General features: G+C 39.4%; 15 protein-coding genes across 27 annotated transcripts; 4 read left to right on the top strand and 11 right to left on the bottom strand.

Annotated features, from left to right (window-relative positions):
• Nucleotides 1-44,640: 44,640 nt before the first annotated feature.
• On the bottom strand, nt 44,641-48,938 carry LOC118454001 (sperm acrosome membrane-associated protein 4-like). Of its 2 annotated transcripts, XM_035906565.2 has the most exons (4): nt 48,782-48,938; nt 46,605-46,655; nt 46,141-46,251; nt 44,641-45,860 (listed from the first exon to the last, which is right to left on the bottom strand). In XM_035906565.2, the coding sequence occupies exons 1-4, from the start codon at nt 48,831-48,833 to the stop codon at nt 45,643-45,645; spliced, it is 432 nt and encodes a 143-aa protein (XP_035762458.2). In that variant the 5' UTR covers nt 48,834-48,938; the 3' UTR covers nt 44,641-45,642. The 2 variants fall into 2 exon arrangements, with proteins under 2 accessions (XP_035762458.2, XP_035762460.2); XM_035906567.2 differs by lacking the exon at nt 46,605-46,655 and having other exon boundaries at nt 44,644-45,860.
• A 2,702-nt stretch (nt 48,939-51,640) lies between these two features.
• Nucleotides 51,641-54,083, bottom strand: LOC148096706 (uncharacterized). Its single transcript, XM_087834995.1, has 3 exons — nt 53,921-54,083; nt 52,546-52,656; nt 51,641-52,187 (listed from the first exon to the last, which is right to left on the bottom strand). Exons 1-3 carry the CDS (start codon nt 53,970-53,972, stop codon nt 51,952-51,954), a joined length of 399 nt encoding a protein of 132 aa, XP_087691121.1. The 5' UTR covers nt 53,973-54,083; the 3' UTR covers nt 51,641-51,951.
• A 434-nt stretch (nt 54,084-54,517) lies between these two features.
• Nucleotides 54,518-62,967, bottom strand: spaca4l (sperm acrosome associated 4 like). The gene is made up of 3 exons (XM_006788054.3): nt 62,791-62,967; nt 56,174-56,284; nt 54,518-55,601 (listed from the first exon to the last, which is right to left on the bottom strand). The coding sequence occupies exons 1-3, from the start codon at nt 62,840-62,842 to the stop codon at nt 55,390-55,392; spliced, it is 375 nt and encodes a 124-aa protein (XP_006788117.2). The 5' UTR covers nt 62,843-62,967; the 3' UTR covers nt 54,518-55,389.
• An 8,959-nt stretch (nt 62,968-71,926) lies between these two features.
• Nucleotides 71,927-81,892, bottom strand: csnk2b (casein kinase 2, beta polypeptide). Its single transcript, XM_006788055.3, has 7 exons — nt 81,755-81,892; nt 81,035-81,116; nt 79,584-79,686; nt 78,858-78,973; nt 77,277-77,352; nt 76,702-76,891; nt 71,927-74,072 (listed from the first exon to the last, which is right to left on the bottom strand). Exons 2-7 carry the CDS (start codon nt 81,104-81,106, stop codon nt 73,982-73,984), a joined length of 648 nt encoding a protein of 215 aa, XP_006788118.1. The 5' UTR covers nt 81,107-81,116; nt 81,755-81,892; the 3' UTR covers nt 71,927-73,981.
• Nucleotides 81,893-83,258: 1,366 nt separating this feature from the next.
• Nucleotides 83,259-101,613, bottom strand: prrc2a (proline-rich coiled-coil 2A). 3 transcript variants are annotated; one of them, XM_006788057.3, is made up of 17 exons: nt 101,498-101,613; nt 96,005-96,156; nt 94,624-94,801; nt 94,403-94,499; nt 94,197-94,278; nt 93,970-94,113; nt 93,475-93,716; nt 93,273-93,361; nt 92,939-93,090; nt 92,267-92,369; nt 91,952-92,141; nt 91,377-91,469; nt 90,580-91,129; nt 90,134-90,390; nt 89,648-89,954; nt 89,278-89,500; nt 83,259-89,069 (listed from the first exon to the last, which is right to left on the bottom strand). In XM_006788057.3, the coding sequence occupies exons 2-17, from the start codon at nt 96,117-96,119 to the stop codon at nt 86,048-86,050; spliced, it is 5,844 nt and encodes a 1,947-aa protein (XP_006788120.2). In that variant the 5' UTR covers nt 96,120-96,156; nt 101,498-101,613; the 3' UTR covers nt 83,259-86,047. The 3 variants fall into 3 exon arrangements, with proteins under 3 accessions (XP_006788120.2, XP_006788119.2, XP_006788121.2); XM_006788056.3 differs by lacking the exon at nt 101,498-101,613 and adding an exon at nt 101,300-101,475; XM_006788058.3 differs by lacking the exons at nt 91,377-91,469; nt 101,498-101,613 and adding an exon at nt 101,300-101,474.
• A 1,950-nt stretch (nt 101,614-103,563) lies between these two features.
• neu1 (neuraminidase 1) lies at nt 103,564-115,018 on the bottom strand. 2 transcript variants are annotated; one of them, XM_087834898.1, is made up of 7 exons: nt 114,761-115,018; nt 112,108-112,297; nt 111,479-111,741; nt 108,618-108,800; nt 105,594-105,813; nt 104,576-104,810; nt 103,564-104,502 (listed from the first exon to the last, which is right to left on the bottom strand). In XM_087834898.1, the coding sequence occupies exons 1-6, from the start codon at nt 114,845-114,847 to the stop codon at nt 104,590-104,592; spliced, it is 1,164 nt and encodes a 387-aa protein (XP_087691024.1). In that variant the 5' UTR covers nt 114,848-115,018; the 3' UTR covers nt 103,564-104,502; nt 104,576-104,589. The 2 variants fall into 2 exon arrangements, with proteins under 2 accessions (XP_087691024.1, XP_087691023.1); XM_087834897.1 differs by having other exon boundaries at nt 103,564-104,810.
• A 1,111-nt stretch (nt 115,019-116,129) lies between these two features.
• On the bottom strand, nt 116,130-129,919 carry LOC102785578 (sialidase-1-like). 4 transcript variants are annotated; one of them, XM_087834896.1, is made up of 8 exons: nt 129,645-129,919; nt 129,208-129,264; nt 124,224-124,413; nt 123,067-123,329; nt 120,093-120,275; nt 119,455-119,674; nt 118,263-118,509; nt 116,130-117,667 (listed from the first exon to the last, which is right to left on the bottom strand). In XM_087834896.1, the coding sequence occupies exons 1-7, from the start codon at nt 129,726-129,728 to the stop codon at nt 118,289-118,291; spliced, it is 1,218 nt and encodes a 405-aa protein (XP_087691022.1). In that variant the 5' UTR covers nt 129,729-129,919; the 3' UTR covers nt 116,130-117,667; nt 118,263-118,288. The 4 variants fall into 4 exon arrangements, with proteins under 4 accessions (XP_087691022.1, XP_006788124.1, XP_035762311.1 ...); XM_006788061.3 differs by lacking the exons at nt 129,208-129,264; nt 129,645-129,919 and adding an exon at nt 124,794-125,042; XM_035906418.2 differs by lacking the exons at nt 129,208-129,264; nt 129,645-129,919 and adding an exon at nt 124,794-125,042 and having other exon boundaries at nt 118,276-118,509.
• Nucleotides 129,920-132,408: 2,489 nt separating this feature from the next.
• Nucleotides 132,409-144,544, top strand: tmem268 (transmembrane protein 268). Its single transcript, XM_006788062.2, has 9 exons — nt 132,409-132,608; nt 134,669-134,807; nt 138,307-138,401; nt 138,478-138,585; nt 139,934-140,086; nt 140,173-140,283; nt 141,064-141,153; nt 141,337-141,543; nt 142,698-144,544. The coding sequence occupies exons 2-9, from the start codon at nt 134,675-134,677 to the stop codon at nt 142,857-142,859; spliced, it is 1,059 nt and encodes a 352-aa protein (XP_006788125.2). The 5' UTR covers nt 132,409-132,608; nt 134,669-134,674; the 3' UTR covers nt 142,860-144,544.
• A 1,731-nt stretch (nt 144,545-146,275) lies between these two features.
• Nucleotides 146,276-158,834, bottom strand: prrt1 (proline-rich transmembrane protein 1). Its single transcript, XM_006788064.3, has 4 exons — nt 158,431-158,834; nt 154,974-155,311; nt 151,945-152,136; nt 146,276-149,268 (listed from the first exon to the last, which is right to left on the bottom strand). Exons 1-4 carry the CDS (start codon nt 158,447-158,449, stop codon nt 149,092-149,094), a joined length of 726 nt encoding a protein of 241 aa, XP_006788127.2. The 5' UTR covers nt 158,450-158,834; the 3' UTR covers nt 146,276-149,091.
• A 143-nt stretch (nt 158,835-158,977) lies between these two features.
• skic2 (SKI2 subunit of superkiller complex) lies at nt 158,978-178,164 on the bottom strand. The gene is made up of 29 exons (XM_006788063.2): nt 178,079-178,164; nt 177,625-177,743; nt 176,673-176,794; nt 176,328-176,445; nt 175,305-175,419; nt 175,108-175,182; nt 174,950-175,003; nt 174,695-174,852; nt 172,803-172,958; nt 172,515-172,660; nt 170,943-171,089; nt 170,764-170,848; nt 170,573-170,679; nt 170,226-170,372; nt 170,046-170,142; nt 169,724-169,936; nt 169,140-169,250; nt 168,369-168,480; nt 168,130-168,248; nt 167,248-167,379; nt 167,005-167,142; nt 166,805-166,909; nt 165,547-165,676; nt 165,305-165,431; nt 163,844-164,054; nt 162,994-163,104; nt 161,533-161,751; nt 161,005-161,145; nt 158,978-159,473 (listed from the first exon to the last, which is right to left on the bottom strand). Exons 1-29 carry the CDS (start codon nt 178,089-178,091, stop codon nt 159,273-159,275), a joined length of 3,729 nt encoding a protein of 1,242 aa, XP_006788126.1. The 5' UTR covers nt 178,092-178,164; the 3' UTR covers nt 158,978-159,272.
• A 147-nt stretch (nt 178,165-178,311) lies between these two features.
• Nucleotides 178,312-182,968, top strand: nelfe (negative elongation factor complex member E). The gene is made up of 11 exons (XM_006788065.3): nt 178,312-178,419; nt 178,709-178,794; nt 179,023-179,092; nt 179,409-179,554; nt 179,681-179,755; nt 179,839-179,876; nt 179,968-180,233; nt 181,498-181,642; nt 181,766-181,820; nt 182,406-182,508; nt 182,606-182,968. Exons 2-11 carry the CDS (start codon nt 178,720-178,722, stop codon nt 182,683-182,685), a joined length of 1,053 nt encoding a protein of 350 aa, XP_006788128.1. The 5' UTR covers nt 178,312-178,419; nt 178,709-178,719; the 3' UTR covers nt 182,686-182,968.
• A 507-nt stretch (nt 182,969-183,475) lies between these two features.
• LOC102787048 (uncharacterized) lies at nt 183,476-198,223 on the bottom strand. 5 transcript variants are annotated; one of them, XM_087835092.1, is made up of 8 exons: nt 197,860-198,223; nt 193,291-193,991; nt 191,504-193,138; nt 188,712-191,422; nt 187,993-188,199; nt 187,716-187,910; nt 186,509-186,715; nt 183,476-184,772 (listed from the first exon to the last, which is right to left on the bottom strand). In XM_087835092.1, the coding sequence occupies exons 5-8, from the start codon at nt 188,194-188,196 to the stop codon at nt 183,675-183,677; spliced, it is 1,704 nt and encodes a 567-aa protein (XP_087691218.1). In that variant the 5' UTR covers nt 188,197-188,199; nt 188,712-191,422; nt 191,504-193,138; nt 193,291-193,991; nt 197,860-198,223; the 3' UTR covers nt 183,476-183,674. The 5 variants fall into 5 exon arrangements, with proteins under 5 accessions (XP_087691218.1, XP_087691216.1, XP_087691217.1 ...); XM_087835090.1 differs by having other exon boundaries at nt 191,504-193,991; XM_087835091.1 differs by having other exon boundaries at nt 187,993-188,196; nt 191,504-193,991.
• Nucleotides 198,224-198,270: 47 nt separating this feature from the next.
• Nucleotides 198,271-213,870, top strand: ehmt2 (euchromatic histone-lysine N-methyltransferase 2). 2 transcript variants are annotated; one of them, XM_006788068.3, is made up of 28 exons: nt 198,271-198,328; nt 199,725-199,791; nt 199,908-200,075; nt 200,183-200,439; nt 200,877-200,955; nt 201,064-201,146; nt 201,237-201,371; nt 201,483-201,554; nt 203,295-203,406; nt 204,185-204,268; nt 204,564-204,700; nt 205,398-205,541; nt 205,936-206,252; nt 206,341-206,574; nt 207,087-207,169; nt 207,523-207,629; nt 208,030-208,152; nt 208,276-208,377; nt 208,595-208,699; nt 209,030-209,184; nt 209,298-209,465; nt 210,316-210,460; nt 210,560-210,637; nt 210,762-210,877; nt 211,279-211,365; nt 211,468-211,546; nt 211,905-212,080; nt 213,086-213,870. In XM_006788068.3, exons 1-28 carry the CDS (start codon nt 198,302-198,304, stop codon nt 213,264-213,266), a joined length of 3,621 nt encoding a protein of 1,206 aa, XP_006788131.2. In that variant the 5' UTR covers nt 198,271-198,301; the 3' UTR covers nt 213,267-213,870. The 2 variants fall into 2 exon arrangements, with proteins under 2 accessions (XP_006788131.2, XP_006788130.2); XM_006788067.3 differs by having other exon boundaries at nt 209,012-209,184.
• Nucleotides 213,871-214,558: 688 nt separating this feature from the next.
• slc44a4 (solute carrier family 44 member 4) lies at nt 214,559-246,969 on the top strand. The gene is made up of 22 exons (XM_087835487.1): nt 214,559-214,773; nt 219,043-219,091; nt 219,358-219,431; nt 220,714-220,792; nt 220,893-220,992; nt 221,088-221,219; nt 221,677-221,737; nt 221,887-222,007; nt 222,574-222,657; nt 223,350-223,462; nt 223,611-223,733; nt 226,989-227,088; nt 227,289-227,381; nt 227,504-227,606; nt 228,045-228,304; nt 229,262-229,356; nt 229,499-229,602; nt 229,760-229,833; nt 229,991-230,061; nt 241,919-242,013; nt 242,104-242,188; nt 246,217-246,969. Exons 1-22 carry the CDS (start codon nt 214,728-214,730, stop codon nt 246,333-246,335), a joined length of 2,181 nt encoding a protein of 726 aa, XP_087691613.1. The 5' UTR covers nt 214,559-214,727; the 3' UTR covers nt 246,336-246,969.
• Nucleotides 239,172-240,285, bottom strand: LOC148096705 (uncharacterized; the record flags this gene model as incomplete). Its single annotated transcript, XM_087835446.1, has 4 exons — nt 239,172-239,317; nt 239,431-239,775; nt 239,868-239,921; nt 240,192-240,285. Coding segments are annotated over 4 exons (639 nt in total), but the record flags the coding sequence as incomplete, so codon positions are not given.
• Nucleotides 246,970-286,462: the final 39,493 nt, after the last annotated feature.

Raw genomic sequence — 286,462 nt, 5'->3', positions numbered from 1 at the left:
CTCTGTGTAAGGCCCAGGTGGACGATAGATGATAACAAGTAAGACTGGTTTCTGAGTTTCACAGCTGGGGTGGACAATGCTAAGCATCAGGCTTTCAAATGAATTAAAAGTCTGTCTTGGTCTTTCATTAATTAATAGACTGGTGTGAAAAATTGCAGCCACACCGCCCCCTCGACCTGTGCTTCGAGATTTCTGGTAGTTAGAATGACTCGGGGGTGTTGATTCATTTAAACTAACATAATCATCCTGCTGCAACCAGGTTTCTGTAAGGCAGAGTAAATCAATTTGTTGATCAATTATTAAGTCATGTACTAACAGAGACTTGGAGGAGAGAGACCTAATATTTAATAATCCACATTTCACTGTTTTACTCTTTGGTTCAGATGTGGATACTGTATTGTTCTTTCTTTGTAAATGTTTAAGTTGTTTGTTGCTGGTTTTTAGTTTGTTTTTTGTCTTTTTGGAAGCAGACACAGTCTCTATGGAGATGGGTTTTTGGGGGGGTAGCAGGAGGAGAGAAGCTGCAGAGAGGCGTGTAAGACTGCAACTCTGCTTCCTGGTCCCAACTCTGGATAGTCATGTTTTGAGGGGTTTAATAAATTTGTCGATATTTCTAGAAATGAGAGCTGCTCCATCCAAAGTGGGATGGATGCCATCTCTCCTAACAAGACCAGGTTTCCTCCAGAAGGTTTGCCAATTATCTATGAAGCCCACATCGTTTCTGGGACACCACTCAGACAGCCAGCAATTTAAGGAGAACATGCGGCTAAACATGTCACTCCTGGTCTGATTGGGGAGGGGACCAGAGAAAACTACAGAGTCCGACATTGTTTTGGCAAAGTTGCACACCGATTCAATATTGATTTTAGTGACCTCCGATTGGCGTAACCGGGTGTCATTACTGCCGACGTGAATTATGATTTTATTGAATTTACGTTTACCCTTAGCCAGCAGTTTTAAATTTCCTTCAATGTCGCCTGCTCTGGCCCCTGGAAGACAATTGACTATGGTTGCCGGTGTCTCTAGCTTCACATGTCTGAGAACAGAATCACCAATTACCAGAGTTTGACCCCCGGCGGGTGTGTCGCCGAGTGGGGAAAAACGGTTAGACACATGAACGGGTTGGTGGTGTACCTGGGGCTTCTGTTTAGGACTACGCTTCCTCCTCACCGTTACCCAGCCCTCTTTCCCCAGCTGCTTGGGGTCTGCCGGGGAACAGCTAGCGGGGCCTACGCTATCTTCGGCTGCACCAGCTACAGGGGCCTGGCTAGCTAAGGGTGAGAGCAGGGTGCAAAGCCGAGTCTCCAGATCAGTAATCCTGGCCTCCAGAGCTGCAAATATGCTACATTTGTTACAGATATCATTACTGCTAAAGGAGGCCGAGGAGTAACTAAACATCTGACACAATGAGCTAGAAAGTGCAGAAGGAACAGGTGAAGTAGCCATGGTGCTAACGGGTCGGCTACGAGCTAAGCTAGCGAAACAGTACAGAGACAGTGAGTGAATACTTTGGCTATAAATTAGGTAGTGAGTACACAGAAAGTGTGCTTCGGATGAAGCACGTGAAGATTATTATACTGTGAAAAAAAAGAATGTATTTAAAAGTTGTTAATTAAACTGCTAAGCAAATAAGCTACTCAGAAACACCACTGTGTTTGAGCAGGAACAGGAAGCGATACTATACCACAGAGCGAGTGAACACCAACTTATGGACTTGTTCTTCACATTTGGTTGCATGTACAGTGACATTGTATTTTGTTTTCTGCTAATCGGAAGTGGTATTAGAACCTAGACTGAAGCTTGGCTACCCAAGTGGCTTTGGTTCACTTTGATGCGCTATTTCTAACAAAGTGTTATCATCAGCCACTTTTTCGTTAAACATTTTATAAGTATAGGTTCAAATTCCACACCTGACAAATAGCTTTTCTTACCTGTTGTACACTTGCATTCATTCATTCATTCATATGTCCAATAGACTGTTTAGCACAGGTTTAGCTCTGATGTCTCTTTAAATTAAAGTATAAAGTACAAGTATATCCAGAAACACATCACTTGTAAACAGCTTTCTAAGCAAATTTAAGGTTCACATGGAGTTGTATGAGCTTGACTTTCTGTTTGTCTGGATAGCTAAGTGGTTTAAGACACCAGGAATTTCTTTTTTCCTGACCAAAGTGACATCTAGCATCCAAATAGAGACACTGGTTCAACCCCAACCCCTGCCAAAGATTTTATCCAAGCTGTTTGATGAAACTTTACCGTCTGCGCAACACAAATCATAATCAGTTACTTTTAATTTCAATTACTTTTAATTTCGTGGGCTAGATCACCCAACGAAACACTAGACACCAGGCTCATTCTTTAGACATGGTTGCAACATCTAAAGTGAATTTGTTCTTGGCATTCAGATAATCAGAAGTGGTCTAAGACAGAGGTCACAAACCCCCGGGCCACGGACCGATTCCAGTCCACGGACCGGTTCCAGTCCACGAATCATTTGGTACTGGGCCGCAAGAGTTGAGGCTCCGGTGTGAATATTATGGTTGTTATTGAAAAAAGCCTTGTTACAAAAAAAAATTGGTATTATTTAGTCAAAAATATCTTTTTCCTAGTCCTTTGTTTTTCAGTCAAATAACAGAGTAAGAACTCGGTGGCTTAACAACTTTGTGTTGGTTGTGGGATTTGAACCTACAATTTTATTTAGAAAACAAAAGAGACTTTGGTCCATTTTGATCGAAGGCATTTCTCAACGTCAGCCAAAGGCTCTTGGGAAACAAGGGTCCATTCTTGAGTCAAGTATTGTAGACCACCTCCGACCAGCCAAAAGCAAACCATAAAGTTATTTTAGATCTTACAAATGCATGCAAAGAAGTTTAGATTCATTTGTCATTTGTGGGCGATACCTGCATTGAGATCCAATCCAATTTTGTCAATTCAAGTTGCTTTCAACTCAACTGCTTAAGTATTCTCGGAGCTGGATGAGCTGTCCTACACAGACATTTGTGACATATGCATTTCCATTCTTTGAAATCACTCCTGATCTTACTCAGGTGGTTTGTTGTTAAATTACTTGAAACTGTTGAGCTTCTTTTCAAGGGTGATAGGATGGTCGAGTACACAAAGATACCTGGCTCAAGGATGGACTCTTTATTAGGTAAAAGGCAGCTGATTTTGAAAAGCTATAATGGTTTTAAACCTCATCCCTTTCAGGGTTTCATCCTCAAAGGAGTGTAGTTCTTGTGTATGCTACAATAATCTGGTGAAGACCGCGCTGTCCATTCCAGTTCATCGTTCTTAGTGGTTAGTTTAGTCTTTTTTTCTTCATTTTCTTTCTTCACAAGTTTTATTGCCACTCGGCTACTACTCAGTCAGTATTTCCAAAGAAACAAGAAAAATTTTAGGCAATCGTGGACATCTGGTGATAACCAAAATAATCATTAAGAGGCTTTTGGTACAGCACCTTCGTTGCAACTGATTTTACTCAGAAAGAGGCAGAAAAATCCAGGAAAGACTCCAAACCAGTCAGAAAATACACATTATTCCCTATCAACCAAATTATTTATCACATCCAGTATGGCAGAAAGCTCTTGAGTACTCATGTGTATGTATGTATGGAACATCAAGAAATCACAAGATGAAATTCAAAATCATATTCTATTTCAGTGTATCAGCTCAGCTGCAGTACATGACTCTTAGGGTGTTTTTAGGCCTGTAGTTCACTACTCTGGCTTGAATCAGTTGATGAGTTTGTAAACTTGTAGCTTTTCTCTATAGTTTGGTTTGTTTTCAAGTGAACTCCAAGTCATATATAATCAGAAGTAGTTAAAGGAACTGGAGTCAAACACTGGAGTGAATTTGGACCAGCTTGATGAGTTCTTTCTATCAAACTAATTCAAATAATCTTTTCCATCCCAGGTGAAGGTATAGGTTCAATTCCCACTCATAATATCATACTTTTCTTATATGTACTTATATGTACTTCTGTGGCCTTGTTTCACATGTCCAGTAGACTTTATGATATAGGTGCAACAGTGATAATTCAAAACACAAGTAAGTGGAAAACAACATTTTTGCTATTGAGTGCTTAAACCTCTACCTGCTATGCTCTTGAAAATCCTTGGTGGCATCCATATTTCAAATCCTTGATATCTCTATGGTTCTTAGTCAAAGACTTTTTGTAAGCAAATGTACTCTATGTGAAAGTCACATATGATGCTAAAGATGTTCACAAGTGGAGGGACTGGTGCTGTGGCTACTGAAAGCAATCAGGTTGAAAAGAGAGCTGGAAATGAAAGCAAAACTCTCGATTTAACTCTCGACACTCCCGTACCCTCATCTATGGTCTTGAGCTCTGGGTAGTGACCAAAAGAATGAGACTGACGATACAAGCAGTAGAAATTAGCTTTCTTCAGAGTGTGGGTGGCCTCTTCCTTAAAGAGACCCTGGGAAGTTTGGCCATCTGGGAGTGGCTCACCGTAGAGCTGCTACTCCTCCACATTGAAAGGAGCCAATTGAGGTGGTGCAAGCATCTGACAAGGATGCCTTTTGGGCAGCTCCAGGGTGAGGTGTTCTGGGCATGTTCCACCGAGAGGAAACCCTGGGGCAGACCCAAGACATGATGGAGAGACTATATCTCTCTGCTGACCTGGGAATGCCTTGATCTTTCCTGGAAAAACTAGAGAATGTAGCTAGGGAGAGCCTTGGCTTCTCTTCTTAGGATGAGTGGAAAAAACTGGATGGATATGATGATGTCACTAAGTTTTCACCCAAAACTCGGTGACATCAGGAACCAAAGGCAAATCAGACCTTCAATTTTGGGTTTTAGTGCAAACCCAAACCCTACCAAAGATTTTGTCTTCAGATTTCATTCAAGTTGTTTGGTGAAAATTTATGTTCAGAACTGAATTTCCACTCATAAAAATGGTATAATTTTTCTTGTGCTACATCCCCAACTGAAATATTAAGCTAGATCACCCAACGAAACACTAGACACCAGGCTCATTCTTTAGACATGGTTGCAACATCTAAAGTGAATTTGTTCTTGGCATTCCGATAGTCAGAAGTAGTCTAAGACAGAGTTCACAAACCCCCAGGCCACAGACCGGTTCCAGTCCACGGGTCGTTTGGTACTCGGCCGCGAGAGTTGAGGCTCGGGGTTGAATATTATGGTTGTTATCGTTAACTTGGTTTCCCTGGGTCTTTTCCTTTGTGTTATGAATAAATCTTCTTTTTTTAAATTGTATTTTTATTGAAAAAAGACTTGTTACAAAAAAAAATTGGTATTATTTAGTCAAAAATGTATTTTTCCTAGTCCTTTGATTTTCAGTCAAATAACAGAGTATGAACTCGGTGGCTTAACAATGTGTTCATAACGAGCATATTTAACTTAGAAAAGGTACATTCGATACCTATTGTGAAGTATATCTTCTTTTTTATGGTACTGGTACTGGTTTTATTTTGTTGTATTTATCCGCAACACCTTAAAGGCCAGTTTGTGAAAATATTGTTTGTGAAAATATTGTCAGACATAAACCGGTCCGTGGTGCAAAAAAGGTATGGGACCACTGGTCTAAGAAACTACACTGAAGCTTAGAAAAGCAAGTGACTTTGGTTCACTTTGATATGCAGTTTCCGTTAAAGTACTCCAGAGTCACTTTTGCATTCCACATTTGGCTGTAGGTTCAAGACCCACGCCTGAAAAAATGCTTTTTCTTACATGTAGTACACTTGCATTCATTCATATGTTCAGTAGACTGTATAGCATATGTGTAGCTGTAATAATTATTTAAGTAATACAACAAAACACAAGTACAGACAGGAACAGGGTGCATATGAAAGTCTTTCTAAACAACCGTAATGTTTGAATGGACTTTTATGAGCACTGCACTCTGCTTGCCAGCATGGCTTAGTGGGCTAAAATGCTAAAAACAGCAGTTTTTCTGGTATCTGGTCTCCAAGTGGACATTTCAAACCTAAATGCTGACAAAGAGTTATTCTTAGTTTTCACTCAAGTGGAAAATTTATGTTCAAAACTAAAATGCCACTAATAAAGGTTTTGACTTTCATGTGCCAACTTGGTCCCCAAACTTAGCAAAATGCTTTGGAGTTCATTTGGAATTAGCTCTACCATCCAGCTGTTTGCCTCAGACTGTCAGTGCACCTCTTATATATGGGGCTTGAAACCTCGTCCTGAGATTAAGAGTCTCATCCTCTGGTGTTGCTGTAACTATATTAACTTGAATGTTGGTGGTTTGAGTCCTGTCTGCTCTAGCCTATGCTGAAGTATCATAGCACAAAGACCCCCTGCTTTTTAACTCCAGCTGATAAGACCATTTCCCATAAACATAAAGTACTCTACACTCTTTTGGGGATAAATAAAGTCTTTCTGATTCTGAGTGTCAATGTCAGAGGTGATAGACTTGGAGTTTTATGTTTTTTCTATTCTTTCTACTTATGTAGAAAAAAGTGCTTGTATAAATGGATGAATGAGACATGTTGTAAAAAGCACTTCGAGTGCTCCAGTAGAGTAAATTGCTATATAGGAACCAGTCAATTAACCACTTACCATGCTTTGCCAACTTAACAAGCTGGGCTGGAAATCAGAGGAAGGCTCAACGTATTGCAGTCTCGTTTTTTGCCAACTGGGCCTGCTGGGCTATAGTTGCAGTAGCAAAAATTGTCTTATCCCAGTTGTTTGTGAAGTGGTCTAAGATACTGGACTCAAGAATGAACCAAAGCACTTCAAGTAACATTGGGTCACTTTGATGGCCTCCTTCTATCAGGGCCTTCTAATGTTACTTATAGCCTTCAAATTTGGGTGCAGGTTCAAATCTCACTTCTAAAAAAGAGCTTTTCTTACATGTACTACAGCTGCCTTACGTCTGTTGTCCAATAGACTATGCATTATACTCTAATGGTTCAAGACACATATAATTGTGTCACACATTTATATGTGTACACAGACACATTAAAGCAGATTTCTTTTAATAACAAGTACTCATAGCTTTATTTAAAAACAGAAGTGAAAGATGACTCTAAAACAAATGACACATGTCACTAAGCAATCATCCTGTGTGATTACTGGAGTGGCCAACACAGTTCATCCCTGGCTTATGTTCACCATTTCCCAGGGTTTCAGACTACAGTTTGCAGTGAAGCCATGAAGATTCCTTGGGGTAGTTGCTAATATCAACTGCCAGACCAGTAATTGTTCCCTGCAGCTGCAATAGGTTGGCAAGGGAAATAATTGTGTGTAGCAAACTGTAAAATTTCATCAAACAGCGTGGATAAAATCTGAAGACAAAACCTTTGGCAGGGGTTGGGGTTGAACCAGTGTCTCGATTTGGATGCTAGATGTCACCTTGATCAGGAAAAAAGAGCTTTTTGGTACCTTAAACCACTTAGCTATCTGGACAAGCAGAACACAAAGCTCATACAACTCCATGTGAACCTTAAATTTGCTTAGAAAGCTGCTTACAAGTGATGTATTTCTGAATATACTTGTGTTTTGTACTTTAACTTAAAGAGACATCCCTTTTGGACATATGAATGAATGAATGAATGAAAGAATGCAAGTGTACAACATGTAAGAAAAGCTATTTGTCAGGTGTGGGATTTGAACCTGTACTTATAAAATTTGGAACGCAGAAGTGGTTGAGGATAACACTTTGTTAGAAACAGCACATCAAAGAGAACCAAAGCCACTTGTGTAGCCAAGCTTCAGTCTAAGTTCTAATACCACTTCCGATTAGCAGAAAACAAAAGACAATGTCACTGTACATGCAACCAAATGTGAAGAACAAGTCTATAAGTGTCTCAGTGAGAGATAGTTCATCAACATGAACTATAGTTACTTGCACTGAAGCGGTTTAGTGTCTTAGACCACCAGCAAAGAGGAAGGGGAAATTACAGCTAGAGAAAGATATTTGGTGGGTGAACATCTCGTCTGGGTACTATACTGAAGAAGTCCTCACCCTTAGAGCTCAATGAACAGTAACCTCATATACATGTGATGAAGTTGCTGAAGACTAGTCTTTACCCACTTAAGAGCACAAGTTTCAACACTTTCAATTGTATGCTCTTTGCATATATAATGTGAGGTCTGTGGATAATAGGACGGACAAGTTCTAACTGCTGATTAAGACCCTCGGGGAACAGATTAAATCTATCAGCGAATGACACAAACACCTCTATGCTACAAAAAGCTTACTCCCATCTAGATAGCAGCAGCTTCACATTTTTGATATATGCCTCCCATTAAAACTAGCCAAAGAAAAATGTGTGCTCTTGAGGTGTGGATTTAAATCCTACTCTCCCCAAAAATTTAATCCACCATTTTACCTAACCAGCCCTTATATGGTGTAATTAAAATTTTACATTGCCTGTAGCTTGGCTAACCCAGGTGGCATAGCAGGAACTCTTTAAGGCCTGTTTTTGTTGCGGGCTCATCTGGGAGATTTTTGATGAAAGTCTTGGGATCTCTAAATTGGTTTTTAAACTATGATCTTAAAATTAAGTTCTAAATTGGAGTAACTCTGAGATCTGCAACTCTGAGTTTTCTGTTCCCCAACAGCTGATCAGAGTTACTTAAAACAACTTTCAACATACAACGGAACATGAATATGCACCAATGTGAACCATGACATTTATCTTAAAATGGGGGCTCATCCAGGATATTTCTGCTGAAAGTATTGCAGTGTTTTTGTTTGGTGTTTCTGATAGAAAGCCACTATTCCAGGTAAAATGTTCAACAAACTATGAGCTTAAAAATAAATTCTAAGTTAGAGTAACTCTGTGATCGGCAAATCTTTTTGTTCTGTTCCACACCAGCTGAGTTCGAGTCTGAGCAACTTCGTATGATTTTCTCAAGTTTCACTACCAACCACTTTGTGGTTTTTGAACAAGTTCTTGGAGACAAGTTGGCATCTTCCATGCAATTTCCATGAAATTCTTGTGAGGGGTCAGATTTGAAGCTACGCTGTTTTTATAGTCAGATGTCCTTTAGTTAGCAATGAATCTGCCCTTGAGTCTGGCACCTTTGTGTCACTTGGTAATGATTTTTATAACCTGCTTGCTTTTGACTTTTATGGTTTTAACTTTGAAAACCCGTTTTAGAATACAGGATTGCATATGGCACAAATGTTTATGAAAGACGTCACCTATGAAAGACTTAAGCACTTGAGTTGATGTCAACTGGATTGAATCTTGAACCCGGTATCATCCACAGATGAAAAATGGGTCTAAACTTGCCAACAGGCGTTTGTAACATCTAAAAGGACTTTTGATGTTTTTTAGATGGGATTTTATTATGGTTAGCTTTCTGGTAGTCAGATGTGCTCTAAGATACTAGACTATAAAATGTACCTCCACTACCCAAGTGACTTTGGTTGTCTTTGGTAAATACCTGTCATCAGAACATATCACTGTCACTTTTGTATTCTAAGTAAAGGTGTGGGTTCAAATCCCCCTCTTGACAAAGCTTTTGTCTTTAGACTTCATTCAGCAGGTATTCCTGTGAAGAACCTCTCAATCAGCAGTTAGAACTTGTCCATCCTATTATCCACAGACCTCACATTATATATGCAAAGAGCATACAAGTGAAAGTCTTGAAACTTGTGCTCTTGAGTGGGTAAAGACTAGTCTTCAGCAACTTCATCACATGTATATGAGGTTACTGTTCATTGAGCTCTGATGGTGAGGACTTCTTCAGTATAGTAACCAGACAAGATCTTCACCCACCAAATATCTTTCTCTAGCTGTAATTTCACCTTCCTCTTTGCTCTGTACAACATGCTGCAAGTCAGAAGTGGTCTAAGACACCAAACTACACTTCATGTTGATGAACTATCTCTCACTGAGACACTTATGGACTTGTTCTTCACATTTGGTTGAATGTACAGTGACATTGTCTTTTGTTTTCTGCTAATCGGAAGTGGTATTAGAACCTAGACTGAAGCTTGGCTACACAAGTGGCTTTGGTTCACTTTGCTGCGCTATTTCTAACAAAGTGTTATCATCAGCCACTTTTTCGTTCAACATTTTATAAGTATAGGTTCAAATCCCACACCTGACAAATAGCTTTTCTTACCTGTTGTACACTTGCATTCATTCATTCATTCATATGTCCAATAGACTGTTTAGCACAGGTTTAGCTGTGATGTCTCTTTAAATTAAAGTATAAAGTACAAGTATATCCAGAAACACATCACTTGTAAACAGCTTTCTAAGCAAATTTAAGGTTCACATGGAGTTGTATGAGCTTGACTTTCTGTTTGTCTGGATAGCTAAGTGGTTTAAGACACCAGGAATTTCTTTTTTCCTGACCAAAGTGACATCTAGCATCCAAATAGAGACACTGGTTCAACCCCAACCCCTGCCAAAGATTTCATCCAAGCTGTTTGATGAAACTTTACCGTCTGCGCAACACAAATCATAATCAGTTACTTTTAATTTCAATTACTTTTAATTTCAATTACTTTTAATTTCGTGGGCTAGATCACCCAACGAAACACTAGACACAAGGCTCATTCTTTAGACATGGTTGCAACATCTAAAGTGAATTTGTTCTTGGCATTCAGATAGTCAGAAGTGGTCTAAGACAGAGTTCACAAACCCCCGGGCCACGGAGCGATTCCAGTCCACGGACCGGTTCCAGTCCACGAGTCGTTTGGTACTGGGCCGCGAGAGTTGAGGCTCGGGTGTGAATATTATGGTTGTTATCGAAAAAAGCCTTGTTACAAAAAAAAATTGGTATTATTTAGTCAAAAATATCTTTTTCCTAGTCCTTTGTTTTTCAGTCAAATAACAGAGTAAGAACTCGGTGGCTTAACAACTTTGTGTTGGTTGTGGGATTTGAACCTACAATTTTATTTAGAAAACAAAAGAGACTTTGGGCCATTTTGAACGAAGGCATTTCTCAACGTCAGCCAAAGGCTCTTGGGAAACAAGGGTCCATTCTTGAGTCAAGTATTGTAGACCACCACCGACCAGCCAAAAGCAAACCATAAAGTTATTTTAGATCTTACAAATGCATGCAAAGAAGTTTAGATTCATTTGTCATTTGTGGGCGATACCTGCATTGAGATCCAATCCAATTTTGGCAATTCAAGTTGCCTTCAACTCAACTTAAGTTGCTCAAGTATTCTTGGAGCTGGATGAGCTGTCCTACACAGACATTTGTGACATATGCATTTCCATTCTTTGAAATCACTCCTGATCTTACTCAGGTGGTTTGTTGTTAAATTACTTGAAACTGTTGAGCTTGACTCTTTATTAGGTAAAAGGCAGCTGATTTTGAAAAGCTACAATGGTTTCAAACCTAATCCCTTTCAGGGTTTCATCCTCAAAGGAGTGTAGTTCTTGTGTCTGCTACAATAATCTGGTGAAGACCGCGCTGTCCATTCCAGGTCATCTTTCTTAGTGGTTAGTTTAGTCTTTTTTTATTCATTTTCTTTCTTCACAAGTTTTGTTGCCACTCGGCTACTACTCAGTCAGTATTTCCAAAGAAACAAGAAAAATTTTAGGCAATCGTGGACATCTGGTGATAACCAAAATAATCATTAAGAGGCTTTTGGTACAGCACCTTCGTTGCAACTGATTTTACTCAGAAAGAGGCAGAAAAATCCAGGAAAGACTGCCAACCAGTCAGAAAATACACATTATTCCCTATCAACCAAATTATTTATCACATCCAGTATGGCAGAAAGCTCTTGAGTACTCATGTGTATGTATGTATGGAACATCAAGAAATCACAAGATGAAATTCAAAATCATATTCTATTTCAGTGTATCAGCTCAGCTGCAGTACAGGACTCTTAGGGTGTTTTTAGGCCTGTAGTTCACAACTCTGGCTTGAATCAGTTGATGAGTTTGTAAACTTGTAGCTTTTCTCTATAGTTTGGTTTGTTTTCAAGTGAACTCCAAGTCATATATAATCAGAAGTAGTTAAAGGAACTGGAGTCAAACACTGGAGTGAAGTTGGACCAGCTTGACGAGTACTTTCTATCAAACTAATTCAAATAATTTTTTGCATCCCAGGTGAAGGTATAGGTTCAATTCCCACTCATAATATCATACTTTTCTTATATGTACTTATATGTACTTCTGTGGCCTTGTTTCACATGTCCAGTAGACTTTATGATATAGGTGCAAAAGTGATAATTCAAAACACAAGTAAGTGGGAAAACAACATTTTTGCTATTGAGTGCTTAAACCTCTACCTGCTATGCTCTTGAAAATCCTTGGTGGCATCCATATTTCAAATCCTTGATATCTCTATGGTTCTTAGTCACAGACCTTTTGTAAGCAAATGTACTCTATGTGAAAGTCACATATGATGCTAAAGATGTTCACAAGTGGAGGGACTGGTGCTGTGGCTACTGAATGCAATCAGGTTGAAAAGAGAGCTGGAAATGAAAGCAAAACTCTCGATTTAACTCTCGCCACTCCCGTACCCTCATCTATGGTCTTGAGCTCTGGGTAGTGACCAAAAGAATGAGACTGACGATACAAGCAGTAGAAATTAGCTTTCTTCAGACGGTGGGTGGCCTCTTCCTTAAAGAGACCCTGGGAAGTTTGGCCATCTGGGAGTGGCTCACAGTAGAGCTGCTACTCCTCCACATTGAAAGGAGCCAATTGAGGTGGTGCAAGCATCTGACAAGGATGCCTTTTGGGCAGCTCCAGGGTGAGGTGTTCTGGGAATGTTCCACCGAGAGGAAAACCTGGGGCAGACCCAAGACATGCTGGAGAGACTATATCTCTCAGCTGACCTGGGAATGCCTTGATCTTTCCTGGAAAAACTAGAGAATGTAGCTAGGGAGAGCCTTGGCTTCTCTTCTTAGGATGAGTGGAAAAAATTGGATGGATATGATGATGTCACTAAGTTTTCACCCAAAACTCGGTGACATCAGGAACCAAAGGCAAATCAGACCTTCAATTTTGGGTTTTTGTGTGAAACCCAACCCCTACCAAAGATTTTGTCTTCAGATTTCATTCAAGTTGTTTGGTGAAAATTTATGTTCAGAACTGAATTTCCACTCATAAAAATGGTATAATTTTTGTTGTGCTACATCCCCAACTGAAATATTAAGCTAGATCACCCAACGAAACACTAGACACCAGGCTCATTCTTTAGACATGGTTGTAACATCTCAAGTGAATTTATTCTTTGCATTCAGATAGTCAGAAGTGGTCTAAGACAGAGGTCACAAACCCCCAGGCCACAGACCAGTTCCAGTCCACGGGTCGTTTGGAACTGGGCCGCGAGAGTTGAGGCTCGGGTGTGAATATTATGGTTGTTATCGTTAACTCAGTTTCCCTGGGTCTTTTCCTTTGTGTTATGAATAAATCTTCTTTTTTTAAAATTGTATTTTTATTGAAAAAAGACTTGTTACAAAAAAAAATTGGTATTATTTAGTCAAAAATGTATTTTTCCTAGTCCTTTGATTTTCAGTCAAATAACAGAGTATGAACTCGATGGCTTAACAACTTTGTGTTGGTTGTGGGATTTGAACCTACAATTTTATTTAGAAAACAAAAGAGACTTTGGTTTAGATTGATCGAAGGCATTTCTCAATGTCAGCCAAAGGCTCTTGGGAAACAAGGGTCCATTCTTGAGTCAAGTATTGTAGACCACCTCCGACCAGCCAAAAGCAAACCATAAAGTTATTTTAGATCTTACAAATGCATGCGAAGAAGTTTAGATTCATTTGTCATTTGTGGGCGATACCTGCATTGAGATCCAATCCAATTTTGGCAATTCAAGTTGCCTTCAACTCAACTGCTTAAGTATTCTTGGAACTGGATGAGCTGTCCTACACAGACATTTGTGACATATGCATTTCCATTCTTTGAAATCACTCCTGATCTTACTCAGGTGGTTTGTTGTTAAATTACTTGAAACTGTTGAGCTTCTTTTCAAGGGTGATAGGATGGTCGAGTACAAAAAGATACCTGGCTCAAGGATGGACTCTTTATTAGGTAAAAGGCAGCTGATTTTGAAAAGCTACAATGGTTTCAAAACTCACACCTTTCAGGGTTTCATCCTCAAAGGAGTGTAGTTCTTGTGTCTGCTGCAATAATCTGGTGAAGACCGCGCTGTCTATTCCAGTTCATCTTTCTTAGTGGTTAGTTTAATTTTTTTTTATTTTTTTCTTCATTTTCTTTCTTCACAAGTTTTATTGCCACTCGGCTACTAGTCAGTCAGTATTTCCAAAGAAACAAGAAACATTTTAGGCAATTGTGGACATCTGGTGATAACCAAAATAATCATTAAGAGGCTTTTGGTACAGCACCTTCGTTGCAACTGATTTTACTCAGCAAGAGGCAGAAAAATCCAGGAAAGACTGCCAACCAGTCAGAAAATACACATTATTCCCTATCAACCAAATTATTTATCACATCCAGTATGGCAGAAAGCTCTTGAGTACTCATGTGTATGTATGTATGGAACATCAAGAAATCACAAGATGAAATTCAAAATCATATTCTATTTCAGTGTATCAGCTCAGCTGCAGTACAGGACTCTTAGAGTGTTTTTAGGCCTGTAGTTCACTACTCTGGCTTGAATCAGTTGATGAGTTTGTAGACTTGTAGCTTTTCTCTGTAGTTTGCTTTGTTTTCAAGTGAACTCCAAGTCATATATAATCAGAAGTAGTTAAAGGAACTGGAGTCAACAACTGGAGTGACTTTGGACGAGCTTGACGAGTTCTTTCCATCAAACTAATTCAAATACACTTTTCCATTCCAGCTGAAGGTATAGGTTCAATTCCCACTCATAATATCATATTTTACTTATATGTACTTCAGGGGCCTTGTTTCACATGTCCAGTAGACTTTATGATATAGGTGCAACAGTGATAATTCAAAACACAAGTAAGTGGGAAAACAACATTTTTGCTATTGAGTGCTTAAACCTCTACCTGCTATGCTCTTGAAAATCCTTGGTGGCATCCATATTTCAATTTATCTGTAAGCAAATGTACTCTATGTGAAAGTCACATATGATGCCAAAGATGTTCACAAGTGGAGGGACTGGTGCTGTGGCTACTGAATGCAATCAGTTTGAAAAGAGAGCTGGAAATGAAAGCAAAACTCTCGATTTGACTCTTGCCACTCCCGTACCCTCATCTATGGTCTTAAGCTGTGGGTAGTGACCAAAAGAATGAGACTGACGATACAAGCAGTAGAAATTAGCTTTCTTCAGACGGTGGGTGGCCTCTTCCTTAAAGAGACCCTGGGAAGTTTGGCCATCTGGGAGTGGCTCACAGTAGAGCTGCTACTCCTCCACATTGAAAGGAGCCAATTGAGGTGGTGCAGGCATCTGACAAGGATGCCTTTTTGGTAGCTCCAGGGTGAGGTGTTCTGGGCATGTTCCACCGAGAGGAAACCCTGGGGCAGACCCAAGACATGATGGAGAGACTATATCTCTCAGCTGACCTGGGAATGCCTTGATCTTTCCTGGAAAAACTAGAGAATGTAGCTAGGGAGAGCCTTGGCTTCTCTTCTTAGGATGAGTGGAAAAAATTGGATGGATATGATGATGTCACTAAGTTTTCACCCAAAACTCGGTGACATCAGGAACCAAAGGCAAATCAGACCTTCAATTTTGGGTTTTTGTGTGAACCCAACCCCTACCAAAGATTTTGTCTTCAGATTTCATTCAAGTTGTTTGGTGAAAATTTATGTTCAGAACTGAATTTCCACTCATAAAAAAGGTATATTTTTTCTTGTGCTACATCCCCAACTGAAATATTAAGCTAGATCACCCAACGAAACACTAGACACCAGGCTCATTCTTTAGACATGGTTGCAACATCTAAAGTGAATTTGTTCTTGGCATTCCGATAGTCAGAAGTAGTCTAAGACAGAGTTCACAAACCCCCAGGCCACAGACCGGTTCCAGGCCACGGGTCGTTTGGTACTCGACTCAGGTGAGGCTCGGGTGTGAATATTATGGTTGTTATCGTTAACTCAGTTTCCCTGGGTCTTTTCCTTTGTGTTATGAATAAATCTTCTTTTTTTTAAATTGTATTTTTATTGAAAAAAGACTTGTTACAAAAAAAATTGGTATTATTTAGTCAGAAATGTATTTTTCCTAGTCCTTTGATTTTCAGTCAAATAACAGAGTATGAACTCGGTGGCTTAACAATGTGTTCATAACGAGCATATTTAACTTAGATAAGGTACATTCGATACCTATTGTGAAGTATATCTTCTTTTTTATGGTACTGGTACTGGTTTTATTTTTTTGTCTTTATCCGCAACACCTTAAAGGCCAGTTTGTGAAAATATTGTTTGTGAAAATATTGTCAGACATAAACCGGTCCGTGGTGCAAAAAAGGTATGGGACCACTGTTCTAAGAAACTACACTGAAGCTTAGAAAAGCAAGTGACTTTGGTTCACTTTGATACGCAGTTTCCGTTAAAGTACTCCAGCGTCACTTTTGCATTCCACATTTGGCTGTAGGTTCAAGACCCACGCCTGAAAAAATGCTTTTTCTTACATGTAGTACACTTGCATTCATTCATATGTTCAGTAGACTGTATAGCATATGTGTAGCTGTAATAATTCTTTAAGTAATACAACAAAACACAAGTACAGACAGGAACAGGGTGCATATGAAAGTCTTTCTAAAAAACCGTAATGTTTGAATGGACTTTTATGAGCACTGCACTCTGCTTGCCAGCATGGCTTAGTGGGCTAAAATGCTAAAAACAGCAGTTTTTCTGGTATCTGGTCTCCAAGTGGACATTTCAAACCTAAATGCTGACAAAGAGTTATTCTTAGTTTTCACTCAAGTGGAAAATTTATGTTCAAAACTAAAATGCCACTAATAAAGGTTTTGACTTTCATGTGCCAACTTGGTCCCCAAACTTAGCAAAATCCTTTGGAGTTCATTTGGAATTAGCTCTATCATCCAGCTGTTTGCCTCAGACTGTCAGTGCACCTCTTATATATGGGGCTTGAAACCTCGTCCTGAGATTAAGAGTCTCATCCTCTGGTGTTGCTGTAACTCTATTAACTAGAAGGTTGGTGGTTTGAGTCCTGTCTGCTCTAGCCTATGCTGAAGTATCATAGCACAAAGCCCCCCTGCTTTTTAACTCCAGCTGATAAGACCATTTCCCATAAACATAAAGTACTCTACACTCTTTTGGGGATAAATAAAGTCTTTCTGATTCTGAGTGTCAATGTCAGAGGTGATAGACTTGGAGTTTTATGTTTTTTCTATTCTTTCTACTTATGTAGAAAAAGTGCTCGTATAAATGGATGAATGAGACATGTTGTAAAAAGCACTTCGAGTGCTCCAGTAGAGTAAATTGCTATATAGGAACCAGTCAATTAACCACTTACCATGCTTTGCCAACTTAACAAGCTGGGCTGGAAATCAGAGAAAGGCTCAACGTATTGCAGTCTCGTTTTTTGCCAACTGGGCCTGCTGGGGTATAGTAGCAGTAGCAAAAATTGTCTTATCCCAGTTGTTTGTGAAGTGGTCTAAGATACTGGACTCGAGAATGAACAAAAGTGCTTCAAGTAACATTGGGTCACTTTGATGGCCTTCTTCTATCAGGGCCTTCTAATGTTACTTATAGCCTTCAAATTTGGGTGCAGGTTCAAATCTCACTTCTAAAAAAAAGCTTTTCTTACATGTACTACAGCTGCCTTACTTCTTTTGTCCAACAGACTATGCATTATACTCTAATGGTTCAAAACACATATAAGTGTTAAAGCAGATTTCTTTCAATAACAAGTACTCATAGCTTTATTTAAAAACAGCAGTGAAAGATGACTCTAAAACAAATGACACATGTCACTAAGCAATCATCCTGTGTGATTGCTGGAGTGGCCAACACAGTTCATCTCTGGCTTATGTTCACCATTTCCCAGGGTTTCAGACTACAGTTTGCAGTGAAGCCATGAAGATTCCTTGGGGTAGTTGCTAATATCAACTGCCAGACCAGTAATTGTTCCCTGCAGCTGCAATAGGCTGGCAAGGGAAATAATTGTGTGTAGCAGACTGTAAAATTTCATCAAACAGCTTGGATAAAATCTGAAGACAAAACCTTTGGCAGGGGTTGGGGTTGAACCAGTGTCTCGATTTGGATGCTAGATGTCACCTTGATCAGGAAAAAAGAGCTTTGTGGTGCCTTAAACCACTTAGCTATCTGGACAAGCAGAACACAAAGCTCATACAACTCCATGTGAACCTTAAATTTGCTTAGAAAGCTGCTTACAAGTGATGTATTTCTGAATATACTTGTGTTTTGTACTTTAACTTAAAGAGACATCACTTTATGACATATGAATGAATGAATGAATGAATGAATGCAAGTGTACAACATGTAAGAAAAGCTATTTGTCAGGTGTGGGATTTGAACCTGTACTTATAAAATTTGGAACGCAAAAGTGGTTGAGGATAATACTTTGTTAGAAACAGCACATCAAAGGGAACCAAAGCCACTTGTGTAGCCAAGCTTCAGTCTAAGTTCTAATACCACTTCCGATTAGCAGAAAACAAAAGACAATGTCACTGTACATGCAACCAAATGTGAAGAACAAGTCCATAAGTGTCTCAGTGAGAGATAGTTCATCAACATGAACTATAGTTACTTGCACTGAAGCGGTTTAGTGTCTTAGACCACCAGCAAAGAGGAAGGTGAAATTACAGCTAGAGAAAGATATTTGGTGGGTGAACATCTCGTCTGGCTACTATACTGAAGAAGTCCTCACCATCAGAGCTCAATGACCAGTAACCTCATATACATGTGATGAAGTTGCTGAAGACTAGTCTTTACCCACTTAAGAGCACAAGTTTCAACACTTTCAATTGTATGCTCTTTGCATATATAATGTGAGGTCTGTGGATAATAGGACGGACAAGTTCTAACTGCTGATTAAGACCCTCGGGGAACAGATTAAATCTATCAGCGAATGACACAAACACCTCTATGCTACAAAAAGCTTACTCCCATCTAGATAGCAGCAGCTTCACATTTTTGATATATGCCTCCCATTAAAACTAGCCAAAGAAAAATGTGTGCTCTTGAGGTGTGGATTTAAATCCTACTCTCCCCAAAAATTTAATCCACCATTTTACCTAACCAGCCCTTATATGGTGTAATTAAAATTTTACATTGCCTGTAGCTTGGCTAACCCAGGTGGCATAGCAGGAACTCTTTAAGGCCTGTTTTTGTTGCGGGCTCATCTGGGAGATTTTTGATGAAAGTCTTGGGATCTCTAAATTGGTTTTTAAACTATGATCTTAAAATTAAGTTCTAAATTGGAGTAACTCTGAGATCTGCAACTCTGAGTTTTCTGTTCCCCAACAGCTGATCAGAGTTACTTAAAACAACTTTCAACATACAACGGAACATGAATATGCACCAATGTGAACCATGACATTTATCTTAAAATGGGGGCTCATCCAGGATATTTCTGCTGAAAGTATTGCAGTGTTTTTGTTTGGTGTTTCTGATAGAAAGCCACTATTCCAGGTAAAATGTTCAACAAACTATGAGCTTAAAAATAAATTCTAAGTTAGAGTAACTCTGTGATTGGCAAATCTTTTTGTTCTGTTCCACACCAGCTGATAAGGATTAGTTCGAGTCTGAGCAACTTCGTATGATTTTCTCAAGTTTCACTACCAACCACTTTGTGGTTTTTGAACAAGTTCTTGGAGACAAGTTGGCATCTTCCATGCAATTTCCATGAAATTCTTGTGAGGGGTCAGATTTGAAGCTACGCTGTTTATATAGTCAGATGTCCTTTAGTTAGCAATGAATCTGCCCTTGAGTCTGGCACCTTTGTGTCACTTGGTAATGATTTTTATAACCTGCTTGCTTTTGACTTTTATGGTTTTAACTTTGAAAACCCGTTTTAGAATACAGGATTGCATATGGCACAAATGTTTATGAAAGACCTCACCTATGAAAGACTTAAGCACTTGAGTTGATGTCAACTGGATTGAATCTTGAACCCGGTATCATCCACAGATGAAAAATGGGTCTAAACTTGCCAACAGGCGTTTGTAACATCTAAAAGGACTTTTGATGTTTTTTAGATGGGACTTTGTTATGGTTAGCTTTCTGGTAGTCAGATGTGCTCTAAGATACTAGACTATAAAATGTACCTCCACTTCTCAAGTGACTTTGGTTGTCTTTGGTAAATACCTGTCATCGGAACATACCACTGTCACTTTTGTATTCTAAGTAAAGGTGTGGGTTCAAATCCCCCTCTTGACAAAGCTTTTGTCTTTAGACTTCATTCAGCAGGTATTCCTGTGAAGAACCTCTCAATCAGCAGTTAGAACTTGTCCATCCTATTATCCACAGACCTCACATTATATATGCAAAGAGCATACAAGTGAAAGTCTTGAAACTTGTGCTCTTGAGTGGGTAAAGACTAGTCTTCAGCAACTTCATCACATGTATATGAGGTTACTGTTCATTGAGCTCTGATGGTGAGGACTTCTTCAGTATAGTAACCAGACGAGATGTTCACCCACCAAATATCTTTCTCTAGCTGTAATTTCCCCTTCCTCTTTGCTCTGTACAACATGCTGCAAGTCAGAAGTGGTCTAAGACACCAAACTACACTTCATGTTGATGAACTATCTCTCACTGAGACACTTATGGACTTGTTCTTCACATTTGGTTGCATGTACAGTGACATTGTCTTTTGTTTTCTGCTAATCGGAAGTGGTATTAGAACCTAGACTGAAGCTTGGCTACCCAAGTGGCTTTGGTTCACTTTGATGTGCTTTTTCTAACAAAGTGTTGTCATCATCCACTTTTTCGTTCAACATTTTATAAGTATAGGTTCAAATCCCACACCTGACAAATAGCTTTTCTTACCTGTTGTACACTTGCATTCATTCATTCATTCATATGTCCAATAGACTGTTTAGCACAGGTTTAGCTGTGATGTCTCTTTAAATTAAAGTATAAAACACAAGTATATTCAGAAACACATCACTTGTAAACAGCTTTTTAAGCAAATTTAAGGTTCACATGGAGTTGTATGAGCTTGCATTTCTGTTTTCCTGGATAGCTAAGTGGTTTAAGGCACCAGGAGTTTCTTTTTTCCTGACCAAATTGACATCTAGCATCCAAATAGAGACACTGGTTCAACCCCAACCCCTGCCAAAGATTTCATCCAAGCTGTTTGATGAAACTTTACCGTCTGCGCAACACAAATCATAATCAGTTACTTTTAATTTCAATTACTTTTAATTTCATGGGCTCAAGAGTTCATTGCAACTTTAAATCTGGAGACAAACGCTTGCCAGGCATGGGAGTTGAACACAGAATTTTATTAAAAGTCTGTAGGACCCTTTTAACAGGAAGGACAAAAGCCTTGGTTTGGGCTACTTAGAATACTCATGCATCCTGCCAATCTGAAAACGATGTTATCTATCTGGACCTTACAGTCACATAGAAAGCGATGACTCCTTGACGTTGCTAACTGTGGACGAGTTTTATAAGCTCCTGCCGATCAGCATTATATCTTCCTTATCCGTATTTCAGACAAGGGTGTTTTCCGCCTATATCATTTAGTTAGTTATTGTTAAGTAAGTCCTTGATGTCAGGAGGTTAAGACTTCCACATGGTGGATGACTGAGAAACCTTACACCTATAAAGGTGTAAGATACTGGACTCAAGAACGGGCCTTTGTTTTCCAAGTGACTTTGGGTGACTTTGATAAATGTCATCCATCAATTTTTGCTAGCGGCACTTACATGTTTGGGTGGAGGTTCAAATCCTCATGTTTCTTTATTGAGATTTCATTTCAGAAAAAAAAGAATCACAACCATTTTACATTTCATTTCAAGTGTTTATTGCCACGTGCATTATAAACTCCTTGCACATAAATGATTAGTAAGTATTTGCCGACAAGCTGGCCTCCATGCAATCTGCTTAGAACCAATTAAAAGAAGATTTTCGGTGCAGCACTCACTCATTCAAAGGCAGTCCACAGATGAAAAAACGGGGTAAACATTTTCATCTAAACATCTAAAGTGTATTTGTGGCTTCTGATCTGTTAGTCAAAGGTAGTCAAAGATACTGGACTGGAAAATGGACCTTTCCTTCCCGAGTGACTTTAGCTAACTTTGAAAAATGCTTTCCGTCAAGTCTAGCCACCGGAGCTTATGCTTTTCGAATACAGGTTTCAAATCTTACTCCGGACAAAGCTGTAGTCTTTAGATTTCATTCAAACTGCTTGATTAAAGTTTGTTTTAAACTTATGACATGAACTTTGCGCTGAAATCATACTTCTTATAAAGATTTACACACACTACATGTAAATCTTTAGACTGCCTAGACCATAGACTAGGCAGCCTACTGTCTAGAATTAGGGTAGTGAACTAATTCAAGGCTTTTATTGTAGGAAGATTTGTGCTTTGTGATTGTGTGTTGTGAGAAGAATGGCACGTGGCTTGTTCAGTTGGAAGACCATGAACCTCATGGATGTGTGTTCAAGCCCCTTGGTGAGTGAAGGTTTGTCATTTAACGGAAAGATTTAGTGCAGGGGTCTCCAAGTTCAGTCCTCGACAGTTACTGTCCTGCAGCAAACACAGAATGGCTGAATTACCTCTTCATTATGCCATCACATTTGGCAAAGGCCTGGTTACAATCCACTCATTAGATTCAGATGTGCTGGAACAATGATGCATCTAAAAGCAGCAGGATATTAGCCCTCCAGGATTGGAGTGGAGACCCCTGATTTAGTGGAAAAGAAAACTGGCTTTCAATTGCGATTAGGACTCTTACACACTTAATAGTACTAGATCAGTGACATGAGTGGGTAATAAGAGCATCTTAGAGAAGCAGAGCTTCTGAGAAGATGACCATGCAGTATTTTAGAGGAATCCAGTGAAACTGCGGAAAGACTGGAATCATTTGTTTGATGGAAGAGATTCTGGCAATGACATGAGCCTCTGCATTGTAAACCAGATGAAGTACATGGATATGTTGTTCATAATTCAGAGGTGGACTACAGTACTTCATTACACAACGGACCTAAGCTTTCTAAGTGGCTTTGGTCAGCTTTGGTAAATGCACCAGAACTGCCAACGGTCACTTATGTGTTTTAAAGAAAGGTGTGGGTTCAAATCCCATTTTTGACAAAGATTTTGTCTTTAGATTTCATTAAAGTTTCCTGATGAAAGTTTGAAATTCATAACATGAAGTGCAGTTTGAAATCCTACATTTTATGATTTCATCTTGCATGTGCTACTGTCTTATAGCTCCATCTGAGCTAATCTCAGAGTTTTGATTTGAGCCCCATGTTTAGGGATAGAACTCCAAAAGAAAGGAGCCACTGCAGAACTGTCATAGTATTTCTGTAGCTTGTATGCCTTAGAGGCTGAGTTGAACAGAAATGAAGACAGCAAAGTCCCTTGACAAATTCCTGTACAGCCCATCAGCAACTCAAAGGACTGCCCAATTACATATACTACAGTAGTCTGTAGTATGATTGCCTTGCTCAAAGGCTTTCCCTGAAAAAGAATATGCCTTGATGGCAACATATATTTCTTTAATACCTTGCAGCGCTCATGGTAACTTTTCGATGGGCAAACTGCCAGATCCACAGGCATAGATGAACCCACGAAACATCAGAGATAGACTTTTCTGAACACTTATTACAATTCAGAGGGTCCCTCATCTTTAGTCCAGAAATATTTCAAGGCTGAGGTAAATTTTTCCGCTCATTTTATTATTAATGAGTTTTGCACCAAGAAGAAGGGAATATTCCTCGATCACATTCATGTTCTGTACTGTGGATAACCAGATATCATGAGATATCACAACAGCATGTCTTCCAACAGTGCTATAAGGCATGCAAGAGGAAACCTTTGTCAGGAATAGAATTTCAAATCACACTTCATCTCATGGATTTGAATTTGAACTTGAATAAAATCTAAATAAAAAAGTTTTGTCAGGTGTGGGATTTGAACCCACACTTTATTTTACAACACAAAAATGACTTCCTGTAGAATTGGTTGCCTGTTCTTACCGAATCCAACCAAAGCCACTTTGGAAAGAGTGGTCCATTCTTGAATCCAGTATGTTGGACCATCTGTATAGGGTCTCAGTGACCCAGCACATGAAAGTCTTGACATCTTTGCATCAATGGGTTACTTAATGATAACTAACTCCAAGATATAGGTGGAAAAGACCCTTGTCTGAAATATATATTCACTATAACCGTAAGATCCAGATAGACTTTTATGAGGAGCACTTTCAGATTGTACAACTGGGTGAGTAGTCTAGGATGTCATACTCAGTCTTTCCTCTCTAAATGATCTCCTGACCTCTGGATGGTTGTGTGTGTTGAACTCCTGCCAAAGTTTTGTCTCCAGATTTCATTCAAGTTGTTAGATAAAAATGTATATTTAGATCTTATGTTCATGGCTAGGGGGCAATGTGAGAAACTTGAAACGTTGTGGATTGGCTAACCCTAACCACAGGGCTACTAAAGCCAAACAAGTACACTTTCTCAAAATCCCATACTTTAAAATAACTCCGGTAAATGTTGAAACAGGCAAGTAATAAACTTTGTTGCATTAAATTGTAACATCCGGATTGACTACCACTTTACCTGACTGTCACAATGGCCAAGTGTGCAATAAAGACTTAAGGATGGACTTGAAAATGATGGAGAGGCTTCAAATCACTTTTCCTGTTAGAGTTCTGGCAGTAGTGGGTAATTTCCTTTTGTAGGACACATTGGATACTTTTAAGACTTTTCTTCCCCCAAATACCATCTGGCTAGCTCAGACAGCATAGCAGCCACCTCCTGTAGTCACCTCCTCTTGCCTGAATACAAACATTTAAAGAACTTAATCTTTTTTAAATGACAGTGAGAGACTTTTATGTGGAGGACTTTTAGATTGTCAAAATGGAAGGAGGCACTCCTTCCTGACCAAAGGGACTTCTGCTCTGCTAATGGTCTTCAAATTTCATTCAAGTTCTGTAAATTTATTTTGTAAGTTAATGATATGGGGTCTATGTCCACATGAACAGAATCAACTTTTGGGAATTTAAAACATGCTTATTTCTTTACTTTGAATGTTTGACTTGGATTTTATCTTGACTTAGATATCGTCCACAAATTACAAATACAGCTAAACTTGTGAACAGGCATTACTTTGTGATTAATGTTCTACTAGTCAGAGGTGGTCTAAGATACTGGACTCAAGTATGGATTTGCACTTCCCAAGTGACTTTGGCTGGCTTTGGTAAATCACTCGCAATTCCTGCTAACATCACTTATGCTTTTTAAATAGAGTAGTGAGTTCAAATCCGATTCCTGACAACCATTTTATATTTTGATTTAGTTCAAGTTGCGTAATGAAAATGTGTTTGAAATTCATGACATGAAGTGTGGGTTTAATGATAAAAGTTTGAGCTTTTACATGCTGCTGTCTTACAGCTCTAAATTGGTCAGCAGTAAGGGAAGTAAAATAATTGGATGCTTAGAGTCTTGGAATCTTTCTGTTTTCTGGTTAAGTGTTTACAGAGGTGGAAAGCCTGGCTAGTTCAGTTGGAACCCCATATATCTCAGGGATGTGAAAACATGTTAGCCGTACAATAAGCTGTCCAGCGTCTACCCCGACTCTCATCCTATGGTAGCTAGAATATGCTCCAGTCCCCATGAATCAGAATTGGATAAATGAAAGAGGATGGTTGGATGAATGAATGGATGGATGGATTCTGTATCCTCTGGACTAAAGATAAGACAGACCATCTCAACTGTTGTAAGCGTTCAGTTCAAAAGGTTGCATGTCTGATTGTATGGGAGTTCATCAGTGCTCATGGAATTGACAGCTTGTACATTTGGAAAGGGACCATCAATGCATTACGAACATTGCATCCTATACTCCAAACAGATGGGGCGCTGTGGGGTAGTAGTCAAAGCAGGGAAGCCTAGACCTCTTTACTTTACGTTATTGATAAACATAAAACAGTACAACCAAATATACAGCACAAGTCTAATTAAAAGCTAGTCTAAATTAAGGAGTCTTAAGATGATGTTTAAAAGAATAAATACAATCCAGGCAACGTAGAGATGGAGGGAGAGAATTCCACAACCTGGGGGTCACTGCTCTAAAAGATCTAATACCTCTCTCTCACCAGTCACCTCACCCATCTTTTTTGGAGAAACCTCAAGGGGTTCCCACATCGGTCGACAGTGTTGGTTAAGTTACTTAAAAAAGTAATCAGTAACTAATTACTGATTACTTTAAACGCTGCACGCTCATATTCTCTCCCGCACTCGATATATGATCCATTGTTGATCTGCACAAAGCTGTTGTCATGAACGTCGCACTTGCTTACGTCAGTGTCATGAGACATTCTCGCAAAAAAATCACGGTTTTAGTAACGCAGTAACGCAGCGTTCCTACGGGAAAGTAACGGTAATCTAATTACCGTTTTTGCAATAGTAATCCCTTACTTTACTCGTTACTTGAAAAAAGTAATCGGATTACAGTAATGCGTTACAAGTAACGCATTACTGCCCATCTCTGTCGGTCGATAGATGTAACCTCTCCAGTGTGTCCTGGGTCTACCCCAGGCCTTCTCCTGATTGGACATGCCCGGCCAAAACCCCTTAACGTTATGCCTCAAGTGGCTCCTTTCTAAGTGTGAGAGGGAGGATAAGAAGGACAGACGCAACAACATTGTCATCCCCTATGTAGCCGGTGTATCAGAAAAACTCAGGAGAGTTTTCTCCAAGCATGACATCCCAGTGCATTTCAGACCCAGCAACACACTCAGACAAAAACTGGTTCCCCCGAAAGACAAAACTCCAAAACACAGACTTAACAATGTGGTGTATCCTGTACAGTGCAGCGAGGAATGCCCAGACCTCTACATTGGAGAGACCAAACAGCCACTTCACAAGCGCATGGCACAACATCGAAGAGCCACCTCCACAGGACAAGACTCAGCAGTCCATCTGCATCTTAAGGACAAAGGACACTCTTTCGAGGATGCCAATGTTCACATTTTGGGCAGATAGAACAGATGGTTTGAAAGAGGAGTGAAAGAAGCCATCTATGTCCACTGTGAGCGACCGTCTTTGAACAGAGGCGGTGGTTTACGACACCAACTGTCTGCCATCTATAATCCAGTTTTGAGTTCCCTTCCCAGACGCCTGAACGCCCACTCATATCCTGGGCCATCTGACCTCAGGAATTCGCATGATAAGGTGGGGCCAGGTTTCACAATGAGCTCACCCGAAACCCTGGCTGATTGGGACCCACACCCAGTTTCATACCTTGGTTCAGGCGATTAGAGGATCATCAGGGGGTCCTTTTGTCCCTCTGTGGGGGGATACTCCCACTAGGTTTAAATCTGGGACTCCCCACCATTTGACCTTAGAACTGAAGAAGCTTCTCTGATGAGAGGTGAAACGTCTTCAAGCAACTTAAAGAAGTTCAGATGCTTTTCTTTGCAAGCTCCTTTGACTACGATGACCTGGATGACTGAGAACCTTCACAGACATAATTCAAGGCTTTAAATTATTGTAGGAATATTTGTACTTTGTGATTGTGTGTTGTGAGAAGAATGGCACCTGGCTTGTTCAGTTGGAAGACTATGAACCTCATGGATGTGTGTTCAAGCTTCTTGGTGAGTGAAGGTTTGTCATTTAACGGAAAGATTTAGTGCAGGGGTCTCCAAGTTCAGTCCTCGACAGTTACTGTCCTGCAGCTTTTAGGTGCATCCCTACTCCAACACAGAATGGCTGAATTACCTCTTCATTATGCCATCACATTTGGCAAAGGCCTGGTTACAATCCACTCATTAGATTCAGATGTGCTGGAACAATGATGCATCTAAAAGCAGCAGGATATTAGCCCTCCAGGATTGGAGTGGAGACCCGAGATTTAGTGGAAAAGAAAACTGGCTTTCAATTGCGATAAGGACTCTTACACACTTAACACAAATAGTACTAGATCAGTGACATGAGTGGGTAATAAGAGCATCTTAGAGAAGCAGAGCTTCTGAGAAGATGACCATGCAGTATTTTAGAGGAATCCAGTGAAACTGCGGAAAGACTGGAATCATTTGTTTGATGGAAGAGATTCTGGCAATGACATGAACCTCTGCATTGTAAACCAGATGAAGTACATGGATATGTTGTTCATAAGTCAGAAGTGAACTACGGTACTTCACTACACAATGGACCCCAGCTTTCCAAGGGGCTTTGGTCAGCTTTGGTAAATGCACCAGAACTGCCAATGGTCCCTTATGTGTTTTAAAGAAAGGTCTGGGTTCAAATCCCATTTTTGACAAAGATTTTGTCTTTAGATTTCCTTAAAGTTTCGTGATAAAAGTTTGAAACTCATAACATGAAGTGCAGTTTGAAATCCTACATTTTATGATTTCATCTTGCATGTGCTACTGTCTTATAGCTCCATCACCATAAAAGCCCCCTCTGTCTTCATAAGACTGTACCTTACGAGAGTGCTACCCAGAAGCCTAGCCAGCTCAGTCGGCAGAGCGAATCTCAGAGTTTTGATTTGAGCCCCATGTTTAGGGATAGAACTCCAAAAGAAAGGAGCCACTGCAGAACTGTCATAGTATTTCTGTAGGTTGTAAGCCTTAGAGTCTGAGTTGAACAGAAATGAAGACAGCAAAGTCCCTTGACAAATTCCTGTACAGCCCATCAGCAACTTAAAGGACTGCCCAATTACATATACTACAGTAGTCAGTATGATTGCCTTGCTCAAAGGCTTTCCGTAAAAAAGAATATGCCTTGATGGCAACATATGTTTCTTTAATACCTTGCAGCGCTCATGGTAACTTTTCGATGGGCAAACTGCCAGATCCACAGGCATAGATGAACCCACTAAATCTAAATAAAAAAGCTTTGTCAGGTGTGGGATTTGAACCCACACTTATTTTACAACACAAAAGTGGCTTTGTGTAGATTTAGTTGCCTATTCTTACCAAATGCAACCAAAGCCACTTGGAAAAGAGTGGTCCATTCTTGAATCCAGTATGTTGGACCATCTGTATAGGGTCTCAGTGACCCAGCACATGAAAGTCTTGACATCTTTGCATCAATGGGTTACTTAATGATAACTAACTCCAAGATATAGGTGGAAAAGACCCTTGTCTGAAATATATATTCACTATAACCGTAAGATCCAGATAGACTTTTATGAGGAGCACTTTCAGATTGTACAACTGGGTGAGTAGTCTAGGATGTCATACTCAGTCTTTCCTCTCTAAATGATCTCCTGACCTCTGGATGGTTGTGTGTGTTGAACTCCTGCCAAAGTTTTGTCTCCAGATTTCATTCAAGTTGTTAGATAAAAATGTATATTTAGATCTTATGTTCATGGCTAGGGGGCCATGTGAGAAACTTGAAATGTTGTGGATTGCCTAACCACAGGGCTACTAAAGCCAAACAAGTACACTTTCTCAAAATCCCATACTTTAAAATAACTCCGGTAAATGTTGAAACAGGCAAGTAATAACCTTTGTTACATTAAATTATAACATCCGGATTGACTACCACTTTACCTGACTGTCACAATTTCCAAGTGTGCAATAAGGACTTAAGGATGGACTTGAAAATGATGGAGAGGCTTCAAATCACTTTTCCTGTTAGAGTTCTGGCAGTAGTGGGTAATTTCCTTTTGTAGGACACATTGGATACTTTTAAGACTTTTCTTCCCCCAAATACCATCTGGCTAGCTCAGACAGCATAGCAGCCACCTCCTGTAATCACCTCCTCTTGCCTGATAACAAACATTGAAAGAACTTAATCAAAAACTTTTTTAAATGACAGTGAGAGACTTTTATGTGGAGGACTTTTAGATTGTCAAAATGGAAGGAGGCACTCCTTCCTGACCAAAGGGACTTCTGCTCTGCTAATGGTCTTCAAATTTCATTCAAGTTCTGTAAATTTATTTTGTAAGTTAATGATATGGGGTCTATGTCCACATGAACAGAATCAACTTTTGGGGATTTAAAACATGCTTATTTCTTTACTTTGAATGTTTGACTTGGATTTTATCTTGACTTAGATATCGTCCACAAATTACAAATACAGCTAAACTTGTGAACAGGCATTACTTTGTGATTAATGTTCTACTAGTCAGAGGTGGTCTAAGATACTGGACTCAAGTATGGATTTGCACTTCCCAAGTGACTTTGGCTGGCTTTGGTAAATCCCTTCGCAAATCCTGCTGACATCACTTATGCTTTTTAAATAGAGTAGTGAGTTCAAATCCCATTCCGGACAACCATTTTATATTTTGATTTAGTTCAAGTTGCTTAATGAAAATGTGTTTGAAATTCATGACATGAAGTGTGGGTTTAATGATAAAGGTTTGAGCTTTTACATGCTGCTGTCTTACAGCTCTAAATTGGTCAGCAGTAAGGGAAGTAAAATAATTGGATGCTTAGAGTCTTGGAATCTTTCTGTTTTCTGGTTAAGTGTTTACAGAGGTGGAAAGCCTGGCTAGTTCAGTTGGAACCCCATATATCTCAGGGATGTGAAAACATGTTAGCCGTGCAATAAGCTGTCCAGCGTCTACCCCGACTCTCATCCTATGGTAGCTAGAATATGCTCCAGTCCCCATGAATCAGAATTGGATAAATGAAAGAGTATGGTTGGATGAATGGATGGATGGATGGATTGATGGATGGATTCTGTATCCTCTGGACTACAGATAAGACAGACCATCTCAACTGTTGTAAGCGTTCACTTAAAAGGTTGCATGTCTGATTGTATGGGAGTTCATCAGTGCTCATGGAATTGTCAGCTTGCACATTTGGAAAGGGACCATCAATGCATTACGAACATTGCATCCTATACTCCAAACAGACGGGGTGCTGTGGGGTAGTAGTCAAAGCAGGGAAGCCTAGACCTCTTTACTTTACGTTATTGATAAACATAAAACAGTACAATCAAATATACAGCACAAGTCTAATTAAAAGCTAGTCTAAATTAAGGAGTCTTAAGATGATGTTTAAAAGAATAAATACAATCCAGGCAACGTAGAGATGGAGGGAGAGAATTCCACAACCTGGGGGTCACTGCTCTAAAAGATCTAATACCTCTCTCTCACCAGTCACCTCACCCATCTTTTTTGGAGAAACCTCAAGGGGTTCCCACATCGGTCGACAGTGTTGGTTAAGTTACTAAAAAAAGTAATCAGTAACTAATTACTGATTACTTTCCCAAAAAAGTAATCCAGTTACTCTACTGATTACTTATTTTCAAAAGTAATTAATTACTTAGTTACTTAGTTACTTTTTAAAAACACGATTTACAACCTGAATAAGTGATAGAGAAATAGATCTTTCAGCCCAATTCTACTTTTTCTACATAATCCATCATACAAAATGTAATCAAATGGAAAAGTCCCTTTTTAAAACTTGTTTTATTAGTTTTAATCTTTTAACTTTATGCATCAAGCAAAAATTTAATTATATGCAACATTCTCTGACTGGAAGAAATTTGTTTAATATTTAAACCTATTTTCTGCACATTCCAGCACATAAAATATTTTTTTTTTTGTGTGTTTACACTCACTCTTTCAAATATACAAGTAAAACACAGCAGAAAATAAATAAAGTCAAAGACTAGCGGTTCTTTTGCTCTATTTTCACCTGTAAAGCAGGAGTAGAGTAGGCGGAGGTTTACCCTGGTGAAGGTGTGCCGCAGTAGTCAGTGGAAGAATCCGCGAGTTTCTCTGTGAGTTTCCCATTACGTGGTAGCACACTCCTGGTGCTTGCTTGGAAGTTTAGGGGCTTTTTTCGCTTTAAAAAGAGGTTTTCTTCCCACGCACAACGGACACTAATGTTTTTGTCACTTTTTATGGAATCAAACTCAAAGTAAGGTCAGTACTTCCACGCTTTAAACGCTGCACGCTCATATTCTCTCCCGCACTCGATATATGATCCATTGTTGATCTGCACAAAGCTGTTGTCATGAACGTCGCACTTGCTTACGTCACTGTCATGAGACATTCTCGCAAAAAAATCACGGTTTTAGTAACGCAGTAACGCAGCGTTCCTACGGGAAAGTAACGGTAATCTAATTACCGTTTTTGCAATAGTAATCCCTTACTTTACTCGTTACTTGAAAAAAGTAATCGGATTACAGTAATGCGTTACAAGTAACGCATTACTGCCCATCTCTGTCGGTCGATAGATGTAACCTCTCCAGTGTGTCCTGGGTCTACCCCAGGCCTTCTCCTGATTGGACATGCCCGGCCGAAACCCCTTAACGTTATGCCTCAAGTGGCTCCTTTCTAAGTGTGAGAGGGAGGATAAGAAGGACAGACGCAACAACATTGTCATCCCCTATGTAGCCGGTGTATCAGAAAAACTCAGGAGAGTTTTCTCCAAGCATGACATCCCAGTGCATTTCAGACCCAGCAACACACTCAGACAAAAACTGGTTCCCCCGAAAGACAAAACTCCAAAACACAGACTTAACAATGTGGTGTATCCTGTACAGTGCAGCGAGGAATGCCCAGACCTCTACATTGGAGAGACCAAACAGCCACTTCACAAGCGCATGGCACAACATCGAAGAGCCACCTCCACAGGACAAGACTCAGCAGTCCATCTGCATCTTAAGGACAAAGGACACTCTTTCGAGGATGCCAATGTTCACATTTTGGGCAGATAGAACAGATGGTTTGAAAGAGGAGTGAAAGAAGCCATCTATGTCCACTGCGAGCGACCGTCTTTGAACAGAGGCGGTGGTTTACGACACCAACTGTCTGCCATCTATAATCCAGTTTTGAGTTCCCTTCCCAGACGCCTGAACGCCCACTCACATCCTGGGCCATCTGACCTCAGGAATTCGCATGATAAGGTGGGGCCAGGTTTCACAATGAGCTCACCCGAAACCCTGGCTGATTGGGACCCACACCCAGTTTCATACCTTGGTTCAGGCGATTAGAGGATCATCAGGGGGTCCTTTTGTCCCTCTGTGGGGGGATACTCCCACTAGGTTTAAATCTGGGACTCCCCACCATTTGACCTTAGAACTGAAGAAGCTTCTCTGATGAGAGGTGAAACGTCTTCAAGCAACTTAAAGAAGTTCAGATGCTTTTCTTTGCAAGCTCCTTTGACTACGATGACCTGGATGACTGAGAACCTTCACAGACATAATTCAAGGCTTTAAATTATTGTAGGAATATTTGTACTTTGTGATTGTGTGTTGTGAGAAGAATGGCACGAGGCTTGTTCAGTTGGAAGACCATGAACCTCATGGATGTGTGTTCAAGCTTCTTGGTGAGTGAAGGTTTGTCATTTAACGGAAAGATTTAGTGCAGGGGTCTCCAAGTTCAGTCCTCGACAGTTACTGTCCTGCAGCTTTTAGGTGCATCCCTACTCCAACACAGAATGGCTGAATTACCTCTTCATTATGCCATCACATTTGGCAAAGGCCTGGTTACAATCCACTCATTAGATTCAGATGTGCTGGAACAATGATGCATCTAAAAGCAGCAGGATATTAGCCCTCCAGGATTGGAGTGGAGACCCGAGATTTAGTGGAAAAGAAAACTGGCTTTCAATTGCGATAAGGACTCTTACACACTTAACACAAATAGTACTAGATCAGTGACATGAGTGGGTAATAAGAGCATCTTAGAGAAGCAGAGCTTCTGAGAAGATGACCATGCAGTATTTTAGAGGAATCCAGTGAAACTGCGGAAAGACTGGAATCATTTGTTTGATGGAAGAGATTCTGGCAATGACATGAACCTCTGCATTGTAAACCAGATGAAGTACATGGATATGTTGTTCATAAGTCAGAAGTGAACTACGGTACTTCACTACACAATGGACCCCAGCTTTCCAAGGGGCTTTGGTCAGCTTTGGTAAATGCACCAGAACTGCCAATGGTCCCTTATGTGTTTTAAAGAAAGGTGTGGGTTCAAATCCCATTTTTGACAAAGATTTTGTCTTTAGATTTCCTTAAAGTTTCGTGATAAAAGTTTGAAACTCATAACATGAAGTGCAGTTTGAAATCCTACATTTTATGATTTCATCTTGCATGTGCTACTGTCTTATAGCTCCATCACCATAAAAGCCCCCTCTGTCTTCATAAGACTGTACCTTACGAGAGTGCTACCCAGAAGCCTAGCCAGCTCAGTCGGCAGAGCGAATCTCAGAGTTTTGATTTGAGCCCCATGTTTAGGGATAGAACTCCAAAAGAAAGGAGCCACTGCAGAACTGTCATAGTATTTCTGTAGGTTGTAAGCCTTAGAGTCTGAGTTGAACAGAAATGAAGACAGCAAAGTCCCTTGACAAATTCCTGTACAGCCCATCAGCAACTTAAAGGACTGCCCAATTACATATACTACAGTAGTCAGTATGATTGCCTTGCTCAAAGGCTTTCCGTAAAAAAGAATATGCCTTGATGGCAACATATGTTTCTTTAATACCTTGCAACGCTCATGGTAACTTTTCGATGGGCAAACTGCCAGATCCACAGGCATAGATGAACCCACTAAATCTAAATAAAAAAGCTTTGTCAGGTGTGGGATTTGAACCCACACTTATTTTACAACACAAAAGTGGCTTTGTGTAGATTTAGTTGCCTATTCTTACCAAATGCAACCAAAGCCACTTGGAAAAGAGTGGTCCATTCTTGAATCCAGTATGTTGGACCATCTGTATAGGGTCTCAGTGACCCAGCACATGAAAGTCTTGACATCTTTGCATCAATGGGTTACTTAATGATAACTAACTCCAAGATATAGGTGGAAAAGACCCTTGTCTGAAATATATATTCACTATAACCGTAAGATCCAGATAGACTTTTATGAGGAGCACTTTCAGATTGTACAACTGGGTGAGTAGTCTAGGATGTCATACTCAGTCTTTCCTCTCTAAATGATCTCCTGACCTCTGGATGGTTGTGTGTGTTGAACTCCTGCCAAAGTTTTGTCTCCAGATTTCATTCAAGTTGTTAGATAAAAATGTATATTTAGATCTTATGTTCATGGCTAGGGGGCCATGTGAGAAACTTGAAATGTTGTGGATTGCCTAACCACAGGGCTACTAAAGCCAAACAAGTACACTTTCTCAAAATCCCATACTTTAAAATAACTCCGGTAAATGTTGAAACAGGCAAGTAATAAACTTTGTTACATTAAATTATAACATCCGGATTGACTACCACTTTACCTGACTGTCACAATTTCCAAGTGTGCAATAAGGACTTAAGGATGGACTTGAAAATGATGGAGAGGCTTCAAATCACTTTTCCTGTTAGAGTTCTGGCAGTAGTGGGTAATTTCCTTTTGTAGGACACATTGGATACTTTTAAGACTTTTCTTCCCCCAAATACCATCTGGCTAGCTCAGACAGCATAGCAGCCACCTCCTGTAATCACCTCCTCTTGCCTGATAACAAACATTGAAAGAACTTAATCAAAAACTTTTTTAAATGACAGTGAGAGACTTTTATGTGGAGGACTTTTAGATTGTCAAAATGGAAGGAGGCACTCCTTCCTGACCAAAGGGACTTCTGCTCTGCTAATGGTCTTCAAATTTCATTCAAGTTCTGTAAATTTATTTTGTAAGTTAATGATATGGGGTCTATGTCCACATGAACAGAATCAACTTTTGGGGATTTAAAACATGCTTATTTCTTTACTTTGAATGTTTGACTTGGATTTTATCTTGACTTAGATATCGTCCACAAATTACAAATACAGCTAAACTTGTGAACAGGCATTACTTTGTGATTAATGTTCTACTAGTCAGAGGTGGTCTAAGATACTGGACTCAAGTATGGATTTGCACTTCCCAAGTGACTTTGGCTGGCTTTGGTAAATCCCTTCGCAAATCCTGCTGACATCACTTATGCTTTTTAAATAGAGTAGTGAGTTCAAATCCCATTCCTGACAACCATTTTATATTTTGATTTAGTTCAAGTTGCTTAATGAAAATGTGTTTGAAATTCATGACATGAAGTGTGGGTTTAATGATAAAGGTTTGAGCTTTTACATGCTGCTGTCTTACAGCTCTAAATTGGTCAGCAGTAAGGGAAGTAAAATAATTGGATGCTTAGAGTCTTGGAATCTTTCTGTTTTCTGGTTAAGTGTTTACAGAGGTGGAAAGCCTGGCTAGTTCAGTTGGAACCCCATATATCTCAGGGATGTGAAAACATGTTAGCCGTGCAATAAGCTGTCCAGCGTCTACCCCGACTCTCATCCTATGGTAGCTAGAATATGCTCCAGTCCCCATGAATCAGAATTGGATAAATGAAAGAGTATGGTTGGATGAATGGATGGATGGATGGATTGATGGATGGATTCTGTATCCTCTGGACTAAAGATAAGACAGACCATCTCAACTGTTGTAAGCGTTCACTTAAAAGGTTGCATGTCTGATGGTATGGGAGTTCATCAGTGCTCATGGAATTGTCAGCTTGCACATTTGGAAAGGGACCATCAATGCATTACGAACATTGCATCCTATACTCCAAACAGACGGGGTGCTGTGGGGTAGTAGTCAAAGCAGGGAAGCCTAGACCTCTTTACTTTACGTTATTGATAAACATAAAACAGTACAATCAAATATACAGCACAAGTCTAATTAAAAGCTAGTCTAAATTAAGGAGTCTTAAGATGATGTTTAAAAGAATAAATACAATCCAGGCAACGTAGAGATGGAGGGAGAGAATTCCACAACCTGGGGGTGACTGCTCTAAAAGATCTAATACCTCTCTCTCACCAGTCACCTCACCCATCTTTTTTGGAGAAACCTCAAGGGGTTCCCACATCGGTCGACAGTGTTGGTTAAGTTACTTAAAAAAGTAATCAGTAACTAATTACTGATTACTTTCCCAAAAAAGTAATCCAGTTACTTTACTGATTACGTATTTTCAAAAGTAATTAATTACTTACTTACTTAGTTACTTTTTAAAAACACGATTTACAACCTGAATAAGTGATAGAGAAATAGATCTTTCAGCCCAATTCTACTTTTTCTACATAATCCATCATACAAAATGTAATCAAATGGAAAAGTCCCTTTTTAAAACTTGTTTTATTAGTTTTAATCTTTTAACTTTATGCATCAAGCAAAAATTTAATTATATGCAACATTCTCTGACTGGAAGAAATTTGTTTAATATTTAAACCTATTTTCTGCACATTCCAGCACATAAAATATTTTTTTTTGTGTGTGTTTACACTCACTCTTTCAAATATATGCAAGTAAAACACAGCAGAAAATAAATAAAGTCAAAGACTAGCGGTTCTTTTGCTCTATTTTCACCTGTAAAGCAGGAGTAGAGTAGGCGGAGGTTTACCCTGGTGCAGGTGTGCCGCAGTAGTCAGTGGAAGAATCCGCGAGTTTCTCTGTGAGTTTCCCATTACGTGGTAGCACACTCCTGGTGCTTGCTTGGAAGTTTAGGGGCTTTTTTCGCTGTAAAAAGAGGTTTTCTTCCCACGCACAACGGACACTAATGTTTTTGTCACTTTTTATGGAATCAAACTCAAAGTAAGGTCAGTACTTCCACGCTTTAAACGCTGCACGCTCATATTCTCTCCCGCACTCGATATATGATCCATTGTTGATCTGCACAAAGCTGTTGTCATGAACGTCGCACTTGCTTACGTCACTGTCATGAGACATTCTCGCAAAGAAATCACGGTTTTAGTAACGCAGTAACGCAGCGTTCCTACGGGAAAGTAACGGTAATCTAATTACCGTTTTTGCAATAGTAATCCCTTACTTTACTCGTTACTTGAAAAAAGTAATCGGATTACAGTAATGCGTTACAAGTAACGCATTACTGCCCATCTCTGTCGGTCGATAGATGTAACCTCTCCAGTGTGTCCTGGGTCTACCCCAGGCCTTCTCCTGATTGGACATGCCCGGCCAAAACCCCTTAACGTTATGCCTCAAGTGGCTCCTTTCTAAGTGTAAGAGGGAAGATAAGAAGGACAGACGCAACAAAATTGTCATCCCCTATGTAGCCGGTGTATCAGAAAAACTCAGGAGAGTTTTCTCCAAGCATGACATCCCAGTGCATTTCAGACCCAGCAACACACTCAGACAAAAACTGACACCAACTGTCTGCCATCTATAATCCAGTTTTGAGTGGGGCCAGGTTTCACAATGAGCTCACCCGAAACCCTGGCTTATTGGGACCCACACCCAGTTTCACACCTTGGCTCAGGTGATTAGAGGATCATCAGGGGGTCCTTTTGTCCGTCTGTGGGGGGATACTCCCACTAGGTTTAAATCTGGGACTCCCCACCATTTGACCTTAGAACTGAAGAAGCTTCTCGGATGAGAGGTGAAACGTCTTCAAGCAACTTAAAGAAGTTCAGACGCTTTTCTTTTCAAGCTCCTTTGACTACGATGACCTGGATGACTGAGAACCTTCACAGACATAATTCAAGGCTTTAAATTATTGTAGGAATATTTGTACTTTGTGATTGTGTGTTGTGAGAAGAATGGCACGAGGCTTGTTCAGTTGGAAGACCATGAACCTCATGGATGTGTGTTCAAGCTTCTTGGTGAGTGAAGGTTTGTCATTTAACGGAAAGATTTAGTGCAGGGGTCTCCAAGTTCAGTCCTCGACAGTTACTGTCCTGCAGCTTTTAGGTGCATCCCTACTCCAACACAGAATGGCTGAATTACCTCTTCATTATGCCATCACATTTGGCAAAGGCCTGGTTACAATCCACTCATTAGATTCAGATGTGCTGGAACAATGATGCATCTAAAAGCAGCAGGATATTAGCCCTCCAGGATTGGAGTGGAGACCCGAGATTTAGTGGAAAAGAAAACTGGCTTTCAATTGCGATAAGGACTCTTACACACTTAACACAAATAGTACTAGATCAGTGACATGAGTGGGTAATAAGAGCATCTTAGAGAAGCAGAGCTTCTGAGAAGATGACCATGCAGTATTTTAGAGGAATCCAGTGAAACTGCGGAAAGACTGGAGTCATTTGTTTGATGGAAGAGATTCTGGCAATGACATGAACCTCTGCATTGTAAACCAGATGAAGTACATGGATATGTTGTTCATAAGTCAGAAGTGAACTACGGTACTTCATTACACAATGGACCCCAGCTTTCCAAGGGGCTTTGGTCAGCTTTGGTAAATGCACCAGAACTGCCAATGGTCCCTTATGTGTTTTAAAGAAAGGTGTGGGTTCAAATCCCATTTTTGACAAAGATTTTGTCTTTAGATTTTCTTAAAGTTTCGTGATAAAAGTTTGAAACTCATAACATGAAGTGCAGTTTGAAATCCTACATTTTATGATTTCATCTTGCATGTGCTACTGTCTTATAGCTCCATTACCATAAAAGCCCCCTCTGTCTTCATAAGACTGTACCTTACGAGAGTGCTACCCAGAAGCCTAGCCAGCTCAGTCGGCAGAGCGAATCTCAGAGTTTTGATTTGAGCCCCATTTTTAGGGATAGAACTCCAAAAGAAAGGAGCCACTGCAGAACTGTCATAGTATTTCTGTAGGTTGTATGCCTTAGAGTCTGAGTTGAACAGAAACGAAGACAGCAAAGTCCCTTGACAAATTCCTGTACAGCCCATCAGCAACTCAAAGGACTGCCCAATTACATATACTACAGTAGTCAGTATGATTGCCTTGCTCAAAGGCTTTCCCTAAAAAAGAATATGCCTTGATAGCAACATATGTTTCTTTAATACCTTGCAGCGCTCATGGTAACTTTTCGATGGGCAAACTGCCAGATCCACAGGCATAGATGAACCCACGAAACATCAGAGATGGACTTTTCTGAACACTTATTAAAATTCATAGGGTCCCTCATCTTTAGTCCAGAAATATTTCAAGGCTGAGGTAAATTTTTCCGCTCATTTTATTATTAATGAGTTTTGCACCAAGAAGAAGGGAATATTCCTCGATCACATTCATGTTCTGTACTGTGGATAACCAGATATCATGAGATATCGCCACAGCATGTCTTCCAGCAGTGCTATAAGGCATGCAAGAGGAAACCTTTGTCAGGAATAGAATTTCAAATCACACTTCATCTCATGGATTTGAATTTGAACTTGAATAAAATCTAAATAAAAAAGCTTTGTCAGGTGTGGGATTTGAACCCACACTTATTTTACAACACAAAAGTGGCTTTGTGTAGATTTAGTTGCCTGTTCTTACCGAATCCAACCAAAGCCACTTGGAAAAGAGTGGTCCATTCTTGAATCCAGTATGTTGGACCATCTGTATAGGGTCTCAGTGACCCAGCACATGAAAGTCTTGACATCTTTGCATCAATGGGTTACTTAATGATAACTAACTCCAAGATATAGGTGGAAAAGACCCTTGTCTGAAATATATATTCACTATAACCGTAAGATCCAGATAGACTTTTATGAGGAGCACTTTCAGATTGTACAACTGGGTGAGTAGTCTAGGATGTCATACTCAGTCTTTCCTCTCTAAATGATCTCCTGGCCTCTGGATGGTTGTGTGTGTTGAACTCCTGCCAAAGTTTTGTCTCCAGATTTCATTCAAGTTGTTAGATGGATACTTTTAAGACTTTTCTTCCCCCAAATACCATCTGGCTAGCTCAGACAGCATAGCAGCCACCTCCTGTAATCACCTCCTCTTGCCTGATAACAAACATTGAAAGAACTTAATCAAAAACTTTTTTAAATGACAGTGAGAAACTTTTATGTGGAGGACTTTTAGATTGTCAAAATGGAAGGAGGCACTCCTTCCTAACCAAAGGGACTTCTGCTCTGCTAATGGTCTTCAAATTTCATTCAAGTTCTGTAAATTTATTTTGTAAGTTAATGATATGAGGTCTATGTCCACATGAACAGAATCAACTTTTGGGGATTTAAAACATGCTTATTTCTTTACTTTGAATGTTTGACTTTGATTTTATCTTGACTTAGATATCGTCCACAAATTACAAATACAGCTAAACTTGTGAACAGGCATTACTTTGTGATTAATGTTCTACTAGTCAGAGGTGGTCTAAGATACTGGACTCAAGTATGGATTTGCACTTCCCAAGTGACTTTGGCTGGCTTTGGTAAATCACTTAGCAAAGATCTGCTGACGTCACTTATGCTTTTTAAATAGAGTAGTGAGTTCAAATCCCATTCCGGACAACCATTTTATATTTTGATTTAGTTCAAGTTGCTTAATGAAAATGTGTTTGAAATTCATGACATGAAGTGTGGGTTTAATGATAAAGGTTTGAGCTTTTACATGCTGCTGTCTTACAGCTCTAAATTGGTCAGCAGTAAGGGAAGTAAAATAATTGGATGCTTAGAGTCTTGGAATCTTTCTGTTTTCTGGTTAAGTGTTTACAGAGGTGGAAAGCCTGGCTAGTTCAGTTGGAACCCCATATATCTCAGGGATGTGAAAACATGTTAGCCGTGCAATAAGCTGTCCAGCGTCTACCCCGACTCTCATCCTATGGTAGCTAGAATATGCTCCAGTCCCCATGAATCAGAATTGGATAAATGAAAGAGTATGGTTGGATGAATGAATGGATGGATGGATTCTGTATCCCCTGGACTAAAGATGAGACAGACAGACAGACCATCTCAACTGACACAACCCAGACCTGGATGTCAGAATTGGTACTAGATTGCCAAAGTTGCCTATAGTTTTTACCCCTAAGCTGTAAAAGGTTGAGAGGGTGTTGCTGTTACCCTTTGAGACACCCTTGGCAAACTGGTAGCAATCATTAAAGTTTACGGTGTAGCATCTTTTTTGCTACTTTTTCTGAAAATCATGTGAACATGATACCTCAAAACCCCAAAACCCAAGACATTTACAGAGAGAGAGAGAGAGGGAGAGTTTTCAGTCTTTAATTTAAATAACTTAATTTTAAATAGTAAGGTGGAGACCCTACAATATTACTGTGAAGTAAAACAATGCAGTTTTGTGTCACTTTCCTCTTTAAAGCATGTCACTCTGACTTCAACCGGGCATATGCTAGCAAGTTTATTTGTCCCCACAGCCTTCAGGAGGCCAGCACCCTCACTCTCTTATTCTGTTTTGGGACAAGACTCTTACAGATCCCAGTATGGGTCTTGAATTAGCCCATACAAAAGGCTCTTATTTTTTGTGCTGTCAGTCAATGCAATTTTGTAATTTAACTTAACTGTATATATGCAACTGTAGTGCATATAACTACTGATTCACCGATTCACTTTTTTAATCAGGAAGTGTTTGCAGACTGTATTACAATCTGCTAACAACCAAAGAGACCACATAGAAGCTTTTGTTGCAGCATCTTCTTTGCTTTAGATTTCACTTAGTATCAAAGTCAAAAACAGGAATTTCAGGATGGCTTAATGGCTGTCATAGAGAGCTCTCCTTCATAACCAAATATCAGCTACACTTATTTATTTATTTATTCATGTTTTTAAAAAAAAAAAAAAAAAAAAAAAAGCTACTGGACCTTTGAATAATGGAATTGTATCACATGTAAGAAGATACCTTTGTCACAAATGGGTTTTGAACTGATCCCTTTTTCTATTTGTACAGAGTGTGGTACACGACTTTTTACAGCTGAGCTAGCTCAGTTAGCGGAGCACGAGATTCTTAATCTCAGGATTGTGGGTTCAAGCCCTGAGATGTGTGGCGCTAACAACAAAATGACAGTCCACTGGAGGAAAATATGGGGAACTTCCCAAGGCAACAGATGACCGTGCTGTAATGCTGTTAACTGGGTTAGTAGGTGTCTTCCCCTTTGTTGTAAACAAAGCTATTCCAAGATAAGATGACCCCATTAAATGTGAAGTCTCCTCAAATCAATTACAAAAGCTTGTGAGAAGTGACTTCTGAATGCCTCCCTTTGGCGACTGGAATCCCCTTAGAGAAGGCGGGGATAGGGAACTAAAAGAATTACATACAGTTTAGAGATGACTAATAAAATAATTTCTATGCGTGGAGTGAAGCTGTGGAACAGTTTGAGTATGGAGTTGAAGCAATGTCCAAACACAAAGCAGTTATAAAGAAAGAAAAAAAGAGTTATAAAGATATGATCTTCATGAGTTATAGAGGAAGGGAAAAGGATGAAGATTATATTAAGATTATATTATGTATGGCGAAGGGGTGGGATTAAATAAGTGTGTACTTCTTCCCACTCCTTTTCAATATGTAACTGAATCATAACAGGTGAAGCAATGTTGAAATGTATTTTTCTTGCTTTTGTTTAGCATTTTTTCTTTTCTTTGCTAAATAGACTTCTTTATACTTGCATACATATGTATACATGATCAAAATAAAAGTGCAGCCTATATGTCAACAGCTATACATAAATGAGTAAGTTATGAACTTTGACTTTAAAACATTCCCATCCTCTGATGATTAAAAACAAACTGATGGCCTGATTGATTGTAGCTACAGGACAGAAGGAGCCTCCTGTTGTTTCCAAATCCCAGCAATCACAACAGTGATTTTTTTCCCCCCGTACCCGACTGCAGACTTTGCTGCTATCTCTTCAAAGATAAACAATGTTATACATGTGAAGAAGGCTGGGAGCAACGTGCTATTACGTGCTATTATTTGTCCACCAGAAAATCATCCTGAGAAGAGAGAAGAAGACAATGTAGGATAAAAGGAGGAGACCTGGTGAAAATAGACAGCAGAGAGGAGCAGGTATTTTTAAAAAAAAAACAAAACTTTTGCAGGTTGTTCTCACATCTTTTGTCAAATCTTTACAAAAAGTGTTTTTCAGCATCTTTTACTGTTCAGAGTTTCCTGCAGAGAACTGTTCAATCAAAATCAAAAGAAGCTGAAGACCTTTTCTGGATTGGACTGACAGACTCAGCAGAATGCTTTGAAAAGCAGCAGGGTGCTTTTACCTACCTGCAGAGCCGCTTTCATGAGAGTTGTTGCTTGTCAGACACCCATCACCCAACATGGGGCTGAAACCCATGACAGTGAGATAAAGTATCTTATGCACTTTCAACTGAGCTAGGTGGACTATGGGACAGAAATGGACACATATAACACTAAAGCTATAGGAAAATATGGAATATGGCATTCTAAATGATGAGAATGACAGGAAGGATTACGATTTATGCATGACACTGGAGGGCAACAGAGTGCAGTCACCCTCCTTTGTACAGTTCTATAACCTTAGTAAGGTTTGGCAGAGTATGTCACATGCTGAACACTTAAAAAAATAGGCAATATAAAATGCAACAAAAGACACTCCCAGCCTGACAGTACAAGGTTTGGCTTCATTTGATTGCTTTCACTAGAGAACTTGTTTTGCAGACCTTGCGGTTAGTTATGCTTGTTAAAAACAATAAACAATGCAGTGGCCTTTCTAAGGCTTTGTGATGTGACTGTGTCTTAAGATCAGTGACTCAGTTCTTATGGAATGTAGATGCTTATACTGGCGGCATCATTCTCGGAACATTTCTGGAACTATCCCCTATCATCCAGTGCATTTAACTGAACTATATTTAATTAAGAAAATTAAAATGAGCTAATGAAGACTATTATATATTACAATTTTGAAACAGAAGGAACCAGAGCTAGACAATGGACTTGGGATCAATGTGAGTCCTGTGATATGATACAGCTTTTTCCCACTGGATTATCAGAAACCAGATAAAAAAAAATCCACGTTTATTTCTGTACATCAATGACATCACAACTGACACGCTGTTCGCACTGTATTTATATACCATGATATCGATGCTTAAAGTCGGTTATAGAAACCAGAACATCAGTAATGTAGTAGCTGTTCATGCTAATATGTGAAGTACAGAAGGAAGGTGTCAAACCTGTTACCACTGATGGCTGTACTGTACAAACTAAAGATAATTAAAATCAACTGAGAACTTATGGAGGCTTGTGAACTGTCGTATATGGGGAATTAATGTAGCTCACATGTTCAGTTCAGCAGTATTGTAGTTAGTAGTAACCATGGAAATAAAAAGCATGAAAATATGTGGACACACCCCATGTCATAGGATTAACTGGACTACTGACCAGCTGTTTGACACTCCCTCCAGCACTTGTTGATCATGACTAATGATGTCATGATCAACAAGTGATATGCAGCATTTGTGGTAAAGGGATATTTCAAGTTATCACATCATTCAGTGTTTCGTGAAATTCTGTCTTTATCATTTTTTGCATACCAAATTTATCAACATGGAGATTTTTTTTGATACAGACTTCAGGAGTGAGAAATTGATTTTAATAGCTAAAATCTTTGACTCTGTTTTTCAGCACTTTACTTTATTGTACTTAAGAAGTCATGAATTTTTAATCCAAATTAAAAAGAAACTAAATTTGACCTATGTCATGTTCTTTTTCTACAACAAAACTGTTTATTCTAAGAAAGTCAGACCCTGAATTGGACAAGTGGAAGCAAATAGATGGATAATCAGCGTAAGAATTTATTTTCCTTTAAATCAGCTTTAAAAAGTAATTAAAAAGCAATTCAAGTAATATAATGCATCTGGTTGTTATATTTTGGCTTGAAACTGTATCAAACCGTAGAATTGCATAGAAAAATCTATAGTTTACATTATTAAGCACATTACATCATCACACTTACATGTTAGAGATATTGTTTAACTCATTTTTTTAATTGAAGGTTTTGAAAGTGAATTATTATGAAATGGAAACTCAAAGCAACACTCTGTTGTGTCTTCTCGTCATCTTTAAAAAACCCACTGGCTCCAAACTGGTACCAGGGCAGCACACAGAGCTGCAGTAAAGCCAGGCTGGATGAAGGTGGCCCCATTGCACAGGTCGGTGCTGCAGCAGGTCCTGGTGACAGTGTAGTTCACATACAAGATGGAGCCCGTCTCGTTTCTGCACTCGGCTGGTTCTATACAGCCACGTTCATAGATGTTCAACAGGCTGATCTTGTTGAACTCTGAGAGAGGAAAGGACAGTCCATGTTTGACTTGTTTATCTCGTTTTGGCTTGTTTTAGGTTATTCAATGTTTTCAATGTTTTTAAGATGTATTCTTTTTAATACTTTAACATAAAATATTTTGAAGCTTGTAAAGCAATTTTTTTGGATTAAATGTTAAAATTTGTTTTTAGAGCAAATTCAGTGGAAAGTCTTATCGCTGTTGTGAGAAATCAAAATGTAATTTTCTTCATAGTTCCTCTGTAGCTGTGCCACAGAAAGCTCTGGGTGTTTCTCTTACTTGCAACTCCAGTGAAGCAGTTAGTCTGAGATCCTGTGCAATTCACAGGATCAGTGTGCATGCAGTAGCCAAGGATCTTAAAATCACACGTCTCACAGGTGAGAGAGTCAACTGTGGGAAAGAAAACAACCAAAAAAAGCAACTGTAAATAAAAAAGGTGCTGGAAAATATCAGAAAGTGTTTTAATCAGCTGTGTCAAATATCTGACTCCATTTAATTACACTTTTATCAAAATAGGAACCTCCGTTATCACAAAGTACACAAGCAGAAGTTTTTTAACCTGCCAAGGTTAACAGGCTGTTTATGTAAGAAAGCAATTCAAGCTACATACCATGTTATCAGACCATAAGGCGCACGGGATTATAAGGTGCACTAAGCGAAACAAAACAGTCAGAGAAGTCAAATTTTACTCAACTCATTCCTCTTGCTTCCTCCACTTCCGTACCATTGATTGTTTGACTCACCTCGTATTGTGGATAGATTATCCCAGTTGTTCTCATGACTGAAGTTTAACCCTTGATGAGTGAAAAAAGTTAGCTGTGTAACATAGCTCTGTCGCTAGCGATCACGTAGCACATCATTATACACAGCTAGCTAGTCCAAGCTAGCAGCTAGTTCAACTTAAGTAACCCCACAAATGTCACTGCTGTTTAGTTTAGTTAGAAAAGTAGCAACGCTGATCAATTTATTAAAGATGAAAGAATTTAGACAGTTTTTAACTCTCAGTGATGCCGCAGTGTCTTGGTGTCATTTTTTTTGACATTTTTGAGCGCCGTGTAACACATAAAATCGGTTCAAAGTCAGTAAGCACAATAATACATAAGGCGCGCTGTTGATTTTTGAGAAAATTAAAGGATATTAAGTGCACCTTACAGTGCGGAAAATACGGTATATATATATATATGTATGTGTGTGTGTGTGTGTGTGTGTGTGTGTGTGTGTGTGTGTGTGTGTGTGTGTGTGTGTGTGTGTGTGTGTATATATATATATATGGTTTGTGTGTCTCTCACTGCATTAGCCCTGCTAACACTTGCGACCTGTGACATCCTCTGAAATCCTTTCTGCAGTGGAATTAGGGAGGTCCATTCCAACTCTGTTTCAAAAGTAGATTTCTTTGCTTTCACCTTTGTCACAAATTCGTGACAAAGGTGAAGGGTTTAAGTTTGGCGACTATTCATCATCTGCAATCTACTCCCTAGATCTTTTTTCCCCAAATGTTTTGCCTTTCATCTTTCTGACAAACTCTTAACAAACCAGTCTTTCTACCTGCATTTTCTCAGCATTCAGAATGACTTCGAGCAGCACTAAATGCCCTCATTTTGATTCTGGGGAAACATTTACATGTTTTTAACAACACTGCAATTGCTGTGAATTTCTAATGAGTTTTCATTACCAACAGGTGACAGACATCATGAGAAAACGACAAACCTTATCTTATGGGAGGTGCTGGACCATTACATCATGCTAGAACAGCTTTGGTATTTTGAGGCATTGATTCTTGATTCTAAGAGCTCTATGCATGCTTTGTTATCTTAAAAGAAAGTGGCTGCATTAGAATAGAAATGTTTTATGATAGGATAAAGGTGATCACTTTTAACATGTCTGTATGAATTTTTAGTGGCCCTTTACTTTAAGGGAGCAGTCCCTGACCTATGGTTGAATCACAGGCATGGAAACAAGGGCAAATACACAGCATAGAGTTTGCTGATGCTATCGTGCTGACCTTCATTTAACCTTAGCTACAACTCCGCTCAATTCTTTTTTTAAAAAATTGTTAATAACTGATAAAAAAAATTGTTGTAGGCTGTGAAAGGGGTGAACTTCTTCAGCTTATAAAATTGGGCATCTCATGAAACATTTGAGAAATACAAGTGGCTCCACACCATAACAGAGCCACTGGATCACCCACTGTAAGATCCAAACCCTTTTTCTATGGCTTCATGGATGCTGCAGGTTAATCTGTTTCTTGACCCATGAAAAAGTTTATTTTCCATCAAACTCATTAGTCGTTTTACCACAATTCACAGATTACTGCTTGTGAATTCTACAATATCGGTGAAGACCATATCAGATGTAAGTCTGAACAAAGTAGTAGCAGTGATCCTTAGGCATTATGAATGGAGGCTTGTGGCATGAGCTTAATGGTCCTTTAGCCATTTCTGCTCAAGTTTAAAATACACTTTTGTTTATCAGATGGTCAGAAACAACAGGAAACTGCACAGGCTTCTATTAAATAGGAATATGCAGACTCTTTGCCATGGGTCAGCACTGCTTAGGGGCCTAGACACCCTCCAAAAAGCCCGAGCTGAGCCAGATAAAACCCTATTATTGCTTACCTTGGTTCTTTTAAGGATATTCTAATAACAATTTGGAAAAACAGCAGTGTAAAACTTTTTAACAGTCAAGTAAAAACGTTTTGAGGTTATGAAATCAGACCCATCAAAAACACTGAACAATATCCTCGATTGTTGATTTGAAGCCGTAAAAAAATAAATCACTTGATCAAGATATTTATATTTATATATATTTTCAGTTTTTCCCAAGACAGGATATACACATTTTAAAGTATCTCTGAAAATAACCAGTAGTCCAGTAGTATTTGAGTCCAAGCAGAAAGAAAAACAAGCAAACAACCTCCTACCTGTAGCAAACAGAGTCATTACTGCTGCACAACTCCACAGTAAATTTTTCATCTTGATGTTTCCAGAAGTGCAGGTAAAAATACCAGAAAGATAACTTTTATTTTATTTTTCTACGAACTCACTGTTACGGCAGCTGTGGGAAATCTGCTTTGACGAACAATGCAGTCATATCTTTATTCACTGGGGGAGTTGCATCAGAAATACACGTCAACTGGACTGATAAAGTTTGCAAGGAGTGACATGAGTGTTGCTAGATAAATATGTATAAGACAAAGTAAGATTAAAGTAAACCTATTATTTACTGTAGGGTTTATGTATCAGCCCATAATAAAAAAGTTATCTGATCTTTATCAGGTCTTGATTTAAATATATTAAATGATTTTCAATTCTGAGATGAAGAACAACACGACATATTACACCATGTCATTATTTATAGAAAACTAAGGCAAATTTCAGAAGCAGTGCATGAGCATGAGGTGTTCAGTACTGTGGCTGCAAAACAAGCCCACTCACTCCTCCAATGCAGTGCTTTACAGTTGGCATGAGATGATTGTGCTTATTCACCAAACGTGGAGCTTGCATTGTGTTAGCAAAGACCTGAAAGCTCCAGACCAGCAAACTGCCAAAATGTCTACATTTTTATTACACTTGCTGGGGATCAGTTAATCGAGTGCATTTGATTAGCAGCACCCTACTCGATCTGTTTAATTCAAATGGAAGCAGTGAGGGTGTACTTAATTTCTCACCCACTGCTTCTGCATAACCAGATAAAAGAGCAAAGGATGATCATTGAGTACATTTTCTCATCATTTTTACACATACACAGGACCATTTCCAGCTCCATCTTTTTCATCTTTGACTCTCCTAGAGTAGCTTTGCATAATTCACAATTTACAGAACCATGAATGAACAGCCTGAAATTCAGTATTTAGACAAGCGTGAAGGAATTATTTGCACATATGTTTGAAGCTTTGGCAACATTTAATATGAAAATCTACCCCATTGTTGCGCTGTTAACCCAACATAAAGAGGAGCTGGCAGCAGAACTCAAGGCTGAATTAAAGTCTTCCTTTACTCAGCTTTAAGTTCGACCAGGTTGGGCTTGCAGTGGATGAACATGGCCAGCGTTTGTCTTCGCTTGGGCTGGCAGCGGAAGATGTGGGTCAGCGGATCAAAGAGCTCAAAGAAGCATATGGTGACCTCCGAGAGGCTAACTCCAAGCTGGGCGTCAAAGTTATCGACCTAGAAGGCCTCAGCCTTTGGAAAAACCTACAAATACTTGACTTAGCAGAATCCACTCTAAGTGGCCGCCCAACTGACTTTTTTGTCGCTGCCCTCTGTGAAATCTTTGGTGGGGATATACTCACATCGCCTCCAGAAATTGACAGAGCTCACCGTACCTTAGTGCCGAAGCCAAAACCGAGTGACCAACCGCGACCAGTGATTCTCCACTTTTACGTGTTTCAGACCAAATAGCTCATTATCCCACGTCAGAGGGGAGTTCTCAACTACTAGGACCAGCGGATTCGAGTTAGTCTCAACTCAGTATATTTTTCTTGCCTTCTTTCTGGGTTCTTCTCTCCCTTTATCCATTGACAACTTTACATCTAATCCGATAATTCAGCACTCCCTCAGGGTGTGGGCTCAGTTCAGGAAACATTTCAATCTTAAGAATTTCTCACTTCAAAGCCCCATCCAATCAAGTCACCTATTCCTCCCTCCAGCTTTGGACAATTTGTTCCAGGTCTGGTTTAGAGCAGGTATTATCTACTTTAAAGATCTCTTTATACACAATAAACTAGCATCATTTGATCAGCTGTCAGCAAAATGCATTCTTCCCAAAACTCAATTTTTTTAAACATTTACAACTCACACAATTTTTGCAATCCCACCTCTCCAATTTTCCAGAACCTCGAGCTGCTAACTAATGGACGAGCTCCTTAATTCGCAACTGTCAGGCAAGGTATAATCTCCCGCATCCATAACAAACTGTGTAGTGTAACTTCAGCTCCCTTTGAAGGCCTCAAATCCACATGGGGGAAGGAGTTGGGTATAACCATGTCAGATGACGTATGGAATTCAGTCCTCACTCTGGTAAGTTCCTTGTCACTCTGCGCACGCCACTCCCTATTCCAATTCAAGGTAGTCCGTAGGGCCCACTTGTCTAAATCCAAATTAGCTAAGATTTATCCTAGCTTTGACCCCCATTGTAACAGGTTCTGGTATGATGATTCCAGTCTTACCCACATGTTTTGGACCTGCCCTGCCTTGGCAAATTTTTGGGAAGAGGTTTTCTGCACTCTGAACAAGGCTGCCGGCCTGAAACTGGCTCTCAACCCCGTACTTGCTCTCTTTGATACAGTAGGTGAGGATGATAAGTATATTACCGGGGCAAAACGTCGGGTGCTGTCCTTTGGTTCCCTCCTGGCTAGATGTGCCATTTTGAGAAGTTGGAAGGCTCCATCCAAAATAAAAAAGGCACATTTGATAAAATCTGGAGTCTTTTTCTGACAAACTTGTCTAACCTTAAATTTAGGGATGTTCCTGCTAAATAACAGATTTGCTTATTCCATAGATGTTCGATGACCTACCACTGTAGGTTTTACTGTGTTAATGGGAATGTGAAGTTCAGTTGTGTTGCAGCTAACTTCTTTGTGGTTTGCAAGGAAAGGTTTTGTTAGTATCAATCGCCCCGGTTCTTGTGCTAGGTTTTTTTTTTTTTTTTACCTAAGTTGAAACATGAGAAGTTCTGTTTTGTATTCAATGTAACCAGTTTTTGTGTTTCCCTTTGTTTTTGTTGTCATTTTTGTAAACTGTATCCACAATCAGTCAAATAAGAAATACACTGAGGCTAAAGATGCTTTTTAGAACTTCTTTTATTTTTATAACACAGTCATTAAAAGGATAAATACAAAAAAGGAAAGCAACAACATGGAAGACTTACAAACTCAATGTTTCCCTGAAACATCTCATAGATTAACTTTCATGACGTTGGCACTGGAGGTTTGTGTTTTATGTGACAAACAAAACTTCGCTGCATGACTATGCATATAAGTTTACTTAATAACTGCTGAGATCCAAAGACTTCATTTTAGATAGAGTGTAAAGAACATGTTTTTTCTTAGTTTTTTGGTACAAATGGATTTAGCTAGCATTGTGTGAAGTTTGATCACAACATGCTTCCCCAAGCGGAGGCCAGGACGGCTGCAGCAATGGCGGCAGAAAGGGTGATCTTGGCAGATGGGGCACTGTTTGCGGGGTTGCAATTATCTGTGGAGCAGCACGTGATTGCGAGGTTGTAGCTGACTCCCAGCAGGGTGCTGTTAGTCGTCATGTTGCAACCTGTAGTGTCACTTCGGCAGCCCCGGCTGGTGAAGCCTGAGAAGCTGGTGAGTGATGGGAAAGCTAGAGAGAGAAAAGTTATGTTAGGCTATTGAGACTTACAGAGGTGAAGAATGACATTTAAAATATATACAGTATAAAGTTTATTGTATTTAATCTCTTTTTTCAGTCCTATTTTAATACTGCACTTTTGTTTTTATAACCTTAAACCAGTTGAACTGACTATTCTTTAAAGCACGGCACCTGTTAACTTGTAATTTTCCACTGTCACCCAGCTACCACCACACCCTACTTTTTTTTGGCAGCTGAGGACATCGGGTATGTCTTCAGATACATTTGTGAAAGTAGATAGGTGTGATTTATGTGATTCATTCCTGTGCTCACTTTCTGTGATGTTTAAAACAATCAGGAGGTGACCTACCCACGGTTCCAACAAAGCAAGTGCTGGTGTTGGTAGAGCAGGTCTCTGTACTGCTGGACAAGCAGAACCCCACAAGGCCAAATCTGCAATTTTTGCATGACAGGGAATCCACTGAAACACACAAAGGAAAGCAGAAAAGTGAACATCATTTTGACAGGCGATCAGAAGTGATTGACATATTCGCTTGGCAAGGAAACGGTCACCGGTTACTTTACAGCCAGAGACACACATCCCGTGTTGGTCATCCGGCAAAATCAAACATGTGGCACTACCCAGGGTGACAAAGGGAGTAGCCAAAAGTATTTTTATCAGTGGAAAAAAAATCAGGTTGATAAAGCAGTCAAGTTTTTGTTTCTGATTTTTTGTGTTTTTTCCCCTGTCCAGCTTTATATGTAAAAAAAAAAAAAAAAAAAGGCTATCATCTCAATTCCGTACAGAAACATGCTGTTAACAAAAACACTTTCACTAAATGGGACCTCAAAATAGGTTTTATTTAATTTGGAGGATTGAAAAAGAGTCAGTCTGCTGTTATTTTAGTAGACTTGTCATTAATCATAAATACACCAGAGGCCTGAACTTTTATAGACCTCACCCTGAGCAGCAGCTCAGTCAGTTTGAGCATTAATTATTCAGATAGTTTAAAAAAAAACAAAAAACAGCATGGGCAAATATCCAAATATCATATAACGTATGAATTCTGCTTCCTGCATGCCTCACCCAGGCTTCGCAGCTTGGCAACACACACAAAAAATATCTGCATTTCCAGAATGTGAGAAAGAACATCTTTGGGCAAAGCTGGAGCGGATTCTCCTGACATCGTGTGGTGCTCATGTGCAGTTGGCCCAAACAACACAAAGCAGGCACAGTGTTTGCCTCTGACGCAGTTACAGGAGTCTTACTTAGATGTTACCGTGAGGAGAATTTGACCAGTTTTGTCAAAAAACCAACAACATCCCATCACTCTCGATAGTCCCTTAACCAGCTGTCTTCTACTGTTTTTTTAGTGCCCTGTGAAGTGAATGATTACCCTCGGCACAAAGAAAAAAAAAACATATTTTTAAATGCTGGGATGATGGCAGATGTTTTATTTCTGAAATTATGGAAAAATCAATAAAAAACACCACAAGAAGTTTGCCAGAGTCCTGAATTTATTTTTATCCTGCTACCAAAATAATTTACTAAAGACAATGATTTTTATCACCAAAAAGGAACTTAGCGGTAATAATTATCTAAAGCATTTCAGGAAAAAAAAAGATCATTTTGCACCTTTTTTAGCTCCTCTGATTTCCTTGTATTACATATCGTAATATTTATGTTATTTTTGTAATCTCATTTTATCATTAGCCAATGCAGAGAACTGATTGGATAACCTTACCCAGCATGAAGGATGCAACAGCTGCGATGACTACAAGCACGATCTTTGCCATCTTGTGTTGATTTGGTCGTTGGCTTTGGGAAAGAGTCCTCAGAAAGTCCTTCCACAGAGAGGCTGCTGGCTCTTGGCACTTCTCGATAAACTGATGAGCTTGTTTGGTGGGGACAGATTTATGTCTGACAGGTGAAGGGAGTGGACAGTTTTTTTCTAAACCTTTTGTCTTCTTTGTCACCTCAGGTGGACGGGAGAGGGAGTGCTAATGAGCGAAGGAATGGCATGAATGATGAAAGCAGTGAGGTTGAAAAATGTAAAAACAAACCAAACAAAACAGAACTACCGACTAAGTAGTGGTTCTTTGTAAGTAAAATTTGCTTTTATTACAGAATAACTTAAGAGTTATTTCTAAGTTTACCCCCTTTTTTCCTCTAGAAATGACCTCAGAACCCCAGAATAATCTGTTTAATCTCACATACGACACATCGAGAAAGTCTCTCTGGGCAAAGTGGCACCGAAACCTGGTTAACCAGTAAATCTGGCAGTTTCACAAAAAGAAAGATTTGTTTCATAAGCAGTAAAGAAATCAAACCCAATACACACTTCTCTCCAGTTTCAATAGTTTTATTTAAAGACTTTGAAGCATCAAAATATACATTTTTAACCCAAAATAGGATCTCTTTTGAAAGTATCGCCAAACTAGCTAGTTTAACACAAACATTTTTGCAGACGGGAAAATGTGTATATGAAGACAAATCTGATCAAGACGCGTTAGTCTATACATCCCCATTACTCCCATATAGCCAACATACACACTGGAGGGACCTGGTTATATTTAGACCTGGCATGGGGAAAGGGGAAGAAACAAGAATGATGAACCGGTGCCAGCCTTAAGCTCCGTAATGCGTTCATAAACAGCCTTTATGCTTTAGTATGTTTCACAGGTAGTAATAATGTTATACAGCTAGTTTACACTTACTCCCCCTTCTTAGTTTCCACTCAGTAAGATAAGAAACACATTTGGTTTAGCCTTAAAACTAAGCCCCCCCACCCCACCATCTTCAAATGCAACGCTGGCAGCGATGCTCAGAGTATCAAACTCTTCGTTGGAGGCGTTCTGACAGCGACAGAGCTAGAAAACAATTAGGAAATTCCTCACAGGTTATTCAACTAATTACACCAAAATGCACATTGATATTAGTATTACACCTGAATAATATAAACAGACTTTATTAAGCATCTGTTACAGTGAAATGCAGGCTGACCCAAATAAAGAAAAGTGTTTAAAAGATTGAATTAATTGAAAAACATCTGAAACCAAAACTGCAACATAACTCAAGGACAGCAAACAAAAGACCCATAATGAAAAAAGAAAAAAAAACTCCATGATTACAAAAACCTCATGTTTAAGGACATTTTATCAAATCTGTGGTGTGTGTTGCAGCCATGTTTGCATTTTAAACTGGTGGCATCTGTCAAACCAGGAGGTTTCCCACAAACACAGCAGAGATGGTGGCGAGGGCCAGGGTCAGCGTGGGGATGCCGGGCGCTGCATTGCATAGGTTTGTGTTGCAGCATGTCTTGGTCATCTTGTAGACGGTCTTGTTTGTGCCAAAGTTCGCATCTTCAGTCTTGTTGCAGTTCTCTACTGCTAGGCAACCCTTCATCTTGACGTCCACAAATCCAACTGTGGAACAACAAACAGCGTCAGCGTTTACCACTCAGGGTGCTCGCAGATTCTTTAGAGTTTTAACATATGTCAGCAAAAGTCTGGAAAGTGAGCCAAGTTCAGTTTGCAGAAGGACCAAGCATTATAAAAGAGATCCTGCAACCATTTGTGAAGTCTGGTCATGAAGCGTTTTTGCTCTTGCCATTGTGAAATTTGGAAAACTAATGTGTGAAAGATGAATTGGACTGAAACCACATGCTCTTTGTCACCAGTCAATCATTTAGCTTATCCTGGAAAGCCTGACAATGTAACATGGCTACATGTTACAGGTAGAAATTCCCCAACTGAGAAGGATCAACTTGAATGGGAAAACCAAAACATACGTTTCAAATCAGTGACAGGGCAATTAAGAGTTTGTTCCTGCAGCACAACGATCACATTTAGAAAAATCATCAGTTCACATGCAGGGGAGTGTCTAAAACTCTCCCTTTGTGTTTGCATTTTAAGAATGCAGGGGTTTCACCTGAGAGCTGACGACAAGCTTTACAAGAATGCAGTGTATTCACATTTGTAGCCACTGGCGTACTTACTTGCTTTCCCAACTCCACTGTAGCACTGTTCGCCGCTTGCACATGTTTTTTCAGACGTCACACACAGACTTCCAATCCCAATGGTGCATTGGTAGCATACAAGAGCTTGGCCTGATATCAGATTTGGAGAAAAAAGGGAGAAGAAAAGAGGAAACAGTTTAGTTAGGTAACAGGCAATAAACGGGAGTTCAAACATTTGCATTGTTCACAGCCGCTTGAAATGGAGGCTGAGAAAAAGAGGCCTTTCAGTGTTTGTCCTCCATTAGGGTATCGATGTCTGGCATTTAACAGATAAGGACAAAGTCTGAGATAAAGAAAATATGACCTTCAGTCTGAAGCACAGGGGAGGCTCTCTTTAGGCCCTACATGTGTTAAAAGGAACCCTCTGGAGCAGTTCTTCTGAGCAGATTATAAAAGAACATAGTCCCAGTCTTCTCATGAAACCACTTCCTCTTATTCAATTTTTAGGACTGTAAATGTTGCTCATGTATGCAGAAACCCTTAGAGACCAATTTGGCTTTTTCAATAAAACCTGTGAGACAGCTGTAATCTGCTTTAAGACAAAAACAAGCAGCATGACTGGTCTCTGATAACACCATCCTGGTACAAGCCGTGATTTCACAACCTGTTATTTGTGCTGGGGTTGGGCGAAGGGGTAACGACACTTTCCATCAGTGCAGAGAGTATGTTGACAAACCTTGCAAAAAACACCTCAGGATATGTGTCACCCAAGGAATTTCAAAGCTACCTTTGAGTGCGTCACTAGAAAGAATTGGGCACAAACTACAACATTGAGCAGTAACCAATGAGACACGGAAATTAAAGCATTGTAATACTATGGCTTATTAGAAATCAAACTGCTTATATTGCGAATGCAGCATTAAACAAATAAAACAGTTTAAAATGTTCAAAGCTTACAACTTTACCCTGAAATCATCTTTGTAGTTTTGGGCTACAGCTTAAGTTGTTCCTCAAGTCTACAACTTTTAATCATTGTCTTAAATGTGACATTTTAAATTTAATTACAGACAATTTAGAATTACTGCAACTTCTGACAAGCTGGAGGAAAAAAAAAAAGAAAAAAGAAGAACAACAAACATGTAGCTGCAGACAAAATCTTCCAGATTAAGCTAATAAAACATCTCATGATGAGTAACCAATCACAATTAGAGTGTTCACCTAAAGCAATTGCATAACTAGCGTGATGACTAAGCATCATCTGCCTTGCTGCATTGACTCACGCCCTTCAGGTCACTAGTTCCCTCCTTTTTATTGTCCAATATGTCATGGGGGGGGGGTGTTGTGGCGTGAGCACTGTAACAATGAGTTCTGATGTTTCAGTTCAATTACAAAGAAAAAAGATAGCCATCTCTCTCTCTCATCACATCCACAACTTTGTACAGAGAAAACAACCACAAACCTGCCCCAGCCGGTTTCGGTTACACCCCTGAGCTCATGTCATGTGGCAGTTTGTATATGTAGTAGAGGTAAACATTAACTTAATTTAAAATAAATAAATCTGTATTAGGATACAACCAAGATTTTAATTACTGTATCAAGAAGCTGTCATATAAAAGGAAAACTAATCAAACATGTGAATGTAGTCAAACCTGGAGGTCCTGTTAACAGCAGGAGGAAAGAAACATCAACTTATCAAATACAGCACCTTCAGTAAAAAGTAGCTATAGGACCACAGTTTTATTTTTCTTGCATCAAATTTGACAGAGATACATTTGAGAACTTTCTTATGGTAGGTTTGTTTGTTTAGTGATGGTGACAGGATATAACCAAGACTGCCGAGATGTGTTGCAAGACTTCCTCTCCAATCCAACCAGTTCCTCCACCTTCACGGAGCCAACTCATGCACATAGTCACATGTTTATAGAAAACAAAGCTGAGGTAAGGCGTGTTATATATAGTGTTTCAGAGTTAGAGGGTGCCCAGTCACAGCAGCACAGTCGTTCACTTGAGGTGATGCATCAGCATATGACTGGTGGTCTTACTGCCAGCTGGAGAACACACAGTTTAAAGATCAGCCTCTGGACCAATTCTTCCTGATGGTCAGCTTTAGAAAATGTGAAGGCGGACATTTGTTATCTTTATGGCCATTGATGCCACAGAGTTATTAAGTAATGTAATAATTAAATAACAAGGAACTTCCTGGGGTTTTTTTGTAACCACTATACAAGTGCTTTGAACACAATGGCTGGATGTTTCAAAGGACATTTACTCTGAATTAACAATAATAAGCTGCATGCATTTCAAGCCTAGAAACCATTTAGCATTGAACTGTAATCTCTTTATTCTCAGCTATTAAATATATCACATCGAGTCATCCTTTCTAAAATGTAATTACTTTATAAATCTATATCCGAGCTACAATACTTTTAGAAAACAAGGCACAACTCTGAAAATCCTCTTTGGTCCAGCATAATTCAGATACTTCCCTGTGTGATACCTAGGAACAGTATTAATTAATTTAAGGAATGTGAAGAAGGTTAGGGAAACACCTATATTTACTTTAACATGCTATCTATAAATGTTCAATGTGATCATTTGAGGGATTTGCAGACTCTGAGGAGCATAGGCACCTTGTACAAGAAGTTCCAACACTTTAAAAACAACAGGCAGTTCTGCTTTTTACCAAACTGCCCAAATTTAAAATGGATTTTGTTAGCAGGCTGTTCTTTAATAATGAAGGAACACTCTTTTGAGCAGTCAGATGTGCCACATTACTAACGAAGTTGAGCCTCAGTCCTACACTGCCCTCTATCGCTCACGGAGTAAAGCTGCAGGCTGTGGACCTGTGATTTTCCACTCCGAGGTCAAAGCACATACTAGTTGGACAGAGTATATTGAAAGGTGTTGAGTCTATGTTAATGAATGCAGAGCTAAATGAGGACGTTTCTTTTGTTGTTGCAAAAGCAGCAGTGGGGTGGGTACTGTTTACAGTACCAACATGTCAACTGCACAGCACCAGAGGGGCAGGACAATTTGGGGAACAAAAAAAACCTCACAAGGCTCAGATTTAGAACTGTGGGAATCTGCTGGAAAAGGACGAAGGGAGGAGGCACTGACTAAATACCAGCAGCCCAACAATGAGTCATGTGCTGCAATATGGAAAGAAATTAAACCGGGAAGTCGGGAAACACGCAAACAAGCTCATGAAATCTGTTATGAGGTCGACTTTGTATTTAAAGGCTTCTTTCAAGGAGGGATGATGGTCCTCTAACTGCTCATAAAAAACTAAAGATTAATGTGCCTGGGCAGCTCACACGAGTTTGCGTTTGGATTTAAAGCTAAAAACTTGCCATGGGGACACCATGAATAGGAGCAGCTGGTTTGTGGTGAGAAGTGTGTCAGATATTCACATTTTTAGAAAGGGAATCAAATCTTCTCACCTGAACAGTTATCCCAAAATCAAAAGGCAGCGGGCCAAATGAAACACCTTAGGAATACATAATTCAGAAGTTAAGCTTTAAAATGTTTTCTTACCAATAGCTATGATTCATTTCAGTTACCATCAACTGATCATGCAAACAAATACACTTACATTGCCTGGGGCGGCGCAGGGTTTACTGTGTGCAGGGTGGAGCCAATGGCCCATCTTTACTCCCTTTGTATTCCCATCATGTTTACTTTAGTCTCCATTTAGTCCAATTGTTATAGTTGCTTTTCTTTTTGGGGAGTATCATTGATCTACATTGTTTTTGTGAAGTGGCTACTATTAAATTTAGTTTCCCCCTCTGGGATTAATAAAGTATGTCATCCATGCCTGCATGTCTGATTTTGGCACAGATTCACTCCAAATACGCTTCCTGGTGCAACCCTCCCATGTATCCAGGCGTGCCCCTTCCCTCCCAGTGCGAGTTTGTGGCTCGAGAAAGGAATCTTTTGCATGCAAGGGGGGGGAAAAAAAAAAAAAAAAAAAAAAAGTAAACCACTACAGTCGCATCTCAAGCATATCAAAAATGTCTCTTTGGCAGTGAACACTGTAGATTACTTAGATTTATTGACTAAGGATTTAAAGCAGCTGGTAGCTGAACAGAGGTGTCGATTCGTCTATTTTTTATGTGAGCTGGTGATTTGGGAAACATGTCACTGGCCTGTAACAAGTTTCCTTCAGAAATGAACCAGTCCACTGTCTGGAATAATCTACTTCAGACACACCCAAACACCTTTATGCAATTATCACCATGTGGGGATCACTTTTTGGTCACACAAGTAAAAGGTCAGCATTAGCACCTGAAGGTACAGCAAGTAGCCAGGATGACAATACAGATCCCAGAAAGGTGTGGTTTGAAATGGAATACAAAACACAGCAGCTGAAATCTCAAGGACAAAACTGGACAAAGGGTGTAAAACACAATACAAGCAGAAAAAAAATAAAATAAAAGGAAGATCGGACAGCAGAGGAATTTGAACCTTTGGCAAAGTCTCAACTACTACAAGGACAAAAATTTATTGTAATGCCTGGCAAGTTTTTACTTGACTTTGTGTTTAACAGCCTGGGGGTGGATTTAGAAAAAGCACTTCTCCACATATCACAAACAAGCTGCCTCACCCTGGAACCTGCAAATCAGCATTAAAATAAAGCCCGGGATGTGCACAGAGGGTAAACACTACAGCCGAAGTCTTAGTCACTCAGGTGAATCATACAATACACATCATTTAACATGCTAAAAAAAATGATTTAATCCTGTGTTAGTGTAAACCTAATTGTTAAAGTAAAAACAAGACGACCAACTGAAAACAAAACAGACCTGACGATTTCACATAAACTTCTTTGAGTCACTTAAACGGTTTAAAGACTTAGCAGACTGTTAGCTCTACTGCTTCTAGCTAAACCAGGTGATACTGATCATTTCTAGGCATTTGTACATGAACCTCGATACAAGTTTCATTCTTTGAGAAAATAGTCCTTTAACCACTCTTTAGCAAACCAATTCCTCAATTTCAGTGGGAATCTCTGAAAATTAAAACGACTGTAGCAATTTATATGCTTTGTTTTGGTATATTTTAACCAAGTGGCTCAATGGTTTACTTTTTCAGTCAAATAAAAATCCGTTGTCTACCCCATTACCTTTAGCTAGAGGTTAAATCACTGCTGTTAATACTTTTGAAAAGAATTTTTTAAAATCAAGTCAACTATGAAGCTTTAGTTTCACCAAATCTATTAGCTGTCATCTTTAGCCAACGCCTTTGGTAGCTTTATCTCTTTTCTGATTATTTTAATCAGTTATTCGCACTTTTGGCTAGCTTTAGCCAACCAATTTAAATAAAACTCTCCATACCATTTCACTTAGCAGTAACACATTTAAGTCACAATGCCAGATAATGTATGGAAGACAAATTTAAATATTTTTGGAACTTTTTTGCAAAGGTCCTTTGCTCATTCAGCTATAAAGAATTTTTTAAAACAAATTAGCCCTATTTTTCATGGGTGACTTGGAATCGGCAGTTAAGCTTGTCAATATAAATTTTTTCACAGGACAACTTAAGTTATTAGCTACTTTTAGCAATAGGGCACCATCATACATAACACATTGGACCTGATACGACCATTGGTTGCAAGGGGAAAGAGGCTATCCCTCAACTGGTTGTTGAAAACCTCCTTGCGATTGTTACGAGCAGATTGCCACAAAATCTGAAATAAAATTGAGTGAAGCTGACATTTAACACATGTTAGCCATAGTGCTCAGGCAACACCTCTAAATATTTCTGCTTTATGAGTAGCTGTGAATGCTTACTGAAAACGTCATCTTCCGTGCAAGCTATGAGCAACCACAAAATCTAATAATGATCAGATGAATTGCATGCAGTCATTAAGACACATTTTCCCTAGCAACCAGTGGCTGCCTACAAAACCAGTACAAGTTTATTAAGGGTCAAAATAACAAAACTCGTTTGAGACAAATGTCAGCTTTGTATGCAGACTGCCTCAAGCATTTATGTTCTGTGCAACAGTCTTTATTTTTTATATTTTTTGGAGTGGAGTGTCTCCATTTTATCAAAACTACACTTAGAAGCAGCGCATTTCCACATACATTTATAGTTCACAGCATAAATAAACCACAGAGCTGCATTTCATATGAGTGGTTTAATATGCATTACTTTTCACAAACTTTGATACGTGGTTGGGGTTTTAAATGTTTTCATATCTTATCTTTTGCGCACACAAGCAGCAAAAACAGCCCCGCACTCTCCAACAAGGACACACCCATCCCCCCCCCCCCCCAAAAAAAAAAAAAAAAAAAAAGTTTTCCAAAGAAAGTTGGAAAATAATGGTAAAGCTTCCAGGACAAAAAAGATACACATAAAATGGTATTAGAACATATAAAAGCTCGGTTTACATAATTACATACATAATTTAGTCATAAAACTTGTACAAAAAAGTAAGGCGTTAATTAGGAGCACACATGACTGTGCAGGTGATAGTTCGACCACAGCAAAGTTCAACCAAACATTTATTGCTAAAATTCAAACTTAAGTCTTTGAAGGTAGCAGTTCACTTTAAACGTATTTAGAGAAAACCCATTTTTATTGAATAATTCGAATAACGGGTAAGCTGCAATTAAATCGAATATTTACTTGTGTGTTTGTTTTTTTTAACTTACCGATTGCAAAGCAAAATCCGACTGCAAAAAGCTGGAGGATAATTCTGTTCATCTTGGGTTAAAAGAAGAGAGGGAGAGGAACAAATGAAGAAAGTGCGCTTTAGAAGGAGCTGGCTGCCTGTGAGCTCTCAGACCGTTATAATCTCGACCAAACGACAAACTTTTCCGCCATCGCTGCATTTATAATCCTCCCCCTCCTTACCAAATGTCACCGTTACCCAATCAGAGGAGCTCATTCTGAACATCCATCGTGATTGTGTCGACCTTCACACAGCTCATACAGGTAGGAAGATTACCTGAAAGCAGGAAGTTATAAATACAGGAAAGCTGGGAAATGCCGAGTTTGTTTGGCTTGTAGCTTTTTGGTTGGTGACGATATTAACCAGGTTTCCCACTTTCCCAGATATATAAATCACGCAAAGTGAGGGTTTTTGGATACTTTCCCATTAATACCACAGATGATTATCAGACACAAAATCAGATGAAATGACAGTTGAACAGTTTTTTGTGGTATAAAAGATGCACAAAAGTGTACAAAGACTATCACACAAGAACACTGGAAAACACACACTTCAAGTTTTTATTATCCTTTATTTATCCAAATAAAACATCTCATTGAGCTTTAAATCTGATTTCCAAGAGAAATGTGACCAACAAGGCAGAAAAAGTTACAACAAATATAACACATAACAAGTAAAAGACAAATACAATATTCCGTACAGACAAGTGTTCACAAGGCAGAGTGATGTACATGATTTCCACAGCCAGTAATAAAACATAGAGCACAATGTTAGACAGTATCCGACATCTTTAGGTACTGGGCACGTGCATTCATAAAAAAGCAGATCATGGTAATCCAGTAAAGGTAAAAAGCAGTTGTGTAAATCAAATGTTTGCTCACTTGGTAAGATAAACCAGATGGATTATAAGCAACTCTGGTTTGTTTTCATCTTGGGCACAAGCCTTTTAATGTGAGTTTCTTGTAAAGATGTTGGAAAATATTTTTGGTACAAAATACAGAATAATTGCTCCTCGTGTGATCAATGCCAAAACTTTCACCTGAATAACTGTTCTAAAAGTCCTATATCGTAAAAGATATATCAACATTTCAGACCTCGATATAGTTCCACAGAAACGAACAGTCTGATCCACGTGTAGCTTGTTTGGCTCTGGTTACCCTATGTGCTTATATTTTTGATATATTACAGTGTTTCTACCTGGGTTTATAATGTTTCTTTGATGCTCATTAGTTGCCAGCATAGACACAATGTATCAACATAAGTGGTAATAGATCTGCTGATCTGTGGATACTGAAACCTGGACACACTGTGTCTTCATGTGTTTATAACATCTAAACCAGGGGTCTCGAACTCCAGGCCTCGAGGGCTGGTGTCCTGCAGATTTTAGATCTCACCCTGGGTCAACACACCTGATTCAAATGATTAGTTCATTACCAGCCCTCTGGAGAACTTCAAGACATGTTGAGGAGGTCATTTAGCCATTTAAATCAGCTGTGTTGGATCAAGGACACATCTAAAACCTGCAGGACACCGGCCCTCGAGGCCTGGAGTTTGAGAGCCCTGATCTAAACTATTTATGTCTACACAGGTGATTTATTGTCGCTAAATTTGCAACATTTATGCCATTTTTACTCCAATAAATTACTAAATGTGACCAAAAATGACCAAAAATACATAGTGTGTCCACTTATGTATGTATTTTTGGTCATTTTATGAGTTTAAGTGGCCTCATCTTTAGACACTTATTATATGTTACAGTTAACAGAGTTGAGGGAAGTCAAACAATGTTTGCTTTATTATTCCTACAAATTAAATTTAAAAAGTCACTGGATGAGTGAGACCTAGTAGTAAAATAAAGTTGTGATGTTCATTTTCAAAAGAATACTGCCCTGTATTTTGAGGAGTTTACAAAAGTCCCAACACAAAGACTACCATATAGGATAATTAAAATATACTTTCCCTAATAACTAAGAATAAATAAACTCCGTTCAGCTCAGTATTAATTTTCATCTCTTTATAAGCTTATTGGTTCCGTTTCTGTTGGTCCGTCGCAACAATCAGAGTTTCTAATGTTGCATCATGGGAGAATAATTTGCCCATCCCTGGTTTAGAGGGATCTCAGGTGTTGTGACCCAGCAGATTTTTTCGGGTTTTTTTTGTTACTGAAATACAAAATCACTGAACGAGAGTGGATTTCTGCTCTCTCGTGCGGTGTTATAAGATACAGTACTGACATTCGTAAGGAGGACACGGCATAATGTTACACGTCTGTGTCAGCTTCTCATTTGAAATATTACTTTTCTTCTAATGAGCAGACCTGTTATTTCACAATTACTTCGTAATCTTACGTGTTCAAATTCCAGAAAATAATTAACATAACAATTTCTGGGAGGGCAAAATCCTCCCACAACCGGATGAGGGTTACACATTAGTGACACACAACAAACTGAGGGATATTTAGCCCCACCTGACAAACAGGTGGGAGCAAAAAGAATAAGAACTGATACTTGATTTTTTTAAAGGGTTTATTTCAGCTTTCCCATGTAATGGAGAAAGGGACACAGAGCTACTTTTCATGCTTTGATTAAGATCTCTCACATCGATTGCTGGAAACATATGTAAACATCCCTATTAACAACTTGTTGGAGAGCCTTTAGCTATTTTTCAACAGGTAGGTGATGGCAAGCAGCAACCTCCAGAGCCAATGCAGAAGTGCAAAATAAACTGATGTTGATTTTTGAACAGAACCACATTTTATCAGTAGTCAGTACGAAAACATTGGGAAATAGGCTTGCAGAATTTTCCCCTATAATGACCCACGCCATGCAGCCATTTGTTAGGCAAGTCTGATGTGCACTGAATGGCTGCTTTGGCTTGTTTCCAATAAGTGCTAGTCCTCGAAAATCCCTCAGAGCTCAGTTATGATGTCGCACTTCATGGACCTTGGTTTGGGTTTCTGCACTAAACTGGTTTGTGAGGATACCTGGGCAGGTGTAAGCTATTAGCAGTGATTGAATGGTTCTCTAGTGTGGTGGGTTTTGTCTTAAGCGGACTCTCTTACACTCTGTAAGTATAGAAATGTGAAATTTTGTTGTTTGCTAACTGCCAACAAAATTAATAACAATAAAGTTGTATGGCATGTGGTTCATTTGAGCTTGTGGGTTGTGTGTGTTTCTTTATTGTTATTTTTGTTTTGTTTTTCGTGTGTGTGCTTTGCGGTTAGAGTGTTTGACTTGGGGACATTTCCCAGGAGAGAGAGAACCAGCCTAACTGGGTTACATGGGTTATAGTCCAGAGCTAATCTGCATGAAAATTGGGGTTTTATGTCTACACACACATAAACAGATAATGTTCTCGGAGCTAATATCAAAACTACGGAGCCTTTCATTCATCACAGCTGGGATAATTAGCATAAATATATACTCACTGGGCAACTGATCATGTACACCTCACTATTGCCAGGTTGGACCCATTTTTGCCTTCACAGCTGCTTCAGTTCTACATGGCACAGATTCAACGCGGCCCTGGAAATGTTAGTCAGAGATTTTAGTCCATTTTCACCTGACATCATCACGCAGTTGCTGCACAATTGCTTGTTGCTTATCCATGATGGGAATCTCCTGTTGCTGCACATCCCAAAGGTGCTCTATTGGCTTAAAATCAGATGATTGTGGAAATCATTTGTATGCAGGGAACTCACTGTCATGTTCAGGAAACCAGTTTTGAAAAAAAAAATCCTGTACAGTTTTAGGCCACCGTCAGTCTGATAGGATGGATGTCAAATTCTGTTCCTTACATTCCGAGTGTTACAATAGAAATCAAGACTCATCAGATCGCGTTGTTCTAATCTTCTGTTGTCCACTTTATATCGATGCATCTTTGCTGTGCTTACGTATAAAGGATACTGTCTATTATTGAGCACCAAGATTTATTACAAACCTTAAAGCTCTTACCCACAATAGCATGTTGCATGCTCGGGTCTGAGTTGACTAAGTCACTGGTTCATACTGATTTATAAGGCCATTCTTGCTTTGATCCCATCTTACTTACTGACTTACATGCATAAAAAAAGCAAGAGAAGTTATTGTCCTGAGTCTCAAGACTTTCTTTGGTCTGTACTGAAAGTTTGCACTGAAATTAGAAATAAGGGCAGCTTTGTTTTCCTGAAATTAACAAAATCTTAACTGACCTGTCTCACTGAATCACCTGAAGGAAGTTATTTCAGGCCAGCCTGAATAATAGTACCTCTGTTTTGACACAGAAATGATATCTATCATGCTTCTGTCATGGACGCGGTGATGAAACAACTTTACTTTAGTTCAAACTTTGAATGGTTGTGTTGTTTTATGCAGGTCTTGTCTTGCCCAGAATTTGTTCTCCAACATATTTCTGTTTGCTTCTCTGCAAACATGCAATTAAGTGACAGATGAGCAGTCTTGGGTGGAGGAAGTTCCTAGCAGTTTTTTAACATCGCTCACAACATATTTGTTGGGTTTTGTTTTCTTGTTTGGTCTGTGTGGTTGTTTGGGTTTGTTCTGCAGAGGAAATAGAGGAAAATTTGCCTTCTCGCTGCAGGGAGAAAGAGTTATGAAACAGCATCTTTAGAGTCATGGTTTTGAAATGCTTTGGTGTGAGGGAGGTTGTTTGAGCTCGGTGAAATGCCTCTATTGTTTTGCCCACAGTTTCTCAATTCCTGCAATTTGGAAAGCGGGCATGTGGTAGAAACCAGCCAGAGAAATAACAGATGAAAAGGAACGTCCAAGAGTGTGGGATAAAAGCCAACCAGGAACAAAAAGCAGAAGCAGCATGATACATTTAGAAGATAAAATATCCAGTTTAAAAAGAAAAAAATAAATATAAAGTATGTTTCAGATAATCAAAAATGCCTTTAGTACTCCCTTTACATCTAGAATCATGTGTAACTACACAAATGGAAGCTACCTGTGTGTAGTCATGGGGCTTCACTTCATTGTATGTATAAATACACCTTTGTCTGGGTGTTTCAGGTGAATGACAAACAAAGAAACACTCCAAGCAGCAGTTCATTTAAGAGCACAGCTAAATAGAGTGTAACATGAGTGTCTCTCAGTTACCCGGAGGATACATGCTACAGCCTTGAATCTGTGATCTGTGACAGTCTGAGCACACAGATCCCTTTTCAAAGCAGAGTATCTAAGCATCTGTGTGAAGAAAGACTTCAGTGGTGTTTTGAATGATGTTTAGAGCACCACATTTTAAGCAACCCGATTTTCTCAAAATAATGCACCTTTGTGGTTGTACAGGTCTTAGAAAAGGTAGTTACACAGCAGCCGTTTGCCACGCTGGACGGATTTACCGTACCTTCATAAGCTCTCCTCACGGTTTGTTTTTAATATTGCTTATGTGGACAGTTTGTTGAGACGCTATAAAATGACTGAACTGAACTGAGCTGAAGCAATGCAGCAGGTGTGCAAGGTTCATGTCACACCTCACTCATAGAGGTTTCTTAGTTGCCACATGTGATTCATTTCATTTTATGTCACTTCTAATGGGAAGTGGTTTTTGTATTTGTATTTTAAGGGTCTGAGTTGTTTTTGTAGCTGGGTGGCTGTAGCGGGGTGGCTGTAGCTCAGGTGGCAGAGCAGGTCAGCCACTTATCAGAAGGTCGAACCACCGTTCGATCCCAGGCTGCCTCCTGGCAGCATGCCAAATATCCTTGGGCAAGATACTAACCCCATGTTTGCCTACTGGTGGTGGTCAGAGTGCCCGGTGGCGCCAGTGTCCGGCAGCCTCGCCTCTGTCAGTGCGCCCCAGGGCAGCTGTGGCTACAATGTAGCTTGCCATCGCCAGTGGGTGAATGAGTGAATGTAGTGTGAAGTGCTTTGGGGTCCTTAGGGACTAGAAAAGCACTATACAAATGCAGGCCATTTACCATTTGTATTCATCAGCTGAGAAATATTAGTAAACTGTGTCCTATTATTTCTAAATCTTTTGTAGAGATTGTTCTTCGTGCTTTTCTCTTATCTCACCTGGGCTATTTTGATTCACTCTTTACCTGCCTCAGTAAAACTTGCATTGATCATCTATAGATTGTACAGAATGCAGAAGGTTCCTTACCTTCCCCCAAACGTTCTCGTATCACAATTCATTTTAAAGTTCTGGTTTACACCAATGGGACTCTGCATGGTTAAACACCTACAGTGAACTCTTGCAGGTATGTGCCCCAGTAGGTCTGATCAGGGTTTATTGTCCATCTCCAAATCTAGACTGAAAACTAAAGATGACACCAAAGATGAGACCTCCCACACAAAAGCACAAATGAAACTGTTCTTGATACACATTTAGGTGGTTTTAACATCTTTTTGTACATGGTGTTATATAAATAACTATTACATGATGCAATTCCTATTGAGGCTACAGGTAATTCCAAAAGTGTTGGAAAGGCAAGGCCAGTCAGTTTGTTCCTGCTGTGTACTGAAGACATGTTGTTTGCGTATGAGATTACAAGATGATTATGAGGAGAGACATCCAAGTATCAGCTTGAATTCCCTGGTATTTATGTCTTTATACAGTTAGTGGAAAAATAAAGCACGCCCTCTGTCAGTTCTCGTCTTACATATCAGGACCCGAGGCCAAACAGTTACCAAGGGAAATAAATCTGATCCACAAATTCCAGAATCAGACTATAACAGACAGAGGACTGCTAAGTGTGTTCCAACAGTCTAAACACATTAACGCCACCTTCCACATACCTGCAAAAACACCACCATCTGCAACCAGAATGAGACCTAAAAACCAGGCCTGCAGGTGCCCTTTATAGTCAAGCTTTGACTCTTTTTTTTGTACTTCTCTTTTCCTCTCACACTGCTGATTTGTCTGCACTAGCAGTGTCTTCCTAAACTCTGTTGACAGTATGCTTATCCATAATTGTGACTGGCTGCCAATGTCACTTCCCCCCCTCATGTTCACATGAGGGGGGGGGAAGTCTGTGATAACAAAGCGAGCTGATTATCTAGGCCTGTGATTGAAAGGATGTTTAACAAACCCTATTTCAGGAAGCTATCCCTGCTTCCTGAAATAGGGTTCTGGCGTGCTTGGAATCATTGTCCCATTACATGATCCCGTTTCATCCAAGCTTTAGCTGTCAGGCAGATGGCCTCACATTTGACTCTAGAATACTTTGCTATACAGAGGACTTCATGGTGACTTATTCTTAGTTTATCTTATTTCTGTATGGTTGTATATGTGTATATTTGAATTTTTTCATTTTTATTTTTACAGTTTGCACATTTGATCCAGGAGGACGATATTTCGTCCCACTGTATGCTTGAGCATATATTGTTGGGATGACAATAAAACTCTTCTTGACTTCGCTTGTGGCTCCAAGACAAGCCTGGATCGCCACCATGGTAGACAGTTGGTATGAGGTATTTTGTGCCGTTTTCTCCAAATGTGGCTCTGTGCATTATTGCCAAATATCTTTGCTTTGGTTTCGGCTGTCTAAGACAATGTTCCAGCCAAAACAATTCATACTTGTTTCTAATTGTGCAAGCATGAACTTTACCATTTAACGTGCTAGCTGCGGCCTGTAGAGTTTGACATATAGCTCTTGGTTTCTCTGAGCATTGCGCAGTCTGACTGAACTGACTGGAGCATGGTCCACTCCTGGTAAATCACTGAGGCATTTTGTTAACACACCTGGATGCTACAGACCAGCAAACTGCCAAAACTTCTGCTTTTGTGGTAGTGGTCATACTTGGCTTAAATCCCAATAAGTAATGTGTTTTGAGAGTGTTTTGAACATTGCAGATGACAATGTAACAGCAATTATGCGGAAAATAAAACAAACGAAGAAAAATCTGATGATTTTTTCAGCTAAACGTGCATCCAGCTATAGAGGAGTGACATATAATGTAAATAAAAACAAATCCTTGCCTGAAGTGGCCTTGAATCCCCCCCCCCCCCCCAAAAAAAACATAAATAAAAGGGTACACGGACTGAAAGGTGTCAAGACATTTTTGCAAAGTACAGCAAGCAATGGAGCTCCAGAGTGAATCTTCTAACAAAGGGAGATCATTTTTAATCTGTAACACAGATTTTGACTGGGTTTTGTTTGTTTTTGTTAAAATCCATGTGTCCTCAGTGTCTGCGGTGAACATTTTTTCTTAACAGCTCGATCTGCTTTAGAGTGACATTATGAAACAAATTAAAAAAAAACAAAAAAAACCCTCAGATGAAAATGGTGCAAAGTTGACTCTGGGTGTGGCAGCGCAAAGGGCTTGATATTTCACATCACTACAGTATTAGGAGCTAAACTAACCAGATTATTCCTGTGGAGACAGTCTCAGGGCTGCTTTTGGCTCCCGGGAAAACAAACTACTGTTACAGAAAAGTCTGTTTTCCCCCCAGGGTCTGTACGTCTCAGCGTATTTCAAAACAAAGTAGGAGATTCCTTTTCACTGGGCTGAGTTGTAAGAGGAGGAGACGAAGGGCAGGTCCCAGGATGTGGTTTGAGGTTATCCTGAGTCATGAAGGAACCTCCTCTGGAAAATCTTACATGCCATGGTCAAATGAAGACAGCTCAGTCCTGCCACTGATTTAGCCAGACGTCTGCTGTGCAGAGGGGAAAAACACTGAGTCACACATAAATACGACCATATCATGGTGGCTCAAGATGTCCTGGGTGTCTTTTCAACTTACCCCGAGTGTGCATACTGAATGTTTTATAACTAAAAGATGTGTTTTACTCACTTCTAGCTCCAAATACGATTTTCCCATGTCCCTAAAAGTTAATTTAAGAATAACCACAGAAGCATGACTGAGATCTTATGACTTTTTTCCATGAAATAATTGTTTTCTGCTTGTGTTAGACCACTGCCGCTGTTGTTCAGTCATGTGAAATGGCATCATAACCACACCCAAAAGCAAGACATCCAGCCCTACCTCCATCACTGAGGGAAAACACCACATTAGCTCCAACATCAAGCACAATTCAGTTAGTTTACAGTCACTCTGCATAATCCTATTCTGGCTGCTTTAAGTGGATGAAAAGATGAAGAAGAGGACTCTCTACTGACTCTGAGTGGCCAGAAAACGTTGGTGCTAAATAATAATAAAAAGGAGGACAGAAGAATATGAAAAGAAAATAGAAGTTTATTGAGAATTCTGAATCCTGCTCACCCGTCCACAGTAGCAGAAAGAATACAACAACACAGACAAACAATTAGTTAAAATCTGGACACAGAAATACATTTCTCTTGTATCATGAAATCCAAAAGCAAAAATCTATCGCAGTCATACCAACATAAGACAGGAGTGGAGGGAGCGCCGCCGAGTGTGTGCCCCCACTGTTTAGGAGACGCCACCTGCCTCCAAGCCCAAACATAAACAAGAAAAGAAAGACGGTGCTGTGGTGGAGTGAGCTGAACTTCTGAGGCCCAGGCAGTTTGAGATGAGAAGACTGATATCTCATGTTCATGTTAAATCTAAAGCTACAGACAGGAGGAGATGACTAGCTAAGCTCTTCCGAGACTACGAATCCCTAGCTTGGCTCTGATTGGCAGTAACAAATCCACCTACGGGCATCTAGTTTGTTAAACAATGTAAACAGAATTTGGCCTTTTTAAACCTCTCATCAGCACCTTGTGATACACCAGCTCTGCATGAAAAAAAAAAGAGCATCCTTTAGCATTATTACTACTCTCTCCGTGGCAAAATGTGTTCAAAAAGTGCGCCGTTGTTCACTGACTTAGTTGTGTGTGTGTCTAATGAGGCTTATTCAGACTTTATAAAATGAGAGTAACATTATAATTCAATGCCAGTACAGGTGAGCAGTCTGAAGAGGAATTACGTGAACCCTTACCTGCAAACTGAAAAATATATACCATCTACATACTGTTGTGTCTTTTACTTGACCCTTTTGGAAGCCTGAATAAGAGCTCATTTGAAGTATCAGCACACTGGAGGCCACACTTCTAGTCATTATTCTTCTGGTTTTTGTTCTGATTGAAACAAACTTAAGCTCGCACAGTAACGTCTGTTTATTAAGGTGCAAACTGCTCGTCGTGGTGAAAACCTGGAACTCCATGGACTTTACATGGGTTGAAACTGGCACACAACCGCACACTTAATGAGGATTTATATAATCTGAGCGGACTCAGCTTTGTTGCTGATCTGTAACCACTAGAACAGAGCCAGGATATCTGCTTCCTTATTGAGAGTTTAAGCTAACCGTCTGCCAGTATTTGCTTCATATTTACCATAAAAGCACGAGCGATATCGATCTTCTCATCTAATCGCTGCCAGAAAGCAAATTTCCACACTATCCAGAATATTCGGCTGTTTCTGTATCAGAGATGAAGCTACACAGGAGGGAGGGGTGGGTGACAGTACAAACTTGCTTCTGCAGGACGTGATGGGTAGAGGAGGGTGTTGTTGTTTGACACACGCACAGACAGCTGGACAAAAGACACCAACTTGTTACAATTATCTGACGATTCATAAATTGTCTCATTTGACCTATTTCTATTTCATCTCCTCTAACCATGGAAAGAAAGAGAAAAATCAGACACTCGAAAGGACAGAAACAGCTCGGGTGTTTCTCTCTACTTTAAGGCAAATTTAACAACGATGGGCCAAATTTTACAAATCAAAAACGGGAGGGGGAAATAAAACTGTCTCTGCGAGTGCCAGCCTCCATCGGGGTTAGGTGGGACTAACGGTGGAGACGAGGCATCGAATGACGAAAGGTTTTACCACCACCTTTACCAAACTGTGCCAAATACACAAAGACACTGATCGTACTCTGGTGTCATCCACCGACGACATAACTCCCTCCTCTGTGCTCACAATGCGAATGAACAGAGCCCCCGCCCCCGCCATGTTCGGCTTCCTCTTAGCTTGCCTTCTGTTTTTGGCACGGAGGAGTTTGGTAAGGAACGTCTAAAAACCAAATGTGTGTTTGTCTTTAAGATCATGGCTGTGCGTTTTTTCTCTCACTCACACTCAAAGGGGAAAAAAAAGAAAAGAAAAGATCTTTTCATTTGCCCTAATCTAAATCAAAATAATACAGTCTTCTTCAGGGTGAGGAGGGGGCACATGAAGAGCTTTGAAAAATGCAGGTGACCCCTCTCCATCCTATAATAACTCTTTCCTCTCTGGCTTCTCTCTCTCCCCCCTCAGTCCTGGGCGCTCTAGCGGATAGCCTTGACGGGGCTCTTGAAGCTTGAGGCGGCTTGCAGCTGCAGCTGGTAGGCCATCGGGTGGATCTTGAACCCATAAAGCCTGAAAAGGAAGAAGAAGAAAAAGATGATGATGATGTTTAGACTGATCAGTCATGCATTTGCTTTAAGGGAGACGACGCTGACATTTGATGACAAACATCACACCACCCTGACTGTGTTCTATGTAATACAAACAGACATCACAGCGTATTGACACAGGATCCAGGAAAGGATGTGCAATCCTTGCCATATAGTCAGCCTGTGCATGTAAGTACATTTGAAATAAAAAATATATATATACACTTTTCTCCTGTGCAAATATTAACTTGATGAGTATTTTTGTGACTAATGACCAACAGCAGGGAGAACTAATGTCAGAAGGCGACAGTGGAGGCGCATCATCGGCCACCAGGGTTATAAACACTCCTAATTCAGTTATATATGCATAGACTGCAAAGCTGGCCTGGACGCAACTCACTGCTTCAGATTTCATGACTGCAGCTACACGGAGGGCTGGATTCTTTGTGGGGGGGTTATGTTTGTTTTTGGGGATTTTTGATAAATCAAATGAAACGTATGTCCACTTTTGAGCACTAGGGACTAGCTCAGGGATGTCAAACTTATTTTACATCGTGGGCCACATACAGCCCACTCTGAACTTAACTGGACATTTAAATATTTGATCCCTGAGATTTCTTTAAAATAAGAAAAAAATGCAACTTTAATAATGCCATGTTTAATGCAATGCAATTCTGAAAAACAAAAGTAATTTCTACAGTAGAGTAAAGTAAAATGCTATGCACTTGTTTTAAAGCTGTCCAGTGGGCCAGATTGGAATCTTTGCTAGGCCAATTCTGTCCCACAGGTCTTATTTTTGACACCGCTAGGCTAGCCGGTTAGAGGAACTGATGGATTTAAACAAAACAGCTCAATATGAGAGCCCTGAAGTCAGGCTGTGTGACGTTCACAGCGCAGAGGACCGTAACACAAATAGGAAGAGTAAGCAAACATGTCAAAGTCAAAGGTACCGCCTGACTTCATAGCTCAAATAACCAGCTGTGTGTGTCTGTTTGCATATGTCTTTGTCTATGCATTAAAGGAATACGAGTGTGTAACACACACAGACACACAGTCCAGCAGGTTAAACAGTTAACAAATGGGCTTAAATGGCAAAGAGAATGACAGAGTAAATATAAATAAATAAATGGTAAATGGCCTGTATTTGTATAGTGCTTTTCTAGTCCCTAAGGACCCTAAAGCGCTTTACACAAGCAGTCATCCACCCATTCACACACACATTCACACACTGGTGATGGCAAGCTACATTTTAGCCACAGCCACCCTGGGGCGCACTGACAGAGGCGAGGCTGCCTGACACTGGCGCCACCGGGCCCTCTGACCACCACCAGTAGGCAACGGGTGAAGTGTCTTGCCCAAGGACACAACGACCGAGACTGACCAAGCCGGGGCTCGAACCGGCAACCTTCCGATTACAAGGCAAACTCCCAACTCTTGAGCCACGATCGCCCTATATATAATATCACAAAAAGCAGCACGAGAACATAGAAACGGGCTGCGGTCTCCACAGCAGCCGAAGGGACAACATATTCTTCTTAACACTGCACCCTGGTTACGGTAAACAGTACAACATGCAGACAATGGTCTCCAAGGGCAGGCACAGGATTAGTGGACAACCACGCTAATCTGCTGCTAATCCACCAAGAGATGCAGCGGGTATTAACAAACACAGAGAGACTAAACATTTTCTGCATTAACCACACCCACACACACACACCTAATTTCTATAGAAACAAACAGGAACATACATTTCCAGTGTTGTCCATCTGGGACAGCATCCCATACGACGGATAACGAGCTGCTGTGTTTTATGCACGCACAGGCAAATAGTCAGAGCTAGATAATATGTTGTTAGCATGGAAGTGAGTGAAGGCAAAAGCTTGGTAATGTAAACCATGAGGGAAATTAAACCAAAGAAACAGTTGGAACAACAAACCTAATGAGCCAATGACAGAAAAACAGCTAAAGCTAAAGCTAATGAGAGACACAAGGCAGCAGGCTCAGTACGAGCCTCAGTATGAGCAAAGAATCAAAGCAGTTACTGAAAAAATTATAAAAAAGAAAAAAGGGTCGATGCTGTGTTATCTGGTGAAGTTATAAACATGAAAGAAGTAACAGATATTTGTTTTGTTCAGTAAATCTGGTGCACTGTTATTGTTCTTTGAAAGAAAATCTTAATCAGCTGCTCACACTGAGAAAAATCTGAATTGTCAGAGAAAACTGCAATGGGGGCATCTCTAGTGTTATTATTAAACCATATTATTGTGCAGTTCTGAACTTCACATATTTTGGGCCCTGACACTTTAAAATTAAAATAATAACAATAATAATAATAATAATAATAATAACAATAATAATAATAATAATAATAATAATAATAATAATAATAACAATAACAATAATAATAATAATAATAATAAAAGCATGTATTTAAAACACTAAAAACTGAAAGAAGCTAAGCCAATATCATTATGGAAACTAAGAAAAAGTAGAACTAAAATGAAAACAAAATCAGAATAATCAGTTACAAATTTACAACAAATCTGCCTACAAACATCAGCAGGAGGTGGATTTAGTGCTCAGAGTCTTTACAGCTGAATATTAACGCTAACCTTGGAACAAACTGGTTGGCAGGCCTCTTGGGCCTGTACTCGGGATGAACCATGAACAGCATGTGGGGGAACCCGGTGCCAAAATAAGCTCCATCTGTGTGGTGATGCCTGGAGGACTTGGGTGTGTAGACATCCATACATTTGGGGCAGTACAGCTTCACCATGGCCTCTCCTGGGATGTCTGACAGGCCTGTGAGAAGTGTGGAAGAGGAAGAAACCCATTTAAGTATGAGATCAAGACACCCGAGATAATTGGCAAACAATCCCTTGTGGATCAAAGTTATCCTCACCTGCAGGAAAATCAGCATTTGTTTTGTACTGATTGGCACAGCCAGCCTGATACAGCTGCTGTGCCTTTTAATCACAGATTTAAAAAGCAAATAAAAACAAATTTCGCCAAAACTAAATATCACACCCAAGAAGAGTTCCTGACTAACTGCACTGCATCGAGGAGAGACATGCAAGGCAGGGAAGGGCAAACTTTTAGTCACTCATGAAAGCTGTCTGCCACCTTGTGGTAATCCTTGGGTAACTGTTTAACGCATGCATGAGGGCATTCACATCAGTTTACTCACCAATAGGAAGCATAGGCTGATTCTCACAATAGACCCGGGGGCAGTAGCCAAAGTCTCCCTGCTGATACTTCTCCAGCTGAGCAAGCAGAAATGAGCCCAATAAAGAGTTAATATATGAACAGAGGGTATCTCCACATCTCATTTTAAAGTGAACATTTAAAGGCTGCTCTGCAATCTTGGGTTAATTCATATCCTGCTGTGTGGAAAACAACATTTGAACCGGAGGTAATTTTAACATGCCTGAAATTAATGGGTGACTGTGCTAAAGATTAAAAAAAAGCAAGCAGACAATATTGAATGGACTCTTGATGGCAGTTGTAGGGAAAATGATTGCTTAAGTCCCAGAGACGCAAATCTGTCACTAAAGAAAAACATCCATTCCCCATCTATTTGGTAAAAACTTCCTGCCGTTGCTAGCATGCTGCTGCAGTTCGAGTTGTACGGAAACAGTGAAAATTGTGACGCAAACTGGAAAAGGAGAAGGGTTGCCTTTAAAGTAAAAGCTTTATTCTATGTTTCAAAAAGCAAAAACCTTAAAACGCGAACCTTCTCCACTTCTATTTGGCTTCACACTTTTTCTTACAGTTCAGTAAATATTTACACACAAACATGGAAAACTACAGGTAATCGTGGCAATCACACCTCCTTTACAATGAATTTCACCCAGCTAGAGTCAGAAACCTCCAGGAACTACTGACAACCGTTCAGGCAAAATGTGCACATGATAAACTTTACTAAAGCAGTTTTTCCACATTAACATCTTGATGATTTCCAGAGAAAAGGCTGGACCATTTTCCACAGTTGTGCTTTTTCACATGTAGCCCACAGCAGGAAACAGTCTGCTTTAGCTGCATCTGCACCACAAGGACCTGCCTGCATGGAGCACAACGGCCTCTACTAGGAAGTTAACACACTGGACTAGCAGTATTGCTGTTCTCACACTGGTGTAGCATGAAACCATGTGAACTTTGCACAGGAGAGCTGTGCAAATTTTGTGTTTTGTTTTCCTATGCACATGTTGTTGTTGTCAGTTTGTCGAACACGGTCGTAAAAGTGTAATACTGTCATGTTACATTTTGAACACATTTAATTGTGTTTTCCTAAATAAAGTAGATGATAATGACTAATAAACAGGAAAGAATACGCCGTTATGACAGTGTGGAGGAGGAAAAGAATAAAGAAAACACGGTCTTTACTTTTTATATCAGCACCATAGGAAGCAGATGAATGATTTGTTTTCAGCAGTAAAAAGCAGTGAAGCTGAAAGATTTTGCATTTTATGCCGTCCCCTGAGACAGACAGCTTTTCATGTCCACTTTTATCTTCCTCTCAGGGATGAACCCACCCTCTGCTGCCACACTGGACATTATTTCAGTCAGGACTTTATAGCTGGGAGAGCTGTTCTCCCAAACCCCCCCCCCCCCCACACACACACACACAAGATTATAATTTAAGTACAACTATCCTGATTACCATGTATGAGACATTCACATCTCAACAACACTTTACTCCATTACAAGTGGAGTAAAATCTGATTCAAACAACATGTAGAGACAGAACTGGTGGATTTTTGGCACCTACCATCTGTGCAATGCCTCGGTTAGTGAGGATGTAGCGTGCATGGATGAGGCCGTACAGCATCTCAGCAGCCTGCTCAATCAGGTCGCTCTGGTTGGGATTGTCCTCAAGCTCTTCATCTAAAGAAATCAGAAACAGGGAAACTACTCACGCTTTTGACAGTTGGAAAAAACATAAATTTATCAGAGGAAAAGGAAACGCTGGGAATAAAACAGAGAGACTGGGACACATTATGGTTTTCTAAAGGTGCTCCAGGAATAAAAGAGTATGAAACAAAGATGTTCTGAGCAAGTTTGAAAAGAGAGAGGAAACCTGCACAAAGCACCTCAAATCAAAAGAAAGCCAAGATCAAATGTCCCCTCTCATTATTTGTTAATGACAGAAGGAACAAAAGCTTAGGAGATGTCACAGACATGAAACACTTGCAGCTCTTTTAGTCTTACTTCCTGATGTCTGCTGCAGATGGGAGGTGATAAACAGTAATACTTCTGCATACAGACAACAAACAATAAAGCGACTTTCCACTCCACACAGCAGGCAGCTCCTCATGTTTTATTTGGCATATTTTTAGGCCAGATTGGTGATACAACCCCAGAGGGGTTTGTGTCTCCTTCCGGGATCAAACTGGGGATCTTTTGCTTGTTTGGCAAATGTGTCACATAAGCAAACACTGACATACCTTATTTACTTAAAACTGAGAACAATGAGTCAGGAATGCAACATACAGACCTGGTTCAAGGTCCAGGATCATGTCTAGAGCCTGGCGGTAGTGTGGAACCTGCTCATTGAGCCCAGTTAGGTTGAATTTGTCCTGGATGTAGTCTTCATCCACCTGTCGTTGGACAAACCACAAATCAGACTCATTTGAGGACTCAAGTAGCTGTAAGAACAGAACTCCCTGAAAGTTGATTCTGTTCATCTGATCGTAGCGTTTTCAGCAGGCAAAATATTTTTAACAATCCTCAAAATGACTTGTTCAGTTTGAAACAGATCCTCCGATTTCTTCACGAAGCTGGATGTTTGATAAAACATTTCTCCAACTGACAACGCTCCTCATGAACAGAAATCACTTTCTGGAATTTCTTTACCTGGGTGATTGAGGATCCATCAAGACAGGAGTATGAACTGTTTAACCCTTACAGTGACTGTCCCAGACATTTTCTGCTAGTTTATTACTATTACTGTGTTATTGATATTTTTAACTTTTTCATAGTTTTTTGTTTTTACACATTTTAGCATTTCTGCACAAACTATTTGAATTATTACACATCTACACACAAGATGTGTACTCTAAGTCCAGAAATGCACACGTAGGATGTTGCCTTTCTCCAGTTTAGAAACTGCTGGGAGAAAACCCAACTGTACACCAGGTAGCTGTAATAAATTTGATAAGCAGGAGTTTTTTTGAAGGTCTCCATCACTTTACCCTAAAGAAATCTGTGAATTTTTCCTCTTTTGGTAACAGAAATGTTATTTTATTTTCTCATTCTGGCTGCTTTCTTTAGGTGAATCATCAGTCTGCATCTCATCCTATCCCTAACATCTTCCTCAGTCACACCATCCCTCTGCATCTCCTCCTTCAAAACATCCATGAACTTGCTCTGTGGTCTTCCTCTTTTCCTCCTGCCTGCCAGCTACATCTTCAACATCCTTTGTCCAGCATCTCCACTATCCCTCCTCCGCACGTGTCTAAACTGTCTCACTTTGTTCCCACACCACTCAATCTGAGCCCTCCCTGATATACTCATACAATACAACTTCATTTATATAGCACATTTAAAACCGAAGGCACGCCAAAGTGCTTCACAACGAGGTAAAAACATAAGATATAAGATAAAAGGCTATATATAACAAATACAAACAACCCCAAAAAGTACAGACAAAATAAGAAATAAAACATTGGAGCATAGTTTAGAAGATAGAATTACTGGGTATTCATGAATATAAGGTGGTGGGTATTTATACTGTGGAATATTGGTAGAAGATAAATAACATAAGGGTAAAATACAGGGGATGTGCACTAGCTAATTTCTATCCCTGTCCATCCTTGCTCTTTTTCGCGATAATCTTAGCAACTGCTACTCTGCCACTACTCTGTCTCCAAACCATGCATGGCCTTATATCACAAATAACCCCTGACACTCATGTGTTGTAAAAATATGTCCACCTTGGTTCCTCACCTCACAGAAAAACTCATTCCCCCGCAGCCCACAGAACCAGGAGATCCATGAAACCTCTTCTGAACTGCTCATCTCTGAAGACCTGAAAAACGAAACAGTAAATTGTGAGTGGGGAAAAAGCCAACATTCAACAGCTTCATATTACAGTAGCTAGGTCTGGTTTAACGCGGCACAAAAAGAAGCTGTTCATCTGGTGTGAGCACCTGATTAGCATTGATGCTAACCCCTGGAAAATAATGGGCTATTTCTTGTTTTTTCGATAACGCTATGAATGCAACACTAAGCGTTCACTCACTAAATAACAGATTTAACCGATACTTTCGCCCAACTGGACTGTTTGTTAGTCATTTATTAACCTTTTCTTGTGAAAAGGTGATAAAAGCATATCAGTAACAGTCGCTGCTCAAGATCTGTAAAGCCAGCTAGCAGGTATTACCTTCTCCCTGTCGTAAGGGTAACTTTTAAAGTTTGCTTTATCACATTTAGCGCAGATTTTCTGTCAAAACGCGTCTAATGAATAACAAATGGGCTAAATCCGGCCTTACATGTATGCTGTAGTCCTGCGTGCCGGGTAACGTTAGCATGCTAAGCTAAAACCAGATGAGCGTCAATATGGCGCCTGGTACGACACCAGGCCCCGGAGCGGAGGTCTGCCGTGGCTCTTCTGCCTCTGCGCTCAAACGGCTCAACGGAGTGATATGCGTAACAATGCTAACTTACCCGGCTTTCAGCTTTAACAATCCCGAAGAAATCAACAGATCAACAATTTAGCAATCTCACGGGTGTAAATAAGATGGACACCACCTCCCAGTTCACCCCGTAGGTTGCGCTTTTCCTCTTCCTCCGGTCTGCCGTCGGAAGGTTCAAGACTTATCGGTGCTGCCGCTCACTGTTCAGTCCTGGTACTGCATGTTCGTGAAAAGGCTGTTTGGTAGCCCTCTTTTCCATCCTGTCTCGCTTTTTACAATAATAATTTATAAAAGTATATAAAATATGACCCGTTCAAAGTTTTTTTCTGATAACATCTACTAATGAATACATCAACTTCCATATTATTCTCATCCCTATCCCTAGAATTCTCCATTGACATTATATCCATGAATTGCTGTTGTCTTGCTCCTCCTGCATATGTCCAAACCATCTCAGCCTTTCCTCTCTTCGTCTCCACACCCCTCCAACCTGATCGGTCTCTCTCATGTACGTACTCATTTCTGAACTTATTGTCACTCCCAATGAAGTAATGACTAAACATTAAAATGTTTGTCATGAAACTTGGACCTAGAAATTTTAAAGAAAGCACAATTAAAATGTACAAATAAACATTTTCTTCTGGATAACCATTGTTTGTATTATGGCTTAAAAGTGAGATTGAATCACAGTAAATATAAAGAAAAAGGAAAAAAAGCTTCAACTTCAGATGATTGTTCTTTCAAATCATTCATTAACCACCATCAAAAATAATCTCATGTCGAGATAAAAGTACAAGTAACCTGCACCTTGTACATTTATCTCAACAAGAGCCGTTCATGTACAGTTATTAGACTGAATTAAAGTGGAGCTACTGTCCTGACTTTCAGCTTATTTTATGCTGGGCCTTAGTGTAGCCTGTGACTTCATCCTGATTGGCTGCCCCTCGTAAGGAGAAATTTTAAACAGCATGTAGGTGTGACTTTTGTACTCTCTCTGACATCATACAAACCATGAATATACCATGAATAGAACCCCCCCCCAAAAAAATAAATAAATAAATAAATAAAACAAAACAAAAAATTGGACATGTTGTATTTAGAATAGTCTGACTGCGGAAACAAATCGGTCGCTTTTGCTCCCTCCACTAAAAGAAAAAGTTCAGGACAAAATATTCTCATTTCACTAAAATCCTCCAGGAGGAGCAGAGACTCCTGTGAACTGCGGCCGGATGAGCTAAAAATGAACCAGACGCCGCTTTTAGCGATGTGGAGGACGTGCTTCTGAGACGCTCCGTGGCACATCTTGTGTAATTGAAAGCAGCTCTGTGTACTCCTGTGGTGCAGCCTGAGGTTTTCTCTCAGGGATTGCTTTCACATACGCAGACCTCACGATCAGAAACTCAACACGAACATCTAACACTGTAACAACACATACATGTCACACACAAGCACCACCACCATCAATACAACCTTCTACCACACAAGCAGGCAGAGAACAATTTTATCATCAAAGAAACAGACGCACAACTTAAATGTTTCCATTAAATCAAAAGTAGTTTATTTAACTTTGCCTTCTCTGTATAACTTTATTATAATAAGACACTTCTCTGCTTGTACATTGCTCCCTTGAACTAAAAATGGCAACATTTGTTTGTGGGAATGTAAGTTGGGGTAGACAAAAACTTAGATACATACCAATATACATACATGTGTGTATATTACGGTTCCATTAATAAAACCATAAATGCTAAAAAAAACAAAACGGTCTGACCCACTCCAGGTACCTCAGTAATGCTGGAAACATAATACAATCTTGAGTAATTTTTTCTCTCTCTTTTATCTGGAATACACTTTTGTTTTTAACATGGGTACATACAATAATGCGCACATCAACATTAAGAGTTAAGGAGGGATGAAGGACTCTTTGAGCCAGTGTTAAAGAGTATAACTATCAATGAAGAAACCAGTAACAGGCAAGGCAAGCTGCACCCACGTGTGTTCATGCTCAGAAGTCATAGTGGAAAAATAAAATATGTCCAACTTCGCTTGCCTGCTGATGCTTAAATTACACAAAAGAAAACCAACTGGTGACATTTCCCACTGCAGATTCTTAATCTGGATGAACATATACACACAGCTGAATGTATATATGTGGATGTATTTAAGAAACAGTAGAATTGTCTTAATAATAATTGGTTAAATCACTCGCGGGCAAACAAGGCAGAAAAGTGCTCGCCATTCATGTTATAACCCTCTGGTCCCCCACCCTCAACCCTCCCCCCCCCCCCGCCCCTCGTTATTACACAGACACCAGAAAACAAATGAAACCAAAAACAAAACAACCAAACACACGTACACACACGCTCACATACACGCACACATACACAAATCATCAAATGCCCTACTCACAACATCCCAGAGACAACCTTCACACTGTTGTCAGTAAACAAACGAACCCCAACTTACAGCAGTGACAGAATTGATGAAGATGTGAAAACATGTTAGTTCACCTTCGCCGTTGTCTCCAGTCTTTCTGTGTCTCTTAAACTTGTGTTTGAGTGTGTAATCTTACATCGATCCCACATTTCCTCACTTCAGGTCAGCATTAATTGTTGCAAGTAAAATCTTGAAAACCGTGCAGCAAACTGCAGAAGGCGACGCTCGGTCACCCCCCCGGTTCGGCTTTAAGTCCTGAATTTTAATTTGAGCTCCCGCTTGCTGCCGTCCAAACGAAAACAGCCTTCCCGAGTAAACACGCCTGTGAAAAATACTTCATACCTCAGACAAGGAGTCCTTCTTGGTGCGAGGAGCCTCCGCTACGACAAGCAGAGGGGTGTACAACACTCGGCCTTAGCTGTGTACTCTGGGCCCAGACAGAGTACCCCGTCCTGCTTTATCATGTGTAACTTGCCCAAGTCATTAACACAAAAGAAGAGGAAAAGAACCAGCAACAGTGGATGTTTGTTATACTACAAGGAGTGCTTATTAGAACATACTCGATCATCTATCGAAGCATAAACAATTTCAGGAAAAGTCAAACATCTGCTTTATTCTATCATGACCTACATTTTCATTTAATTCATTCCCCTCGACTTGAAAGGAGGGAAAAACACATTTCCATTAAAATGGAAGTCACCCCGAGAAAATAATAGATATTAAAATAAAGCCATCACGCCATCGATACAGTCTTCAGGAGGGCAAACGGAACTCAAAGAAAGGGAGCTTCAAACTACTGTCTGTGGGGGGAAACTTTAGATTTTTGCAGTGTGCAGAAATTCTGCAGGTGAAGATGCTACGACGAGGCCAAAAACCTCCTCTTTAAAGAAAAAAGAAAATAACAAGACAAATTATAATGAAATGTCAGAGCAGATTATTCAAAAAATAAAAACAAAATTCAAACCATCGACCTGAACAAGCAGCAGAAACATTGATATAAAGACCAATCACTGAGCAGTAGTACTTTAACAGGTCTCATCACAGTAATCGGACCAAAAAGTCAGTCAGAGGAGGAATTTGGACATTTTTAGTAAAAATTTAGTTTAATGACTTGCTTTGTTGAAGAGAGAAAACACGCGCACGCACACACACACACACACACACACACCCCTAAAATTCCTCACGAGGCTGAAAAATCAGAGCTGACACGAGGCCAAACAAAAGACAGAAACAAAACGTCTTATGGTACATTGTTCTTATTAAAAGATGTAGCTGCACCCCTTTCACTTGTGAAGGAAGTGATGCACAACTGCAATACAGAAAACCACACGAGGCCAGAGTGTGACAGAAATATACACAGACACATAAATATAAAAGTTTGGCCGATCCAAATATTCATGCCAATTTAATCCCACATTTTCCTTCTGCGCTCAAGTGACCTCACATGCTCTTTGTGGGGGTTTTAAAGATGTCACATTTGTGCTTGTATGTGTGAGTGTGTGGAGCTCAGTGTGACTGTCTTCTGTCAAAATGTGGTATAACCCCCCTGCCCACCAATTGAACAATCACATGCTTGTCAAATCCAACCGGGGTGAGGAAGAGTTAAAAAAATGAAAAAAGAAAGAAAAAAAAGAGGGTGGGGCACAAATGAATAGAGAGCAAGATGGAACAAACTGAGAAATTTACAAGAACGGACGGCAGATACGAGGATGATGCAAAGGTGAAAGAGGTGACTGGGTGGGGAAGGAGGGGTGAATACCATCTCCATTTACTGTACAAAGCACTAATGCCAACAGATAAGCTGTGAAATTACGATCAAAAGGGATTAAAGGCGTAACAGGGTGGGGGTTAATGTGGGTGGGGTTTAACTGAAATGTCGCATATTCCGTCACTTCCTATTTTTCGGTGAGGGCCAGTTGCCACGCTTCTCTCCCCGGTTGCCGCCTCCGCTGCCAGGTCCACCAGGGCCGCCGCCAGGTGGGCCACGGGGGCCTCTCCCCCCCCCTCCGCCACCTCCAGGTCCTCCGGCGTTGACCCTCCGGTTCTGCCGCTCCATCCCAGGACGCTGACTCGAGAAGCTTCGTTTGTTAGCAGAGGGTTCTTTACCCGTCATCTCACGCTCCACGATGCTGCCGCCTCCTCCTCCTCCGCCTCTTCCCATGTGGTGGTGATGATGAGAACCATACGACTTCCCTCCTCCTCCCCCTCCCCCTCCCCCCTCTCTGTCTCTGAACTCTGTGAAGTCGCTGCTCTCAGAAGCTGTCTCCCACTCCTCATTGGCTTGGTCTGAGTTCTGGTTGGTGAAGTCAGGCGACTTGGCACCGTGGGGGTGCTGTGGATGCGTGGGACCCACACTGCCCTGGTTGTAGTGGTGATGGTGGTGGCTGTTCGCATTACTGAGGTGCCCGCCACTGTTGTTACTGTTGGCCGTTAATGTGGCGTTGTGGGTAGCATTCTGGGCATTTCCTGTCATGGGAGCAGAGACTGGGGCTCCGTTACCATCTTGCACAGAATTAATGGAAGGAGACGAGGGCCTTTCTCCACCAATGACCCCCACACTGCCGTTGATACGAGCAGCATTCTCCCGCTCCTTCAGTTTCCGGAAGCGGGGCGGCTTGTCCTGCTGGTGCTGGGATCGCCCATGACGACGGCGCCTAGGTGGTCGCTCAAAGCCACGATTAGAAGGAAGAGGAAGAGCATTTGGCCCTCCAGAGTTTGACACAGGTTTTGCAGAAGTTTGCTGGGTCGCAACTCCACCATTTTCAGTGGAAACCAGAGTAGCAGAGGTTGTTGTAGCAGGCAGAGAAGGCTGAGGGGGGTTGGTCCCCTGACTTTGAGTTTGACTTCCATCAGCCACCTTGTCCTTCTTCTCACCAGCATTTCCTCCTCGGCCTAAGTCTTTATGCCCAGAGCTCTGTGGCGGACCTTGCTGTTTCCGGGCTGAAGCTGAAGACTTGGAGGACCCACCATGCGAGCCTGAGCTGGGCCCAACACGGTGTCCCCCAGCTGTTGCTCCCATATTGCCACTACTCCTGTAGATGTTTCCTCCTCCACCTCCGCCACCCCTGCCCCTTCTAGAGGGCACACCCCTAGGGGTGAAGACACGGGCCTGGGAGCCTCTGGGTGGAGCAGATGAAATGTTTACACTGCTAGTGGTGTTATCAGAGCCATTCTTGGTGTTCGGTTTCTGGCTGTCTTCTTTGTCCGAGTGGCCGACATCGCTCGCTCCACTCTCGCTGCCCGTCTCAGAGCCTCTCTCCCTCCTCCTCTTGGGGATTTCTTCATACTCTGAGCCCTCACTGCGGGTTTCACTGCGGTTTCTGGCCCTGGCTGGGTTATGCTGGGACCGATCTTGACCATGCCTTCCACTGGCTCCTTCACCCTTGGATTCCTGATGATGGCCACCACCGGCTGTTGAACGGTAGTCTCTTCCACTCCTGCCACCCATTCTGCCCCGGCTTCCACCTGTGGGTCCAGCACTGGCCGTGTAGGTGCCCCGGTACCCACGGCCTCGCCCATAGAATTCTCCCCCTCTTCCTCTGCTGGCTCTGCCGCCTTTCTGGGGGACTCCATGGTGGTGAGAGGTGTTGCCTCCCTTTTCAAAGGAACGGTCTCTGTCTCTCCTGGAGGAGGACCCTGAAAAACCTGATGAAGTAGTGTCTACATCTTTTTGACCTCTACCTGACCCTCCTCCACCTGAGGATCGCTCTTTTCCACCATTTCTGGGTTTGGCTGTCTGGGGTGGCTCGTCCTTAGATGAAACTGATGTGTTCTGAGAGTTGGAGGAGGCATCCTGCTTCATAGAGACAGGCTGTCCACCATCTTGCTCTTTATCTTTCCCAAATCCTGTGCCTTGTTTTTCTCCTCCATCTGCATCCATTGCCTCTCTCTTGATTTCTTTCAGCACTGGCTTCTTAATGGGCCCAGCCCTCCTGTTGGCATTGCTCCCTCCTGATTGGTTGGAGGGTTTGTGGTCCAATGGAGTGTTGGAAGAGTCCTCTCCTCCACGGGAGTTGTTCCCACCTCCTGCATTGTTGCCCCTCCTTCCGTGAGAGGAACCCCCAGTAGTATTGCTGCCAGGCCGTGGACCCCAGTGTGTCTCTGTCTTATGCTCCCGCCCTCCTCTTTGGTTTGATTTAGGATGAGGATGCTGCTGCTGTGGGGGCTGACTGTGGCTGCCAAGTTGAGCCAGAGGTGGGCTAGAAGTGTTGGCTGAATGGGAAGTATATGCCGGACCTGTCTTCTCTTGTTTCACATGGCCACCACCTCCAGCGTTACCACTGCTGCCTCTTTCAGCGTGACTGTGCCCGATACTGGTTTCGCTCTCTCTCTGTGATGGGTGATGGTGCGGTGCCACTTTGACATTCCCATCCTCCCTGGCGGAAGAGGAAGAGGAGGAAGAGGAGCAGGAGGATGAGAGGGAAGGTTGGTGAAGAGGAGGAGAAGAGTCAGTCTTCTTAGCTGGGGCCTCACCACCTCTGTTCTCTGGCTTATGGGGATGGAGAGGGAAGTGAGGCTGTTGAGGGTGGTGGCTGTGAGGGTGGTGGAGGTGAGAGTTGCTTTCAACAGGGGGATGATCTGGGCGCCCGCTACGATCATAGTGAGGATGTGGGGCTCCCCATATCTGGCCCTGCTGAGCTCCTCGGGCAGGCCCTTCATCCTGGTGGGGGAACCCATGTGGCTGGCTTCCCCTTTCACCCGCCCTCTGATGCTGGTGAGGAGGCATCCTTGCGCCCTGATCGGGGAAGTTGCTGTAGTTGCCCTGTCCACCGATGTAGTGATGAGGGTGATGGCTGCCTCCCTGGTTGCCAACAGGGGGTGGGGTTTGATTGGATGTTCCAGATGCAGAGCTGGGCTGCTGAATGGGTCCCAATCCACCCTCTCGCATGCGGTGTGGAGGAGTGTCGCTCCTATGATAAAGAAAGACAGAATACAAAATAGCAACTTATTCACTCAATAAATGAAAACACAGATGATTAAAAAAAAAAAAAAAAAAAAAACCACAATACAAACTTACATGGACACTTTTATAGTTGCTCTATATAGCAACAATCTAACAGTAAAGAAGGAGGTTTTATCTTTGATCTCACTCAAACAAAACGAAACGAGTATCCATACCTGGGCCCTTTGGCCACATCATCATCCTCTGATGCCTGCTTCTGTCTCAGGGGAGAAGTTAGCCCACGGTTTTCCCCTCCTCCAGGGAACACCTCAGGCCCCCAGGCCAGCTTAGGATCCATAGGGGGAGTCCCACGGTGAGGATGCCCTGGATGCTGTTGCTGTCTGTCAAAGGGGTCTGAACCAGACCCCCCAGAATCAGACCGCTCACGCCCAATAAGCCCTGAGTAAAATTTTAAGAAAATCTAAGTCAACAGCCAACATTGTGACTTCACAGTAACACAATACCACTGAACATTTTAAGCATGGCCTGTAATACTGCAATATTTCCTGATTTAATTTTATTACTTGTGTTTATGCATCCACTCACCGGAAGGATGCATGCCGGCCTGATAGTATTCCATGGGTGAAGGGCGACTCTGTATCATACGAGGGTCCATGTAGGGCATCATCATCCACCGAGGGTCAAAATTCAACGGTAAGGGTGGAGGTCGAACCATACCGCCAGGCTGATACAAGGGTCCGCCCTGTTTAGGTCCAGGTACAGGCTGGGGAGTTGAACCTGGTGAAGGACCTTGTGGAGCCTGGGTCTGTGGGGACAGCTGGCTTTGTGATGCCTGGCTGTGTTGTTGCTGCTGTTGCTGTTGCCACTGCTGCTGTTGCTTTAGGAGTTGCTCCTACAGAGAAGTGAATGGAAAAATGCAATCACTCAGGTTGTTTAAAAGCACTTCCCTTTGAGTAAAAAAAAAGTAAAAAGAGAAAATCACGGTAGCCCTGCTCATTCAGAATGCAACAACAACTTTTAACTGAATTTCTCTCTTACGTTTGGAAAAAAAAAACAAAAACAAAAACAAACCTGCTGCTGCCTCTGAAATCGAGGTGGAAGAGACTTCTGATACTTTGAGTAGCCCTGGCCAGGAGGGCCACCAGCTTGACGACCGGATCCCCCTCCGATATTTTCAACCTTTACTTGGTCGATTCCTCTTTCGCCTCCACTTCCTGTACGAATGTGAGGAGTGCTCACAGCTTCTTCCTTACTCTCTCCTAGTAAAGGTACATCCAGTGTGGGCTGCTGCGGCTGTGGTGCAGCCAACTGGGGACACTGTTGGGTATCTAAATCAAGAACAAAGTTGCAGGGTTAAATCTGTAGTCATCAAGATTATTATGTGGTGTATTTACTTATTACACTTACTTAAATGCTATATTAAATAAAGAATAGAAATGTTATTTACTTGAATGCTTCTTGATGATTTTTGTCAGGATAGGTCTGTGTTTCAGGCCATTTGCATCTGAGAAACTCACCTGCACCAGAGTCGTAACTGCTGTTGCTGCTGGGTCGCTGGCGGTCATTACCAGCTGGACCTGTCCCTGACGGGACAGCTAGCACTGGAGGCTCCTCAGAGTCCACGCAGGGGGAAGGAGGCTGGCTGATATTAGGGGAGGAAGCTGAAACTGATGGACTTGGGCTGCCTGCCGTAGCAGCTGTTGAATTTCCATCAAGGCTAGGGGTTTTGCTGCCGCCACCACCACCAGCAGCACTTGTGTTGCTGCTCTGCTGCTGCTGCTTTTCATCCAGCCTCTTCAGCTTTTCCGCACAGGCTGCACGTCTTTCCTCCTCCATCCTGCGTTCTTCCTCTTCACGCCTGCGACGAGCTCGCTCAACAGCAGCAGAAATCTCAGAGGATGACTGCTTCCTGCGCTGACGCCACGTCTCGTCCTCATCATCCCCCTGGGCCGCATGAACCAGCAGACCAGGCTGTGTAAGAGGGTTAGGGGCTCCTGCTGCTGGTTGATGCTGGGCAGGGGCAGGTTTCCCCTGGCCAAGAGAGGCTCCCTGATTGTGGGGCCGATCCTGAGGAGTTAGAAAACACTGAATGTTTTATCATGAAGTTTTTAACCTTCCAAGTGAAATTACTGTAATCTTTTAAAAAGTAGAAATGTATGTATGAATGATAATCTCCACTGTAACAAAAACCAAAGTGAAGGGGGGGGAAAAAAGGGAACTTAAAACTAAAAATGACTTTGCTATAAGACCCGTAGGTGGTGGATGAGGCAATGACAGAAATGATTATTCTATGAGGCCCTGTCCTGATGTCTACCTGTCGGTAAAAGGAGTAGGGCCCTGGTCCGAGGAGCGGCCCAGGTGGGGGGGAGGGCTGCTCCTGGGGACCACCCAATCCAGGCCTGCGCCCCTGTATACAGGCAGACACAGTTAGCTAAGGTCCACCACAATAATCTACACTGATGCAAAATACAGACACTCACACATGCCTGCCCACTAAAAAAGTCTTGCCTTAACAGAATGGACTCTGTAACCTGTTTTTAATTTGAAAACTTCACAAGGCCTCAATGTAAGGTAAAACCTTAGGGCCTTATCCACTGCAGGAACTCAGAGCACACATTTACGACCCCAAATCAGCCCGTTTAAGCCTGTTCCCATTGTGGTGTAGGATTCACCACAAATCTTCCTGTGCCAAAAAACCCCACAAAAATCAAGGGATTCAAGAGGACAATTCTACGTTGCTTCTCTTCCTCACCTGCATAGTAGTTACAGGTAAGTTTTTTTTGGTCTGAAAACACCCCTTTAAGAGGTCCTAAAGGGATGGTTCCTAAAAGAGCCCACAGGTTCCTGCAGTGAAAAATGTCTTGTTGTTACTGCTGTTCAACACAGTACCTGATAGGTGGATGGCGCTCCCTGGCTCACCCAACCACTTCCTCCCTCCTCGGCCCATCCTGGCTTGCTGGAGGGGGGTTGGGGGCCATTGTCAACATTAGAGGGAGGGGTCCTGCGGGTCTCTCCGCCGCTGTCTGAGGCTCGAGAGTGAGAGGTTGCATTGGGGGCATCCTGAGACCTCTGCTGATCACTGAGGACAAGAAGGACAAAAAATGTAAGTGAATAATATCTAGAAAAACAACAACAATCTCTCCCCCCCCCCCCCCCCCAAGAGTACTGTAATTTATTACACATTAAATGTACTTGGTCACTCACCGCGGATCAATCTTGCTCTCGTTTCTATCCTCTTCTCCCTCTTCCTCTCCTTCATCATCGCTGAACTTCAGCTTGGCGGAGTAATCTATCTCTTCATGAGCTCCTGTTTCAGCAAAACAACAAAAAACAAAATGGAAGCCATCAGAACCATGTTTGTGCCAAACATCTACAGTGTGACATTATTCAGCAACCATCACTAATCCTTCTCCCTCCCTCCAGCAACTTAAACCATGCTGGTCGGATCAGCATGAAATTTGATATGCACCAACAACAGCAATCCTCGAAAGCAGAAAAAGGAAGGCTCGGCAGAACACGCTCTGCACAGCTGAACTAAATTAACTTGCATAAGCAAGACACACAAAAACAAGTCTTTACCTAAAACACAGAAGGTTATGATTCTTGTTCTAGGTCTGTAACAACATTAAAAGTAACCAATTATTTCAGATCTTTTAAAGCCATTTGTTAAAATTTCAGTTTCTGCATGCTTTAGAGCCCTCCTCCAAACAGAAAACTTTCTGTTTTTATTATAGATAGGAACAACTTGAAAAAAGAAAATAACTTCATTTAACAAAAACACTGTTTTAGTGTATATTTGGAGGTGGCTTACAAACTTAGAACCAGTTTTATGATGTTTCACCTTTGTGAATGGAATTTTTTTTTTTTTTTTTTTACCTGCCCAGCCTTCGTCTCCATCGTGGTCCAGCTCATCTAGCTCCTTCAAATCGTCTTGTTTTAAAATGGAGGGTCGCTTTACCACCTCTCCACCCACATCGCGTGGACCGCCCTGTGACCTGCTCTCAGGACCAACCGGCCCACGAGAGAACCTGAAATAATGGGGGAGGTTCTTTTTTAAGGGATATGATGAAAACAAAAAAAGCATGGCCCAAAAAAAAAGCAGCTCTTGATTACTTAGGAGTTAAACTATAGGCCATTTGACTGCACTGAAGAACATTTTCCCTCCACAGTGAAATTAAAAGTAGATGAAGTAGCATCTCAGTGAACATACCTTGGAGCTGTCCCTTCACCAGGTGGTGGGTACCTGTAGGGCCCTTGAGGCCCATAGGGGCCCGGGAAGGGCAGATAGGGAGGATACATCTAGGGAGTAAAAACAGATCCAGTTCAGACACCCATTTCTTTTGTTTTTGTTTGTTTATTTATTTGGGCGAGAAGATAAAGATAAATGCAAATAAAAGAAAACCAACACTTACGAAGGGGGGTATGATCCCTCGATATTGGGGGAACCCAGGCCCCACAGGAGGCTGGGGCAAGGGCAGGGCGGGGCTGCCTGCAGGAGGGTTCCTAGGTGGCCCGTGGTTCTGTGAGTTTGGAGGGGGGACCCCTGCTGCCCCATCCATCACCAGAGCTCCACCAGTGCCACCCTCGGTTACCCCCTCCCCAGGCAGGGTGGGTGCCAGGGCTCGGCCCCCACCATCCCGCCAACTTGTAACGTCTGAGGACAGTGAAGACAGGAGAGGACGGAGTGGTTAGTATGATTTATGGACTTTTATGTAATCAGAACAAGAATGGAAAGTCATTTTTTATGATTATGAATGTGAAGAGCAATGAATATCAATACTGTCAGTTAGTAAAGTTCAAAAATAAATAAATACAAATGAAAATCCTGCCCGAGGTGTTTCTCTCCAAACTACCATAGACAAATAAGTGGATGACAAATTATTAGAGACAAAGCTTGCATTACTCACTCTGGGGGCGGAGGCTTGGTCCGGGCCCATACCACTGATCTGCAGTGCCCTGTTCTTTGCCAGCTTTGTCCTGGTCGCCAGCCGCCTGCAGGGTGGGAAATTCCTCGCGAGAGAATGGCGACGGTAGGTTTGATCCCTTTCCACCTGCAAAAACAGATGATGAAAAGAGGGGCTGAGTTGCAAACAAACAAACCCATTGAAGGACATGCAGCAAAAGAAGGACTCACCATCCCCTTGTGTTCCATGTGTTCCACTGGCCTGTGCCCAGGACCTTGCCCCTACGGCCTGGGTTGAAGCTGGGGCCAGAGCCTGAACACGGTGCACACACAAAGTCAAATACCATATGATACACGCCAGCTAGCAGTGCTAGATGTCTTTCGGCAACCATTACTCAGGGTATATTCTGTTTTAATATTATGGAGATGACGTGTACCTCTGAAGCTTGCGGGGTTCTCGGGCGGGTCGGTGCAGGTGTCTGTGAAGCCACAGGCTGCTGCGACTCCGGCTGCGGTGCTGACAATGCATCGGTACTGAGAGGGAAAAAGCAGACATACAAGTCTTCAGATCGAATGCAACAAGCAATCACACAAGAATAAAACTACTTGTTACATTAACACCCAATAACTTGAAGGTGCATGATTACAGCTTTCTTACCTCTTTGGGTCTGCTGCTTCCTGTTTGCTTGCCCATCCTGTGCCGTCTTTGGGAACGAGCGAGACGTTAGGATCGTTGCCTTTGTTCTCTGCCTTCAGACTGGGCAGGTTGGCAGGGGGTGGCATACGCCGCGCAGAGGCAACTTTACCAAGAGACTGCAGGCCATGGCGTGGGGGAACTGATATGGAAACAAGAAAGAATAGAATAGAAATAATTCTTTAATTGTCCCACAAGGGGAAATTTAGTTGTAACAGCAGGAAGTCGTTAGCACAGATGGACCACTGAAACCCTACACTGGTGAAATCCAGAGGGAGCCTGAAAACAGGGATGGCGTTCTGATTACTTGCTGGATGTAAAATTAGGGTGCTGAATCACTGAGAAGGCTAAAAACGTGGTAGTTTTGGTCTGGTGATTCTAATGAATGTGGATTTATTTTTTTAAACAAACAAACAAAAAACTCTCTTGACGTTATTAAAAACATTCAGCAAACCCACTTCAATTACAATTTTATAGAAAAGCATTAGCACATTGATGCGTACAGAACCATGGAAAAGCCTAAAAGCAAAGCCATTCTGAATATCAATCCCTCATTTGTTTTCCTAAGGCTCAGAGCAACCACAGCAGCTTCAGGCCTTCACTATGTAAGAGGGGGCAAGTCTGTAGTCGGGGAAAGGGGACAGCTGCTTGAATCTAGAGGGCAGCCTCTGAATAAAACATAAACTGGGGTCTCAGCATACAAGTCAAACAGCATCCACAAGTAAGCCTCTGTCTCTGGTCAGCCTCAGTGTCTCTGTAGCTCAGCTAATACATCGAGCCTCAAGAGCCATTCACCCTCCAGGACCCCCTTTTCCCTTTGTTATTTCTTTAACACCTCAGTGCAAACACTAGTCAATAACAAAAAGTATAACACAGTTTCATCAAAAAACAGTGCTGATAGATAGATAAACTTTGTGTATTAAAAAGCAGCACCATTAAGGAGACCCTAAGCTAACACTTCAAAGTTGCATTAGTTGGTGGAAACACAATACAGCGAGAAAATTGTAATCACACTAATGAGCAGATCCGACTGAGATCTGTTTGTTTAAGTTTCAAATGATCAGTGACAGCACAGGTTTTTACTAAACCACACCACCTGGCAGAATTTAATTAGAGCCCTTTGAAATCTGTTACAACTGCTTAGAAAGTGATGCATGCTGAGAATGTAGATAATAACAATGTTATTATCTACATGTTATGATATGTTGTGATAGCCATAAGCTCTGACTTTCAGGTTTTACCAAACCAGCTAATTCAAAGAAAGCCTGGCTATGCTGAATCTGATTCATAGTACACCCCCTCTGGATGTATGCTGTGAAAGCTTGTGTGTTCTGAAGCTACTCACCAACAGGCTTTTGTGTTTCAAGGCTCTTTCCTTTGTATGTATCAAACAGGTTGAGAGACGCATACTTGGTTTTGCCTTCCTTCCCCTTTGCAGTTTGCCCAGAGCGATCTGACATTGCGCTGTCCGCTCATTGAGTATGGTGAGCCCTGAGACTGTAGAAGAAAGAAGAGACAAGGAGAACAAGAATACACAGAAAGAGAATGAAATGAGCTGAATTTTAACTATATTTGACAAGGGATTACAGTTATGATACAGTTATGTTTCTTCCAGCTGACATTAGGTATAATTCCTTTCAGATTAATAGGTGTAGCAAACCTTTCTTTTAAGGCAGCTCTATGAAACAGGATATTCTGAAACACAATGACACAGCACGTAGGGATAATACACTCAGATTAGTTTATTTTTTTTATTTTCCTACAAATCCGAATAATTGGCAATTTACAGCATTTTCTGGGGCTTTTCTGGTTTAATTTTACTTCTATGTCTGAAGCAATATTCCTCCATTTTAATTTTTTTGTCAATTCAAATGACAAAAAAGATGTCAACAAAATATTTGGCAAATATCAGCATCATCTGATACCAGACTTACTGATTTTTATACAAATTAATGAGATGCCATGTACCTACATGAGTGGCTAATATTTAACTTTTTACATTCCTTTTGCACTGGCTAAAGGAAGACAGTCTTTGTTTCTCTGACACAGGTGAGAAATAAAAAAATACATTTAAAAACATTAAAACACAAGAACTCTTGTCTCATTATTAGCTGAAGTGTTATTGTAAACATCAATATTAGCCAACAATTTTTCAGCCTGTCCATCAGTAATTTAAACAAAGGAGTGCAAGTTGATATATTATAACATCTGCTACATTTACGACCATACATCTGATTTAAAAACACTTGTTTTTATATTTTGAGGTATTCATTCAACACTTAGCAACTTAGTAAAGACTGGTGTGCCTTTGACTAACCTGTCTGTAGACTGTGGGCTTATAAAGTTAAACAACTTAACCGTTCCCTATGACAATGTGGACATCAGTCCAGGAAACCAACTTCGTAACATAAAAATTAACTGAAAGCTTTTGAGCATGTGTATAGGTAAGACCATAAGTTTTCTGTCACATATTGCTGAATGTCATCTAACTTGGATTTGGTGAATCAACAACATATAAAGACAAGAATCAACACAGTTTTTGGATCAGATAATGGTCTAATCCTGACTCAAAAAGCTGGACTAATATATTGGTGACCTCTGAGTGACCTATGAGACAAATATATTCAGTTCAATTCCACTTTTCTAGCAGGAGAGTTTAACACAACATGGAAGAAGCTAACAATAAAGTAACAGTGGTTTAGAGGCGTTTCACAGCTGTGACACCAACAATTTTTCTTTGTATGTTTGCAACAGTTTTGAATTTAACCAAGAATTGTGGCCACATGACTGGAAAAGTCAGGCGACAGGAATGCCTTCACTGCCCTTTGCTTCGAAGCACTTGCAATTTTTATGATAACATAATGCATTCTTGACAACTTGGTTAATATTATTTGAATTTCAGGTTTCTAGTCAACTCTACTCCAATATGTGTGTCAAAACGTTAAGTACTTAGCTAGAAAGGAGAGACTAGCGTGCAAAGAGCAGTAAGCAGTAAAGAATAAAGTAGAATTCATGGTAGCATGTTCATGTTTGTTTTGGTAGGCATTTGGCTAGTCAACCTACAAAGATGTGCTTGAATGTGCTTGTATGCAGTCCCCCACAGCCAAAAAATTAATTAATAAATAAAAAAAGCATGTAGCAGTGATGATATGCATGCATAGGATGCTGACTGATTAAAAAGTTGGGTTGAACATTAAAGGAGGTGATAATGCAGTTCACCACGGAGAGAAAGAAGTGTTAAAAAATAATATTAATAAAGAAAATAAGTATGAGAAGCACAGAGCTGCAGTGTTCATTACTTTTAACACCTGCCTTCACATCACTACAAAGAAACATGAGTTTGTTCTCTGTGGCAATGGTTAAAACTAAAGGACAAATAACAGCGCAAACACATACCTTTTGGTCTACACAGTTTTAGCTCTTCCCCCTTCTGACGATACATAGACACAACATGCAGACATTGGTCTGCAAAGCTCTGCATAGGACTAACACATAGCCACGGTGATTCCTTCATTTCTCTTAATTTGTCATCCCTCACCACGAGGTCCCATCTACAATTCAAGAGATACTATAACGTACTAACTAAGCCAGCACCTTTTATCAAGACTTAAAACTGTCTTTATCAACAGTGTCTGTAGTTGTCCATATCCACAACTGAGTACAATCTCTAGCCAGCTATCCACTATTCAAATACATTAGATAAACTGTGCATTTCTGATTTTTAATAAAGACCTTTTGGATGCATTTATTTAACAATTTGTTTCAAAAAGTCAGAAAAAACTTTATGTGTAGACTACTGTTGCCATATATATATATATATATATATATATATATATATATATATATATAAATAAAAGAGAGAAAAGACTCCAGCTTATTAACTGAACACTAGTACTGGTTCGGTACTGTATCAGCAGCAACCTGGAGCCAACATGTCAGTTCCATTTTCTATTTGTATAAATTCAGATAAGCAGATCTCTATATGCCCATATGGACACAGTTTAATGGGCGCATATGACTGCACCATTTATAATACAGCAATAACACCAGCATAATTTTTTATGTGCTATAAAAATGTCATACTATATATAGCAACATTATACATTTATGATCTGTAGTGCACACAACAAGACAAGCCTGTCATGTCTGATAGCAAGAGCTGCATAGTACCTAAGAAGCCCCTCCCAAAGTAGTGCTTTGTAAAATATGAGAGAAAACTGTTCCTGTTGAGTGTAGAAAAAAAAAACTTGTTTCAGTGCTTGAAGCAAAAACAGATGATCAAGTACAACCAGCTAATAAAGGAGGAGATACTAGGAGCTAGTGATGTGCGACTCAAATGTAAACAAATGGCTCCACTGAGCTATTTGCTAACTGCACTCCATGTGACAGGAAGAGCAAATGGTGGATGGAAATTACTGATGTGGTTACAAGGTGGTGAAGCAGGGCTATGAGCAGGTGGTTAAAATGCACGACCCAAAGCACAACACCCCAAGAAATATGCGACAATACCATGCATCTCCGGAAGACTTAAGGTTAAGTTACTTTATTTACTGTTGTTCTAAAGTGTTAACCAGTTATTTTATACTCCTTAAACATTCCAGGAAAAACAAAACCTAGGCTATTTTTGTGCTACGTTTGACTTATGCTGTGTCACTACTATTGCACCACAATGCTGCTGCTGTCATCTTGCTTGAATCGATTCAAACATCAAATCAAGAAGTGTGTCATCAAATACAGCAACTCAATGGAAAAGGATGGATAATGCCAAACTGCTAATTTTCTTAAAATATCATGACATTTTAGGGCTATACTGTTCAACCCTAGTTAGCAGACGTTCACTGCTTATCAGATGAACATTATTTCAAAAAAAGGTGGGGAAAAAGCAGAACCATGGTTTCTATGGAAACACATTATAAATGATATTCTTCATGCCTTGAGACAGAGGGTTCGGCTCCATGGCAACTGCCAGGCCTTTAGCTTGAACTCATTTTACTGCACATCAATAAAAGACAGGGCACTGACATCTGTCCAATTCACAGCGATTTGGCTGCATCCATCAGGTTAAACTGCTGCCACCACCTCCTACCCCCATTAGGCACAATGACTGCGAACACACGGGTCTCTAAGATCGTGAAGACTTTGTCACATCGTCATATCATTTCATTCACTTAGCTTCAATAAAAAAAATGAATACTGACGTGAGAAAGCCAATCTAAATGGTCTGTGTTTAGAAAACAGTGATTATAAAGATATAGGTCTGTGCTACAGTGACTCAAGCGTTAAATAACTGAAAGGTGGGAAGACGTCTCATTAGATGGCTGCATAACACAAACAGCAACACATTCCCAAGATATGCTTGAAGACTCAAATATGCAGCCTTCTACTGCGCACTGACGATCATCAAAGGAGCAAAATGTACGATGTTTGCTTTTACACACATCACTTTAAAAAAAACAAAAACAAATAACCCTTCGTTAATTACTTTTTAGAAAAGGTTGCACACGGTAACTACGAAGCTGCGGCAGCCCCGCAGCGAGCCTCAATAACCAGATGAGATTAGAAAATTAGGTCGTGGGATGGCTGGTCAGCTAGATGTTGTATGGGGATTAACTGGAGCCCTAAGTGCAGCAACGTATACCACAAAGAGGCCCCGTGAAGCTAAAGGCTAACCGTCAACACCAACTACGACGGGCAAAAATCAGCTAGTAGCTCCAGGAATCATTGCCTTGTACATGTATATGCAAAACAGAAACAGCGGAGCGGGGATGTGTGATGTTTTTCTTTTCTTTTTTTTACTCCTGTGGTGCTAACCAGCTCGATGCTAACAGAGGCCCTCGGTGATCTCGTTGGGAGGGGGACTGCGTTGATGTTTCATAATGTATTTTCAACACCTCGCAGCTATCACTTAGCTCACCGCTTGTCAGCTCCATGCTTTGAACCACACAGTGACATTACGACTGTTTGTCCTTTCCGAACTCTTCTGCTTACTTACAGTTAGTGGGAGACTCGGGGTAACGCAGAAAAAAACTGATTTTTATTAGATGAACAAAACAAAATGGCGGTGTAGATGGGCCCTGTGCATACTACCCCAGGCCGGTTGGGTAGCATTAGAGAGCTGGCTTGTGTAGGTACATACTACTTAAAATACACTACACTATACAACTTAACTGTGCTGGAAAAAACAACCACTGACAAATCACCAATACTGACAACGGGAGAGTCTTTTAATCGGACACCTTCCGAGCTAAAGCTGAAGCCTCGCTAATGTTTATCCGCTAGCACTAGCCACGAAAAAAAAACATCTAATAGTAAACAGATATTTCATCAGCACACAAACGTCTCAGACACCTTTACTAAAAGGTAAATAAATGTGTGTTTACACACTAAAAAACAAGTGGCTGAATTCAGAACCTAGCGAATACTAGTCAACCACTTAGCCAAGCTAGGCTAATGAGCTAGACAGCCACCTAACGTTAGCTATGCCTTTGCAAAAATAAAAAATAACCTCGATCCTTAACCAAAAACACCCTCACAGATCCGCCGAGCCCTTGCCCAGAGGTAAGAGTAACAATGTCTCTTCGGTACAATGTAACTGCCCAATGTCCGCATGGAAACATGCACAATTTTTCCAACCACTGACCTGGTCTTGTCCCGACTTGTCTCGAGGTTGTATCGCTGAGTGAGGTTAGCTTATGCTATCACGTATAGCCTCTTTCCAGCAAGTGACCCAGCTAGCTAAGCAACGTTATCCTCTCGCATAGTCAAACCAACACACTCTGGCTTTGCTCTAACTTTGATACCAGCGGCAACGTATGGATAAAGAAGATATTCGGCTTACTTGTGCTCCTTTTCTTTTTTTGTAACTCCCAAAAATAAATGAAAAGGGGGGAAAAGAAAATGGTTAATGCTGGACTCGATCCGTCGCCTAAAGAGCCGTCAACGGCTACTGAGCCGTTTGGGACCTCTACAGTAAAATAAATAAGCCACTCTTATGTTTTTTAAAGCGCAAGAGAAGCCTCTCTGAAAGAAATGTGAATATTGCAAAGTTAATACCAAAAATATCTAGAAAACTTATCCATGAAAAGTTAAACAATTAATTTTGCAATAGAAATCTGAAATTTCAAGTTTTTAATATGTAGATGGTGCATTATCTTTTTTAATATATGTTAATTGTAATACATTTATCAACAGAAATCTTAACATTTGATTACAAACATTTTACATTTTTTATATGTTACGATTTCTGTATTTATCACTTCATAAATAAATAATAATAATAATATAAAATAAAAATGCTAAAAGACACAAAGTTAAAACTTTTCCACCTCTGTGCAAAGATTTTGAGCCATGTTTCTTTATATTATAATTGAAGGAGCCAGTCCTTGTTTTTTAAAGTGGTCTTGAACTATACTTCTCCAGTCTTTCTGAACATCTTTCAAAGTTTTCCTTTGGCCATTGGCTGCTTTTTCACTCATTTTCAGTCCAGTCTTTCTACCTGACCATTTTCAGAGGAATGTTTGTTTGTTTGTTTGTTAAACCATTTAACTCTGACCTATGAGTCATTTAAGCAGAAAAGGGCACCTAATTCAAGGGATGAACCAGTGTTATGTCTACAAAAGCAATTTGGCAAAGAGACCGTTTTAAATTGTATCTTGAGGCATTTTGTTACTAGCAGCCTGTTGTAAAAGGACACCATTCGTTCACATTTCCTTAGCCAAAGAAAATGTAGTTTATCAAATTGTATTTTTACATCAAAAAGGCAATTCTCAATAAGCTACTAGTTGGAAACTTGGCATATCTTGATATCTACAGTGTGTCTTTAAAAAGGTGAGGAAACTGGACAAGTGGAGGACAAAAGAAGACTGTCCTAAAAGCTATCTACATCGGATGAACAGTATCTGAAATCCATGTCCTTAACAAAAGTTGAAAATTTAGGTTCAAATCATCATCAGTATGTACAGAGGAAGTCAGGAGAGGGTTTTGACGACAAGTACATGAAATTTTGATCCACCATGCAATGCAATTTGGAAAGCCTGTCATTGGCAACAGCTTCTTTTCAGCATGGCAGTGATCCCAAAGACGCTGTCAATGAAGTAAAAGCATGCCTTGATAGAAAAACACACAATGGAGCACTTATCGGTCATGGATTGACCTCAACATTATTGATCATCCCGACAGAGAATACAATAAAAGGCAGGCACTGACCTTTGAGAAGACTGGAAAGCCATCCCTGAAGACTACATAAAGAAATGAGAAGAAATGAGGACTGGCTCCAGACTTTTGGTTGTACTATAGATGGATAGATAATTTGCAGTGTGAAATTCCAGTCATGCCTATGGAGCCACTTATTTTTTTAAAACAAAAAGATTGCCAGTAAAAGTCTACAGCTGATTACTTACACTGAGATGTCTTTTTTTGTGAGTTTTATAAAATGTTATGATTTAATTTTCCATATATGCACTAATTTGCATGAATATTGACTATAAGTGTATGAAATAAAGACCTATATGTGTATTTGAGTTGACTTTTTCCAAGCGTAAACAAAATGTCAGAAAAATTGACGTTGGCATGACATTTGCAACATATTTTTTTTACCTCATGACTCAGTTGTGACTTTCAAAAGGCGATTCATAATTAATCAATTTTTTTAAACTGCATTCTATTAAAATGCAAAATATGTTAACCTGTTGATATGCCTAACAGCTGATCATTGAATATATTTTCATATTCATATCCCAACTAAATGTTCTTTCTTTTGGAAAACTCAGCACACTGATTTTCATTCTAATGTAAAGTAAGTTTCAAAATAAAAGCAGTAAATATTTTACAACTTAAAACTGAAAAAAAAGGAGTTTTTTCCCTTATATTAGAGTTGTATCAGAAAGACATATGGAGAAAAACATGAAGTGACATTTTTTGCCTTCAACTGTGGTTTAAATCAGTCCCTCCCTTTTATTTTCATTTCAGACATAAAAAGTGTGTTTTCCACAATCAAATCCATAAAAACAAGGACAATGTGACAAGAAGGAAAATCCATTACAGCACAGATTCATTTACCCGCCAAGCATCTACAGACAAAAGACATTTGGTCATAATCTGACATTTAAAATACACAAATAAAATAACTCAGATTCTGCTCCATAAATACAAACAAAGACATTTTGGGTTACGTTAGGCACCTTTTCATTCACACATTCTTCCACACATGTATATGAAACAATTATTTAAACCTCAAAGAAACAATTAAAGAGAATTTATAAGTGAAAATATATATCTTTTAAAAAAGGTTTTGCTTTTTTAGGCCATTATTTTACACAATTACAAGTTTTCTAAAGGTAGAACTGATTTCAATCAGCATGAATTCACAGCAAACTTTATGATAGTAAAAGAAAAAACTGTTGCATCTATAGTGGTTCAAAAGTAATTTTCACTTTCACACACTCAAACATTAGTTTTTTTTCTGTCCCAAAACAATTAGGTTTACAAAATACTTAACAATCAGCTTTTTGTAAACTATGTCCCCCGTCTGTAAAACAATCTTCAGCATTTCCTGCTTTGACATATTTCTCTGCCCCAATTTTGCAGCTGTGCAGTTAATTGGCAAATAAAATTAAAGGGTTACAAACACGTGATTTAAACCACCTTTGAAAAATGTAAAGGACAGAAGGATTAAATGAAAGAAAAATAATTTTTGATGCCGTAATCACAAAATGTGTGCATGCAGATTCTTCTTTCTCCATTTTCGTGATATCCTAGCATGAATCTGTTTATCTTCCTGAGAAAGGTGATGGATTAAAAAAAAAAACTCTTCCGGTTTTCTTTTTTTCCCTTAAGTGTTTAAATCTGAGAGACAAAACAGATAAATTATTTATGTTTAGTTTGCACCATAGTTCATCTCTGACTTTGCTCTACCTACGTCCTCGTGTGCTCTTAACGACCACCATACAGGTGGATCTTGGTGAACGAGACGGTCTCGAAATAGTCTTTCTGGCCCTTCTCGTAGATGACAAAGATGTACTTGCGGTCTTCTACAGAGCCGCTGTCCAGTGATGTCATACTGGAGTAGCCGCTCGGACCTGCCCATATCTGGACAGCTTTGTTCTCCCAAGACGTGCCATTTGTCAGCGACCATTTCAGGGTTAGATTCACTCCTGAAGGAGATAAAGCATCACTTATTTATCCACTCAACTTAATCAGGATCATTTCAACCTGGGTTTTTTCTCATCAGTGAGACTCTATGTTTTGTGCTGGTTAAGCAGTTTCCACCTGTACTGCAAAGATTCAGGGAAACAAGGTCAATCTATCTGATTAAAGCATTGCATCATGGTATCATTTTCTGCCAGAAAGTTTGCCTCAAACTGGCGTGCATGGATCAATACGTAGCATCAGATTTCTGTGTTTACTTTCAGTTCAAATTGAAACCGAAATAAGGTGAAAGTCACTTTTTTATGAAGCTTTACTGAGCTTGTACTTTAGCTCATATGTGAATACAGTTCATAAAAAAGTGGAAAGTTGCCATGATTTATAGAGCTACAGAAAAAACAAACCAGATAAGTTAGGGGAGCTGAAATAAACTTAATTATCATTGGATTCCATAAGAATATAAAGTAGTTATTGTGCCGTAAAAGAAAACACTAAAAGTGGCCAAAGTAACCAAATATTAAATTAAATTTATTAGTAAATACTAAATTTACTCAGGAACTAACTGGGTGGACAGTTTTGTTGTAATAGGACATGAATATTTAATAATTATAACTAATGCAACTGATATGAGCCAAGAGTAGAAACAGGAGCAGAGATCACCATGTTTCATATTAGCATTTCTCACTACAATGGCATACAGAATACATAAAGAGTAACATTCTTAATACACAAAACTAACTTTTTGCTAGTCTTACACAGAGATGAAAAAGCTTAGTGCTCGTGTTTCTTACTCTTTTGCTCATTGGAGGGGTTGGTGAAGTAGATTACGCCCTCTTTTTGCAGAGCTCCGGCTGCCACTACAGGATCCACCAGTGCCTCGTCAAAAATCAGGCCTTCTAAGGGCAGGGTCAACCCTCCATCATAGCTGTGCACCACAATGCGGCACCGGCAGTGGTAGTTGTTCTGGTTCCGGACGTTGATGGCGATGGTCCCGTCAGTCAACTCAATTGGCTGCAGAAGGACAGACGGAGAAAAGTGTATTAAAGGTGAAAGATTATAATTACGATTGTAATACAGATGCCTTCATATAACTGCACTGAATAAAATAAATGGGAGAATCTACACTGAAGTTAAAGACAAAAACAACAACTTTCTGTCCACTAGAGGGCAGAATCACACTTCACAACAGTGCACTATGAGCATTCACGCTTCCTCGTAATGTCACTAAATAAACTAATGCTAACTCCCCTTTAACTTAATAACCACCAAACTTTCTTTTTGCTGCTACAAGTGTGACTTTTCCCCAAGAACCACTGGATAATTTTCTGTAGTGCAAGCAAAACAAAGTCATTTTAAAACTCCACATAAACATTTCCAAAGACAAAAAGAAAAACAAGAGAGAAGTGGCTGTTTAATGTAGCTCTATCAGAAGATTCAAATCATTAGTTACACTCAAGAACAAGAAAACCAAATTATACTTTTCCATAAAAACAACTAATAAAGCCTCCACAGGTTTGGAATATATTGGTTGAAGAAATTAAACCAAGTTTAACTGATACCAGAATGATGGGAAGATACAGAATGGAGAAAGAAAGGAACTGTTCATGATCCAAAGCAAACCACATCATGTGTCAAACATGATGGAAACAATGTTATGACATGGAAATTTACGGCTGCCAATGAAACAGAGTCACCAGTGTTTATTGATGATGTGACTGCTGACAGAAGCAAACCGCAAACGACAATCAAGAATTTCACAAGAAACTGGATATTCCTCATAGGCCAAGCGAGTCACCTGATCCAACCCAACACAGCACGTGTTTCAGTTATTAAATACAAAAGTGAATGTAGAAAGAGCCTCAAACAAGCTGCAAGGAAGGAAACCATCTGCAGTAAATGCCTGACAGAGCATATTAAAGGAGGAAATGCAACATTCAGTTATGTCCTTGACTTCAAGGAGTCGTTATTAAAAGCATTAAAAACAATCCTTATGTTAATTTTTCCTATCGTGTTTGAGCGTCTGAAATGGGGGACCGTGCATAAAAAGGGCCATAATTTATGAACAGTTAATCGTTTTGTAATCGTGAATTAAGCTGAAAGTCTGCACTTTTAAATCCATTGTAGTAGTGTAGTGAAACTCTGGTATTATTTATCCTGTACCACTTTATTTATAAAGCAAGTAAGTGAAGGAGATCACCTGATGTGCAATGATAAATCCTTCCACAATTCTGGAGCTGAGAAAGCTCAGAGTTTGCAATTTTCCAAGAGTCTTTGGAACGAGTAAAAGCATGTGGCCTTCTGACCTGACCTGCTGACCTCTACACAAACATGTGCTAGAGTAGGTATGAAAACAGCACTGTGCTAAAGTATGCAGATGACTCTGTTATTGTTAGTCAGCTGCAGGAGGCCAGCCTCATGATTCTGTTAAATGGCACGTTGAGTCCTCTCTTCAGTTAAAAAATGTCAAAAGATGTTAATCATTGATTGGTCTGATTTTAGGAAATGTGCTCACACACAACAGGTCACAGCTATAAAGGGCCAGGTGGTGTAACGTCTTGAGTCTGATAAACATCTTGGAACAATTATTGATTCAGAACTGAACTTTGAGGCAAACAAACTGTGAAGCTGTGAGCACAGAAGGCACCAGCAACTGTCCTGCTTGAGGAAACGTTCTTACTTCCACAAAACCACGATGACTTTATCCCGCTTTCACCAAGTCTGTTTTGTCCTTTTCCTTGGTGGTCTGGATATTTATGTGTAAAAAAACAGAAGCTCACTCAGGCACAATGTTAAATTACAGGCTGACTGGTGAGCCACAGCTGAACCCAGCTTCTCTGTATGTCAGGCAGTTACAGCGGTTGGCTAGTTAACTTTCACTTGATGACTCACAGCCGTTGCATAGCGAGTTTCAATCTACTAAGAATACAAACAGAGTAATCTAAAGCTGAATGATGTTTGATCACCACTGTTATGTTTATATAAATGATATGCAAATACAGGATAGGGAATGTGAAAATGTTTAACATTTGCTGATGTTATGGCTGTTTGTTGGTTTCTTTAATGGGAATTTTAAGTCTGATTATTTTGCTCAGGTATGTATATTTGAGGATTGATGTAAATCTTGTTATTTGCTGACTAATGCTGACAAAGGGAAACGCCTTGAATTACACAGGCTCAAAAAATAGGTTTTTCACTTTCTGGTCAGTCTGTTTAAGTCAGTAAAAGCTTCAAGCATCTGAGAAAACGTTATTGAGGACAAGATGACAAGATTTATGGGAAGTATGATTTATGGAAAATATTGATGTCATCAACAAGAAAGCTAGTCAGAGATTTCTTTTTTATTAGGAAGTTAAAAAGTTTTGGAGTCAACAAAAACATTTTTATTTTTTGGTGTATGTCAGCTTCAATATCTCCATCTGGGATGGTAACCTGAGTGTGGCAGATAGAAACAAACTGGGCAGCATTGTCAGAACTGCTGTTGGTTGACAATAAACCTCATTAGATAATCTGTATCACACTGGCGTCTTAAAAACACCGTTCTGTTGTTGCTGTCTGAGAACGTCCTCTTTATTCTGATGCCACTAGGTAGAAAAAAGGTGTGCATGGGATCATTTGTATGAATGTGTGTAGTTATTATTGTATGAATAATTACCAGTATTTTTATTATGGATTGATTATGACTTGATCTGCAGCATGGTGAACCAAAGACAATTTTCTGCTAATGTCGACAATAAAGTTAATTATAAAACTGTGTAACTGTTCAAATACTACTGGCTCTAACTGTAAACTCTGACTGACGGCACCAGCAAACATACCTGGCACTCATCAGGGTTGAAGTCCTGCGCTTTCTTCTTCTGGTTGTAGGGGATGCTTTTCAGCGCCGCACCGTTGTACCAGGTTTGTCCGTGGTCGTCGCTCAGGATGCAGAAAACACCGTCGCCCTCCAGCGTCCCGTGACCGCAAACCACCAACCTCCCCTTTGCAGGATTGAAGCGCTTCTGTAGTCCAAAAGACACAAACAAAAAACAGTTCAGGGATGCAGCTGTTGGTTATCATCATTTAGTATTTTTTTAATGTTTAAACATGGTTGGTGAGCTGAGAAGTCAGAGAGAAAACAAAGAGAAGAGGAATTAAATGAGTGAGCTGTGCGCAAATATATATATATATTTTTTACAGATACTGTTTCGTGTCATATTACTGATTAAAAAGGTGTAATATCCACAACCATAACAGCTCTTAAAGATTGATATAGACTGTGGAGAGAAACAAGCAGCTGCAGACATTACTGTCTGGATTAATTGCATTCAAAGCTGATAATAAAGCTATGCATCTGGTTAAATTCAATTGAATAAAGTCCATATTAGAAAGGCAAGTATAAATATAGCTCACACAAAAACAAAGAGGTTCATTTACTGAATATCGGTGCTGTACACTTGCAGTGCCTTACATTATGCTCTAACTTTTTCTTTTATAAACAAGCTTTAATATTCCTGTGTGTGAGCTGAGCACCTCTATGCAAGCAGAGGTTTGCTTGTCTGGAGCATTCACGTGTGTGTTAACACCAGCGATGATCTCAGAGGAGCAACTGCTGCTGCCCATCAGTCTGGGTTTCCAAACAATTTGAAGTTGACTCAAAAGTGGGAAAACATTCAGGACAGCTGCTGATCTTCCCAGGAGTGGACGTCCCAGCGAATTCACCCCAAGGTCAGATGGTTAAATGCTGGGAGAAGCTGGATAAAAATCCCTGAGAGCTACATCTCAGACTCAGCAGGCCTCAGCTAGCAAATTAAATGTTACAGTTAATGTTCATTTAGAAAAAGACTGAACAAGCACAGCTTGTTTGGAAGGGTTACAAGGAGAAAGCCTGTCTTCTCTAAAAAGAACATGAAAGCACGGCTTAGGTTTCCTTTGAACAGACGAGGCCAAAGCGGAGCTGTTTGTTCATCGTGCACAGCACCACCTGACAACCAAACACAGCATATCAGCACAAACACCTCATACCAGCTGTCACGCTGGAGCACCTAGCCACAGGACCTGAGCACCTTACAGTCATTGAGTCATAAAGTCAAACAGTGGTGCTACGAGCTACTGAATCACAGAGTGTACTTAGTTTTTCACATGACTGTAGCTCATAATAATAAAAAAAAAGAATCTGCATGTTCGAGGGAAGGCAACAACATCATAAGAAGCAGATTTTATTACAGCAGCGTTTATAGTTCACCTCGCACTTAACATAATGTTTCAGTGAAGGTTCAAAACATATCAGCAGGTTACGGCATTAATTGGGATTCTATTATCTATTTTTATTTCATAAAAGGCAGACCAGTGTATCCTCTGCTTAACGAAATAATACTTCAGCACTTCCAGCTCACTTCACTTCACACAGTTAGGACCCTTTCACCATCGACAGCCTTACTCTGACCTCTCAGAGGCATGCAAGGGAAAAAATGACATTTCAACCGAACATTTTTTATACTTGTCATTGTTCTGGAAACCCCATTATAGTTTTAGGGAGCATTCATGGTTACGAATTTATGCTACACGTTTGGGTTTCACACTTAGGATCCCAACTGCTCAGCCACTGAGATGATTCGTAGTATATTTAGACATTTAGTAAAGACACAAACATCCCAACATGTACACTTTGTCTTCCACTGATGCCTTTCTTATTTATGTCTGATTTAAGTATTGCTTCCCTGTTTAGGATTAATGAAAGTATTTAAGGAAGTCATGTCAGTGTGAGGTATTTTGATTACAATTACAGGTAACTGAAAAATACTCAAGTACAATCGTTAGACCACAACTAAGACATACTGTGCATCAAATGCAACAACAAGAAGCTCCGTTTGCATCTGATTCTGAGTCCATTTTAATAAACTAACGCTCTGTGAGAGGTTTATATACTTTCAGCTGCTACTACTGACCACTTCTTGTCTGAACTGAAACAAGAACAAAGCCAGGTGTCGTTTCTCTAATCTGGACAGAATAATAAAAGAGACAGCAATCACGAACCAGTGCAATCCACCGTAATCCTTTATCTTCCGAGCTCATGACTTTTTTTTCCTTTTTATTAAAGCTGGCCTGTTTTTATGACAGCTGCACCTTGCAAAACTCTGATGTCAAACTCAAACCAGTGCAGCTTTTGTACCCGAGTCACATGAAAGCCTTTTGTCTCATCTGCAGTGTTCAGACTTTGAGAAGATAAAGCTGGTCAAGGCAAATACAGGAAACTGATCAGATCAGAGTCAGATTGATAAAGAATGTAGTCTATAAGTAGGATCAATAAAAGGCTTGTGGCTTCTAATGCATGAACACACAATCACTCTTTTTGCTAAGCATCAAAAGAATATTCTTAATGCTAATTTAATGCAAATTAGTTTTTGCACATTACACCTAAACCTCTTCAGAGCATAATTACAGAGGTGGAAAAGACATACATGGAGCAAGATTTCAGGAAGAGGAACCAAATTTACATTATAGCCACAGAGAAATCTACCTGGAAAATCTCACTTTAACATCTTGAATCGTGACTCTGTGATGAGAATTGCTGAGCACCCAGGAGCTCATGATCACAATAAAAATAAATCCAGTTTAAAGGTCGTTTCACTTACATTTTAGCTCATTTTACAGCTTGAAAAGTTCTCTCACTTCAGTGTCACATCTCTTGTTCTCTCACCTGGAGACCGAGGCCCGGCCCGGGAGCGAAGTTCTTCACGCCGAGTGTAACCGAGAGGTTTCTGGGCGGGGTCCAGCTGAGGCCGTCATCCCGGCTCTCCATCATCATGATGCTGGCCGGGCTACAGTGGTAGTGGTGGAAGCACACTGAGTAGATCAGAATCACTGAGCCCACTTCCTCGTCCACCACAACAGAGCCCAGGTTTATGCCATCCGGCGCCGCCCCGTCATCGATAATAAAGGTGGTCGGGGACCAGGTGGCTCCTAGAGAGATGATAGAGGAAGAGGAGGAGATGAAGCAGAGAAAACGTGACCTGTTTTTTGTGCTTTCGTGATTTTTACTTTTATTTCAAGGCTCAGTCAGCAGAACACTGCTGTTCTGAACACTGCGTAGAAACTCGTTGATCTAGTTTCAAGGTATGAAATGTTAAAAAAAAAATTGGTAAATATAAATAAAACCAAACATCTACTCAAAATATCAATTATGGTTGATGCTAACGATGACATACACTCCCAGACATTCATTCAGAAGCGATAAACTCTCCTCATTTGCGTCTATGTGACTGCTGACTGTTTTCTGACACACTGTGTAAGTTTTGTGTGACTGTCTATCTCTTGCAGTGGTCTTGCCTTTGTCGGTGGAGCGCCGCAAAGCAAAGAATTTCGCTCCAATGTCAGAAGAAGAAGACTTCCTGGCTTCTGCAAATGCCAGCAGGCTTCCTTTGGGGGTGAAGGTGAGCAGCGGGATCCTGTAAGTGTTTACCTGACCCTGGGCTCCGCTCACCCACAGCAGCTGCTCCTCAAACACCAGGGGGTCAATCTGAACAGCGGGGAGAAGGGCAGGTAAAACAGAGGGAAGAGATATTTGTGAATTATCTGTAGGCAGGAGCATCTTCAGCATCTTGCTTTTCCTATAAGGAAGCGATTTTGTGTCCTTCAGCCACTAGAAACCATTATCAAGGGTCTAAAGTGGCATCCTGGAACCTAAAATAAATGAATAATTCAACCTGATAGGTAATCTGGTACAGAATAGTCTAAATCAGTTCATTTTTCATGTGGTGCAGCCTGACAGTCCTTTCAGCTATGACTATGAAGGCAATTAAAGTCATCACATGGCCCTGTCGTGCACCAACTCCACTGAAGCGAGGAGCTTCCTCCTTCTGTTTTTTAATATGTCAAGTAAGTTAAATTCAACATTTCAAACATCTCAACTTCTATCACCAAAAACACAAACTGTTTCTGTGCAGTTTGAATATTAATACATCTGTTAGCTAAGGGTAGAGCTGCAGTATTTTCCAGGAGCACAAAAGTGAATATGATTTCACACTGATAGACAGGTCAGGAGAAGATGAGAGATTATTTTGAAGGGTAAAGACTCAGATAAACTGGAAATTTAAAGATTACATAACACGTCCTAGTGCATGCCAGATTTTAAAATCAGGCAGTGGATCTATATAGGATGTGCAGCTGAAGTTATCCGATTATTTAATATCTGAATATCTGAAGACAGACTCTGATAGTTCTAACATGTTAATAAAAGTGTATACTGTGTTGTATGGTTTACAGCTGCATGTTGCACTAATGCAGGTCAGCAAAGCCATAAGACAGATAGACTGCAGACATTTACGTGGGAATTATGGTTTTAAGTTTTTTCATAGGATTCGACATAAAGTTCTGACCATGCAATAATATACTCAGCTGAAATTTGAGCTAATTTTGATAATGCATTAAAATAAATGTCCATATGCATATGACTAAGTGACACATGTTGCTTCTAGAAGGGTTTTGGTAGGAACAATCAATACAAATGTAAGCCTCTAGTAACACTTACCAAATTCCACCTTTACCTTAGCTTTAAGGTTTAAAAGCAGCAATGATGGTTCATGTAACATCAGTACTGTAGAAACTTGTGCTTTCAGGGGTCACAACAGCTCAGCATTTCATCTCTGCCTCCATCTCACCCTATCCTTAGCAACTCCCTCTGCCACACAAACCCTTTGCATGTCCTGCTTCACCTCATTTGTGAACCTGCTCTGTGGGCTTCCTTGTCGAGGTCCTGGTTTGGCAGGTCTCTAAACCTGAGCTCTCCCTCTGATGTGCTCATTTCTAATCCTGGTCATTTTGAACAAAAATGTTAACATCTTCAGCTGCACCTCCTGTCTTTTTGTCAGCACATAAGTCTTCAAACCATACGTCATAGCAGGTCTAGTGACAGTTTTATTCTTCTCTCCAGAGCATGCCTGCACCTCTCCAGAGTCTCTTCCACATGCTTAGTACTCTCACTACAGATCATAATGTCACCTGTAATCATAGTCCACGGAGACTCCTGCAGACTCCCAATGCATGTGAAGGTTATCCTGTCTAACGCTATGCCCATCAGTCAAAGTTACAACTCACCAATAAGACAAAAAGGCTTTTAAATATGATGGAAACTACCATAGAGAAAATGAAGCAGCAGTATATTTTGAGAAACAGAGTTGCTGTCTTTTTTTTTGTTAGTGTGACTTTAAAGTGTCACACAAGAGGAAATGGTTCAAAGTGATACAGTACGTGTGTGTGTTATAACTGGCTAAAAATGGTCTGTTACCAGAGCAGCCCAAATAACAGTGAAATAACAGAGAATACAGAAGTATATACAGACTATCTCATGAGGCCACAAGAACAAACTTCTTATGGTGTTTACTTAGCAAGAGAGTTGGGAAAGTTTCATTCAAGTGTAATGTTTTAATCCCAGCATTGTTAACGTGTCCCACACAAACTATCTGTTTGTCACACATTTAGTTTGTTAGTTGCAGTTTGTATTCAGCAGCAGGCTGAATCCGCGAAGAGCAATAACCCTAAGAAATGCGGGCCAATAGGCCACAAAGAAACTAAACTACTGCACAAACACAGAAAACTTCAAGTTCCCCCAACTGCCCAATCCCACTTTAACCCCTGGTTATATCCACTGTTGGGTTGTTTGCCTTTAGATTACTCTCCACCCAGAAAACAACCGCGCTAAACTGGATAAGTGATGGATGATGATTTTACTACAGTCATTCGTTTCGTTTTATCTCTGAAGCAGGAAATATATAATATTATTTTTCTTTTATATATTCTTATTGTTATATGGTTGCGCGTTATATGACCTGAATGAAAGTAAAGTGCATGTTTGTAGTCCATCTTCTAAAGTTGTAGTTTCAGCACAGACATCCGCTGTCACATTATTGCTCAGAAATTCATGCCGAGCACTTAGCATGCTGTTATAAAGACATACTAAGCAGATAATTGCGGGCTACTGTACCTGCTGAGGGCTGACGTTACACACACTGCAAGACACCACAACAAAGAGCTGTAGCCAAAGAGCAGCGAGCCGGCTTCCTGCTGCCATGTTGGCTCTTTCTCGTAATTTCTTCTTCTTCTTCACTCCGGCAGACACAAAGAAGCGAGTGAGGAAAGAAAGTGTCGAAATAAGTCCGCAAAAACAGAAACAAAAAGAGTAGTAGGGATAAAACTCTCTCCTCTACTTCACATACCGAAAGGCCTGCCCCTGTGAGTCATATGACCCAAGGTGGGAGTCACATGACTAACGTCACTCGTTGCCTGCTTCGGATTTAATCGTATTTAACCTGACATGTTTTCTATAGCCCTTTACTAACTATTAGAAATGTATTATTATAATTATTATTTTTTATTTGGACTATTTTGCAAATGTTACTTTTCACTTTAATTGCTATATTTTATTGAGTCTACAAGAAAGCCTGTATGCAAGTGGTGTAAATATATGTATACAATTGCAAATACATAATATTACACGTGTTGTGACATTTTTAATTAATTATTAATGTAGCTGATGGATCAGCAGGACTTACATCTATACCGTCTTGGCTCAGTTTTTTCTCGGATATACATCCGGAAATACCGTCCGTGCGTAAATATGTGCATCTAATTCAAATTTACTTATGCACTAAATTATCATGTCTCTATTCACAGTACAGCAGAATGGATGCACTTAATACTTTTATCCAAACTGTGGCAGAATATCATGAAAATAGCACAGACATCAGCCAATCTAAAGTGTGCTGTACAGAGATAATCATGTAATCGTGCACATACACACCACAGAACCACAGACCAAAAAACTCAAATCAGCTGCAGAAAACAATCCTTTACATTTAACTAGTAAAGCTGCAAACCTCAGCTCAGTGGGCACTAATGACCCTCCTTCAAACTGTTCTTTAGATTTTATTCAAAGAGTGTAGCATAAAGATTTAGATACATATAAAACATAAAGTTTATATATTCTGCATAATACAATGTCATATGGATGCATTTCCCTGTGTGGTTGGCCAATAAACAGCATATTTTAAGGGTTATGACTTTCTATGACTTTTTTTCTGTGCTTGCAATGATCAGGATCGTTTATTTATTCTATAAATAGTAGCCATCCTTAACCCAACTGGACATTTACAATAGATAACTAAAACGACAACATATTCTCCTTACATACAAACACAGTTTTATTACGTCATTCACACACAAACACACACAGGTAAATGTAAACCACTCAGATTAAAAACTCACTTTGCAAAAATGATGCAGTAAAATGCAGAAAGTAAAAAGAAGATTTTATTTAAATTATATTTAGAAAAATCAAACTTCACATGCACAACTTCATGAAACAGTTTATTTGTTGAATTGCCATACAGCTGATTAGTAAAGATCCTCCCCCTGTTTTCACATCCCAACTAAATCCCTGAATAAACAATAAAAACAGAAGTATGTTCCAAAATAAAAGTAATAAACATTTTACAATTTAAAATTGTGAAAAAAGGAAATTCTTTTCTACATTACAGCCATATTTATATCAAACAGGCACTCAGAGAAAAACATAAAGTGACATTTTTCCATCATAGAAACAGAAACAAGAACAATTTCATTACAAGGGAGAAAATCAGCTACCGCACATTTAATGTACCCGACTTGTAGTTTAAAGTGCTCTGAGTGGTTAGCAAGACCAGAAAAGTGTTGCATAAATGCAATTACAATACAAAGGAAACTATTATTATTATTATTATTATTATTATTATTATTATTATTATTATTATTATTATTATTATTATTATTATTATTATTATTATCATCATTATTATTATTATTATTATTATTACAGCAGATCTAATGGACTCAACTGGACATTTAAAACCCACAGGTAAAAAAAATGCAGCATTTTCTATGAAAATCTAAATATAATTCCTTTGGTTACATCAAGCAGCTTGTTTTTTTTCACACATTCGATCACACAAGTACCTGAATTTATTATTTTACATCAGTTTTCTAAAAGTAGAACTGATTTCAGTCTGCATGAATTTGAGGCATCTTGTATATTTAAGAAGTTCACTTATGTGACTACACCAGGGGTGTCAAAGATAAGGTCCGGGGGCTAGAATCAGACTGGCACAGACTCCATTTGGCCCGCTGAGCAGCTTTGGAAAACGTGAAGGTGCGCATAAATTTTGGACTTTTAACTGCATTTTCACAACTTTTACTGCTAGTAAAGATCTCCCTGATGGCCATTCAACTTTCTGTTTAAAAGTTACATGACAGTCTGGCCAATGAGCAACCAGAACCGTTTCTATTATTTACGTATTGTTGAAATTGGTCTTCTTTTTCTTATATTAGGAGATCTCAGGAATTAAATGTGCAGTTAAAATTCTTTACAGCGACAGAAAAGGGGGTTTCACTGGTCAGGCCCACGATGTAAAATGAGTATGACGTCTCTATGCAGCTCTAGATTTTGGCCACACTGTGCGCGCGTCGTGGCCTGGTTGAAGCCAGATGTCTATGATTGTGTCAGTTTTACCGTCATTTCAATGATATATCAGTAAAGTAGCTCAGAAGTTAGTTAGTTTTTTCAGCATCTCTTGCTTCATCATTCCTGTGTGAGGTCAGGAGTCTGTCAAAATATTGTCGCTCTGCAGCTATTTACCAAAACACACATAAGAGCTGTGACATAAATCAGCTTTGGAAAATGTAAAGAATAGAAAAAAATAGAAAAAAGATTTTTAATCAAAAATAGCGTGACATTCATTGTGCAGATCCTTGTCTCTCCATTTTTTGGACATCATAAAATTAGCTTTAAAGTCTCTTTGCGTTCCTGAGAAATTCCATGGATTAAAAAACCCTCTTAGTTTTCTTGCAGTGTTTCAATCTGAGAAAGAAAACAGGTGTAAATATTGTTAGACAGTTCACACTGTTCTGCATAAGACAACAAATGAACAGACATAAATCCGGCTTCTCATCCACAACTTTGCCTCTGCGTGTTGGGGTGATATTGTTTAAATGGATGCTTCTTCTTCCACCCGAAGCGTCTTGATTTTGATCATCGCAGCGTGCTGCCATGTATCAAGCGTCATTTTCTTTTCTTACTAATTTTTGCACAGTGCATCTTACATGAAAAGTCGCACGATCCTCCTCAGTTAACAGAAGAGAGCAACATTTATGTTTATTTCGAGGGTTCTCCTGCAAACGCTGCCTGCTTACCTCTGCTCTTTGATTACATTTAAACACAGTAATTACAACAACAGGTCACAGGACATTTTAACATCAGCTGTTCCTCTTGTTCACACTGAACTTTAAATACTCGAAGTGCGCTCTCTGATTTCACTGGAACATTTTAAAAGGTTATATTTATTTTTGTGCAAATAGCCATCTACATGCTTTTCTTATCTAAGTGCAAGGACACATTAGATGTACTTCATGAACTTTTGGATGTTTAAGTAAAGGATTTAATAATATTTTCTGACCTTTTCTACCAACCTTCTCGTCCGCTTTAATGGCCGCTATACAGGTGGATCTTGGCGAACGAGACAGTCTCGAAATACTGATTGTGGCCTTTCTCGTAGATGACAAAGATGTACTTGCGGTCCTCTGCAGAACCGCTGTCCAGTGAAGTGATGCAGGAGTAGCCGCTCGGTCCCGCCCATATCTGCATGGCTTCCTTCTCCCAAGATTTGCCGTTTGTCAGCGACCATTTCAAGGTTAGGTTCACTCCTGAGGAAGATTATGAGGTTATTTACTCGATCATCCAACTTTATAACATAAATCTTAAAGAGAGTTTTCAGTTCAATTTAAAAAAGCATTAAGGGAATCCTCGATCATCGTATATCAATCTCTCCACTTAGAGAGCATAAATCATCGTGAATCTATTTCGGCTGCTTTGGTGCAAATTAAAGTGACAACATGAGAGGCAACGAGGAGACAAACTACCAAAAAAGGGAGTACTTTTGCAAAGACCATTGCTCTCGCCTTATCCATCCTTTCTGATTTTTCTGTAGTGTTGCTCTGTGTTAGTGTCCTTCTCACTATTGGTACTCAGGTTGCACAGATAGTTCAGTGACACATCCATATGTGCCACAAGAAGGTTTGCTGTGCCCCCCAGTACAGTCTCAAGAGTGTGGAGGAGATACCAGGAGACAGGGGAGGTTACATGAGGAGCTAGGCAGGGACGTGGAAGGGCATCACCCCAGCAGCAGAACCAGTCTCTGCTCCTTTGTGCAACTGCCAGAGCACTACAAAATGAGTCTACTGACATTCTTCAACATTGTGCTCCATTAGTGTATCTTCACTGGAAGAGGACTTATCCTCATTATCTGCTCCATATTTTGATTATTAAACTCTGGAAGAGATTTACTCATCAAAACAACCGTTCTTTATTTTATTTGGGCCTTTGTGCAGCCCTTCAGTTCATCTACTATTAGAAACAAGACATTTTACCTCCCTTTCTGTCCTTTGAGCTAACTTGAGCTAACTGCTCTCTTTGACATCATACAGAGACAAGAGTATAAAAAACTGTGTGAAAGCTGAACATTTCGTATGAGGAGAGATCAGTGTAACTATATCTTTACTTAAAATAAACAAAAGTACTGCGTACAAAACCAGAAACTGTGCTTCTACAGAATTAAAGTGCTTTGTTTACTAGAGTTTAGCGCTTCTCACTCTTTTCCTCGTTGCAGGGGTTGGTGAAGTAGATCACGCCCTCTTTTTGCAGAGTTCCAGCTGCCACTACAGGATCCACCAGTGCCTCGTCAAAGATCAAGCCCTCCAAAGGCAGGGTCAACCCTCCATCATAGCTGTGCACCACAATGCGACACTGACAGTGGTATCTGTTCTGGTTCCGCACGTTGATGGCGATGGTGCCGTCAGTCAACTCAATCGGCTGGAGAAGAAGAGACGGGAGAGAAAAGACTAAAACTGAAATGAGTAAAAAGAAGCTGTTAATGCTTGTGTGTGTCACTGCACAGACCTAGCTTTAGCGATATCACATTTTATGAACTTCTCTTTTACTATGATGCCAGTTCATAGAATCTACAGAAGGAACTGAAACTGGCAAAGCAGGTAACTACGTGGAAGTTTGATCCAGTTTTATAGGAATGTGAAAATACTGCTTTGGTAAATGTGATATCTCTTAAAGTCACACTGAAATCAATTTAAAACTTTTTTTATTCTTTATATGTTATTTTACATCATCATAGTGTTTACTTGTTTGTGCTGCGTGGTAGCTGTGTGTCTGTTGGATCATTGTCAAAAAAAGACATTTTTAATCCCAGTGACACATTTTCCTGGATACCTCTTACCTGGCACTCATCGGGGTTAAAGTCTTGTGGTTTCTTCTTGTGGTTGTAGGGGATACTTTTCAGCGCCGCACCGTTGTACCAGGTTTCCCCGTGGTCATCGCTCAGGATGCAGAAAACGCCGTCGCCGTTCAGCGTCCCGTGACCGCAAACCACCAACCTCCCCTTTGCGGGATTGAAGCGTTTCTGTAGTCCAAAGCAGACAAAACAGGAAGAAAGATGGTGAACAGAGTCAGCATCGTGACCTCTGTTATAATTCTTATCAGTGCATAGTATTACATCTGAGTAGATCACTAAACACCTAAAGGTTTCTATTTAAAAAGCAAACCTTTTGGTTTTACCAAGGCTTTAAACTGCAAAGTAATGACTGAATGAATCTGGGGTTTTTGTTATGCATGTTGTTGTTTTTGTGCTCTCCTGCAACCTCAAGTATTGGTTCCTTGTTTAGGTTCTTGTTTCAGTTTTTAAGTCTTTTTTTTTTATTATGCTTTAACTGTGAAAATTGTTTAAAGTCATCAAAATCTATTCCAAATCTATCTGCTTTAGAGATACAGGTCACTTACATTTTAAGTAGAGCAAAAAAAGCAGTAAACCAAGAAGTAGATTTTTTTTTATTCCCTCTGAATTGGAGCAATAAACACACTCGAGTTCAAACTGGGCGCTGGTACAGCAGGTAAACCATATGCCATAAGGTTATTCCTGAGGCGCAGGTTTGAATTTTTCCCATAGCTTTCCTGGTTTCTTTCGTCTGTCCTTTCTGGAATAAAAACTAACAAGCCACAAACTATATCTTAAAAAGTATAAACACCAAATATAGTTGTTTTTTTTTTTTTTACAAAAACAGCAGTAACACCTGTTGATCACCTGTGAACTATTAAATCTTCACCAGAAAATTAGTTTTTTTAAAGAAAAAATATCAGTTTGCATATATGAGTTTAAATTTGCATCATTCTTGTCATAGCTAACTGTGTGGGGAAATAAATGAGGACCCAAGAGCAGGCACTCGCTGAGATATCTGCTTTAGAGATACAGGTCACTTACATTTTAAGTAGAGCAAAAAAAGCAGTAAACCAAGAAGTAGATTTTTTTTATTCCCTCTGAATTGGAGCAATAAACACACTTGAGTTCAAACTGGGCGCTGGTACAGCAGGTAAACCATATGCCATAAGGTTATTCCTGAGGCGCAGGTTTGAATTTTTCCCATAGCTTTCCTGGTTTCTTTCTTCTGTCCTTTCTGGAATAAAAACTAACAAGCCACAAACTATATCTAAAAAAAGTATAAACACCAAATATAGTTGTTGTTTTTTTTACAAAAACAGCAGTAACACCTGTTGATCACCTGTGAACTGTTAAATCTTTACCAGAAAATTATTTTATTTTTAAAGAAAAAATATCAGTTTGCATATATGAGTTTAAATTTGCATCATTCTTGTCATAGCTAACCGTGTGGGGAAATAAATGAGGACCCAAGAGCAGGCACTCGCTGAGATACGAAGGAGGTTTATTGTAAAATAAAACACAAGGAGAGAATGGCAAAACGGAACAAAAGATAATCTAAACTGGGAGGAATAAACTTTACACAGACGTAAAGCTGAAAACACTCATATGAGACCTTCAGAATAAAACAGGAAACTCATACATGCGAAGACACAGACCAAGAAACATGGACTTTACACAGAGGGAACACACGGGCAGAGAAAACTAAGCACAGAACAGAGGGGGCACAGAGAAACATGAGGGGCAAGGGATCAAAACCTAGGAACCATGAAAATAAATCACAAATGAACTCGACATAATACAAAAATCTCAGAGAACTGAAAACGCTGGGTCGCAATGACCCAGAACCGTGACAATTCTTGCAACATCAGGCATTTTTGTGTAACTTATTCTGCGTTTTCAGGAAAAACTAATCTGTCTATGACAATGTTGAGGTCTCAGAAACTGAGAATAGCTTGTATGGAATATGATACACGTGGCATCACGAGGTCAGGCGTGCACATGGTCGGTGAGTTTCAGCGTGTGACGCCGAGGCTGAATACATGTCGGCACTTTTACATTGTGGATCATTTGACCTCAACAAGAAAAGACGAACAACGCGCCTGAGAGAGGCTGTGATATGGCATCAAAAACAAAACCAGGCAGCTCAGTTTATAACACTAAGTTCATTTTAATGAACTGGCGCTTCATGAGGGATTTAAACCCTGTTGTGTCAAACTGTTGAACTTTCAGGTGCTACACTGACCATTTTCTGTCTGAGCTTGAAGCTATGAGGATCTCTGCTCTCACTTCTTTAATTTGGACAGAATAAAAAAAAGAGACAGGAATCGAGAACCAGCTCCAAACTGTTCCATCACTTAACCTCCAGGCTCATCAGTTCCTTTTGTTAAAGCTAGCTGCTAAATTCACTGCAATGCAGCTTTTTGCACACATGAAAGTGTTTCTACAGAGATAATAAAGCAGTGCAAGACAGCTCTCCTTCCACACAGAAAATGATCAAGATCAACAATCTGATCCATCAGCAGATTCAATAAGGGCCTTGGCACAAAAAACACTCTTTTCACTGACAATTAAAGATTCATACTGCCAAACCAGTGCACTAAGTTTGCACACACGTGCAAAAATTTGCATAATTACAGAGGTGGAAAGCCACGCAGTAAAATCTTACTTTATGACATTCATGGGAATACTGAGCTGTCAGGATTCACATGATCTAAATAAAAATGATTCTGGCTTAAAGGTCATTGAAATCATTTTACATCTTGAGAAGTTCGCTCACTTCACTGTCAGAGAAATCTACCTGGAAAATCTCACTTTAACATCTTGAATCGTGACTCTGTGATGAGAATTGCTGAGCACCCAGGAGCTCATGATCACAATAAAAATAAATCCAGCTTAAAGGCCGTTTCACTTACATTTTAGCTCATTTTACAGCTTGAAAAGTTCTCTCACTTCAGTGTCACATCTCTTGTTCTCTCACCTGGAGGCCGAGGCCCGGCCCGGGAATGAAGTTCTTCACCCCGAGCGTAACTGAGAGGTTTCTGGGCGGGGTCCAGCTGAGGCCGTCGTCCAGGCTCTGCACCATCATGATGCTGGGTGGGCTGCAGTGGTCGAGGTAGAAGCACACGTCGTAGATCAGAATCACTGAGCCCACTTCCTCGTCCACCACAACGGAGCCTAAGTTCAGGCCGTCCGGCTTCATCCCGTCATCGACGATGAAGCTGGTCGGGGACCAGGTGGCTCCTGGAAGATGATAAATTGTTCAATTTGACTTTGGATTTGATGTTTTATGATTTAACTTTCTACTCACGGAACAGTTGTGTTATAACTCTGGATTTTTTTTGTCCATGTTTTCCACTAATTTTGTGCATTTTCTCATTTTAAAACCAAGATTGCTGTTTTTTTCTACAAACCAGGGCTAAAACTGTGACATGTGTGACATAATTTAGAAAATATTTGTAAAACCAAATATCTGTCTGATGCTAATGATAATGGCACGTCTCTTAACTGAACTGGTCTCCACAGAGAGGGCAAACATCAGAGACAGGTGTGTGAGTCTCTGCATCGCGCAGCACCTTAATTTTTTTTCATCGCACATGAGGTTAACACAGGGACAGTTCTCAGAGTTTTCAGGGGGATGGACAAATGGATCATGACTGTGCTGCTCCTCTACAAATCCTTCTTAACGTTTTAGGCTATCGTGTTTACAGACAGAGCGATGATGCTACCAAAAACACAACCTCTTGGGCAGAGGTAAAAAATAAATGCTGTCATGGCTCACGACAGGTATTAGCTGATTACTCATTTCCAGTGTATTGTATTTGATACCTCTTTTATGTTAGTGTTTGAGACTTCTACATCATCAACGTGATTTTTTCCCCCAGAAAAAAAACCTAAACAATTTGCACAAAAGTTACAGATGTAGCAAAAATGATGCAAAAGTGTTTTAACACCTTTATCTGTTTATTTATTTATTATTTTTTGCATTTAGCTTTGACGTCTGCCTTTCTTCCCAGCGCTTCCACTTCCCAGTCTTGCTTAAAAATGAAGTTTTGCACGTTTTGACCCTCTGTGTTGCTCTGACTTGTGATCGAATGCACATATACAGGCTGTTAGTTTGACTCAGCTGAGTCTTGCCTTTGTCTGTGGAGCGCCGCATTGCAATGAACTTTGCTCCACGGTCAGCAGAAGAAGTCTTCCTGGCTTCTGCAAACGCCAGCAGGCTTCCTTTGGGGGTGAAGGTGAGCAGCGGGATCCTGTAGGTATTCACCTGGCCCTGGGACCCACTCACCCACAGGAGCTGCTCCTCAAACACCAGGGGGTCAATCTGAACAGCAGGGAGGAGGGCAGATAAAAGAGAGTCAGGGATGACTGAGAAGTATCTACAGGCAAAACCAGTTTGGCCAAGAGCATCTTCAGCATACTTTAGGTGTCATGTAACACACAAACATGTGATCGTGCTTCGAGTTCTGGAAATTATTTTATTTTATTCAACTGCAACATTTACCTAAAAATAATTTATACCTTAGAAATCCCCAAATCATGCAAGTTCTAGAGAAAAAGAAACAAAAAGCCTAACATTTAACCTTTAATGAATTGGTTTCACTCTAACCTTAGCTAACACGTCACCAGCTCCACCGCACACACTGCAGGGCTTCAGCATGCTGCTATAACCCGGTAATAACCAGGTAATAACAGGTACTGTACCTGGGAAGGGTTGACGGTGAGGACACACGAAGACGCCAAAGCAGAGAGTAGTAACCACAGTGCAGAGAGCCGCCATGCTGCCATGTTTGACTTCCTTCTCGGATTTCTTCTTCAGAAGAGAAACACACAGCAAAGATCGCGCGAAAGCCTCTCTTTTATCTTGCCTTACTTCTTTAACCAACACATCTTCCCCATTGATCTTCCCAATAAGTCATATGACAAAGGCGGTCACATGACTAAAGCACCTATCAAAATAAAAGAGGAAACTTTACTTGATTTAATTTTTAATCCTAACGACTGATTATAGAATATCGTTATTTACATTACATAAGCAAATAATGCAGTTACTTTTATCATGTCTTTTAAAAAAAAAAAAAAAAAACAAAGGTAATACGTATTAAAGGTTGTATTGTGCATGTTGTACAGTTTTACACATCCTTGCACATCCTTCCTTAATAATTAAAGGAAGAGTTTCATAGTTAAACTAATATTGTAGATGTTTTACAGAGAAGCTTCTATACACCAATTATTCGTGTATATTTATATACTATACCTACGGTTGACAACAAACTAACATTTAGGAAAACACTTTAACAAGTCCGCAACAAATTAACAAGTGGCTCTTGACGGAAATGGATTGTCTGAAATACCGGAAGTGACTCAACGATTAGGCTTACTCCATTATTTGTAGTACAAAAAAGTGATTTGTAGTCAGCTAAACGAGGGCGTTTCAGAGAAGTAGTGTTCAGTTAATGTTTGAAGAGATTTTACAAAAGAGTATGGGTGAGATAATGATGTTCAGATTTTTAAATGCCACGGGGATTTTCTTAAGAAAATATCCAGGCCTTAAAACCGTCATGGTCCACACTCCAGCCCAGCAGGTGGCGGTAAAGTGCCTTTAAATTAGCGGCAGAAGAAGAAGCAGCAGCTAAACACGGGATTTCAACAAACGGACTTGTTGCGGACTTGTTAATTTGTTGCGGACTTGTTAAAGTGTTTTCTTAAATGTTATTTTGTTGTCATTTTTTTTGTTTTTGTTTTTTTTTTATGTAAAAGTGTTTTCGGAAATGTTATTTTGTTGTTGATGTTGTCAATGTGATTTGCACTTCCCAGCCACCGTTCTATACAGTATTAAACATGTTTTTGTTTGTTTGTTTGTCTGTTTTTATTTTTGGAATAAATATCATTGGTGTGTAAATTTTGAGCATGTAATTCTAATTTTCTTACATTTCAGACGTCCATTCAAAAGATAAGAACATGGAAAAGGTTTCATGCACTTACCACTTTTATCCACATGGGGGCAGAAACAGCACGGACACACACACACACACACACACACACCACCAAAAAGCAAAACAAAAGCAAAGTTAGAGCAGAAAATGCTTTTTGTGCTATTTACTGAAGCTCCAAACCTCAACTCAACTTAGTTTAAACTTTAAACCTTTACAGTGAGGAAGGATTCCTATTGGTGCAATATACCTTTTCTTGAAAAGATACAAAACATTTTCAAAAACTGTGTGTGCCTAGAGGTGTTTTTCAATAGGAGGGAAGGAGGGAAATCCAGTGGTTAAGATATAAATCAGTAAACTAGCATACCCACTTAAGTGTCAGTGCACATTATACGTCTCTCTTTATATTCTATCATATTCTGCAGCAGAGCAGCTGCTGATTGCACTTTTAATTATTAAAACTGCCAAAAACATGAATGCCATGACACTCCTGTGTGGATGTGGAAGGTGCTGTTTGTCTTTTAAGGGAGCTGGTGCCACATTTAAAGGTAAAATGTGAAAAAATTACTAATACACAGGGTGCTGTGGCTGTAGATGTCTGATTTATTGTCTAAACTTTTATGTCTTTTGGGACTGTGTTAAGATCTGACCTTTCTCTGTTCTGTGTGATTTAGCACACCTTGGTCTGGGGATATTATATTTAGATCTTCACATTCGTGTGAATCCATATTGACCCACAGTGGTGTCCTTGGACCTTATGAGTTAATGTGTAACAGTCATTCTGAAGTTTTAGCTTCTTGCAAGAGAAAACTAACCTTAAATAGTCATAAAACTATATGACTTTTTTTATGACTATTATATAGTCATAAAACTATACACACACACACACACACATATATATATATATATATATATATATATATATATATATATATATATATAAAAACTACGGATACTGGATGCCTGTGTTGGCATTCCTCCTGCGGTGTTGCTATCAGTGTGTGAAGAGTGGGAGAAGAGGGTTGCATTGACAATCCAACACAATGGGCAGCACATTGAACACATTTTATAGGTGGTCAGATTGTTTTTCTTGTGACATTACCAATAAGTTTGATGTGTCACATGGCCCTCTTCCTATTGAATAAACAAAAGTTGTATCCAAGATGGCTGACTTCAAAATGGCCACCATGGTCACCACCCATCTTGAGGAGTTTGCCCCCTCATAAATACTAATATGCCACAAACAGGACTTTAATATCACCAACCATTCCCATTTTATTATAGTGTATCCATACAAATGGCCCACCCTGTATATATACATATATATATATATATATATATATATATATATATATATATATATATATATATATATATATATATATATATATATATATATATATATATATCAAAATGAAGTCAGTTTTTCTCAACAGGTCCCTGCATGAAGGCCATGAGCCTATTTCTAATGCTGACATGTTGAGCTGAACACCACACAAACCACATTCCTGCAGTCATGAGTTTGGGCTGAGCTCAGTCACGAGAGAGAGAGAAACAGAGCGAGAGAGAGAAAGCCAGAGAGAGAGAGAGAGAGAGGCTGAGACACATTCGTGTGTGATAGAGGCATACGCTTCAATTCTGTGTGTGTCTGTAGGACCATCATGTGGTAATTCTCTCGATTAACAAGAGTTATGGTAGGAAGGACAAAGGGAATCCAAAGATGCCAGCTTTGGTGAACTGATGGAGTTTCATCTGAAGTTCAGGTAGGACATGTTTAGTCTTGCTTTGGAGCTCTCACGTGTACAGGTGTCAGGGGAAACAAAACAACTTACAGAGGAACTTTTGCGCACAAAAAAAAATGCGTAGGAGCAAAAATATTCAACCATTGTCATCGTCGAGGCTTCAGTTTAACGTCAGGTTAGGGATACACAGTTTAGTTCACGAGCAGGCAAAAAGGATGTGCAGTTTGCAACGCCGGACATGAAAACATCATGCATTGTAAAGATAACAGCTGGGTGTTTACTGATAAAGCCCTCTGAGTGGTAAAAATATGCAGCGAGTGCAAAGATACAGCCTGCCTGCACATGTGTGAAATGTGTCATTCTTTTTCTTCCCCATCCTCATCTGCAGGTGCAGTGTAAGCAGGCAGTGATAAACTGTCTCCATGCCAGTACATTGTTAATAAGGTCTAACGTTTGACCTTATTAACAATCAAGGAAGTGAAAATGAAAGTAAATAAAGTCAGAATGAGAGCAGTGAGGAAGAAGTTAGACTTCAATAGGTTAGACACCGACAGTTTAAATTTCACACTTAACTGCTAAACTTTGTTTCCAACGACAGCCAGAGAGAGCTGGTTAAAAAACATTTAAGTTCATTACTTTTCTTTTATTTGACGGTCAGTTTTGGTGCTGGAGAGGGATCTGGTTCAGGTGTAGTGTCCACAAGAAACCTGTGTCTCCTCTTCTTTTATGTCTCTGCATCGCGCAGCACCTTAATTTTTTTTCATCGCACATGAGGTTAACACAGGGACAGTTCTCAGAGTTTTCAGGGGGATGGACAAATGGATCATGACTGTGCTGCTCCTCTACAAATCCTTCTTAACGTTTTAGGCTATCGTGTTTACAGACAGAGCGATGATGCTACCAAAAACACAACCTCTTGGGCAGAGGTAAAAAATAAATGCTGTCATGGCTCACGACAGGTATTAGCTGATTACTCATTTCCAGTGTATTGTATTTGATACCTCTTTTATGTTAGTGTTTGAGACTTCTACATCATCAACGTGATTTTTTCCCCCAGAAAAAAAACCTAAACAATTTGCACAAAAGTTACAGATGTAGCAAAAATGATGCAAAAGTGTTTTAACACCTTTATCTGTTTATTTATTTATTATTTTTTGCATTTAGCTTTGACGTCTGCCTTTCTTCCCAGCGCTTCCACTTCCCAGTCTTGCTTAAAAATGAAGTTTTGCACGTTTTGACCCTCTGTGTTGCTCTGACTTGTGATCGAATGCACATATACAGGCTGTTAGTTTGACTCAGCTGAGTCTTGCCTTTGTCTGTGGAGCGCCGCATTGCAATGAACTTTGCTCCACGGTCAGCAGAAGAAGTCTTCCTGGCTTCTGCAAACGCCAGCAGGCTTCCTTTGGGGGTGAAGGTGAGCAGCGGGATCCTGTAGGTATTCACCTGGCCCTGGGACCCACTCACCCACAGGAGCTGCTCCTCAAACACCAGGGGGTCAATCTGAACAGCAGGGAGGAGGGCAGATAAAAGAGAGTCAGGGATGACTGAGAAGTATCTACAGGCAAAACCAGTTTGGCCAAGAGCATCTTCAGCATACTTTAGGTGTCATGTAACACACAAACATGTGATCGTGCTTCGAGTTCTGGAAATTATTTTATTTTATTCAACTGCAACATTTACCTAAAAATAATTTATACCTTAGAAATCCCCAAATCATGCAAGTTCTAGAGAAAAAGAAACAAAAAGCCTAACATTTAACCTTTAATGAATTGGTTTCACTCTAACCTTAGCTAACACGTCACCAGCTCCACCGCACACACTGCAGGGCTTCAGCATGCTGCTATAACCCGGTAATAACCAGGTAATAACAGGTACTGTACCTGGGAAGGGTTGACGGTGAGGACACACGAAGACGCCAAAGCAGAGAGTAGTAACCACAGTGCAGAGAGCCGCCATGCTGCCATGTTTGACTTCCTTCTCGGATTTCTTCTTCAGAAGAGAAACACACAGCAAAGATCGCGCGAAAGCCTCTCTTTTATCTTGCCTTACTTCTTTAACCAACACATCTTCCCCATTGATCTTCCCAATAAGTCATATGACAAAGGCGGTCACATGACTAAAGCACCTATCAAAATAAAAGAGGAAACTTTACTTGATTTAATTTTTAATCCTAACGACTGATTATAGAATATCGTTATTTACATTACATAAGCAAATAATGCAGTTACTTTTATCATGTCTTTTAAAAAAAAAAAAAAAAAACAAAGGTAATACGTATTAAAGGTTGTATTGTGCATGTTGTACAGTTTTACACATCCTTGCACATCCTTCCTTAATAATTAAAGGAAGAGTTTCATAGTTAAACTAATATTGTAGATGTTTTACAGAGAAGCTTCTATACACCAATTATTCGTGTATATTTATATACTATACCTACGGTTGACAACAAACTAACATTTAGGAAAACACTTTAACAAGTCCGCAACAAATTAACAAGTGGCTCTTGACGGAAATGGATTGTCTGAAATACCGGAAGTGACTCAACGATTAGGCTTACTCCATTATTTGTAGTACAAAAAAGTGATTTGTAGTCAGCTAAACGAGGGCGTTTCAGAGAAGTAGTGTTCAGTTAATGTTTGAAGAGATTTTACAAAAGAGTATGGGTGAGATAATGATGTTCAGATTTTTAAATGCCACGGGGATTTTCTTAAGAAAATATCCAGGCCTTAAAACCGTCATGGTCCACACTCCAGCCCAGCAGGTGGCGGTAAAGTGCCTTTAAATTAGCGGCAGAAGAAGAAGCAGCAGCTAAACACGGGATTTCAACAAACGGACTTGTTGCGGACTTGTTAATTTGTTGCGGACTTGTTAAAGTGTTTTCTTAAATGTTATTTTGTTGTCATTTTTTTTGTTTTTGTTTTTTTTTTATGTAAAAGTGTTTTCGGAAATGTTATTTTGTTGTTGATGTTGTCAATGTGATTTGCACTTCCCAGCCACCGTTCTATACAGTATTAAACATGTTTTTGTTTGTTTGTTTGTCTGTTTTTATTTTTGGAATAAATATCATTGGTGTGTAAATTTTGAGCATGTAATTCTAATTTTCTTACATTTCAGACGTCCATTCAAAAGATAAGAACATGGAAAAGGTTTCATGCACTTACCACTTTTATCCACATGGGGGCAGAAACAGCACGGACACACACACACACACACACACACACCACCAAAAAGCAAAACAAAAGCAAAGTTAGAGCAGAAAATGCTTTTTGTGCTATTTACTGAAGCTCCAAACCTCAACTCAACTTAGTTTAAACTTTAAACCTTTACAGTGAGGAAGGATTCCTATTGGTGCAATATACCTTTTCTTGAAAAGATACAAAACATTTTCAAAAACTGTGTGTGCCTAGAGGTGTTTTTCAATAGGAGGGAAGGAGGGAAATCCAGTGGTTAAGATATAAATCAGTAAACTAGCATACCCACTTAAGTGTCAGTGCACATTATACGTCTCTCTTTATATTCTATCATATTCTGCAGCAGAGCAGCTGCTGATTGCACTTTTAATTATTAAAACTGCCAAAAACATGAATGCCATGACACTCCTGTGTGGATGTGGAAGGTGCTGTTTGTCTTTTAAGGGAGCTGGTGCCACATTTAAAGGTAAAATGTGAAAAAATTACTAATACACAGGGTGCTGTGGCTGTAGATGTCTGATTTATTGTCTAAACTTTTATGTCTTTTGGGACTGTGTTAAGATCTGACCTTTCTCTGTTCTGTGTGATTTAGCACACCTTGGTCTGGGGATATTATATTTAGATCTTCACATTCGTGTGAATCCATATTGACCCACAGTGGTGTCCTTGGACCTTATGAGTTAATGTGTAACAGTCATTCTGAAGTTTTAGCTTCTTGCAAGAGAAAACTAACCTTAAATAGTCATAAAACTATATGACTTTTTTTATGACTATTATATAGTCATAAAACTATACACACACACACACACATATATATATATATATATATATATATATATATATATATATATAAAAACTACGGATACTGGATGCCTGTGTTGGCATTCCTCCTGCGGTGTTGCTATCAGTGTGTGAAGAGTGGGAGAAGAGGGTTGCATTGACAATCCAACACAATGGGCAGCACATTGAACACATTTTATAGGTGGTCAGATTGTTTTTCTTGTGACATTACCAATAAGTTTGATGTGTCACATGGCCCTCTTCCTATTGAATAAACAAAAGTTGTATCCAAGATGGCTGACTTCAAAATGGCCACCATGGTCACCACCCATCTTGAGGAGTTTGCCCCCTCATAAATACTAATATGCCACAAACAGGACTTTAATATCACCAACCATTCCCATTTTATTATAGTGTATCCATACAAATGGCCCACCCTGTATATATATATATATATATATATATATATATATATATATATATATATATATATATATATATATATATATATATATATATCAAAATGAAGTCAGTTTTTCTCAACAGGTCCCTGCATGAAGGCCATGAGCCTATTTCTAATGCTGACATGTTGAGCTGAACACCACACAAACCACATTCCTGCAGTCATGAGTTTGGGCTGAGCTCAGTCACGAGAGAGAGAGAAACAGAGCGAGAGAGAGAAAGCCAGAGAGAGAGAGAGAGAGAGGCTGAGACACATTCGTGTGTGATAGAGGCATACGCTTCAATTCTGTGTGTGTCTGTAGGACCATCATGTGGTAATTCTCTCGATTAACAAGAGTTATGGTAGGAAGGACAAAGGGAATCCAAAGATGCCAGCTTTGGTGAACTGATGGAGTTTCATCTGAAGTTCAGGTAGGACATGTTTAGTCTTGCTTTGGAGCTCTCACGTGTACAGGTGTCAGGGGAAACAAAACAACTTACAGAGGAACTTTTGCGCACAAAAAAAAATGCGTAGGAGCAAAAATATTCAACCATTGTCATCGTCGAGGCTTCAGTTTAACGTCAGGTTAGGGATACACAGTTTAGTTCACGAGCAGGCAAAAAGGATGTGCAGTTTGCAACGCCGGACATGAAAACATCATGCATTGTAAAGATAACAGCTGGGTGTTTACTGATAAAGCCCTCTGAGTGGTAAAAATATGCAGCGAGTGCAAAGATACAGCCTGCCTGCACATGTGTGAAATGTGTCATTCTTTTTCTTCCCCATCCTCATCTGCAGGTGCAGTGTAAGCAGGCAGTGATAAACTGTCTCCATGCCAGTACATTGTTAATAAGGTCTAACGTTTGACCTTATTAACAATCAAGGAAGTGAAAATGAAAGTAAATAAAGTCAGAATGAGAGCAGTGAGGAAGAAGTTAGACTTCAATAGGTTAGACACCGACAGTTTAAATTTCACACTTAACTGCTAAACTTTGTTTCCAACGACAGCCAGAGAGAGCTGGTTAAAAAACATTTAAGTTCATTACTTTTCTTTTATTTGACGGTCAGTTTTGGTGCTGGAGAGGGATCTGGTTCAGGTGTAGTGTCCACAAGAAACCTGTGTCTCCTCTTCTTTTATGAGACAGCTTCAATGCTATGGCATTTTTGCACGTTTGTGTGCAACGAACGATACTGGTAAAACTCCAAAATAATCACAAAAATGTAATTTCTCAACAGTTCAGCCCATTTGTTCTGCCTCCGTAAGCAGATACTGATACAATATATTGTATCAGTATACAATATATTGTATCAGTATTGCACAGCAGTAACGGCCCACAGCCCCGAAAGCAGAAGTTTCCTGCAAGGTTGCAGACTTCTCGCAGTTAACCGTAAATGTGTTTATTAGCGATAAAGGCCTCTTTAAGGTTTTTTTTTTGTCCCCGTTATCGTTATGGCTGTGGTTTCTTTAACATATTTAGCTTTAGCTTTTTAAATTACTGGTCACAGATCGACTCTGGGTTTAGTTTCTTTTAGTTTACTTACAGAATACTGCAGTTTAGGGGAAACATGAGCTATACATGTGCACCTAAAGCTCTCATGGAGTTTATTCAAGTGGTGCAAAGATGTAGGGATCCATGGATGGCTGAAATGAACATGAAATGGAATGAGAACCTTACCTTATATGCTACATAGTCACCCTATAAACTATAAACTTTTTTTTTCTATTTTTCAGACCATGTTTATATACCTAAATGCATAAAGGTGCTGTCATGTGATTGGGTTATTACACTTTTGTGTTAATGAACAGTTGAACAGGTGTATCTAACAAAGTGGCTGGCATATAGAGACTAATATACATGCTTTTCTCTGTGTTGGAGGACTATGTGCTGCATTTGTAACATTTGACTGATCATCAAGGTGATGTAAGAGTAAAAAAGTTCAAACATGCATCTAATATACAACATGCATAAAACCATGTAGCACTACTGTTTTATGTAAAACAGTACAGCTACACTTTTTTCAGGTGCTTGTCAAGTTACTTCTAGTATGTAATCAATGCAAAAGTGATTTTAACTTTTTCAGTCATTTCTCTCTAATTTATTGACATGCCCATGACTCAGCTCTCTGCGCAGTTCAGTACTGATAGTAGCTAAATATTTTACTTCCCTTGGTTTTGTGTGTACCGTCTTGAAGTTCCCCTTTGTTGGGACTCATACACTAGGACTCATACACTAGGAATGCATTCCTCTTTACTTTATCTCTTATCATGACGTGCTTCCTCACAAATGTGTTCTCCAGGCTTACCAAACAGTTTCCCAATGCTATTCATACTGGCAGTCACAACCTCTTGCACGCACATGATTTTCTTTCTGACTGTCTTCTTGTGATTCTTGCAAAATCGTGCATGACTCTGCCATCACATGAGCCAGAGGAACTTTTAAGCTTAACAGTTTAGATTTTTTTTTAAAAATTTAATTGTTTTGTTCTTAAGGACACAATGACCCCCGAGGTGATGGAGGACAGCAACGGAGTTTGCCACATAGTGGAAGAGAGGGAGGGGGACGTTCAAATTCAGTACTCCAGACCTCATGCGCGGGACAGCATCAACAGCAGACCTGACTGGTCGAACGGTAACTGCATTTTTTATTGTATGTATTTTATAAACAGCTCTTCATTCATCACATCCTTAGTTCAGTTTTTGTGCATCAAAGATCAGCTGCTGATGGAAGATGAATTTATGGCATATAGCTTTTTATGCTGATTTACTGGCAGTATTGTTTTGCAAGTTGACATTTGTAGCTTGTTAACGAAATGAATTGCCTTTTTACTGCGTCTGTTTGAAGGAACAAGGCTTCTGGTCTCAGTATGAATCAGGATGTTTAGCTGTTAGATATAAAACAGGAAGTAGGATAAATAAATAGCAAAATCTTTGTGCCTAACCCTGGCCAAAGTGTAGCCTGCTAAGGCCTATGGTGTAGAGAAATAATTGAATCAATTCATTTGGATTACTTTGATGTTTCTGCTTCTTTTTGCTGATACAAAACAGTCATGAGAGCATTCTCAACAGTGTAGAAAACCCTTCATCCTCTGCAGCTTGTGCTACCTGTGGTGCAATTTTATTTTCTATTTATTCGCTTCCCGAACCTCTCTTTTCATTCCTACGCCTGGGACAAGCAGATATACCTTCTAATGAGACCTAAAAGCCGAGCTGCTTTTTTAAACCACCTCAGTGAGGTTAAATGTTGGACGTCACAGCAGTTTCTGAAACAAAGTACCACAAATGCAATTGTTCAATCCCACAAACTGAGAGCTTCTCTTGGGCATTTGAAAGCTGCCAGAAACATGAGTGTTCACTTCAATTCAGGCCTCATGTTTGAGTCTCACGTTAAAAATTGTTATCCTAGTTAGAGCCATCTATAGAATTAAAGCTACACTTTCACACTCAGATCTGCAGAAAGTCGTCTATGTACTTTTTAATCCTGGATTATTGCACCTTCCTGCTGTCTGGCAGGTGCTTGGCATCTTACTGGATACTTCAGACAGCATCACATCACCCCCATCCTGGCTTCTCTCTGTTGGCTCAACGTACGAACTGATTTAAGAGTTTACTGATCGCTTTTTTAAAGCTTGTTTGGGTCTGCCTCGAGCGAGGCAGCAGAATAACTGACCTCGTATGAGCCTGCTCGAGGCTTCAGGTGGGGCTTTTTTTGTGGTTCAAAAGGTTCAAATCTAGAGACAACCCTCAGCTGTGACGTGACCTTTCTGAGGAGACCATCCTTCAGAATTAACGGCTTCTTTTAAATAGCTTCTAAAAATTCATTTCTATAGACTTGCTTAGATGTGATGCCTTTTATCATCCTTTAGCTGTCTCCCTAACTGCCTGCCTCCAGTCTCTTTGAAATATGTTAATATTTTTAATTCTTTTTGTCTGTGTTTGTGTGACCTTAATCTTTGGAATTCATTTTAGTAGACTAGATTTCCAGTTCTGTCAAAGCACTGGATTATTATCAAAGCTGTGTGTTTTCTACCAACTGATCTGTTGAATTGGTTGTAAATAACATGAACAAGCTGATAAATCATATTTAATAAAAGCCAAATTGGGTAATTCATCTCACACACTATATAGAGAAAAGTACCGGGCTTTGAATTCAGGTGTTTTCAGTCCCGTTGCCACAGGTGTATAAGACCAAGCACCAAACTGGCAGACTGCCTTTAAAAGCATTTGAGAAAGAATGGGTTAACTAAATCAGAGCGTGGTGCTGTAATAGGACGCCACCCCTGCAACAACTCAGTTACTGAAATTTCCTCCCTCTTAGATGTTCCACAATCATCTGTAATTTGTGATATGTGACGTGATAAGAAGTGGAAGCTTTTAGAGATCACAGCAACTCAGGCATAAAAACTTACAGAGCTCGGTCGCTGCTGAAGTGGACAGTGTGGAAAAGCAGCCAACTCTGTGTTGGCTCAATGACTGTAGAGCTACAAGCCTCGGCTAGCATTAACATCAGCACAAAGACCGGGTGCTGGGAGCTTCATAGCACAGGTTTCCATGGTCCAGAAGCACCTGTGTATGGCAGTTTTGCCCACATAGTGCTTTAGTCAGACCTACACTACCTTCTACTATGATTATAGTGCCTGTTTCAGTTCAGAGAAAATATTAATGCAACGGTTGTGTAAAGGTTGAAAAAGCGAGTTAAAATCTCATCTTACTTACAGACTGTTTGCGTCAATCTAACCAATAATTCAAGAACTCTCTGGATGGATTGTTTGCAAGTTGTTTCTGACTCCGGCCTGTTTCAGTCTGTGTTCCACACGCGTGTGTTTGGATGTCTTAATACATTTTTAAGCTTTTTAGCACTAAAACAGAAAACAGTGGTACCACACTGAGTGCCCTTGTGCAGGCTTTTAAATACAGAGTGAAGGATTTTGAGGTATACAACACATGCTTACATGCAGTCCAAGAATTCAACAGCCCAATAGCAATAACATTATTTGTAGGTGCAGTACTGATTGGTTATAAAGTGGGCTTGAAAAGGAAGAAAACTGCATCGGAGATTTTAAAAAGCAGCACAGATCTGACTGCAGTGGGCAGTTTTCATTGTTTTTAGCACTGAGTTTCACTTCACTAGTTCTTTTGACTGCACAACTTCTGTAGTCTCCTCAGCAGCTAAAGATCCAAAAACAGACAAACCAGAGTAGCCTACAGGCAAATTGACACTGCCCCCATGTGACAGTACACAGCGACACACACAACACACAACCATGCAGGTTCTTTCAGTGCAATAGCAGTGATCATCATCCTTCAACCTAACGTCATTCCTTATTTCCCCCCTCACTGTCCACGCCCCATCTGGAGTGGCTCCACACCCAAAGAGACTTTTGAAGCGGTGTGTGGGAGGCATTATGATCCCAAAATAGTTTTCACACAGACACACCTTGATGACATGTTTTATTTTCTTCTATTCTTGGTTTCCTGTGACAAATGATTGAATCACACATGGCACATTTTAAACCAGCACAATCATTCTTACAGCTAACAGAGACGTTCTTTGAAACGAGGACAAAAAAAAAACCTGGATTATGCTCTTGTGGAACTGCTTCTGCAGTCGCCTATTCAAACCTGAAGTGTGAAATTCCTCCTGCGCCTTATAATGAACCACATACCAGTGCTGGGACTGTTGTGCCAGGAATGCTTCGAGCCTGCACGCTTTACCAGAAACACATAAAGGCAATTTTCACCTCTGAGCACAGTTTCCTCATTTCCTTGTAAGTTACACAGTGTTAGATTTTATTTATGTTCTGTAAAGGTCTCGGATTAAAAAGTCTGCTCTAAATCTGTGGTGCATATTTTAACCCCACAGCTCATCCTGTGGCTACTTTTCTTAAAGTTGTTTGTGATGACTAACATACCAGAGGTGGACTGAGGTTTTAATGACCTACATTTTAAAAAGGTTCACTATTGAAATCAGTTGATCTTTACGATTACTTTTTAGTCTTCATTATTCTCATCGCATGCACACTGTCAGGTGTTGGTCTGTGATGTTTTTTGGTTTATGTATTTGGATGAAATGAAAGGAATCAATCAATCGATTCAAAGGTTTTGTTTCCATACTCTTGTCTTTCTCTCAGGTCAGTGTGTAGCGTCAGTGCCGAGCTGCTCGATGCTGTACCCCAGCTTTAATCTGCCTCAGTGCCGTGCCAAACTGGAGAGGGAAGGCTTCCAGGTTAACACACGCACACACTGAACAGCAGCACGTTAGAAATCTTTACCAAATTAATTTGTTTGTTTCACGATTTTAGATTCCACGTGAAGACATGGAGACTCCACTGAAAACAGCTCTGGACGTCCCCTCGGTCAGGAGATACATGGTTTTCAACTCGGCTCAGTTTCATTTTATAATGGCGCCGGTATGATGATCTTTCTGTTCTCTATTATCACTTCCTGTGTTTATTTTGTTTGTTTTCAATATTTTTCTTTCGGTTTTCATTCTTTCTTTGAAATGTTTTTCTTGTGCGGGCTGTTTCTGACAGTCAGAGCGAAAATAGAAAAGAGAGCAAAACAGACAAAGATCTCCATCAATCAGTTTGAGTAAATTCTGCACTTTCATCAAACCTCCAAGGTCTTGACTAACTGGATAGACAGGAACTTTTCAGAGGCTCATTGTTCAGAGGAATTCCCCTTAAAGGCTGCTACAACATCTTACAAAGAAATGCGGAAAAGTTACACCGATTTCAGGTTTTATAGACAGTGTACTCTCAAACAATCCAGAAAAAAACAAAACAACAATATTTATTTATTTTTTTAGTTGAAACTTTTAAATTGTTTAATTAAATGATTTTATTGTGATTATCTATGTGCTTTGATTTATAATCTATTAAAATATGCATTAAAAGTATACCACATTTACATTACTTCTAGCATACAAGTCAATTGACTTTACACTAGTTCAGTATTAAAAAGCATTGTTCTTTATTAAATATCCAATACAAATAAATCTTTTTGTTTAGATCCAACTTTGCAAGCCTAAGCTATGCTTAGAAGAGGCTGTCCCCCAGCTACCCTAACAAACAAACTACACTTGTTCAGTCTTTTTCTGCAACATTTAGACTCTGATATGTAGCTCTTGGGGGTTCTTTTTTTTTTTTTTTTTGCAATTTCTCTGGCCATTGCATGTTTGGATTTGCTGGGTCATCCGGTCCTGGAAGACCAGCACAGGACTGCACGGAGTTGTGTGAAACTGTTAATGTGTAGTTTAGCTGACTTATGGCAGAGAAAACAGGAAGTCCTTTCATTTGAGAGTCATGAATAGAGTAATTGCCATGATTTCAGTGTTTTTGCTCTGGCTGTAAGTATTTAGTGAAAAACTGTAGTTACTAATTCTTTTATGTTTATCTAGTAATTAATAAACAGACTAATACGTTTGGAATTCCAATCAAAACAAGCATCATTAACACATCTCTGTATTAACATATCTCTTTATTAATAACTCTGAACAAACATCAACAACAACAGTAAAAACCACCCTTTTAATGTTCCATTACCAGTCACACAGAGGCAGAGTGAAATCCAGCTAGACTTTAATTCGAGCAGAGCTCGTGCTCAGCGAGGATGCAAAGGCATCAACGTTCATATTCGCTTAGTTTCACTCAGTATTTTCACAAGTGGGTCCGCCCTACAGTTTTGAGAACCAGAATATTTAATGGTTTAGCTTCACAGCTGACACTCCTAAAGCCTTCTCCCCTCTTCTTCCACCAGGTGCTGTATGTGGTTTTGTGGTGTGCCGTGTTTTCCACCCTCCACCTCTACATCACCGTTAGCGACTACTGGGTCCTCTGTCTCTCCGTCAGCCTGATCTCCATCGTCCTCACCACTGCCGTCATCCTCATCCTTCACTGCAGTAACAAGGAGGTAAGTCAGCTGTCACGACATGCCGGTGAAGCCAGTTTTGACACAAGTCTGACCCTGAACTGATTCTCAAACCATTTCTGCGTCAGATCAACGTGAATTTAGATATTCGGTTGGTCCAGGTTAACGAGATGCTGGTGAGACACAAGCTGCTGGTGGGCGTGGCTGACTGGGTGCGAAACTGCACCGGAAACATGAAGGTTAGTTTGATAACATCACTTCAAACTGGCAGAATATGAAGCTGAGTATGAGCTGTTTCATACAGTTCAGGCTACCAACTTCCACTTCATTCATTTCCCCTTTTTTGTTTACAACCTGCCAAAGATAAATACACAAATACAGAGATGACTGACGATTCAGCACCAATGACAGCAAACAGTCAGACAGAAGGAAAACGGCCAATGAGAGGAAGTAAAACCTTTAATTGACCTCAGTGGAAAACATCGTGATGTGGAGGAAAAGTGTGCAGGATAACGATAAAGGTTTAGGAAAAGAGAAGCACACAGACTAGTCTCCTTAACAACATCATGCTGTCCAAGAATAAAAAAGACAAAAACAGTTTTTATATCTTTATTTCCTGACTGCCAGAACTAGAAATTTTTTTTAAGGACTTATCACCTATTGAATCATATTTAATAAATGAGTTTTTGATCGCCCACACCTGAAAAGACTAAGAAAATGTCAGATGTCGCATGTCGGATGTAGCAAATATGATACAAATTAAAACTCAAGAGTATGAGTCATTCAAAACTCCAACACCAACTAATCCAACAGCAAAGGCAGTGATGCAAGATTATTTTTAAGGTAAATATAAAATAAATCCTGAAGTGTTCACAGGAGTGATAATATTGCATGTTGTGGTGCAGGGCATCTTCCATGCTTTAAACAGATCTATTAAAATGAAATAATGTGGTGATTAATAGGCATCAGTGGTCCACTGAAGCTCGTGTCTGCTGTCCCCTCTCTGTGTCTCTCTGTAGCTGTACTTCGTGTATTGGGACATGTCCCCCTGTTTGAGGGCGCTGACTGAAACTTTAGAGGAGCTCAGCTTTGCGACGACTGACACTCAGGTGAGAGAGTCGAGTACATCTGTCGCCCGGTTTGTTCTGCTGCTGCTGCTGCATCGATTTTTCTGGAGCTCCGCTGTTTGCCCTCCTTCCAGATCGATAGAAATATAACTCCAGGTTGCCGCAGGAAACAAACGCAGACATTTGCTCTTTAAAATGATAAAATCGATGTCTAACTCCCATCAGAAAAAACTGAAGAGCAAGATGTCTCACTTCGTCCTGGTGACCAAAGTGTCGGCCGGAGACTCAGATGCGGAGGAGCAGGACTCCGATGAGCAGACGCCTCTGCTGGGGAATGGCAGCGCAGCCAGCGGCCGATCATCCAACCAGCAGAATGACGCCACAGCCACCAAAAACTACAGCCTCGTCCCCGATGCAGCTTTACCTTCTCAGGTGAGAGACATGATGGTCTGGGCGATAGTAGACCCACGTTAGTCATATCAGCAACAGATCTATCACATCTGGCTGATCACAGATGTGTGCAGCTTCACGGGGCACTAAAATCAGAGCTGAAGCGTTCTGCTTTTCATTGGAGGAGCAAAATGGCTTCTGTTACCAAACCTCACAAGCTTGTTTTATATCGTGGGTCACATTCAGCTCACTTTGATCTTAAGTGGGCCGGACCAGTGAAACAGCTCTTTCTCAGTGCAAAGAAGTTTAACTACACATGTAATCCCTGAGTGCGGTTTCAACAGGACATGTCAGTTTATCTCTTTGACAAAGACATGCTGCTTTTGTGAATAAAAAGAAATCTGTCAGCACGTCTACTTGGGCTTAAATTCTAAGAAATGAATGCGTAAAACAGCTCAGTAGTGGCTCATTATCCAAACTGTGTTTTTCCCCTCTCTGGTTTTTTCTTGGTTCTTGCCAGATTCTAAAAATAGGTAGAGCCTCAGCTGAACAATACACAATATACTGTATTACACCATGTCATTATTTACTCAGCGGAAACTAAGCCAAAAGCAGTGAGTGAAAAACTGAGTATGTGCCATGATTCAGCTTGTACAGCCATCTCCAGCACAAGTGCAGCTAGCCAGTTGGATGTGGGGTGAACGCCTCCTTCTTATATCAAATAGTCACCAAAAAATGTGCCACCCAAAAGAAGAGGAGGGCAAAAATGTTTATTTAGATTTGTTTTTAAGGTTGTTTTTTTCATGTAAAGGTTTAGGAAATATTAGTGTTTGTGCCTTACATTCTTTGACCCACCACCTCAAAGATTTTTACCGCCAGCCACCACAGGTGCTCAGATTTGCTGATGATCAATCAGTCGAGTGCATTTGAGCAGCAGCGCCTGTCTGCTGATTAATGTTGCACTAGAGATTGCACTAGTATTTTCAGTTAATGAGCAACTGATCGTTTTTATGGCTACGTTTATATGACTGAGACCTTAATAAGCCCCTTGTTTCAAAGTGTAGCCTGCAGAAAAGGCTTAACTAATCATTTCAAAGCACATTTAAGATTGCATATTGATAGTTTCAATCCCACCTCACATTTTCTCTCTTACACACATCCAATATCTGCTTATGTCCTTGTTTTTATCCTTGCAGGCTAAAGCCTATCAGCTCCTCATGACCTACAGTGCGGCTTATGTGAAACTCCTCGTGTCTGAGAGGCTCTCAGGATCGTCCCACCACAGAGGTCAGAGGAGCCACTGCACCACAGCCCCCACCTGCCTCTGTCAGTACATCAAAACGAAGATCCTTCAATAACAACCAAAAGCAAACCAGAAACACAGAGAGCTGCTGGAAACTACACAAACTGACATATGGCAGCTTTTTTCTCAGGAGGCATTATGGATTAAGAACATTTTGATTCCCAGAAGGACTTGTTTGGAGCCTCAAACTCTTCATTTCCTTAGTTTGAAGGTTATCGCTCTCTTGCTGTATGTCAGCTGCTGTTTTCTTGCCCGCTCTGTTTGCACCAGCTGGATGTTTACTCATTTGCACGCTGCCAAACGCTGTCACTGCAGAACACAGGTCCGTCCAGCTGCTGTAAAACAATGTTTGTCCTCCCGTGTGCATGGCAGTCAGCCATGGCCCCTGCTTACTACTGTTTAAATTATTTGTACATATATTAAATACAGGTTATTATGACTTGACACACAGTATATGTATATATGGGTTTTTCTCAAGTAGAGTTTTGAGGCACTTGTGCTATTTCCATATTATGTTACTGCTCTGTCTCACTACATTACTCCAACCCTAGGCAATCACACTTTGTAATTTTAGTAATTGTTAAATTGTTCTTGCAAGTCCAGGCAATCACATATTCCACACGTATTAAAACCTATCCATATTTTTATCAAGAAGGCTCATTTTGCCATTTTTTTTAAAAGAGTTTTGTGGGATTGAGTTTTGCATCTTTGATAGCTTAGACCTTAGAGGGTTAATATTTATATTGTGATACAAAAATCCCAGTTTTTAATAAGAACACAGAAACAAGCACTGGTATGTTGCATGTTTTTCTATAGGTATTTTCTGGTAATTCACCGTAGAAAAACTTGAAAAAGTGCATTTGGGGTAAATTTAAGGGTCATAAAACATTGATGGCTGCCTGTGACAGGTGTCCTTCTGACTGATGAGCAGTAAATGAAAATGATGAAGCAATATGTACGTATGTTTGCCTTTAAAATGCATTCGAGCGCAGTATTCGATTGAATAAACGTATTGTGCCGTTGTAGACAAGGACACTAAGCCTGTCGAGTGATTTGTAGACAAAGACACAATGTGTGAAGGGAAAGTGATGTCAGTGTGTAATGAGCTTTGTTTTTTTCATCCTGGCAAAAAAATATTTTGTGCTTGTACACCTGCGGTTTTACTTCCCAGAATCCATCCTGAAATATTTCCAGACGTCGCCCATCAGTCCTGATGTTAGGGCCGAGATGACAGCCCAGCGAGAGAGCAGCAAGATGACACAAACACAAACAGCAAGACAGCCAGCGTGGCCGACACGGGGGGGAAGCTGGGACCGTGTGATAGAGGAGAGAGGCGTGCAGCGTGAGGCCAAGTTAAACGATCTCAGAGACACCGGCTCTCCTCAGGAGGCTAAACGACCATCTGTGATCCTGCACACACGGGCTGGCTCGACTCCCACCTTTTCCCTCCAACCTCTTTTCTGTTGGACAGAGACCTTGCACCATTTAAAGAGGCAATACCACCGATTTTAATGATTACTATATGCAAAAGAGCAATATAGAAGAGGTTTCAAATGCAAAGTGACAAACCTGTAATAAAAGATCACTAAAAGAAATAAAGTATACCAAACTTTGGGTAATAAATTGCACAAAAATACTAGCGCTAACAAAAATGATACTAATTAAAACTCACATATGAAAACTGATATTTAATTCCTTATTTTAAATTCATGAGAGACTTTAATAAACCCTCCAAGGCTTTCAGGCTTTACATGAATAATTTTCATAAAATGTGAAATCAGTGCAAGATTCTCAGAATAGATGAATTGCATGGAGGGAAGATGTAAGGTCTGGAATTAAAATGTGTTGTGCTGAGATCAATAAACAAACAATAAATACACATTTTTAAACTGGTGCAATATCAATACCTATGCGCGTAATTAATTATAGTAGTGTTATTGAAGAAAACAAACGGACCAGTGAACAAATAAAAAGGCATGAAAACTACCACTGGAAAAAAATGACCTGTTTTCTAAAATGTAAGAAATCTTCAAATGGGGACTATTTATGGACTTTATGTGAGGGGGGCTGACAGACATATGTACATAAAAGCAGTTCATGAACACAGAAACTGACGGGAAAGAAAGCATAAGTCTGGGAAGCAACAACAAAAGCGGGGGTGATAAAATATTTGGGTGACTTACGTTACTTTCTGGTCTCAAGAGAAAGGAACTAATTGAATAAGTCACCCCTAGTTAATGAGGGCATGCAATGTACTGATTTTCTTGGGTAAATTGTTCATTCTATTCAGTTCATTTTAAATGTTAGCTTACTTCTGATCCATTCAGTAACTCATCTAAGTCTTTATTTTATACCAGCAGATGGTGTGTTTCAGTCACAGCCCTCCTTATCACCCACTCATTCTCCAAGTCTGTAACTCTTTTGGTTCTCGCTGTCAGGTTAGTGAAATGAAGGAGCTGAAATCTGCTTTGAGATCTGCACTATTCAGGTTGAAAGTAAAGTCGGGGGAAACCCAGAAGCATACTGGTTCAGACAGCAACTAAGAGGAACCACAGGACTGTATATACACTGAGAGCTCATGGGAACTCACATACAGACACCGCTTTCACTTTTTTCGTGCTTTTACTTTTATTTACAACAACAGTTGTTGCCTAAAGTGACCATAATTGTCTTTAGCTTACAATATAAAGCACCTTGAGGCAACCAATATTGTGATTTGGTGCTATATAAATAAAACTGAATTGAATTGAGAGGGTGGATCACCTAATGCTAACAAGCTTGGTCAGCTTTAATGCTAAATATTTTTATTTGTAAGTCACTTGAACTCAGGTCTCGCCTGGCCTTTAAACTGTTTGTCAGTCATTTGTCCATTTACTTTTGAACATATGAAAATAGCTCAGTTGAACCCTTGAACTAAAGCTGAAAGTCTGCACTTCACATCTTGATTGTAGGATTTAACGTCCACTGTGGTGGCAAAACGACAAAATACTGTCCAAAGACTTAATGGTGTGGAAAGGGAGTGAAATCAACCTTGTAGTGGTTCCAGAGGGGAAAAGATCCATTTATAATTATTAATCATGTTTTCAATAACTGTGGGTTTGATAATGAGTCTTTTTTCATCCATTCCGGACCAAAGAGGCAAAAAAAAGAAAGATGGCCAGGAAACAACATGAAAGTGACCGATGTGATATGATTTTACATGTTTATACAGTAAAACAGTTAAGGAAGGTTTATTAATTTTAATGTGCAGAGCCCAAAACCTGCAGCACATCCTGCGATTAAACAGAAGATAGCAAGAGACACTGTAGTCCATGTTCTGACAGAGGAAGGAAAAAAGAGACAGAGAGAGGCAGAAAACCGGGGCAACTATAAATAGCATCCTAGTGATGAGGGAGAGAGGAGATGCCATAGAGACCGAGAGGATGGAGAGGTGAAAAACAGACCCAAAGAATGAGACGCTGTCTTTGTCGATTTCTTGTTCACAGCTCAAAATTATTGTTTTATTCATTACTCAAACAACTGAAGTCAGAAACAACCAATGCATGTGCAGCACAGCCATGAACATAATTAGAATAATAAACCCCAAGAGAACCACATGTACACGGTAATTTTTGGCTCTTTGAACAAGCAACCCGCTGCATTTACAAGCCGAAAAACAAAACACAGAAATGAAAAGGAAATGAGGAACACACTTCCCAGCTGTAGCGCCAACAGCTGCAGTTCATCCCATCAGAAAGGATTGCATACGAAGATGCAGCCGAGCAGCAGACAAACTAGGAGTGACTCCATTCAGTCAGCACACTCACTGCCAGAGCCTTCTGTGCAATTATAATACTAAACAGCCCTGTGTTTCATTTAACACTGATTTTAATTCAGTGTCACCATACTGACTGGGCTTGTATTTGCACTGGGAAAAGGAAAATGTGAGTCTTAAGAGGAAAATTTTATTTTTATTCCTGCTTAGAAACTACTTTGACATTTTGGGAGACACATTTATTTAGCTCTCATGCAGAGAATGAGACAAGATGAGATGAGAATACTGACGCTCATATTTTAGCACTGAGGGGGAGCTAATTTAGCTAAGTCCAAAATATAATAAAAAATACACTTATTAGCATCTCTAAAGCTTAATACTTAGAACATTACATCTATTTACTATATATAATACAAGAAGAAAGTGTAAAAATAAATTTAGAGATGCTTAAAGGCAGATTTTGAAACATTTGGACATAGCTAGCAGTTTCCCGCTCTTTTCCAGGTTTTGTGCTAAGCTAGCTAAGCTAATATCTCAAGGCCACAGGTAGTGAAACTCTTTACAGGAAAGATATTTCATTCTCTAAAATGCTGATCCATTTTAAATGCTGAAACACAACTCCTCTAGCATGTTTGGGAATCACATAGCATTTTTAATCTTAACTTGTTAAAGCAGTTTCAAAACAACGACAGTGTTAGCGATTAGCAGCCTGTTTAGGTTTAGTGTTCTTTTTTGTTCCAGCTTCAAATTGTTATTGTTTTATTCCTGTTACTTACATTTTACATGCAACAGAATAAATAAAATGTACCTAAAAGGATTGAATAACATGGAATTTGTAAAATAAGTAATTATTGTGGGTTAAATTCCTGTCTCAGATTAAAAATATCAGTATAAATGTTTTTCAATGTATTAAACAATATATAAATAATAATATTAAAACTGTTAGGTAATTATCAAATTATAAACTTTCCCTATTTGTGTTAATATCTTTATAAAAAAATTTTTTTTTTGGAATATTGTTATCCTAGGGATCAACAGAGATATGTTAATAGGTCCAATAACTGCTAAGAGGAGAAAGAGAGTATGAGAGAGTCATAGGTTCATCTAAGGTAACATGATAGAGCTGAAAGTGCTACAATAGAACACAGGGATTAAGTTTTCCTCTCTCACACACTAGAAACATTCATTTTACCACCCCGGAAACCTGACTTTATAGTTTACACAGTAACGGTGGAGCCACAGAATTGCATGAAAACAAACTCTGTAGATAAAATTAAAGGAGCCACACTTCTAGCCTTAGTATTTAAGAGAAATGGAAGCAAACTGAGGATGACATGCAGGATTATGTTGCCTCATTCTTCTAATTTTGCACTAAGTCTCATAAAAAGTGTTTTAAAGATTAAATAGCAAGAGATGTGCAACACAAAAAAGGCTAACACACTTCTAAAATGCTATATTCGCAAACCTAATATTTAAAGACTTATCATCTAAGTTGTCTCCTTTTCTTGTTTTGACAGTAGCTTCTTTGACATCTTGAAAAATACTTCAGCACACATTTATTTCAGGGAAATGTTCCCAAGAGCAGCAGCATTTTTTTTTTTTGCACTAAAAGCCCATTAGCTTAGATTTATATTCATGCACTGTAAAAACTATAAATGTAAGCAGCTGCATCATCTCGTCCTGTTACTACAAAGTGCAATATCATAGTGGTAAGAGATCAAATTCAGGCCAATTCAATCAGTCCGACAAATTCAATAAAACAGCGATATACTGCAAATTATAGCAGACAAAGTCGATGCATGGGTAAATACTGGATAAATGAATAAATTTCAGATTATAAATAAATAACACATAGTTCATATAGTATCATTTTAAACAGATAAGTGTCGATATAATACATAAACAGAAATATATACTCTGATTGGTCAGTCCAGTCTGCATTTGGCATGTTATAAATGTACATCGACTATCCCCTCTGACACTTCTACACTGCAAATCAACACTGCTTCCACATGGCACGCATAAAGAAGAGAACACATGTATATCTGCACCAGCGAGACTTAAATATGCTAAATAAACCTTCTTTTTTTTTTTAAATGAGGCGTCTGAAATTTCATCAACCGTGGGGGTCGCCACTTGGTCAATTTTGCTGCTAAAATATGTAACACACACACAGCGGCCTATCCTCTCATCCAAACACATCAGTGAAGGACGTATAAATTAATCAGCATCACATGAATTGTTAATGCAAGGAGCTTTGTTTCCCTCCTGCAGCTCATATCTGGGTGTAAATATTAAGCGGCCGCTGTGATAACAGCAAAGCTGGGCCTCGTTTGACAGCTGCTTGCATTTGGACGACAGCTGTGGTTGGTTGTGAGTGTGTGATGGCGGCAGGTTAGGTCAGAGCTGTGTGTGTGTGTGGCTGTATGCAGAGGGCCAGCAGCAGTTTTTTAATGCTTCTACATCCTCATAATGATTGAGAGTTAGCTAGTTAATACAGGCCATGATTTCCCAGCAGGACTTAATAGTAGAGTTACGGCTCCCAGTCGTCATCATGGTGCTGCGATGCTATGATGACTACCACGGTGAGGATGGTGCACAGCACAATGGAGGCGATGCCAACCGCCAGGCTGATGAAGGAGAAGTTGCGCGCCTCGCGGGAGGCTATTTCCGCCGTCACCATGTCCCCTCTGGCTATCGCCGTACGCACCTAAGTGAGAAGGAGGGAGGAGAAATTCGAAAATGTGTTACGCAACAAGCAGATACACGAGTGGGAGCAGGAGAGAGTCTGAAACAGCATGAATGGATCGATTTCACTGCAGCACAGGCTGAATGTGCAGTAACACCCTATAACATCATATAGAGCTCAGACCGGTGGGTCCATGCCCTGTCAGATCAGCTCAGCGCGCAGCCAGCTGAGCAGGCCCAGAGGAAAAAATCCATTCTGTCCCGTTGCACTGACAATGGTGCAGTTACGTAATGATGTGGTCTGTTGAGTGCATGTTGGTCAGCACAGTCTGCCATTAGATATACAACAGAGCAACATAAAAGTATGAAAGTCACCAGACGGAGCTCTAACTTTACACCACCTGCACGGAAAAACAGCATTTAAAAGAGAAATAAACTGCGCCTGCTGATGCAGATGATGTAGAAGTGACATCAGTGAATCCACGCAGTAACATTTTCCATCTGCTTTTTTTTTTTTTTTTTTGGTATGATTATGAATCACAAAATACTGGCTCCTGATTTGCAGTTGGTAAATTCATAGCCACGTCATTTTCTGTATTTCAGATCCTATCTTGGCAGGAAGAAAGAGCCACAGCCTGTTTTGACACAAACAGTCAAGGGATGAATGATCTTTCCTGACAGTCACATGCAGCTGGAAGGCTTTTTTTTTTTTTAAATTCACAACCCATTAAAAAGATAAAGATAAAATAATTTTGCCTGAAAACTTTTATATATGTGCTTTCCACATGCCTAATATGTACTTATTAAAATTATATTAAAATATACGTCAAAGCTTGAGATAATCTAGTTTTCTCATTTGTAGCGTCACAAAGTGTGAAGTATCTCATTCTTCTGCGACTAAGGGCTCCAGTGTTGCCCCAAAAACGAATTACAAAAAAATAAAATACACAAGACATCCCCTACAGACTGTAGATAAAAGATGGAAGTAGGCACCCACAGGACCACCGCAGTAGATGTACCACAGATTTTTCACACAATGATGTAGTTCTGCTGTAAATTTGGACATTTTGACGTGGAGGTCTGAGGAAAACTGTAGTTTCTGTCACATTCAATAACCAACACATGTCAAAGCCATAGATACGCAGTTCTGCTGTTGCCTTTACTGAGGTGTTCGCTCATCAACAAATGTGTATTCTTTCAGAGCTTAAAATAGTTCCACAAAATGCAATATTTACAGTGCAGTGAAAAAATATTTGGCTCCTTCCTAAATACTTAGTTTTTTGCATATTTGTCCCACTTACATGTGTCAGACCATCAAACAACTAGACAAAGATACCCTGAGTAAATATAAAATTACATTTCTGATTTCATTTATTAAGGGAAACGGTTAGCTAAACCTACCTGGCCCTGTGTGAGAAAATAACCGCACCCTATACCTAATAACTGGTTTTGGCAGCAGGAACTTTAATCAAGTGTGTGTGATGCTTGGTGGTAAGACTTTCAGATCACTGTGTAGGAATCTACACAGTGATTCTTCACAAAATTGCTTTTATTCAGCCAGATCGAAGCGTTTTCCACCACAAACAGCCCGTTTAAGGTCATGCCAAAGCATGTCAATCGTTTTAAATCCAGACTTTGACTCAGCCATTCTAAAACCTTCATTTTGTTTATTTCTGAGCTATTCAGAGGTGAACTTTCTGGGTTGTTTTGGCTCATGCTGCATAACCGAAGTAAACTTGAGCTTCAGGGTGTAAACTGATGATTTTCAAGATTTTCTGGTAGACAGCAGTTCCATCAATTACAGCAAGCCCAGAGTCCAGAAGAGGCAACCCAGCCCCAGACCATCACCCTACCATGTTACTCTCCCATTTTTGTCCAGTCTCTTTCTTACTGTTGAACTCTGACCTTAACTGAGAACCACGAGGCCTGCAGCTCTTTAGATGTTGTTCTGTTTCTTTTGTGACCTCCTGGATGATTCGTCGATTCGCTTTTAGAGTAATTTAGGTAGGCTGGACACTCCTGTTACTCCATTTGTATACAGTGGCTCTCACCGTGGTTCACTGGAGTCCCAAAGCATTTGAAATGGCTTTGTAACCCATTCCAGACTGATAGATGTCAGTGACTTTGTTTCTCAAGTGTGTTTCTTCAGACTGTGGCATAATGTGTTACTTTTTGAGATCTTTTATCCTTCTTCAGGAAGGCTAGTTAACTTTCAAAAAATGTAGGGCATGTAAATAAATTTGGATAGCTTTTTATCCCTCAATCAATAAAATCATAATTTAAAAACGTTATTTTTTATTTGCTCTGCTTATCAAATATTACAATTTGTATGATAATATGAAACATTTAAATGCAAGAAAGATACCTGTTCTGTTTACTGAGAACCTCACTGCTCGGCTGTTTCTAGAAATTATTGAGAAATTACTGGAAGTAAAATATTCTCTTAAATATTGATTTTATAGAGTCTTGTTTTAACGTGCAAAGAAAGAGCTTTAAGTCACTGAAAGCTTTTGTCTTATTTTACAGGACGACAAGAAAAACTGCAGGATTTCTATCATTTATCATTTTAAATGGGAGCGTCTGCGTTTGCAAATAAAATGGCTTTAAAGTGAAAATTCATCGCAAAGTCATCTGTAAAGGTGATATTATATCGATATGAAAGCCACAGATGAAAAGGAGACTATGAAGCAGCATTAACCTGCACTGCTTTGATGATCGCAATGATGCCTGTTGGCCAGAAGCAGCAGACAGTGGTGAGCACGGCAATGGGCAGGTAGTCGTGCGGTGGTCGGCGGTCCATTAGGGTGATGCTCGGTGGCATTTGCATGGGGTGAATCTGGCCCGGTGGGATCCCCGGGTGAGTTCCTCCAGCCGGCATGTAGGGCTGACCCTGAACAGAGAGAGAGAGGAGGAGAAGATGGAGAGCGGTGCTTTTAAAACAGTCCAGCAGCTTGCAAAGGTCTTTCCACACCAAAACACAGAGGAACACGCTAATGTGAGTGAAGAAGGGCACAGCAGCCGGGCAGCGAGCCTGCTAGGATCGCTGGTGTCAGAAGGGGCATTCGGATTTTTGATTGTCTCATTTTTAATTTAAATGAATTTCTCACAGTTGGACGTTGGAGGCGACCTAATCGTGGCGCCGAGGCACTGAACATTAGCTCTCTATGCCAAGTGGACAATTTTAGCTTTATTTTAAACCACCTGCGGAGCTGAGACGTGACTGCCTCCTGCACCGTACAGTCATATCTGTAATTACCATTAGCTGTGAGACGAGATATCAGAGTGCAGTGCCGCTTTCAGCCTGTCGGGATTAAAAATTATGTTCAGTACTTGGGTTTTTTTCAATTAGCTGCAAGAAACGCATCACAATTCGCTCTGCTTGAGCTGTGCATGTTTATCAGCTCAGCAGCCCAGACAGAAATACATTTTTTAAAAAAAGGAAAAAAAAGGAAAAGGATTTTGTGATTTTGTGCTGCAGTGCAGATTTTGCTCTCGATATTATTCTCCTCGCATTCAAACCCACGCTGCTTTTAAGAAATTACCGACGGGAAGCTGGACAGCTGCACTTTCAGATGTCTGATGATTCACAGTCTCTTTCCGAGGCCTCGTTTTACGACTTTGATGTTAGTTCAGGGTAAAATATAAATTGTTTGATCTATTAACATGGACGAACGTGTGGCTGTAGTTCAAAAATCCACTGTGTTCTCCAGCAACAATGAATGGGCAAAGAGTACAGATTGGTCCTTAAAATAAATGATGTTGAAGCGTAATAGTTCAACCAAGGACTTATGTCGTCTGCTCAAATGGTCTCATTCCTGTCATTACTGTTATTAATATATTAGAATACTCCGAAGCTCCCAGGACAGTGAGATGAGACCTGGAGAGGTAAAACTCTGCTGCAGAATTAGAAAAACAGGAAAAGATTTAATATTTATCATCCTCTGACCCCTCAAATATCCCCATCTGTCAGAGATGCTAAATTTATGAAACCACGGCACTTGTTTTATTTTTAAAAAATGAGCCTCAGAAAAACAGTAGAAACTGAACAATACAGAGAGAAGCAGCTCTACTTGTCCTTCACCCCTCCTCCACCTGCAAGTACTGGCCTTTAACTTCAGTTTAAACTTATTTAGTGCTGCACATGTTTTAGTTCCTCCCTGCAGTCATCAACTATATTGTTAGTTTACAGTTGTACTGCACTTCCTTTGTTTAACATACAAATTCCTCTTCGATCTGCAGAGCCCTTGATGTCCCATGTGGGGACATTTTTAATTTCATGCACGCAAATTATTGTCTTGATAATTTGGAATAATGCTCCTCTAATGATTTCACAGTATTTTGCAACCCAGATCCGAGCTTGAGTGTCATAAGATGCTCTTACGCATTGGCATCGTCTGTTGTGAAGGACATCTCCTGTGCAGCCAGTTATTCCTGCTGATAATCGTGTGTCTGTGCAAAAGCAGCAGCAAAGCCCAAAGAAAAAATATGGATCTCTTTATGCAAAATTAGCTTCTCTTAAAATCTAATTGTCTTGTTTATGAAGGATTTGTGCACAAATTCTTTTTTTAAAAAAGCCTTACAATGACGCAACAAAAGATTTTGTTGCGTTTTTGTTGTTGTTGTTTTGTATATGAGTTGATTTAAAATCTGCCAACTCAATTAATTTTAGTGGCTTGAACTGCTGCTCTGTGACTCATTTTTCAAACTTACGGCTCCTGTAATGTACGAATATTGTATTGGCATTTATATTCCACCTCAGTGACGCACTCAGTTATGTATTAGAGTGTAAAAAAAAGCAGTATAATTTATGTAATGTGGGTTAACTGATTACATTGATATTAATTAACTGACACGTCAGCTTTCATGTATTATAATTTATGTGTGGCTTCCAGACGATCTTTCACTTTAAGCACACTTTACCACGAAGTACCGATTTCACCCGTCAGCCTCAAAGCTCAGAGAAATATCTCGATTGTTATGAGAATCAAACAAACACAGTCAGCCTGTTTTTGCTGGAAAGCTGCACACAAAAATGAAACCACATGTCCTCTAGCCTGAAAAATGTCCTACGCTTTTATATAAGTACAAGGACAATCAATGCAAATTACTTCAGCCTATTAATGCAACAACGTGCAGAATTAGCCTGCATGTTTACGTCCCTGTCTGACCCTCCAAAATTAATGAAATGAAAGCAGCACCAAAGAGCTTATTCGAAACACTGCTGTGTGCATCATTAATCATTAAAAATGATCATTCATCATCATTAAAAATATTTAAAATCATACGTGAGGCTCTTTGTGGGCTGGTGGGACACGAGCCTGATAAATAAAGACATGCTCGCTGGAACAAATCAGAAGGTTTGTAATTTTCCTTTTTCTGACTGAGCTTTCCAGACATTTATTGCTGATTACGTGGGGGAAAAAAGAGACATCGTTTGATTAATAAATGTCCAGCTAATTGACGCAACAGCAGGTGCCACAAACGAAGCAGAAAATGAGCAAATTACTTCACAAAATGTGCATTTTCTCTGAAGATAGAGACAAGCCTCTGAGATAACAGAAGAACGTTTGATTCCCTGCATAATAACCATCAAATGACATTTAGTGGATCTTACTGAGGAGTGAATTATGGACAATTTTAAACGAGCCGGAAAGAAGTGTGGAGGTTTAATTCTGTTGCAGCCTGCTGTCAGAGCTGTGAAATCTTTCAAGGCTGTGTCTCACTCACCGATGCCATGGGGTAGACGGGAACGTAAGCTGTGCACGGCTGCAGCTGAAGCGGGTAGCCCGGGTGGAGGTATCCCACAGGAGGGTGCGCCATGGTGCCTCCCGGAGCCTGGGTCTGGACAGTGTAGCCCTGCGGGGCTCCCGGAGGCCCCATCGGGGCACACTGGAACTGAGTTTCTTGGAGGTATCCCTCTGAACCCGGAGGAGGAGGCGGAGGAGGGTAGTTGGGCTGGGTGCCCGGCACGGGAGGCATGTTGGGGTGCTGGGGCATGTTGGGGTCCTGTGGGCCGGGCAGGTACGGAGGAGGCTGCATGGTCTGACGGCCAGAGTCATCGAGCCCTGAGAGTGGAAGAGGGAGGAAAGATGAGGAAAGGTAGGTGAGCAGTCAGAAATAGACAAGGCAGAGGAAGAACAATAAAAGAAACAGATGCAAGAGCGAGAGCGTGTTATCTAACTCGAGCACGGCTACACGTGTGTTTGCATGTTGGCTCTAATATGTCTTATTTCACTGCCGAGGAGGAGAAAAAAACAATTACACGGAGCACAGCTCTTCAGCAAGACTTAAAAAAGCAGCTACAAAGCCTGACATTTCCAACCTGCGCAGGCTAATGATGACAGTGATTGGCATTTTCACTGAGGCAAAGGAAAAGAAGAAAGGTCTTTTTCTCTGCTTATCCTTCACAAAGAAGTTTATTAGCAGCAGAAATTTGTCATTTCAGGTGTCGAGAAACACGCCCCGAAGCATCTGTCTGCTTCTGGACGTCTGAACACTTTAATGCTCACACCTCTGCTCCCTTTGTGTTTGCTTAACACTGAAAACAACTGAGAGGGTGTTGCGTTGTCGAAGCGGGGAGGTGGCTGAGATAATCCAAGTTGACAGGGACATGAGGAGGAAGAAAAGGAGAAGAAAAAAAAGAATGGAGATGGATGGAGGAATAGAAGAGGGAGGATTTGATGAGACATGAAGAAGGAGAGCAGGAGGCAGTGTCAGCGAGCGGGAGAGAAGCTGGGTGATGAGGGATGACGACTTGTGCGCTCGGGGGACCGGTTTTACGTAAGAGGCCCCAACCCTGTCACAAGCAGGAAGTGGACCAGACAGAGACAGAGGGGAAAGGAGCGAGCACGAGGAGGAAGACACCGTTGAAAGGTCATCATGTGATGAGCAGAAAATATATCAGAGTGTGTGTGCAGCATCTTTGGCAATTATAACTTGAATTCCATATAAAATAACATGAGACGTCACATTATTTTCTTCTTTATGATAAAGATCTTAATAGCGCAACGACCTGCATCCAGATGAGAGAAATAAAACTGTGGGCACACTGAAGCCGAGTAGTTCATTTAATCGCTCATCATTACTCTGCAAAATGCAAGCACGCACAGTGTTTTGTCATCACTTCAACAACAGATTTAAGCTAAAATACACATTTTCTTCTGTTATTTCACTGAATAAATAATGATAATGTTTCTTTTGAATTAAATCTCTTCCATTTTCTGCCTTAATGTTTGAATTCTGTGCAGGAATAGATCACTGTCTTAAGCAAGTTGTCTGCTACTGATCCAATTCTAGCCATCATTATAGATCAATAGTTTTTTAATCAAATATATATTGATTTTTCCCCCTTTCCATTAAACTGTAATGCTTAAACATTAAAGGGACAGTACACCTCAAAATCAAATGTAGATCTAATTTATCCATCTGAGTTGTTTTGGCACGTGCCAAAAGGGATCAGGTGCAGAAATGCTCCTCTTCTCTTGGATATAATGGAAGTAAAGTACTGCCTTGTGGTGCTCAACATGCTGGAAAAATAGCCTATATTGGGGAAAAAAACAGCAGCAGCACCTCTTCACAGAAATAATGACCAGGTTACTCAAAAAGAAAATCTTGATGTGAGCAGTTTCATGCGGAAACTCCCAAACGACTCCAGCCAGCTGCATGAAAGTGTCAGCCTGTCCAGGCGAGGCTCGTGACAGAGTGACGGCATTTAAACATTCATGGCTTCCTCTCTCAGATCAGCTGTAATGTCTCACAGCTCAGCAGCCATCTTGAAACATCCCTGGACTCTTGTTTGGCCAGTAAAGTTTAAATTTGCCTTAATCAGTGATCACTGGGACATAAAACTGCAAAGTTGAATCTGTAGCATCCATCTATCTTCCATTTGGTTGCATTTTATTCCAAGTAAAGTGAGCATTTCTGAGCTGGTTTGGTGCCGATATCATAAAAAGTCACACTAAAAACAGCTGAGATCAATAAACAGCAGGTTAAGGCCCGAGGTAGGATATGTCTGATTTGGGGTAAAGTGTCCCTTTAAGGTCGCAGTCAATCTGCAGCGCCCACAGCTGCAGATTTTACTGACCAGAAGCCGTCAAACACACCTAATCAGAAATATTGATTTTCTCTGTTGAGTTACAACCTGAGACATTTTGAGCTGTGGGAAAAGCTCAGGTGTGACTGGCCACGTTAATGTTTGATGATTCACCCAGAAGCACGCACAGAGCTGTGGCAGTGGACACCTGAATGTGATGCTGCCCTCAAGCCGAGTCTGTCTGTCATCAGCAAAATGCCTGTAATACTCTCTTCTTGATGCATTTGCTACTTAGAAGCTTGGAACAGTTAAGTAATACCTGTACACCCATTTAGCTGAACACATTAACATCCCTGCTGTTTTTTAATGGTTTTGCATTCCCATGAGTGTCTTCTGAGCATCAGCAGATGTCCATCCATTGTTTAACTATAGCCTCTCAGATCTGATTAAAGCACAAGACAGCGGTCACGTTTACAGCCTGCTCCACATTATGCTCTTCACACTCCTGAGGCAAGATCAGGTGTCATCATCTACTTAGTTTTACTGTTTATTTGAATATTTTTAAGAGGAAAGATGCAGGTCACCAGCAACATCAGTAACTGGTGCTTCAAATTCTAAAATATTAGAAAGTGGAAGGATTAAAGTGTGTGTGTCTTTGGAAGAGAGGCTCGGGTTCACGAGCAATAAATGGTTGTTAAAGGCGTGCACGCGCAAAGGACACCCACATCCTGTCTATAGACGTAGGCCAGTGCGTAATGATGTGAGACATATATAACAGAGGGGAGGAAAAATAGGGAACAGGGAGTCCAGGAAAGATGTGAAAGCTCACTTCAGTGAAGAAAATCTGAACATGAAAATAAACTAGATGTAAAAGAAATACATTCAGCAGATACACACAGAAAGTCTGATGATATTAGTTTAAAGTCTCCACGGCCCTGCGGTTATTTTTTCCAACCCCCACCGAAGCTGCACCCACACAGCGGTGCATCATCTTGTAGACACAGCAGAAGCAAAAGCGGATGGAGAGGTTGACAAGGGGGCAGCTGGGAAAAGCGCAGATGACAGCAAACTAGAAAAAACCAAAACACACACATATATATAGGCCGATGCTCTGGATCTGCCTTCGTGCTTCAGACAATTAAAACGCCTCACCGTGCTTTTCTGACGACATGCTTTCAGATCTTCTGTCCGCCTCCTTTGATCGGATCTATTTTTTTTTCCTTTACTCCAGTTGGTGGTGAAAATCCTCCTTCAAGTGCGAGATTATGCAGACTTTTAATCCAAACGTGTGCAGCCCATCCTCAGGATGTTTTCATCTTTATTTCTTTAGCGGCAGTAACAACTTGAGGTGTTTTTTCTTCTTCCTTTGTCGCTTTAAACCCGGCTCTGTCACCGCGCACAGCTCCGTTCAGCTCCCCCTCCTCTCCTCTCTGTGCGCGCAGGGCAGTCTAATAATGTTTCTCCGCTAACGCGTCGCTGTACATTGAATTAATGAGACACAAAGCTATCGCTGTCTTAAAGCGACAGCTCGGACTCGGGCAGCGCGCACAGGCAGCAGGCTGGAACATCCCATTACAGCTCAACAAACGAGGCAGTCTCTGAATTGGATGGATCTCTCTCACCGCCCTCCCTCACACATCTTGTCCTCACATGATGGCAGATTTGTAGTTAAGAAACCCAGAAGAATAGACCCATGCAAACAAACAAACAAAGGCAGGCTTTGAATAGAGATTTTTTTTTTATTACTGTACAATAAATTACAACGCAACCCCCAACCCCCACCTCACAGTCTGCACTTTGGTCCGTTTGATTAAAACAAGTCCCTCCATCCTGCTAAGAATTTATATGTAAACAACATGTTTTGTAGGCACATTCAGCTCCAAACATGTGAAGACACTCTTGCCTCAATTATCTCCTCCCTGTACATCTCCCTCACCCCTCCAGCTCAAAGAAAGCACTTGGCTTCAGGCACACCTCCCCCCTCCTGCCACCTTTCAGTGGGTGTACAGGGAGGCAGTGAAGACAATGTCCCTGCGGATGGCCAAGGAGGCCTTCTCCATCTTGCTCCCCAGGACGGAGTCTCCCACGATACGGGCGGCCTGCCTCACCTCCTTCAGCACCTCGTCCAGGCGTTGGATGCAGCGGACCACCGTGCCCTCCTGGACGTCCGTGAGCAGGGCGATCTCTGCGAAGGGCTGGGACCGGACAGAGGAGGTGGTGAGTTACGAAGAGGAAACTTTAACAGCACGAATCACATCTTAAGTTTATCCATTCATAAAGTAAAGAAAGGAGACAGTTTCTATGGTAACATTCTGGTACTCCAGGATACTCTGTCTGGGGTGACATAAAGTGATAAACTCATTATATTTTGTAATATTAAATTGCATGTGATGAATAAAAACGTGATTCAATTTGCAGGCAGCTTTAAAAAATGAGCTTTTTTAAGAACCACAAATCCTGATACCTGAAGCCAAAACTGAGAAGTTAGTGTTTAAATTCTCATGATTGTTCACAACATGCAGTTTGAGTAATCACACTACTTGTCTTCTAATCTTTGTCCTTGTTTGCAACTGAATGATCGGGCTTGTTTTTGAGCTTTACTTTTACTTTGGCAAGTACAAAGACCTGCAAAAATAAACCAGTGATGCTGTTTAACCGCTCTGCAAATCAGAAAAAAAAGTTTAAAACAATTTTCATATAAGAAAAAAATCATCTTGGGTTCTTCTGAGTAAAGAAGTAAAGCTCAGAGGACAAAAGTGGAGTCAACATTTCAAAGAAATAGAGTAGTATCTACATTATAGCAACAACTGATGGAGAGGAAATGCTACATGTAACCAGAAATGGGGGTGGGGGGGTTGTGTAAGAATATTTCTGAGGTTGCGTATGTTGAGAAGACAACAGTTAATTCTGTAAGATTTGATAACACTTATTGTCAACACCCAGAATTAAAAGCAAGTCTGAATCTGCAAACAGCCATGTTGGAGTAAATGTAAATGTCTTTTGGCTCTAACCTAGGACTGTAGAGTTCAAGGAGTGTATTAATTTGGCAACTGCCACATTACTGGGTCATGTATTTGTTTAAAATCTTGTTAGCAGTCTGTAAGAAATCCATCACAAAGAAATGACAAAAACTGGATCCTCCAACGCAAGATGAATGGCAGTTATGAAACTGAGTCACATGATAAGACTTCAGGAGGAACAGTGTTGAGAAAAATGGAAGAAAGAGGCCAAATCCAGGTGTCAATGATAGGTTGAAGACTGGAATGTTGATGTAATAGGAACAAATGATAGTATTTTTTTTTATTCCTTTTTGCTTTAAAGGGTTAAAAATAAATAAATAATCTTATAAATATCACCAGTCCCAGTAACAGCAGGGATTAAAGTGTAATCTCTGTCATCTGGCATTGAGTGTTGTCTTAATCTGGATTCTTCCCTCCTTGTTTGGGGCTAAATGTACTCATCAGGTAGGAAGAGCTGGTGGATTAATATTAATATGCGTTACACTTTCTCGTCTCAGCAGAGGAACAGCCCATCTGTGACCCGATGACTTGTTAGGTGGATTTAAGAGGATCACGCTCACCTGTTTCAAGAGCCCCAGCAGACTGAAAACTGCTTTTACTTCCTCTGTTCTCAGTGAAGTCATTCCCACACATTCTTAGACATACTGCCTCTCACCAAAATGTGTGACTGGGGTCAAATAAAGCCCAACAAAGTGTTAAACCTCACCATTCCCCTGGCCCAGCAGTAAACCACCTCTGTGAGGCCAAACTTGAACTGGCCTACAAACTCCTCGGCCGTCTGCGGTATCCCACACTCCCGCTGCAGCTCTCCGATGCGCTGAGCCACCGACTTCACCTGCTCGATGCCCTGGTAGAGAAAAAGGACAAGATCAGGATGCTGAGTTCAGCTGGTGGCCGGATTTGATCATGTAGGTACAAGTGACTCGCTCTCCCGCCTCTCAGTGTGGACATTATGAACCTGCTTTACAAACCACGTCGCTGTACTTCTGCTCTTCTAGCGTCTGCACTGCTACTTAAGTCATCACTAATTCAGGCTGCCATAAAGCTCCTTCGTGTTTAAGAAAAAGACTCGGCGAGTGATTTAAAAGTGAGGGAGTGACTGGGGGGAGTCAGGTGACGTGCCCTCGCCGTCCTTCCTGCGGGACGTTGTTCATCAAATGTGCACAGTGTCATGTGACGTGAGTGTTTGTGTGTGAGTGAGTCACAAGGAAAAAAAACTCCTCTGCCTCCTCACCTCCTGCAGCGTGTTGGTGATGTGCGGCTCCACCTGGGTGTTCTGAGTGAAGACCAGACAGGACAGCAGGGCGGCGCTCTCCTCGGGCGCCAGCGGGCTCAGGACATTCTCGAACAGAAGCTCCGTCAGCAGCAGCTCGTGGCTGCTGATCTGACAGGCTACGCGGCCTTTCAGCTGCACTGCCCCGCTGCTGTCGACGTACTGGAGGGACTGAAGGACCTGAGGGAGGCCGGCGAGGAAAATAAACCTCTGAGTTTGTTTATTTTTGTGGAGTTTTGAAGGAAAAAGTGCTACTAAAACCTGGGAAACTATGCTAGCAGATAAAAAATGTCAAGCATTCAACAACTTGAGTCCAGATTGAAAAATCTCACTGATATGAAATTTGAGGAGTAAGAAGAAATGTGGAGGGATTGCACTAGCTGTGACTGAAAGATGGTGCAATCCCAGACATTTTACTGCAAAGGGAGCCTGAGGGAGTTCCTTATTGGTTCAATGTCCTGATGAGGATGACTGGATCCTCCATCACCTGACAAAGAGCTCATGCAAATGGCCGAGTGTGTGCACCATTACTGAACGTGCAGCTGAACGCTTTGAGCTCGTTTACTGCCTCATACCAGCTCTTTAATATATAATACTTAGGGCTGTCCCACATTTCTTTGGCAAGCAAGTTGCTGGTTCAATTCCAGATGTGCTGGTTCGATTCCACCTGTGGAGCCAAAAGTAGCATTGTATAACATTTGTACTTTGATTTACTGATTCAACTGTTGGGATAAATAAAGAATGAAGTATTTCTCCTTTTTCCTCTTCTGTGATGAGGCGGTGAATCTTTGTCACTTTTAAAGAATTTTTTTCCTCAAGCGCCACCTGGAGGATGAATTTTGCTTCTCTTGTGAAATTTAAACAGCACAGCGGGTAGTCTGCTTTAAGTGTTGAATAGCAAACATATGCATGTTAGTACCAAATTCTATAATGGCAAAAATAAACAGCTTGTTAGCATCACTGTTAGCATAACAGACAGAATTCGATCAGTTCATTAAGATAATTTTTAAATATTAGCTCCTTTCTTTGTCTCCAAATTAAATATTTTTAGATTTTTTTCACCTATTTTATGCTTTTATTAGAGACAAACACAGCACAGATCCCATCTGGACTCAAATTCAGGACAATGTAGCAAACTTCTGATGTCTTGGGAATTATTGAGATGATCAAAAACCTCATTTAAGCAAACTCTGACTTTTGGGAAATTGTGATGGGAACATTTTTATGTCTAAATTCAAGAATTCATAGACCTACGATCACACAGGAAGATGACGAAGAGGAAAATATTCCAACCTGAGAAGCAACCGAGAGGTCTTTACACTTTTTTTTTACTCAGTAAATGACTGACTTATAAAAATAGCCGGTGATTCATTTTTCTGCCAACGGACAGAAACACGTCAGGATAAAGACTCTCATCCAAACCTTGATCCTCTGGTGGTATTCTGGCAGCAGAGTCAGAGACTGGTCCGACACAAGGAAGAGGAGCTGGTCCAGCTCTTCCTGCAGGCTCATCCTCTCCTTAATCCGAGCAAACTGACACACACAGACACACAGGATACTCAATTTGAGAAATGAAACAGCAGAACTTGGCCTAAATCCAGTGAATTCAACAGAGAAGAAGATAATAAAAAACTTCTGTACTCTCATTAACGCGTTTTTAGCTAACGCAGCTTTGAACCACTGAGGACGATCTCCGCACTGCCAATTTTTATTACCCACAAGGTTGAATAAAGACATAAGGAAGTGTGAATGTGCAGTGATAACAGGAGACACTGATACTGCAAGTAAGAGCTTGTTATCTTGCAGAGTAACGAGAGAGAGTGTGTGTGTATTGGTGGCTCAAATAACACGCTGTGCCTGTGAGACAGTGATGAGCTGCAGCTATGAGCCTATATGGGTAATTATAGAAGCAGTCAGCTCAGATTCTTGCATCTTATCTCCCCAATGAAGCTGCCAGGAAGACAGGAGAGACGGCACAGAAGCAGAGATCTGGTTTTTGAGTTTGATGTTATTATTGTGAAATTAGAAGAGGGGGGAAAAATTGGAAGGATAAAAAGAAGCTGGCGGTGTTGTGAGAAGGGAGAAACGAGAGATGCTATGAAAGAGGGGGGCCAGTCTTATGTAAGGATGTTAATTAGCTGCATAGATGTGAAACCGTGGCACAAAATAAATGTGATTTTCTTTCTATATGAGCAAACACTCGGGCTGAGACACTTTTCTCATTGCAGCATATTTTAAAAACTGTCGCGCGCACACACACACAGACACACACCTGCTCTCCGAACATGGGTGAGTGGATGCAGTTGAAATCTCTGAGGCTGTCTTGCAGCACACGGAGCCTCATGTTGGCCTCCACCACATCAACGCTCTTCAGCTGGAGGTCATTGACGGGGTCAAGGGTTGCTATGCCGCTGGGGTTAGCCTCTGCCAATCGAAGCAGCTCCTGTGTCGCCGTGGAGATGGCTTGACCAGGAGGGTCAAGCCTAAAGGACAAAGGGAAGTGATGAAGATTTTTAGCTTGACAGTGTAGACTGATCTGAGAAATGCAAGAAAATGACAACAACAACAACAAAAAAGGCCAGATATTTTTAATCTATAGCAGTGACAAAAAAGAAAAGGTGGTAATCCATCTGGTAGAGTGATGAGGCCCTTTTCATTTCTCCCTGTAAACCCCGTCAATATCTGTACTGTCGCTTTCATAAGAGAACAAAAAACACAGTAAAAACCAGCTAAAAATAAAAGAAAATACTAAAGAAAATCAATAAAGATATGTAATTATGAAGCACAACCAGCAACAGAATCAGACAAATGTATATTTTTTCACCTGCTTCTCCATTAGGTACACCTATTCAGCTACATATTACATGCCAACATTTAATCAGCCAATCACATGGCAGACATTCAGTGGAATTAGGTATGTAGACATGGTCAAGACAACCTGCTGAAGTTCAAACTAAGCATCAGAATGAGGAAGAAATGTGATTAAAGTGATTTTGAACGTTACATGGTTGTTGGTTTAAGTATTTCAGAACTGTTGGTCTCCCATGATTTTCCCACACAACCATCTGTAGGTGGATAGAAAGGCAACAGTAACTAAAATAACCACTAACTACAACCAAAGTATGCAGAAGAGCACCAATGAATGGGCAACTTATTAAAACCTTGGAGCAGGTGACAAACTGAGGTTACAATTCAACCGGGAAAAATGTTGCCTGGTATAATGAGTCTTGATTCTTCCTGCAACATTCACATAGTAGGGTCAGAATTTGGGGTATATAACATGAAAGCATGTGAGAGATATTTTTTTTGGCACATTTTTGGCTTCTTAGCACCAACTAAACATTGTTGCTGATCATGGTGATCCCTTATGACCCATCTTCTGATGGCAGTATAACACGCTGTTTCACAAAGCTCAGATCATCTCAAACTAGTTTCTACAACATGAGCATGAGTCCGCTCTACTCAAATGGCCTCCACAGTCACCAGATCTCAATCTAACAGAGCACCTTTGGGATGTGGTGGAATGGGAGACTCACATTATGGATGTGCACCAAATAAATCTGCAACAGCTGTGTGATGCTGTCATCTATTGGTCAGCGAGGTCCTGAGAGGTCACAAGGATGCCCTGCTATAATGCAAACCCCACTTTACCATCTATTTTACTCTGAAATAGGATCCTCATTAGAAAAATAAATAAAGTTCTTAAATCACAACAAAGACAACAAATGCATACTTGAATCGTGGCTGTTGCCTCTTGTTGTAATTATCGATGATCCTTTCTGGAATCACTTTGAGGGTTTTCACCGTGATGGCTGAGATATCCTGAAGCTTCAACTTCTGCACCGTGTGGCTGCAGGGGCCTGATGAACAATAAAGGTAAAACAGGGAATTAATTACATCAAATAATTGAAAAGTGGTTCGTGAAAGCGATCACACAGAGCTGGATAGCATCTGCAGCTAACCCCACCGCCCCACCTTCAGGTATGAAGAGAGATGTGTTGTGGAGGTGAGGCAGAGCGGCGTTGTCGTTGCCTTTTCCTTCCTCGTTGCCCTTTTCACAGATGATGAGGGCTGTGAAGGTGCGGTTCACAGAGTCACTGGACACCTGACGCACAGAGAAAAGTCAGAGAATGATACGGGAGAAAGGACACGATACACTGTTCACACATGAGGGAGATCAGTGGCAATCCGAACACATGCAGGTTGGGTGATGCAGAAACTCTACACCACCCTCTGCTGAGAATGAGCGTCTGGATGTATTTCCTCTTTTACTGGTGACCCGTTCAGCTTTTATGTCACCTGTCTCACCAGTGAGACCAGAGACTGGGCACAGAGCTCAGATGGAGACTTGTTAAATAGCTCAACATTGCTGACAATATTATTTAAGAAAAATTCTTCTTTGTGACTCTGTATCACTTTCTGATTGTCTCACTGTCCGTAACATTTTCCCATTTTCCTTTTGCCACAATGTTCATCAACTAATTCCTCCACTTTAGCCCAGAGTTGATCTAATAGGCAGTAGCCACTGTCAACGGAGAGCAAACTCAGCACATAGGATACGGTCCGCACACGGGTATTTCAAAGAACAGATCCTCAGCCTTAATTTGAGCAAAAGTAATGTACTGACTTTGAACATCTAAGCACCAAAGCAACCTATAAATAACACAAACTTCATTAGAAAAAAAACAACAGAGCTGAAGAGCCTGATTAATAGTTTTGTTTTATTTGTTTTTTTAGGCAAAACAACGTCTTTGGTATCAATTTTTTAAATTTTATTTGTGTGAGCAAAGAATTTGAAACAGGATGATTTTAGGTTATTGTTTACTTTCTGTGTATTCATCTCACTGGAGGAATTAATGATACTAAAACATGCATCAAACTAGCAACTTTCACTTTTCGCTCAATAATCAGCCATTTTTTAATCCTAGTTTGCATTTTTATACAAAATCTGATTATTTATTTCACTTGTTAATTGCCACTGTTACATAATTCTACACAAATAAGCTATTCTTTTCTTTAGGAAATAAATCCTATGTAAGATTTAGCCCCTCTTTAGGTTTTTATCCTTTGCACAGCACAATCAGGTAAGTGTTTGATTGCTTATGTATCCACAGTCACACAAAACCGTCTTCGTCCACAAGTAGTATCTGCTCTGAAACAGGTAATATGACCCCAAATAGTCCTGGTGTCACAGAATAGCTGTGGTTGGGTGCCACACTGAATATACACCTACCTGTAGGATAACTCCTAAGGCGTTGAGATGCTGTTTGTTGTTAACCACAATGACTCGACCCACTGAGAGAGCCTTGAGCCCATTCACAGACTCCAGAATAGCGTGCTGAGATTGAGACGGGGAGGAAATGATAAAGGTAAACAAGCAGCTGATTAAAGCTGTATGAATGTAATCGTGATTCTGAATATGTGCGAGTTTACCTGGACTGCTTCTGTGGTTGTCTTCAGCTCGGTGACCGTGTGGTAGTAAGGCAACAGGTCAGAGAGCTGGCCCTCTGTGTCCACGGAGGGCACAGCGGACAACATCTGCTTCAGCTGGCTGATCCTCTTCTCGTGGGTCTGCAGCAGCAGCAGCAAGACAAGATGAAAAAGAGACATTTCTCAGCTGCTCTTAGACAGGAAAAATGTTACAGAGCAACAATTCAATGAAGCTGTAAATGTTACCTGAGTATCTCTGTGGCTTTCAGAGAAGCTCCTCCTCATCATGTCGGTCACACGGAGGGCTTCGACTCGCAGCAGGTTGAGGATCATGGTGTAAGTCAGTCTGAACTGGGACTGGAGAAGGGTGGGCTTACCCTGAGGGAGACACACAGGAAGAAGAGTCAGCACAGAAATGGGATGCAAACCATTTTCTAAAGCTAGAAAATCAAAACTGCTCTGATTCCAATTCATCTACTGGCGCCACTGATTTTTTTTTTAAAGCGTACCACTTTGTAATTGCTTACAGCCACACCACCCAGCGTATGGCTGATCTCACCCCAGCAGATTTTGTATTTACTTGGGTTATCTTAGCCTAATATTAGGATTTGTTTAATGATATGAAACATATGCAAAAAAGAAACTAACAAACCCAGAAATATAGGAAGGAGGAAAATACTTTTTCACAGCACTGTACATCTCAAAAATTAATATCAGCCTCAAAAGTCCAGAAATATTGTGAAAAAGACCACAGCATATTTAATTTTGCACCATCTGTAGAAGAGGAGGCTCTGGCTTTCTACATTTACAAAAGAAAGTAAAGCATCCATGAAAGAAAAAAGGATAAAAAACACAATTTGTGTTTCAGTTCCACACTGAACCCAAAGCAGTGCTTTTCAAACTGGCACAGAGGGAGACTGTGTTAAAATAGCCCACTCAACTGTGTAATTAAATGTTAAATGAATAACGGAGCGTGCAACACCTTCCTTGAATCACAGCCAAAATAAACAAGCGGTGCAGCTTTGCTTTAGATGTGGAGAGATGGGTACCGAGAGACTTGAGTGGAACGATGTATAAACCCACGCGGCAGGTAGATGTTATGAAATGAAACCCTGCTGCGGCCCTCACCAGCATCATGACGTGCAGATCCGCCATCTCGTGAACGCCAGCTTTACACAGAATGATCACAGTGCCCGTGGCGTCCAAACCTCTCCGGCCCGCTCTGCCCGCCATCTGAATATACTCACCTAAAAATATGGTTCATGGCATGAGCACAGGTCTCAAAATGCTTGTTTTTCCTCAGCTACAATTTATCCTCAAGGACTAGCGAGCATTAGTGATGGCGGCTGAGATGGAGAGTATCAAACCTGGCAGCAGATTTCGGAAGCCGGTTCCATCATGTTTCCTGATGCTGTCGAACACCACGGTCCTGGCGGGCATGTTCACTCCCATTGCAAAGGTCTCTGTGGCAAACAGCACCTGGGAGAGGAAGGGAAGATGCAGACAGCTGGTAGAGCTATTTTTATTTGCAAATGAAGGTGAGTGTAGCAAACAGGTGGGGTTGCAGCACAAAATTGTCTCTTTTTCCTCTGATCTCATTCTTCCAAAGAGAAAACAAGCCCTGTAGCTACATCTCATCCAAGATTCAGCCTGCAGGCTCACTAACCATCATCCGCTTTTCTGACCACAGCTATTACAGAGAAATTCCAAGTCATTTCCATCAAATACTTCCCCACCTGATCATCATAGATTTGCTTGAGAAAACAAATTCCAAGAAAAAGACGCACTTGATATTAAGATACGGAAAGACATTTTTCTACCACCATATTTGTTTTCACAGAATTCTCTGATTCGCTAATTGTGCATAACTTTAGTTTTTTCCTCACTGCAGCGTTACTGACAATATTAGCACAGGTGGTTACACCACAGATTAACATCTGCACCCTCATGAGACTATTAATACTTATGTATTATGTGTGCATTGCTCCCTCTGCCACAATAATCTCAATAACATCCTGTAGTGTGTGTTGCACCAATATTTTCAAAAGTTGCTGAGCATGCAAGCATGATTTCAAACACAGCTGTGGTCCAAGCCACATTAGCATCATAGCTTTGTTTCAACTTCCAGTCACGCTCACCTTTACGAGGCCTCTGGAAAAAAGCATCTCAATGACCTCCTTCAGGATTGGCAGGATCCCGCTGTGATGGACTGCGATTCCTCTCTTCAACAGGTCTCTCATGAGCAAGATCTAAAAGAAGACCCCAACGACAAGTTTAATGTTACATTAACATGTTCTGTTGTGAGCAAAATACCATAAATCTTTGACTGGAAGTCAGTTTAAGTGTGCTGCAAATTAAGCCGCTGTTTAAGAAAAGTCTAAAATCCTAAAAAGCACAAAGATTCAGTCATTTTCAAATTAAAATTTCTTGTATTTACAGAAATAAATTAATTATGCATATTCTTTCATGTCCATGTTGAGTGTATGCAAACTAACCACGTCTTTGCATATGCTGCAGTGAAACTGCACATCAAAATAGCAAATCTTTTTATATCCCTTCATTATTATGATGAATAAATTGTACCTAGGGGAGCTTTTTGTTCCAGATGATTATTAAATACTCATATAAAAGAAGAAATTATCATTCATTACAATTCAGAAAGCAGCCTGTATTAACAGTCTGGGGGAGAGGAAAAGCAGGCCCCCTGCTGACTGCTCGTTACCTGAGGCAGCTGCCGGTCTCCTCCTCGGAGGCGAGTGAGACTTTTCTGGAAGAAAGAGTGAATTTCCGCCTTCTCTATGGAGGTGGTTAGGTCCATGGAGTCCAGCGAGCGGGCGTTCTCGTCACAGCGTGTTCGAGAGAAGGTGAACGCAACCACCGGGGTCTGCTGCCGCTGGGACAGGAAGTGCAGCAGGGTGAGCCACACTGATCGGTCCTGTGGGGTGAAGCACATCATTAAAAAATAGGGAGATGGATGAAAACAGGAAATAAGAGGATGACTTGGAGAGAAATCAAAAGGCAAAATAGTGACAAAAGAGAATTACCTGACTAGCGGTTGTGTTTTGAGAGGTGTTTTTTGTGCCAAATGACTGAGCATGTTTGCTGGTGCGCTCCTTCTTAGCATCGACGGCTGCGTAGTATCTGAACAAGAAACACAACTTCCTCTTTGAGAAACAACTTCAAGAAATTATTAACTAGGGAAGCACCACACGGCGAAGCTGTACCCTTTAGTGAGGAAGTTTCCTGTAGCATCCACCAGCAGAAACATCTCTTTCTGAGTCTTGGTGCTGTTCCCCGTGTACAGATAATGCTCCAAGGGCACGGGTCTCTTTAGTGTGCTGATCACGTAAATGTGCCTCTTCTTAATACGACTGGGGTAAAATAAAAAAAAAAAAAACAATAATAAGGGCGAGACAGAGAAATGCAATTAATAGCAGAAGCTGAAGTCTTGCTTTGAATAGTTTTGTGCGAGAGCAGATTTCTAAAGGAGAATTACCGACTGCAGCCACTGTCACCACTCCACAATTAGCTCTCTAATGCTCAGTGGCTGCTGTCAGCGTGGTGCACCTACCCGATCCACTCACTGAACTCCAGAGCGTTTGGCACTGTGGCGCTGAGGAGAATGATACTGACGTGATCGGGAAGCATAATCAGAACCTCCTCCCACACAACCCCTCTCTGAGGAAAGCAAACACGAGAGGAAAGTCAATTAACCTCGAAAATCAGCTGGAAAAAAATGAATCCGTGGGAGCGCTCCCTGACCTCAGCGTCGTTGATGTAGTGAACCTCATCGAAGATCACCCACTCCAAGTCCCTGATGACCTCTGAACCATTGTAAAGCATAGACCTGAGAGAGGAGAGGAGGAGAGGACGGAGCAATCTAGAAACTTTACTCTACTGAATACGTTGCTTCTAATATTTACAACAAACAGTCCAAGCACCTGAGGATCTCAGTGGTCATGATGAGGCAGGACGACTCAGGACTGAGCTGGACGTCGCCCGTAAGGAGTCCAACGTCCCCAAATGTGTTTTTAAAGTCTCTGAACTTCTGATTGGACAGAGCCTTGATAGGAGATGTGTAGATGGTCCTTTAAAAACACAAGAAAGAGAGAGGAAAATAAACCTCTGCAAAGAAAAAACACTTTAATCTGGATGTTATAGGTCTAATTATGTATTAAATATATATATTTATATATAGAAGACTACAGACTGTGAAGTCTAATAATGCCAAACAAGAACAAAATAATGACATTAAAAACTTTATGTTCGACCACAACACTAAACAGCTGTTTACCTGTTACGTGCCTCACTGTCAGGTAACAGATGATAACACCAAGCAGCAACAGTCTTCAGATTAAAGGGTTACATATGTTAAATGTATTGATTCCTGCATACACTTTAAGTATAGAAAAATTAAAAAACAAACACCAGTCGATAAATATAAGTCACCAAGTATCATCCATCCATTGGATAGGAAGGAAAACAGTGTAAATGTTTGGAAACACAAAGTATTTGACTTTTGTGCCACCCAGTGGTTGTGCCAGATTTACAAAGACTGTGAAAGTGCCATCAAAAGCTGCTTTTATTCTGGGGTGTAATATTTATTTATTTGAATCTAAGTCATGTTATCCATCTGCCACAGAACAGTTTGAAGTAAACCTTAAATAAGAAACTTAGCCATAATATAACATAACACATAACATAATATAACCACTCTATCATTACCTAATGGTGAGACTCCTGCTATTAAAATATTAAAAGTAACTTTTTACTATTTATTTTATGTTTTAGTTATGTCACTTTGATCTGTCTGTGTTTGTTTACTGTCCTCAAAGCTACATGATCAGGAGTCAAAGGTCAGCAGTGGCTCAGGTGACAGAGTGAATCGTCGGTATGATTAAAAGTACTGTCTTAATGTTTGTGTTTAGCACTATAAACAACCCCTTTTTAAGATTTTTCTCACTGTGATTAAGTATAGCAGTGACCAGGCCAAACAATACTACAGCATGGCATAATTTGATATTTATTATTATTTTATTTATATATTATTATTGTATATTATAATTTAAAATGTCATAGCAGAGCATTTCCAGCTTGTTCCATTCTTTACTGGGGATTTATGTACTTTTGTTTTAAGTACATTAATTAAGTTCATCTTGTCTTCTTTCTTCCTGGTGTAGAGATATCAGTGGTTTTGTAACGTATTCATTTGTATTTGTATTTAAAAAGTATTTATATAGTGCTTTTTTATTCCTATGAAGCACATGTTTTACACATGTAGAACTTTCATCAGGAGCAATTTGGGGTTCAGTATCTGGCCCATTGATGTGACATGTGGAGCTGGGGATCAAACCACCTTCGGCAGACAACTATGTGAGCTGTGAGTCACAGCTGTCTCGTGTCATTAGTGTTTCTTGCTTCTTTTCCAGCCTTGAAGACAAGAACAACCTCTGTCTTACAGCTTGTACTGAAAAAGGGTTTAGCTCACTTCTGAGCTGTGCACAAATACACACCTCGTCATGTGTTTCTGTGAGAGAGCGATGGCGTACTCGGCCACCACTGTTTTTCCAGCAGACGTGTGCGCGGCCACAAACACGGAGTCATGAGCTTCCAGCCTCAGCACGGCCTGCTTCTGGAAAACATCGAGCTCAAAAGGCCACTGCAGCAGAGAAACAGGAAAAAAAGAAAAAGGTTTTCACTTAACAGCTCACCACATGCCGTGCTCAGAGAAGCAACAGAGAGAGGTGAAAATATCAAAATAAGACAAAGGGATTTTATTTTTTGTTATGTTGAACCCAAACCTTGAAAGCTGGGTTTGGGATGCGTTTGTAGAAGTCATCGCAGGGTGATGTTATATTCACAGGAATGGCCCATTTCTTGTTTTCCTCTGTGTTGTCTTTTAGCTTTGATTTCTCTTCTTTTCCTTTCTCTGGAGGAGACGAGGATGACGCAGCATCCTGCAGGCAGAGGAGAAGGAAACAAAGCTTCAGAGCAGTTCATATTTAGCAACACTCGACAGTTAACCCACATCAATTTCCTTTTATTTTAATGTCTGTTTCCTGCTACACGAATAGCAGCACTTATTTTACAAATTCTGCACTGGAAAAAGACTGAATTAAAATCAGAACTAAATACTGAAAACAGCTTTATCAACACCACAATTAAAGGATGAATGCAGGAGAGAAGGATGAGAAGTAATTTCCCTAAACTTGTTCTCAGTGTTTTTAACAGATTTTACCTCTTGTCTTTTCTTTCTGCATCTATGACAACAAAGAACTGCAACTCACTGAGCACCACAAGCTCATGTACATTAGCCTCTGGGCTAAATCTAGTTGGACAGTCATGGTCTTTAAAATTAATTTCTAGGGAGAGAAATGTGATGGTGGGCAGTAGTGTTAGGTAAATCTAGTGCTGGAATATTATACTGTACTAAACAACCGTGCTCCTGACTATCTCACCGACCTCCTCAGTCTCTATACTCCCAGCCGTTCTTTACGATCATCTGGTCAGTTACTTCTGGCCCAGCCCGGGCACCATCTGAAGACTAGGGGTGATCGTGCCTTTACCTCAGTAGCACCAAACCTCTGGAATACTCTTCCTGCTATCATTCGTGCCTCTGACTCCATTCAGTCCTTTAAAGCACGCTATCCCTACTTACTAATGCCTTTGTTTGTTTTTGCTATTTTACCTTGTTTTAATGACTTACTGTTCAGTGTAATCATTTTACTGTTTATTCTTTACTGTGAAGCACTTTGGTGCACCCTCTGGTTTTAAATGTGCTATATAAATAAATTTGCATTGCATTGTACTCGGAACAATTCAAAGAAAGAATAAAAGAACGCATTCATGCCTGATACCAAACTTGCTTCCCATATTTCAAATTTTCATTCATTTTCAAACAGTCTGTGTTTGAATTAATCTTCAGGGTTTCTCCTTGTTTAAAACAGACTTTTGAGGGTTGGTGATACACATGTAAGAGTATGTTGCTCAACAGATCTCCGTGTGTTTGAATCCATTTCAAGTTAATTGAGTAAATGGCACCTCTGTTACATTTTAGGTGAATCTCCTTTGGTGGAGAACTAAATTATGCTCAATGCATAAAAAACCCGACCTGTACATCAAAATTTTGTTTAAAGGTTGTCAGACGTCCACGTGACATCAGGCAGTATGTTTTTAAAAAAAGCAAATACGACATTCGTTTGATTGTATAATGACTGTGGTCAAGAAACATATTTGCCCTTTACATCTACATGTAAATGACATCTCTAAAAGTGTTATGTCTCACTGTGGGTTGCACAGTGTTACTGTGGTAGAAGTTACGTTTGGTAGTACTGCTGCCTTGAGGAAGAAGGTTCTGGGTTCAGGTCTACTGGTTGGCTAACCGGCAACCATATTTTTTTTAAAAAAGTTTGTTCAAGATCTGAGTTTTCACCTTCGAACCAAACCTGAGCATTAAGATGTTGGGCAAAACTTCCTTTTCACTGAGTGTTTGCTGGGTGGGAACCATCTCAATACACAACACAGGCGAATTTGACCACATGTAAAACCTCTCCCATCATATTAACCTTCACATTTTTAATCAAGCTGTTTGCTATATTTACTTAAAGATATTGCACTAATATTTATCATTCACAGTCATTCATTTCAGGGAATATAATCTGAAGTTACCAGATATCTGAAATAAAAGATGTACCTTGATGCCCAGGTCTTCAAGACTGTTTGTTCTTGGTAGTTTGGGGGCATCTTCACTTTCTTTGTCTTTCTCCTTCTCCTCAAGCTGCAAACCACTAATGCCTTCCACGGTAGATAGGAGCGACATGAGGTTGACCTCTGGCTTCGCTATTTTGGCATCTTCAGGATACAATTTTAAAAAGACAAAATCATTAATCCATCTACTTTTAGACCATATAGTATTTTTTTTTTTGGGTGGGACAGTCTGAGTTCTAACCTTTGTCAGTAAAGTCCATTCCAGCTTTCAGTCCAGGGGCCACCTTCAGTAAATCTATAAAAGAGTAATGACAAACTCAAACTCTAAGAGGTGAAATAATAAAATATGTTTGACTTTATTTTACGTTGATCATGCTTAAAAGAGGGGAAAAAAATCACCACTCTCAAAGTCGATTTCCTCCTCCAGCTCAGATTTCTTCTTGATTTGTTCAAGCGTCAGTTCCTCCATTCCTCCTGTGACAATAACAACAAGAATATTAATAGATAACAAAACTCCTCGGTTTCGACATCTGAACTAAAGAAAGATACAGAAAATCATTAAGAAAAAATGCTTTGAATGAATGAAAGAATCTCACCAGGGAGGAACGGGTAGTTGGTGTTGCTTCCTCGAAGGCTTTCAGAAGGAGGCCCAGGCTGGCGCTGCAATGACAGCGAGTTCTTTGCAGACAGACCGGTGTCCTCCAGTAACACCTACAGGTGGGGGAAAAAACAAAAAGACCCAAAATGAAATGAATCAAGCCAACCTTTGATTGCAGTGATAATGCGCAGGACCATAATGATAACCTGCTGCAAGACTCTGACTCTCCAATATGAACAACCAGATCTGAAGATAAAAGCAGAAGTGGAAAATAGTGACAACTTGACTGTGAAATTTTTGTTTTTGTTTTTTAAATTAAATCTAGGTGGCCCTAAAATCTAAAAGATCTATTTTTTTCCCAAAATGGATAAAATCAGTCTTGAAAAATATGTATAAAAATATGCATGCAAAGTTTTGGACAATGACACAGTTGCTGTACACAACCACAGTGAATTTCAAATCAAACAATCAAGATTTGATTGAAAAGCAAACTTGGCTTAATTCAAGGGGTTTAACAAAAGTTTTAACTGTTAAGAAATTACAGCCATTTAATACACAGTCCTCTAATTTCATAGGCTAAAAAGAAACTGGATAATTGATTGACAAGCAGTTTTATGACTAGGTCAGGCCTGTTCCTTCATTCTTCCATGACACATTAAACAAGAGAAAAGCTCTGGAGTTGATTCCAAGCACTGGGCTTGCATTTGGTAGCTGTTCACTGGATCACTAAAAAGCCTAAAGAGATGCTGAAGAATATGAAGGAGACCATTTTTAGGCTGAAAAAGCCAAATTAAACTTCTCAGAGAGTAAGGCCCGCCAGGGCATCTCCAGTCAGTCACTGACTGCAAAAAAAAGAAGTTGATCCAAGTATTAAAATGAACCATATATTTAAAATGACCACAAATATTTAAAGCTGAAACAGCAAAGCACTTTTTATAAACAATAAGATACTCTTTGTCAGGTTCAATAATGATTTGACAATAATGATTTTATTTTAATAAGGATAATGTTGCCACATTACCTCAGTGAAGTCCAGCAGCATTCCTGTGGTTGGATCTCTGACAACAGACAGTCCCGAGTGAAGCGGAGATGGACAACAGTTGAGCAGAGAGTCAACGTCAACCTTCCTCTGGGTGAGCCTGATGAGAACAGCAACACACACACACAAAAATTACATCTTTAAACATACATTGATTTTAACCCAATAATAATTACAATATCAGATTTGACTTTCCCCCCGTAGACACGTTAGATTTCAGGAAGCAATGATTTCAAGAAACTCTCTTAATTATTTAGTGAAATCAATAAATATGCCTATTAGTGTTTTTTTTTTTTTTTAAATTAGCAATATAACAAACATAAATACTTGAGAAACTTCTGGAAGGCAAAGTCTTTGTCGTGTATAGGAAGCCATGCAGGGTCTCTTAAAAACTGTTTCTCTACTTCTGTCTCCAGGTTCAGGTTTGTGGGAGGAAGCCCGTGAGGAAGCTGTGGATGGAAAAAAAAAAAGAGATCAGAGAGACATCCTGAAGAGCCACATAAACAAAACAAGTCAAATAATTTCCCTATATTTACATAAGTTATAAATGAACACCATTAACTATCCCCCAAAGATAAAACACAATCAAATCTTATTTAATATAAGCAATCAGCTCAGGTGAAACTAAACCATAATGTTAAGTCACTTAGATAATATGAAATTTTAATAAGCATCACTTTGAATAAGTTCTGAAGAAGCTAAATGTGCTAGATTAGGTGACTTGAATACAAAAATGTATGGGTAAAGCAATTGTACAAGGATTGGCTTTATTTGTTTTTGTTTTTATTTTGTTTCTTGTATCTAAAGTAATTCTCATTGGGAAACAAATAAATTAAATATTTTAAAGTCTTTGGGTCAACCCCTTGCAAATTCATGCTATGAAAGAACTGAGGCAGCTCTCAAAGTAAAAGGGGGTCCAATCCAGTACTAATAATGTGTACCGACTGTAGTGCACAGTTTTGACACTGTGACTATGCATGTATAGATAATAGATTCTGTATCTACTCCCTTGTTTATTTCAGAATGGGGAAAAAGTAGGTCTACGTAGGTTTTCACTCACAGTGCATAATCATAATACAAGGGAACAGGGCTTTAGTCTTGAAAAGCTCCACTGCAATGGCATCAGTGATTTCCAATCACAAGCCGGGAAGCATGCCATTATCTTTGAGTTGAAGAATTCTTAATCCTTTACATTAGGTTGTATCACAGACCAAATCAATTTATTGGACTACAATTTAGCTAAAATAGTATCTAAACAGATATCTTACTCCTTACTGACCGTGCTATGTGGAGGTAAAGGCTGGCCGGGGACGGGGTGTGTGATAAGCTCAAACCTGCCAGAGCATCCCATCTCCAGCAGGGACATGGGCAGATCCATGGGTCCCGGAGGGGGCACATCTGTAGAGAGACAACATAAAGAGTCTGAATGGATGAGCAAGCACACATTCACGCAGGCTGTATTAAAAAGATGAAGAAAAAGACTGTCAGGTTAAATTAACCATTTATCTGGTCGTATTTATTCCGAAAATGCTTAACGGATATTACCACACTCACTTGCTGATTAGCTAAATATTAAATCTGTGCTTTATGAGGGTGCAGAAAGAAGCTACTCTGTTAGCCATAGCACCATAAGCTACATCAATGGAGCTAGTTAACCAAAAATAAACATAATACAGTTAGATATTTATAATTATTTAAGGAGCTGGCTTGACAAATTACAACCCACAACGTACTTAGTCTATCCATGCCCCCACAGTCGTTAACGAAAGCTAAAAGTTGCCACAAAGTAGCTGCTGCAGTGGCCACGGAAGTTGCCAAAATTGACAAGCGGAAGTGGCTAGCAAAAAACTGCTCGACTGAAACGCAAAGACATAAAATTCTTTAAAAACATTATTACAAAGACTTTTATAAGATAAAACGTTTTATAAGTTAGAAATGTCGTTTTTTGTGCTTTTTAAAATAATATTGTAAACTTTTTTGCAAAAACAAAACAAAACAAAACATAAAGAGAACAACGTCACATTTACGCGCCGGTGTTTTTCTTCCTATTAGCCATTGCAACTGTTTGAAGCAGGTAAGCGATTAAAACAGATTCAAATAATGGACATTTGTTTATTTTATAGCTCCTGTAGGACTTCACTGGTATCTTGATATCGAGGTAGACTTCGGATTTACACCCTGTCTGGATTGAGTGAACAGTTTTTTCATTTTATCTGAAAGAAGTCGAGTTGTGGTTTCTGGCTAATTAGCTTGTGGCCAGCTGGTGGTGGTAAATCAATAGGGGAATCCGTTATTTTTTGTTTACCTCTCTTAAAATAGTATTTTTTTTCTTCTTTCATTAAAACATGTTTTCTGCATTTTAGTGATTGCCATCATGGTGGTGTTTCCGAGCTCGCTGACGGAGGAAGAGGAGGCTTTACAAAAGAAATATGCTAAACTCAAGAAAAAGGTATGTAAGGTGAAACTCAATGCTCTTTTTGGTCTGTACTAAATTGTGGAACATTCCAAACAGGAAACCATCCCTTTTTCATAATATAAGCTTCCTCTTTGCTACATTGTTCAGAGATTTAATATTTCACCCCGCTTCCAACATCGAAGACACACGTGAATATGTAAAATAGCTTTACTGAAGACTAAAATAAAGCTTTGTATGTACACTTTTTACCTCTCTGTTCAGAAAAAGGCACTGGTTGCTTTGAAAAAGCAGAGTTCAACCAACCAGACAAACCAGAGTGGCTTGAAACGGAGTAAGTGCATCCAGCTAACCGCTGGATTTTTTTTTTTTTTTTTTTTTTACTCAATCGCTCTGGTCTTGCTTATAATAAGGCTGTAATAAAAGTAAACATCAACATTATAATCTGAAGCACCAGCAACTATCTGGAAAAATCTGACTAGTCATATATGGGACTCATAGGTTTATACTGTAAAATTTAAACATAACACCAGTAGAATATTTGATCTAATCTAAGACGTGTATTTTTTATTATTGTTCATTGGAGTGGCTTGATTTAAACACTGGTTGTACTGTTATTTACTTTTTTCTGTTTCTTTTCTTTGTCAAAGCACTGTCAGACCAGCCTGTTGTTGACACTGCAACAGCAACAGAACAAGCAAAGATGCTCATCAAGTCAGGGGCCATCAGTGCTATTAAATCTGAGAATAAAAACTCTGGATTTAAAAGGTCTCGAATGCTGGAAATTAAGCTCAAGGTGGGATGTCAGTAAATACATTGCATGACCTGTAATTCTTATTTCTGGCATTTACGAGCAGTTGTGAAATTATTATTAAACTCTCCTCCTCACATGTGGTTGATTTTTGCTCTTCATGTCTCACAGGACCCCGAAAAAGGCTCAGTTCCTGCTTTCTTACCATTCCAAAGGAGTGTCTCGACAGATGAAGACCAGCCTGAGGTATAATACAGGACATTAAGCATTGCTTTACCACTTTGTTTCTGTTAAATTTAATATTGTCATATTTTTTTGGTTTCTTCTAGTCTGGAAAAAGAGCCCACAGGAAGTCTCTGTATGAGAGGTAAATTCCAAATCCATAACGAACAGCATGTTTAATATGCCAAAATTCTGTATCTGTGGGTCTAACTTGGTTTCTTTGTTTTCTGCTGCAGCTTTGTTAGTTCAAGCGACCGATACCGAGATGAGGACGAAGGAGGCAGCATGTCATCCAGCCGGGACATGGAGAGAGACAGAGAGCGCGAGCGGGACCGTGACCGAGATCTGGATAGAGAACGGGAAAGGGAGAGAGACAGAGAACGGGACAGAGATCGAGACCGAGGCAGGGAAAGAGACAGGGAACGGGACCGGGAACGAGACAGAGAGCGAAGCCGAGACAGGGATCGAGACCGGGAAAGAGAGAGAGATGGACCCTTCAGACGTAAGTAACCATTTTCTGTTATGAGAACTTTAGACCTAATGTTTGTCTCTTTGCATTTTTTATTTCCATATCTTCAGGAAAAAAAATCAGATGGGGAAATAAAAAGATGGGGCGATTGTGGTTCAGGGGGTTGGGAAGCTCATCTTGTAACCGGAAGGTTGCCGGTTTGATCTCCAGCTTTGTCTGTCTTGGTCGTTGTGTCCTTGGGCAAGACACTTCACCTACCGCCTACTGGTGATGGCCAGAGGGGCAGATGGCGCGATATGGCAGCCTCGCTTCTGTCAGTTTGCCCCAGGGAAACTGTAGCTCACCTCCACCAGTGTGTGAATGTGAGGGTGAATGAATAGTGGAATTGTAAAGCACTTTGAGGGTCTCGAAAAGCGCTATATAAATGCAACCCATTATTATTTAGATGTGGCTGGCCAAGGCTTGCTTATCTTTTGTAATGTACTATGTCAAGAGTTTACAAATTCATCCTTGACCATGTCTGCTTATTTCTCATCTTACTGATAGGCGTAAAAAGGTCAAAATCAAATTAGGGGTTAAGAAATTTTAAGGCTGATTGCCTTACAGACGAAACACTAACCAGTTCTAACCAAAGATTATGAACATGCTGTCAGAGAAACCTGTTGGAAGATACAAGAAGAGAAAAGATGTGTTAATATAATAGTTAAGGAGAGGGTAGGTGCTCAGTTCATCGTGGGAGGTCCCCAAGTAGCCTTGGGCTTTAAAAACTGAGAGATTGTTCAAAATACCTAATCCAGACCTGAGCACAAACTAATCTAGTCTGCATTTTCTCGAGCAAGTGAAGAGAAGCTAACTGGAGAGTAATATGATCTCTCTCGGATTCCTGTCACTGCTCTTGCTGCAGTGTTTTGGATCATCATTCTTTCCAAAGTGGTTATTTGAAAGAGGTTTAAAGAGGTTTCCACTGTGATATTCTTAAAAGATCCAAAAATAGCCCTGGTTTGTGTACTTCTAGAAAGCTTTGTGGGAATAGCTTTGCTACAAATCCAATTATTGGCAGTTATAAAGTGGAATTAGTTTGTGGAAACGTGTTGACCAAAACGTACATGTTAATACAATGAAGTCACTTATTCTGTACACAGTGCTGCGTCCATACTTCTCCAGTAATTTTTATCTTATTTTTTTTAGTTAATTTTTTTGTAATACTTATGGAAGAATAAAATTGTGACAAAACAAGCTACATTAAAAAAACATTGCTGGTTTATGATTAGTCCCTGTCTGCTTTTTTCACTCTCAGGGTCAGACTCGTACCCAGAGCGCAGAGGAGTGCGAAAGGGGAACACCGTTTACGTTTATGGCTCTGGGCTCGGCGAGGACAGCCTGCGCTCGGCTTTCTCTCAACACGGAAACATCATCGATCTCTCGATGGACAACCCACGCAAGTAAGGAGGCTTTAAACAAAACTGTGTGCTCATAAGTGTCATTTCTGCCTGCATTTTCATGCAGTAATATAAATAGTGTGACGATGATTTATTCTTCCTTTTCTGTTTTGTTCTTCTGTCCAGTTGTGCATTTATCACTTTTGAGAAGATGGAGTCTGCAGACCAGGCTGTTGCTGAGGTTGGTGCTATCTTTCTTTCTGCCACTCAGCTGTTATGTCTATTGTGTTTGTTTTTGTTTTTTTCAGGTATTGATTTGGTGAATGTCTAAATTGCAATACAGGCAAAGCTGTACCACAATAAGACTTTACATCTTCTTTGATTAGGTGCATGGTCAGCATGATCCTTCGAGTTGGCATAACGTTATCATACTGTGGCCCAGACAGTGGTTAAAACGATTAAAGAATTTGGAAACTCCTTCAAAGGACAGTTATCTTATTCAGTTGAATACAAGCAGCTCAGGGAGGACAGTATATCTTCCAGCTACCTGGGTGGTCTCAATACTGATTACTGCTTGGCTTCAAAAATGAGCAACTTCAGTCTAAGAAATCATCCAAAAAATCCAATTATTAATTTAAAGGGGGGAAAAAGTAAATACAACTCTTTGGTATGTCCACAAACACGCAGGGTCTTTGCCCTTGTGGCCTTCATCAGAGCACAATAATGACTTAATGATAAAGACTTGCTGTAGTTTTACAGGCGCCTGGTTTATTTCTACACAACAGACTAAAAGGCTGAACTGGCTTTGCTGTTTTTTGTTTCACAGTTGAATGGAACCACGGTGGGAGACGTTCACATCAAAGTCAGCATCGCCAGGAAGCAGCCGATGCTGGATGCTGCCACTGGCAAATCTGTGTGGGCTTCACTGGGTAAATACAGCACTTGTATTGTGCGTTTAGACACTGATCAAACAGCTTGTGGTCTGCACAGCGTGGATTAACTGTCACCCCTATCTTTCCTTTACAGCCGTGCAGAACAGCACTAAAGGCTCCTACCGGGACAAAAGGAACCAAGTGGTGTACAGTGAAGATCTTTTCCTGGGGTGAAAAGTCCATGTTTTTGTTGCTCTGTTTCTGAGCTGCTAACCTGCTGCATGTGCTTTGTATAAGACATAAAAGAATATCAGTAGCCTTTTTGATCAGAGCATTGTAGTTACTCTAGGCTGGATGTAATGCTACATATGCAGCTTTGCATGTGAAACTACACATCTGAGCTCAAAAAGTAAAAGAATTGTATTTGTGAATGTTTTCTTTTGTGTAGGTCACTCATTCATATTAAAAAACATGTGACTTCTGATTTATATATTAAATGACTCAGTTTTGACTCTTCTGAGATGTGCCCTGCTATCTGTTTTCATGGAAAAAAGTAGACTCATTATCCTCATTGTCAGCTCCATGTTTTTTATTCTTGGACTAATCTGGAGTAGAATTGTATGAATCTAACCCTTTCTTATCAACCATTCAGCTCATGCTCTACAATAAGCCAGTTTAGCTCCTGTCCTTTCTTCTGATTGGCTACTCCTTGCAAAAAGGTGTTGGTGGGGTTTTAGTGGAGTAACTCGAAACAGAGAAGTTTCTCTCTAGCTGTTTTATTTACACTCATTCACAGAGTCTTTGACTTGCAGTCAGTCACTGCGCTGACTCCACGTACAACATATTCAAGTTGAAGACTGCAGTTCTGAGTCAAAAACAATGTTAAAACGAACACTACACAGTAGGAAAAGCACAAGTGTGAATAATAAAAAATATGGACGGTTAAAATTTCCTCTGCTTTGGCTTCGGGGTCCTGGTATTGTTCATGCAGACTCATTGTCACAAACTAAACAGAGCCATCAGATATTTTTATACCAGTGTTTTACTATAATGTCAAGTAACATTTTTTCTTCCTTTTTACTATTAAAAAAAAAAGCTATATGTGAAAGGTCTTTTATTTGGCAGCCAGAATTTAAAGGCATTTATTTTTTAGCACACACTTAATTTCCACATTGTGTTGACACTGATCACATGAAGACCAAATGTAACTGCAACAAGACTTATTACTCAGTAACCAGACATTCTTGCTCCTCCTCTCGTATTCTCCCAGCTGCTCCTCTTGCTCTCTCCCTCTCCTCCTGCTCATGTAGGGAGTTCTGCCCCGTGGTTTTGCCGTGCTGCTCCTTCAGGTGCCGACGTAAGGCAGGCTTGTGGGCAAAGTGGGCGTGACAGTAAGCGCAGCGATGAGGCCGCTCGCCACTGTGGAGGTTCATGTGGTCTATCAGAGTGGATTTTTGGGTGAACGTCTTGTAGCACAGGGGGCACTGGTGCGTTTTGCCGGCCCCTCTGTGCACGGCCATGTGCCGGGTGAGGTTCGTAGAGTGGTGGAAGTGCTTCCCGCAGCAGGGGCAGGCATAGAGCAGGTGAGTGGAGCGGGAGTGGATTGCGAGGGAATGGGCTGAAGGGAAAGTCATGTTGCAGTGCTCGCAGATTACAGGGCCAGCTACGCTGGAAGTAGACCCCACCACGGCGACCGACTCATCACTGCCTTCGTTTGTTCCAACAGTCGTCAACCCTGAACTCCCTTCACCAGCACCACAAGCAGACTCTTCCAGGGAGAACTGGTTAAGACTGTTAGCGGGTATCGGTGAAACCTTTTCCCCCTGTGTGCTACCCATGCTGAAGTCCAACTCTGGGATCTCAACCGTAACAATATTTCTTGATGCCCTCAGTCCTTCTTGGCTGTAGTCCAGGCCAAAGCCACCTCCGGCAGATGTAAGATACCAGAGATCCTGGTGTTGGGTGATGCCTGAAGGTCTTTTCTCCTGAGATGACACCCACCTTTTTCTTTTTAAACCCCTCCCCCTTCCCCTTCCTCTGCTATGGCCCATATTAGTCTCAGAGATTCTTCGACTTAGAGCGCGGAGACTTTCTGCTGAAAACTCTCCAGAACTGAGACCTGCTGGATTCAAGTCATACTCGCCGCTTTCTCCAATCACAACTTCTTCTGTCTCTGAGAAGTTGGTGCCTTGAGGTACCTCAGAGGGAGCTCCTTTTTCCTCCTCCCTGTCTCTGTCAGTGTGCTCATTTTCAGAAATATACACTCTTAACATATTGTAGTTCTCCTGTCTGGCCTCTTCATCCTCATCTGATGCATTGACCTGTAAGAGAAGTGCAGACTTAGTGAGGTGTCTAAGGCTTCAACTAAAGATACCCGGAAACTACCAGAATATCCATCAAAATACCCATGTGTGCTTCAGACTGCTTAATCCAAACCAAGAGCCAGTATATGAAGATTTTTCCTCTTTACTTTTAACACTACTCCCATAAAGGCGAGATCTGACGACCTGCCCGGTACGCTTAATGATGAGTTTTTTCAGGATTTTTCTTGTTCTTTCAAAAGTGTATTCTTTGCTTGAATAAATTAAATACCACTTTAGAAAAATAGGACACATGAGCAAAGGCTTCGGTAAATTGTGAGGATTTTTTTTTTGTCATTATCCTTGAGGTCTTTTCCAGCTCTATTCATTAGGATGGACACCTCTGCAACCTTCATCTCCTTAATTGGACCACATGGCTCCAAGTAGCTTTAAGGGAAGCTGTTAGGACTGAAGTTCACTGAATGTTTCCAGGCTGCACCGTGAGTGATTAATCAGGGGGTTAACAGTGTAGCAGATACCAGAGGCCAAAACAGCTCCATCTCACAGGCTAACATTCCCCATGCTTGGCCTAAACCCGACCTCTGACCTTAAACCATAAAAGTGACAAACTAAACACTAAACACGTGCAAGAAGAACCTTTTCGTCTCCTTACAGAGCGATACGTCGGGGTGAGTTATGACAGATTTTGGCAGGACTGTGCAGAACCAACAAGATAAGAAAGTTCAACCAAAGGATAATTTGTACAACTGAAAAATCAGAAACTACAACATGTTCTTTAGGATACAGAAATGACCACAAATATCATTTTTATTCTATTTTGAGTAAAAAAAAAAAGGACTGCCATCCTATTCCAATCTAATTTCCTATACCCCCTCCTCACGGAGACATTTCTTCTGAGACTGCATCCCCTCTGAGGAGACATCTCCCCATGTCTCCACCATAAATCAGTACGCACACCAGTAACAGAGCAAAACTATATTGTCCTAACTGAAAAAGAACAGCGTTCAAATATATATAGTGTTTGTAACCCAAATTATATTTCAGAAAATGCTACAGTCAGGATAATTGACAGTATGATCTTTAATCTGTTAACCAATGCTAGAATAAGAACTAAATTTTTTGAATTACAAATAAACTACACTTTATTTTACTTTGTACAAAAATGAACTAAAATTAAAAAAAATATACAGGAAATGTGTAAACCAGTCCAGAGGCTTTGGTACATGACAGCAACATCCCGAATGCAAGTCTTTGATGTCATGTCTCCCATGCAGCTCTGTCGCCGCCGACAGCATTCAGAAGCAGAGCTCTACTTAGCCGGCAAGGCGTCTTATTTTGAAAATTGACTGTGTTCTCTATGCAGTTTCTCTGTCTGATTTCCTGTCCACAAAAGGCCCCTATATGACAATTCAAATTCCCTAAAAGAAACACTGAAAGCAATAAAAACTAAACTGAAATGCACAAACCTAACCGGGAAGTGAACTGAAACCAAATTCACCTGAAAAATAAATAAATTAAAAAGAATGAAAAATGTAAAAGTAATGGGATGCTTATATCCTCTTTACTGAGTAATAATGTTAGAAATTTTGTTATGATCGACTTTAAATTATTCTTAAAATTAATCTTTTTCCTTACTCACAGAAAAGTCAGTTAGTCTAAATTATTTTACCAGACATCCTGACAACATCCTATGCACAAGTGCAAATGATCTAAAATGTTATTAGAAAAAGAAATACCTTAATGAAGCCCTCATCCAGTGCAGCACTGTCATCAAGCAGCTGACTGCTTCCCTGAGCAGACAATTCGCCGTTGCTCTCCTCCACCGAGCGCACTACGGGGCTGTGGGAGTGCACAGGGGAAGGCTGCCTAGGTGGAGGTGATGTGACTGAATGGACACTGCCGCTGACGATCACTGGCCTAGTTTCAGTTTCCTCTGTGGGCGTCTAGAAAAAGGATAAAATTTGGATGTTTTACGCTGATGTCAGCATTGTTAATATGGAAATCTCCTGTAGCATATTTTATATCCTACAGTAGGTTATATATATCCTATAGGACATTTATATTTTTTGTGTCATTGTCAAATCAGTTTCTTGATGTAAAATTCACTGTTGCCAATAGGGGCAGCACTAATGGGATCCCCTTAAACTGATTTTTAGTTTTAGTTAATGATTCTGTCACTGGTAAGCTAACGTAAGTCTATTAGCCCCATCCAACCAACCAACCACATGACATCATGTTTTGTACTGACAGAAGATGGCGCTAAACGTGTTTTTTAAATTTTAAGCAGCTTCTTTCTTAAATCCAGCTTCACGGACAGTTTTACATCTATGTCGCATTTTGAGACCAGCGCCTGTAAATTAGCCTTTATATGTGTAACGTTTCATGTCCCCTTTAAGATAAGCATCACTGTGCTGACATAGGGCGTTGTGTTGAAAAAATAAAAAGTGTGTTGTACAGCTCTCTCTGTGCCCTTTCACGTGATATACTACTCAATATAGTTGCTTGGAATTTAACCTTAGGTGCTTACAATGACACTCAAGCTTAAATGTTAACCCAATCTAGGTACTCAAAATTGTGGGTAGTATAAAATTTTTACTGATTTTCCACATTTGGTGTGACCTTGACCTTGATATTGGTAGGCAGCTATAGCATCTTGAAAACTGTGGATGCTAGACTGCCAAAAAACTGAGATAAATAAACTGAACCGAGTACAAACAAACAGGATTACAGAAAATCTAGTAAAACTTTATCATTCTAAGTTCTGAGAATGTGCACACAGCTTAGGGTGAAAAAGGTGCAAGATTTCCAGTTGAAAAACCTGTGCTCAGAAAATAAAAAAATTATAGTTGGACTGCTTTACGTGCTAAATTACTAAATAAATATTAATAATTAAACTCCAGGTAAGAAAGCAGGAAGAAATATAATTAATGTCTACTGACTGACCTTCGATTGACTGGGGTTCTTCAGCTGCACATATTTCTCCAGAGCTCCTCTGCAGCGCTCTACGATGTGCTCCATCTGAAGGTAGCTGGCAGCCGTCAGGTAGTTTACGATCTCCTCTGGGTTGAACTGCAGGATTCCAGTGTAGCAAGACTGAAGCAGATCACACACCACTGTGGAGCTGTACAGCATTGACACCTGGAGAAAAATCAGGAACACAGAACAGCTTCATTTAATCTGAATAGGAGCCATAATCTCATGTGTGCTGACGGTGGCCTACCTGAAGCCTGGACGAAGGGTTGAGGAGAAACTGATCTCTCAGGAAGGGTGAGCAGGCAGCCAGCACCACCTTATGTCCCCTGAACGTCTGGTTGTTACTGGCCACGATAGTGATGTCGCAGAAATGCTGGCGGGATCTCAGTGAATTCATGTGCTTCAGGGTCATGTTCCCATGTCCCGGGAGCCGGAAAAACACCAACTCCATCTTCTGAGGAGAAACAAGAATCTGTAGGTGATTTCACTTCGTTAAATACGTACAGGTGAGCCTTTCATAAAAGATTAACAACACAAATCAGTTATTAGACTCACACAGTGTAATGTGATGAGGGTTTAAGAAAGGATATCATATCACAGGTTTGTATTCTGTTTATACTCAAGTGTCCACACTACAAGGTCAATGCTGGGAGCAAAGATTTGGAAAATCCCAGCAGAGGATTGGAAATCAGCTTGTGCTGGGATGGATGGATGGATAGACCAAGACAAGACCAAGAAAAGAGGGTATCTGTCACGGACCTGGTTCCGGGGACTCGGGGTCCGTGAACAGTGTGGACCTTTATTATTATTATTATTATTATTATTATTATTATTATTATTATTATTATTATTATTATTATTGGGTGTATGTTTGCTGCACTGTGCTCTTGTGTTCCATGCTGGTGTGTGTACGTGTGTATGTGTGTGTGTGTCTGCGGGTGTGGTTGGAGAATGAAGGACAGCCACCTGCAGGCCTGATGGGTGTGGCCCTGCCAGCTGCTGGTCACGCCTAGGTTCCCACACACCTGCTTCTGATCAGGCTCGTCGGGGGAGCTACTTAACAGAGCGATGGAGCTTCCTCCGGCGCAGGATTGTTGAGTTAGACGGCATGTCAGTGTCTCAAGTACTGGTAAGTGTATGCCTGCTGGAGTGGTGCCATAATGGCTGCGTCTGTTGTTTTTTCCTCAGGAGAGCGGAACACGGGACTGCAGGACGCACAGGGTGTGCGTAGGCACAGGAGCAGAGAGCACGGAATACCAGCACTTGGGAGAAGGCACGACACAGGAGTTGAGGGAGAACTCTGGAGACTCACTGTGTGGTGTACATTTACCCCCACTGTAAATAAATGCACTGTTCATTGCACTAAGTCCAGCGTTTGGGTCCTTTCTCCAACATTCAGAGAATGTCACGGCTTGCCCTGGCAAACCGTGACAGTATCGAGACCAAGACAAGACCAACACCAACACCAAGTCGAGACAAGACCAAGACCGAGACAAAAAGTCTTTAAACTGCATCCAGATGCTTCTTCGTTTACTGGTGTCAGGCATATTTATGTGTTTTTGCTTTCGCACAGCCCTCCTCACTCACTCACTTACTGAGAGGACAGACGCACGGTCCACTTGACTGTCGTGTCTCTCACCCTCTCTGTTTTTCACATAATGATATTATCCTATATCCTCGCATGTGATTGGCAACAATAAGGAGGGATTGGAGCATAGTTGAGCCACTGTGTGAGAGCTGAGCAGCGAAAGGAAATTAAGTGAGGAGCCGGCTCTCACTCAATGGGAGTCGACTCTTCAGAGTCACTACAAAGCACTCTCTAAGCACGGCTTTTAGAGCTGAAGCTTTTGCGCATCACACATTATCGAACGTGTGTGTCATGGATACTGTTGACTCCAGAAGCGGAGGCAGACATACACCTGGGGCTTAGTATGCGTTGAAAATGACTGAAAGATTAATAGGCTCTGTTTTGAGTTTTGTTCAAAAAAGAATGACTTCATACAGGAAAACAATACATATCACATATGCAGGACATCTTAAACTAGTTTTTTTAATTAAGCAGCAAGGCAGAACAAAATCAGGCTTGTATCAAGACACGAGGATTAAACCAATTCAACCAGACCCAGAACTGATTCGGAATTAAAACAGGACTACAACAGTTCAAAATCAGGACTACTTAGGACTTAACCAAGACAGAAGCAGAATCAAAACTAGATGATAGTAGCACTAAAAATCATCATAGACCTGCACTACACTTGTTTTTTAATTCTACTAAATTGCACTATTTAGATTCAGAAAAGTTTATATAACTATTTAGCCTTGTTGTGCAAACAAACCTACATAACTTAATAAATATAGAATTTGAAAAGTAACAAATGGTGTCTAAAAAGTTACACTAGGTAATAGATACGTTCTGATGAGTTTTGGCTCAGCTCAGAATGGAATAGACTGGCGTTTTCTTATTAATTAACAATAAACTTAGTGTATATGTACTCCTAAAGTTGATGAAAATAATAAAAAAGAGACAGCTCTCTCTCTCTCTTTATTCTGACATTTAACTAATTCAAAAGATATTTCAATATTTATTTATCTAAAACAAAACAAGTTTACTCTAAATTGATGTTTAACAGTAAAAAAAATGTTTTTATGTTTTCTCCCTAAAGCGTATGTAAATATCTGGTTTCAACTGTGAATATACTGCTGTGTATTGAAATGTAAATATACTGAACAACATACAAAGCATAATATATAAAATAACATCTACCTGAGTTTTTTCTTTGAAAGAAGCCCCTTATGTCCATTTTTGTGTACATCAGTACATAACTGAAACCGATTATAGTGCTTTGTCTAGCTGTGGAGAGTAACAACTGAAAACACATGCGTAAGTGCTGTGCTCAGTTGCTTAGTGCCTGAGCTCGTATCATACCAAAATTAGGGGGAATTTATGACTGTGCGCTATGTGCTTCAAATATTGTGTGTAGTTTTTATTTTATACAGTTGTCAGTCAGGCATCTAACTATGAAACAAATTACACTCCAAAAGACCCTGGGCTTCTGAAAAAATGGCCCAGGCTTAAGCCCAGTAAGCCACCCCTCCCGCTCCGCCAATGGTTGACTCCAAATCTCCCGAACACTATGTCGATCTGAGAAAGCAAGACCAAAGTCTGTCAAGACCAAGACCAAAGTCCGTCAAGGCCAAAGTCCGTCGACACCAAGACGAGACCAAGACCAAAGTCTGTCGAGACCATGACCAAAGTCCGTCGAGATAGATAGATTTTTTTGGGGGGGAAGGGGGGGGTGAATCCCAGTAGATCGGCAACAAGCTCACAGGAAGGCAACAGTAAATCAAATAATGTTACAACCAAGGTATGCAGAAGAGCACCTGTGAACAAACATGCCAAGCCTCAAAGCAGCAGACCACACTGAGTGCCAAAAATGGAAAACAGAAGATTTGAAAAATGCTGCCTGTGTCACGGTTGAGTATTGAGTGGACTCAGGCGCGGAGCTCTGAAGATCGGCAGTGCGTTTATTTACAGTGAATAAAGGTTGACAATAGTTAGAATGTGCACTAATAATAGTGGGTGCGTCCTCCTTCCCGTGCTCAGACTGTGCGTGGTAGTGAGTGCCCGTCTCTCTTCCAAGTGCTTCCTTGTGCTAGTGAATCCTCCGTCCCAGTTTCTAGTTGCACACAGACAATAGTAAGGATTAATTAAGTTGAGCAGACGACACTGAGCGAACACGAGCAGCTCATAACACTACCAGGCTTAGTGCAATACTCCAGCGCTGTCTGTCGCTCAGCCACACCATTAAATAGCCCTGCCCAAGACGGTGGATGATTGGCAGCAGCTGGTGAAGAATCTATTGCAGGTGAGGCAGCTCAGGGCGACAGCACTTCCGGGTCAGAGGCCCCTTGTTGGTAGGTGACCTCCGTAAACACCGCAGTGGAGCCAGAGGAAAAACAGAGCGAAAGAGGAAAACACACACATGCATATACACACAGGAAGATCGACCGGTCAGGGCACCGTCCGACCCTGACAGTACCCCCCATGTAATGGGAGCCTCCCGGCGGCCTACCAAACTTGTCAGGGTGCCGGCGGCAGAATTCTCTCACCATGGCGTCATCGAGAATTGCGGACCACGGCATAGGAACGCTCTTCCAGACCATACCCATCCCATTCCACCAAAAACTGAAAGCCCCTACCGCGGCGCCGGGCATCCATAATGCGGGTGATGGAGTACGCCGGAGCCCCATCCATAATCCGGGTTGGGGGGGGGGGGTGTACAATGGGCTGGTCCAAACAGGTCTCACCTGAGAGACATGAAAAACGTTGTGAGTTCGCATGTTACGAGGCAGGCTCAACCGAACCGTCACAGGGTTCAACACAGCTTGGGTGGAAAAAGGCCCAATGAACCGGGGAGCAAACTTCTTTGATTCAGTTCTGCGTGGAATGTGTTTGGTTGACAACCATACCTGCTGACCCACCTGGTAGTCCGGATTCGGGGTGTGGCCAGTCTCTTGTTTTGGTCCGCTGTTCTCAGAAGGGCTGCTCTGACGGCACGCCACATGTGGAGCTGGACAGATGGAACAGCCAATTCTCCCTCAGTGATGGAAAGCAGTGGGGGTTGATAGCCCAAGTAGGCCTTGAACGGGGATACTCCGGTGGCTGCTGACGTGCTGGAATTGTAGGCATATTCCACCCATGTATGCTGCTCGCTCCAAGTCGACTGATTGGACGAGACAACACAACGAAGCATAGCCTCCAACGCCTGATTAGCCCGTTCATTCTGACCGTTGGTTTGAGGATGGAAGCCTGATGACAAACTAACCTGGGCCCCTAGCTCAGCACAGAACTCCCTCCACACCCGGGAAGTGAACTGGAGACCCCGATAAGAAATGATGTCCCGAGGGATGCAGTGGAGCCGGAACCGGTGCTGCGTGAGCAGTCGGGCCATCTCCAGGGCAGAAGGAAGCTGTGGTAGGGCTATAAAGTGGGCAGCCTTGGAAAACTGGTCAACGATCATGAGTCCAACAGTGTTACCTGAGGACAGAGGCAGTCCCATGACAAAGTCCAGAGCAATGTGCTACCAGGGACGCTTGGGCACAGGCAACGGGCGTAGGAGGCCAGCGGGCGGAGAGTTCGGCATCTTATTTTTAGCACACACAGGACAAGCCACCACGTACTCCCCCGCATCCTGCAACAGAGTGAGCCACCAAAACAACCGTCGTAGGACAGAAATAGTGCGGTTCTTACCCGGATGGCAGGCAAAATGTGCGGTGTGTGACAACTGGAGCACCTTACTGCGTACCGACGCAGGAACAAACAGCCTGCCCTCCGGGCCCGTACCGGGGTTGGCCTCTTGCCGCTGAGCGTCTCGCACGATCCTCTCAATCTCCTAGGTCAAAGCACCAACACAACACAAGGAAGGCAGGATGGGCATGTCCTTCTCATCGCCCCTGGCCTCAGGCGCAAACTGTCGTGACAGTGGCGTTGGCGTTGCAAGATCCAGGTCTGTATGTGATGGTGAGGTTGAAGAACAGTGCCCACCTGGCTTGTCGAGCGTTGCGGCGCATCACAGCCTGGAGGTACGCCAAGTTCTTATGGTCAGTCCACACCACCACCGGGTACTTGCTCCCTTCCAGCCAATGTCACCAGTCATCCAGGGCCAGTTTTACTGCGAGTAGCTCCTAGTCTCCAATGTCATAATTCCGTTCTGCAGATGACAACCGGCGAGAGAAAAAGGCACATGGGTGCATTTTACCTTCCACCTGCTGCGAGAGGACGGCCCCCACCCCAGAATCCGAAGCGTCAACTTCCTAGAAGAACGGACGGTCGAGGTCAGCCTGCACCAACACCGGCTGATGAAAACAGGTCTTTAAGTCGTGTGAAGGCCTGCTGGGCGTCCAGAGACCACTGAAACTGCAACTTGTGAGATGTGAGGTTAGTCAATGGTAAGGCTATCTTGCTGAAGTTGCGAATGAAACGCCTGTATAAGTTAGCAAACACCCGGAACTTTTGTAACTCTCTGCGGCTGTTAGGCTCTGGCCACTCAACCACCGCCTTGACCTTAGCTGGATCCGCGCACAGCCGCCCCTGCTCCACAATAAAGCCAAGGAACGACACAGTCGGAACATGGAACTCACATTTCTCAGCCTTCACAAACAGACGATTCTCCAACAGGCGCTGCAGCACGAGCCTCACATGCTCCACATGTTCCGCCTGGTTCCGGGAAAACACAAGAATGTCGTCTAGGTAGACAAAAACACAGTGGGTAATGAGATCCCGCAACACATCATTAATCATGGCCTGGAAGACGGCAGGGGCATTGGTGAGCCCAAAAGGCATCACCAGGTATTCAAAGTGCCCAAGGTGAGTGTTAAATGTCTTCCATTCATCCCCCTCACAAATCTGCACCAGGTGATAAGCATTGCGGAGGTCCAGGTTGGAAAAGACCGTGGTGCCTTGAAGGAGCTCAAAGGCGGACGCAAGCAGAGGCAAGGGGTACTTGTTCTTAATGGTGATCTTATTCAATCCCCGAAGTCAATGCATGGCTTGAGCATCTTGTCTTTTTTCCTCCACAAAAAAAAATCACAAAAAAAAATCCTGCGCCTAAGGGTGACGTGGAGGGTCGAATTATACCGGCCGCCAAGGAATCATTAATGTACCGTTCCATCAACTCCCGCTCGGGCTTGGAGATGTTATAAAGCTGACTGGTGGGTAAGGGAGCGTCGGGAATCAAATCAATTCCACAATCGTACGGCTGGTGGGGCAGAAGCGAGGAGGCTAAATCCTTACTGAAAACCTGGGCCAAGTCGTGATACTCAGGCGGGACTACTGACAAATCAAGAGAGTCAACGGGCTCCGCGGAGTTAGCAACTGCCGCACCCAGCAGCTGGTGAAGAATCTATTGCAGGTGAGGCAGCTCAGGGCGACACCACTTCCGGGTCAGAGGTCCCTTGTTGCTAGGTGGGGGTTATAGATTAATAAAGATATTGTTACAAAAATGTAACACTATGTATGAGTCTCGACAAACTCAAGAAAACTTCAGATCCATAAGAAACAACCCAAAGAGTACAAAGAGCTACTGAGATCTACTGAACACCTGATATATGAGGTGTGATCAAAATGTCCAGAAACCTGCCAGTAATAACCCTAAACCTGGCTGATCTGCCCTTCGGGGTTATCGTCTCCTGCACCTCTGATCTGGCCTCAGCCCAGCTGCTTTTTATGATAACTTCCTGACAGACACATTGCTCGCTCTTTCAACCTAACTGGACAACCCTAACTAGATATCGTTCAATACTTTTAAGTAATCAGGCAAAGTCTATGATTTTTTAAAATGTGCCTGTTCCTGGAAACTTTTCTCTGACTTCAAAGACACACTCATTAAAGACGCTCTTTTATATTGCTGGCTTTATTATTGGATAGCTGAAATGTGGTCCAATTATAGGAGTATTTTATGTATTTTTTTTTCTAAATAAAATATAGACTGGCTTTTTCTGTAAATATTTTGTTTACAGAGAACTGACAGTGACAAAAAGCACCTCCTTCAGCTGCACATTTCATAAAAATCACACACACCTTCTGGTCTCAAAGTGTGTAACAAATGTGGAATGTGTTACAGATAATGAGATCAAACAAGGACAATGCAATACTGCCTATTGCCTAATAAAGGAAGCTTCCTAAAAAGAACAAAGCGCTGCAGAACAGGAATCAGCTGACGGTTTGTTTGAATAACAAATCTTTAAAGGGGAAATGAAACGAAGAGATCAAAGTGATGATTGTTAATCATCTGCTCAACTGACACTAGGATTAATTACTAATCTGTAACCAAAATAATCCGTTTCATTGATTGTTTTTTGCCTAACAAAAGGCCAAACATTCTCCAATACTGATCAGTCCGTATTTTTTCTATACATCTTAGGGTTTTAGATATTTAAGGTGGAAAAAAAAAGTTCTGATACTTACTGGCCAATATTCTTTCTTTTGTTGGATAACTGTTTCATGTTTAGATCTGTGATTATTGGTGTGAAAGAAATTAAAATGCCACATGACCATTAAAACCATTAATTTGGCAAATAATTGTCTGATTAATACCTTCTTATCTTCACAAAATCGAACTAATGCGAGTAAACTCCTTTTCTGTAAGACTGAGCTAACAGTTGTCAAAATGATTTATAAAATATAGCATTGTACGAAAGTCTTGAGTCTCCCCTGATTTCTTTTTATTTTGCTAGGAAAATGGGTGCAGCGATTTATTAAAATGTATGCAAACTTCCATGGAAAAGCAATAAAAAAGGGAAAAACAGAGCTTGTACATTCTAACAAGCTTTAAAGTCAACATTTGGTAAGATCGGGCTGAACTCTCTTAAGCAGGTTTTCTTGTAATTTATTTAAGTAGTCTTCAGGAATACTTCATGCTTACTAATGGCTCTTTGACAGCCACTTTTCCACTGATATAATTTCTGAACAGTAGATGAATCAACTGGGGGGGGCAAATGCATCTCTCGGGTCCTCTGTCAGGTCTTTGTCAGACTTTCCGATACTGTCTAACAGCTGTAGATTGTTTTTTTCTTCTTTGGACCTCTGTGTTTAGCTTAATCAATTTTTAAGGACACACTGCACACCAAGCCAAGCTATGCCAAGTCTTCAGCTAGTAACTCGTTAGGAATCACCTAGTTCATGCAAAAATACAATTTTATATGTCTGAAAGTGTTATTTTTGGTACTTTTCATAGATTCAGCTAAAAAGAAACAGGAATAAATTATGTGTTAAAGCAAAAGGCACCAGTAACAAACTGCCTCAAGATGAAATTTTAAATTGGTTCTTTGTTAAGTTGTCTGTTATGTGTAGAGACAACAATGGTTCATCCCTTAAGTTAGGAGCCTTTTTTAAATGCTCGAATGAGTCATAGGTCAGTCTTGAGTGGCTTAACAAACACCCGCAAAAAGGTTTGTTGGCATACAGAGAGTAGCAGATAACAACATACTCAATAAACTGAAGCCAGTAATGTTGTGGGTGTAGAGTCTCTTACAGAGGTTTCAGAAAGGAAGATACTGTCCCAGTTATGGTCAGTATTGGCCAATCCTTCACACCCTCCCCATCTTGTGCTGGACAGCCACAGGAGCTTTTTCACTCCACCATGATGGACCTCATAACCATTCCTACCTAGAGCCAACAAATATCACTTCTTTATCACACCTCACCTATTTTCACTTGTAATACCTTGTCTATACAGTACATAATGGGGATAAAAGAAACCATTTAAATGTAATATTGCACTTTGGGTACCTTTTTTAATATACAGTTTACATTTTCTATGTTTCATGTTCATTTAGTCTGCCTGTCTCTCAAAATGTTCAGATACAAGGACTGGACTGAAAGTGAGTGAAAAAACAGAAGACAACATCCAAAGAAATATTTTAGAGTACTATTGCTCAAGATCACTTTAATATAAATAACAAGAAAGCTTGGCTCCTATAAAGAAATAACGGGTGGCTCAAGACTTTGCATAGTACTGTCTCTCAAGATAATGACGACAAAATAAAGGATGAAAACTGGTCAATTAGCACAATAAATATGTAGATTAAACATGCTTCTAGTGGCCAACAAAAAATAAGATATAAATATAAATAAAATCAAACTGAAAAAGACAATTTAAAAAATCAGTGTTTGTAAATAGTGGTATAACACCAACTAAGGTTAAGAGGACCTATGGGACGAAATTATATAATGCAAGCTCACTTTAGTGACATGTTATATTAATGTAATCCACTAACTGATGTGATATAAACAGACTAATTATATCCATGCTTATCCATGTCATGTTTAGGACTTGCAGACGCTGAAAAGTTAGACTGGCTAACATTTGAACTTGAAAAGCGGATATTAAAAAAAGCTTACCGTTTCGTGTGTTTCAACAGTAGTGGAGCCTATAATAAACTAGTAAAGGTGATTATAAGCTGGCTATAACAAACGTTTTTGTCCTCTTTTCATTCCAGTCCAGCTAGCTAACGTTAGCCACTCACTAACAGCTCGCTTTTCGTGTCGTCTCTCCAGTGGCAGCCAAACGAACAAAACCCCCTCAGTTATTGTCAAACTTTGTCGCCTGCTCACCTTCGCCTCTCCTCTCCTTGAATGCCTTGTGGGCTCTCCAGAAAGCAAATCAGAGTTTCTTTAAATGAAGCGACTGTTAAATGAGGAGATGCTAGCCGAACGGGAGCGCTGTCTGTTCATTCCTCCAGACGACACCAGCTTCTGCCTCGGTTTCTGTTTACTTTTCGGCCCCTTTATTTTTTTTCGGAGGGGGGTGTAGGAAGCATACCTCGTGACAACAAACACAAACCGCCCCGTATTTCGCCGCTAAGCTGACTTTGAGTCTGTTTTCGCAAGCGACTTCGCCTCGCGGTCAGCCGTAAAACCAGAGCACGTAGCCTGATTTCTGATCAGCGAGTTTTAAAAAAATTAATGGGCACCACCCCCCTCCCACCATCCACCGAGGGGCGGGACTCCGGCCGTGACGCGGCACGCTCACATACGTTGACGGTCACTGGGAAACATGTCGGCTTCTGAGACAACGACAAAGGTAGCTAACGTACTGCAGCTGAAAACTGCATGCTAAAGGAATTTACGTCTATTCGTCTACCTTTAAACTCCCCAGCTTACCGATACTGCATACTGCCAAGCTCCTCTTGACTTTACATGTCGATTATAATAGCTTTTTTATTGAAACCTAGGCTGCACTGCTAGCAATGTTAGCCTGTAACAGTTTTGTGTTACCTGCAGGGTTACTCTTATCCAGATGATGTTTTGTTGCTGGTTTGTATTTACTGACCAGAAACCTTTGTAGCAATCCTCTGTATAGCAAGTATCGCACCTCGATCTGTTTTTAAGATATGTTTTTATTCGTAGTTGCTAGTTAGGAGCTTTAAGTAAATTTTGCACCAACGAGACATGGACCCCAAAAGAAATTAAGATTTTAAGCAGTCACAGTTTAAAATCCCGTTTTAAATTCACTTTTCTATTTGGTGTACTGTTGGAGTAAGGGGTTTTTCTTGGGTCGTGTAAAAAGCATGAATGGAATTACTGACTCATGGCGGCAGTTGATGTAACATAACAGAAAATTTCACCTATTGGCCGACAGGTTTACTTTGGAGAAGTGAAGGCCGAAAGTAGTGGGGTTTTATTTTTTACCTAAAATAACTTTAGAATTACATTTGTGACAGTTTTGATTGTAGTGCCAAAGAACAGACACAACATTTTTGAGATGAGTGATGCTGTGATGCTCACAGTATCCTCATATCCTTGTCCTGCTGCCCCTGGTTGAGGTCCTGTGTTGTTTGTCAGTAGGAAGCGTTTCTATCAAGAAAACTTGCTGGGTCCAAAAATATTACCATAAGGCCAGAGATAGAATGAGTGTAGTGGATACACATTTAGACCTCTAGAGTGCATGCTTTTACATGTACACTGGTGTGAAAAAGGTTGTCAAAGTCCTGTAGCTAAATCCAATTGAGATGCTGTGTCAAGACATTAAAAGGGGGGTTCATTGTGGCTGAATTTCAACAAATCTGCAAAGATGAGTGGGCTAAAATTCCTTCACAGCACTAGGAGTTATTAGGTTTAGGGGCCAATACCTTTTTCACACAGGGCCATTTGGGTTTTGATTTTCCCTTAATAATAAACAGCTTCATTTAGAAACTGCATTTTGTGTTTGCTCGTGTTATCTTTGTCTTATTATTAAATTTGTTTAATCTAAAACATTTAAGTGTGACAAACATACAAAAATAAAGGAAGGGGGGCAATACTTTTTCAGGCAACTGTATATTTTGCATGCATGCAAATATACAATATAATTTCTTTGTGTATTTATTCTACCATCTTCGAGGTGGTTGAACTGCAATCATTTCATTAAATCATTGAAATAAGAGCCTGTTCTATTATCAGTTTTACTCGTTTCCCTTGTTTCTTGTTCTGTCCACCAGGAGCACCATGAAAATGACGAGTCAAAAACATCAGAGTCATTAGCTGGGTCAAGTCAAACAAAGGAAGGTAAATCACCAGCTGGTTTATGCAGATTATGTTAATATTTGAAATATATTGGAAGACATTGTTGATGATTTCTCCTTGATAAACTTTAAAATTCTTGCACTCCGGATATTCCTCAGATAATGCAGCCTCCACCTCATCTGCTGCTGCTACCAAGACGGAGCCCATGGGTGTTATCTCATCACTGTTGTCGTCCCAGCAGCCCGGGAAGGATGCTTCCACAGTCAGAGAGGAAGGAGAACAATGGTCCCCTGCTGCCTCCCCCCAGAACAAATCTGCTGCTACAGGTGAGCTCAGATTAGCTGCTGTCGAAATTCTCTGAGTTGATTTTGTTGATTTAATCGGACTTAGTTTACAAACTGAGGAGATAATCCCTTTTGCTTTGATTTGTCAGGTCACACAGCAAATTCCCTTCTTTCGACGACCTCGTCGTCATTGTCGTCGTCTCCTTCCACGTCCTCGACTTTGTCTCCTGGCCGAGCAAAGATGAGCGTTTCAGGGCCTGGTAGCAGTAAATCTGTCCTTCCACCTGGTCCTCCATCCTCCTCCTCTTCTTCCTCTACAACAGCTGCTTCTTCTCCATCTGTCTCCCCTGCACCACCCAAGATCCATCGGGCGCGAAAGACCATGAACAGGCCTCCACCAGGGCAGGTGAGAGAGGAGCTACTCCTATTTGGTATGAATCATATTTGGTAAATTTCTTTTGATTCTTGAGTTTTCATGATTTATTATCTGGATTTCTACCAGTTGTTAAAGGTGCTTATTGTAAATTATTGTGTTTTAAAAATGACTTTAAACCTTTCAAAATGACCTAAAGCTGTCAAGAATTTAAATGCCTGTGGAGAAATCCCTGCTGTGTGTTTAACGGGGTTTAAAACTTGAGGAAATTGGATATCATTTAGGAAAACAATGATATTTTTGTTCCTTTCCAGATTGATAAGCATATCTGGACAGTGTTCCTAAACTCGGAAAGGATCAAAAGGATATTTGTACTTTCGGTTTCTGCTTCCATCACAAGTTTGGTCTTAAATTGCATTTAAAATGATGTTAATATACCTGCAAACACTCTGGCTAATTTTTCTCCTCAGATCAGTCAAATTGAGGGACCTGTTGCATCTGTGACTCCTTCAGGATCCTCAGCCAACCTTTCTTCTCACTCTGAACCTGGTCAGTAGGTCTAAACTCACAGTAAATGAGTTAAATGAGCATTAACTACTGCTTTACTTTAAAACTAAGCCTTGTCATGGTTTGTATCACATTGTTTTGCTTCTAAAGTTGCAAAGAAGAGGAGGCTGGATCCTTTATCAGACAGCACACCTGAGAGATCTGAAAGTGTTTCCGATAACGCTCATACTGAGGTGAGACACTTGTTTTGGGGTTGTTTTTTTTTGGTTTAAATAACAGTTGTTTGTGGTCCATTTCATATCTGTCTCTCATCCTACTTTCAGGAAGGAAGCTCATTCCATAAAAAAGCAGAGTCTGAAATTGCACCTGGAAAGAGCATCAGCTCCGTGGGGAAGTCCGCGGAGGAAGTAGGCGAGCGAATTCAGATTTCTAGTCCGTCCAGGCGAGATTCTGAAAAGGTTTGAAGCCATCAAAAGTAAACCCACATTACACTGCTACAGAGTGTTTATGAGCCAAACTTTAAACTAAAGTAAACTAAGCTTCTTTCTTTTCTTTTTTTTGCTTTACAGTTTGAAGATAGTGAAGAAGAAACAAGACAGCAAGCTAAAGACACAGAGAGGCCAGTAAACACCTCGGATCACGTGAGTAGCTTCTTGGCTTGATATTTGCTTTCTTGTTAGATACTTCTTTCCTCATTTTTCTATTAACTTCCTGTTTTATTACTGTATTTACACCTGTACATGTGACTCTAGCCAGCATGGCCATGCATGTACTCTAGATATGCAGGGTTATCTACAGTGGCTTGCAAAAGTATTCAGCCCCCTTGAACTTTCCCACATTTTGTCACATTACAGCCACAAAAATGAATCAATTTTGTTGGAATTCCACGTGAAAGACCAACACAAAGTGGTGTACATGTGAGAAGTGGAACAAAAATCATACAAGAGTTGAAACATTTTTTACAAATAAATAACTGCAAAGTGGGGTGTGCGTAATTATTCAGCCCGCTTTGGTCTGAGTGCAGTCAGTTGCCCATAGACATTGCCTGATGAGTGCTAATGACTAAACAGAGTGCACCTGTGTGTAATCTAATGTCAGTACAAATACAGCTGCTCTGTGACGGCCTCAGAAAGTCAAAGAGAATATTGGGAGCAACAACACCATGAAGTCCAAAGAACACACCAGACAGGTCAGGGATAAAGTTATTGAGAAATTTAAAGCAGGCTTAGGCTACAAAAAGATTTCCCAAGCCTTGAACATCCCACGGAGCACTGTTCAAGCGATCATTCAGAAATGGAAGGAGTATGCCACAACTGTAAACCTACCAAGACAAGGACGTCCACCTAAACTCACAGGCCGAACAAGGAGAGCGCTGATCAGAAATGCAGCCAAGAGGCCCATGGTGACCCTGGACGAGCTGCAGAGATCTACAGCTCAGGTGGGGGAATCTGCCCATAGGACAACTATTAGTCGTGCACTGCACAAAGTTGGCCTTTATGGAAGAGTGGCAATAAGACGGCCATTGTTAACAGAAACCCATAAGAAGTCCCGTTTGCAGTTTGCCACAAGCCATGTGGGGGACGCAGCAAACATGTGGAAGAAGGTGCTCTGGTCAGATGAGACCAAAATGGAACTTTGTGGCCAAAATGCAAAACGCTATGTGTGGCGGGAAACTAACACTGCACATCACTCTGAACACACTATCCCCACTGTCAAATATGGTGGTGGCAGCATCATGCTCTGGGGGTGCTTCTCTTCAGCACATGTACACCACTTTGTATTGGTCTTTCATGTGGAATTCCAATAAAATTGATTCATGTTTGTGGCTATAATGTGATAAAATGTGGGAAAGTTCAAGGGGGCCGAATACTTTTGCAAGCCACTGTACGTGTCGTGACAAATGTCTTTAGCTCAAATAAGCCATCAATAAGTTGCAGCGGGATCATTATTAAGGAGTTGGACCATGAAGATGCTGACACACTCAATATGTGCCATTAGACACTACTTCATGTTTAAAGTTGCTGTCTTGTCAGTAAACTGAGGAATTTGTACTTTTAAGGTAGACGTATTGTGCTTATTTTCAATCCCATATATTTGTTCTTGGACTCTGTAAAAGTCATTTTGCAAACTATAAGAGAATCCATGGATGCAGCTCTTCATTTTATCCACCAGCAAGGTGTTTTAGCTCCTATTAAGTCAGCTTTCTTCTGATTGGCTGCTCTTCGTATAAATTCTTTTATCTTTAAACTTTAACAACCTCAAAAATGCAAACTTTGGTTGGAGTTTTAAAATAATCAGCCACTACTTAAAAACCCCACTATTTCACAAATGTTATGTTTTTATATTCAGATGTTTATTTTTTATTTATCTTTTACTTGCAGAGTTCAGAGCCTAAAACACAGAGAGTGGTCAGAGAGAGCGAAGAGTCTTCGTGGCCACTGTCCGATCAGGACAAAGAGAGAAACGCGGCTGACGTTGTGGAGACAGAGGGAGGTGAGTGATGTCATCTACTTCCTACTCTCTGAACCACACTTATCTGTCAAAGAGATTGGTAACCTGAAACATGCTCCTTGCAATAAGAATTTTTTTTAACAGTAAATTTTGAAAAATCCAGGCTCTTACAAAAAGCAAATTGGTCACAATTAAAAACAATGTGCCGCACACATTTGTACATCACTTTTGTATGCATAGAGGGTTTTAGTCGTTTATAATACACATCAATGCATGCATGTGGAAGGATTTAGAGTCAGTATCTTGCCCAAGGACATTTACATACTGGAAAAGTTGTGAGAAAAACCACCAACCTGTTGGTTAGTGAAAATGAACATGAAGCAAAAAGCCAGAGAAACATTTTGTGTTGCGCATTTAATACACATTGGCATTAAGTGAAAAGTTAAAAAGATCATAGAAATTATCACACACTGTCAGATAATGCATAGAGTAGGCCGTCATCACAAACAGGACATATATGTAAAGAAAAGCTCTAAAGGACACCACTGCCACCTCAACCAGGACCTAAACACTCTTGTGAAGAGGAATCCTGTGTCCAGACTTGCAAAGATGCCACCCACAGACTCAGAGCTGTAATTACAACCAAAGGTGTCTCTGAAAACATATTTGTTTTCTGCTGATCAGTGAGAAAAGGTCTAAATGGCTTTTTCAAATTTCAGTGTTGTAAAGCATTAAAAGCTGTGTAGCATGAGTGAAGAGCATCATGTTCCAGTTCCTTTTAGTGCTTATAGTTTTTTTTTGTTTGGTTTGTCCACGGCAGGAAGGTCTGCAGACTACACAGAGGTTCCCTTGGGTGCTCTGGACATCGCTGCTGCTGACAGTCTGACACTTTCTCCTCATCCGGGTAGGTGTAAGATGGATGTGTCGCTCTAAAGTAGATTATACAAGGGCAATAAAGTGGTGTTTACCTTTAATGATGCAATCTATTGGTTTACTGAGCAGTTCAATTAGAGCAGTAGAACAGTTACTTAACAGAGTGGAATTCATTTCCTTTAAAAAAGATTTATATTGGATAACATCAAAATCACCCAATTATATTTTTCAAACCTAAGTATTGTCTTCTGTAACAGTTGAGGTTTAGATGACTTTAATGTTAACTGTTAAATCACAAGTCAAACCCTGCCCCTCCACTTTTGCAGATGGAAGTGATGCAGGAGACACGGAGCGGCTGGAAGAGCTCCCCCTGTGCAGCTGCAGGATGGAGGCTCCTCGGGTGGACAGCACCAGCCACCGTGTCAGCAGACAGTGCATGGCCACTGAGAGCATCGATGGAGAGGTTTGTCCCTGTGTTTGCTCACTGTGTTTACCCTGCAGGTGGTTACTTTTCATTTTATAACATACAGTATTAATTGATTTCTTTAGCTCTGTGTGAGGGGAAAGTATTCAACATTGGAAGACTTTTTATTTTTTTTTAATTCTCAGTTTACTACATGTACAGATGCATTCAGGAGAATCAAAAGACTGTTTCTCTCTCACCTTAGTATAAAGAAGTATTTAGAAAAAATCTGAGCATTTCAGGGAATGTATAAAACTCAAACCTATGTACACTATGATAGCAGTGCGAGATATAAATCAATAGAGCTGTGTACAAGGACAGTACTGAAAATGCATGCGTTATGTGTGTAGGGGTAAAAGAAAAGCAGATGAAAGCTGGATTTAAGATCAAGGGTAACTTTGATGTGGGGAAAAAATTTGGAGGATCAAATATATGCCTTTCATCTGGTTCCAGCATTACAGCACATTACTTTCTCTTTAGCAGTTATTATTATACAGCTGGGAAGTGCAAACAAAAATATGACCTAATAATTGTTCATAGTTTTTTTCTCTATCATTCTCATTGCCTGTAAAACTGTGTAAAATGCAGTAGATGTCATTTTTTTTATGGCAATAACATCTTAAAAATATTTAATCTAACTCAGTAAAGGTTTCAGAAATCCTGGAGTTCATTTTTTTTCTCCTGTTGTGTTTGTCAGCTGCGAGCTTGCACCAATCGGACTATTAAGGGGGAGACCATGAGGCCGTCCAGTCGGGTTCCCCTGATGGTGCTTTGTGACGTCCATCGCTCACACATGGTCAAACACCACTGCTGTCCCGGCTGTGGATATTTCTGTATAGCGGTAAGTGTTAAAACCACCTGCTTTCATATTTGAAGACTCTAGAGTATCTATCAAATGTAGTTTTGGCATCTTCTTACACAACAACCTGCGAGAATGTGGCTCAAGTTTGTTCCTGTAGAGTTTTACACGTGAACTGAAACCAAAGGAAGTTGTTTACAGAACTTTAGACTTTTTAGATATTTCTTTAGTTCTTATTTCTCCTTCTCAGTTCTCCTGTATATCGTCTCTGATAATGGTCTTTGTCCTCTTTTTCTCCCTTCTCTCTTCTTGTTTATGCTTTTCTTCATCTGCCTCAGTATATTCTGTGCAGTAGACTTGTTTTTCCTCTTTGATATCTTTTTTTTTATTATTTACATATCTGGTTTTATTCTTCTGCTTTATGCTCCTCTTCCAGGGCACATTTCTTGAGTGCTGCCCAGACCAGCGCATAGCTCACCGTTTCCACCGGGGGTGTGTGACGGTGCTGGGCGGCGGGCGCAGCAGAGCAAATGGCGGAGGCATGCTTTTCTGTCCCCATTGTGGCGAAGATGCCTCCGAGGCACAGGAGGTCACTATCCGGTCGTTCGGCACGGCCTCCGCAACTACGGTCGTCACCATGTCTGCTTCCTCCACCACCACACCGTCTCTGCCACCATCTGTCCCCACGGGACCCTCTCTCACAGCCTCCACAGGTGGGATGAAGGATGGGAAGATGCCCGAAAGACCTGTCAGGTAAGGCTAAATGACATGGGAAATGTCAGAATTTAAAATGTGGGGTTTTTTTTTCATTTTTTGCTTCCATACTTTCCTGTCTTTTCAGTGCTCGTATGCGTAGTCACGGCTTGGTAACACCTGCAGTAGAGCAGCAGCAGCCTCCTCAACCTGTAGCCTCAGCTGCAACTGCAACCACCGTCCCCCCAGCAGAGGAGGGCGTGGACAGCGTAGGACCTTCGCTCTGCATGCCAAATGGGAAGCCAGTCAGCCCAAGTGCACTTCCACCTGGGCCCAGTAGGGCGGCGCTGCAGAAAGCCATTCTCACACAGGACACAGAGAGGTTGGAGACTTAATTTGATTTAAGTTGAATTATTTTCAGCTCCATCTGGTTAAAGAGCTGAATACCAGGCTGAAGCAGGTTTAGTTTCAGCTTTTGAGCTTCATTTGTTTCCTTAAAATATACACACAGCTCTCTTTTTATATTTTTTCCCCAAGCAGAGCATTCCTGTCATCTTCTGAAATCTCTTCATCTGTTTTCACAAGTGAACTTGGGGTTGGGCTTTATTCCACAGAGGTGCAAACTCAAATGTAGTATTCGCTAACGATAAATGCACCACTCTGTTATCTGCTCTGTTCACACATCGCTGTTCAGGGCTGTAGTGTGTGTAAAAACTGCTTTAAACTTGCACAGAAAGATGACACATTGCTCTAAATGTAGGCATAAACATCTTCCATCGCTGTTTGCTCAAAATCTTCCAAGAAAGTGGCTAATTACAAATGGCTTTCTCTGAAAAACTAAATCGCTGGTTGTTTTGAGGCCAAATTGGTAAATTACTGCTTTTCATTCGCCAGGAGGAAGAAACTGAGGTTCCACCCTCGTCAGCTCTACCCTGCTGCCAAGCAAGGAGAGGTGCAGAGAGTCCTGCTCATGCTCAGTGAGTGGCAAAAACTGCAGCGCTTCCACTGTGCTCCTTTATATTTCGACTTGTATACTTTGACAAAAATGGTTGTTGCCTGTTCTTTTAATAGGTATTCATCATGATAGAGTTCATTATGTAATCAGCTTACAATCAGTTTAAATTCCACAATCAAAGAAAATGTTACATATGACCACACTAAAGAAAATAAACAGGCACGGAAGTGGTGTTACTCCATCACATCACATCTAAACTATTGCCCTGAAATCTTCAGAGTGAAAAGAAAGCAAACACATGACCACTAGTTATCTATTGTGTGTGTGTGTGTGTGTGTGTGTGTGTGTGTGTGTGTGTGTGTGTGTGTGTCCCAGTGGAGGGTATCGATCCAACGTACCAGCCGGACTCTCAGAACAGGCGCTCCGCTCTTCACGCTGCAGCTCAGAGAGGTCTGCTGGAAGTCTGCTACATGCTGATACAGGTGAGAAATGAATCGCCTGGTTACACTTGTCTTTGCTTCTTTCATCTCTGGATGTGAGTTTACTCGTTTTCTATGAGGCTGCAAATAGAGCTTACTTTTGAAATTTCAAAATTAGTATAGTTTAGCAAGGAAAGAAAAATCTGGCATGCTTTTTAAGAATCCCAGATGAGTCATAGAGATGGTTGATTTTTCTGATTAATGGCCCAAAACATAAAGATAACTCTTGCACTGAACCGCCTGTTTTTATTTCATGATGCTGTTTGCATCTGATCCTTTCAGCTCTGCATTTTCACAAACAATTAACCATTTAAAAATGAAAATGGGCACACATCATTGCTTTTAGGATGTGCCGAAATTAAAGCATTTCATTTAAATATTACACTTGATTCCACACTGACAGGCTGGTGCTCAAGTTGATGCCCAGGACAAGGACCTGAGGACTCCTCTGTTGGAGGCTATCATCAACAATCACGTTGAGGTGGCTCGCTACCTGGTCCAGAATGGCGCCTGCGTCTATCACATTGTAAGTGTCTCCAAAAAAATAACTGTGAACCATAAGAGGTTTGCTGGATATGGATTTTTTTAAAAATGTTTTTTTGTTTGTTTGTTTTTTGTTTTTGTTTTTTTTAATATCATTGTTCATCAGGAGGAGGATGGATATACTGGCCTCCACCATGCTGCCAAGCTGGGAAACCTTGAGACTGTCAACATGCTTCTGGAGACGGGGCAGGTTGATGTGAATGCACAGGTAAAGCAAGATCCTGGATGTCTATTTTAAAGGAGCAAGATAGCATTTTTGTCTGCTATCACTCATCCCTATTCAATGAATATTTCAGCCTTTTCCTGACAAGGAAATGATTTGATTAGACTTTGTAAAATAGCCAGAGATTGAACCACCAACCTTCTACATGGCATATGATTCGCTCTGTTGTCCACTCCCGACTCTTCCTGTGGGCTTGTTTCAGGACAGCGGGGGCTGGACGCCGATCATCTGGGCCGCTGAGCACAAACACGTCAATGTAATCAAAGCGCTGCTGAACAGAGGAGCTGACGTCACCATCAATGATAAGGTAGATTTCTACCATAAACTCTGCAAAAGTACACGATACAACTTCTTTGTGCAAGCAGGTCGAGTCGCTCCATGCTTGGCTTTAGCAAGAATGCAAATTTTAGGCATTAGCCTCACTTTTAAGCCATATTAAATGTTATTGGATTTTCCTAAATTCAGATTAGGACGTTGGAGGAAGGAGTGCATCCACAGCTTAGATAATGAAAACATGTTTAAGCATTATGAAGTGATTAAACAATTTCCTAGCTCATTGGTGTGAGAGACCACATAGATGCAGTTGTATGAACATATTTCAGGTTTTTACTTTAAACAGTCACGTCTTTCCCATCAGGAGCTGAATGTGTGTCTCCACTGGGCGGCGTATGCAGGAAATGTGGATATAGCAGAGCTGGTGTTGAACGCCGGCTGCTCCCTCTCCTCTGTTAACGTACACGGAGACACACCACTCCACATCGCTGCCAGAGAGGGCTACTTGGAATGTGTTACGTGAGTTTATATACATCTGCTTTTATCCATCAACACATTTAAGGAAATTGGAGACATTTTGCTACAGTTGGCTGGACATGAACTTGTTTTCTCTGGGTTTTTGTTTTGTGCAGGTTGTTCCTGTCCAGAGGTGCAGACATAGACATCATGAACAGGGAGGGAGACACACCTCTTACATTGGCGCGAGCTGACACGCCAGTGTGGGTGTCACTCCAAATCAACAGGAAACTGCGAAGGGGAATAACCAATCGTATGCTTCGGACGGAAAGAATCATCTGCAGGTAGGTGTTTTGGCACGATAATGTGTTGTTTACATGAAAATAATCAGCAGTGCAAATTCAAGGATACAATTTCTTGCCAAGATGGATGTAAGAGCTAGTATTTGGTACTACAAAGAAGTGGAACCCCAAATACAGCGATGAAAGCTCCACTTTTATTTGGTTTTCTAAAATGTTAACAGAAACATGAAAAAAATCCCTCCTTAACTCTACCCCTAAATAAAAATACATGACTCAGATTGCATAATGAGGTATGTTGTCACATTGGTTCTGTATGTTGCAATATATTTTTAATAGATGAGACTTTGAGAATTGGACTCTATTTAACCCTTTCATGCATGAACTATAATAACATCAATCCAGATTTTTTTTCTTAAGTATTTTTATTCCTCTTTAGGCATGTAAAAAAGATTTTTGAACTTCATTTTTTTTAAACATGTACTTTCCAAATAGTTTTTTACATGTCCACTTACACATGTCCACTGGCTGACCAGTGGGTAGCAGGGTATCGACTGACACATCAGTGTCCAATGTAGTGGTTTCTATGCAAGTATACCATCAACACTGACACAAATGCAAGAAAACAGCTGTTGAATAGCTGTCCACTGTAGTGACCACTATGCGTAAGTTGAAACCTATCACACTGTGTACTTAAGTCTATGCTAGGCACACCCACCATTTATCTGGCAGCTCAATGCCAGGCTCACGCCCCAAAACCATTTTATTTTTGGTATCAAGAGCCATGAGTGCATCATGTATGCTAAATGATGTGATTTATGATTAGGTCCAGGGGACTTCCCATGGTCGATCAGTGGGGAAACATGCAGATTAAGCTTTTTGCTTTGTGTGTCAGTGACATCGCACAGGGCTACGAGAACGTTCCAATCCCCTGCGTGAATTCGGTGGATGATGAAGGCTGTCCATCGGATTACAAATACGTTTCAGAAAACTGTGAAACTTCAGCAATGAACATAGACCGTAATATCACACACTTACAGGTAACTTCATTGTGTCTCCACACAACAGAACTTTTATTTTGAAAAATGTATTCTTCATTTTTCCTTGTTTTTTTTCTGGGTTTTTTCCTCCCCCTTCAGCACTGTAGTTGCACTGATGACTGCTCATCTAGCAACTGCCTCTGTGGACAGCTCAGCATCCGCTGCTGGTATGACAAGGTAACAAACTGTCTGGGGGAATAAAATACTATCATAATCATTAGCAGCAGATTTCATATGAAGTTAAATTGGCAGAGTTATTCTTATTCTATCATATTTTTTTCACCTCTTTTTCTGTTACAAGGATCAACGGCTGCTTCAGGAGTTCAACAAAATCGAACCTCCACTAATTTTCGAATGCAACATGGCTTGCTCTTGTTATCGAACGTGCAAGAACAGGGTGGTCCAGGCAGGGATCAAGTGAGTATCAGCAATTAAAGAAATGCATAAATCTCAGCCAGATTACACGTCAGACTACAAACCGACACCGAATAATCTTAACCTCGTGTCATCTGGAAAGATTTCTAACAAATAAACTCAACTGCTAAAGTTTTGATTGGGGGGGAAAAATGATTCTTCTCTTGTGCAGTAATCAACAACCTGCTGACCATCTTTCTACATCTTGCTGAGGGCAGCAATGGTAAAGCAATAATTATTAATCACTCTGCACCTGAGTCAGTCACAGATGTTTAACAGTGCAGAGGCAGGCAGCCATGTGTTGCAAATAGCCATTACTGGTCCCCCGCCCCCCGGTTGATGAGTGTCTGCTTGATACTTCTCTCTTAACCCTATTTTTTTTTTTTTTCCTCTTTCCTCCTCAGAGTTCGTTTGCAGCTGTACAGGACAGAGAAGATGGGCTGGGGAGTTCGAGCTCTGCAGGACATTCCACAGGGAAGCTTCATCTGCGAGTAAGAGGGGAAAAAAAGCCTCTGCTGGCACACACTAGGCTGCTTTTCTGTGAAAAGCTAGAGGTTAAAAAAAATGAAGCTTACCTTCCTCTTTCTGCACAGATATGTTGGAGAGCTGATCTCAGATGCAGAAGCAGATGTTAGAGAGGACGACTCCTACCTGTTTGACCTGGACAACAAGGTGAACTTTCTTAAATCGTGTATTTCAAAACATGGACATCATGTGGGGAAAACAGAAAGAGGGGGCACACAGCTTATTAACTGTATAATTATTAATCAAAAACTATGAAGTAAATAATTGACCAAGTCTTAATCTTGTGTTTCGAAGGTTAGGGTTTAACCCCCTTTCTTGTGTTGACACTGATTCTAAAAATATGAAGATACTTTTATCATGGTACTTTGAATTGATGATTGTGTTGTTTCTGCAGTATTTTAAATTGTATTTACTAATTTAATAGGAATAAATATGCCCATAGCAGAAATAAATGTCTGCTATGATTTCCTCAACTGTCTTAACGGTCTTTTTTTTTTCTGTATAGGATGGGGAGGTGTATTGTATCGATGCCCGGTATTACGGCAACATCAGCCGCTTCATCAACCACCTGTGTGACCCAAACCTCATCCCAGTACGTGTGTTCATGCTCCATCAGGACCTGCGATTTCCTCGCATTGCCTTCTTTAGCTCCAGAGACATCCTCAGTGGGCAGGAGCTGGGGTAAGAAGTCATAAGTGCCTGGTTGGACCTTAAAGTTGTGGTCAAGAGTTTACATGCACTCATCATGGGCATGAATGTGATGGTAATTTGGGGCTTTTGATTTTACAGCATACATATTTAATAACTTTGAAAAACAAGAATTGGGTTAATCTGAGAAGACTAATTGTAGATTTACATGAGCTGGGAATGGCTGTCATAGCAGTTTCGAACAACTGCTATGACAGATCATCTTAGGTTTTCATCTATAGGTTTTCATCTTGTGAATAACTTAATCATCTTTTCAAATGACTGTGCTGTACGTAAGTACAGTGGATCTCTCTGTCACCCTCAGGTGAGAAAAAATTCTTAGGATGTTTGGAAAAACACAGGAACCACCTGCAATGAACCAGAAACTCCTGGAATCCAGTCTTTAAGTGATGACATATGAACTTTGTCATCACATATGAGCTTCCGGGTCCAAACTACTCGGTTTATTAAAGCTGTTGTGTTTTTAAACATGTTTTAATGCTTTGTATCTTGTTCCGTGTAATCTGAACAAGCCCCTAAAAACGGTCGGTGATCACTGTCGGCCTCTCTCGGTTTTTATTACACAATCATTTTAAAGCTCAGTTTTTAAAACCTTACGATGTAACTACAGCCCAGCTCATGCAGCAGTGTTTTAATGACTAACCTCTTATTGCGGATGGATTATCTCAGTTAATCTCCTGACTGAAGTTTGGTCCGTTTACAATCCTGCCATGCAGTTGCATTTGTCCCAAACCATCGGAAACCCTCGCGTTAACTTTTATCGAGTGGAAAAAAGTTGGCGTTCATCCTCCAGCTTCACTGTTTTTACATTATGAAAAAAGAAATTAAATTACCATAACCATACACTTGCCCATGAAAAGTGTATGTGAACTAAATTGAACACAACTGTGTGTAATTTATTTCCTGCTTAGTTGAGCCCTCTTTTCTTTCTGTTATCGGGAAATCTATTCTAATGGTCTGCTTCTGATTGGTCCTTAGGTTTGACTACGGAGATCGTTTTTGGGACATTAAGAGCAAATATTTCACCTGTCAGTGCGGCTCGGAGAAATGCAAACATTCGGCCGAAGCTATCGCCCTGGAGCAGAGCCGGCTAGCTCGGCTGGAGGCCGGCCCAGAATCAGGAGCTGACTGTGGGCTGACCATGCTAGGGAACTCTTAAACAAAAACAAAAAAAGACACTTACCCATGGGGCCTTTGGATTAACTCCTTCTGTTGCATACACTAGTAATGGAAATACATCATAGCGGGGGTATATCTTCATTCATCATTCAGTTTTATATCTAAGGTGCTGTGTGTTTTTCTACTTGAACTGCAATTTCTTTTCCTGAAGCTGTCAACAGCCACTTTATCTTGTCGAGGATTTGGGCCAGAAGATTTGTTTTACCATGTAGGAGTTTGGAGAAAGAAATGACCGAGGTCTTGTAATTCTTTACGCACAGTATTTTAACTGTAAATCATAATGTACTCATGCCTTGACACTTTGCGTGTTAGCAGTCTGTCATCATGTACCAGTCATATATACAAACATGTATTTTATACTTTTTTTTTTTTCCTTTTGTTTCTCTTGTGCCAACAAGTCATGCATTTTGATACAGAGCAGTAATGGTTCGGGTGTTTACCCATGCTGGACCGAGTAAGGTTGTTTTTGATTACCATGTTAGCTTTGTTTGTTTGTTGTTGTTATTTTATACCTGCTGTTTACTGTCACGTAGTGTAATAAAATAACTCGTGAGTTGACTTCTGTGCTGTGGCTTTATTAAAATTAAAAATCATGGCCTACACATGTTTAAAGTCACTTGATTAATTTGTTTTATTTGTGCTCAGCCTTGAGTTTGTCGGGTTTTTGGTTTCCTAGCTTCCGTTTTAACAACAAAGGCCCTTTAGACAATAATGCAAAGCAAGAGGAGTGGGAAGCAGGACTGGGTATGATCAGATGTGAAGATTAAAGGTGGAAGTCGCACTCTGATCAAATTCAATTTCAACACAGAAGAGACTCCACACTAATGTCTACAAGTCCAATTTAAAATCACCAGTTAATCTAAGAGGCAAGACACAAAGACACATAAACACAATGGCTCAGACCTTTGCTGCCCTCTAACAGAAATGCTAGCTCCCACTGGAAGATAATAGGACACACACACACGTGTCATTTATTTATTTCTTAGACAAAGCACAGCTCTGGCTCAGTGAAGGAAACACTTGTACGCATTTTAAAAACCCAACAAATCTAAACATTTTTACTAGGACTATGCACGCAATGACAAGGCTAAAAAATATATTTTTTCTCTTTATGTATTGATTTTAGTGATGCCAAAGTATTACCATAGACCTCTACAATTACACTATGCAGAGCGAGTCCTCTTGTTAATAAACAATCTTTGGTCCACCGCGCAGGTGCTCATCCCTCAGCAGGTGCGCGTGCCGCGTCATTCCCTGGTTACAGCTGCCAGGAAGAAAAAGATTTCTTCAGTCGTTAGTTGCAATGTCCGCGCTAACGCGGCGAAGCTCCCTCGGAAAAAGTCGGTTTTAGCTTCTTGTTTATTTAGTTTTAAGCTCGCAGTGTGTAGAAGAAGTTGCGTTTTATGAGTAAAGGAGGAACAGGTGGAGGTCCAGGCGGAACATGGCTAAAAAAACACAAGAAGAGGAAAATCCGAACTCCGAATACGGTGAGCTGACGTCGGCCGTTGGTGTTCTCAGAGGATCTGCTTTCAGCGTTAAAGTAAAAATTTCCAAAGGCAGCTGAGAAAAATCTGAAATGAACGATTTTAGAGTTAAATTCTTTGTGAGAGCTGTGTTCATTTTTTGTGTCACGCCATTTTTTCTAGAATTTTAAGTTAAAGTTTCTAACTCTTTTTTTTTTTTTTTTTTTTTTTTTTTTTTTTTTTTTTTTTTTTTTAATGACGTGGTTATTAGCATAAATCCACTGTTTCTAGCGTGGATTTTTTTTTTTTAATGACTGTTAGGTCGTTAAAGTTCAGTGATATCTTATTTATCTTCCTGTTTAACAGTAGGCCGTGTGCCAATAATTAGTCTAATCAAACTGTTTTATTGTTTTACCGATAACCTAGTTTTAAAATGTTGTGACAGTTTTATTACTGACAAATCAGGACACCTCAGAAACCTGACTGTAAGAAAAAAGACAAAGTATCCAATGGGAGAAATAAGAAGGCTAAAATAGTTTTAAATAATTGCATCCTGTCCTTTAAAATTTCTTCCATTATTAATGTCATGCTTAGATTTAATTCCAGTGTCAGCTGAGCATGGCCTTATGGTCAAATGTGTTAACTGTGTAGTGTTGGGGTTAGAAGGATTAGATACTAACTAAATAAATACTTAATTTCTCTCATCTAAATACCAGTTTGTTCTCCCTGATGAGAATCCTCAGTTATTTAGGCTTGAAAGTTGCCTAAATCAATGTTTTATCATGAAAATATGTGCAGTTTATTTCTATAATGATCAGTTAACATTGTTTCATATTAGGGTGAATGTACACATAAGCACTATTGGTCTGCATAGTGTAAAAGCAGGGAGTCTGTGTTGCATTAGTTAACAGATTGTGGCCTTTTGATAAAAACTTGTGTGGTTAAATGGTTAATATTTTTTATCAGAGCTGATGAGTTTCCTTTGGTGGAGAGTGAAAGCTTCCTTTGTGGGTGCCGTTAATATGCAGGGAAAACTCTGGAAGACAACATTGCTATGCTATTTTCATGAGGTCTGAACCAACCAGGCGCTCCAACTGTGAAAGAAAACGTTATTATAGTGAACCTATTAGTGTGGGTATTGCACACAAACTCTAAAACTGGAGATGCTTAGATTCTTAAAAGACAAATTCTGTTGCTGCTGATGAAAACGTTTTGGCCAGTTCACCTTGTGCAACGGAGTCTGTCTGTAAGTCATGAGTCTGTTGACACTCTGGCAGGTTTGATAAGGCTACAATAAACAAACCCTCCCTGGAGGTAAACATACATGGATGGATTGATTTCATGTCTTTCCATATAAGATGTAAAAACCAGGTGACCACAGCATCACTGACAGCTGAACCTCTGTTTTTTTTAAAATTTGTGTGTGTGTGTGTGTGTGTGTGTGTGTGTGTGTGTGTGTGTGTGTGTGTGAGAGAGAGAGAGAGAGAGAGAGAGAGAGAGAGTGAGTGTCAATTCAGATGAGTGGTCTAATTATGATTCAGCTTTAAAGCTACTCTTTGTTGCTCTGATTGGCTTCACAAGGAAGTAGAAATCATTTTCAGGGCTTTGGACACTTCCTGATTCATTAGTGAGAGATTTGTTTGCTCCCTTTTTGGAGCTGTTGCATTTTTGTCTCGGTTAAGAAAGTTTAGACAGTGTTGAGAAAGATGTGCCTTATTGCAAATCATTGGCCACAAAACTTGTTAAGCCTGCCTGGTTCAACAGGTGAACCAGATCTCCACAACCTGTTAATAATAAGCTAATGTAGGAGACAGGAGAATCACACATAGGCTTTATTTTACATTCTTAACACATTTATAAAATGACTTAGTTAAATAAAATGATTTTGGTGTCAGTTGTCTGATAGTGAGTTGGAGTTTGTAGATTTGTTGCTGTTCTTGGGATCATTGTCCTGTTACATTACACAGCAACACACAGCCAAGCTTTATCTGTCAGACAGGTTTGGCATTTCACTCTACGACATTTGACAATTTTCCCAGTACCCTTAATAATGGGTTTTGACACCTCTAGTATATATCAATAAAAACATGGTTTGATGCTCATTAGAATAGGTTCCTATTTTTTCCAAGGGTAGCTGCACTGACAAAGACAACTCTCATTCCACAGGTTGGATTCGAACCAAGCCGTACAGTATATGGTCGCCTGCTCATCCCAGTGAGCTAAACTGGCTCTTGTTCATGGTTGACTTAACACAGTTGGTATGGGGTGTTTGTGCTGACATGGTTGTGTCTGTCTAAAGGACACTGTCCTAGAACTCTTGTGATTTGCTCACATACAACTTTGCAAACTTAAATCCTGCAGCCATGTTCTTTTGTGGGAGAATAAACTTCTTTCTTTGTCAATATTTTTTCCAAATTGATGTTCTAATAAGAAAACCTTTCTCCGGTTATTGTAGCCATTGGAATGTTTAATCACAAGATATCCAGGAGTCGCATAACATTTGAATATTAAAAAAAAAAAAACCCCGTTGTAAATCAGTCTCTGCCGGCTACAATTAACCAAGCCATAATTTCTTTTTACAGATAAACCGAAGAATTTAGGCAACATCTATGTTTTTCTTTGAGTCTCCTTGTGCCACTTCTATGTTAAGTCATTGCTTTAACTGGTTGCATTGCTGTGGGTTTAAAGAACTGGGTCTGTACTGACATCTGCCTCATTCATCTTAAGACAGGGTCATGCGATAACATTCGTATTCATGGTCATTTGTAATTTTGCAAATTCAAGCTGTAAAATACCAGCCTGTATGAGGTTCAAAGTTTAAAGGTTTAAGGCTTTGCATCAGTTTTTTACGAGGGAAGAACTGAAAAGTTGTGTGTCATCTAAAGGTGCAGACTGTCATTTACTCTAAACACACAACAGCGTCCTAGCAAATGAAATCTGACACTCACGGAAAAACAAACCAGTGAAAAGCCGTCTGTGTTGTCAGCATTTTGTATCTCTGACGTTTCTCTAAGTATTTCTCGAGTGGAGATTTGGAGGACGTTAGTGTAGTCTTTTCAATGAATTGTTTGTTTGACACACCTGATATTTCAATGACTGAACAATACTGAGATGAAAAACCTTCTGATCTTATGTGTTGCAGTAATTGGCATTTTATTAGCCCTTCCTGTTTTGAAGGATTACACTATAATGTACAATTAGCTTTTTGTTATGGCCACTTATTGCCAGCTTTGAATCACATGATTGGCCCTGAAGTTCATACATCCTGTTGTAATATTTGCATCCTTCTCGGAAAGCCTGAGGGACTATGTGCAATGTTGACACACTGTCCTTTCAGCTCTATTCAAATGACTCAGTGGAGACGACTTTTAAATGTTGTAACTTTTAAGCTTCCTTATGCTATTAGTTTTCATAAAGTGAGGAGTGCAGCTTTTTCTTATGATCAAATATGAAGTACATGTGAATTACAAAGCCATAAATCATTTAGTCATTGTATTTAATACCATATGAGGGTGGCTTGTCCTATCGGGTTATTCCTGCTCGACAGGATAATGCAGATTTGACTTTGGTGGATGGATTTTTTTTTTTCAGCTGAAAGTCTCTCAAAGAAGTTTCTTGAGTTTCATTGTTTGCAATTAAACTAGTACACTTTGCTTTGTAGAGGCAGGACAGTCTCATTGTTTCAATTCAAATTCTATTAAAAAAACTATGTCGACAAATAATTATCCTGAGAGCTGCTGCTGTCAGTGCTGTGCCTCACTCAGTAATTTTTTTTTACTGCCTATGGTATGATTAAACATATATTTTCTAACATAAAATATGCATTTTATTTTATATTCAGAGCCGCTTGATTTGTGAGTCCACTGGATTCATTGTTTGTTCCTGCTAACCGTCCCTCTCTCTGTTCCAGGAAACAACAATGACATATTTCTTCCTAGTAATTCAATTCCTGTCATAGTGATTATACAGCAACACATCTATGAACAATCAGCCCATAAAATATGAATGCAAGTCTCTGAAAGTTTTCCTTATTCACTTAGAAGTAATTCATTAACTTTAAACAGAGGATGCCTGTTTTTAAAGTTAAACAAATCTAACTATAAGAAATATTTCAGGAACTGGCTAAATAAAACTCCAGTATAACCAGGTTGAAAGACGGCAATGGTCAAAATATCTTTATCCAAAAAGGCCTGTTTTAATAACTGCGCCTTGTCCATTGTTGCACAGTTATACATTAAATCAGCAGTTCAAGTTGGAAGTTGTTGATTAATGGCGAATGTTTGCCTTTTCCAGGACAACCAGCGCAGTTTGACCCTAATTTCAAAGGACCTGTAAAGAATAGGTAAGTCTGACTCAAAGCTCACTGGATAGGTGGTGAAATTCATACATTTTAACCCCCCTGTCCTCTGTCCAGCTGTGTGGTTCCTGGTGTAGTGTGTGTGTGTGTGTGTGTGTGTGTGTGTGTGTGTTTTCTGTTAGCCTAGGAAGACACATTTATCCCATTTAACGAAGACACATTTAACAAAATCAAAAACCCATGCAAAGCTTACCCTGTTCACTTTACTTAATACTATCTCACTTTCTTTTTCTTTTCTTTTTTTTACACAGAGGGTGTACAGATATAATCTGCTGTATTCTCTTCCTGCTGGTCATCATCGGCTACATAGTAGTTGGAGTTTTAGGTAAGAGAAACCCAACCCTGCCAGCACAGGCATTATGTGCCCAACTGTGTTTTCATATGTTCTTATGTTTTTCACTTCATACTCACTGCTGCACTTTAACAAACATACTTTTTGATAAGCAAAGTGTGATCGAAAGATCGACATTAGTCATGTGTCCGTCTTTTTCGTATGAAGCTACTATGTAGTTGATATAAAGAACTAGGTAGGGTGGAAGAGCAAGCCTGCCTCTATCCAGCAGGCTATAACAATATGTAACCTGTTAACTGTTTCTCCCTCTTGTCAAACCAGAAGATTCATTTAATGGCAGAGATTTACAGCTCTTGATTTATAAATGCCAAGTAGATTACATGATGTAAAGGATTACACTTGTTCTTTCTTTCAGTTGTTTAGTTTCTATTGTTACTATGAAGAGCTATGTTTTTCATATAGTTCCAGTCAGTTTATTGCTCTGTCATCAAACTCATTCCAACACTCAGGGCCATCTGTTATCTAGAGCAAACACAGCGGCCTGATGGGTCATGAAGTGACCTTATTTGTGTGTTCAATGGCTAGTATTTCCCAAATCTATTTCCTCCATTGAGATTATTAAAAGCACTGCACACAAGGGTGGATTTATAGTGGGAGAAATCTGCTCTCCAGGTTTAGCAAAATGTTCCACTGCTTAACATGAAAATCAATGATAACTGAACATTTGCCAGATGTAGCATGGGTCCTAGTTTATGGCTACATGCATTATATAAAAAAATAAAATAAAAAATACATTGATTTAGGTGTGTTTTGTATGCAGCAGCTTAAATATGTGTATTAAAAGAAGCCCCATATGGGAAAACAAACTCAAAAACTGCATCCTGTTGTCAATTTTGATGCTTGTTTGATTTAAAAATAAATAAATAAATAAATAATAATAAAAAAGTAATGCACCAAGTTCTGTGAATTGATACCAAAATGTAGTCATAATATTGCTTCTCATATAAGTACACAATATAAAAGTTATTACTGGACTGCTTTTGTCACAATATTAATGTGTTACTGAATTCACACCACAATCTGTTTCCCACCTCAATAAATATTTTAGCAACCATTTTCACATCTCTCTGACCAAAGACCACACTGGAGAAGGCAGCAAATGCTGAGTGTTTGAATTAAAAACACACCCTCGTGTAGTCTGTTCATATGAAATGCAAGCAACACATTGAGCAAGATGGAATTAGGTCAAACATTTACATGATTGGCTTTTAGTTTCTTTCTGAGTATTAATTTGTTCTTTTTTTCCCTTTGTCAGCTTGGATCTATGGAGATCCAAGAGATGTTCTTTATGCAAGAAACTCAACTGGCTGGTTCTGTGGAGTTGGGCCAAATAAGTAATTTAACCATTGTTTAGAGTCATTTTATTTAAATATAGAAAATATATACACACTTAATAATATAATATGAAATAAAAACTTTATTCATGTCTTTCAGAGACCGACCCAACTTGCTTTACTTTGACATTCTCAAATGTGCAATGTCTGTCAATGTGATGGCAAATGTTCTCAATGGTTTCCAGTGTCCAACCACACAGGTACACACAGCTACTGCAATTTGCTGTTCCTGTTCAAACTCTTTACTTTCCTCTCTGTGCTGCATAAATATTCCTATTTTTTTCATTACCCATAGGTGTGTGTGAAAGAATGTCCCTCTGACTTCTGGGCCGTGAAGATACAGTCGTACCTTCCAGGTGAAAATCCTGCAAAGGTTTTCAATCCAAATTACTGCGTGCCATCTCTTAACCTCAACAATGCTAACTTGGTAAGCTACAAACGGTGTTTAAAAGAAAGTATTCTTGTCACGCTACTGGGCTGGCGGCGTGAACAGCCAACTTTGTGAAGATCATAACTCGAGAACAGGGAAACTTGAGACTTTCAATTTGATTTTCAAATCTCAGTAAAGTTTGAATATTAGTGACCTCGCTGCTTAAAGTCAAGGTCAGAGGTCATGTTTTTTGTACAATATCCTAGGAAATCAGATCTATTAAAAATCTTGGACGAGTTCAAATCTCGGTGACCTTGACCTCAAAGTCAGTGTCAGAAAATCTTAAAATAACTTGCATTAACTCATAGAAGATGTTGCGTAGAGGTTTCAGATTTATACCATAGCTGCAGTCTAGGAGGCAGGGCTAGCACTGGTGGCTGTCTCTATTTTTATGTATTCTATGTATACAGTATTTATTTTTGGCCAAAACTTGATTGTTAAACATGTTTTTCAGAGTGTTAGTGAGATTGTACAAAAGGAGCGGTGTCCTTTCATGCTCATACCTACAACCCCTGGTCAGTAACAAATTCACATTACTGCTTTCATTTAAATTTCCTTGTATGTTCAATACACATTACAGTACCTTATGTATAGAGATCTAAAAAACATTCTAACTCCATATTTATGGCTAATTTTATTTTCCTTTTTTGTTCTGTGTGGTTAGTGCTGGGGAGATGTTTTCCTGATATCACAGCCTTGGGGAACATACCTTCAGACTTTGCAAATGTTCCAGGCTTGCCCACCTCAGTGAATGACACTGTTGCCCTCATCAAAAATGGCACTGGGTAAGAGACATTATCAAGATGACTATAAATCTAAATGAACCCACAGACTTTAATAATCTTGTGTCTTTTTCCTCCTTATCAACAGCACAGGGTTGGTGGTTTTGTGAGTCTCTGTTGAGCCGTAGCGTAGCAGCTAGTTCTAGTTGCTCTTGTTGTTGCGTTTAACTCACTTATACACAGCGGCCTTAGATTTCATGTGACACACTGTCTTGGGATTTGCAGCCCTAAAGCATTAATGAGTAGTTGTCTTACACTCTCTGTCTGCCTATGCTGAATATCTTGGGTTATTTCTGGTTTCTATGACTTCCCAGCTTTATTAGTGTCACATTAGACATGTAGAACATAATTATATAAAAATGGTCACTGTTGGCTGCATGATGATCTTTTCACCCACCTTTTAATTACCCCCATACCACTTTTAGAAATGGGTTTTAAATGCTGTTGTTCGTTGTTTTGTTTTTTTGGTTTTTTTTCATTTGTATTATTTGTTTTATCTGATGATGACTTTTTACTATTTAAAAGCAAAAGTGCCACCATCACATCTTGTCCTGTTTTGTCTTCGTTAGGGGCATTATCAACAGCTTTAACGCTAAGGACATCGCCACCCGAATCTTTGCAGATTTTGCGTCGTCATGGCCGTGGATCATCCTGTGAGTTTCCCTGCTGAACCAGCATTGCACACTGCCACCTGCTGATGTACAGATAGAAGTCAGATTTTGTAATGAAGTTTTGATGATATCGAATAAGCCATAACACAAAGTAGTAGTGTCAACTTAATATCTGAAATGCTGTATCAGGTGCTCTATCTTAATAAGAACAGAATACAATCACTGGCATTTATTCTGTTTAACATAAAAATATATGAGTACTGTATATTAATATACTTGTCAGTGAGTTCAGATGATCTGTTTGCTATCAAAAAGGTACCAAGTTATTGTTTAAAGCATGTGGTTATCAGCATACACTTACATCCTCTTCACGGGGAACACCTGCACAGTGTAATTCAATTCAATAAGAAACGTGACATGAATTCTGCTTTTACATAATCTATGCATTTTCTTTTTGTCATGTAGGTTAATGATTTCAGTGTATTGCAAATACACTACTGCCCTCACAATTGCTTCAGGAGCAAATATAAAATATTACCTTATTGACAGTGTCAGCAAAAAAGTAAATGGTACCAGTAGAAGTTGTGGCAAAGGCTTTGTATGAGATTACATTAAGTTGGATATGTGTTCTTAATATAGTTTACATCTTTCTCACGGCTTTCCTTTTACCTTAAAATCGTTGCTTTAATCTCTTATAAATGTCCTAACTGTCCCTCCATCCTGTCCTGTCTCAGTGGTTTGGTGATAGCCATGCTTGTCAGTCTGTTGTTCCTGTTGCTGTTGAGGTTTACCGCTCCAGTCATGGTGTGGGTCCTCATCTTTGGAGTGTTGGCCGCTGGAGCTTATGGTAAATACTCACCTGGAATAGTTTTTAAATCAGGCACACAGAGGTGCAGTGATGTCTGGACATAAAGAGGACCTAGTTATTTTATCTCTTGAAATACAAAGTGAAGTTAAAAAAACAAAATGATTTTTTTCTTTTTTTCTTTTTTCAGGAATATGGCACTGCGCCTGGGAATATAAAAACTACAAACAAAACTCTGCTACCATCACTACAATTGGATTCACCACAAATTTCCAGAGTTATCTAGAAGTCCAAGAGACTTGGCTGGCATTCTGTGAGTGTCATTAAAATACTATTTAGTTCTAACCTTTGCTGTGCTGTTCAAATGTCACCAAATATTTCTTAGTCTTGTCTTTGTAATGTTACTCAGAGGTTGAGAGCGAGCGAGCTGTGTGTGCATTAATAAGGTAATTGGGTCAAGTGTTGGATATAAAAGTAATTAAATTAATCTAGAACTGGAAATTATGCATTTACACTAGAAAGAAAGTGCTTTTCTTTATATGGCCATTTTGACAGAGTTTATGCACAGCAGCTATCCATCCATCCATCCATCTTCATCCGCTTTATCCGGGGCCGGGTCGCGGGGGCAGCAGCCTAAGCAAAGAGGCCCAGACCTCCCTCTCCCCAGCCACCTCCTCCAGCTCATCCGGGGGAACACCAAGGCGTTCCCAGGCCAGCCGAGAGATATAATCTCTCCAGCGTGTCCTGGGTCTGCCCCGGGGCCTCCTCCCGGTGGGACATGCCTGGAACACCTCACCCAGGAGGCGCCCAGGGGGCATCCTTACCAGATGCCCAAACCACCTCAGCTGGCTCCTTTCGATGTGGAGAAGCAGCGGCTCTACTCTGAGCCCCTCCCGGATGGCCGAACTTCTCACCCTATCTCTAAGGGAGATGCCAGCCACCCTTCGGAGGAAGCTCATTTCCGCCGCTTGTATCCGCGATCTCGTCCTTTCGGTCACTACCCACAGCTCGTGGCCATAGGTGAGGGTAGGGACGTAGATCGACCGGTAAATTGAGAGCTTCGCTTTTACACTCAGCTCCCTCTTCACCACGACGGACCGGTGCAGCGTCTGCATTACTGCAGCTGCAGCCCCAATCCGTCTGTCGATCTCCGGCTCCCTTCTCCCATCACTCGCGAACAAGACCCCGAGATACTTGAACTCCTCCACTTGGGGCAGGACCTCATCCCCGACCCGGAGTGGGCACTCCACCCTTTTCCGGCTGAGAACCATGGCCTCAGATTTGGAGGTGCTGATCCTCATTCCCGCTGCTTCACACTCGGCTGCGAACCGCTCCAGTGCGAGCTGGAGGCCCTCACCCGATGAAGCCAACAGAACCACATCATCCGCAAAAATCAGAGATGAGATCCTGAGGCCACCAAAGCGAAAGCCCTCCGCCACTTGGCTGCGCCTAGAAATCCTGTCCATAAAAATTATGAACAGAACCGGTGACAAAGGGCAGCCCTGGCGGAGCCCATCACCCACCAGGAACGAGTCCGACTTATTGCCGGCAATGCGAACCAAGCTCTTGCAACGGTTGTATAGGGATCGAATGGCCCGTAGCAATGGGCCAGACACCCCATACTCCCGCAACACCTCCCACAGGACACCCCGAGGGACACGGTCGAATGCCTTCTCCAAGTCCACAAAACACATGTAGACTGGTTGGGCAAACTCCCATGCACCCTCAAGTATCCTCGAGAGGATGAAGAGCTGGTCCAGTGTTCCGCGACCAGGACGAAAACCGCATTGTTCCTCCTGCATCAGAGGTTCGACTAGCGGACGAACTCTCCTTTCCAGCACCCTGGCATAGACTTTCCCGGGGAGGCTGAGGAGTGTGATCCCCCTGTAGTTGGAACACACCCTCCGGTCCCCCTTCTTAAAGATGGGGACCACCACCCCGGTCTGCCAATCCACGGGTACTGCCCCTGATCTCCACGCAACATTGCAGAGGCGTGTCAGCCAGGACAGCCCTACAACGTCCAGAGCCTTCAGGAACTCGGGGCGGACCTCATCAACACCAGGGGCTCTGCCACCAAGGAGTTGTTTGTTGCACAGCAGCTATTCTGTGGTATTTTACAAGTAACAGTACAGAGGAAAAGAGAGGTATAAAATCTAAATAAACAAGGACATTATTGGCACATTATGTGTGTACTGAAATCAGTATATCTAAAAACAAATGTAATAAAACCACTGTTGGCATGCAGGAATTGCATGTCATGTTTACAGCACCTCTTGAATAATGACATTGTAAAACAGATTCAGTAACACAAATATCCTTTATTTTGGGGGTTATAGTTTTCTTTGTTTTACACTGACACATTAAGCATAGGTAGCTTAATGTTGATTGTTAATCTAATCCTGTGCATACATATATTTTTGAAATAAAAGTAGGCAAAAAGTTAAAGTGGTAAATATGATTCTTAAGATTATACATGCCAACCCTCCCGATTTTTCCGGGAGAATCCCGAATTTCAGTGCCCCTCCTGAAAATCTCCCGGAGCGACAATTCTCCTGAATTTCTCCCGATTTTCCACCCGTCAACAAAATTCAAAAACCATATCCCAGATTGGCCCAGCCAATTCCAGTTTCCAACAATGGCTACTATTACCGCAGCTACTTAGTTTTAATATTACTCTTATTACTCTTTCTGGGTCACAAAATAAACTTTTAACATATTTTCAGGCGACAATGTAGCTGTGTAAACTTCAAATATCTGATCCAGGGAGAACAGCGAACTCCCGGCACATCGTTTTCAAACCACCGCGGTCTCAAGTTAAACATGATATATAAGTCACTTAACTTAAAAATGTTATTGTTTGGTCTGTGTCAGTGTTTTATTTGTTCGTGAGTAAATCGGTTTGGCTGAAATTAAAGTTATTAGATTAGATTAGATAACACTTGATCCCTGGGGAGGGTTCCTCCCGGGTTTTCACAAAGCTGAATAAAGTCAAACAGAAAACTGATTAAACAGAAGTGTGAAATGGTCGAAAATTTACGCCAGTATCCGGTTATATTTTAGACAGCAAGGAGCAGACGGTGACGTAATTCTGAAGGCTAGACCGTCCAATTTCACAGTCGCTCATTTCTGGTCTACCTGGCTGTCGGAGGACCCGGCCCACTCAGATCGCGAAGGCCGGGTCCTCCCCAACAGCCCTTTTGAATGTCTCCCTAATTCTCAGGTCTCAAGGTTGGCAAGTATGGTTAAGATTAATCATTTAAAAGATGAATTCTTTTGTGTGTCTGGGCCAAAGGCCACAGTTTATTCGGCAGTAGTTACACACAGTAAAATATACAAAACAAGTATACACACATACACATACATGAGTAAGATACATAGGTATATAAAAGTTCAAAGCTAGGCATGTTAAAAGATCAGAATAAATAAAGTACATTACAAGTAAAGTAAAGCGCTGCTAAAACAGGGAGAACACATGTGGGTTAATATATCTGTGTGTATGATTGTGGTGTGTAGCAGTTGGGTGTGGGCTTGTGTTCCTTTTTGTGACTCTCGTTATTCTGCTCCTCAGTGATAATTTTATGCATAGTTGAGGGGATCCTTCTGCTGACCCTCATCTTCTTACGCACAAGAATCCTCATTGCCATCGCCCTCATCCAGGAGTCCAGCAAGTAGGTTAAACAAAACGAAAAATCATCCACAGGACTGACTCGCTTTTAACAAACGTGATGTGAATAATTCAATTCTTAATCTTAAAAGGGACTCTATTAGTTTTACTTATCACAATAAAAGTAACAGTGCGTTTTTATCTTATTGTGAAAATGTCACAAAACCTTGGCATGACCTCATGATGTGTGTTGATATTCTGCAGAGCTATCAGCTACATGATGTCCACTCTGCTGTACCCTGTGGTCACCTTTGTTCTCCTGGTGGTGTGTGTGGCTTACTGGGGGGCTACTGCTTTGTATCCATTATTGTTATGTTTGCATGTGTGTACATGTTATTCTCAGGCTACACTATGGTCTGTAATATATAGATGATATTTGATAAACGCTTTCAGTTCTTTTCTTAAACAAATGGATGCAGATATTTGGCTACTTCAGGAAGTCCCACCTACAAAGTGGTGGCTCTGAACTCCACCATGAACGGCTGTAGTAGTATCGATGGCACCAAGAACTGTGACCCTCTGGTGAGCCTACTGGGGATAAATTTTCAAAACATTTTTTTTTCCTTGACTTGTCTAGGAGGTAATTAACTGTAATTCAATTCAGGGTCACCTGATCCAGCCCTAACTATAATCTTCATAATAAAAAAAATCAAAACTTTCAGCCTTATCTTAAAAGTAGAGAGGTATGTTTTGTGAATTCAAACTGGGACCTGGCTCCATAGCAAAGGGACCTGATAGCTGAAGTTCTACCTCACGGTCTTGGAGCAAAGTGTTGTGATATGATGATTGATGGAGTCTTGTCATTCAGGATTAAAGAGGATTTAAAATGATTGTTTATTGTTTAATTGGTTAATAATTGGTTTACTGGTTTTGTTTTTTTGTTTTTCTTGTAGCCTTTTGGCAAATACATGCACAACCATTTCATACGCCATCACTGCTACTTTCTTGTTCTCCTCGCAGAACTTCAACTCATCAGATTACCCGAACTGCCCCTCAGCCAGCTGCATCTTCATCAACTACAATAGCACGGACACCTTCCGGAAGAACCTCCAGTACCTGCACATCTACAATGTGGTGGCTTTTCTCTGGTGTGTCAACTTTGTCATTGCTCTTGGACAGTGCACGCTGGCTGGAGCTTTCGCCTCCTACTACTGGGCTTTCGAAAAACCGGCTGACATCCCCATGTTCCCTCTCTTTGGAGGTTTTATACGCTCACTCAGGTAGGTTAATGAGCAACTACCACATCCTGCAACAATGAATGAGCAATAAGTAAATGACCCAGAGGTGCCATTTTCAGACCCAATTCTTTTTATATGATTACAGTATGTTTCAGAGGATAACACACACAAAGCCTAATATTTTCATAATTTATAATTGGGGGTCTGAAGAAATATTAGAAACATGGATTATTTTTCCACTAAGCTGCCACGGATGACTGTGAACGTAACTTTGTTTTATGTTCTGTACCTTGTCAAACGTTTTTACCTATAGGTCAGTCTTCAAGTAGAGGGTGATTCTTAGTACAGGCCGACCGCAGCAATTAAACCAGCCACATCTCTATTTTTTTATTTTAACTTTGATTTATAAATTGTCTGCTGTACACAGCTAATCTAATATTTCCTGACATGATGTCCCACATAAGTTTTGTTCTTCTTAAAAAAAAGAACTGCATTATCAATGCTGCTATTTCATCATTCATTCTTCAGCACGTTGCATTCAGTAGACAGCAGACACATGTCAGTATAAAAGATGGACATGCCAACATAATGCCAGCCACTGATTTTTCATGTCCTGTTTTGAAGCCTTGACTTGAGCGCTGTAATCTTAGTGTTTTGAAACCAGATGTCATGAGGCTGATCAGACTGAGAAACTGAGGGACACCCCATTCATTGCTAAACATTGGCCATATCCTAAGTAATACTCCTTCCTGACTCTAAAAATGATCCCAATTTACAAAATGGACTTGATGTTGTATTTACGAAACTAACAACTGGACCTAAAATCTTACCACAGAGCGAAGGAGCTAAAGAAGATTTTCACATATGTCTTTGTAAAAACAGAAGTGTCTGTTTTATTGTCGTCGCCAGTTTTCGGCAGTATTAGTTTAGTTTTTACACCTGGAATCTACATATATCTTTTAAACTGGCTAAGAATACAACATGTAATGATTTTTCAAGGTACCATTTGGGCTCCTTGGCATTTGGTGCTTTGATCCTGACCCTGGTTCAGATCATGAGGTTGATCCTGGAGTACATTGACCAGAAAACAAGAGGTAAGACTGATAATATTCTCAGATGTCACTGCCACAGGAATAACTGAGGATACGAGTAAAAGTATATTTTGAAATAACTGGGTGGTCAAAGATGTTTATATACTAAGACACTAAGAATTTTTCCCTGACTTGTCGTCTCCAGGGTCGCAGAACAGTTGTGTGCGTTTTATAATCTGCTGCCTGAAGTGCTGCTTGTGGTGTCTGGAGAAGTTTATCAAGTTCATCAACAGGAACGCTTACATCATGGTGAGAGGACATCATGTGAAAAACAACCTTTGATATTAACTATAAGCGTTTCTTTTTCTACTCTAAACATGATCAAATTTGTTTTACTATCTTTACATAATTTATCCAGTATTTCACTGGAGTCTGAAAATCCCTCTGTTTTGTTTTTTTTTGTCAGATTGCCATTTATGGGAAAAACTTCTGTGTCTCAGCCAAAAAGGCTTTTCAGCTGCTCATGAGAAATGTGATAAGGTTTGTGTTGTAGTTATTTCCACAGTAAAGGGTCTGTACTTAGTACTGCATGCTTATAGTTCCTGTAATGCTTGTACAGAACATGAATGTATTTGCACGTGTTTAAGAGACTGAGTGATTTAGTGTCGTGTTTCTCCGTCCTGCCCTGTGCTCTCAGGGTCGTGGTGCTCGATAAAGTCACAGACCTGCTGCTGTTCTTTGGGAAGCTGATGGTGGTTGGAGGTGTAGGTAAGGACGACATCGATTCATCTAGCAAATCTGTCACTGCGGGGGTTTTTGTAAAAATACTCTGTAGCAGGTTTTATGTTATTATAGAATATTTGTGTGAATGCTGTAGGCATTCACACTATTGAGTTCCTGTTTCTCTTTATTCTTTATTATTATTGTGTGGATGCTTTAAGGCATCCACACTATTGTTTTCCTGTTTCTCTTTATTCTTTATTATTGTGTGGATGCTTTAAGGCATCCACACTATTGTTTTCCTGTTTCTCTTTATTCTTTATTATTATTGTGTGAATGCTGTAGGCATTCACACTATAGAGTTCCTGTTTCTCTTTATTCTTTATTATTATTATTATTATTATTATTATTATTGTGTGGATGCTTTAAGGCATCCACACTATTGAGTTCCTGTTTCTCTTTATTGTGTGGATGCTTTAAGGCATCCACACTATTGTTTTCCTGTTTCTCTTTATTCTTTATACTTTATTATTATTATTATTATTATTATTATTATTATTATAGTTGCCACTTTTTGTACGTTTTTTGGCACTTAACTACTTCCACAATTTTCAGCCGATTTTCACCGTTCAAATTTTAAACTATTCTGCTATTTCTGCTAATGATCGCTATCACTTTTGCTATTTTTTGCTATTATACTTTTTAAAATATTAAGCTTTTTTCCTTTAATTTGTCCCATTGAAATGAATGGAAAACTTCCACAATTCTGCTAAAACTTGCTTGTTTTTGAAACTTAACTACTTCCTCATACTTTCACCTAGAACAACCATTCAAACTTTAAAATGTTCACAAATTATTGGGCTATTCATGTATGATTCAGCTTTTTCAAATCTGTTATCATTTTCATCTTATCCCTCTTCAAGTTTTGAGTTTCATCTTTGTGATTTTTCACAAAATACATGGGTTGTTATGGTTGCTATGCTGTTGGTTCTAAGTGAGCCGCTGTACCTTTGGCAATTTTCTCTTCATGTCCGAACAACTTCTGGCTACTTGCTCAATTTTCACTCAACTCCCACAAATTATACATCAAAATGTAGGTATTTTTGCTGGCTTTCAGAAAATGTCACTATCATTGTTGTGGAATTTATAGAATTTTGGCAAATCTCCTCAGACCAACACAAAGTCTGAAAACTCTCCATAGAAAGTCAATGGAGAGTTTGTTCAAAATCACCGCTGGATTTCTCTAATGAGAGGCATATTCAAATCATCATATCTCCTTAACGAAGCGAAGTTAAAACATGAGGCTTGTCCCAGTATATCTTCAGACACTCCTGACGCTCACAATTCAAGAATTGTTTTCTCACCTATTACCGTTCTGAGATTAGACTTGTTTGAGGGTAGGTAATTCGTTCTTCGCTCAGATTTCTTCAGATTTCAAACTCTGGAAATGAGCCACTTTTTTCTCTCGTCATATCTTTTTGATGGATTTCCACAAAGACCTGAAAATTTCCATGGTTGTTCACCAAAGCCTGCTGTCTCTTACGGTGAAAAAATGATATCGATACTCCAAATAGATTTCGAGTTAGAAAGCGTTGTTTGAGGGCAGGTCAAGGCAGTTTTCGCTTAGCCTCTACTCAGTTATGGTGCATTACAAGTCAAATATCTTTAATAATTCATATTTTAATGATAAATTGTCAACACTTGAAGATTCCCCCATCTCTTCTGAACAAAACGGTGTAAGAATGACCGTTCTAGCCCCTACGGTTAGGAAATTATGGTCATTTGTTTGAGTTTAGTCCTCACTATGAGAAATAGACTGCAAAAATCCTGTCTCTCTGCTGCCTGTGTAAAAACGGCTGCACCTGTTTTGGCGGGAAAAAGTACACAGCCTCTCTGATTGGTGGATTCAAATTTAGCAGCTCCCAGGCTGCTTGACTGACCTAAAAACTTGCTTCTCTCTCTTTTTGTGCGTGTGTGTGTGTTATAGTATTTCTAAATTATAGTATTTCTGCTAAATTATAGTACTTCTGCTAAATTATAGTATTTCTGCTTTTTATACTATTTCTGCTTTTTATAGTATTTGAGCTTAATATAGTATTTCTGCTTTTAATGGGATTTGTGCTTAATATAGTATTTCTGCTTTTTATAGGATTTGTGCTTAATATAGTATTTCTGCTAAATTATAGTATTTCGGCTTTTTATACTATTTCTGCTTTTTATAGGATTTGTGCTTAATATAGTATTTCTGCAAAATATAGTACTTCTGATTAATTATAGTTTTTCTACCAAATCATAGTACAGTATTTCTGCTTTTTATAATATTTGTACTTAATATAGTATTTCTGCTTTTTATAGTATTTCTGCTTAATATAATATTTCTGCTTAATATAGTATTTCTGCTTTTTATACTATTTGTGCTTTTTATAGTATTTCTGCTTAATATAATATTTCTGCTTAATATAGTATTTCTGCTAAATTATAGTATTTCTGCTTTTTATACTATTTCTGCTTTTTATAGGATTTGTGCTTAATATAGTATTTCTGCTTAATATAGTATTTCTGCTAAATTATAGTATTTCTGCTAAATTATACTACTTCTGCTAAATTATAGTATTTCTGCTTTTTATAATATTTCTGCTTAATTATAGTATTTCTGGTTTTTATACTATTTCTGCTTTTTATAGGATTTGTGCTTAATATAGTATTTCTGCTAAATTATAGTATTTCTGCTTTTTATAGTTTTTCAGCTTAATATAGTATTTCTGCTTTTTATATTATTTCTGCTTAATATAATATTTCTGCTTAATATAGTATTTCTGCAAAATATAGTACTTCTGATTAATTATAGTTTTTCTACCAAATCATAGTACAGTATTTCTGCTGTTTATAGTATTTGTACTTAATATAGTATTTCGGCTTTTTATAGTATTTCTGCTTAATATAATATTTCTGCTTAATATAGTATTTCTGCTTTTTATAGTATTTGTGCTTTTTATAGTATTTCTGCTTAATATAATATTTCTGCTTAATATAGTATTTCTGCTAAATTATAGTATTTCTGCTTTTTATACTATTTCTGCTTTTTATAGGATTTGTGCTTAATATAGTATTTCTGCTTAATATAGTATTTCTGCTAAATTATAGTATTTCTGCTAAATTATACTACTTCTGCTAAATTATAGTATTTCTGCTTTTTATAATATTTCTGCTTAATATAGTATTTCGGCTAAATTATAGTATTTCTGGTTTTTATACTATTTCTGCTTTTTATAGGATTTGTGCTTAATATAGTATTTATGCTTAATATAGTATTTCTGCTAAATTATAGTATTTCTGCTTTTTATAGTTTTTCAGCTTAATATAGTATTTCTGCTTTTTATAGTATTTCTGCTTAATATAATATTTCTGCTTAATATAGTATTTCTGCAAAATATAGTACTTCTGATTAATTATAGTTTTTCTACCAAATCATAGTACAGTATTTCTGCTTTTATTTGTACTTAATATAGTATTTCGGCTTTTTATAGTATTTCTGCTTAATATAATATTTCTGCTTAATATAGTATTTCTGCTTTTTATAGTATTTGTGCTTTTTATAGTATTTCTGATTAATATAATATTTCTGCTTAATATAGTATTTCTGCTAAATTATAGTATTTCTGCTTTTTATACTATTTCTGCTTTTTATAGGATTTGTGCTTAATATAGTATTTCTGCTTAATATAGTATTTCTGCTAAATTATACTACTTCTGCTAAATTATAGTATTTCTGCTTTTTATAATATTTCTGCTTAATATAGTATTTCTGCTAAATTATAGTATTTCTGCTTTTTATACTATTTCTGCTTTTTATAGGATTTGTGCTTAATATAGTATTTATGCTTAATATAGTATTTCTGCTAAATTATAGTATTTCTGCTTTTTATAGTTTTTCAGCTTAATATAGTATTTCTGCTTTTTATAGTATTTCTGCTTAATATAATATTTCTGCTTAATATAGTATTTCTGCAAAATATAGTACTTCTGATTATAGTTTTTCTACCAAATCATAGTACAGTATTTCTGCTTTTTAATATTTGTACTTAATATAGTATTTCGGCTTTTTATAGTATTTCTGATTAATACAATATTTCTGCTTAATATAGTATTTCTGCTTTTTATAGTATTTGTGCTTTTTATAGTATTTCTGCTTAATATAATATTTCTGCTTAATATAGTATTTCTGCTAAATTATAGTATTTCTGCTTTTTATACTATTTCTGCTTTTTATAGGATTTGTGCTTAATATAGTATTTCTGCTTAATATAGTATTTCTGCTAAATTATACTACTTCTGCTAAATTATAGTATTTCTGCTTTTTATAATATTTCTGCTTAATATAGTATTTCTGCTAAATTATAGTATTTCTGGTTTTTATACTATTTCTGCTTTTTATAGGATTTGTGCTTAATATAGTATTTATGCTTAATATAGTATTTCTGCTAAATTATAGTATTTCTGCTTTTTATAGTTTTTCAGCTTAATATAGTATTTCTGCTTAATATAGTATTTGTGCTAAAACATAGTATTTCTACTAAATGTAGTATTTGTGCTTAATCATAATATTTCTGACACAAGCAGCATCTGTGGTGTGTGTGTTTGTGTCTGTGTGTGTGTGTGTATGTGCGTGAGAGAGAGAGAGAGAGAGAGAGAGAGACCCTTTTTTTGGCAGCATCTCATTGTAGGATATAAATTGAACATATTGAGGCTGGTTGACAGGCATAGATCCTGTGTGTGTGTCCCTCTGTGCATTTGTGTTTCCATATGTGTCCATATTTGTAATTGTGTGTATCTGCTGGCTGTTATTTCTCTTTCTTTTTTTGTTTGTTTTTTAAATTTCTGTTAATTTTTCACAGTTGAACAAGTACACTTGATGGAACCTAACCATGTTTAGCATTTTTTCAGCTGTCCATTTTGCTTTTCCAATAGTTTTACTTAAGTTATTACTATTATGCAAACTCATAGTATTTCTGCTATTTTACTATTTGTGCTAAATACAGTATTTCTGCTAAGTCATGCCATTTCTGTGTGTGTATGTCCCTATTTGTAAAACATTGCTAGGCATGTCATTTTTGCCTTAGCTTTGTGTATCTGCTGGCAGTTCCTTTGTAACTTTTCTAATGTTTCTGCCAATTTTTCACAGTTGAGCAACAACTAATCTTTTGAGGGAACTTCAGCTTTTTGAAGCTGGCCGTTTTGCGTTTCCATTATTTCTGCTAAAGTTATTACTTTTCTGCTGAATTATACTATTTCAGCTCCTATGTTGCATTTCTACTAGGTGTTACGATTATACTACTGTATGTTAAGTTGTACTCTTACAACATTTTTCCAAGTTTTTAGGTTTGTGCTACATATTAACATTTCTGCTGTATTATAACACTTCTGCCATGCTGTACTATTTCTGCCAAGTTACTATGTTTCTGCTGAGTTACAACATTTCTGCTTTTTTTCTCCTTTGATATAGTATTTTTGCAAACGCTTTATGTTTCTACTTAAGTTTCTGCAAAGTTATTATATTTTGGCTCAGTTGTTATTCATCTACAAATTTATTACAATTTCAGCAACTTTTTTGATACTGACTTCAACTTCTTCAGCTATTTTCAGCTTTTTCAGCAGTTTTCAGCAGACAGCTTCAGCTTTACAGCATTCACACTGCATTTTCGCAGGAAATGCAAATTTTTCTAGTTTCAATTAAATTTGTGGATTGATTTTTAATCTGTTGGGGAGATGTGTTCCAATTTATATTTATAAAGGAACTAGACGAGTCTGGCCTGGTCCAAACTCGTCTGCCTTTTAAGCTGTTAAATTGTCAACAAGTTGATAAATGGTCTTTGTGCTGTGTGGTGGTGAGTGTAGTGGAAGCATCAGAGAAAACTGCTCAAAACAGCTGCAAGCTACATCCGCAAACATGGTGGAGAGGCAAATTTATGAGATTAAAAAACAAATCAGCCATGCTGTGCATAGAGCTGGTAAAGAGTGCAAAAGGCAGAAACACTGCCAGTGTGTTTGGAAGCTCTGGCAGGGACGAAATGTCACAGACACGCACATGATGTGCACCCAGGGTGAGACGGGAACGCCCTGTGGGTTGATCACTGTGACTGACTCTGAGACACTCTCATTTAAATCACCAGTCATCTGTCATTGGAGTAAGATGATGGAACTTTGAAGTTAAATAAGTGGAAACTGGAAAAGTACAGGAAGTTCAAACAATCAATTTAAAGAAAAAAAAAAGTACAACTAAAATATATAAAAAGCTGCAATAGTTTACATTCAAAGAGAGTGATATTATACCCCTTATGTCAAACCGAGTGATTTATGACCCCCTAGAGTGATTTATGGCCCTAGGAAGTAATAAAGTAATAAAGTAAGTAATAAAAATATGATATTCATAAAAATATGATATTCATAAAAAATATGATATTCATAAAAATATGATATTCATAAAATATGATATTCATAAAAAATATACTAGTTCATAGCTCATTGCTTTTTCCCCTAACCCTAACTAATTGATTATTTAAGTTTCTTATATATCAAATAGCATTCTTTTATTTTTTTTAATCCAATAAAAAAAAAGGTTTTATTTTTTTTATGCTTAAAAAACGCCATCTGGTGGTGGCTCAGCGTGTGTGCGAGGGCGCGTGCCCGAGGCAGTGTGTCAGGGCGCGCGCGTGCGCGCGCCTGTGTCAGAGCGCGCGCGCGCGCCTGTGTCCCGGACTTTGTGTTTTTTCCAGCTCAGTGCTTATGTGTGAAAACGTGTTAATACATAGTGAAACTGTTTAGTTAAAACTTGTGCTTTGTAACGTTCAGTATGGCCAGAAATACAGGCTGCGTGCCTTGGGGGAAAACTTTATTTCAATTTATATGCATTTGTTTAATCCGAACAAGGCGATTTAGAATAAAACTCAGAATCGTGAAAAAAAACAAAAAAGTCTCGCGATCCCTCAAAAACGCACCGCGGCTCCCAACATAAAAAACTCCTTTTCTCCAAAAAACCCCCGATAGGGTTCCCCCTCTATTCCCCAAAACCTTATATTCGAAAATAGGGGAAAAATCCTGGAAAAATCCTTAGTCTTTTCTCCCTCCGCGGATCCTACCCCATCCCGCACCCCGCTCCCAACATAAAAAAACTCTTTTTCTCCAAAAACCCCCGATAGGCTACCCCTCTCTTCCCAAAAAACCTTCCTTATGTTCGAAAACAGGGGAAAAATCCTGAAGCAAAAACTCCTTAAAAAAATCCTCTGCGTTTTCTCCAAAACACCTGAAAAAAACCTTCGTCCTTTCTCTCAAATTCACCCTGATCCTTAGACTAAATAACCAGGGGAAAACTCCTGAAAACCCTGCTACCCCTTTTATTCCCAAAAAACCTTATATTTCGGAAACAGGGGAAAAATCCTGCTCAGTCTCTTTTCTTCAAAACGATCCCTCTTACCAGCTACCTCTAAAATTCAACGCAGAGTCTAAGTTCTCCCTTTGCTCTTAATCAAACCGCAACCGCTACCAGAGCACAATTTTTCCTGCTTGTTCTCTCCTCGCTCAAATGGCGAATGGTGCTTACCTAGTTTGAAAATTTCCGCCAGAGACCAACTCCGCCTAACTTTGCCCCGCTGCCAATCACAGAACAATGGGGCGGCTCCCTTCGCACCCCGGTTAGCCAATCGGCTGCAGGTCTGATTTACCTTCTCAGCAATAGGTTTATTCTCTTACTGGCATTCAGGATAAATAATCTAACATTTCACCTTAAATTTAACTAAATAAAAATAAGCACCGGGTTTTTTCTGTATTTGGTGTACTAGTTTGAAATTTACAAAGGCTACGATCATACTCGTTACGATAAAATACTACAATCTTACAATTGAGCAGGTTTTCAAATGTAATGATTTGATCAAAGCCCACAGGCGTTTGATCGTTTAGCCCAGCTTTTTCTTGAATTTCTCTAGCGAACGCTTCAGCCTGCCGGTCATTAAAATCTGGGTACAGAAGGTGCGCTAGACTTATTGCAAAACATAACTTGTTCGCTGGGTTATGCACCACGTATAAAAAACGTCTTTTCTTTTTCACAATTTCGCTGTTGAGTATGTGTTTAAGCATTCTCTTACCACTACCGGCTGGTGGTCTAACAATCTGAGCTACGAGCTCAAGTGAGCCATCACACATCACTGCCCAATTGGACTGTACCGCTCTCAAGAATAAGTTTTCAAATTCACTCAAATTACGATTGTCCTGTAAAATCACTGAAACATTACTTTGTAACTGGGGCCCTCTCAATTCTATCTGTAATAGATCACCTGGGCGTGCGTGGGCGGAGACACTGTTTGATATTTCACGTGCACTTGCCATTACGCCTTGATAATAATGTGCATAATCAGGGATATCGTTTGGAGGAGGGAAATTCAAAATTTGTCTAATTTCAACGTTATTAAATTTATTTCTAACAACTAAAGAGGGTTCTGGTGAATTACCAGAGCAAGTATTCTCAGGATTACCCCCTTGCTGAAAGGGCTGATGATTGCTTACAGGGTTGAGCGGGTCATTCGCACAGATGTCTGGGGAACAGACTAGCGAATGCTGGCTTTGATCATCAGCGAAACGATTTTGATTTAACCTGTTTATTTGGCTCAATAACTCTGGCGGTATTTGAACCTCATTGTGTGTTTGGGCCAAAGCTTCTAAAGCTCTATTAATGGCTAAAAACGGATCAGAAGAGGAGATGTTTTGTGTCAGACTCATTTGAGAATGAGCCGCGTCTGCCTCTGTTTGAATTTCATCTTGATCCACTCCCAAACTGAGGGAATTATTTTGAAAGGCACTTTCACTAGGCGCTAATCGGGCAAGAGCTAAATTTAGCAATTCTAGAGGGTCATTATTATTGATCACCTCAGGTTGCTCACTCTCTTGTGAATGTGTATTCTGAGAATGGTATGTATTTTCATTTAATCTAGCTAACGCTGTTTCTATAGCAAGAAATGGGTCTGTAATGTCTTGTTCCTGGTTATCCATTTTTTATTGTTTTTAACAATTATATATATTAAAATAACAAAAAACAAAACACAGTTTGTTTGAAAAAAAAAAGGAAAAATTAAAAAACACACACAAAAAATAAAAAATAAAAAAAACCTTTATAAGATGAGCTGAACTAGTTCAGCGAAAAGGGAAATCAGACGGATACGAACTGAAGCTAGCTTCTGTCTGCGCGTTTCCCTTGTCCTTGTTCTTGTTCTCCTTGAGGTCCTAGCGCTCCTCCTTCTCCTCCTCATGAAATGCCCTAAGGATTTTAGGGTAACATACAGAACAGTTAGTAATGTTAAATATAAAAGGGGTAGTTTTTATAAAATGAGAAATAAGCGAGAAGCTAGAGAGAGAGAGAGAGAGACTAACCGTGATTGGATCTCAAACGGAGGCGCGGTGCATCTTGTGCGCGTGATTGCGGAGAAGAGGAAGGGGTTGTGCTGGGTCGAATCACGGTAGCACGGGGACCGAGTAAATCGTGCCTCTCCGAGGCGGGGATAGGAAAGTTTTTCCCAGAGGCTCTGGGGAGAGCAGAAGCTCCGGCGGGGTTGGAACTGGGTGCGGTAGAACAAGAAGCAGGGCGACCCAGCGTAGAAAGCACTTCTTGTCTTTCACGGGTAGATAGCCGTATATTCTTTCCAGTCGAGCGTTGGAGCACTGGCGGAGACAAACTCGGCGAACTGGAAAAAAGAAACCTCTCAAAGTCTGCTAGATCTGGAAAGTTTGAGAAAAACGGGAAAGAGGGTAAATGTTTTGTTTTTCTAGCACAAATAGCTGTTAAGAGTGAGAACAAGAATGAACCATACCATTTTGATCGAGAGAGTCAGAAAGAGAGGCGTTGAGCACACTTATTTCAGAGTCTAAAAAGAAATAACAACGATTATTTAAAAACAGGAAAAACAGTAAAATATAAACATTATATGAGCAAGAGTAAGAACAATAAGGTACCTGAGGAGGACATGTTTGGCTGGTAATGTGTACTAAAGCACTTTTTAGCTCCGAGTGTTAGAGGCTAGCTTATATATATTTTAAAAAGTGTATTACAGGTGTTACAGAGCCTATTTGCATGTCTTTTTGAAGATGAAAAAGCTTTTTGAGAGAAATCGTTAAAAGGAAAGTGTAAAACTTACCGTTTTGATATGGATATAAGGAAAAAGGCGCCAGCTGTTGTCGAAATCGGTGGGTCCTTTGCGAATTCGCAAGCAGCCTGAGCGGCGCCAGTTGTTAGTATGCCTGAAGTCAGAAGTCTTGTGGGAGAGCGCCGGCAATCTTAACCTCAGCGGGAGATCGTAAAAATCAGACCTGCAGCCGATTGGCTAACCGGGGTGCGAAGGGAGCCGCCCCATTGTTCTGTGATTGGCAGCGGGGCAAAGTTAGGCGGAGTTGGTCTCTGGCGGAAATTTTCAAACTAGGTAAGCACCATTCGCCATTTGAGCGAGGAGAGAACAAGCAGGAAAAATTGTGCTCTGGTAGCGGTTGCGGTTTGATTAAGAGCAAAGGGAGAACTTAGACTCTGCGTTGAATTTTAGAGGTAGCTGGTAAGAGGGATCGTTTTGAAGAAAAGAGACTGAGCAGGATTTTTCCCCTGTTTCCGAAATATAAGGTTTTTTGGGAATAAAAGGGGTAGCAGGGTTTTCAGGAGTTTTCCCCTGGTTATTTAGTCTAAGGATCAGGGTGAATTTGAGAGAAAGGACGAAGGTTTTTTTCAGGTGTTTTGGAGAAAACGCAGAGGATTTTTTTAAGGAGTTTTTGCTTCAGGATTTTTCCCCTGTTTTCGAACATAAGGAAGGTTTTTTGGGAAGAGAGGGGTAGCCTATCGGGGGTTTTTGGAGAAAAAGAGTTTTTTTATGTTGGGAGCGGGGTGCGGGATGGGGTAGGATCCGCGGAGGGAGAAAAGACTAAGGATTTTTCCAGGATTTTTCCCCTATTTTCGAATATAAGGTTTTGGGGAATAGAGGGGGAACCCTATCGGGGGTTTTTTGGAGAAAAGGAGTTTTTTATGTTGGGAGCCGCGGTGCGTTTTTGGGGGATCGCGAGACTTTTTTGTTTTTTTTCACGATTCTGAGTTTTATTCTAAATCGCCTTGTTCGGATTAAACAAATGCATATAAATTGAAATAAAGTTTTCCCCCAAGGCACGCAGCCTGTATTTCTGGCCATACTGAACGTTACAAAGCACAAGTTTTAACTAAACAGTTTCACTATGTATTAACACGTTTTCACACATAAGCACTGAGCTGGAAAAAACACAAAGTCCGGGACACAGGCGCGCGCGCGCGCTCTGACACAGGCGCGCGCACGCGCGCGCCCTGACACACTGCCTCGGGCACGCGCCCTCGCACACACGCTGAGCCACCACCAGATGGCGTTTTTTAAGCATAAAAAAAATAAAACCTTTTTTTTTATTGGATTAAAAAAAATAAAAGAATGCTATTTGATATATAAGAAACTTAAATAATCAATTAGTTAGGGTTAGGGGAAAAAGCAATGAGCTATGAACTAGTATATTTTTTATGAATATCATATTTTATGAATATCATATTTTTATGAATATCATATTTTTTATGAATATCATATTTTTATGAATATCATATTTTTATTACTTACTTTATTACTTTATTACTTCCTAGGGCCATAAATCACTCTAGGGGGTCATAAATCACTCGGTTTGACATAAGGGGTATAATATCACTCTACATTCAATCATTAAAAAAAGTGATAAATGTTAAATTAAAAAGTACAATAGAAACACTGAAAATGATGAAAGCATCTCAGCAGCATTTGGTCACTGCTGATTAAACTCTAATATCTCAGTTTATCTGAAAGAATAGGTTCTGAAGTCTGAATCTCCTCTCCAGGTGTTTTGTCCTTCTTTTTCTTCTCTGGACAAATTAAGCTGCCGGGCTCCAGCTTCCGTTCCGAAAACCTCAACTACTACTGGATGCCAATAATTGTGAGCTAATCTCTTTTTTTAGGATAGTTGTCCTTGTTTCCATTTTTCAGGGATTCGTCGTTGATTTATTTTTTCCCTTTGTTCCTGTAGACGGTGGCGTTGGGTAGCTACCTCATAGCACACGGATTTTTCAGCGTGTATAACATGTGTGTGGACACACTCTTCCTCTGCTTCTGTGAGTAAATACAGTTTACTGAATAATGTTTGAACACATTATTTCCACATAAGCGAGCAGCGCATTGCTCACACTCATCTTCCTGTCTCACCCACAGTGGAAGACCTGGAGCGTAATGATGGATCTGCAGAGAGGCCGTACTTCATGTCTAAAGGCCTCATGAAAATCCTCAATAAATCCAACAAGATTAAAAAAAAGCAGAAAACTAAGGACTGAAGATATTTGTTGGAGTTTTCTGCATATGTATATGAAACCACACAAAACTGTCACACACATTCAGGATGTCTTTCTTTGTATCTCTTTACTTTTAGATATCATTAGCTAGGTTTAACAAAATTACTCTGCAATTTAGCACTTTTTAATAGCTTGCTTTTTGTTTTAATATTTATATTTAGTATTAATGACTGTACATATAAAGGACCGAGAGATTCCAAGTAATGCAAATCTATTCATCTCTTCATTTGTTTCTCATAAGCACTTTTCTGTAAGGTGATCTTTCTGTTGTTTTAGCAGCATTTAATCCTCCTGCTGGTTGATTTGTTGTTACAGTTTTGAATGTCAGTTGAAAGTTAAGACTCAATATACAACTTGAATTCTAGAGAAACATTTAAGCTAATTTCTAAAAATGCTCTTATATATTTTGAGATTCGTAAAGTTTTTATACATTTTTATGTTCACAATATTGTTAATTAATTGTAAAAGAATAAAGTTGTAAATATGAACATCTGCCTCCAGCAGCTTCTGTGTGGATTCTCATCGTTTTAGAGCCATTTTTTCCTACCTCGGAGTTCAGTTTCATATTTACTACCAGAATCACCTTTTTTACTTTCACAAGTAAAATATTACGGTATTTGCTATAATGGTGACATGGTAGTCCTATTTTATTAGAACTTCATTAGGAATTTTGGGTAAAACCCATCTCACATTGGCCTTGTATAGTGCACTCGGCAGCATTGTACTGCATGAATTGTAGATTGGGGTTTCTAGTCATTTTAAAGCTTTTTCAACATATCTGAGACGAGACCAGTTTAAAGCTGACTGATAAATCTGCCCCATTTCACAATAGGAAGAGATATTGATTTATTCACTGATCTGATTTTGGAGAGTGCCTTGTATATTTTAGTCAGTAGTTTGGGGGTTTTGAGATTATGGATAGCACCACACTTGATAGTGTTTATAATTTGACCTGATTAGGCTTACATTTCTTTTTTCACTGTAGAATTAATTTGATGATGGTCTAAAAATCTATTCACGTTAATCCCTTATTGTAATTCTAATCTCTCAGATGGAATGAAGTCTATTCCTAAATAAATATATGTTCGAAGCATTTTAATTCCTTTACAACTGCAATCTAGGAAGTTTATCATGTTATTGTTTTGTCAGGCTTCGGGGTTGTTCCAGATGGGTGTATGCATGGGATTAATGAAGACTCTGAAGATTTTTAAAAACTCCCACCATGCTGTCATAGATGAGCCAATATTAATGCTTTTAAAGCATACGTGTCATTTGATGTTTCAGCTACTGAATGGTGGCACTGAAATCTCTCTATTTTTACATAGTTTTACCTAGAATTATTTTATTCCTCAATTATTTTCATTAAATATATTTTATGAATATTTAATTTTCCAGTCTGAATAAAAGTCCCTGAAAGTTTTGTTTATTCTTTCAGGCTCAAATACTGTGTTCCCAGCACATATGGGTTTTTTTTTTCTTTTTTTAACTGGTTAGCTAGAAATCAACCTGAATATAATATTTCTGCTTAATATAGTATTTCTGCTTTTTATAGTATTTGTGCTTTTTATAGTATTTGTGCTTAATATAATATTTCTGCTTAATATAGTATTTCTGCTAAATTATAGTATTTCTGCTTTTTATACTATTTCTGCTTTTTATAGGATTTGTGCTTAATATAGTATTTCTGCTTAATATAGTATTTCTGCTAAATTATAGTATTTCGGCTTTTTATACTATTTCTGCTTTTTATAGGATTTGTGCTTAATATAGTATTTCTACTTTTTATAGGATTTGTGCTTAATATAGTATTTCTGCAAAATATAGTACTTCTGATTAATTATAGTTTTTCTACCAAATCATAGTACAGTATTTCTGCTTTTTATAGTATTTGTAAAATTTAATTAAATTTAAATTTAATTTAACCCGGTTTTAAGAGTTAAAAATTAACTCAGACATGGTGTTAATAATAATTTGCTCAGTGTTAATTTAACCCGGTTTTAAGAGTTAAAGAAGGAACTCTGACAAAGTGTTAAATAATTAACTATTTTGAAAATGTTAATTCAACTCTGTAGAGTGTGGAGCTATATAAACCCTGAAAAAATGTTAAAATCAACTCTGTGGGAGTTGATTCAACACTACAGTTTTTAACTGGAGTGTTAAAATTTCAGGGTTAAACATGTTAGAGTTGATTTCCACTCTCAAAGTGTCATTTTAACACATTCTGATTCAAATAGTGTTCAGTGTTGGAGTTATTAAACAGTGTTATTCAAGTCCAGGCAAATGAACTCTGAAGAGAGTTATTTATCTTGGTAGGCCCCTGGGCTTCTGCCCAGGTAAACCCGTGGATCAATTAATAGTTTGCTCTGCCGGGCCGATTTTCCATGTGCTTCTGCTGGTTACACCGTGGTGGATACCTGCCGTGTTGCTGCTTGGAGTATTTTACACAAACGGTAAGTAATTCAAACTTATATAAAATTCACGGTATTCTATCGGTGCAGTGAGGTTTTCTTGATGTTTCTTGGTGTTCGGTTGCTGAAAACGAGCTTTAATAGAGGAGGAGATGTGTCAAAAATTCTATTTAGCCTCCAATGCTAATGTTAATGTTGCAGTCTTTTTACTCGTGAGTGACGGTAGACACTGCACGTGGAAGCGCCGCGCCACGTTCAGCTTTTCCCCTGTTCACACAGACACGTCTTTCTCCACGCCAGTTCATGAGCGTTTTTGCTCCTCTGTTTATTCAGAGCAATTTTTTCACAATTGATAATTAAATAACATCCCAAAATAATTGAAGAGAGCTTGTTTTAGTCACTCGTGCTTTTACTTTGACATCGTTCATCGTTGACTTGTCTCTAATCTGTCTCTCTCTCTGTCTCACTCTCAAAACAGCTGCAAGCTACATCCGCAAACATGGTGGAGAGGCAAATTTATGAGATTAAAAAACAAATCAGCCATGCTGTGCATAGAGCTGGTAAAGAGTGCAAAAGGCAGAAACACTGCCAGTGTGTTTGGAAGCTCTGGCAGGGACGAAATGTCACAGACACGCACATGATGTGCACCCAGGGTGAGACGGGAACGCCCTGTGGGTTGATCACTGTGACTGACTCTGAGACACTCTCATTTAAATCACCAGTCATCTGTCATTGGAGTAAGATGATGGAACTTTGAAGTTAAATAAGTGGAAACTGGAAAAGTACAGGAAGTTCAAACAATCAATTTAAAGAAAAAAAAAGTACAACTAAAATATATAAAAAGCTGCAATAGTTTACATTCAATCATTAAAAAAAGTGATAAATGTTAAATTAAAAAGTACAATAGAAACACTGAAAATGATGAAAGCATCTCAGCAGCATTTGGTCACTGCTGATTAAACTCTAATATCTCAGTTTATCTGAAAGAATAGGTTCTGAAGTCTGAATCTCCTCTCCAGGTGTTTTGTCCTTCTTTTTCTTCTCTGGACAAATTAAGCTGCCGGGCTCCAGCTTCCGTTCCGAAAACCTCAACTACTACTGGATGCCAATAATTGTGAGCTAATCTCTTTTTTTAGGATAGTTGTCCTTGTTTCCATTTTTCAGGGATTCGTCGTTGATTTATTTTTTCCCTTTGTTCCTGTAGACGGTGGCGTTGGGTAGCTACCTCATAGCACACGGATTTTTCAGCGTGTATAACATGTGTGTGGACACACTCTTCCTCTGCTTCTGTGAGTAAATACAGTTTACTGAATAATGTTTGAACACATTATTTCCACATAAGCGAGCAGCGCATTGCTCACACTCATCTTCCTGTCTCACCCACAGTGGAAGACCTGGAGCGTAATGATGGATCTGCAGAGAGGCCGTACTTCATGTCTAAAGGCCTCATGAAAATCCTCAATAAATCCAACAAGATTCAAAAAAAGCAGAAAGCTAAGGACTGAAGATATTTGTTGGAGTTTTCTGCATATGTATATGAAACCACACAAAACTGTCACACACATTCAGGATGTCTTTCTTTGTATCTCTTTACTTTTAGATATCATTAGCTAGGTTTAACAAAATTACTCTGCAATTTAGCACTTTTTAATAGCTTGCTTTTTGTTTTAATATTTATATTTAGTATTAATGACTGTACATATAAAGGACCGAGAGATTCCAAGTAATGCAAATCTATTCATCTCTTCATTTGTTTCTCATAAGCACTTTTCTGTAAGGTGATCTTTCTGTTGTTTTAGCAGCATTTAATCCTCCTGCTGGTTGATTTGTTGTTACAGTTTTGAATGTCAGTTGAAAGTTAAGACTCAATATACAACTTGAATTCTAGAGAAACATTTAAGCTAATTTCTAAAAATGCTCTTATATATTTTGAGATTTGTAAAGTTTTTATACATTTTTATGTTCACAATATTGTTAATTAATTGTAAAAGAATAAAGTTGTAAATATGAACATCTGCCTCCAGCAGCTTCTGTGTGGATTCTCATCGTTTTAGAGCCATTTTTTCCTACCTCGGAGTTCAGTTTCATATTTACTACCAGAATCACCTTTTTTACTTTCACAAGTAAAATATTACGGTATTTGCTATAATGGTGACATGGTAGTCCTATTTTATTAGAACTTCATTAGGAATTTTGGGTAAAACCCATCTCACATTGGCCTTGTATAGTGCACTCTGCAGCATTGTACTGCATGAATTGTAGATTGGGGTTTCTAGTCATTTTAAAGCTTTTTCAACATATCTGAGACTAGACCAGTTTAAAGCTGACTGATAAATCTGCCCCATTTCACAATAGGAAGAGATATTGATTTATTCACTGATCTGATTTTGGAGAGTGCCTTGTATATTTTAGTCAGTAGTTTGGGGGTTTTGAGATTATGGATAGCACCACACTTGATAGTGTTTATAATTTGACCTGATTAGGCTTACATTTCTTTTTTCACTGTAGAATTAATTTGATGATGGTCTAAAAATCTATTCACGTTAATCCCTTATTGTAATTCTAATCTCTCAGATGGAATGAAGTCTATTCCTAAATAAATATATGTTCGAAGCATTTTAATTCCTTTACAACTGCAATCTAGGAAGTTTATCATGTTATTGTTTTGTCAGGCTTCGGGGTTGTTCCAGATGGGTGTATGCATGGGATTAATGAAGACTCTGAAGATTTTTAAAAACTCCCACCATGCTGTCATAGATGAGCCAATATTAATGCTTTTAAAGCATACGTGTCATTTGATGTTTCAGCTACTGAATGGTGGCACTGAAATCTCTCTATTTTTACATAGTTTTACCTAGAATTATTTTATTCCTCAATTATTTTCATTAAATATATTTTATGAATATTTAATTTTCCAGTCTGAATAAAAGTCCCTGAAAGTTTTGTTTATTCTTTCAGGCTCAAATACTGTGTTCCCAGCACATATGGGTTTTTTTTTCTTTTTTTAACTGGTTAGCTAGAAATCAACCTGAATATAATATTTCTGCTTAATATAGTATTTCTGCTTTTTATAGTATTTGTGCTTTTTATAGTATTTCTGCTTAATATAATATTTCTGCTTAATATAGTATTTCTGCTAAATTATAGTATTTCTGCTTTTTATACTATTTCTGCTTTTTATAGGATTTGTGCTTAATATAGTATTTCTGCTTAATATAGTATTTCTGCTAAATTATAGTATTTCGGCTTTTTATACTATTTCTGCTTTTTATAGGATTTGTGCTTAATATAGTATTTCTACTTTTTATAGGATTTGTGCTTAATATAGTATTTCTGCAAAATATAGTACTTCTGATTAATTATAGTTTTTCTACCAAATCATAGTACAGTATTTCTGCTTTTTATAGTATTTGTAAAATTTAATTAAATTTAAATTTAATTTAACCCGGTTTTAAGAGTTAAAAATTAACTCAGACATGGTGTTAATAATAATTTGCTCAGTGTTAATTTAACCCGGTTTTAAGAGTTAAAGAAGGAACTCTGACAAAGTGTTAAATAATTAACTATTTTGAAAATGTTAATTCAACTCTGTAGAGTGTGGAGCTATATAAACCCTGAAAAAATGTTAAAATCAACTCTGTGGGAGTTGATTCAACACTACAGTTTTTAACTGGAGTGTTAAAATTTCAGGGTTAAACATGTTAGAGTTGATTTCCACTCTCAAAGTGTCATTTTAACACATTCTGATTCAAATAGTGTTCAGTGTTGGAGTTATTAAACAGTGTTATTCAAGTCCAGGCAAATGAACTCTGAAGAGAGTTATTTATCTTGGTAGGCCCCTGGGCTTCTGCCCAGGTAAACCCGTGGATCAATTAATAGTTTGCTCTGCCGGGCCGATTTTCCATGTGCTTCTGCTGGTTACACCGTGGTGGATACCTGCCGTGTTGCTGCTTGGAGTATTTTACACAAACGGTAAGTAATTCAAACTTATATAAAATTCACGGTATTCTATCGGTGCAGTGAGGTTTTCTTGATGTTTCTTGGTGTTCGGTTGCTGAAAACGAGCTTTAATAGAGGAGGAGATGTGTCAAAAATTCTATTTAGCCTCCAATGCTAATGTTAATGTTGCAGTCTTTTTACTCGTGACGGTAGACACTGCACGTGGAAGCGCCGCGCCACGTTCAGCTTTTCCCCTGTTCACACAGACACGTCTTTCTCCACGCCAGTTCATGAGCGTTTTTGCTCCTCTGTTTATTCAGAGCAATTTTTTCACAATTGATAAGTAAATAACATCCCAAAATAATTGAAGAGAGCTTGTTTTAGTCACTCGTGCTTTTACTTTGACATCGTTCATCGTTGACTTGTCTCTAATCTGTCTCTCTCTCTGTCTCACTCTCAAAACAGCTGCAAGCTACATCCGCAAACATGGTGGAGAGGCAAATTTATGAGATTAAAAAACAAATCAGCCATGCTGTGCATAGAGCTGGTAAAGAGTGCAAAAGGCAGAAACACTGCCAGTGTGTTTGGAAGCTCTGGCAGGGACGAAATGTCACAGACACGCACATGATGTGCACCCAGGGTGAGACGGGAACGCCCTGTGGGTTGATCACTGTGACTGACTCTGAGACACTCTCATTTAAATCACCAGTCATCTGTCATTGGAGTAAGATGATGGAACTTTGAAGTTAAATAAGTGGAAACTGGAAAAGTACAGGAAGTTCAAACAATCAATTTAAAGAAAAAAAAAAGTACAACTAAAATATATAAAAAGCTGCAATAGTTTACATTCAATCATTAAAAAAAGTGATAAATGTTAAATTAAAAAGTACAATAGAAACACTGAAAATGATGAAAGCATCTCAGCAGCATTTGGTCACTGCTGATTAAACTCTAATATCTCAGTTTATCTGAAAGAATAGGTTCTGAAGTCTGAATCTCCTCTCCAGGTGTTTTGTCCTTCTTTTTCTTCTCTGGACAAATTAAGCTGCCGGGCTCCAGCTTCCGTTCCGAAAACCTCAACTACTACTGGATGCCAATAATTGTGAGCTAATCTCTTTTTTTAGGATAGTTGTCCTTGTTTCCATTTTTCAGGGATTCGTCGTTGATTTATTTTTTCCCTTTGTTCCTGTAGACGGTGGCGTTGGGTAGCTACCTCATAGCACACGGATTTTTCAGCGTGTATAACATGTGTGTGGACACACTCTTCCTCTGCTTCTGTGAGTAAATACAGTTTACTGAATAATGTTTGAACACATTATTTCCACATAAGCGAGCAGCGCATTGCTCACACTCATCTTCCTGTCTCACCCACAGTGGAAGACCTGGAGCGTAATGATGGATCTGCAGAGAGGCCGTACTTCATGTCTAAAGGCCTCATGAAAATCCTCAATAAATCCAACAAGATTCAAAAAAAGCAGAAAGCTAAGGACTGAAGATATTTGTTGGAGTTTTCTGCATATGTATATGAAACCACACAAAACTGTCACACACATTCAGGATGTCTTTCTTTGTATCTCTTTACTTTTAGATATCATTAGCTAGGTTTAACAAAATTACTCTGCAATTTAGCACTTTTTAATAGCTTGCTTTTTGTTTTAATATTTATATTTAGTATTAATGACTGTACATATAAAGGACCGAGAGATTCCAAGTAATGCAAATCTATTCATCTCTTCATTTGTTTCTCATAAGCACTTTTCTGTAAGGTGATCTTTCTGTTGTTTTAGCAGCATTTAATCCTCCTGCTGGTTGATTTGTTGTTACAGTTTTGAATGTCAGTTGAAAGTTAAGACTCAATATACAACTTGAATTCTAGAGAAACATTTAAGCTAATTTCTAAAAATGCTCTTATATATTTTGAGATTTGTAAAGTTTTTATACATTTTTATGTTCACAATATTGTTAATTAATTGTAAAAGAATAAAGTTGTAAATATGAACATCTGCCTCCAGCAGCTTCTGTGTGGATTCTCATCGTTTTAGAGCCATTTTTTCCTACCTCGGAGTTCAGTTTCATATTTACTACCAGAATCACCTTTTTTACTTTCACAAGTAAAATATTACGGTATTTGCTATAATGGTGACATGGTAGTCCTATTTTATTAGAACTTCATTAGGAATTTTGGGTAAAACCCATCTCACATTGGCCTTGTATAGTGCACTCTGCAGCATTGTACTGCATGAATTGTAGATTGGGGTTTCTAGTCATTTTAAAGCTTTTTCAACATATCTGAGACTAGACCAGTTTAAAGCTGACTGATAAATCTGCCCCATTTCACAATAGGAAGAGATATTGATTTATTCACTGATCTGATTTTGGAGAGTGCCTTGTATATTTTAGTCAGTAGTTTGGGGGTTTTGAGATTATGGATAGCACCACACTTGATAGTGTTTATAATTTGACCTGATTAGGCTTACATTTCTTTTTTCACTGTAGAATTAATTTGATGATGGTCTAAAAATCTATTCACGTTAATCCCTTATTGTAATTCTAATCTCTCAGATGGAATGAAGTCTATTCCTAAATAAATATATGTTCGAAGCATTTTAATTCCTTTACAACTGCAATCTAGGAAGTTTATCATGTTATTGTTTTGTCAGGCTTCGGGGTTGTTCCAGATGGGTGTATGCATGGGATTAATGAAGACTCTGAAGATTTTTAAAAACTCCCACCATGCTGTCATAGATGAGCCAATATTAATGCTTTTAAAGCATACGTGTCATTTGATGTTTCAGCTACTGAATGGTGGCACTGAAATCTCTCTATTTTTACATAGTTTTACCTAGAATTATTTTATTCCTCAATTATTTTCATTAAATATATTTTATGAATATTTAATTTTCCAGTCTGAATAAAAGTCCCTGAAAGTTTTGTTTATTCTTTCAGGCTCAAATACTGTGTTCCCAGCACATATGGGTTTTTTTTTCTTTTTTTAACTGGTTAGCTAGAAATCAACCTGAATATAATATTTCTGCTTAATATAGTATTTCTGCTTTTTATAGTATTTGTGCTTTTTATAGTATTTCTGCTTAATATAATATTTCTGCTTAATATAGTATTTCTGCTAAATTATAGTATTTCTGCTTTTTATACTATTTCTGCTTTTTATAGGATTTGTGCTTAATATAGTATTTCTGCTTAATATAGTATTTCTGCTAAATTATAGTATTTCGGCTTTTTATACTATTTCTGCTTTTTATAGGATTTGTGCTTAATATAGTATTTCTACTTTTTATAGGATTTGTGCTTAATATAGTATTTCTGCAAAATATAGTACTTCTGATTAATTATAGTTTTTCTACCAAATCATAGTACAGTATTTCTGCTTTTTATAGTATTTGTAAAATTTAATTAAATTTAAATTTAATTTAACCCGGTTTTAAGAGTTAAAAATTAACTCAGACATGGTGTTAATAATAATTTGCTCAGTGTTAATTTAACCCGGTTTTAAGAGTTAAAGAAGGAACTCTGACAAAGTGTTAAATAATTAACTATTTTGAAAATGTTAATTCAACTCTGTAGAGTGTGGAGCTATATAAACCCTGAAAAAATGTTAAAATCAACTCTGTGGGAGTTGATTCAACACTACAGTTTTTAACTGGAGTGTTAAAATTTCAGGGTTAAACATGTTAGAGTTGATTTCCACTCTCAAAGTGTCATTTTAACACATTCTGATTCAAATAGTGTTCAGTGTTGGAGTTATTAAACAGTGTTATTCAAGTCCAGGCAAATGAACTCTGAAGAGAGTTATTTATCTTGGTAGGCCCCTGGGCTTCTGCCCAGGTAAACCCGTGGATCAATTAATAGTTTGCTCTGCCGGGCCGATTTTCCATGTGCTTCTGCTGGTTACACCGTGGTGGATACCTGCCGTGTTGCTGCTTGGAGTATTTTACACAAACGGTAAGTAATTCAAACTTATATAAAATTCACGGTATTCTATCGGTGCAGTGAGGTTTTCTTGATGTTTCTTGGTGTTCGGTTGCTGAAAACGAGCTTTAATAGAGGAGGAGATGTGTCAAAAATTCTATTTAGCCTCCAATGCTAATGTTAATGTTGCAGTCTTTTTACTCGTGACGGTAGACACTGCACGTGGAAGCGCCGCGCCACGTTCAGCTTTTCCCCTGTTCACACAGACACGTCTTTCTCCACGCCAGTTCATGAGCGTTTTTGCTCCTCTGTTTATTCAGAGCAATTTTTTCACAATTGATAAGTAAATAACATCCCAAAATAATTGAAGAGAGCTTGTTTTAGTCACTCGTGCTTTTACTTTGACATCGTTCATCGTTGACTTGTCTCTAATCTGTCTCTCTCTCTGTCTCACTCTCAAAACAGCTGCAAGCTACATCCGCAAACATGGTGGAGAGGCAAATTTATGAGATTAAAAAACAAATCAGCCATGCTGTGCATAGAGCTGGTAAAGAGTGCAAAAGGCAGAAACACTGCCAGTGTGTTTGGAAGCTCTGGCAGGGACGAAATGTCACAGACACGCACATGATGTGCACCCAGGGTGAGACGGGAACGCCCTGTGGGTTGATCACTGTGACTGACTCTGAGACACTCTCATTTAAATCACCAGTCATCTGTCATTGGAGTAAGATGATGGAACTTTGAAGTTAAATAAGTGGAAACTGGAAAAGTACAGGAAGTTCAAACAATCAATTTAAAGAAAAAAAAAAGTACAACTAAAATATATAAAAAGCTGCAATAGTTTACATTCAATCATTAAAAAAAGTGATAAATGTTAAATTAAAAAGTACAATAGAAACACTGAAAATGATGAAAGCATCTCAGCAGCATTTGGTCACTGCTGATTAAACTCTAATATCTCAGTTTATCTGAAAGAATAGGTTCTGAAGTCTGAATCTCCTCTCCAGGTGTTTTGTCCTTCTTTTTCTTCTCTGGACAAATTAAGCTGCCGGGCTCCAGCTTCCGTTCCGAAAACCTCAACTACTACTGGATGCCAATAATTGTGAGCTAATCTCTTTTTTTAGGATAGTTGTCCTTGTTTCCATTTTTCAGGGATTCGTCGTTGATTTATTTTTTCCCTTTGTTCCTGTAGACGGTGGCATTGGGTAGCTACCTCATAGCACACGGATTTTTCAGCGTGTATAACATGTGTGTGGACACACTCTTCCTCTGCTTCTGTGAGTAAATACAGTTTACTGAATAATGTTTGAACACATTATTTCCACATAAGCGAGCAGCGCATTGCTCACACTCATCTTCCTGTCTCACCCACAGTGGAAGACCTGGAGCGTAATGATGGATCTGCAGAGAGGCCGTACTTCATGTCTAAAGGCCTCATGAAAATCCTCAATAAATCCAACAAGATTCAAAAAAAGCAGAAAGCTAAGGACTGAAGATATTTGTTGGAGTTTTCTGCATATGTATATGAAACCACACAAAACTGTCACACACATTCAGGATGTCTTTCTTTGTATCTCTTTACTTTTAGATATCATTAGCTAGGTTTAACAAAATTACTCTGCAATTTAGCACTTTTTAATAGCTTGCTTTTTGTTTTAATATTTATATTTAGTATTAATGACTGTACATATAAAGGACCGAGAGATTCCAAGTAATGCAAATCTATTCATCTCTTCATTTGTTTCTCATAAGCACTTTTCTGTAAGGTGATCTTTCTGTTGTTTTAGCAGCATTTAATCCTCCTGCTGGTTGATTTGTTGTTACAGTTTTGAATGTCAGTTGAAAGTTAAGACTCAATATACAACTTGAATTCTAGAGAAACATTTAAGCTAATTTCTAAAAATGCTCTTATATATTTTGAGATTCGTAAAGTTTTTATACATTTTTATGTTCACAATATTGTTAATTAATTGTAAAAGAATAAAGTTGTAAATATGAACATCTGCCTCCAGCAGCTTCTGTGTGGATTCTCATCGTTTTAGAGCCATTTTTTCCTACCTCGGAGTTCAGTTTCATATTTACTACCAGAATCACCTTTTTTACTTTCACAAGTAAAATATTACGGTATTTGCTATAATGGTGACATGATAGTCCTATTTTATTAGAACTTCATTAGGAATTTTGGGTAAAACCCATCTCACATTGGCCTTGTATAGTGCACTCTGCAGCATTGTACTGCATGAATTGTAGATTGGGGTTTCTAGTCATTTTAAAGCTTTTTCAACATATCTGAGACGAGACCAGTTTAAAGCTGACTGATAAATCTGCCCCATTTCACAATAGGAAGAGATATTGATTTATTCACTGATCTGATTTTGGAGAGTGCCTTGTATATTTTAGTCAGTAGTTTGGGGGTTTTGAGATTATGGATAGCACCACACTTGATAGTGTTTATAATTTGACCTGATTAGGCTTACATTTCTTTTTTCACTGTAGAATTAATTTGATGATGGTCTAAAAATCTATTCACGTTAATGCCTTATTGTAATTCTAATCTCTCAGATGGAATGAAGTCTATTCCTAAATAAATATATGTTCGAAGCATTTTAATTCCTTTACAACTGCAATCTAGGAAGTTTATCATGTTATTGTTTTGTCAGGCTTCGGGGTTGTTCCAGATGGGTGTATGCATGGGATTAATGAAGACTCTGAAGATTTTTAAAAACTCCCACCATGCTGTCATAGATGAGCCAATATTAATGTAACACGTATGCTTTAAAAGCAATATTAATGCTTTTAAAGCATACGTGTCATTTGATGTTTCAGCTACTGAATGGTGGCACTGAAATGGTGGCACTCTCTATTTTTACATAGTTTTACCTAGAATTATTTTATTCCTCAATTATTTTCATTAAATATATTTTATGAATATTTAATTTTCCAGTCTGAATAAAAGTCCCTGAAAGTTTTGTTTATTCTTTCAGGCTCAAATACTGTGTTCCCAGCACATATGGGTTTTTTTTTCTTTTTTTAACTGGTTAGCTAGAAATCAACCTGATTTGCTCCTATGTTCAAAATTTGGCAAGTGCAGTCTTTGTCCTAACAATTGAGTTCTGTTTCTTTTTTTTGTTTGTTTGTTTTAAATCAATAATTTCATTTAATTTTAGTTTTGCCTTGTGTATTAAGCTCAGCATTTCCTGTTTCTGGGAGAAAACGTAGGCTTCGTCTAAGGATTTAATTGTTTCTTCTAATTGTTAAATACATTTGCGTTCCCTTTTCTTCTTATGTGATGAGAATGAAATTATTAACCTCCCAGAGAGCAGATGCTGATTTTCCCATACATCCTCGATAGGTGCAAGCACCTCAGATGTTGCTCTAGTACCTCTGTTGTAAAATCTGAGGACTCTTGACATTATTCAACAGTGACATTGTTGCCTGGAAAATCGTTCTGCATGTCGACGTGTTCCTCTTATTCTCAGTGTGTTTATGATTTCAGTTTAGGCACTAATTATTGTTTTATAGTCTTATGCAAAGGTCATCTTTTTCAGCAAAGCAATAATTTAGTGAAATTTAATTTTGTTTAAATAGAGATTCCCTAAAGTCAATAAGCCTTAATGTAGTAAATTTAAAGGCACTTTTATCCTGACCCTAACACGAGAGGAAGGTTAAGTGCTTGATGATCAGTTGAACTCTTAGGAGACTAAAATAATGTTGTGCATGTTTCTTATCTCATCCAATTAAAAGCTCCACCCTAAAATGTGTGGATTAGATTGAAATCTCTGATTATTTACTTCAAATTACTCTTAGAAACTACAATAGCTCATCCAATTAATTAAGCTGCTCTTGAATGTAACATTGTAATGTTTATCCAGTTTGAACTGAGCTTTGCAAATGTGAAAACATCGTATTCTATTAATATTAATCACAAGGCACTGGCATGCATGACATTATGACTAGGAGCTGAGCCCCCATAAAACAGCACCATTCCCTGGTTAATACAACCAGGGAATGGTGCTGGGGTTGCTGTAGAGCTATCAGTCCACATAGAGCCAGTATTGTGCGAAAAAGTGATTTTCTGTATTTAAACTGCTTTAAATAACTTGTTGGCCTATAACAGGGGTCCTTAATCCCAGTCCACGAGGGCCAGTGTCCCTGCAGGTTTTAGATCTCACCCTGAGTCAACACACCTGAATCACATGATTAGTTCATTACCAGGCCTCTGGAGAACTTCAAGACATGTTGAGAAGGTAATTTATCCATTTAAATCAGCTGTGTTGGATCAAGGACACATCTAAAACCTGCAGGGACACCGGCTCTCGTGGACTGGGATTGGGGACCCCTGGCCTATAATATGTGAAACATGTCAAATGAATCCATCGTGAATGATATTAAGCCACAAACAGCATTCCTGTTACAAAGTAGAAGTCCCAGTTTTTAGCACAACACCCATTTTACCTCTGACAGTATAAATATATGACAGAAAAATAATGAAAAATCACAACAGGTCAGCTTTTAATGTAGCAAATGATCACATCTGAGAAGCTTTCAATGAATAACTTGATCATTTTCTGTAAGTTAACTCAGTTGTTTAATTGCCCACTTCAATAAGATAAAAAAAAAAAATGACAACACAGAACGAGACCACGTTTTAATCTTAGTTCATTTTTGGTTTTGCACTACGTCTCCACGTTTCTCCAAAGACTTCCATCACTTGTTTTAGTGTCACATAAGCCTCACAACATCAAGTGTTGAGAGAGGATGAGCCCTGGGCAACTATAGAGGACCCGCATTCATCTCTGACCCCGACATGATTGTTGAAGTGTTAAAGACCTGGATGCAAATCAGCGGAGCTCAGCTTGAGCCATTCTGGATTCCCAGAATGGCTCAAGTTACAAGAAGCCTTTCAGTGTGAAGTGTGTCTGAAGAGGGGAAAAAATATAAGAGGAAGAAGTGCTCATCAGACTCCTAGTAACTCACACTTGAGTGCAGTTGATTTCTGCATAACTGTGGGAGATTCTGATGTGGGAAAACATGAAGCATAAAGCGCTATGACTCTGATTTGTTTATTTTGGCCCATGTTTGACTAGAATATTCAAGAAGAAAAAAAACAAAACACAAAAAAACACAAATAAAACATCAGGGGTCACTTAACACTTTGCACTTCACATTTTTAAACACATTAAAATGAATTTGTGTCAGTTACTCTGCTGTACAGTCAAAAGAACTACAAGCCTCGTCAAATCATCACATTAGCGGGGCAACAAAATTCTGCTTTCTCAGGAGGGGGATTATTAACTTTTTAAATCAAACGAGCTCCGAAAAACAAGAAGCATCTCAAGATCCACATCTTGTTCTCTTTTGCTCTCCACGGCTGGTCCTCCAGTCAAAAATACATAAAAACAGCATTTACAATATCCATATGTACAAATACAGAATGTATACACACACACACAGACACATACGGTCAGGAAAAATCAAAGGACGTAATTTAGATCTGTTTTTTTTTTTTTTTTTTTTTTTTTCTTCAATCATGTGTGAGGAGACCAAACTGCTGCTTTTCAATCCTGCATATTGATTTATTCTGCCCCCTTTTGTTAACCGTGCACCTCACACTCTTTAAAGTAGCTGATGTGGGCATGAAAAACAACCTAACCAGCCCATTTTTCCCCTGACTTCAACTTCTTCAGCTATTTTCAGCTTTTTCAGCAGTTTTCAGCAGACAGCTTCAGCTTTACAGCATTCACACTGCATTTTCGCAGGAAATGCAAATTTTTCTAGTTTCAATTAAATTTGTGGATTGATTTTTAATCTGTTGGGGAGATGTGTTCCAATTTATATTTATAAAGGAACTAGACGAGTCTGGCCTGGTCCAAACTCGTCTGCCTTTTAAGCTGTTAAATTGTCAACAAGTTGATAAATGGTCTTTGTGCTGTGTGGTGGTGAGTGTAGTGGAAGCATCAGAGAAAACTGCTCAAAACAGCTGCAAGCTACATCCGCAAACATGGTGGAGAGGCAAATTTATGAGATTAAAAAACAAATCAGCCATGCTGTGCATAGAGCTGGTAAAGAGTGCAAAAGGCAGAAACACTGCCAGTGTGTTTGGAAGCTCTGGCAGGGACGAAATGTCACAGACACGCACATGATGTGCACCCAGGGTGAGACGGGAACGCCCTGTGGGTTGATCACTGTGACTGACTCTGAGACACTCTCATTTAAATCACCAGTCATCTGTCATTGGAGTAAGATGATGGAACTTTGAAGTTAAATAAGTGGAAACTGGAAAAGTACAGGAAGTTCAAACAATCAATTTAAAGAAAAAAAAAGTACAACTAAAATATATAAAAAGCTGCAATAGTTTACATTCAATCATTAAAAAAAGTGATAAATGTTAAATTAAAAAGTACAATAGAAACACTGAAAATGATGAAAGCATCTCAGCAGCATTTGGTCACTGCTGATTAAACTCTAATATCTCAGTTTATCTGAAAGAATAGGTTCTGAAGTCTGAATCTCCTCTCCAGGTGTTTTGTCCTTCTTTTTCTTCTCTGGACAAATTAAGCTGCCGGGCTCCAGCTTCCGTTCCGAAAACCTCAACTACTACTGGATGCCAATAATTGTGAGCTAATCTCTTTTTTTAGGATAGTTGTCCTTGTTTCCATTTTTCAGGGATTCGTCGTTGATTTATTTTTTCCCTTTGTTCCTGTAGACGGTGGCGTTGGGTAGCTACCTCATAGCACACGGATTTTTCAGCGTGTATAACATGTGTGTGGACACACTCTTCCTCTGCTTCTGTGAGTAAATACAGTTTACTGAATAATGTTTGAACACATTATTTCCACATAAGCGAGCAGCGCATTGCTCACACTCATCTTCCTGTCTCACCCACAGTGGAAGACCTGGAGCGTAATGATGGATCTGCAGAGAGGCCGTACTTCATGTCTAAAGGCCTCATGAAAATCCTCAATAAATCCAACAAGATTCAAAAAAAGCAGAAAGCTAAGGACTGAAGATATTTGTTGGAGTTTTCTGCATATGTATATGAAACCACACAAAACTGTCACACACATTCAGGATGTCTTTCTTTGTATCTCTTTACTTTTAGATATCATTAGCTAGGTTTAACAAAATTACTCTGCAATTTAGCACTTTTTAATAGCTTGCTTTTTGTTTTAATATTTATATTTAGTATTAATGACTGTACATATAAAGGACCGAGAGATTCCAAGTAATGCAAATCTATTCATCTCTTCATTTGTTTCTCATAAGCACTTTTCTGTAAGGTGATCTTTCTGTTGTTTTAGCAGCATTTAATCCTCCTGCTGGTTGATTTGTTGTTACAGTTTTGAATGTCAGTTGAAAGTTAAGACTCAATATACAACTTGAATTCTAGAGAAACATTTAAGCTAATTTCTAAAAATGCTCTTATATATTTTGAGATTCGTAAAGTTTTTATACATTTTTATGTTCACAATATTGTTAATTAATTGTAAAAGAATAAAGTTGTAAATATGAACATCTGCCTCCAGCAGCTTCTGTGTGGATTCTCATCGTTTTAGAGCCATTTTTTCCTACCTCGGAGTTCAGTTTCATATTTACTACCAGAATCACCTTTTTTACTTTCACAAGTAAAATATTACGGTATTTGCTATAATGGTGACATGGTAGTCCTATTTTATTAGAACTTCATTAGGAATTTTGGGTAAAACCCATCTCACATTGGCCTTGTATAGTGCACTCGGCAGCATTGTACTGCATGAATTGTAGATTGGGGTTTCTAGTCATTTTAAAGCTTTTTCAACATATCTGAGACGAGACCAGTTTAAAGCTGACTGATAAATCTGCCCCATTTCACAATAGGAAGAGATATTGATTTATTCACTGATCTGATTTTGGAGAGTGCCTTGTATATTTTAGTCAGTAGTTTGGGGGTTTTGAGATTATGGATAGCACCACACTTGATAGTGTTTATAATTTGACCTGATTAGGCTTACATTTCTTTTTTCACTGTAGAATTAATTTGATGATGGTCTAAAAATCTATTCACGTTAATCCCTTATTGTAATTCTAATCTCTCAGATGGAATGAAGTCTATTCCTAAATAAATATATGTTCGAAGCATTTTAATTCCTTTACAACTGCAATCTAGGAAGTTTATCATGTTATTGTTTTGTCAGGCTTCGGGGTTGTTCCAGATGGGTGTATGCATGGGATTAATGAAGACTCTGAAGATTTTTAAAAACTCCCACCATGCTGTCATAGATGAGCCAATATTAATGCTTTTAAAGCATACGTGTCATTTGATGTTTCAGCTACTGAATGGTGGCACTGAAATCTCTCTATTTTTACATAGTTTTACCTAGAATTATTTTATTCCTCAATTATTTTCATTAAATATATTTTATGAATATTTAATTTTCCAGTCTGAATAAAAGTCCCTGAAAGTTTTGTTTATTCTTTCAGGCTCAAATACTGTGTTCCCAGCACATATGGGTTTTTTTTTCTTTTTTTAACTGGTTAGCTAGAAATCAACCTGAATATAATATTTCTGCTTAATATAGTATTTCTGCTTTTTATAGTATTTGTGCTTTTTATAGTATTTCTGCTTAATATAGTATTTCTGCTAAATTATAGTATTTCTGCTTTTTATACTATTTCTGCTTTTTATAGGATTTGTGCTTAATATAGTATTTCTGCTTAATATAGTATTTCTGCTAAATTATAGTATTTCGGCTTTTTATACTATTTCTGCTTTTTATAGGATTTGTGCTTAATATAGTATTTCTACTTTTTATAGGATTTGTGCTTAATATAGTATTTCTACTTTTTATAGGATTTGTGCTTAATATAGTATTTCTGTAAAATATAGTACTTCTGATTAATTATAGTTTTTCTACCAAATCATAGTACAGTATTTCTGCTTTTTATAGTATTTGTAAAATTTAATTAAATTTAAATTTAATTTAACCCGGTTTTAAGAGTTAAAAATTAACTCAGACATGGTGTTAATAATAATTTGCTCAGTGTTAATTTAACCCGGTTTTAAGAGTTAAAGAAGGAACTCTGACAAAGTGTTAAATAATTAACTATTTTGAAAATGTTAATTCAACTCTGTAGAGTGTGGAGCTATATAAACCCTGAAAAAATGTTAAAATCAACTCTGTGGGAGTTGATTCAACACTACAGTTTTTAACTGGAGTGTTAAAATTTCAGGGTTAAACATGTTAGAGTTGATTTCCACTCTCAAAGTGTCATTTTAACACATTCTGATTCAAATAGTGTTCAGTGTTGGAGTTATTAAACAGTGTTATTCAAGTCCAGGCAAATGAACTCTGAAGAGAGTTATTTATCTTGGTAGGTCCCTGGGCTTCTGCCCAGGTAAACCCGTGGATCAATTAATAGTTTGCTCTGCCGGGCCGATTTTCCATGTGCTTCTGCTGGTTACACCGTGGTGGATACCTGCCGTGTTGCTGCTTGGAGTATTTTACACAAACGGTAAGTAATTCAAACTTATATAAAATTCACGGTATTCTATCGGTGCAGTGAGGTTTTCTTGATGTTTCTTGGTGTTCGGTTGCTGAAAACGAGCTTTAATAGAGGAGGAGATGTGTCAAAAATTCTATTTAGCCTCCAATGCTAATGTTAATGTTGCAGTCTTTTTACTCGTGAGTGACGGTAGACACTGCACGTGGAAGCGCCGCGCCACGTTCAGCTTTTCCCCTGTTCACACAGACACGTCTTTCTCCACGCCAGTTCATGAGCGTTTTTGCTCCTCTGTTTATTCAGAGCAATTTTTTCACAATTGATAAGTAAATAACATCCCAAAATAATTGAAGAGAGCTTGTTTTAGTCACTCGTGCTTTTACTTTGACATCGTTCATCGTTGACTTGTCTCTAATCTGTCTCTCTCTCTGTCTCACTCTCAAAACAGCTGCAAGCTACATCCGCAAACATGGTGGAGAGGCAAATTTATGAGATTAAAAAACAAATCAGCCATGCTGTGCATAGAGCTGGTAAAGAGTGCAAAAGGCAGAAACACTGCCAGTGTGTTTGGAAGCTCTGGCAGGGACGAAATGTCACAGACACGCACATGATGTGCACCCAGGGTGAGACGGGAACGCCCTGTGGGTTGATCACTGTGACTGACTCTGAGACACTCTCATTTAAATCACCAGTCATCTGTCATTGGAGTAAGATGATGGAACTTTGAAGTTAAATAAGTGGAAACTGGAAAAGTACAGGAAGTTCAAACAATCAATTTAAAGAAAAAAAAAAAGTACAACTAAAATATATAAAAAGCTGCAATAGTTTACATTCAATCATTAAAAAAAGTGATAAATGTTAAATTAAAAAGTACAATAGAAACACTGAAAATGATGAAAGCATCTCAGCAGCATTTGGTCACTGCTGATTAAACTCTAATATCTCAGTTTATCTGAAAGAATAGGTTCTGAAGTCTGAATCTCCTCTCCAGGTGTTTTGTCCTTCTTTTTCTTCTCTGGACAAATTAAGCTGCCGGGCTCCAGCTTCCGTTCCGAAAACCTCAACTACTACTGGATGCCAATAATTGTGAGCTAATCTCTTTTTTTAGGATAGTTGTCCTTGTTTCCATTTTTCAGGGATTCGTCGTTGATTTATTTTTTCCCTTTGTTCCTGTAGACGGTGGCGTTGGGTAGCTACCTCATAGCACACGGATTTTTCAGCGTGTATAACATGTGTGTGGACACACTCTTCCTCTGCTTCTGTGAGTAAATACAGTTTACTGAATAATGTTTGAACACATTATTTCCACATAAGCGAGCAGCGCATTGCTCACACTCATCTTCCTGTCTCACCCACAGTGGAAGACCTGGAGCGTAATGATGGATCTGCAGAGAGGCCGTACTTCATGTCTAAAGGCCTCATGAAAATCCTCAATAAATCCAACAAGATTCAAAAAAAGCAGAAAGCTAAGGACTGAAGATATTTGTTGGAGTTTTCTGCATATGTATATGAAACCACACAAAACTGTCACACACATTCAGGATGTCTTTCTTTGTATCTCTTTACTTTTAGATATCATTAGCTAGGTTTAACAAAATTACTCTGCAATTTAGCACTTTTTAATAGCTTGCTTTTTGTTTTAATATTTATATTTAGTATTAATGACTGTACATATAAAGGACCGAGAGATTCCAAGTAATGCAAATCTATTCATCTCTTCATTTGTTTCTCATAAGCACTTTTCTGTAAGGTGATCTTTCTGTTGTTTTAGCAGCATTTAATCCTCCTGCTGGTTGATTTGTTGTTACAGTTTTGAATGTCAGTTGAAAGTTAAGACTCAATATACAACTTGAATTCTAGAGAAACATTTAAGCTAATTTCTAAAAATGCTCTTATATATTTTGAGATTCGTAAAGTTTTTATACATTTTTATGTTCACAATATTGTTAATTAATTGTAAAAGAATAAAGTTGTAAATATGAACATCTGCCTCCAGCAGCTTCTGTGTGGATTCTCATCGTTTTAGAGCCATTTTTTCCTACCTCGGAGTTCAGTTTCATATTTACTACCAGAATCACCTTTTTTACTTTCACAAGTAAAATATTACGGTATTTGCTATAATGGTGACATGGTAGTCCTATTTTATTAGAACTTCATTAGGAATTTTGGGTAAAACCCATCTCACATTGGCCTTGTATAGTGCACTCGGCAGCATTGTACTGCATGAATTGTAGATTGGGGTTTCTAGTCATTTTAAAGCTTTTTCAACATATCTGAGACGAGACCAGTTTAAAGCTGACTGATAAATCTGCCCCATTTCACAATAGGAAGAGATATTGATTTATTCACTGATCTGATTTTGGAGAGTGCCTTGTATATTTTAGTCAGTAGTTTGGGGGTTTTGAGATTATGGATAGCACCACACTTGATAGTGTTTATAATTTGACCTGATTAGGCTTACATTTCTTTTTTCACTGTAGAATTAATTTGATGATGGTCTAAAAATCTATTCACGTTAATCCCTTATTGTAATTCTAATCTCTCAGATGGAATGAAGTCTATTCCTAAATAAATATATGTTCGAAGCATTTTAATTCCTTTACAACTGCAATCTAGGAAGTTTATCATGTTATTGTTTTGTCAGGCTTCGGGGTTGTTCCAGATGGGTGTATGCATGGGATTAATGAAGACTCTGAAGATTTTTAAAAACTCCCACCATGCTGTCATAGATGAGCCAATATTAATGCTTTTAAAGCATACGTGTCATTTGATGTTTCAGCTACTGAATGGTGGCACTGAAATCTCTCTATTTTTACATAGTTTTACCTAGAATTATTTTATTCCTCAATTATTTTCATTAAATATATTTTATGAATATTTAATTTTCCAGTCTGAATAAAAGTCCCTGAAAGTTTTGTTTATTCTTTCAGGCTCAAATACTGTGTTCCCAGCACATATGGGTTTTTTTTTTCTTTTTTTAACTGGTTAGCTAGAAATCAACCTGAATATAATATTTCTGCTTAATATAGTATTTCTGCTTTTTATAGTATTTGTGCTTTTTATAGTATTTGTGCTTAATATAATATTTCTGCTTAATATAGTATTTCTGCTAAATTATAGTATTTCTGCTTTTTATACTATTTCTGCTTTTTATAGGATTTGTGCTTAATATAGTATTTCTGCTTAATATAGTATTTCTGCTAAATTATAGTATTTCGGCTTTTTATACTATTTCTGCTTTTTATAGGATTTGTGCTTAATATAGTATTTCTACTTTTTATAGGATTTGTGCTTAATATAGTATTTCTACTTTTTATAGGATTTGTGCTTAATATAGTATTTCTGCAAAATATAGTACTTCTGATTAATTATAGTTTTTCTACCAAATCATAGTACAGTATTTCTGCTTTTTATAGTATTTGTAAAATTTAATTAAATTTAAATTTAATTTAACCCGGTTTTAAGAGTTAAAAATTAACTCAGACATGGTGTTAATAATAATTTGCTCAGTGTTAATTTAACCCGGTTTTAAGAGTTAAAGAAGGAACTCTGACAAAGTGTTAAATAATTAACTATTTTGAAAATGTTAATTCAACTCTGTAGAGTGTGGAGCTATATAAACCCTGAAAAAATGTTAAAATCAACTCTGTGGGAGTTGATTCAACACTACAGTTTTTAACTGGAGTGTTAAAATTTCAGGGTTAAACATGTTAGAGTTGATTTCCACTCTCAAAGTGTCATTTTAACACATTCTGATTCAAATAGTGTTCAGTGTTGGAGTTATTAAACAGTGTTATTCAAGTCCAGGCAAATGAACTCTGAAGAGAGTTATTTATCTTGGTAGGCCCCTGGGCTTCTGCCCAGGTAAACCCGTGGATCAATTAATAGTTTGCTCTGCCGGGCCGATTTTCCATGTGCTTCTGCTGGTTACACCGTGGTGGATACCTGCCGTGTTGCTGCTTGGAGTATTTTACACAAACGGTAAGTAATTCAAACTTATATAAAATTCACGGTATTCTATCGGTGCAGTGAGGTTTTCTTGATGTTTCTTGGTGTTCGGTTGCTGAAAACGAGCTTTAATAGAGGAGGAGATGTGTCAAAAATTCTATTTAGCCTCCAATGCTAATGTTAATGTTGCAGTCTTTTTACTCGTGACGGTAGACACTGCACGTGGAAGCGCCGCGCCACGTTCAGCTTTTCCCCTGTTCACACAGACACGTCTTTCTCCACGCCAGTTCATGAGCGTTTTTGCTCCTCTGTTTATTCAGAGCAATTTTTTCACAATTGATAAGTAAATAACATCCCAAAATAATTGAAGAGAGCTTGTTTTAGTCACTCGTGCTTTTACTTTGACATCGTTCATCGTTGACTTGTCTCTAATCTGTCTCTCTCTCTGTCTCACTCTCAAAACAGCTGCAAGCTACATCCGCAAACATGGTGGAGAGGCAAATTTATGAGATTAAAAAACAAATCAGCCATGCTGTGCATAGAGCTGGTAAAGAGTGCAAAAGGCAGAAACACTGCCAGTGTGTTTGGAAGCTCTGGCAGGGACGAAATGTCACAGACACGCACATGATGTGCACCCAGGGTGAGACGGGAACGCCCTGTGGGTTGATCACTGTGACTGACTCTGAGACACTCTCATTTAAATCACCAGTCATCTGTCATTGGAGTAAGATGATGGAACTTTGAAGTTAAATAAGTGGAAACTGGAAAAGTACAGGAAGTTCAAACAATCAATTTAAAGAAAAAAAAAAGTACAACTAAAATATATAAAAAGCTGCAATAGTTTACATTCAATCATTAAAAAAAGTGATAAATGTTAAATTAAAAAGTACAATAGAAACACTGAAAATGATGAAAGCATCTCAGCAGCATTTGGTCACTGCTGATTAAACTCTAATATCTCAGTTTATCTGAAAGAATAGGTTCTGAAGTCTGAATCTCCTCTCCAGGTGTTTTGTCCTTCTTTTTCTTCTCTGGACAAATTAAGCTGCCGGGCTCCAGCTTCCGTTCCGAAAACCTCAACTACTACTGGATGCCAATAATTGTGAGCTAATCTCTTTTTTTAGGATAGTTGTCCTTGTTTCCATTTTTCAGGGATTCGTCGTTGATTTATTTTTTCCCTTTGTTCCTGTAGACGGTGGCGTTGGGTAGCTACCTCATAGCACACGGATTTTTCAGCGTGTATAACATGTGTGTGGACACACTCTTCCTCTGCTTCTGTGAGTAAATACAGTTTACTGAATAATGTTTGAACACATTATTTCCACATAAGCGAGCAGCGCATTGCTCACACTCATCTTCCTGTCTCACCCACAGTGGAAGACCTGGAGCGTAATGATGGATCTGCAGAGAGGCCGTACTTCATGTCTAAAGGCCTCATGAAAATCCTCAATAAATCCAACAAGATTCAAAAAAAGCAGAAAACTAAGGACTGAAGATATTTGTTGGAGTTTTCTGCATATGTATATGAAACCACACAAAACTGTCACACACATTCAGGATGTCTTTCTTTGTATCTCTTTACTTTTAGATATCATTAGCTAGGTTTAACAAAATTACTCTGCAATTTAGCACTTTTTAATAGCTTGCTTTTTGTTTTAATATTTATATTTAGTATTAATGACTGTACATATAAAGGACCGAGAGATTCCAAGTAATGCAAATCTATTCATCTCTTCATTTGTTTCTCATAAGCACTTTTCTGTAAGGTGATCTTTCTGTTGTTTTAGCAGCATTTAATCCTCCTGCTGGTTGATTTGTTGTTACAGTTTTGAATGTCAGTTGAAAGTTAAGACTCAATATACAACTTGAATTCTAGAGAAACATTTAAGCTAATTTCTAAAAATGCTCTTATATATTTTGAGATTCGTAAAGTTTTTATACATTTTTATGTTCACAATATTGTTAATTAATTGTAAAAGAATAAAGTTGTAAATATGAACATCTGCCTCCAGCAGCTTCTGTGTGGATTCTCATCGTTTTAGAGCCATTTTTTCCTACCTCGGAGTTCAGTTTCATATTTACTACCAGAATCACCTTTTTTACTTTCACAAGTAAAATATTACGGTATTTGCTATAATGGTGACATGATAGTCCTATTTTATTAGAACTTCATTAGGAATTTTGGGTAAAACCCATCTCACATTGGCCTTGTATAGTGCACTCTGCAGCATTGTACTGCATGAATTGTAGATTGGGGTTTCTAGTCATTTTAAAGCTTTTTCAACATATCTGAGACGAGACCAGTTTAAAGCTGACTGATAAATCTGCCCCATTTCACAATAGGAAGAGATATTGATTTATTCACTGATCTGATTTTGGAGAGTGCCTTGTATATTTTAGTCAGTAGTTTGGGGGTTTTGAGATTATGGATAGCACCACACTTGATAGTGTTTATAATTTGACCTGATTAGGCTTACATTTCTTTTTTCACTGTAGAATTAATTTGATGATGGTCTAAAAATCTATTCACGTTAATCCCTTATTGTAATTCTAATCTCTCAGATGGAATGAAGTCTATTCCTAAATAAATATATGTTCGAAGCATTTTAATTCCTTTACAACTGCAATCTAGGAAGTTTATCATGTTATTGTTTTGTCAGGCTTCGGGGTTGTTCCAGATGGGTGTATGCATGGGATTAATGAAGACTCTGAAGATTTTTAAAAACTCCCACCATGCTGTCATAGATGAGCCAATATTAATGTAACACGTATGCTTTAAAAGCAATATTAATGCTTTTAAAGCATACGTGTCATTTGATGTTTCAGCTACTGAATGGTGGCACTGAAATGGTGGCACTCTCTATTTTTACATAGTTTTACCTAGAATTATTTTATTCCTCAATTATTTTCATTAAATATATTTTATGAATATTTAATTTTCCAGTCTGAATAAAAGTCCCTGAAAGTTTTGTTTATTCTTTCAGGCTCAAATACTGTGTTCCCAGCACATATGGGTTTTTTTTTTCTTTTTTTAACTGGTTAGCTAGAAATCAACCTGATTTGCTCCTATGTTCAAAATTTGGCAAGTGCAGTCTTTGTCCTAACAATTGAGTTCTGTTTCTTTTTTTTGTTTGTTTGTTTTAAATCAATAATTTCATTTAATTTTAGTTTTGCCTTGTGTATTAAGCTCAGCATTTCCTGTTTCTGGGAGAAAACGTAGGCTTCGTCTAAGGATTTAATTGTTTCTTCTAATTGTTAAATACATTTGCGTTCCCTTTTCTTCTTATGTGATGAGAATGAAATTATTAACCTCCCAGAGAGCAGATGCTGATTTTCCCATACATCCTCGATAGGTGCAAGCACCTCAGATGTTGCTCTAGTACCTCTGTTGTAAAATCTGAGGACTCTTGACATTATTCAACAGTGACATTGTTGCCTGGAAAATCGTTCTGCATGTCGACGTGTTCCTCTTATTCTCAGTGTGTTTATGATTTCAGTTTAGGCACTAATTATTGTTTTATAGTCTTATGCAAAGGTCATCTTTTTCAGCAAAGCAATAATTTAGTGAAATTTAATTTTGTTTAAATAGAGATTCCCTAAAGTCAATAAGCCTTAATGTAGTAAATTTAAAGGCACTTTTATCCTGACCCTAACACGAGAGGAAGGTTAAGTGCTTGATGATCAGTTGAACTCTTAGGAGACTAAAATAATGTTGTGCATGTTTCTTATCTCATCCAACTAAAAGCTCCACCCTAAAATGTGTGGATTAGATTGAAATCTCTGATTATTTACTTCAAATTACTCTTAGAAACTACAATAGCTCATCCAATTAATTAAGCTGCTCTTGAATGTAACATTGTAATGTTTATCCAGTTTGAACTGAGCTTTGCAAATGTGAAAACATCGTATTCTATTAATATTAATCACAAGGCACTGGCATGCATGACATTATGACTAGGAGCTGAGCCCCCATAAAACAGCACCATTCCCTGGTTAATACAACCAGGGAATGGTGCTGGGGTTGCTGTAGAGCTATCAGTCCACATAGAGCCAGTATTGTGCGAAAAAGTGATTTTCTGTATTTAAACTGCTTTAAATAACTTGTTGGCCTATAACAGGGGTCCTTAATCCCAGTCCACGAGGGCCAGTGTCCCTGCAGGTTTTAGATCTCACCCTGAGTCAACACACCTGAATCACATGATTAGTTCATTACCAGGCCTCTGGAGAACTTCAAGACATGTTGAGAAGGTAATTTATCCATTTAAATCAGCTGTGTTGGATCAAGGACACATCTAAAACCTGCAGGGACACCGGCTCTCGTGGACTGGGATTGGGGACCCCTGGCCTATAATATGTGAAACATGTCAAATGAATCCATCGTGAATGATATTAAGCCACAAACAGCATTCCTGTTACAAAGTAGAAGTCCCAGTTTTTAGCACAACACCCATTTTACCTCTGACAGTATAAATATATGACAGAAAAATAATGAAAAATCACAACAGGTCAGCTTTTAATGTAGCAAATGATCACATCTGAGAAGCTTTCAATGAATAACTTGATCATTTTCTGTAAGTTAACTCAGTTGTTTAATTGCCCACTTCAATAAGATAAAAAAAAAAATGACAACACAGAACGAGACCACGTTTTAATCTTAGTTCATTTTTGGTTTTGCACTACGTCTCCACGTTTCTCCAAAGACTTCCATCATTTGTTTTAGTGTCACATAAGCCTCACAACATCAAGTGTTGAGAGAGGATGAGCCCTGGGCAACTATAGAGGACCCGCATTCATCTCTGACCCCGACATGATTGTTGAAGTGTTAAAGACCTGGATGCAAATCAGCGGAGCTCGGCTTGAGCCATTCTGGATTCCCAGAATGGCTCAAGTTACAAGAAGCCTTTCAGTGTGAAGTGTGTCTGAAGAGGGGAAAAAATATAAGAGGAAGAAGTGCTCATCAGACTCCTAGTAACTCACACTTGAGTGCAGTTGATTTCTGCATAACTGTGGGAGATTCTGATGTGGGAAAACATGAAGCATAAAGCGCTATGACTCTGATTTGTTTATTTTGGCCCATGTTTGACTAGAATATTCAAGAAGAAAAAAAACAAAACACAAAAAAACACAAATAAAACATCAGGGGTCACTTAACACTTTGCACTTCACATTTTTAAACACATTAAAATGAATTTGTGTCAGTTACTCTGCTGTACAGTCAAAAGAACTACAAGCCTCGTCAAATCATCACATTAGCGGGGCAACAAAATTCTGCTTTCTCAGGAGGGGGATTATTAACTTTTTAAATCAAACGAGCTCCGAAAAACAAGAAGCATCTCAAGATCCACATCTTGTTCTCTTTTGCTCTCCACGGCTGGTGGAGAGCAAAAGTCAAAAATACATAAAAACAGCATTTACAATATCCATATGTACAAATACAGAATGTATACACACACACACAGACACATACGGTCAGGAAAAATCAAAGGACGTAATTTAGATCTGTTTTTTTTTTTTTTTTTTTTTTTTTTTTTTCTTCAATCATGTGTGAGGAGACCAAACTGCTGCTTTTCAATCCTGCATATTGATTTATTCTGCCCCCTTTTGTTAACCGTGCACCTCACACTCTTTAAAGTAGCTGATGTGGGCATGAAAAACAACCTAACCAGCCCATTTTTCCCCTGACTTCAACTTCTTCAGCTATTTTCAGCTTTTTCAGCAGTTTTCAGCAGACAGCTTCAGCTTTACAGCATTCACACTGCATTTTCGCAGGAAATGCAAATTTTTCTAGTTTCAATTAAATTTGTGGATTGATTTTTAATCTGTTGGGGAGATGTGTTCCAATTTATATTTATAAAGGAACTAGACGAGTCTGGCCTGGTCCAAACTCGTCTGCCTTTTAAGCTGTTAAATTGTCAACAAGTTGATAAATGGTCTTTGTGCTGTGTGGTGGTGAGTGTAGTGGAAGCATCAGAGAAAACTGCTCAAAACAGCTGCAAGCTACATCCGCAAACATGGTGGAGAGGCAAATTTATGAGATTAAAAAACAAATCAGCCATGCTGTGCATAGAGCTGGTAAAGAGTGCAAAAGGCAGAAACACTGCCAGTGTGTTTGGAAGCTCTGGCAGGGACGAAATGTCACAGACACGCACATGATGTGCACCCAGGGTGAGACGGGAACGCCCTGTGGGTTGATCACTGTGACTGACTCTGAGACACTCTCATTTAAATCACCAGTCATCTGTCATTGGAGTAAGATGATGGAACTTTGAAGTTAAATAAGTGGAAACTGGAAAAGTACAGGAAGTTCAAACAATCAATTTAAAGAAAAAAAAAAGTACAACTAAAATATATAAAAAGCTGCAATAGTTTACATTCAATCATTAAAAAAAGTGATAAATGTTAAATTAAAAAGTACAATAGAAACACTGAAAATGATGAAAGCATCTCAGCAGCATTTGGTCACTGCTGATTAAACTCTAATATCTCAGTTTATCTGAAAGAATAGGTTCTGAAGTCTGAATCTCCTCTCCAGGTGTTTTGTCCTTCTTTTTCTTCTCTGGACAAATTAAGCTGCCGGGCTCCAGCTTCCGTTCCGAAAACCTCAACTACTACTGGATGCCAATAATTGTGAGCTAATCTCTTTTTTTAGGATAGTTGTCCTTGTTTCCATTTTTCAGGGATTCGTCGTTGATTTATTTTTTCCCTTTGTTCCTGTAGACGGTGGCGTTGGGTAGCTACCTCATAGCACACGGATTTTTCAGCGTGTATAACATGTGTGTGGACACACTCTTCCTCTGCTTCTGTGAGTAAATACAGTTTACTGAATAATGTTTGAACACATTATTTCCACATAAGCGAGCAGCGCATTGCTCACACTCATCTTCCTGTCTCACCCACAGTGGAAGACCTGGAGCGTAATGATGGATCTGCAGAGAGGCCGTACTTCATGTCTAAAGGCCTCATGAAAATCCTCAATAAATCCAACAAGATTAAAAAAAAGCAGAAAACTAAGGACTGAAGATATTTGTTGGAGTTTTCTGCATATGTATATGAAACCACACAAAACTGTCACACACATTCAGGATGTCTTTCTTTGTATCTCTTTACTTTTAGATATCATTAGCTAGGTTTAACAAAATTACTCTGCAATTTAGCACTTTTTAATAGCTTGCTTTTTGTTTTAATATTTATATTTAGTATTAATGACTGTACATATAAAGGACCGAGAGATTCCAAGTAATGCAAATCTATTCATCTCTTCATTTGTTTCTCATAAGCACTTTTCTGTAAGGTGATCTTTCTGTTGTTTTAGCAGCATTTAATCCTCCTGCTGGTTGATTTGTTGTTACAGTTTTGAATGTCAGTTGAAAGTTAAGACTCAATATACAACTTGAATTCTAGAGAAACATTTAAGCTAATTTCTAAAAATGCTCTTATATATTTTGAGATTCGTAAAGTTTTTATACATTTTTATGTTCACAATATTGTTAATTAATTGTAAAAGAATAAAGTTGTAAATATGAACATCTGCCTCCAGCAGCTTCTGTGTGGATTCTCATCGTTTTAGAGCCATTTTTTCCTACCTCGGAGTTCAGTTTCATATTTACTACCAGAATCACCTTTTTTACTTTCACAAGTAAAATATTACGGTATTTGCTATAATGGTGACATGGTAGTCCTATTTTATTAGAACTTCATTAGGAATTTTGGGTAAAACCCATCTCACATTGGCCTTGTATAGTGCACTCGGCAGCATTGTACTGCATGAATTGTAGATTGGGGTTTCTAGTCATTTTAAAGCTTTTTCAACATATCTGAGACGAGACCAGTTTAAAGCTGACTGATAAATCTGCCCCATTTCACAATAGGAAGAGATATTGATTTATTCACTGATCTGATTTTGGAGAGTGCCTTGTATATTTTAGTCAGTAGTTTGGGGGTTTTGAGATTATGGATAGCACCACACTTGATAGTGTTTATAATTTGACCTGATTAGGCTTACATTTCTTTTTTCACTGTAGAATTAATTTGATGATGGTCTAAAAATCTATTCACGTTAATCCCTTATTGTAATTCTAATCTCTCAGATGGAATGAAGTCTATTCCTAAATAAATATATGTTCGAAGCATTTTAATTCCTTTACAACTGCAATCTAGGAAGTTTATCATGTTATTGTTTTGTCAGGCTTCGGGGTTGTTCCAGATGGGTGTATGCATGGGATTAATGAAGACTCTGAAGATTTTTAAAAACTCCCACCATGCTGTCATAGATGAGCCAATATTAATGCTTTTAAAGCATACGTGTCATTTGATGTTTCAGCTACTGAATGGTGGCACTGAAATCTCTCTATTTTTACATAGTTTTACCTAGAATTATTTTATTCCTCAATTATTTTCATTAAATATATTTTATGAATATTTAATTTTCCAGTCTGAATAAAAGTCCCTGAAAGTTTTGTTTATTCTTTCAGGCTCAAATACTGTGTTCCCAGCACATATGGGTTTTTTTTTTCTTTTTTTAACTGGTTAGCTAGAAATCAACCTGAATATAATATTTCTGCTTAATATAGTATTTCTGCTTTTTATAGTATTTGTGCTTTTTATAGTATTTCTGCTTAATATAATATTTCTGCTTAATATAGTATTTCTGCTAAATTATAGTATTTCGGCTTTTTATACTATTTCTGCTTTTTATAGGATTTGTGCTTAATATAGTATTTCTACTTTTTATAGGATTTGTGCTTAATATAGTATTTCTGCAAAATATAGTACTTCTGATTAATTATAGTTTTTCTACCAAATCATAGTACAGTATTTCTGCTTTTTATAGTATTTGTAAAATTTAATTAAATTTAAATTTAATTTAACCCGGTTTTAAGAGTTAAAAATTAACTCAGACATGGTGTTAATAATAATTTGCTCAGTGTTAATTTAACCCGGTTTTAAGAGTTAAAGAAGGAACTCTGACAAAGTGTTAAATAATTAACTATTTTGAAAATGTTAATTCAACTCTGTAGAGTGTGGAGCTATATAAACCCTGAAAAAATGTTAAAATCAACTCTGTGGGAGTTGATTCAACACTACAGTTTTTAACTGGAGTGTTAAAATTTCAGGGTTAAACATGTTAGAGTTGATTTCCACTCTCAAAGTGTCATTTTAACACATTCTGATTCAAATAGTGTTCAGTGTTGGAGTTATTAAACAGTGTTATTCAAGTCCAGGCAAATGAACTCTGAAGAGAGTTATTTATCTTGGTAGGCCCCTGGGCTTCTGCCCAGGTAAACCCGTGGATCAATTAATAGTTTGCTCTGCCGGGCCGATTTTCCATGTGCTTCTGCTGGTTACACCGTGGTGGATACCTGCCGTGTTGCTGCTTGGAGTATTTTACACAAACGGTAAGTAATTCAAACTTATATAAAATTCACGGTATTCTATCGGTGCAGTGAGGTTTTCTTGATGTTTCTTGGTGTTCGGTTGCTGAAAACGAGCTTTAATAGAGGAGGAGATGTGTCAAAAATTCTATTTAGCCTCCAATGCTAATGTTAATGTTGCAGTCTTTTTACTCGTGACGGTAGACACTGCACGTGGAAGCGCCGCGCCACGTTCAGCTTTTCCCCTGTTCACACAGACACGTCTTTCTCCACGCCAGTTCATGAGCGTTTTTGCTCCTCTGTTTATTCAGAGCAATTTTTTCACAATTGATAAGTAAATAACATCCCAAAATAATTGAAGAGAGCTTGTTTTAGTCACTCGTGCTTTTACTTTGACATCGTTCATCGTTGACTTGTCTCTAATCTGTCTCTCTCTCTGTCTCACTCTCAAAACAGCTGCAAGCTACATCCGCAAACATGGTGGAGAGGCAAATTTATGAGATTAAAAAACAAATCAGCCATGCTGTGCATAGAGCTGGTAAAGAGTGCAAAAGGCAGAAACACTGCCAGTGTGTTTGGAAGCTCTGGCAGGGACGAAATGTCACAGACACGCACATGATGTGCACCCAGGGTGAGACGGGAACGCCCTGTGGGTTGATCACTGTGACTGACTCTGAGACACTCTCATTTAAATCACCAGTCATCTGTCATTGGAGTAAGGTGATGGAACTTTGAAGTTAAATAAGTGGAAACTGGAAAAGTACAGGAAGTTCAAACAATCAATTTAAAGAAAAAAAAAAGTACAACTAAAATATATAAAAAGCTGCAATAGTTTACATTCAATCATTAAAAAAAGTGATAAATGTTAAATTAAAAAGTACAATAGAAACACTGAAAATGATGAAAGCATCTCAGCAGCATTTGGTCACTGCTGATTAAACTCTAATATCTCAGTTTATCTGAAAGAATAGGTTCTGAAGTCTGAATCTCCTCTCCAGGTGTTTTGTCCTTCTTTTTCTTCTCTGGACAAATTAAGCTGCCGGGCTCCAGCTTCCGTTCCGAAAACCTCAACTACTACTGGATGCCAATAATTGTGAGCTAATCTCTTTTTTTAGGATAGTTGTCCTTGTTTCCATTTTTCAGGGATTCGTCGTTGATTTATTTTTTCCCTTTGTTCCTGTAGACGGTGGCGTTGGGTAGCTACCTCATAGCACACGGATTTTTCAGCGTGTATAACATGTGTGTGGACACACTCTTCCTCTGCTTCTGTGAGTAAATACAGTTTACTGAATAATGTTTGAACACATTATTTCCACATAAGCGAGCAGCGCATTGCTCACACTCATCTTCCTGTCTCACCCACAGTGGAAGACCTGGAGCGTAATGATGGATCTGCAGAGAGGCCGTACTTCATGTCTAAAGGCCTCATGAAAATCCTCAATAAATCCAACAAGATTCAAAAAAAGCAGAAAGCTAAGGACTGAAGATATTTGTTGGAGTTTTCTGCATATGTATATGAAACCACACAAAACTGTCACACACATTCAGGATGTCTTTCTTTGTATCTCTTTACTTTTAGATATCATTAGCTAGGTTTAACAAAATTACTCTGCAATTTAGCACTTTTTAATAGCTTGCTTTTTGTTTTAATATTTATATTTAGTATTAATGACTGTACATATAAAGGACCGAGAGATTCCAAGTAATGCAAATCTATTCATCTCTTCATTTGTTTCTCATAAGCACTTTTCTGTAAGGTGATCTTTCTGTTGTTTTAGCAGCATTTAATCCTCCTGCTGGTTGATTTGTTGTTACAGTTTTGAATGTCAGTTGAAAGTTAAGACTCAATATACAACTTGAATTCTAGAGAAACATTTAAGCTAATTTCTAAAAATGCTCTTATATATTTTGAGATTCGTAAAGTTTTTATACATTTTTATGTTCACAATATTGTTAATTAATTGTAAAAGAATAAAGTTGTAAATATGAACATCTGCCTCCAGCAGCTTCTGTGTGGATTCTCATCGTTTTAGAGCCATTTTTTCCTACCTCGGAGTTCAGTTTCATATTTACTACCAGAATCACCTTTTTTACTTTCACAAGTAAAATATTACGGTATTTGCTATAATGGTGACATGATAGTCCTATTTTATTAGAACTTCATTAGGAATTTTGGGTAAAACCCATCTCACATTGGCCTTGTATAGTGCACTCTGCAGCATTGTACTGCATGAATTGTAGATTGGGGTTTCTAGTCATTTTAAAGCTTTTTCAACATATCTGAGACGAGACCAGTTTAAAGCTGACTGATAAATCTGCCCCATTTCACAATAGGAAGAGATATTGATTTATTCACTGATCTGATTTTGGAGAGTGCCTTGTATATTTTAGTCAGTAGTTTGGGGGTTTTGAGATTATGGATAGCACCACACTTGATAGTGTTTATAATTTGACCTGATTAGGCTTACATTTCTTTTTTCACTGTAGAATTAATTTGATGATGGTCTAAAAATCTATTCACGTTAATCCCTTATTGTAATTCTAATCTCTCAGATGGAATGAAGTCTATTCCTAAATAAATATATGTTCGAAGCATTTTAATTCCTTTACAACTGCAATCTAGGAAGTTTATCATGTTATTGTTTTGTCAGGCTTCGGGGTTGTTCCAGATGGGTGTATGCATGGGATTAATGAAGACTCTGAAGATTTTTAAAAACTCCCACCATGCTGTCATAGATGAGCCAATATTAATGCTTTTAAAGCATACGTGTCATTTGATGTTTCAGCTACTGAATGGTGGCACTGAAATCTCTCTATTTTTACATAGTTTTACCTAGAATTATTTTATTCCTCAATTATTTTCATTAAATATATTTTATGAATATTTAATTTTCCAGTCTGAATAAAAGTCCCTGAAAGTTTTGTTTATTCTTTCAGGCTCAAATACTGTGTTCCCAGCACATATGGGTTTTTTTTTTCTTTTTTTAACTGGTTAGCTAGAAATCAACCTGAATATAATATTTCTGCTTAATATAGTATTTCTGCTTTTTATAGTATTTGTGCTTTTTATAGTATTTCTGCTTAATATAATATTTCTGCTTAATATAGTATTTCTGCTAAATTATAGTATTTCGGCTTTTTATACTATTTCTGCTTTTTATAGGATTTGTGCTTAATATAGTATTTCTACTTTTTATAGGATTTGTGCTTAATATAGTATTTCTGCAAAATATAGTACTTCTGATTAATTATAGTTTTTCTACCAAATCATAGTACAGTATTTCTGCTTTTTATAGTATTTGTAAAATTTAATTAAATTTAAATTTAATTTAACCCGGTTTTAAGAGTTAAAAATTAACTCAGACATGGTGTTAATAATAATTTGCTCAGTGTTAATTTAACCCGGTTTTAAGAGTTAAAGAAGGAACTCTGACAAAGTGTTAAATAATTAACTATTTTGAAAATGTTAATTCAACTCTGTAGAGTGTGGAGCTATATAAACCCTGAAAAAATGTTAAAATCAACTCTGTGGGAGTTGATTCAACACTACAGTTTTTAACTGGAGTGTTAAAATTTCAGGGTTAAACATGTTAGAGTTGATTTCCACTCTCAAAGTGTCATTTTAACACATTCTGATTCAAATAGTGTTCAGTGTTGGAGTTATTAAACAGTGTTATTCAAGTCCAGGCAAATGAACTCTGAAGAGAGTTATTTATCTTGGTAGGCCCCTGGGCTTCTGCCCAGGTAAACCCGTGGATCAATTAATAGTTTGCTCTGCCGGGCCGATTTTCCATGTGCTTCTGCTGGTTACACCGTGGTGGATACCTGCCGTGTTGCTGCTTGGAGTATTTTACACAAACGGTAAGTAATTCAAACTTATATAAAATTCACGGTATTCTATCGGTGCAGTGAGGTTTTCTTGATGTTTCTTGGTGTTCGGTTGCTGAAAACGAGCTTTAATAGAGGAGGAGATGTGTCAAAAATTCTATTTAGCCTCCAATGCTAATGTTAATGTTGCAGTCTTTTTACTCGTGAGTGACGGTAGACACTGCACGTGGAAGCGCCGCGCCACGTTCAGCTTTTCCCCTGTTCACACAGACACGTCTTTCTCCACGCCAGTTCATGAGCGTTTTTGCTCCTCTGTTTATTCAGAGCAATTTTTTCACAATTGATAATTAAATAACATCCCAAAATAATTGAAGAGAGCTTGTTTTAGTCACTCGTGCTTTTACTTTGACATCGTTCATCGTTGACTTGTCTCTAATCTGTCTCTCTCTCTGTCTCACTCTCAAAACAGCTGCAAGCTACATCCGCAAACATGGTGGAGAGGCAAATTTATGAGATTAAAAAACAAATCAGCCATGCTGTGCATAGAGCTGGTAAAGAGTGCAAAAGGCAGAAACACTGCCAGTGTGTTTGGAAGCTCTGGCAGGGACGAAATGTCACAGACACGCACATGATGTGCACCCAGGGTGAGACGGGAACGCCCTGTGGGTTGATCACTGTGACTGACTCTGAGACACTCTCATTTAAATCACCAGTCATCTGTCATTGGAGTAAGATGATGGAACTTTGAAGTTAAATAAGTGGAAACTGGAAAAGTACAGGAAGTTCAAACAATCAATTTAAAGAAAAAAAAAGTACAACTAAAATATATAAAAAGCTGCAATAGTTTACATTCAATCATTAAAAAAAGTGATAAATGTTAAATTAAAAAGTACAATAGAAACACTGAAAATGATGAAAGCATCTCAGCAGCATTTGGTCACTGCTGATTAAACTCTAATATCTCAGTTTATCTGAAAGAATAGGTTCTGAAGTCTGAATCTCCTCTCCAGGTGTTTTGTCCTTCTTTTTCTTCTCTGGACAAATTAAGCTGCCGGGCTCCAGCTTCCGTTCCGAAAACCTCAACTACTACTGGATGCCAATAATTGTGAGCTAATCTCTTTTTTTAGGATAGTTGTCCTTGTTTCCATTTTTCAGGGATTCGTCGTTGATTTATTTTTTCCCTTTGTTCCTGTAGACGGTGGCGTTGGGTAGCTACCTCATAGCACACGGATTTTTCAGCGTGTATAACATGTGTGTGGACACACTCTTCCTCTGCTTCTGTGAGTAAATACAGTTTACTGAATAATGTTTGAACACATTATTTCCACATAAGCGAGCAGCGCATTGCTCACACTCATCTTCCTGTCTCACCCACAGTGGAAGACCTGGAGCGTAATGATGGATCTGCAGAGAGGCCGTACTTCATGTCTAAAGGCCTCATGAAAATCCTCAATAAATCCAACAAGATTCAAAAAAAGCAGAAAGCTAAGGACTGAAGATATTTGTTGGAGTTTTCTGCATATGTATATGAAACCACACAAAACTGTCACACACATTCAGGATGTCTTTCTTTGTATCTCTTTACTTTTAGATATCATTAGCTAGGTTTAACAAAATTACTCTGCAATTTAGCACTTTTTAATAGCTTGCTTTTTGTTTTAATATTTATATTTAGTATTAATGACTGTACATATAAAGGACCGAGAGATTCCAAGTAATGCAAATCTATTCATCTCTTCATTTGTTTCTCATAAGCACTTTTCTGTAAGGTGATCTTTCTGTTGTTTTAGCAGCATTTAATCCTCCTGCTGGTTGATTTGTTGTTACAGTTTTGAATGTCAGTTGAAAGTTAAGACTCAATATACAACTTGAATTCTAGAGAAACATTTAAGCTAATTTCTAAAAATGCTCTTATATATTTTGAGATTTGTAAAGTTTTTATACATTTTTATGTTCACAATATTGTTAATTAATTGTAAAAGAATAAAGTTGTAAATATGAACATCTGCCTCCAGCAGCTTCTGTGTGGATTCTCATCGTTTTAGAGCCATTTTTTCCTACCTCGGAGTTCAGTTTCATATTTACTACCAGAATCACCTTTTTTACTTTCACAAGTAAAATATTACGGTATTTGCTATAATGGTGACATGGTAGTCCTATTTTATTAGAACTTCATTAGGAATTTTGGGTAAAACCCATCTCACATTGGCCTTGTATAGTGCACTCTGCAGCATTGTACTGCATGAATTGTAGATTGGGGTTTCTAGTCATTTTAAAGCTTTTTCAACATATCTGAGACGAGACCAGTTTAAAGCTGACTGATAAATCTGCCCCATTTCACAATAGGAAGAGATATTGATTTATTCACTGATCTGATTTTGGAGAGTGCCTTGTATATTTTAGTCAGTAGTTTGGGGGTTTTGAGATTATGGATAGCACCACACTTGATAGTGTTTATAATTTGACCTGATTAGGCTTACATTTCTTTTTTCACTGTAGAATTAATTTGATGATGGTCTAAAAATCTATTCACGTTAATCCCTTATTGTAATTCTAATCTCTCAGATGGAATGAAGTCTATTCCTAAATAAATATATGTTCGAAGCATTTTAATTCCTTTACAACTGCAATCTAGGAAGTTTATCATGTTATTGTTTTGTCAGGCTTCGGGGTTGTTCCAGATGGGTGTATGCATGGGATTAATGAAGACTCTGAAGATTTTTAAAAACTCCCACCATGCTGTCATAGATGAGCCAATATTAATGCTTTTAAAGCATACGTGTCATTTGATGTTTCAGCTACTGAATGGTGGCACTGAAATCTCTCTATTTTTACATAGTTTTACCTAGAATTATTTTATTCCTCAATTATTTTCATTAAATATATTTTATGAATATTTAATTTTCCAGTCTGAATAAAAGTCCCTGAAAGTTTTGTTTATTCTTTCAGGCTCAAATACTGTGTTCCCAGCACATATGGGTTTTTTTTTCTTTTTTTAACTGGTTAGCTAGAAATCAACCTGAATATAATATTTCTGCTTAATATAGTATTTCTGCTTTTTATAGTATTTGTGCTTTTTATAGTATTTCTGCTTAATATAATATTTCTGCTTAATATAGTATTTCTGCTAAATTATAGTATTTCTGCTTTTTATACTATTTCTGCTTTTTATAGGATTTGTGCTTAATATAGTATTTCTGCTTAATATAGTATTTCTGCTAAATTATAGTATTTCGGCTTTTTATACTATTTCTGCTTTTTATAGGATTTGTGCTTAATATAGTATTTCTACTTTTTATAGGATTTGTGCTTAATATAGTATTTCTGCAAAATATAGTACTTCTGATTAATTATAGTTTTTCTACCAAATCATAGTACAGTATTTCTGCTTTTTATAGTATTTGTAAAATTTAATTAAATTTAAATTTAATTTAACCCGGTTTTAAGAGTTAAAAATTAACTCAGACATGGTGTTAATAATAATTTGCTCAGTGTTAATTTAACCCGGTTTTAAGAGTTAAAGAAGGAACTCTGACAAAGTGTTAAATAATTAACTATTTTGAAAATGTTAATTCAACTCTGTAGAGTGTGGAGCTATATAAACCCTGAAAAAATGTTAAAATCAACTCTGTGGGAGTTGATTCAACACTACAGTTTTTAACTGGAGTGTTAAAATTTCAGGGTTAAACATGTTAGAGTTGATTTCCACTCTCAAAGTGTCATTTTAACACATTCTGATTCAAATAGTGTTCAGTGTTGGAGTTATTAAACAGTGTTATTCAAGTCCAGGCAAATGAACTCTGAAGAGAGTTATTTATCTTGGTAGGCCCCTGGGCTTCTGCCCAGGTAAACCCGTGGATCAATTAATAGTTTGCTCTGCCGGGCTGATTTTCCATGTGCTTCTGCTGGTTACACCGTGGTGGATACCTGCCGTGTTGCTGCTTGGAGTATTTTACACAAACGGTAAGTAATTCAAACTTATATAAAATTCACGGTATTCTATCGGTGCAGTGAGGTTTTCTTGATGTTTCTTGGTGTTCGGTTGCTGAAAACGAGCTTTAATAGAGGAGGAGATGTGTCAAAAATTCTATTTAGCCTCCAATGCTAATGTTAATGTTGCAGTCTTTTTACTCGTGACGGTAGACACTGCACGTGGAAGCGCCGCGCCACGTTCAGCTTTTCCCCTGTTCACACAGACACGTCTTTCTCCACGCCAGTTCATGAGCGTTTTTGCTCCTCTGTTTATTCAGAGCAATTTTTTCACAATTGATAAGTAAATAACATCCCAAAATAATTGAAGAGAGCTTGTTTTAGTCACTCGTGCTTTTACTTTGACATCGTTCATCGTTGACTTGTCTCTAATCTGTCTCTCTCTCTGTCTCACTCTCAAAACAGCTGCAAGCTACATCCGCAAACATGGTGGAGAGGCAAATTTATGAGATTAAAAAACAAATCAGCCATGCTGTGCATAGAGCTGGTAAAGAGTGCAAAAGGCAGAAACACTGCCAGTGTGTTTGGAAGCTCTGGCAGGGACGAAATGTCACAGACACGCACATGATGTGCACCCAGGGTGAGACGGGAACGCCCTGTGGGTTGATCACTGTGACTGACTCTGAGACACTCTCATTTAAATCACCAGTCATCTGTCATTGGAGTAAGATGATGGAACTTTGAAGTTAAATAAGTGGAAACTGGAAAAGTACAGGAAGTTCAAACAATCAATTTAAAGAAAAAAAAAAGTACAACTAAAATATATAAAAAGCTGCAATAGTTTACATTCAATCATTAAAAAAAGTGATAAATGTTAAATTAAAAAGTACAATAGAAACACTGAAAATGATGAAAGCATCTCAGCAGCATTTGGTCACTGCTGATTAAACTCTAATATCTCAGTTTATCTGAAAGAATAGGTTCTGAAGTCTGAATCTCCTCTCCAGGTGTTTTGTCCTTCTTTTTCTTCTCTGGACAAATTAAGCTGCCGGGCTCCAGCTTCCGTTCCGAAAACCTCAACTACTACTGGATGCCAATAATTGTGAGCTAATCTCTTTTTTTAGGATAGTTGTCCTTGTTTCCATTTTTCAGGGATTCGTCGTTGATTTATTTTTTCCCTTTGTTCCTGTAGACGGTGGCGTTGGGTAGCTACCTCATAGCACACGGATTTTTCAGCGTGTATAACATGTGTGTGGACACACTCTTCCTCTGCTTCTGTGAGTAAATACAGTTTACTGAATAATGTTTGAACACATTATTTCCACATAAGCGAGCAGCGCATTGCTCACACTCATCTTCCTGTCTCACCCACAGTGGAAGACCTGGAGCGTAATGATGGATCTGCAGAGAGGCCGTACTTCATGTCTAAAGGCCTCATGAAAATCCTCAATAAATCCAACAAGATTAAAAAAAAGCAGAAAACTAAGGACTGAAGATATTTGTTGGAGTTTTCTGCATATGTATATGAAACCACACAAAACTGTCACACACATTCAGGATGTCTTTCTTTGTATCTCTTTACTTTTAGATATCATTAGCTAGGTTTAACAAAATTACTCTGCAATTTAGCACTTTTTAATAGCTTGCTTTTTGTTTTAATATTTATATTTAGTATTAATGACTGTACATATAAAGGACCGAGAGATTCCAAGTAATGCAAATCTATTCATCTCTTCATTTGTTTCTCATAAGCACTTTTCTGTAAGGTGATCTTTCTGTTGTTTTAGCAGCATTTAATCCTCCTGCTGGTTGATTTGTTGTTACAGTTTTGAATGTCAGTTGAAAGTTAAGACTCAATATACAACTTGAATTCTAGAGAAACATTTAAGCTAATTTCTAAAAATGCTCTTATATATTTTGAGATTCGTAAAGTTTTTATACATTTTTATGTTCACAATATTGTTAATTAATTGTAAAAGAATAAAGTTGTAAATATGAACATCTGCCTCCAGCAGCTTCTGTGTGGATTCTCATCGTTTTAGAGCCATTTTTTCCTACCTCGGAGTTCAGTTTCATATTTACTACCAGAATCACCTTTTTTACTTTCACAAGTAAAATATTACGGTATTTGCTATAATGGTGACATGGTAGTCCTATTTTATTAGAACTTCATTAGGAATTTTGGGTAAAACCCATCTCACATTGGCCTTGTATAGTGCACTCGGCAGCATTGTACTGCATGAATTGTAGATTGGGGTTTCTAGTCATTTTAAAGCTTTTTCAACATATCTGAGACGAGACCAGTTTAAAGCTGACTGATAAATCTGCCCCATTTCACAATAGGAAGAGATATTGATTTATTCACTGATCTGATTTTGGAGAGTGCCTTGTATATTTTAGTCAGTAGTTTGGGGGTTTTGAGATTATGGATAGCACCACACTTGATAGTGTTTATAATTTGACCTGATTAGGCTTACATTTCTTTTTTCACTGTAGAATTAATTTGATGATGGTCTAAAAATCTATTCACGTTAATCCCTTATTGTAATTCTAATCTCTCAGATGGAATGAAGTCTATTCCTAAATAAATATATGTTCGAAGCATTTTAATTCCTTTACAACTGCAATCTAGGAAGTTTATCATGTTATTGTTTTGTCAGGCTTCGGGGTTGTTCCAGATGGGTGTATGCATGGGATTAATGAAGACTCTGAAGATTTTTAAAAACTCCCACCATGCTGTCATAGATGAGCCAATATTAATGCTTTTAAAGCATACGTGTCATTTGATGTTTCAGCTACTGAATGGTGGCACTGAAATCTCTCTATTTTTACATAGTTTTACCTAGAATTATTTTATTCCTCAATTATTTTCATTAAATATATTTTATGAATATTTAATTTTCCAGTCTGAATAAAAGTCCCTGAAAGTTTTGTTTATTCTTTCAGGCTCAAATACTGTGTTCCCAGCACATATGGGGTTTTTTTTTCTTTTTTTAACTGGTTAGCTAGAAATCAACCTGAATATAATATTTCTGCTTAATATAGTATTTCTGCTTTTTATAGTATTTGTGCTTTTTATAGTATTTCTGCTTAATATAATATTTCTGCTTAATATAGTATTTCTGCTAAATTATAGTATTTCGGCTTTTTATACTATTTCTGCTTTTTATAGGATTTGTGCTTAATATAGTATTTCTACTTTTTATAGG

Source organism: Neolamprologus brichardi, chromosome 22 (assembly GCF_056152115.1).
Source record: "Neolamprologus brichardi isolate AB-2024 chromosome 22, ASM5615211v1, whole genome shotgun sequence".
In the NCBI taxonomy this organism is placed as follows: domain Eukaryota; kingdom Metazoa; phylum Chordata; class Actinopteri; order Cichliformes; family Cichlidae; genus Neolamprologus; species Neolamprologus brichardi.
The sequence above is the reverse complement of the archived record's forward strand: the minus strand, read 5'-3'. Positions and strand labels throughout refer to the sequence as shown.

What these genes read in the sequence shown, in the direction of transcription:
- slc44a4 (XM_087835487.1), top strand. Translation starts at nt 214,728, where the DNA reads ATGGCTAAAAAAACACAAGAAGAGGAAAATCCGAACTCCGAATACG. An exon ending in TGTGGAGTTGGGCCAAATAA is followed by an intron (nt 220,793 to 220,892) that starts GTAATTTAACCA and finishes CATGTCTTTCAG; the next exon opens with AGACCGACCCAACTTGCTTT. An exon ending in GCTCATACCTACAACCCCTG is followed by an intron (nt 221,738 to 221,886) that starts GTCAGTAACAAA and finishes CTGTGTGGTTAG; the next exon opens with TGCTGGGGAGATGTTTTCCT.
- tmem268 (XM_006788062.2), top strand. Translation starts at nt 134,675, where the DNA reads ATGACCCCCGAGGTGATGGAGGACAGCAACGGAGTTTGCCACATAGTG. An exon ending in ACTGCACCGGAAACATGAAG is followed by an intron (nt 140,284 to 141,063) that starts GTTAGTTTGATA and finishes GTCTCTCTGTAG; the next exon opens with CTGTACTTCGTGTATTGGGA. An exon ending in ATGCAGCTTTACCTTCTCAG is followed by an intron (nt 141,544 to 142,697) that starts GTGAGAGACATG and finishes TTATCCTTGCAG; the next exon opens with GCTAAAGCCTATCAGCTCCT.
- LOC148096706 (XM_087834995.1), bottom strand. Translation starts at nt 53,972, where the DNA reads ATGGCAAAGATCGTGCTTGTAGTCATCGCAGCTGTTGCATCCTTCATG. An exon ending in TGTTGCATCCTTCATGCTGG is followed by an intron (nt 52,657 to 53,920) that starts GTAAGGTTATCC and finishes TGTGTGTTTCAG; the next exon opens with TGGATTCCCTGTCATGCAAA. An exon ending in TTGCTTTGTTGGAACCGTGG is followed by an intron (nt 52,188 to 52,545) that starts GTAGGTCACCTC and finishes TTCTCTCTCTAG; the next exon opens with CTTTCCCATCACTCACCAGC.
- prrt1 (XM_006788064.3), bottom strand. An exon ending in CCGTCTACCCCATGGCATCG is followed by an intron (nt 152,137 to 154,973) that starts GTGAGTGAGACA and finishes CTCTCTGTTCAG; the next exon opens with GGTCAGCCCTACATGCCGGC. An exon ending in CGATCATCAAAGCAGTGCAG is followed by an intron (nt 149,269 to 151,944) that starts GTTAATGCTGCT and finishes CTTCTCACTTAG; the next exon opens with GTGCGTACGGCGATAGCCAG.
- nelfe (XM_006788065.3), top strand. Translation starts at nt 178,720, where the DNA reads ATGGTGGTGTTTCCGAGCTCGCTGACGGAGGAAGAGGAGGCTTTACAA. An exon ending in GAGAGATGGACCCTTCAGAC is followed by an intron (nt 180,234 to 181,497) that starts GTAAGTAACCAT and finishes TTTCACTCTCAG; the next exon opens with GGTCAGACTCGTACCCAGAG. An exon ending in ATCTGTGTGGGCTTCACTGG is followed by an intron (nt 182,509 to 182,605) that starts GTAAATACAGCA and finishes TTTCCTTTACAG; the next exon opens with CCGTGCAGAACAGCACTAAA.
- csnk2b (XM_006788055.3), bottom strand. Translation starts at nt 81,106, where the DNA reads ATGAGCAGTTCAGAAGAGGTTTCATGGATCTCCTGGTTCTGTGGGCTG. An exon ending in GGAATGAGTTTTTCTGTGAG is followed by an intron (nt 79,687 to 81,034) that starts GTGAGGAACCAA and finishes GTCCAACGACAG; the next exon opens with GTGGATGAAGACTACATCCA. An exon ending in GCCAACCAGTTTGTTCCAAG is followed by an intron (nt 74,073 to 76,701) that starts GTTAGCGTTAAT and finishes CTTCCTTTTCAG; the next exon opens with GCTTTATGGGTTCAAGATCC.
- LOC118454001 (XM_035906565.2), bottom strand. Translation starts at nt 48,833, where the DNA reads ATGAAAAATTTACTGTGGAGTTGTGCAGCAGTAATGACTCTGTTTGCT. An exon ending in TAATCTATCCACAATACGAG is followed by an intron (nt 46,252 to 46,604) that starts GTGAGTCAAACA and finishes TCTTTCCCACAG; the next exon opens with TTGACTCTCTCACCTGTGAG. An exon ending in CTGCTTCACTGGAGTTGCAA is followed by an intron (nt 45,861 to 46,140) that starts GTAAGAGAAACA and finishes TTCCTCTCTCAG; the next exon opens with AGTTCAACAAGATCAGCCTG.
- ehmt2 (XM_006788067.3), top strand. Translation starts at nt 198,302, where the DNA reads ATGTCGGCTTCTGAGACAACGACAAAG. An exon ending in GTAATATCACACACTTACAG is followed by an intron (nt 210,461 to 210,559) that starts GTAACTTCATTG and finishes CTCCCCCTTCAG; the next exon opens with CACTGTAGTTGCACTGATGA. An exon ending in CTCAGTGGGCAGGAGCTGGG is followed by an intron (nt 212,081 to 213,085) that starts GTAAGAAGTCAT and finishes ATTGGTCCTTAG; the next exon opens with GTTTGACTACGGAGATCGTT.
- spaca4l (XM_006788054.3), bottom strand. Translation starts at nt 62,842, where the DNA reads ATGAACAGAATTATCCTCCAGCTTTTTGCAGTCGGATTTTGCTTTGCA. An exon ending in CGGATTTTGCTTTGCAATCG is followed by an intron (nt 56,285 to 62,790) that starts GTAAGTTAAAAA and finishes ATCTGATATCAG; the next exon opens with GCCAAGCTCTTGTATGCTAC. An exon ending in CAGTGGAGTTGGGAAAGCAA is followed by an intron (nt 55,602 to 56,173) that starts GTAAGTACGCCA and finishes GTTGTTCCACAG; the next exon opens with TTGGATTTGTGGACGTCAAG.
- prrc2a (XM_006788057.3), bottom strand. Translation starts at nt 96,119, where the DNA reads ATGTCAGATCGCTCTGGGCAAACTGCAAAGGGGAAGGAAGGCAAAACC. An exon ending in TGGAGACGAAGGCTGGGCAG is followed by an intron (nt 92,370 to 92,938) that starts GTAAAAAAAAAA and finishes TTGCTGAAACAG; the next exon opens with GAGCTCATGAAGAGATAGAT. An exon ending in GAGCGCCATCCACCTATCAG is followed by an intron (nt 91,470 to 91,951) that starts GTACTGTGTTGA and finishes GCCTGTATACAG; the next exon opens with GGGCGCAGGCCTGGATTGGG.
- skic2 (XM_006788063.2), bottom strand. An exon ending in GGAAACTTCCTCACTAAAGG is followed by an intron (nt 170,143 to 170,225) that starts GTACAGCTTCGC and finishes TTTCTTGTTCAG; the next exon opens with ATACTACGCAGCCGTCGATG. An exon ending in CCTTAGGAGTTATCCTACAG is followed by an intron (nt 165,677 to 166,804) that starts GTAGGTGTATAT and finishes TCTGTGCGTCAG; the next exon opens with GTGTCCAGTGACTCTGTGAA.
- neu1 (XM_087834897.1), bottom strand. Translation starts at nt 114,847, where the DNA reads ATGGCAGCAGGAAGCCGGCTCGCTGCTCTTTGGCTACAGCTCTTTGTT. An exon ending in GCGGCGCTCCACCGACAAAG is followed by an intron (nt 111,742 to 112,107) that starts GCAAGACCACTG and finishes TCATCTCTCTAG; the next exon opens with GAGCCACCTGGTCCCCGACC. An exon ending in CCCCTCCAATGAGCAAAAGA is followed by an intron (nt 104,811 to 105,593) that starts GTAAGAAACACG and finishes TATCTCCTTCAG; the next exon opens with GAGTGAATCTAACCCTGAAA.
- LOC102787048 (XM_087835090.1), bottom strand. Translation starts at nt 188,196, where the DNA reads ATGGAGTTGGTGTTTTTCCGGCTCCCGGGACATGGGAACATGACCCTG. An exon ending in AGAACCCCAGTCAATCGAAG is followed by an intron (nt 186,716 to 187,715) that starts GTCAGTCAGTAG and finishes TCCTTTTTCTAG; the next exon opens with ACGCCCACAGAGGAAACTGA. An exon ending in TGGATGAGGGCTTCATTAAG is followed by an intron (nt 184,773 to 186,508) that starts GTATTTCTTTTT and finishes CTTCTCTTACAG; the next exon opens with GTCAATGCATCAGATGAGGA.
- LOC102785578 (XM_087834896.1), bottom strand. Translation starts at nt 129,728, where the DNA reads ATGGCAGCATGGCGGCTCTCTGCACTGTGGTTACTACTCTCTGCTTTG. An exon ending in GCGGCGCTCCACAGACAAAG is followed by an intron (nt 123,330 to 124,223) that starts GCAAGACTCAGC and finishes ATCATCTTCCAG; the next exon opens with GAGCCACCTGGTCCCCGACC. An exon ending in TTAACCCCGATGAGTGCCAG is followed by an intron (nt 119,675 to 120,092) that starts GTAAGAGGTATC and finishes CTTCTTCTCCAG; the next exon opens with CCGATTGAGTTGACTGACGG.